This window comes from Puma concolor, chromosome D3 (genome assembly GCF_028749965.1).
Source record: "Puma concolor isolate L17-30 chromosome D3, mPumCon1.1.hap2, whole genome shotgun sequence".
In the NCBI taxonomy this organism is placed as follows: Eukaryota; Metazoa; Chordata; class Mammalia; order Carnivora; family Felidae; genus Puma; species Puma concolor.
The window spans coordinates 17,302,606-17,587,610 of record NC_141678.1 but is presented as its reverse complement, the minus strand read 5'-3'; the positions used below and the strand labels follow the sequence as shown (position 1 = coordinate 17,587,610).

Below are 285,005 nucleotides of genomic sequence, written 5' to 3'. Positions count from 1 at the left end.
TGATTTCGTTGCTTTGATTGTACAGGATGGTCACGAAAAGTGTTACAAAGGAGAGGGGATAGGAGATGATGATAAAGATTTATTGAGGTTCTGCTCTGTGCCAGGTGCTATGCTAAGTGAATGATATGGGTTAACAGACGTCATCTCTGCCACAGCGCACTGGTACTGATATTATCTATGAGACAGAACTGAGATACAGAGAGGTGAAGGCACTTGCCTTAGGTAACACAGCTGGTGAGTGGTGGGGATGTGGTTTGAAGTGTTGGGGTTCAGAGCCAATGGCCAAGAAAGAATTCTTGAGACGTTTTTTGGTGCAAGAGGGTGTTTTTATTATAGCACAGGGACAGGACCCATGGGCAGAAAGAGCTGCACTGGGGTTGTGAGGAGTGGCTAGATTACAGAAGATTTTCTATCCTATAGAGGGGAGGGTGATGTTAGGGCTGCGGGGAGTTGAGTCTATAGGTTTCCGGAGATTGCTTTTTTTCTTGTAAATCATTAAGACAGTTGCAAACTGATGGAGACAAATGTCCTGCAGGACTGTGATCTCTATCAGTCAACCATTGGTGCTTCCCTTTCCTTTGTTCTTGGGCAGCCAGGAGTGCCTGAGGAATGTCACACATGACCCACGGAGGGGGCGGGCGCACTGGGGGTGGAGGGAGGTGGTGGGAAGTGGGGGGCGGGTGTTAACCTTGGGCTTTGCCCTCGGCTTGCCTCCCTGATCGGTGGGGCAGGATTCAAACCCGCACTGTGCTCTCAAAACCACCGGCACCGCAGCCACCTCCGGTCTAGAAGCCCTCAGGCCGCGGCAGTGTCCCCCTTATCATCTGATGGGACAGCCCCAGCTAGAGAGCGGTCCTGAGTCAGACTCCTGAGCGCCCTTCTTGTCGGTTGGTACCCCTGTAGCCCCTGGATCATGGCGTGGTCCTAGCAGAGTCTTGTTTGGCTAGGGTTTACCAGCTGGCCGGATATTTACAGAGCTGGAGCCCTACACACAGGGCTGTTCTGAAGGGCCACGTTAGAGAGAAGTACGCGGATGCGTGTGGAGTGATGCTCCCGCGTGGTGACCAGAAATGCCAGGGCACCGGGCTGCCTCGAGGACATGTCAGTTGAGAGGAACCCGAGGCCTGGGACCCTCGGGCGTCCCCCACCCGCGCCCGGGTCCACGACACCCCCGCGCCTCCTGTCTCTCCTCGGAGGCGGCTGAGTTCTGGGCTTGCGTCTGAGTCAGAGGCCCCAGCAGGAAAATAAACTTTCTGTACTAAGGGGAGGAGGGAGAAGCTCACTTTTCAAAAATAGGAGAGGCAGGCCTGTTGCTATGACGAATTCCTTGTGTTGCTTCCATGTTTTTGAGATTTTTACATTTTTTTGTGTGTGACCCACATAAAAAGGTACATACGGCCTCCTTGTAAAAACACACGGAAAAATCTCCATCCTGTGCCCCGATCTGAGTGCAATTCAAGGAGCTTTGGGGCCGGGAGAGCTTGTTGTAAAGGCTTTGAAGGTTCTAAGATCTCTGACATTTGGGGGACCCCACCCCACGTCATGGCAAACCTCAAAATATCCCTACAGATCCCATTACACATCTGCATTTCTTATAAAAATATCTGAAAAGGTTTGAAAAGAAGCCATACAGTAAGGGTTTTTTTGAAGCCTGAATTATTCAAAGTGTTCTTGTGACTTGGGCTTTTCTATTTCTAAAGACAGGAGCCCTGAGAAATGGCAGTTGACTCGCGAACGTACCGTAGACATTTCATCAGACATTCATTAATTCTGAGTTTTCAGTTGCCCTTCGGTGTTCTGGGGTCGGTTGGCTTGTGAGTTCAGGTTCCGAATATCTCTGCAGGCCCTCAACGAGCCTGCGGGCTTGAGGTTCAGGGCCTCAGTGTTCCCATATGCAACATGGGAGCGGTTTAGGAAGAGAGAGGAAGAGAGAAGGGGGAGGGAGGGGACAGAGCACATGGGACCTAAGAGCAATCATCAGTGACTTTGGGAGAAGGTAGTAAGGAGTTCCTGGTAGGACTGTTGCTGCCTTTCTGTGAGTTTAAAACGATATTGTGAAAAAGTCACCCCACCGAAGGTGGTGGTGGTGAGAGGGGTCAGTGGATTAATGGGAACCTGGTGGGGGGGGAAGCGGGGGCAGCAAGGGCTCGAAGGGTGTGGCTCCATGTTACCAGTCTCCTCTAGTCGAACAGGTGCTTTTCCATATGCTCTCATATGTTGGGGGATCCCTACAGATCCTTCTGGAAGAAAGGGGTCTTCTCAAAAGGAAGCCAAAGACTTGTGTCCCTGCAAGTGCTTGAGGGCAAAGGCAGGTCGAAGGAAGGATCTCATTCCATTGATCCCAGAGGCCTTTTTCTAACCGCGAAGGCAAAAGAGGCCAAGTCCTCGCTTGTAGATTGGTGTGGGGGGCAGGGGTCAGAGGTGGGCGGTGGGAGGGAAACAGGGCGGAGGAAGAAGCGGCCCAGATGGTGAATTCGAGTCTCATTACTACTGCCTTGCTGGCTTGCCAGCTGCCGCTCCGGGAGCTTCACGAGTGCCAACTCTAATTCTACGATGCCCCGCCCGGCACGTACTATTACTATTCGCATGTTCCAGAGGAGGAAACCGAGACTCAGAGAGGGGGAGTCACTTTGTCAAGGTCACACAGCCAGGGAGTGGCAGAGCTGGGATGCAAGTCTGGGCACCTGGTAGCGTGGCTTTACTTCCTCCGTGTGTTAAGAACGAACACAGCTTAGGGGCCTCCCGGGTGGTTCAGTCAGTTAAGCGACCTACTCTTGATTTTGGCTCAGGTCGTGATCTCACGGTTCCCGGGTTCAAGTCCCGCGTCTGGCCCGGCACTGACAGCCCGGAGCCTGCTTGGGATTCTGTCTCCCTCTCTCTCTTCCCCTCCCCTACTCGCTCTCTATCTCTCTCTCAAAATAAGTAAACAAACATTCAAAGAAATATATAAAAAAAAGAACACAGCTTAGAACAGGGACTTTGGTACATGATGCCGGGGCAGAGCCAGGAGGGAGGGTGGCGGGGGAGACAGGCTTTCAGAAATGACCCACAGAGTTCCGCCAGCCCCTTTTATGAAGCGCTTGCTCTCAGCCTTCTGTCATATGCGCTCCGTGCCTCATCGCAGAGAATCCTCCAGAGTAGCTCTGCGGGGTAGAAATTACCATCGCCATTTAACAGAAAGGGTAAGGGAAGCCCGGAGAGGGCAAGTACCTGACTCAAGCTCACACGGCGACAGCAGTGGAAGGGGCTGGGATTCAAACCCAGGTTTTTCTGATCTCAAAAGTCTGTGTTCTTGACCGCCAGGCTGAACTGCCCTAAGATGGAGTGGCTTTGGTGCTTCTGGTCTAGTTCCAGGAGTTCACAGGAACAGCTGGCCCCCGAGAGGGAGGTGCGGGCATGCAGGCTGGCTCGACTCACCAAACATTTCCAGTGCGGGTCAGGTCCAGCAATCCAGGGGTGGAGACAGATGCATACATGGCAGGCTGGAAAGGCAGTGCGATTTGAGAAAAGATGAACGCGTTGGCCAAGTACTGACCTCCCTGGCAGAAGGGGTGACCAACTTTCCCAGGTAGGTGGGAAGCGGGGGGGGGGGGTGGTATTTCTGGCAGAAGGGGCAGCTGGAACAAAGGTGGGAGATTCGAAAGTACATGATGGGGTCAGAGTAGGAGGGGAAGAGGTAGGCTATGCAGCTGGAGAGATGGGCAGGGCAAGGCCACTGAACCCATCTGTGTGTGTGTGTGTGTGTGTGTGTGTGTGTGTGTGTGTGTGTGTGTGTAGAAGCGGAGGCGTTCTCTGGGAACTGGGAGAGTTGGCTGCTCAGGACTTGCTGTGTGACTTTGAGCGGCTGCTAACCCTCTCTGGGCCGCTCTGTTCTACTCCCTGGGAAAGGGAAGGTTTCCCAGACCCAAGCAACAGCTGCGAGCAGTCAGGCCTCACTTGAGAACTGGGGAAAGGCCAGCTTGGGTTGGAAAAGGGGTCTCAAGCTGGCTCCGAGCCCTCCCATCCCTGTCCTGGAGACACGGGCTGCAACACCCCTGCTGGTGCCCCCACCCCTCCCAGGCATCCAGGGTAGTCTCCCGCTCCTGCAAATCTCTCTGTCTCAGTAGGAGGAGCTGTGCCGGCAGGGTCCAGCTCACAGGGGAGCCCCATCCACCCCCACCAGGAAGCCCCCTCCCCTGGCCTCAGAGTTAGGGCTTCCTCACTCCTTGTCCACCCCCTCCCCTTCCTTATCCCCTCCCCGCCCCCACAAGCCACTCCCTTTCAGTGCTGTTAACCCTTCCCAGCCTGGACAGAAGCCCAGGGGGCTGGATACTTGCCAAGCAGGCAAAGTCTCCTGGGTTGCCAGTTCCCCCCTAGCTCCTCCTCCTTCTCGGTTCCCCAAAGTCAACTTCTCACTTCTGTGTTCCTTCCTTCCACCACAGACAAACCCCAGGAGCTCTAGGAACCCTCCTTCCCCCTCCGTCCCTGAGCCTGGTCTACCCGACAGAGGGATTAACTCTTGCCGCTGTTGCTTGAACACCTACCGCACAGACACACATCACGTTTCCGGGACCATTTTTGGCTGAGGGTGTTACAAACGCCTGGCGATCCTTGCACAGTGCTCCCCTCTCCCGTCTTGCTAACCCTGCCCGGAGAAAGCAGTATTTCAATCAGCATCTGAAGGGTTGGGGTCTCAAGCAGTCTTCCAGCTTTGCTATCCCTTTAATTTTCTCCTTCCTGGGAGACGAGGTTAGGTACTGGGGAGCCATGAAATGTTGTTGAGCGGGGGAATGCCATGGAACAAAAGGGAACATCAGGAAGGTGGCTCCGGTAGTGCCCCAGGGGTGATTAGAGGGCCTGCATTTGGGAATGTCGGCCTCTCAGTGCCCAGTAGAAGAGGAAAACCATCCAACATTCATTGAGTGCTGCGTGCCAGACTCTGTCCTAAGCCCGTCGTGTGCATCCACTCATGCATCTTTCCAACAGCAGTCTGAGCTAGTAGGTCTTTTATTATTCCCGTGTGCGGAGGAGAGAGCCGAGACTCAGAGAGGTTAGGAAATGGAGCAAGGTCACACAGCTATAGCCAGTGGAGCGGGGACTCGAACCCAGATCTGTCTGCCACCAAGGTCAGTGTTCTGGTCTCTGGAACAGCCCTTGTGTTCATTTCCTACTGCCGCCCTACCGATAATCACGAATTTAGTGGCCCCAAAACAATACAGATTTATACCCCCACCGTTTTGGAGGTCCGAAGTCCAAAATGAGTCTGAAGGGGCTACGATCAAGACTGCTGGAGGCTTCAGGGAGAATCCGTTCCTTGTGTCTTCCAGGGCGGAGGCTGCTTGTTCTCCTTGGCTTGTGGCCACACACTGAGACGTCTGCTTCCTTCCTCGCCCAGCTCTGATTCCCTGCCTTCCTCCTCTGAAATGCTTGGATTACTCTAGGTCCACCTGGGTAATCCTGGATAATCTCCCCATCTCACGAGTCACAGGAGCAGCGAACCTACCAGAGACGATGAACGCCTTGCCCAAGGCCACACGGCTGAAATGGGGCTCTCAGAGGTATGGTCTGTCTACCTCTTAAAGTCCAAAGTAGGCACAGTTTGGATTTATAGGGAATCCTTTGTGTCACAGAAAGCGTCTTCCCGGGCCTCCTGTGGTCTGAGAGCCTCTCTGGCGAACCTAGTTCTGCAGCTGTTAATCGGAACAAGGAAACCATTTGCTTTAACTAGAGCGTTGAGAATCTGTGAACACTAAAAATCAACCCGAAACATACCAAGGGCTGTGGGAATTAAGATAGAAGTTTATCGAGGGCTGCCTGGGTGGCTCAGTCGGTCAAGCGTCCAACTTTGGCTCGGGTCACGATCTCATGGTTCGTGGGTTCAAGCCCCGCCTTGGGCTCTGTGCTGACCGCTTGGAGCCCGGAGCCCGCTTACGATTCTTTGTGTCTCTCTCTCTCTGCCCTTCTCCTGCTTGCAATCAGTCTGTGTCTCAAAAAAAAAAAAAAAAACCAAAAGACATTAAAAAATAAATTTAAAAGATATGTTTATCTATACTAGAGTCAGCCAACACGTGGGATAAGATAAGGCAGAGCTGGCACCAGCCCCCCAGCCTCCGCGGCCAGTGGGATGGGCTTTCGTTGGAGGACAGAGTGGGATGAGAAAGTGGGACCCTTCCTTTAGGTCCAAGGTAGGCGCTGCCAGTGGGTGACGGTGCTCTTACCAGCCAGTCCTAGATGCGGCCTCACATTTCCTTTAACGCAGAGCTCCAGGACTCCAGGGTCAACCAACTGGGATTGGGTAGAAGATGAAGCTTGATCCGCCATCTTGGAAACACACAGTTTCCAAGGGGATAAACAGAGGCCTCTTTGCCACCACCTCTCTCGCAGGTCCCAGGATCCCGATGTTAGGCCTTAGATTTCAGAATCCTATTTAAAAGCAACAACAACAAACAACTCCCCAGCCCCCCCTCCCCCCCCCAACGCTTTTTACTCCGAGGAAGAAACGGCCAAACTCCTCAGCCACGTTCAGAATGGTGGCCACAGACCTGTGGCTTCTGATTGGCCGGGGTCAGCCGGACTCCTCCGACTTCTCACTGGGGGTCCGCGTGGGGCTGTGTGCTCTGACCTCTACCTTGGGCTTGGGGTGGGGGGCTCCGCTGGCCTGAAACCCGGAGTCCTCACTCTGTCGGATCTCCCAGCCGATAAAACCCAAACCTCATCACAGCCTGGGGTTGGCTTGGGAGGTGAGAGGCGTCCAGGGGACGTGCATTAAGGGCGTCCAACATCCAGTGAAGGAGGAAGAGGCAATTTCCATAAATCCATCCAGAGGCTGGATTCACCGGGCTCCGCTCCCCCTCCGGGATATCCTGGATATCCTGAGTGTTCCAGATCTTCCTCAGAGGTTGCCTCCCTGTCTCCTCTCCCTCCTCCCCCTCCTTCTCCTTCTCTGCCCCTCCCCCTCCATCTCTCTCTCCTCTCCCTGTCTCCTTCCCCTGTCCCCTCTCCCTTGTCCACTGCCTCCTCCTCTCCCTCCCCCTCCCCCCCCTTCCTCCTCCCCCCTGTCTCCTCTCCCTCCTGCACTTCCTCCTCCCCTCCCCCTCCTCTTCTCCCCCCTCCCAGTCCCCCTCAGTCCCCAGCAGATGAGGAAACTATGGCTCTGAGAGGAGAGAGGACATGCCTCAGTCACACAGCTCACGGTAGGAGAGAGGGATTCAGCCCAATCGGCTCTGTCTGATTTCAGGGCCCCTGCTCTTAACCAGCATTCCAGAGACAGACAAGGTAACTCGTTCCGGGATCCAGGATTTATTCCTACTGGAAATGTCCGTATGGGTGGTTTTCAAACTTGAGCAAGCATCAGTATCCCCTGGCGCCTTTCGAACACACAGCTCACGGGGCCCAGCCTGCCGAGGTTCTGCTTCCCCAGGGCTGCGGACGGGCCTGGCATGCGAGCTTGCAAGGCAGCAGCGGCTGGTCCAGAACCCGTACTTTGAGAACCACCGGTCTCTGTTAATGACAGACCTTTAGGTGGTGACGTACGGGACACACAGCATCTGTACTGCGTTGTGGGAATATCCTCACCTTTGGACCAGGATGCTCTGGGGCTGCTGCTCTGCTGGTAACTGCTGGGTGACTTGGAGGCATCCCTTGCCTTCTCTGGGCCCAATGTTCCCATCTGTACAGTAAAGGCGTGGATGAGACGCTCTAAGTCCTCTGGGCAAGACTGGCAGAGCGGGGAGGAGAGAGGTTTGGAGTCAGGCTGGGTCTGACTTCTGACTCTAGGATGCTGTGTGACTTTGGACAGTGACTCAACCTCTCTGTGCTTCCAGTTTGTATCTAGGGAATGAAAGAGACAGTCGTTTCCAAGTGTCAATCTCACCGAACTAACAGTCGAGGGTCGTAGGGAGAGGAAGGAGAGGTTCTACAGATGGTCAGATGGTGAAAGACGTGTTCCCACACCTGCCCAAGCCTCTGCCCCTCCCTCCCTCCCTCCCTCCCTCTCTCTCTCTCTCTCTCCTTCTCTCTCTCCCTCCTTCTCTCTCTCCCCTTTCTCCTCCCCTTCTCTCTTCCTTTCTACACAAGTTATTTTTGGTAGCCTTAGCTATGGGATCACACGGATCTGGGTTCGAGCAGGCCTCCGTCGGCCCCGGGGCCCCAGCATTCTCACCTGTAACATGAGATGTCACACGCGTCGCTGGAAGTTTGCGTGCCTTGCTCCAGAGAAAGCACCTGACACAGGGCCATGCACAAAGTGGCCACTTCTGTTAGCTCTTTAGTCTGGGGGCCAAGAGTCCGGGCTGTGGAGCCAGTCTGGTTGGATTGCCAGCTCTCCCACCTATCAGCTGTGTGGCCTAGGGCAAGTGACTTAACCTTTCTGTGTCCCAGTTTCCTCATGGGTAGAAGGAGGGCAGGAACAGTACCTACTTGGCAGGGTTGTCCCGAGAATTAATAGCCAGAGACGAACACGCTGCCTGGTTGTCTGCTAATCTTGTTTATTCTGCTAATGATGCAGACAAGGAGTCAGGCACTTAGCTCTGGGGACAGAGCAGGGGACAAAAATGTAGTTCCTTCCCCAAATGAGTTTCCAGTGTAAGGGAGAGAGACCCCCTAACAGGAAAGGGCAACAGATGCCACTGTGGATAGAAAGGGGGCCCAGGGGGCTGAGAGCAGTCCCCCCAGGGGCAGGGAAGGCTTCTGGGAAGCTGGTCTCCAAGCCGAGACCCGAAAAGGGACCAGGAGACCCTCTGAATAATAAGTGTGTTCGCAGGAATTCGGCTCAAGAAGACAATTGGACAAGTGCGATTGGTGTATTTATTATAGTCGACAAGTCGGAAATGACCTGACCAATCACCAAGAAAGTATTGATGAAAGGAGCCGGTGCATCAGTTGATCGAAACAATGAACAGCTATTGAAACAGGGTAAGATGTCCACACACACACACACACACTCACACACCTATCAGGGAATGAAAAAGCAGGTTACGCTATGGTACATGGAATGTGACCGAGCCATTTGACATTTATATATAGAATGTACACGTGTGGGTTCATACCAAAATGGTAGTGATATTTATCTCTGGGGAGCAGGGTTTGGGGATGAAAGCAGGGTTTACGCTTATTTATTTATTAGTGTTTATTCATTTTTGAGACGGAGCGTGAGCAGGGGAGCGGCAGAGGGAGGGGGACGGAGGATCTGAAGCGGGGCCGACGCCGACAGCAGAGAGCCCAACGTGGGGCCGTGAGATCATGGCCTGAGATCACCCAGGCGCCCCGAGCAGGATGTACATTCACACAACGCAGTTCTCGGAACTCAGCGACAAAAGTTCTGCTGCATCTCGGGCAGACGGCTCTCCAGAAACGGCCCATCGATGCCTATGCCAACCACGTGGAAGATTTTTGCTGGCCCTGTAACATTTGCTAAAACTGAACAGAAAACATTTTAACCTGTGTCCGTTTGATACTTAAAAAAAAAACAAACAACAAAACCTCATTGCTGTTTTCATTCCCCCCCCCCAAAAAAAAAAAAAAAAAAAAAAGGAAAGAAAGGAAAAAGGGAGCTGAAGGTCATCAAGCCTCAGCTCAGGCCAGGAAGGGCATCCCGGTGGGCGGAGGGAGGTGGTGGCCCAGCCCGGTAGGGCATCCGGCAGGCAGCTCAGCTCCGAGGCCCTTTGTAGGGAGCCGCCGCCGGGCTGCCTGGGGCTTCCGTATGCTCCCGGTTTGTGCTCGGATGGTGGGCACCACTCCCGGCAGCGGGTCGTCCCCAGCAGGCCTCGCCACCAGCCACCAGCCACAAGCCCGGTCCCCCGCTGGCAGGCAGGCGCAGCCTCCCCTGGCGGTCCCCGCTCCCCGCAGCTGGCCGCCCCCACCCTCGGCCAGCCCAGTTTCCTGCCCCTCCCTCTCCCTCTCTCCTCCCTCCAGCTGTTTCTCTGGCAGAGCTCTGTCCCATTCAGGACAGCAGCCCCAGCGAGAGAGAGAGGGCGCCAGGAGCTCGGGACTGAATGAGGTCTCCCGGAGGGCCTCCTGAGGGATGAGGGGGTTCCAGAGGAGGCTGTGATCTGGGGGGGGGGGGAGGGTTCCAGGAGATCTTGAACGAGCGGACGGACGGCTTTCTGGGCTGACAGCCACATCCAGAGAACGAGGTGATCGAGAGAAAGAAGTCCGGCAACACGGGTCCCCTGCCCAGCGTTCAGTGCCCCGACGTCCAGGGGGACCCTTGGGAGGACCTGGCCGGAGACCAGCCACAAGGTATCACGCTTGGCTTTGACATCCTCCGGAGGGCTCAGGAGAGGGGGCTCCTAGGAGAGAGAGGAGGCCCGTGGCTCGGCGTGAAATTTCACTTTTGTCAAAGTGCAAACAGTCCTGTGATGATTTTCAGGTTTTCACGCGCGCTCGTTGTGAAACATAGCGGGGTCAGTGTCTCTCCTTCCTGACTCTGCTAACGCTCACGGCAAGGCCACGCCGCGGCGGGAGCTTCCATTTGACAGGTGTCTTCGTTTTCCAGGTGAGGACACCGAGGCTCAGAGAGGGCAAGCCACTGGCTCAGGGCTGCAGAGACGGTAAGCCGGTGCTGGGGGGGTGGGGGGGGGGGAACAGAGATCGGAACCAAATGAGCGTCTGCACGGCTCTCCTCCCTCGCGCCCGGGCTGGACTCTTGGTATAGACTCAGGAGGAGGGCCTCACCCAGGGGTGGCCTTCTCGGTGGCTCTATCACTCACACCCTCGCTCGCTCACTAATTTACCTCTGCCATTTGTCGAGTGCCTACGATGTAGCAGACGCAGGTAAGTATACACCCGACGTCTCGTGGGGTAACCTACCTCGTCCTTGACCCCGGACTGTGAGCTTCCAGCCACAGTCCTTCAGTGCGCCTCCCGAGGACGGCACGGAAAACGTGTCTTGGGCTTTATGTGACCATTCCTCGCGGTGGTTGCTTCTTTCTTCTTTCCTCCTCCTCCTTTTTTTCTGTCCTCACAAACAGGGCTGCGAGGGCCACTCTTGCGCAACACCCTTGTGTGTGGGTCCTGTGGATGCTTTTCTCAAAGGCTAAATCGCTGAGCCCACGGTCTGCCGGGTTTTGAGGTTTGTGAGGCTTCTGGTGAGAATTCTATCTGGCCGCCTTCCCCCTTACTTCGCTCTATTGAGGCCGATTATTCCTGACACTCTTACTGTTCACTTTTTATGATTGTGTGGTCCCACTTGTTTCCTGCTGGCATGCTTCCCTTTTGTTGGTATTTGAGAGTTCTTCGTATACGAAGGATACGGACCCTCTGGCCGTGCTGTGGAACATGCCCCACGCCCCCCTCTGCTTCCAGACTAGCGCACGGGTGGTGCTACCATTTACTTATTTATTTTCTAAGCTTCGCTTATTTCTTTTGAGAGAGAGAGAGAGGGCATGAGTGGAAGAGAGGCAGAGAAAGAGAGAGACAGAGAGGGAGAGAGAGAATCCCACGCAGGTTCTGCACTGTCAGCACAGAGCCTGACGTGGGGGATCGAACTCACGAACCGTGAGATCGTGACCTGGGCTGAGATCGAGAGCGGGACCCTTAACCCGACCGAGCCACCCAGGTGCCCCAGTGTGCTACCGTTCACGTGAGTTCGCTCTAAAGGCTAGCTTCAGGGGCGCCTGGGTGGCGCAGTCGATTAAGCGTCCGACTTCAGCCAGGTCACGATCTCGCGGTCCGTGAGTTCGAGCCCCGAGTCAGGCTCTGGGCTGATGGCTCGGAGCCTGGAGCCTGTTTCCGATTCTGTGTCTCCCTCTCTCTCTGCCCCTCCCCCGTTCATGCTCTGTCTCTCTCTGTCCCAAAAATAAATAAAAACGTTGAAAAAAAAATTAAAAAAAAAATAAAGGCTAGCTTCGGGCGCAATGACAAACCACACGTTATAATCACGGAACTGCTGTTTGATGTAAGTCTGATCACTCAGACCGGCCTGTGGTTCAGATAGGCCAGCGAGGAAGTGGCCAGCCGGGCGTCGGGTCTGTCTTCTTTTTTCCATCAAGAGGTCTGGCCCCCAACTTCCTACTCGGCGGCCCCTACCTCCTTTTGAAGACCGATCTTACCTGCGGTTCTTGCTGTCTCTCCCACTTCCTCCACACTCACTCAAAGGAGAGGCTCGTCGAAATGCCTCATTTGCTGAGGTGAATGTGATCGGCTAATCAATCCAGCCCTCTGGGGGCGGGAGGAGGGCCACCTGGCACTTTCTCCATAAAAGAAGGCTTAACTGTCACCAGGGGTGCTTAGGTGGTGGGGTGCCAAGCATAAGAAGCCTGTGGGTAGAGTTCTCTCTTGGTACCTGGGAACCTTCTCTGCCACAACTTCGCGGACTAGGTGAACTCAACTTTGGCAAAGTCACTCCTCTCTCTGGCTTGACCCCTTCGGAGAGGTTCCTCTCTCAGGGCCCAGCTTCCTCTGTCTCCCTTGCTAACCTGGGGGCTCCTTGAGGCCAGACTCGGGGTACTTTTCTCTCTGTATCCTCAGTCCTCTGCACCAGCCCTAGTGCACGGTAGATGCTCAGTAAATGTTCATTGAATAAATAAAGTGACCAGGCCTCGGTTTTACCATCTATAAAATGGGATTGGGAGAGTCAAAGGCTCATCCCTTCGGTGTTTACTTAACTAACTCCTCTCGGTTTGCAAACCACTTTACTGACATGATTTTCTTTCTTCTCCTTTTCTTTTTTTTTTTTTTTTTAGCATTTTTTAATGTTTATTTATTTTGAGAGACAGAGATAGTGTGTGAGTGGGGGGGGGGGGCAGAGAGAGAGAGAGAGAGATTGAGAATCCCAAGCAGTCTCCTCACTGTCAGCACAGAGCCCGACACGGGGCTCAAACCCACGAAACCGTGAGATTACGACCTGAGCTGAAATCAAGAGTCCGATGCTCAACTGACTGAGCCACCCAGGCGCCCCACTCCCGTGATTTTCTTGAATCCTCACCGTGGCTGTGTGACAAAGATATTATGAACATGCCCATTTTACAGATTAGGAAACTGAGGCCTAGAGAGGGGTTCCGGCGGGAGACCTCCATGAGAGGCACCAGCACGTCGTGGCTGTGGAGCTGGTTCTTTTGGGTGAGTTCGAGCCTGGTCTGCCCCCTGCCGGCTGAGCGACGTGGAACAAGCTCCCTGTATGCGCCTCGTTTCCTCGTCTGTGAAATGGGAATATTACAAAGATGAAACGAGATCACACATGTGGAGCACTTAGCAGACGGCTTGTTGTGTCCCAAGGTGCTCTGTAAACATCAGCTATGGTTCTGTTATCACTTCTAGGCCACCGTGCCGTCTAGACCTTTGACACCCATCTGAGCCGAACAGAAATGGTTATTGATGTCTTTACCAGCGGATTAGCAATGCTCAGGTTCCCGTCCGAGTACAAAAATACTAAAAGCCCATTTCGCTCTCTTTGAGCTACACTGCGCGAGCGTGGTTCTTACCGCCAGGAATTACTGCCGGTTTCAGGGCTGTGAAGCAGACTCGGGGCTTCTCAAAGTACCATCGTGGGAATGTTGGCATCAGAAGAATCATGAATAATATTATTCCTGCAGAATAATCATGAGGATTTCCTGAAGCTCTGGATTTTCGAGTCGGAATCTCTGAGGGTGAGGTGGGGGGGGGGGTTCTTCCTTGCACCAGCCTCCACCACCCCCCCCCCCGGATGATTCTGACGCCTCCCAAAACTTGAGGGCCTCCGAGCTAGAGTGTATGAACTTTTCTTTTTTGCCTTTTGTCCAGGTTTCTGGGTTGTTGATCGCAGACACTGAGGTTCATGTTTTTCCCTTTCTAAGCAAATATCTGTGTACTTCTGTGCGTTTTCATGTCCTGCGTCAGCTGTTGAGGCCAGGAGGCACGGCGCAGAAGAAGTGAAACTTTATTTTGTAGCGCCGCGGAAAGTCAGAGCGAGCTAGCAATCACCCAGCGTGTGGGCTTTGGAATTATTTTAAGTCACTGAACTCTCTCCCTCCAATGAAAATGCACGGAGGACTGCAATCTGAAAACAGGTAACAGACGTGTTAGGCTAGCCGAAACAGAAGCGGGGGACTCGCCGAAACTCACTCTTAGAGCTTGGTGGGGCGGGTGGAAGCTGGCAAATCTCCTCCAAACTAAGAGACCAACGTTCTTGAACATCGTGGGATTTGCCGCATGGGCTTAAGACAAGGTACTCTCACCCTCTGGCCATAATCGTCTCATTTGTGATCAAGGAGGTTGAGCGTTGCACCCGTCGGGGTAGTAGCTGCTGGAATACATAGACGCCAGCACGTGTAACGGCTCAAACAGAACAGACGTTTACTATGAGGCAGGTGCTTCTGCACGGGGGCGGCCCTCTTCCGTGCACGTCCCTACGGTCCCCTTGGACATCACCACTGATGGAAGAATGCATGGACGTAGCACGTTTACTTCTTCAGTGCCTGCTGCCACAGGAGAGGACTAGTCATGTGGCCGATCTAGTTGCAAAGGAGGCTGGAAAATAGAGTTCTTGGCAAAGCGACTCTTTCCCGATGTCAGCTGTATGCTGTGCAAGGGGGGGGGGGGGGTGGATTTTTGCGGACAGCTAGTTGTCTCTGCCCCAAATATGGTGACCTCTGGGGTCTCTTCCACTCTCTGATTTTAAGTCTAAATTCTCACTCCCGTGGCGTCAACACGGTGATGTTGCTCCACAAATACTTTCCTGCCCTCAAGATAATCCCCATCAGATATACTGAGTAAATCCCCACATTCCAGCCCAGTAAAGGCGGGTTTCCCTGGGACTCAGGCGACAGCGATTCTCTCTCCCTCCTGGAGAAAGCAAACGGGAAGGACAGTTGTCCTGAGCGCAGCACCCTTCACTGAGCCAAAGGCTTTCAGATCCAGTATCTCCCTGCGTCCCCCTCACAGCCCTACCTGGAAAGGCTTCACCATAATCGTCCCTGTTTTATAGACGAAGAACGAGAAGATCAGAGAGGTAAAGGGTCTTGCCCAAGGTCACACGCGTCGGCTGGGATTTGAACTGAGAAAACCCTAGTCTCGTCCTAGGGTCGCGGCGCACGCTGGATGCGTGCGCGTGCGAGCACGTATGCGTGCGTGTGCGTGCGTGCGTGTCGTTCGGGCAGGGGCTTTCCTCGGGCTGTGTTCCCCCGGGTCTGGGCTTCGGGAAGTGGGAGTACAGGAGGCGTTGTCCGTATCCCTAGAATGGTCCAAGCTTGCTGGTCATGAGGCAGCCGGGTGGGTGTCCTGGCCTGGAAAGCCCGGCGTCACTAAATGTCACAGCCACCGACCGACCAGAGAAAAGGGAAGGGGATAGCGTGTGAGGACACAGACTGAGGCTGTGCGGGTGACACTGAGGCCTTGATTGGGCCAGGCACACAGTGGGTGCTTGGGAACAATTTCCTGCGTGAATCAGCCTAGGGAGAGGTGGCAGCCATAGAATGGAATTAGACCCAGACTCTGTGCTTAAGGCCCTTGGGGGAGGGGAGGCAAGCTAGTAACACGTTCTTTTATTTGTTCCCCCAACAAACTTTTATTAGCACCTGCTGTGTGTCTGGCACCGTCTTGTAGTGATGGGCACAACGTGATAGAGGAAGTAGGATTTCTTGCCCTGCTGGGTGGTAATGCTACACGGTGCTGTCACAGGAAGACAGAATATCTGGCTGGCATCAGTTGATGGAGTAACATGGTCACAGACCCCACAGCCCGTGGCTCTAGAGTTCAGATACCATCTCTGCCCCCTAGCCTCCTGTCACCTCAGCATCCTCATCCGTAAAGCGGGTACCCTCTTCGCGCCTCCTCCACGGCCTTGGCAGGGGATAAAATGGGTTCATGTACATAAGGCACAGTACAGTGCATGGTCAGCTCAGGGAAGACATTTCTACTTTTATCCTCCGGAAGGTGGGCATTGGAGTTTGCCCTCGCGTGTCTGGGTTGACGTGGGAGTCGGGTGCCGTGCGATCTTGGGTCCCTGGGCTGGAAAAGATCATGCGGGCCCGTCTCCTGGCTTCGTGCCTCGCCCCGTGGAGAAGTCCTGGGCTCGGGTGGGGGGTGGGGGGGAGCTCAGGCCTCGTTCCATCCACCACGGACGCTCTGTAAACTTGGAAGTACCAGCAGCTGACTCAGCAGGGGGGTCGGCTGCAACGTAGGCAGCCTGTGGGAATCGGTTCTGCTTTCTTGAGGTTCACAACTCGGGTCCTCTGATCCCAGCCCTGGGGGAAGCTCTTGTGTAAGGAGGCAGCTGGGTAGGGCTGTTGGTGCAAGACCCAGTGACTCCTACGTTTTCCTTCTGAGAGTCGGGGGCCAGGAGACAAGAGAGCTCGGTCTGGCACCAGCCACCTGGGCGAGCTCAGCTAAGTCCACCCCTGTCGAGTCTCCGTGTCCCCCTGTCTCAGAGGGTGGAGAGTGTGTCTGCAGCGCTCAGGAGATGATCAGGGGTGGTGTTCAAGGGCAGGGGGCCATTCAGAATGCACCCATCCCTGGTTATCCGAATTTGCTTGAAGGGTCATCGGCATCTGTGAATTCTTGAGTCTGAGAGGAAGAGCTCAAATAACCAGCGTATGAGTTTCTCGTTGCTGCCGTAACAACCGCCACGAACCTAGTGGCCTAGTAACACACGTGTTAACCTTCTGGTTCGGAAGGTCAACAACAGGTTTCACTGTGCCAAAAGCGAGGTGTTGGTGGACCTGTGCTCCGTTCAGAGGCTCCAGGGGAGAATGCAGCCCCTTGTCTTTTTCCAGAGTCCAGAGGCTGTTCACACTGGTGGGTTCATGGTCCCTTTCTCCTTCTCCAAAGCCAGCAGCAGCGGGTCGAGTCCTTCTCACATCATATCGCTCCGATTTTCCTGTCTCCCTCTTTCAGTTTGAAGGACCTGCGCAAGGACCCTGGATAAATCTCCCCCATCTCATGACCCTTGACTCAGTCCCATGGGCAAAGCCCCTTTCTCCACATCAGGTAACATACTCTCAGGTTCTGGGGGATCGGACATGGGCATCTTTGGTGTGGCGGGGGTAGCATTATTCTGCCCGTCACGGTGAGGGATATCTCGAACGCTGATCTGTGTCTCTGGGCTCACCATGAATCAGCGATCCTCCTGGTGGTTGGGCCTCTATGTCAGACCCTAGTGATTTCTAGACATGAGAACTCTTCTGTTTCTGCCCCATGCTGGGGAGAAGGGCCGAGCCTTGCTCGTGGGCTGTGTGTGCCCTTGAAGGAAGGCGGCTCATGGTTGGGAATGTGTGTGTGCCAACCTGCGGGGTCCTGCTCCAGATGCCCAGCCAGGCTGGTGTTCAACTAGAAGGTTCTCAGGATCTGAGGTGGCTCAAGGGAGGGGCTGTCTCGTCCCCTCAGCTGCAAGACCTTGCAACTTCCTGTTCTGCTGTTCTCCCCATGTGTCTCAGTTTCCAACAATACTCTCTCTTCCTGAGCTTCTCTTTCTGCTTCTGGCTCTGCTGAGGACTGCCCGACCCTCTCTGGGTCACCTGTTTAAACATCTTAAGAGGGATCATCTGATTTGTTTAGTCCTAGTGGAGTTCAGGTCTGATAGATTAATCCCCTCTCAATGTGGAATGTTCATGTCCAACAGGCCCAAGAAAAATCTTTTTTTTTTTTTAAATGATTTATTGTCATGTTAGCTAACCTACGATGTATACAGTATGCTCTTGGTTTTGGGGGTAGATTCCCGTGATTCATTATTTACATACAACACCCAGTGCTCATCCCAACAAGTGACCTCCTCAATGCCCATCACCCGTTTTCCCCTCTCCCCTGGCCTGCCCCCCCCCCCCCCATTCAACCCTCAGTTTGTTCTCTGTATTGAAGAGTCTCTTACGGGTTTGCCTCCCTCTCTATTTGAAACTACTTTTTCCCCTCCCCTCCTCCATGGTCTTCTGTTAAGTTTCTCAAGTCCCACATATGAGTGGAAACATGATTTGTCTTTCTCTGACTGACTTATTTCACTCAGCATAACACCCTCCAGTTCCATCCACGTTGTTGCGAATGGCAGGATTTCATTCTTCCTCATTGCCACGTAGTGTTCCATTGTGTGTGTAAACCACATCTTCTTCATCATTCATCAGTTGATGGACATTAGTAGGCCCAGGAATAATCTTGAACTGACATTGGATTGAATTGACATTGATCCCGACGTTATCTAGTCCAGGGACAGAGTTCCACAGTCCTCACTCACGAGCCATGGCAGACACGAACCCAATCATGCCTTTCCCTCTAGCCGAACCCAAATGTTTCAGTTATTTAACTCTGTGGTCCAAACCTCTCCAGAATGCAGTGGCTTGAAATGACGTATTTGTTCACAGTTCTGTAGTTCGGCAGAGTTCTGCAGCGATGGCCCACGTGGAAGTCACGTGGAACAAAGTTGGGTCACTCATGGGCTACTCTCAGCTGGGAGCTTGACCTGGGCGGGGCCGCTTAAGATGGCCCCACATCCTGCTGGGACTCGGGCTGTCTCTCCCCGCTGTCTCAGCCTGTCTGGACTTCTCTACTTGGGACCTCAGGGCTCTGGGACAGTGAAAGCCAAGGCTGCTGAGCCTCTGAAGACGTAGGCCTGGGGTTGGCACAGCATCGCTTCTGCCGCATTCCGTTGATCGCGGCGTGTCACCGGCCCAGCCCAGACTCAAAGGGAAAAGCAGTAGAGGCCACCTCTTGATGTGGGTGTGTGTGTGGGAGGGGGGGGGGTTGGGTGATGGTAGAGCCCATCCCCGATGACAATCTGTCAACCGGATTTGACCTTAAAATTCGACGGATGACAATGGTCATCTGAGATGGTCATTTGTCATTCCTGAGGTCTTAGTTTGTTGGGGCTGCAATCGCAGAATGCCAGAGACTGGGTGGCTCCTAAACAGAGAAACTCACCGTTGGCGGTTCTGGAGTCTGGAAGTCCCGGATCAGGGTGCCAGCACGGCCCTCTTCTGGGCTGCACACTGCCGTCCTTGCTGTGTCTTTGCACCATGGAAGGGGCAAGGGAGCTCTCTGGGGTCTCTTTTATAAGAGCGCTAATCCCCCGCATCATCTCCCAGAGATCCCACCTCCTAATACTATCAAACTGGGGGTTAGGACATGACGTATGTATTGGGGTGGGTGGGGGTGGAGGGGAAACGAACGTTCAGACCGTGGCCTGAGTGAGTTAGTCCACGCTTTCACTTGTCGGCTGGGAAATAAGCTTTAGAAAGGGAGAGGGACTCCTGTGAAGGGAGCGAGAGAGCCAGGATACAGCCTCCACGCACCCCACCAGCATTTACTGAGTGCCTACCGTGTGCTAGGAGCATGGGATACAGGGAGAGACAGGCCCTGCCCTCAGGGGCTCCCTGTCAAGCGGGAAGACAGGCGTGTATGCAGAGTGGTGTCCGTGTGGCCAGATTTCGGCTTTAATGGCAGGGCGCACGGTGCCAACTGCTCCCGGGTCACAATCACCCATGGCGTTTCCGTCCATCGTCCACTCAGTAAAGTAGGTGAGCCCCGGCCATTTGACTGAGAGTGCATTTTTCTTTTGTTTTGTTGAAACTTTATTTTGAGAGAGAGAGAGAGAGAGAGAGAGAGAGCAGGGGGAGGGCAGAGAGAGGGCGAGAGTATCCCAAGCAGGCTCTGTGCTGTCAGGGCGGAGATCGACATGGGGCTCGGTCTCACGAACCCTGAGATCCTGACCTGGGCCGAAATCAAGAGTCGGGCGCTTAACCGGCCGGACCGCCCGGGAGCCCCGAGAGCGTATTGCTAAATACACTCAGATGGATGTCTGTCCGCTACACTCACTGTGCAAAGTACCTCGGGGGGCAAAGAGCTTCGCTGGGGATGGCTTTAATAGGGGAAGTCAGGAAACGGCGCCTTGAGAAGGAAGTGCGGATTTGAGCTGGTGCCAAGGATGATTGGCTTTGGAGGAGGCCTCCAGTTGGCGGGAGCAGGAGTTGGCCGGAAATAAAAGATCCTTCAGGTGGGGAGAGCAGCACGAGCAGAGATCCGGAGGCTGGACGAGCGAGGGGTGTGTGGTGTGGTGGGTGGGAGCAGGGAGTGGCCGGAGGGAGTCTGGACGCTCTGCGGGGTCTTGAAGATCCCACGCAATTTTCTGGGTGGTCCAGCGCTGCCCCGTTGCAGCATCCTGTTGTCCTGAGGCCCATGTCTCCGAACTCCCATCGAGCTGGAGCTCAGACATTTGCACAATTGAAGATTCCGGGCAGCCCCAAACTAATTGAGTTTGAACTTCTAACTTGGCAGAGGGCATGTCGGTTTGTGGCTCTGTCTCCTGGCCTGTCTGGTCCATGAACCAGCTCAGCGTTGCTTTGCATTGGTGGCTTTCTTAACTGGATGACGGGGTCCCCTCTCCTCCCATGCCCGGGACTTGCTGCCAGACGAGGACACGGAGCTTGGGAGAAACGAGATGTTTCCTCCAGGGCTAAAGAAGTCTGATTTAGGATGGCACCTGCGGTCGGCCTGGGCTCCTTTCCTGCAGGGAGACCTTGCCACTGCCCTTCAGAGCCAGACCGAGCCGGGCCTGGCACCGGAGGGCCCACTGGCTTCCCAGCGGCTGGGGACACAGCCGACGGGCGTCAAGACAGAGCCTTTGGGGAGGGCAGGCCATCTGCAGTCTCTTTTACGGCAGACTTGACTCACAAGGGGCCTCTTCGACTGTCAGGGATTTGGGTCACGAAGAAAAAGGGCGTCCCTTGAGTAAGAGGGGAACGGCCACCCGGCGGGTAGGAGCCGAAGATCCGCCAGCTCCCAGACCTGTTTTGAAACGCTGGCCGTGAACCCCGGAAAAGTTCACTTGACCGCTCTGTGCCTCGGTTTCCTCCCCTGTAAAATGAGGCTCACAGGGGTGTTATGTGGCTTCCGTGAGATCCTGTGTGGCTCGGAGGTGGGGCTGAAAACCACCGTGGCCTCTGCGTGAGGGGGCCTGGCTCCAGGGGTGCGGAACTGTGGGGGCCGGAGGTCCTGAGCCAGGAGGGGCCAAGAAAGGCCAAGTGTGCCGTTCCCAGGGTCACGCTGCACCCCAAGCCTTCCCCTCCATTTCCTGCCTTGGCCCCAAAACATGGCAGGACAGGGTGGGGACCTTGAATCACCAGCCCCTCTTCTCCTGGGGGGCGCGGGGCCTGTTTGGCCTCAATGGGCCTTTCTTTTTCTGGCCTTTCCCTCCCCCGCCACGAAAAACCTCAGACGTGAAGGGAATCGGGAATCAGGAGCAGGCCCCAGGGCAGGGCAGGGCGGCTCCCCGGAGCCTGGCTGGGCGATGCCGCTCACCTCCCCGTCACCGATTCCTGGCGTTCTGTTCCCTCCGCATTCTCGGCCCTCTCCCTGCTCTGGCGTCTCGCTATTTCGCAGGAAGCCAACATCACCCACAGTTCCTCCTCCTAAGAGCTTTGTGTGTTGTTTCCACTGCCCACAGAGGACAGGGAGCTTCCGTTTGCTGAGTCCCTGCTGGGCTTCTGCCCTGTCCTGCTTTAAGGTTGTCTTCCGGGGCCACAGGTTCGTCGTTTCTCTGGTGTGGAGCTAGGGCAAAGGGTCCCATTTTACAGTCAAGGAGACTGAGGCCCAGAGAGAGGGTGTGTGCTCGCCGGCTCCTTCCTTCTGTAATTTACCAGATCTTTGCTAGCCGGCCTCCCTCTCTGCCTTTGAAATGCACCCTTTGCCCTTTGGGGGGGCCCTGTGATGGGGCACATAGAGAAATGATTTGGAGTCTGGGACGAGACGGACCTGGGTTCAACTCCTGAATCCCCTGGCGACCAGCGGGGTGCTCTCTCGCACAGCGTCCCGGTTGGCTGCTCTCTCTCGGCCTCGGGTCCCCCGTTTGTCAATGAAGGGGATAACAGGACCAGCCCTGCGTTGCAGGGTGAAGATTAAATGAGATATTCCATGTAAAGGGCCTGGCCCTGGGCCCTGCACTGCGTGGGTCCCTGTCAAGGGGGCGTGCCTCAGACTTCTGGGCTTTTAAAACAAGATGGGTGCCTGGAGGTCCCTGGTAAATGCTTTTTGAAATGAGACTAAATTCTTGAATTACGCCTTCTGCTCCAGCCCCCTAGCCTGTTTACAGCCATACTTTCCTGTCCAGGATGAGGCTCAGAGAGGTTGATCGACTGCCTAAGGTCACACAGCTGCTGACAAAGGGAGACATGCTCCTGATACCTCCTCCCGTACCTGCCTGTACACTTGACCGTAAACCACAAGGGCTATTCCTATTTGTCCAGAGTCTACACATCCTCCTCTTTTGTGATTTCTAGACCTTTCTGCTTTACCTCTGCCACAGACCCTCCCTATTCCAAGCAGGGCTAGCTCCTGTATCGTTGTTTTGTTGTTGTTTTTTTTTTAATCAAATGCCCCATTCGGTCAGAAGCCTGTTCTCACCCAGACGTCCCGCTGAAAACCAAAGCAATCAACTCGTTCACACTGAGGTGTTGGTAGCTGCTGACAGCTTACGGGAGTGGGGGCTTGTGAACACGATGGCCAAAGTCAGCAGAGAATGTCTGTGCCGGCGGACGTTCGGGCACCGTGGACACAAGGTGAGGGGAGACTTGGGGCCAGGGGTTTTCCCAGAGGCGAGCGAGCCGTGGCCCGGTCCTGCTATAAAGACCCGAGGGCAGGAAGTTACTGGGTCAACTCCATAGAAATTTGTATTTCCAGCTCCCTCACCTCCACCAGCGCCTCACTGCTCCTCCCGTTTCTTGTAGACGGAGTGGCCCGAATTGGGTTGACTTTTTTTTTTTTTTTTAATGTGACGAGGCTGCACTCCAGCAGAGCTCGGAGAAACAGGGCAGGCCCCGGAGGCCTTGGGGACGAGTGTTGCAATCTTGGCACACCCCGTGTCTACACTGCCCGCCCACCGGCCTGCCACTTTCCCACAGAGGACAGAGGTGCTTACCACGGCCATGTCCTGGGCCCTGGACGAGGACAGGTGTCCCTGTCACCCTTTGCCGAACTGGTAACGCTGGCTTCTCACTCAGGTGCCCTTCTTCCTTCCTCGCGTGGGCACTGGAGGGGGTGCTGCGAGAGGCCCGGGGCTGTGCCACTGGGCCGCTGTGGGGAGAGGCACGTCTGGTCAGGGTGTGTTTGGAGAGGCAGGATGGCATGAATGTCACCGCTTCTGCAATCCAGCTGCGTGGTTTCCCATTCCTTGACTTCCTGGCTCTGTGGCCTTGGTTTCCTTATCTGTACGAGGGGGGGCCAGAATGGCATTGCCTCACGGGCTTTTGGGGGTGGAAGGAGATAAATGTAGGGGAGGACACGTTTTATTTCGTTTGATGTCTTGTTTGTTTGTTTGGTATTTGCCACCATCAGCTGTTTAAAGGCAAGAAGCCGGAACTTGGGGGTCCGCGCACGGAGTGCGTGTGGCTCTGGGGCCCAGGGAGCAGTAATTGCCAAGCGTTTGCCCCTGGCAGTCCGGTCCGTGTCCCTAGCGACGGGGTGGATTCGTACGAAGCTCTGCCCCTTTCTGCTTTCTCGCCGTGGTGGGGGGAGGGGTCTTTGGGGGCGTAGTTTCACCTTGTTTATGGTCATGTTCTTGAAAACTCAGGGTGCGCGGCGAGGGTGGTGGAGAGGGTGTAGGGGTGAGGTCGGAAGAGCTTCATGGGACACCCGGCGGCTCAGCCGGTTGAGCATCAAGTTCTTGGTTTCGGCCCAGGTCATGACCTCACGGGTTCGGGAGTTCGAGCCCTGCGTTGGGCTCCGCACTGACGGTCTTGAGCCTGCTTCAGATTTTCTCTCTCTCTTCTTCTCTCTGCCCTTCTCTGGCTCATTCTCTCTCTCCAAAAATAAATAAATAAACTTAAAAAACAACAACAACAACGAACTCCAGGCTTCAGGTCAGTGGTAAGTTTCTGGAACCATCCGAAAGGCCTCCCCGGACATCGTCTGGTTCCCCCGGGGGGGGGGGGTGGCCAGCTGGTTTCTCCCCTTGATGTCTTATGGAGAAGCTGGGGGCATCTCTGTATGCTCAAGTTCCCGAGGGGGCGCCAGCATTCGTGGGGTTCTGGGCTCCACCCCCAGATGTAGGGCGCAGAGCAAGGCCACTGTGAGAAGCTGGGTCAAAGGCTGGCTGGCCCCTGTCTTCTCAGTGTACCTCCCTGCCCTGTGACCACTTCACCCCTCCTGTCCCTCCCTCCTCCCCCCTCCCCCTCCCTCCTCCTCTCTCCATTCTTCTGCAGCCAGTGTTCTAAGTACTTCCAGAAGTTGAGTGGAACATCTCTGGGCAGAAGCAAGAACTGACCTTGAGGAAAGGGAGGGTCCTCGAAGCTCCAGGGGCCGGCTGGCTTCTCCGTGGCTTCCTCTCCCCGGGAGCTGGCTGAGAGGAGATGCCATGAAAACAAGTGAGCCTCAGTTGTCCAGCAAACGTACCCCGGGCACCCAGCCCCCCTGCACCCTGCACAGCACGGGCACTCAGTGCATGTTCGTGAGGGGATGACCAGCAGAGGCCCACACCCCACACCCTCATACTCTGGGGACCGGGATCTGGAGCATCGCCTGAAGCCCCCCTCCTTCCCTTAGGGCAAACCGAACCCTCACTAGAGTTATTTTGAGGGTATGTGCTTATTTTTAAAACACAAGATTATTTTGAGGGCATCCGCTTTATTTAAAAATGAAAAAGCATGGGAATTTTGCATTCAGCACCATAATATGCCCCTGCCTTTAAAGACAAAACTTGGGGCGCCTGGGTGGCGCAGTCGGTTGAGCATCCGACTTCAGCCAGGTCACGATCTCGCGGTCCGGGAGTTCGAGCCCCGTGTCGGGCTCTGGGCTGATGGCTCAGAGCCTGGAGCCTGTTTCCGATTCTGTGTCTCCCTCTCTCTCTGCCCCTCCCCCGTTCATGCTCTGTCTCTCTCTGTCCCAAAAATAATTAAAAACGTTGAAAAAAAAAAAAATTTTTAAAGACAAAACTTGTGGCCCTCAGAAAACCTTGGGTCAGCTCCAGGGAAAGGACCTTCATCTGTGTTCTGGTTTCCTGTCTCTGTGGCTCATTCAGTGACATTTGGGGTAGAAAACGCACAGATCGTCAGGTTTGAGGGGGATGCTCACGGACAGTTGAGTCTTCCCCTCCCCCCCCGCCCCGCCCATCTCTATATTGTGTGAGAATATAGGCACAGAGAGGTTAAGTGACATGCTCAAGGTCACACAGCTGGTAAGCAGCAGAGCCAGAGTTTGAACCCAGACAGCTTTCGCCACAACGCTTGCAAAGATGCCACTTGGGTGAGCCCTGTTCCTGTCTCCCCTGTTGTATTTGTGGCTAGACAGCTGGGGCAGTTTCCTGGACAACTGAGACCCACTTCCTTCCACGGCGTCGCCTCTGATGACGGTCGGCTCCCAGAGAGAAGAACCACCAAGGGCCCGGATGGCGCCTGGGGCCTCAAGAACCCTTCTACTGGGGACAGGGAAGGTTCTGCACAAAGACACAAATTTTAGGGTTCCCCGGCTGGAGTCACGGACCTCTGGTCTGGGCTGGGTCTCTCTGGAAGGAAACAGTCCGTGTGCCTCTCGTCTGAGGCACTTGGCCAGCCTCTTGCCCCAGGTGGTTTGGCTCCTGCCGAGCGTCCAACCCTCAGCGCCTGCGCCGCTGTCTGTGAGCCAACCGTGGGCTGCCAAGGATCTGAGAACTCGTTTCCAGAAGAGGCAACTGAGGCCCAAACATGATGTCAGAGGAAGAAGGCCGGTGTCCAATCCCGTGTGTCTGGCCGCCCTGGCTCAGGAGCTCAGGTGGGGCCTCTGCCCTGCCTCTTCTCTGCGGGACCAGAGGGCGCCTTCCCAGTCCATGGTCACCTGGAGGATCCACGCGCTCGTGGCTCAGAGGGGGAAAGAGATTGGTGTAGGTTCTCAGAAGGTTGGGAGCAGGTGTGACCGGAAGCCATGTCTCTCACTCGCCTGGCACCTCATTCATCCCTGTCGCCCTCGGGGGAACATTCGAGGACCGGGGTTTGGGCGGGAAAGACAGAGCTGCTCTTCGGGTCTCAGTTTCCCCTGACGTCAAACAGGGGGATTGACAACCCCAGCCCACTGGAACCCGTATGTGGTGAAGTTTTTACCAAACAGAGAGAGAGAGAGAGAGAGAGAATGCAGACAACAGAATGAGTTTTTTCAGAACGTGAGAGGTTTTCAGCTGAGGAAGATGAGTCTTTGTCCCACCGATTTTTGTTGGCGTTAAATACCGTCTCTTTTCCGAAACGGCGGGGGCGGTAAAGGACAATTTTAATTTTGCGGTACCCTCACTTGGCGAACACGGAAAGGTGGGAAATCTAAGGCAGTCTCACAACTGTTCGGGAGATGTAACTGGCTCACGAAACCCCAAAGTTTGGAGTTCACTGAACTAACGCGGTCTCTTGGGCTCCTTTGAGCTCAGGGACAAGCCAGGTAGGCGTAGGAGTGGCTGAGGTCACGTGATTGGAAAGAACCAAGAGCCTGGGCCCTGGGCATGGAGGTGAGGGTTCCGGCAGCTAGAGCCAGAGCCGGACCGCAGAGCCAGGAATGTACCTGGCACGGAGTAGTTGCCCATTTTGGGCAACGGGGTGAAATGGTTTCCATGTGAGTGTTCAGCACATGACTCAGAGTCAGGGCAGTGGGGAGAGAGAGAGAGAGGGAGAGAGAGAGAGAGAGAGAGCGAGCTGGGTTCTGAGTTGGGTATCTGTCTTTGGGCGGTTTTCCCCAGAGCAGAGCCTGAGGCAAGGATTTGGGTGAATGTGAGGTTTTGAGGATGTGCTGTCGGACAGGGTTGGGATTAGGGAGAGGCGAGCGAGGTAGGGTCACGCAAGTTTAGAGCTGGATTCCATCTTCATTTAAAATTTTGATATTTTGCTCATCTTGTATCTTATGCTTTAGTTTAATTTTTTTTTTTAAGTTTATTTTGAGAGAGAGACAAAGAGAGAACGCACGTGCATTTAAGCGGGAGAGGGGCAGAGAGAGGGGAGGGGGACAGAGAGTCCAAAGCAGGCTCTGCGGTGTCAGCACAGAGCCCGACGCGGGGATCAGTCCCACAAACCAGGAGATCGTGACCTGAGCAGAAATAGAAAGTCAGATGCTTAGACAACTGAGCCACCCAGGCGTCCCTAATTTCGCTTTGTGAGAATATGGAACTAAAGTATTATTTATCTTGATCAGTAAATTGCTTGGCACACTCTTAAATTTACGTTCAAGGACAGAGCAGGGCGGGAACCCAGCAAGGATGTGGTCTCAGGTGGAGACTTTTCTTAGCCTGATCCCATGGGGAGCTCTGGAGCCTGAATTGCACCCCCGTCAGTTGGAGGGAGGCAGCCCCTGCTTAGCCGAGGGCAATTCCCAGAAGGGGCCAGCTGTGAGCTGTGAGCATCTAGTATTCTCTGCAGCGGTGGGATGGGTGCCCTCAGCTAGTAAAGGGGATCTGAGCTGGACACCCAACACCCACCACGGTACTCTTTGTTTTTCTTTGAGAGACGCCAGTAAAAAATTTGAGTCATTTTTAGATGCTTTTGGCTGTCGGACTGTATTTCTTTGGCTATGACTGTGCCAAAGCCTCCAGGGCCCAGCTTCTAGTCCTGTTATAGAGTGGGTGAATGAGGGGCACCTGAGCGGCTCAGTGGGTTGAGTGTCGACTTGATTTCGGCTCAGGTCATGATCCCAGGGTCATGGGATCGAGCCCCATGTTGTGTCCAGTGCTGAGTGTGGAGCCTGCTTAAGATTCTCTCTCTTCCTCTCTCTCTCTCCTTCCCTCTCTCTCTCTCTCTCCCCCCTCCCTTTTCCCACTCACACATGCTCTCTCTCTCTCTCTCTCAAGTAAATAATAATAATAAAGAACAGATGAATGAATGAATGCTTTGAGCAGGGAGGGTGTCCTGGGTTGGGGCAGGGGAAAGTAGGTGGAGCTAGCGTGGGTAGGGGCGTGGCCTGAGGAATGAGCTCATTCCAGCTTGGAGGATGGGAGCAGGCTGGAGGAAAGCCACAGTGGGCTAAGTGTCTGTGATCCTGGCCAAGGAAGGAAAAGCAGGGGGAGGATAAAGTAGGAAGGACAGGGCTTTGCCCTGGTTAAGCAGGCAAGTAGTGAGGGTCCCGGGAAGTAGCCTGGCACTCTGGATTCTCCTAAACTGGGAAGCTGAAGGATTTGTAGACCCTTGAGGCCTGGAATATTTCATTCTGAGTCTCAGATCCTTGGAGAGGGTTGGGGTTCTTGGTGGAACTCAGGAGAAAGCACTGAAGACTACATGTGATGTTAAGTCCCAGGGCTCAGAGAGAGAGAGGCACAGGGTTTGTTCCCTAAAAGGGGCTCCTTCTGGGATTTTAGGGTGACACACGTTCTTGCTAAAACTCTGCCCCTGCTGCACACAGTGCCTGAGTTTACGCCGTCAAAGCTTTAAATCCGAACTTAATCCGTGGCCCGAATGTGCCAAGGTCTCATGCCTCTGAGCCTTGGCGTCTGCTGTGCCTGGGCTGACTCTCACTTGTCCTTCAAGTTTCACTTCTCCCAGGCAGCCTTCCCTGACTTGGTAGCTGGCGTGGGTACCATGCCTGTGTGTTCTCCCAGCACACGGGGCTTGCTGTGTTGTGATTTTACTCATTATCTGCACCCCCCGCCCCCTGGCTTGGGGTTTCTCCGGAGTGGGAACTACATCTTTGTATATTCCCAGCTCTTGGCTGGTACCTGGCAGATCGTGTGTGCTCGGTAAGGTTTATTGAATGTATGGACGAGAAATGTGTGATCTGTCGTCAGATGTTTCTACCCCAGTGTGAAAGAAGCTCCGAGAGGAGTTTTTTGTTTGTTTCATGATCCTACTCCCTCATGACTGTCCCACATTCGTGTCTGGGGCAATAGAATTCAAAATAGCCTAAGAATCGTCATCGTATTCAATAACGTACTCCTCTTATCTAACTCTAGTACCGACTCTATTTGGTATGTACCTTGCTGCTCCCTTTTGCAGAGGGAAACTGAGGCACGCGATATTTAAGCGACCTAGGTAGTAGGCGGCGGAGCCGGCATTTGAGCTCAGATGTTCTGGCTCCAGAGCCTGCTCCCGGCACGCTGAGGTGCTGACCACGGGTTTGGGTTCAAGTCCTCACTCCTCCATTCGGTAGCTGTGTGGCCTTGGGCAGGTTGCTTGACCCCTCTGGGCTTCTGTTGCCGCAACTGGGAGACGGGGGGTGGTAATCAGGGCTGTTGGGAGGCTGGAACAAAGTGAGCGAGGGGAAGGGTCCTGAGGGCTGACGGTGACGGTTCCCACGGCCAGCTGGTGGTTACATACTGCGGGGGCTCTTGGAAACCTGCACCAGTGGAGACATTGCCAGGGTTCTTGTCAGAAGGGTGAGAAGGCAAGGAGGAGGGAGACAAAGGCCCCTCTGTGAGCCACCTGGGGCCCTTCCTCTGGGAGGCGAGTTAGGAAGAAATGAGAGCCCCGTAGGGGGAGACGAGGACTCCCGCCTGGGAGTGGGGCGGGTGCCATGTTGCCTGCCAGGATTTGTTCTTCACAAGCAATGGGTGGAAAATTGCTTTGGATTCTTTCCTGAGGGGGCAGGAAGGCTAGGGCCAGTCCACAGAGGCGAGAGGTCTCTCTACCGCCAGGAATGCGATCCCAGTTTTATTTTAAAACGGAATAGAAGCAGAAAGCAACTTTAAGTTGATGGTGGCTTGGGGCCGCTCATGGCTGCCTAGCCAGTTCTAGAACACGACACTTCACAAGCTCAGGCTCCAGCCTCTGAGATTGGGGATAGCAGCAGAAACGTGCCAGCTGGCCCATCACTACCCTGTTCTCTGAGGAGCTTGCCTCCTCCAGCTTGACTGGCTTCTTTTCTGGGAAACCAGATCTATCCTTTGGGGTTGGCAGGGCGGCCTTGGGCACAAATCTGTCTCCCTCACGCTGCAGATAGTTTCATACATCTGCAAAATATATTCCTGATCCCTGATCCCCGATCCCCACAGCAGCCCTGCGGATGGTTTCTCCCTCCCTCTGATAAACATGGAAATGGAGGACCAGAAGTTGGAACAGCTGGACAGTTAGGAGAAAAACCAAGAGTTCTCATACCACAGACATGGCTTGGGCTCTCTGGGGACTAACAGTCTAAGTAGCTCTGAAGCATTTTCTTGATGAACTAAAACACAGCATAGCCAGTGCAAAGGGACGGCTGAAAAGTTGTTTGTTCTCCTTGTGACACTGAGGAAGGGCTTGAGAGCCCCAGGCAGTTTTGGGAATAAGAAGCAAATGATACACACACGATTGATTGCAATACTATGTAACACATATACAATAATGAATCGTAGTAGTAAAGAGACTGGAAACAAGTCAAGTGCTCAAATCCAGGAGACTGGTTCAGTAAATGATGGCAAGACCAACAATGGAGTACTATGCAGCCATCAAAAAGGATAGGCACTATACTGATGTGAAATGATCTCCAAGGTGTATTGCTAGGATAGACAACTTGCAAAAATAGTGTGTGTAATATACTGCCTTTCGTGCAAAATGGGAGAGAAATTAGAATACACATGCATATTTGCTTAAAGGAACTGGAAGGGGATAGGAGAAACAAATAAAAGCCGTTGATAGGTCCAGGGGGGACTGGGTGGATGGTGACAGGGTAGGAATGAGGATTTGCCTTCTTTTTTTTTTTTTTCCAAGATTTTATTTTTAAGTAATCTCTGTACCCAACAGGGGGCTCAAACTCATGACCCCGAGATCAGGAGTCACATGCTCCACTGACTGAGCCAGCCAGGTGCCCTGGATTCACATTCTAACTTTTAAATAATCTTAGATGGTTTTGAATATCACCAATTAGATGGAGTTGTGTTGCGTAGTCAAAAATTTAAGTTACAAAAGCCAAGTGACAATCACGCACAGTTGCCCATTAGGCTAGTGGTTATTATAAAGTATTATTTAAACTGTAATCCTTGTGACTTTTACCATCATGATCCCCTTGACCATCACATGAACACACGTAGGGTTTTAAACCGAGCTTTGCCTGACTCCAGCTTCCTCAGTGTCACAAGGAGCGGGTTCCTTCTGGCCTACTTTGAACCTAGCCTGAGAGGGTCCTAATTGCGTCTGATGCAGGGCCCGCCCTTCCCTGTAACATCCATTTCATTCTGGATGCTGGGATGTGTTCCTGGTGCCCTTGGCCCCCTGTGGACACGGGTGGTCAAGCCAGTTGACTTGTTTGTCTCTTTCCAAGAGAACAAACTTGGTGAAATGTTTGTAGGAAAAAAATGTGTCCTTGTGGGCTCTCCTTGACCCTCATATCCAATGGGCAGAGAGACCTTCTAGAGAATATAACTGAACACCCATATGCTCGGTCAAGAAAACAATCTTATAGGGCTTTTAGCCGGTGATTTCTCTGCCAGGACCTCCCCAGACATGGCTTCCTGTTGAGATTTATATATATATATATATATATATAGTGTGTATATATATATATACATATACATATACACTATATATATAGTATATAATAAATTATATATATAGTCAAATATATATATTATCATATATGTCAATATGTATATTTGACAATAAATTATATATATATATAATTGTCAAATTGGTTTCCATACAACACCCAGTGCTCATCCCAACCTGTTAAAATTAACCAAAGACATTGATGAGCTGCCACTGCATATTTTGATCAGCGTGTTGCTATGTGGCTCCAGCCTTCCATCCCAAAACCGAGGCCCCTCACATTTCCATCCCAGAGCCGAGGCTCACACCTTGCTCTGTAGCTCTCTGGTCTTTGGAGAGTTTGGAAATACCCCAAGGCTGCCCTTATTACGCTCCTAAACATGTACCCAAATACGCCAGAAAACACCCACGTGCCCTCTACTTCCCAGGCTGCTGTGGACCACCCCCCGGAAGGATGGCCATTCGTGGGGTCCCCTCCTTGGCCCACTCTGGGGTGGGCCCGTCAGGACTTCACGGACTTTCTCAGGAGTCAGGCAGAAAGGTTGCTTTCAACCTTTTCCCCTTCTGTGTGTCTGACTCTGAATCTCTGTATTTGCTCTGCCTTAGTCCTTCTTCCCCCGCCCTCACAGTTTAGAGGCTTCTGTTACCTTCTCGGTCATTCTCTGTCTCCCCCTCCTCCCCTCCTCTCTGTTCCTCCATGTCCTTTTCCCTCTATGTCCTCTTCCCTTGGGGTTTGCTTGGCCGCCCTTCCCTCCGTGCAACTCCTTGGGTGTCTGCTGTGATCCCCTGCTCCCTCCTCCCCACTGAGATTACCCCCACCCCCACCCCACCAAACCCCTGCCCTGCTGGGCCTGCAGTGGAGAAGGCTCTTCTCCCAAATCTCCCTGAGAGTGGAGGGGCGGGTCAGCCACATGGGGCTCAGTAGGGCCTGCACTTGGTTTAACGCTCTGCCGTTACTGGTCTTGAAATTCTTAGTACTTCCTTTTTTTTTCTTTTTTTTTTTTAATGTTTATTTTTGAGAGAGAGAGAGAGCATGAACAGGGGAGGGGCAGAGAGAGGGAGGGAGACACAGACCCCGAAGCAGGCTCTAGGCTCCGAGCCGTCAGCACAGAGCCCGAGGTGGGGCTCGAACCCACGAACCTGAGCCGTGGTCAGTTGCTTAACCGACCGAGCCACCCAGGCGCCCCTGGCATGGACCTTTTCAAAGAGTAGCCACAGCCTCTCTGGACCTCAGTTTCTTCGTCTGCCAAATGGGGATCATGGGAATGTAATGACCCGGACGAGTGCTCAGCACGGGCCCCAGCATACGTGGGCGGGCAAGGCCAGCACTCAGGAGCTTCTGGCTTCCCTCCCTCTGGGGCGGAGGAGGGGGTGATTTGTCAATAGGAAAACCGTATGATTTATTGTCCAAACTGAAAGGGGCGTGTTGAGATCCGAGGCACAGGCCGAGGTGTAGGGTCACCATGCAGGGGTCGTGAGTGTCTTTTTCAGCATCCTGAACGTGGTAACAGGCGAGCGAGCATCGGGGAGCGGGCGTAACCACGCCCTGGGCTGGCCTCCAGCTGGGAGACGGCACGACTGGGTTCTAGCATTTGCCGCAGAGCATGGCGTCCCCCCTTGCCCTAGCTAACAGCGTCAGGAAGTCAGGGAAACACGATCAGCGAGAAGGCCTTGAAGGCCGCGCAGTCCAGACTCCCAAACATCCTAGAAACGTCTTCCGATTAAGCCAGCAATACGTTGGCCTGAACGTCTAGCCACTCCTTCCCGGGCACGGCGGGGCAAAGTGGCTCTTGCCGAACAGCACCCTGGCGCGGGGGCCGCCGGCTTTAGGGAGGGCACCGTCTCGAGGCAGCGAGCATTTGACGGACGCCCGTCCAAAAACACGCAGACCTCGAGGCTGCGGGTCCACGAGGACACCGATCGCCCCATCACACCTCGCCTTTCTGCCCAGACCGCTGGAGAGAGTCCTTCTTGCTCCCCGGCCCCAGGAGGGCTCACCGTTCCCCGCCGGCCGGGTTTGTTTTTCGCCGGGGGCACGCGACGGCCGGAGCCGGCTTCCCTTTCCGAGATTAGGAGTCTGGGCGTCCCCTGGGTGGCCGACCCAAGCTCCGTATTTAGGACATTCCTTATCGTCTGCATTTTTCTCCTCAGCCCTGGCTCCGCTTTCTGTCTCCACCCACGTTGCCTTCCTCCTTTCGCTCTCATTTTTAATTTATGTTCCCCTGTACACGTGAGCCTCTTGGGAGACTTTTCTCCCCCACCCACCCCCCACCCCACCCCATCCCTTCTGGACCACGCCAAAGTGTGAGCAAACAAACAGACAAACCCGCAAGCCAAAGCATCCTGTAGCCCTCCTCCTTCTGCTTGGAGACACAAGGGTCCCAGCGGGTGGGGGGCTGGAAGGCGCGAGGTTAAGAACGATGCAGAGGAAGGGCTGACCAACGTGAGAGTGAGGAAGTCGGCGGCCCTCGTCCGGGGCAGGAGGTGGCCGGCTGACCCTGTGTGACTCCGGGGGGCTCAACCGGGCTCCAGGTGACCATGTCAGGTCGCTCGGAGTCCAGTTGAGTCCACAAAGGAAGAGCTTTCTAACGGCCCCGTGGGTCTTTCTCGAAGTTCCGCCGGTGGAGGTGGGGAGGAGAAAGAGGAGTGACCTGTTCTGGAACATGGCAGAACCCAGGGAGAGTTTATTTCTGGTTCTTTTTCCGGAGCGTTGACTGGAGGGCCCGGGCGTGGGCTCCCCCCATTTCAAGGCCAGGCGATCTGGCTGGCGAAGGGTACCCCTTGATGGTGCCCGTGTGATGCTATCTTCTGCCTGTCTCCCCCCACCCCCCCCCCCCCGCCACCCGCCCACGAGGTAAGCGCCACCAGACATGAGTCTTCGCACGCTTCGCTGTCTGTGGCATCCCCACACCTAGCCGGGCGCCTGGCACACCACCGAGCTTTGTCACATTCATCGAATGAAGGCCACAGCTTCCGGTGGCCAAGCCGGAATGCAACCTCAATATTGTCGCCCTCCAGAAATAGCTGTCTGTAAACATAACAGCCCAGGGGCACGTCTGTCGAGTCAGGATCTTCACCTACAGAGGCTGACGTTCTGCTTTGCCTGGAACGTTCTGGAAGTCCCGCCTCACGGGATACCCCCAAGCTGGATGACTGGTCTCCCTGCATTGGGGATCCCGAGGTGGGTCTTTACGTCGACCCACCTTGCGGATGAGGACGTTGCTCCCTGGGCCCGGGATCTGGCTCCGCATCTGCCGGGTGAGGCTTAAGCTCTCGGCGCGTTGAGTTACTTTCTTTTTCCTGTAACGTGAGGGCGGCAGCCCCCTCGAGCCTGAAGCCTCTCCAGCAACGGCTTTTAAGATTCTGGAATTTCCTCTGGGCTTCAACCAGCTGTTTTTTCCGTTGAGGGTGGAGGGGTAGTTTTCCCAGCAGGACCCTTCCGTAGGGCAAGGCTGGAGCTCTGCCTTGGGAAAGGTGACCGCACAGTGACAGGGTTGAGGGGGAGGGCAGCCCGTTCTTCCTCCCCCCGCGCCTGGGAACAGGGTGGGGTCTCCTACTCCACCATTCTGGTTGCTAGCAGCAGCGGCCAGACCTTTTGTCAGCCGCCTGGGCTGGAGCCAGGGGGTTCCAAGGGGCCCCCGAGGCCCCCGTGCCCAGGGCTGGCAGCCTGGCAGGGTGCAGCTGTGCGGCTCAGGGCTCCCGGATCTCTCCGGGGTCCACCCGCCTGCCCAGGAGCCCAGCGAGTGGCAACTGTGCCGTCCGAGGTGGGTGAGTCAGGTCACTGAGGGCTCTCGGAGGTGGGGCGGTGGATGTGTGGGACGCTGTGACCCTGCCAGCCCTGGGCACAGTTGGGGTCAGCGGGCATAAGAACACAGTGCCCTGTGCCCAGAGGGACCTCCAGCAGGCAAGTCACAGGATGCCAGGGATAGTCACCGTGACTGAAGATGCGGCTCCTGTGTCAGAGCAGCCCAAGCTCGAATCCCATCTCTGCCCCTTCCTAGCTGTGGGGTTCTGGGGCTAGTGGTCTTGCTTCTTTGAGCCTCAGTTTCCACTTCTGCAAAATGGGAATGAAAAGCCTGCCTTGTTGACGGCTTGTTCTAAGTAGAGGTTGGCACCTGAGAAGTGGGGGTTAATGTCGTCACCCCAGCCTCTCACTTTCTGTCCCTCTCTGCCGAGGGCAGAACCCAGAGACCCAGAGACAGGTGAGGGCTTCTGAGTCACCCTGGAGAAGCTTGCTAGTGAGACACGAGGCAAGTCTGAGGCTCGAAGGCTCATCACAGCCCTGCAGTGGAAGGGCCATCAGTCCCTCGGGGGCTTGGACGCACCGCGATGGGACAGAGAGACATTCTCACCAGCCTTGTGGATTGCCGCTGGGGTCCGTTAGAACAGAACCAAGCTCCAGGCGTGGCTGCTCATCCCGACCCTGTTCCTTTCAGAGTCTAGTTTCGACATCTGTTGTGTGGGGAGAATAATCCCTCTCCTCTGGGGGCTTTGTTCGGCTACGGGGAGAAGAGGAAGGCCAAGCCCAGCCAGACGCCTGGCTGTCCCAGCACGAGTGTCCTTTCTTCTCGTTGTCACTGCTGGGGACAGGGCAGCCTGGATCCTCACCTAGTGCTCAGTGAGGCTGGGAGGAGCTGAGGGAACAAGACAGGGGCACCCCAGGCGGAGGGGATCGGCCAGAGTCAGAGCCTAGAGGTCTCGAACACCATGCTAGGGGGGCACTGGGCTCCTGGAGCACGCGGGAGCAGATTGGTTTGGAAGGACTTGGGCTCTGAAGTCCCCCCTTCTTCCCCCCCCCACCCCAGTAGCCCTGGGCCCTGCAGCCCTGTCCTGGGTCAGTGCCCCTAGGTTGCTGACATCACCCAGGCTGGCCAAGAGGAACACATACTATTGCTTACACGCCGGGGCCCTCTTTTCCTCTCTCTGTGGCTGTTCTCCACCGGGTCTCCTGTTTTGTGCTGCCTTTCCCCCTCTCGCTGTGTCCCACCTCCGCGCCTTCGTTCCTGCTGTCCCCCAACCCCTCCAGGATATCCCCTTCCGCTGAGACTGCTTCCCCCCTCTTCCCCTGCTCCTGCCACAGCCCCACAAGGGGCGAACACCCCATTCAAACCCACTTCTGCAGCTTCCTGGCCAGGCAGCCTGCGGCAAGTTACTTAACCTCACCGAGCTTCTCTTTCTTCATCCGTAAATGGCGCCAAGAATAGTTCTAACTTCAGGACTGATGTGGAGACCGAGTCGGTTGATGTGTAAGCGCCACACACATGACAAGCCCTGGAATGGACGTCACGAATTTTATGGTGTGTGCGCCGTGGTGTCGTATACGCTGTTGAAGGGGTCGGGGATACAGCCGTGAACAAACAGACCGAAGCCTCTGCCCTCAGTAAATGTCAGCTCCGATTTATGCGTCTGTTTCCGTGACTGTTCTTTCCACCTGCCCGCAAGGTGGGATGGCGTCCGGTTCCTCCGAGCCTCAGACACCTGGCTTGGGGGACTGGCGTTGTTTGCAAAGTGAAGGCAAGTTCTCTGATTTGGGGATTCCCTTGGCATTCCTGATTTCCCTGGAGAGGTTATGGCACCTGAGGGAGCCCCTCAAGGGCAAGGGACATCGTAGGGTCAGGCAAACAAGTCTGCGAGGCCCTCAGTCTCTCTCTCAAGCTGCCGCCCCTTTAAGGGGCTGCGCACTCTCACAGAGAGGTCCCTCCTCAACTGGGGGATCCCGGAGCTGGAACAGCTGCGTGTGAGGCAGGCGTGTCGCCGGTGACAGAATCCCAACCCAACTGGCTAAAGCAGTAAAGGAAATCCATTGGTTGAGGGAACCCCTGTGTGTAGCAAGGGTTTGGGTGTGGTTGGTGTTTCCGCATCTTTGAGGTCGGCCTTCTTCTGTGTTGGTCTCGTTCTCTGTTAGAATCTGCCCAGGTGGTGGCAAGAGTCCCAGGGAAGACTCTCATTGGCCCACTCTAAGCCCTGTGCCCCATTCCTGAAGCAGTCATTGGTGGCCCACGGAGTGGGATATTCTCATTGGCCAGGCTCAGAGCAGGGGGTGGGGTCATCTCCTTCCAAGCCCTGCAGCCTGACGAGACGGGTGGGGTGGCTTCTGACAAAGAAGCAATGGACAGGCCCCTCCCCAAATGGATGCACGAATGGGCCCTGTCTGGGAGCACGTGGAAGGGCAGAAGGTGTCTTTGGATTCCAGGGGCTGCTAACCAAAAGCTTGGGGTTTGCTCACGGCTACCAGGAAGGGGTGCTTCTGGAGAGAAGGCCAGCATTTCTGCTGTTGTGGGGGTGGGTGCACAATTTTGACTTATATTTGGATTCCTTTCTGGGACCATACGCCTGGAAGGAGAAGGGAAGGGACATCGCCAGGCCCCTGCTCGGTGCCCCACACTGGGCTAAGCTCTGCATGCTTTGTGACGCCAGAAGCAAGCGTGGGCTTTGGAAAGAAACTCCAGAGAGGTAAGCGAGGAGGAACAGACTGGATGCCTACATCCAAATCCTGGTTCTGCCACTTCCTCACTGTGTGGCCTTAGGCAGATTGCTTGACCTCTCTGTGCTTCAACTTCTTCACCTTAACAATACCCATATTCAAATGGGATCAATAATACCCAATGTTGCTCCTGTCTAGATTAATTAGCTAGATCATGCTATATTAGCAAATTAGCTAAAGTATTTAGAACAGTGCCTGGTGCACTGTAAACTTCCAATAAGTGTTAGTCATGGTTTTGGCCCGTCTTGGCTGCTATAACCAAAACGGCGATTGATTTCTCACAGTTCTGGAAGCCGGGACGTCCAAGATCAGGGTGCCGGCAGATGTGGTGGCTGGAGAGGGCCTGCTTCCTGGTTCACATCTTCTCTCCGTGTCCTCAGATGGTGGAGGCAGGGATCTCTCTGTGGGGTCTCTCATAAAGGCACTCACCCCGTTCGTGGGACTCCACCCTCGTGACCTAATTGCTTCCCAAAGGCCCCGCTTTCTAACACCCTCACGTTAGGGATGAGCTTTCCACATATGAACTTGGGTGGGGGCGGGCGGGGGGGGACGACACAGACCTTCAGTTCGTAACAGGTCATTATCATCATTACTTCCTTTACTGCAGTTCATTGGAGGAGGGGAGTCGAAAGTGGATTTAATGGTGGAATTCAAGGCATGGCAGCAGGGTTTACCAGGCACCGGTTCTGGGGGCGCGGAGGATGCCCTTCTGGAATCCAAAGTTCAGACCCGCAGAGGCTGCTTCTTCATTTGCATCCGTGCTTATCTCCTGGCAGGGGGAGGGTCGTCTTCAGACTTACCTGCTTCACACACCTGTCCCAAGATGCGCATCTTTTGGAAGCGGCTGGTTCCGGCTGCCTGTTGGCATTGCCTTGCTCTCTCCCCCCCTCTCCCCACACCCCCGTGTTGAAAGGCCCCAGGCCAGTGAGACCCAGAGACGAGGAGTCAGCATTGTCATGGCAACCAATTTTCATCTGGGGCTTCAGGGCCTCTGGGGGCAGAAGATGAGTCTCGACCCCAGCACTGGCCAGCGTGGGCCTTTCTCCGTGACCTGGCTTCTCCCGTGCAGCCTCCTCTGGGTGTCTGTGGTCCCCACTCGTCTGTTCACCTAAGACCTTAGAGCATTGGCAGTTACCATGGAAACAGCTCTTGAGGCAACACTGCCCACGTGGGCTGAGGAAATATTCCTCAAGAAAATGGGGGGATTGCCAGACTCCTTGGCGCCCTGAGGGGGCCCCGACTCCCAGAAGCTCCGAGGACTGCCCCTTCTGGGTGGACCCAGAGCTGGCCGAAGGGTCCTCGCTCAGCTCGCGGGGCCCCTTGCTGGCCTCCTGTCTCCAGTCTTCCCTCTTCCAGCATGGCCCCCATATCAGCGGTGTGGGTTAGGGCTGGGCTCATTTCAGAATGATGGACATCCCTCTGCTCAAAGGCCATCCGTGGCTCCCTATTGCCTCCACGATAAAGTCAGTGCCTTGCAAGGGTCTTTCTCCCAGCCCGGTCTCCTGCCATCCCACTCTCCACACACGCACTTACCATGCCCGATGAAGCCTCTGTGCCTTCGCGCACGGTTCTGTCTTCGGGGATGCCTCCTGCCTCCCTGGCGCCCCATAGCAAAGGCTTTGCACTCTCCGAGGCTCGGCCCCAATGCCACCTCCACCAAGAAGTTTCCCCTGATTTCCCCAACCAACTTCCCTTTGCTTTGTACAGAACCAGGGTCACAGTCTCAGCGGCCAACGGGGCCGGGAGGGAGACACAATGACTAGTGTGGGGATCAAGAGAGTGGAGACTGCAGAGAAGCCCATCCTGTCTGTGATGCAGTATGACCAGATTGCTGCAAGCCTGGACTTTCGGTGACATCTCAGAGTATCAACCATGCCCCTGCACCCACCTCCCCTACATGACGGCAGAGACTGGGCCATCTGAGGCCCACAGGTTCTAGCAGGGAGTGTGGCCCACTAGCAGCCATCTGAATAGATGCTTGAATGCACAGGTCTGTGCTGTTTCCTGAACCCATCGAAGGTACTCCTACCTCAGGGCCTTTGCACTTGCCGTTCCTCCTGCCTTTAATCAGACAGTCACACGTCTCCCTCTTCCTATGTTCTGGTTTCTGCTCAGAGGTCACCTTCTCAGAGATGCCTCCTCTGGGCACTCCACCTAAAATAATGCTCTTCCCCCGCCCCCCATGCCCTGTTCCTCTTTATATTTTCTCTGTAGCACCTAATACCATCTGCCACTGTAATCATTTGATTTTTTTCCAGCACTTACACGATGCTTCCAATGCACCAGGCATGCTTCTAAAACGTTACCAGTGTAAACTCATTTAATCCTTAGAGTCGCCCCGTGAGGGAGGTGCTACTCACCAGGGCTGTTTCTCGGCTGAGGACACTGAAGCACAGAGAGGTGTAATGACTCCCCCAAGGTCACACAGCGGGTGGGTGGCAGAGCAGGGACTCAAACCCAGGCAGTCTGGCTCCAGAGGCATTTGCCTTCTTTGGCACCTACTTGTTTATCTGTTTGCTCCCATTCCTCTTCCGAGGATGCCAGCCTCTTGAGGCAAGTGCCGTGTCTCTGTTCCCTGCTATATCCCCAGGACCGAGACCCAGGCCTGGAGCCTAATGGATGTTTGATAAATATTTCTTGGAAGGATGGAGAAAAGGAGACCCAAGGATCAGAGACGTGGAGGGAAGAATCCCTGGCCTCTGGAGCTTTCCATGAGCCCGATGTCAAGGCCATCTTGCCGGAAGTTTCTCAGCCTCCCGGAGGGTTTGAGTCAGCTTGTCTGGGCGAGGCCCCGGCCCACCCTCCCTCGTCCTCCAATAGGGCCTCTGTTCTCTGACCTCTCCCAGGCAAAGGTGCCAAACCACACTCCTGGAGCCCCAGGCCCATGCTGAGCACACTTCCTCCCATGACGGGGCCACGGAGGAGAACGTTCCAGGCCAGAGGCAGGAAGTCTCGGAAACAAGGTGGCCTGGGGTGAACGGGGCCGGGGCAGGGCTGTCCTTGGCCAGATGTTCCAGAGCCTCAGCGCGACGGAGGACGTCAGAAGGCTGGAAGGGGGCCTGGGACCCAAGGCTGCAGCCTGCCGGTGCCTCTGATGTATCCAACGTGCCCCGACTTCTGACCCTAATCCGAGAGGTTCCAGAGAAGGCCGGTGCCCTGCCAGCTTCTCCTTGGACCCTCCAACAGTAGCTCTGCTGAGGGAGCCGTGGGGACGCATCTCCCAGGTCCTTTCCTATGACATTCCCCAGTAATCGTGATTGCGACAGGCACTCCGCCGAGGGTTCCACCGAATGGTCGCGGCCCCTGGATGTTGACGCTAGGGAGGAGAAGCCCGAGGCCCAGGGAGGTGAGGTAACCCATCCCAGGTCACACAGCCTGCAAGTGCTGGAGATGGGGTTCCCGAACCTGATTCCAGGAAGAGCCAGAAGAGAAGCCGCATTCTACCCGTTGCTCCCTTGGGGTTGGGGGTGGGGCAACCTGGGGAAGGATCATGAAACTTGTTTGAATTTGAGTTTTCTCTGCCAAATGGGAATAAGGGGGAATTGGCATCGGGCGAGACCCCACGAGGGGCTGCCTCTTTTGCCAGGCGCATCCCGTGGGCCGTTTTCCTTGCATTTCACAGCCCGTCGGGCGAGCTCCGCGTTCCAGGAGCAGAAACGGGGGGGGGGGGGTCAGAGATGCAGAGAAAACGGGGTAGAGCCCGCACAGCCGGGGCCAGCTCCTGGTTACGCCGGGATCCTCTGTGAGGACAGAGCGGGCACAAGAGCTCGGTTTCAGCCGAGGGTTTCAACCACGTTGAAAAATGCTTCGCGGAGGCCCTCGCAGAGGATGTGGGGAGGGAGAGGGGGCCGAGCTGAGGGCAGGGATGTCAGTGGCCACACTTCGTCATCCGGCCAGGGCGGCGTCTGGTCTGGGAGGGGGAGGCTCAGAGGAACCACTGGCTGCGGCCTGGCTCCCATCCCCTCCGCTGCCTCCAGACACATTCCAGGCTCATCTTCGAGTTCCGTCGGTTTCTGGAAGCCCGGCCCTCTGCTTTGGTTCAGAATCTGCTAAGTGCATTCAGCCCAGCTTTCTCCTCAGCGGGGGACGGGGCTGCTGCTGGTTCTCCCAAGTAAATCTCCATCCGATTTTTCTCTACAAACGTTTGCTGAGCACCCGCTGTGCGTGGGGCACTCTGTGGACCCGCATCATTGCTTCTTGAGAGGCTCATGGTAACTCTAGGAGGGAGGTCATAATATCAGCCCCATTGTACAGAGGGGAACACTGAGTCTGGGAAAGGAGAGAGTTCGTTCATGGTTGCTTAGCTAAGAAGGGCATTTGAACCTGGTGGCTTAGCCACTGGGCAGCTTGGAGCAGGGGAATGAGCCCGAGACAACCTTGTCATAGTTAGTAAGGACCCCAGACCTGCTGACCAGGTGAGGAAGGGGAGGTTTATAAATCAGCCTTCAGCCACTGGGCCAGAAATCTTAGAACTGCAAGGGGTCCCAAGAAAGCACTTTATCCAGATTCCGTGATTTTCTCAAAGGAGGATTTTATTATCGCCATTCCACAGGCAACTCAACAACGGCTCAGAGAGGTAAAGCAATTTGCTCAGGGTCACACAGCGTGGAGCTGGGCCACACTGTCTTTTTTAGTGCCACGAGGCTGGCAATCGACGGACGCTTGGCCCATTCAACCGTGGCATTTAAAAAAAAAAATCTTTCTTAATGCTTATTTATTTTTGAGAGAGACAGAGACAGAATGCGAGTGGGTTAGGGGCAGAGAGAGAAGGAGACACAGAAGCGGAAGCAGGCTCCAGGCTCTGAGCCGTCAGCACAGAGCCCGACGTGGGGATCGAACTCACAAACCGCGAGATCACGACCCGAGCCGAAGTCGGACGCTCCATCGACTGAGCCACCCAGGTGCCCCTCAACCATGGCATTTTTTAAAGCTGGAAGGGAGCCTTCGACACCGTCAACTCCAACCTCCTTGTTTTATAGACGGGGAAACCCAGGCCCCCAGAGGGTCAGGGATTTACCTAAGGGCGTTTGTCAAGTAGACCCTGTATAGTATAAAGACCTCTGCCTCTCAGTGGCCATGTGACCTTGGGTGAGACTCCACCCCCCCGGGCCTCTGCTTCTTCAACTCTAAATTGGCCGTAATAATGACCCCACCGTCGCATGGGGTTCGTGTGAAGGACGTACACGAAGAGCTTCTCAGCGTCCTGACGCACATCGTGCTCAGTAAAATACCGTTATTTGGATGATGATATTTAATAACATTTAACCCTGAGAGCCTCGGAGTCTAGGCTCCGAGCCCCTGCTGTGAGCAGGACCCTGAGCACATGCCCTGGGCGGCACCTGGCCGGGGGGGACGGCGACCCCCGTTGGCAGCCGGCTCAGACCACATCCTGAGCAGCTCATGTCATCGCGCCCAGTGCCTTCCGGATAAGCTCGGGGATTGCTTGCGTGAGCGGACACAAGGCTGGTTTTAGGGGATTAGGCGAGTCGGGTGCTGGGCCTCGTAGTCTAGGGGGATATAAGCATGGGGGAATTTGTTTACAGGTCACCTCCAGGGGCTGGGGCCGTGTTTATGGGAAGAGGCGCAAGCTATCTGCCTGGCGGCTTTGGATACAAGCTGAGTAGTTGCAAAGACACGCAGTGTTTGTGCGTCAGACCCACTGTTGGGGCCAGAGTGGCTTCTCAGCCTGGAAGGAGAGACGTCCGCCCAAACTCTCTTGCTAGGGGTCTAGGTGGCTGGGAATGACTGCTGGGTCTGCCATCAGATAGGGGGGCCGGGTTTGCAAGGAAGTGTCCACACTCTACCTGAGCCCCGGAGCCTGCAGCCAAGGCAGGGTCTCCTTTGGGGCCGGGATCCATCCTGGGCTCCGTCGTAGCGGAGGCAGGGGCCTTAGGGACTTCGGTAAGGAGCTGGTGCTGCTTCCAAGGAGGGCTCGTAAGCAGAGAGCGTTGCAATGTGGTTTGCGCTTTGAAGAGATCTCTCCGGCTACCAGGTGGGAAATGAAATCCGAATGGAAACAAGTGGCTGGTTGGGGGCCTGTCACCACCATCCGGGTGGGCAGAAGTGGCGGGCAGGTCTGGGAGCTGTTGATGGACAAAACGGGCAGGATCTGACAGATGTGGGGGTAGAGGGTAGGGAGTGCGGTTAGGGTCGTGGCCAGAAACCGATGACCGGCTCAAACAGGGAGACAGGACAGCCTAGGCTCGGAGGGCTCAGAAAGGGGTGGACAGTATAGGGGATGTACTCTCTCTCTCCAGCAGCCCAGGGCCAGCCCTGCATGGAGACCTTGGTGCCCCAGGCTGGGGGCCAGAGGAGGGGTCTGTACTTCCATCCAGGTGGCATGGCTGTGACCGACTCAGGAGACTCTGCCGGGAGGGAGACTGACCTCCCTCTCGTCCTGCCCTGTCCCCCCGGTCGGGCTCTCAAAGAGCCTTGTGATGTCGTTCCTGTGGGTCCGCCTGTAGGACACAGAGCTGCGGGGAGTGGATCTGGGAACAGAGAGCTCGCCCGGGAGGAAGGACTGGTGTTCTTTTTTTTAATTTTTTTTTTTTTTTAATTTTTTTTTTCAACGTTTATTTATTTTTGGGACAGAGAGAGACAGAGCATGAACGGGCGAGGGGCAGAGAGAGAGGGAGACACAGAATCGGAAACAGGCTCCAGGCTCTGAGCCATCAGCCCAGAGCCCGACGCGGGGCTCGAACTCACAGACCGCGAGATCGTGACCTGGCTGAAGTCGGACGCTTAACCGACTGCGCCACCCAGGCGCCCCAGGAGTGGTGTTCTAATGCGGGGGAGGGGAGACCAGGCAGTAGAATGGACATTTGGGGGGGGTCTCCTGCTTCTGTGCACTCGTCTGCTGTTGGAGGTTTCCTGGGGCCTCTGGTCTCTGAGCAAGTGGGTTGTCCGGGTCCAGGGTTATAGGCTCCTGGCTCTTGCCCACGCCTACGGAGCCCTAAGCTCAAACATGGCCCCATCCAAACCACAAGAAAATGGGACAGGCTGTTAGGCGGCCAGCACTTTCTAGCTTCACTGCAGTGACTCAGTGTGAGCTTCCAAGTGTGGGCGTGGGACCAGGGAGGAAACTCTCTCCCAACACCGAGCTAATTCTGTCCGGGGGCTGGCTGCCAGCCCGTGGCTGGAGTATCTGCGGTGGTGGTGGTTTCGAGGTTCCTGAGTCCTCGGAGCTGGGGATGCAGCAATTGAAACCCCTAATGTGTCTCTCACAGCCATCTGCCCGGTCTCTCTGCCCGGAAGGGTGGGGGACTGGTAGGTGGGAGCAACCGGGAACTCTGGCAGCAAAGACCTCAGAACCTGCAGAGGCTGTCTGGGCCAGCAGGAGGTGAGGATAAGGCTGGGGAGGGACATGTGTGGAGGAAGAGTGGCCGAGGCTATGATCTGGGGCAACCAGAAATAGCAGCTTTGGGGGGCAGAGCGTCCTTGGTTCAAATCCTAGGCTAACGCTTAAGGTCTGTGTGAGCCTGGCCTGGCCACTTCACCTCTCTGAGTGAGCCTTCACTGGCAAATCTGTGCAGGGAAGATACAGAGGGCGGAGCCCTAAGGTGGGTGACGTGCCAGGCAGAGTTCTAGGCCCTGGGGATACGCCACACACGAGACAGACGGAGCCCCTCTCCTCTGTGGCTTCGGGAGGGTCACTTGCTCTGTCTGGAGCTCAGTTTCCCCGGCCACAAAATGGGATGCCCTCTGGGGGAGAGCTTGGAGAGAGCCAGAGGAGAGGCATCTGCGGCTGCCCATCTGGACCTTGGGAGCAGGCCGTGGGGAGGGCAAGAGCCAGGCCGAACACAAAGGAAGGAGCTTCCTGTTTCCCTGATGGGCTCCCCCACCCATGGGCCCTGCTACACTCACGGGCAGGGAGAAAGAGAGGCCGAGGAAGAAGCCAGCAGAGAGAGTCCCCGACAGACGACAGACAGAAAGGGAGCCGAGTCCTTCGCAGACTTGGGGCCCTCGTTTAGCAAAGGGGCCCACAACAGAGACCCAGACAGGAAGCGAAAGGCACACAGCTGCCGCCCAGATGCCCCTCAGCCCTGCCGTCCCCTGAGGCCACGGGGACACGGGCCAGCGGAGAGCAGCTGGAGAAGGTGGGGCCTCGGACTCATACGGACCGCATTCAAATCCCTGCACTGCCACTAACCAGCTGTGTGGCTTCAGGCAAGCAAGCCCGCCCCCGCCCCCTCTGACCTCAGATGTCCCCTTGATAAAGCAGGATGGAGGACAGCCACCCTTGCAGGGCGGGACAGGGGGAGGTCCAGGTGGTGCACCCCAGCCTCCCAGCCAGGGCCAGGGAGTGGCAGGCTCTGCACTCCCTCACAGGATGGATGGATGAGCCCCCATCTCCGGGAGACTTTCCCCATGGCACTGGGGTCGTGACACAGTCCCAATCGGGCCATTGACTGGACACAGAGGGGCCCCACAGAAAAGTCACAGGGAACCTGGAAACTCGTCTGGCCCCATCTACAAAATGCACGCCGTGAACCCCCGCCAGATAAATCTCGTGGGAGCTCTCGGGAGGTTCCCGGGGAGCAAAGACCAGAGAATTCCAGAATGTTCCGAGGAGGCCAGGTGGTAGACAAGGAAAGAGAGTGGGTTGGGCAGTTCAGCAGGCTCTGAGTTTGAAGCCCCGCATGGCACCTGCCTGCTTGGAGCTTCCTCCTCCGTCCAGAATTTGACCTGCCTGGCTGACCTACCTGTGGGCACATTACTTACCTTCTCTGGGCCTCAGTTTCCTCATCTGTAATAGTGCTTAGAACAGTGCCTAGCCTGTAGTGAGGGCCATCTGTTTGCTTAATAAAAATTAAGCAAATGACATCCACCTGAGGGTTTTGCTCTCGATGGCAGGAGAAACCCTTTGTGAACTTGAGCCCCGACCTGTCCTGGGCCAAGGCTGGGCTTGCCGAGGAGGTCGGAGGCCTTGGGTGCCACAGGGCCAGCTTAACTGGGCCAGTGCTTCCACTGGCTCAGCCAAGTTCATTCCCAGTCTGAAAAGAGGCTTCGGTGGGGGGGTGGGGGTGGGGGGGACACCGAAGTCCCCTGGGCAGGGCCAAGGCTGGCAGGCCGAGTGTGGCTTCATCAGGGATCCAGGCGTGGGCTGAACACCGTCGGAGCATGAGCACCAGGCAGGGATTTGGAGTGTCTGTTTGTTTGCTCTTGGTTTTTCTGGACCTCAGGAGAGGAAAGAGGGCTCACATAATGACACCCCTCTGTCCATTCTCATTTGCACCACTGGCCGCTGGAAGCCCCCCCGCACTTGACCTCCCTTTCTTCCTGGCATTCATTTCCGTTTAGCCCCGTTCTCTATACTTCTCCCTCCCACCCCTGCTCCCACGGGGCTATCGTAATCCGTTCAGTGTGCAGCTTGTTATCTGGTGGTGTTCTTGCCAGATGTTTGTTCCCGTTTTGTGTGCGTGCGTGTTTTCGATGCCCTTAAGTGCTACTATGGTTAGGTGGTTTTAAGATGCTCCGAATGCCAATGCCGTGTGTACCATGCATGATCTGTCACTTCTAGAAGCTTACGGCATTCCCTGGTCCCGTCTCCCACAGTGGACCTTCAGGGGTCTCCAGCTTCCAGCCGTCAGCAGACGCATGCGTGTGCCTCCTTAGACCCCAGATCCTCGACTGTTTTAGCGCACACAATCTCCCCGAGTTCTCCTGCCCCTGTGGGCCGGCACCTTTGGCTTTTGTTAGAGGATCGACCTCCGGACCTCCGGGGCTGGGAGTGCCTGGGAATGCACGTGGGCAGGGTGGAGGGATACAAATGCTCGGCCTCCTGGATCACGACCTCCATTGTTCCCAGAGCACAAGCAAGGGCCAAGGGCACCTTCTGCACCCTTGACTAGCCTCCTCCCCTTCCTGATCCGATTTCTCCACTCCCGTATGGATTTTTTCCCGGAACACTTCCTTAATAAATCACTTTTGCAGGGATCCGCATTGGAGTTTGCTTCTGGAGAGCCCAAGCTGAGGCATGTCCCCGCAAACGGTACACACGAGTGCCCTGGTGCTTGGTGCCTTCCGGGGCTGGAGGGTGCCCAGGGGTTCACGGGTACCCGCAGGGTGGCCTGAGAGCCCGTGCCCCCATCCTGCCAGCCTGAGGGGTAGCCGTGCCAGCGCTGTATTCTTGCCACAGCCCGGTAGGCACCAAGTCTCATCCAGCCGCGGTTGTCATTGGCAAGTCTTGGAGCATGAATTTGTCACATGCCCATGTTTGGAGGTTTCCCTCCTATAAATTACCTGTTCATATGGTTTGAGGTTGTTCTGTTGGGGTTGCTGTCTGTTTGGATTTGAAGGTGTGTCTTGTACATTGTACATTTCTTGTACATTTCTCGTACATTGCAGATGGCACTCCCTTGATGGGTGTGGAGATGGTAAATATCTTCCTCCACTGGAGGCGGGGCGTGTGTGCGTGTGTGTGTGTGGGTGTGCCCGAGTAACCCATCGTAAGGATAGGGCCTGGGTCCCAGCACGGGTGAGGCCATGGGGTAGAGAGCTGGGGGTAAGACTCCCCCAAGCCCAGAGTGAGCCATCTGGAGGAACCGTAAATAGCCGTGTTGGGTCATACCAATGATGGCAGCATGTGGGTGTTAGAGATTGAATCGCATCCCCCCAGATTCATACGTTGAATGAATCTAACCCCAAGCCCCCGACACCTCCGAATATGACTGTATTTTCAGGGATATGGCCTGTAAAGAGGCGGTTAGGGTAAAATGAAGCCATCTGGGTGGGCCCTGACCCATCATGACGGGGCTCCTTGTAAGAAGAGGTCAGGACACAGGCACACACGGAGGCAAGACCACGTAGGACACGGGGAGAAGACGGCTGTGTAGGAGCCAAGGAGAGCGACCCTCAGAGGAAGCCTGCCAGCATTTTGATCCTGGGCTTACAACCTCCAGAGCCATGAGGAAATCAATGTCTGTTGTTTAAACTGCCCGGCCTGTGGTCCCCCGTGACAGCGACGCGGGCTGACTGATACAGTAGGCGTCAGGCTCCATGTTTCCAAAGCCTCGGGGGAGGACGACACCTCGCCCCTTGCAAGTCGTCTGTGACAACACTTCTAATGGGCTTGGCACCCACCACATAGAAGTGTCCAGTAAATCACGATGTCAGCAGTTAATGCCACACGTGCTTGCTGAGCACTTACTGTGCACCGGGCACTGAGCCGGGGACTGGTGAAGGAGGAGTGTGTGTTATCCAGCAGGCTTTTGGGGGGTGCTGGGGGCAGCAGGTGGGACACGGTCAGCATCAGAGGGAGAGGCCTGGGAGCTGGCCAGAGCGCAGATGAAGGGAGCAGTGGGGTCAGAACCAGATACTGATAGAAAACTGGTGGACACGGATTACGTCCACCCCTCCCTCCCCAAACAATAACAACAACGACAAGGACAAGAGTGGCCTTATGCGCTACAGGGATGTAAAATGCTTCACGCACATTACTTCGCCTCCCTGTGCCTCAGCGTCCCCATCTGAAAATGGGTGCAATCGTGTCCCGGCCCCGGAAGGCTGTCGTGGAAGAGGTGGGTAAGATGTGTGTGGCCCGCTGTCCAGTCACTGGAAGTGCTTAATGATCCGTGGTGAACTTTCCATGCCCCAGGCAGTGCCCCCAGAGCCCCTGGAACAAACACCGCCTCCTCAAGCCTCACGAGAGCCTGGGGGTAGGTCCTCGGACCAGCCCCATCGCACTGGGATTGCAATGGGGCCCGGAGGCCTTGGTCCCCGTTCGGCTGCTGTAACAGAATGCCGGAGAATCTGGGGCTTAAGCAACAGACATCTGTCCTCACAATTCTGGAGGCTGAGACGTCCAAGGTCACACCTGAACAACTTGCTTCTCCTCTCTGAGCCTCCATTTCGGGACCTACAAAATGGGGATGATAATACCTGCCCTGCCCACTTCTCAGGACTGCTGGGAAGGTGCGCTAAGGCCATAAAGAGAAACAAAGGCGTCCTTTGCTTCATACGTGTCCCGTAGATGTCCAGGCAGGGATGCTAGGGAGGAGGGGGCCTGGAGGCAGGACACTGTCTTGATGACCTGGGGAGTCTGTCCCAGGGGCCTCAGAACAGCTCAACTCCAGGCCTTATTCTAAATGGGTGTAAGTTCAGGGTCACAGGCTGAATCTGGGAGGCAGCCAGGGGAGTTCGTTTGCTCCCTGGGCTTCCTGGGCTCTCTGGGGGAGCTGGGGGACAGACTGGCCACAGGCTCACCTGCCTGCCTGGGCTGTGATGAACCATGTGCCCCAGACCTCAACCAGATGTCCTGAAAAGAAGGGCAGGGAGGTAGATCCCTGGAGGGGCTAGGACAAGGGGAGCAATGAGTTGGTGTCCTGGGGGGGCAGGAGGAGGGGTGGTGCAGACACGGAGAGATGAGCTCCACCTTCTGGAAAGCAAAGCGGTTAAGAGCAGGGCTCAAAGTCTGAGCAATGTGAGCTGGCCACCCGCTGACTGTGGGACAATAGCCTCACTTCCTCACCCTTACATTGGGAGTGACAGTAGCACCACTTCTGGGGACCTGGGGGGTTGTGTGAGCTGATACAATGAAAGTATTTATACAGCGTTCCGGGCTGTTCCAGGTACCCAGTCAACTATTACTTATCACCGCGGACTAAAACCAATAGAAAGTGTAACTAGATGTAGGCATGAAGAGTAACCAAACCAACGTAGAAGCCAGACCAGCTGGGTTAATACAGTTGCTGCCTCTGACCTGCGAATGTGACTCTGAGCTTCCTTGTGGCCACATCGAAAAGGGAAACATGATCAGTTGTAGAACCTGGATGACCTAGAATGAGGAAACAGCCCAGCCCATTGTTTCCCAGGGGAAACAATGTTGTTCCTTACCTTGAATTCTCCTGGGCATTTCTCACCAAGCAGGGGGCTTCATAAGGGGCACCCGAGGGAGGCAGTGGGCAGTGTCATGGACCAGGATATACACAGCATTGCAGATGTGATTTTCATGTGGAGCCCCTTCTAGGGGCCTTGAAGGAAAGGAGAAGGGAAGCCTGGGAAGGTGGCTCTGGGAAGGCAGCTCCATAGGAGGGTCAAGAACATGGGGCACCTGGGTGGCTCGGTCGGTTGAGCGTCCAACTTCAGCTCAGGTCATGATCTCGCTGTCTGTGAGTTCGAGCCCCGTGTCGGGCTCTGTGCTGACAGCTCGGAGCCAGGAGCCTGCTTCGGATCCTGTGTCTCCCTCTCTCTCTGCCCCTCACCCACTCATGCTCTGTCTCCCTCTCTCAAAAAATAAATAAACATAAAAAAAAAAAAAAGAATGTAATGAAGGTCTGAACTCTTAGGATTCAGAGCTAAGGCTTAGAGAGCTGGGAGTCGTAAGTGGCAGGACTGGGGACTGCTAATCCCCCGGGGAAACAGGGGGAGCCCAAGACACTTCTCACTTGGGATCCTTGGAGGTCCAACTTCCCAGCTGTGTGGCCTTGGGCAGGTTGCTTCACCTCTCCGAACCTCAGTTTTTGCACCTGTAAGTCAGAGCTGACCCTTTCAGGGCTGTAGGGAGCATGCCTCGCCAAGCACGTTTCACACATGCTGAGCGTTCAAATAAATGTTGGTTATGCGTATACGCCTATCGTGGATATATAGTTACACACACTTTTTCTCAGAAGCTTCCTGATTGTCTAAGGACTACAAATAGCTAGAATTTCATGGCTCTTTAGAATTTACAGTTGGCCAAGGGTTCATTGTCACTACATGTGACCCTCCCAACAACATGAGGGGGGCTTTCTTACCCCTATTTGAGAGACAAAGAGAAACAAAATCTTCGCCTGTGTCTCCCTTGACCCGCCCTTGAACCCAGGACTGGGGAGGCCAGTGGGGGGACCTATGGGTCCTGTGGCCTTCCCGGCCCCCTTCTACCTTTCCAGGCAAAGGCCATTTTAGGAGAGAGTGGAAGCCTGGGACAGAATAACAATAACAACAACAACAACAACAACAACAACAACAACAACAACGTGTTTACCCTGTTCTAAGAACTTTACATGCGACATTGAAACTTCACCACCATCGCATGATCCGGCCCATTTTACAGATAAGACAACTGAGGCGCAGAGCCGATAGCTGACTTGCCGGTGGTCACAGGAAGTTCGTGCAGACCCAGGATCGAGGAGCTGGTGGCCTGGCCAGGCCCCAGAGTCTGTGTCCTTGGCTCCTCTGCTGTACGGCCTGGGCTGGCACAGAAACGGGCTCAGGGCAGGAAGGGTGTGTGTCCGGATGGGCCGAGGGTTGACCTGTGATGAAACACTCCTCCAGGAGGACTCAGGGGGAGGGCACACGTCAACGGGGGACACTGATGAACTCAATTCCTAGTAGACTGAGGGGGCGGATGGACAGACAGGCCCAGAGGTTGTCAGCACCACTCTGTGCTGCTTTGGGCCCGGCCAACCCCCATCCCTGCCCGGAGACGGTGAGACATGGCCTGTGACCCCGAGCCGCTCCAGCCCGGCCGGAGAGCCAGACATGACGTTATCTGTGTCCAGTGCCTTTCTGGAGACGCAATGCAAAGTGCTCTCCACCCTCCTCTTGGGGCTCAGACGCCTCCCCTGTTGGCAGCGGGGGAGGGGGTGCAGAGACAGCCTGGCACGTTCCCTCATTCTCTGAACTCCGAGCTGTCCTTGAAAACTCAGCTCAGATCCCGCCTGCCCTGAGAAGCACAGGACTGGTGCCCAGGCTGGGGAGCACCCCCTCCAGGCTTCTTCGGGCTTCCTGGCCTTGCCCCAGCTCACCTCTGTCTTGTGCCCTGTGATTGGCCGTGAGGTCCTGTGGGGCGGGATCCTGGGGAAGCCATTTCCTTGTCCCCGGGGCCTGCACAGCCCGGCACAGGGAATGTGGACATGGTCATTTCTTCCTCGAGGACACGCTTGGTGGCTGTCATCAGACCGTGATTTCCGGGGCAGCGTGTAGGCATGGCGACCGCCGTGGTTCTGCAGACCTCGTTCAAATTCTGATTCCCCCACCCCCTGCCTGGATGGATGTCTTGGGCGAGCGTTCTCATCTCCCTCAGCCTTGTCGGTGCCCGTCATGGGGCCAAAGCAAGGGCATCCATAGTAAATGCTCAGCACGGTCCCTGGCCTCCATTGTTATCACGAGCACCAGTCACATTCCCCCCAGTTATGGGGGGCGGGGGGAGCCGTATTCGGCCCACCTTCTGTTTGCATTCCAGGGTCACAGGAAGCCCCCCGGGACCCCTCACTGGGCACCTCTGGAATATTCTCCCAGCCTGCAGTATGGCATGACACCCAAGCAGGATGGTGCTTTCATTCTGAATCCCTTGAGCCCAGGGCCCTCAATGGGATTTTCCAAGTGGCTTTTATTTAATAAAAGCAAAAGATGACTTTTCTGCAATAAAATACCACCTCAAACCCATTAAGGACCAGTAATGCATTTATATGGTGGAAGGTCAGCGTTATTTATAACAAAGCATCGACTGGCAGTCTCACCGGCTGAGCTTCTGGTTTGGTTCCCATTCGTCAGGATGGGGAGAGCCTGGGTGCTGGAAAGTGCATGGGCTCTGGGCTGTCGGAGCCCTGGGTTCCAATCCCGCGGTTTACCCCAGGCCCTAACTGAATCACTAATATTTTTTGATCATGTGCCAGCACTGAAGCAACGTGCCGTATTTCTGATGCCTGTAATTTTTACACCCATTCTGTTTGGTAGTGAGTATTCCCATTCTATTGATGACGAAACTGAGGCTCCGAGAGGAGAAGTTGTGTATCCAAAGCCACAGAGCTGGTAGGTGGCCAAAGCTGGGTTTGAACCATGCCCGTGAGACCACCTCCAAGACCTCCCAAACTTGCAAACTCCCCAGACTCTCAGTCTGTTCTTCCTTAGGTTGGGAAAATACCCAACAACGTTGTTATGGGAAGTGGGGAAAATACCCAACAGCGTTGTTATGGGAAGTATGGTAGGTGCTCGGTGAATGCATTTGTGTCTGTCTCCTCACCGGGCTGTTGTGACAGCAGGTCTGTGTGTGATCCGCGACACCCACAGGGCCCAGGGAATGCCAAGTGAGCAGGATGCTTCTCTCTCTGGGCCTCAGTTTCCCAGATCCCAAACAAGAATCACAACACCTGCCTCAAAGAGCCCCTGGAAAGACAAACTAAGGGAATCATAGTTCTTGGCACATCGTGGGTGCTCAGGACCGTTCCTTTTCTGTCTTCTGGGTGCCTCGAGTGTTCTGGGTCTGCCCTGGCAGAAGATTTGCATCGAACCATCCACATGCTCTCCCCTGTGCCTTCCCTGCACCCACCCCTGACTCAGAGTCTCATCTGTGGATGTGCTTGGGTGGGGAGGAGGTGGGGGTTGGGATGAAGGGTCCAGCCGTTAATCTGGGTTCACGGGGCTCTGTCACCTTCCAGCCTCCAACCTCTGCTTTCTCCTCTGTAAACTGGGAGTAATGACAATAGATTGTATCTGTGGCTCTGAGTGCACCCAACCCCTGGCTCTTGGACCTGGGTCCAACCACTGCCTCCTCATCTTTCCTGCAGGTGTTCCTAGCTGTGCCCTGGGACCGATTGGCCAAGGACCCCACTGGAGAGCTTTGGACACCCTAACAGTGAACGGTGAGGGACTTTTGCGGTCTGAACAAATGTCCAGAGGGCACCCGTGGGGGACCCGTGACGAGGTAGGGGCACTGGAGGATGCCAGCACAGCTGTCTCCTGGGTTTTGGAAACATGGCTGGAGCCACGTCCACAGCGTTTTTCACCCCTCCTTCATGGCCCTCAGCATCATTGCAGTTCTGCCATGATTTGAGGAGCTTGATGAATGTTCTCTCCCTCAGTGGACTGTAAGGGGAAGGGGAGGGTCCCCGAGAGGCAGCGACCATGGTTGTCAGGAGGATAGACCCTGAAGCTGGGGTCTGACTCGTGGCCCCGCCTCCTCTCAGCTGTATGACCTTGGGTAAGTGACTTCAGCTCCTTAGACCTCCGTTTTCCCATCTGTACCATGGGCTTTGTGGTGAAGCAAGTAGTTAAGCAGTCAAGATACTACGCCGGCCCGGCTCAGTGTCAGGCAGGACACTGTCGGTCTTGCTGGTGTTGGTCAACCTCTTAGAGCCAGTTCCCCTAACGACTCCTGTCTCTGCTCACAGAGAATGGGGGACAAGGATTACAACACCTCCTTCTCCTACGACGAGGAGTACTCGGATGATTTTGAACCCATCGTGGTTTTGGAGGAGTCTTCTCCCCTGGAAGGCAAGGTGACCAGGATCTTCCTGGTGGTGGTCTACAGCATTGTCTGCTTCCTCGGGATCCTGGGCAACGGGCTGGTGATCATCATCGCCACCTTCAAGATGAAGAAGACGGTGAACACCGTCTGGTTCCTCAACCTGGCCGTGGCGGACTTCCTGTTCAACGTCTTCCTCCCGATCCACATTGCCTACACCGCCATGGACTACCACTGGGTCTTCGGGACGGCCATGTGCAAGATCAGCAACTTCCTGCTCATCCACAACATGTACACCAGCGTCTTCCTGCTGACCGTCATCAGCTTCGACCGCTGCATCTCCGTGCTCCTTCCCGTCTGGTCCCAGAACCACCGCGGCGTGAGGCTGGCCTGCGTGGCCTGCGTGGTTATCTGGGTCCTGGCTTTCTTCCTGAGCTCTCCGTCCCTCGTCTTCCGGGACACGGCCCACGTGCATGGGAAAACGTCCTGCTTTAACAACTTCAGCCTGTCCGCGGCCGGCTCCGCCCCGTGGCTCGCTCGCTCCGGGCTGGACCCCGCGGGCCTCAGCCGCCACACGGTGGTGACGGTCACCCGCTTCCTCTGTGGCTTCCTGGTCCCCGTGCTCATCATCACGGCCTGCTACTTCACCATCGTCTGCAAGCTTCGACGCAACCGCCTGGCCAAGACCAAGAAACCCTTCAAGATCATCGTGACCATCATCACCACCTTCTTCCTCTGCTGGTGTCCCTACCACACCCTCTACCTGCTGGAGCTCCGCCACGCCACCGTGCCGGGCTCCGTCTTCAGCCTGGGTTTGCCCCTGGCCACCGCCATTGCCATTGCCAACAGCTGCATGAACCCCATCCTGTACGTCTTCGTGGGCCAGGACTTCAAGAAGTTCAAGGTGGCCCTCTTCTCCCGCCTGGTTAACGCGCTGAGCGAGGACACAGGCCACTCCTCCTACCCCAGCCACAGGAGCTTTACCAAGATGTCATCCATCAACGAGAAGGAGACCAGCATGCTCTGAGCCTCATCCGGGAACCCCCGGTGGACAGGCACTCCGGCCTCGGAGGCCCAGAGCTATGCCTTCCAAAGACCACCGCAGAAACCCCCTTCAGCACCCACCAACGCCTGCTAGAGTTTACACGGGGCTGACCAGTGCTTTGAGCTGGGAGTCCAGGGCTCGGAACTCCGTCCTCCGAGGGGCGTGGCTGACCGGGCAGGCCAGGGACCGGCATCCCATGCTTCTTGGGAGACCTGCCTTGGCTGACCCAAAGCAAAAAAGGGAGCATTCTTAAAAGCGCTGCCATGAACCGGGATCAGCATAAGACAGAGGGATTAAGCTACCTATTCCGTGCTCCCCTGGAATCACAAACACGCCACGGGGCGTATTCCTGGCCTGAGCAGCAGAGGTCAGGGCCAACCCAGTGTGATGCAAATCGCCGCCTCGCCCCACATGCCTGTGTCACTGGCCAGGCAGAAATCCTGCCGCCCGCCCGCATCATTCCTCCGGGTGAGGGCAAGTGGAGATGCACAGGTTACCTGGGAGAGGAAGGTGACACAGGCACTCGCGAACTGCCAGGACCACGCACCTGGCTTTCAGATCAGGTGGGAAGACAGAGGACAGGTCCTGAGGAGCCCTGTGGGCTCCGTGAGGGCAGGACATGTGGGGCCTGGGGGAAGGGGTGGAGAGAGTGGTGACCGTGCTCTGAAGATGCGGGCCGTGGGACGGCAGGCGCGGAGCCCCTCCTGGCGCGGCCATGCTGTCTTTTCTCACCTGGGACTGACGCCTCCCTGTGCCACAGTGTCCTTGTCCCATTTACAGATGGCAAAGCTGAGGCTCAGGGAGGGTGGGGAGTAACTCGCCCACTGACACACAGCCGGCAAGAGGCAGAGGTAAGATGTGAAGCCAGCTCTGTCCGGCCCCGGAAGCTCTGTCTTGTTGTTGTTTGTTTTCAATGGCTAATGTATCTATTGAGAATATTCTAGACTGTAACGGTAGCCTACATTTATTTAGTGCTCCCTATGCTAAACTTATTCCTCCCAGCAGCCTTGACTTCCCAGTTATTACTTCCCTTTTACATATGAGGTATCTGAAGCTCAGAGAGGTTAAGTAACCTCCCTGAGGGCGTCCAGCCGGTCCCTGCCAGAGCCAGCATTGGGAACTAGGTCTATCTGACTCAAATAAGGCCTCAGGATCAGGGTTTTGAGAGAGGCTTGGGGTTTTGACCACAAATATTGATTCTTCAGCAGATTAATCTAAACATTTCCTTGGCCTATACATCAGCTTTGCAAATAGTTTTTGAAAACGACCCAACATGGCAGAGAAAATACTCTTGGCCTCCAGTTCCCTCGACATCCATCCACACGCGCCCGCCGTGGTTCCCAGCTCCTGCGCCCCCTGAGACCTCCGGGAAGGCAGTGGGGAGAGAGAGGATGGGCAGGAGGTAGTCGTCGGTGGGCCAGGGGCCCTTGGCCTCCCAGCGTCCACGCTCTCTTCCAAACGCCATCATCGTGAAGCCAATCCTCCGACAAGATGCAATGAACAGATGTAATGTCTACACGGCGCTGGGCAAGTTCCCGAGGCCCCGGGCTGTTTGGAAATCACACCTCATTAAGAGACAGACTGTTCCTTCCCTTCTTGGGTCATTGTGCTTATGATGAGGCAGCTCTGAAGTGACCCTAAGCCAGGGCGCCCAATGGCTTCAAGAAATCTGAACTTGGACCGGCTGGGAGCAAACACAGGGAACTTTAAATATTGCCCCGTGCCCCTCGTCATCCCCCAGCCCCGGCCCCAACTTCACAAGGGAAGCAACGAGATGGCATGGGACGTCTTCCAGACCCCAGAGACGGTCACCAGCCACGCAGGCTCTGACCCCCAGGTGATACTTGTTCAGGCGGGTCCCTCACTCCTCCTGGGCCGCGCGACAAGCCAGGAAACCAGCTTGTTGGAAAAGCTGATGAGCAGGAGTAGAATTCAAACCAGCTGTTTTCCTCCTTAGGGTTAGGCCTCTTTCTGGCTGCCCCACCAGTGGTTCCCCATTAAATACTTAAATGCAACCGTGGCATCCTCCTTCATCTTGTCCCTACAGCTTCTTCAAAGGATCTCACAGATGCAAAGGTCCTGCGGCTCACACAGCGTGCGTGCCTGCGTGACTCCGCAGGCAGCCAACGTGCTCTGGGTCTGACTAGGCCTCCTCTCGGGGCCGGGACTCGGGCCGATGGGGGCGGTCATCGCTGCTTCCTGGGTGGGGTTGGTGGGCCAAGGGGGTCCGGGGAAGCGGGCACAGGGACAAGAGCCGAAGGTGGTGTTTGAGAGGGAGGGCTGAGGGAAGCACGGAGGAAATGCAGAACAAAGATAAAGGAAGGGGTCTGGCGTTTATTTAGCACCTACTAGGTGTCGGGCTCACAATCTCATCAGACCCTCAAAATGGTCCAATGTGAAGAAGACCATCAGAGCCGCCTGGGTGAGCAGGGCGGGAGGCTGGGCTTGCAGACCCCATCCTGTCCGGGCTCACGCGGCCGGTAAACGGTGGGAGCTGGGCTTTGAACCAGGTCTGCGCCCTGAAATCCCAGCGTCTTGGGCCTACGGGAGGAAGGAGAGAGAGGGAGGGAAAGGGGACGGAGGAGGGGGGTAAGCCAAGGGATGAGGGGGAGGGGCTCAGGAGGGGACAGTGACCCTGATGTCGTGCTGGCTGAGGAAGGAGTCTGCCTTAAGCCTGCCCGCAGAGTCAGCTCCGGAGGGCTTAGGCTGGGTGGGAGAGGATAGGACCAAACAGTGAGGGGCGCCTGGGTGGCTGTCGATTTCGGCCCAGGTCATGCCCACATTTCGTGAAATGGAGCTTCACGTTGTGCTCAGCTCTGACAGTGCAGAGCCTGCTTGGGATTCTCTGTCTCCCCCCTCTCTCTGCCTCTCTCTCTCTCTCTCTCTCTCTCTGTCTCTCAAAATAAATAAATAATAAATAAATTAAAAAAAAAAAAAAAAGAACCCAACAGTGAGAGCCATCAGGGTCTCTCCCATTTAACAGATGAGGGAACTGAGGTTTCGAGAGCCGCCCTTTGCTGCAAACCGAGGTGGCATTTGCTCGCTTGGAAGTGGTCTACAATTCCCCAGCTCTTCCCCCTCCCGTTCTGCCCTAGCGTGCTGTGCCCTGGCCGGAGCTGGGGCGCCCCGGGCCCGTGGTTGCCAAACCCTGGATTTGGAAAATTGCTGCTGGGGATGCCTTCCAGGACCAGGAGGAACCAGGAAGCCACTTGTCCAACCGTGAGAGAATTGCTTTCTCCCTTTGAGGACAAAGTTGCTTTTGATTAGAGACTGAAGCAAGAGTGGGCTCCGTGCTGGATGTTCCTGGCCCCCAAGACCCCCATGCCTTCCCCGTCCACCTCCCAGAGGGGCAAGCGAGGCTCAGAGAAGTGGAGAATGCTGCCCAAAGTCACACAGCAGTGTTGCGCGGCGGCTGGAGGAACCCCCAAATTCCCTATCGTTCCTTAAATTTAGGACTTCAAAGTCACTGCATTTTGAAAAGCATTCCCTCCTCTTCTCTCAGTTCCTTAGCAACCAAGGACGGGAGATTGTCGGGGACTTACTCAAGATAACACTCACCCATCCCCCCCAACATCCACCCACCCATCCATTTACATAACCGTTTCTATAGCCACCCGTTCATCCATTCCGTGAAAATCTATTTCATAGCTTCTCCTTGCCCGGCCCTGTGTTAGGCACCAGGAACGCAAGAGTGATCGGGACATAGACAGTCTCCGCCCTCATGAGCCCATTCATTGGTCAGTGGGAGAGACAGCCAACGAGTTTTTAAAAACCACACCCTCAACGGAAAACAGCCACACTAAGTGCTACACACGCATTACAGGGAGATCCGACCGACCCTGTCCGAAGACCGGGGAAACCTCCTCGGGGAAGAGATGCTGGCGTTGAGACGGGAAGGATGGGTGGGCGCTGATTGGGGGTGGGGTGCGGGAGAGGGTGCTTCAGCGGGAGGGAACAGTGTGGGAGGAGAGAGTGGTTGCCCGGGACTGAAGGAGGCTGGGGGCTGCAGCAGAGAGCACAGAGCAGACGGGATGGCGAGCAGGGCGGGGGGGGGGGGGGGGGGCCAGGCGCAGGGCAGGGCCATGCTCAGCCCTGCATATTTGCAATGATGCCCGATGCCCGGGGCCCAGCTGGGGAGGACAGGTTGGAGGAGGGCGGAAGGGAAAGCCAGGAGGCGGCTACGGCGTCCACATGCGTGCAGTGGGAGCAGAGGCAGAGCTTGAGACAAGTGGACTATTCTAGAGACGCTTAACAGCTACCCGAGCTTTCTCGGGGGAGCGGTTAGCGGAAAGCCAACCCAGGGCCCGTTTCAGCTGCACAGAGGCCTCGGTGCGTTGCTTTATTGATGGAAATTAATTGTAAATATTATTCAAATTCACCTCCCAGTGCACAATTACATTTCTCAGGGGAGCCCTCTGAGCACATAATAAAACCCTATAAATAATACATATATTAACCTACGAGGAACAGAGGCCCATTAGTGCCGCAATTGCGGGTGGCGGCCGGGGGGGATTTATGCGGACAAGACGCTAGGTGCTTGGACTGGGGTTCAACTTTGGAGGTCATCTGACCTCTGTCCCCGGGATCTTCCAGAAGTCGCTCCCCCTGGGAGTTGGCCAGCTATCGCTCTGGAATCCTGGTCATCGGGCAGGGGGTGAGGGTGTGTGGCGCAAGGAGAGCCGTGGTGAACGAAGGAAGAAACGCAGGCGTCCGAGACGCTTCCCTTGTGCTCAAAGCTTAAAGACGGCAATACCAACAACATCAATAGTGGGTAATATCGGTTGAGCATGCCCCGGGTTTGGGTCTCCTCCAAGCACTTTGGTTTCATTTTCTCATTGAATCCTTAACAACAGCCTTTGCGGTAGGAGCCATTACTATCCCCACGTCCAGACGAGGAAACGGAGGCTCAGAGAGGCGAAGTGTCTTGCCCGGCGTTGCACAGCGACAGAGCTTAGTAGCAAACCCCAGTGCGTCCGATTCTAAAGCCACTTGCAAGTGCCAAGTGTCCTCTCAAGAGACTCCTCCCGGGGGAGGGGAAGGTACACTCCCTGCCCGGTGTCAGATTTTAAGGAGGTGGGAGTGGGGGGCGGGGGGGGGGGGATCTGGCTTTTTCCTTTCAGAGGAAGGAGACGGTGTCTGGGTGGGCTTGTCGTTTCCTCACAGCCCTGGGAATCTTAAAAACCACATCTCTTCCCATCCTCCTCACTTACAGATGGTAAAACTGAGGCCTCTTTGCAAATGAGATGGGGACACCCCCCCCCCACGCTCTCCCCCCGACCTCACTGGCCGCTGTGAGTGAGGTGTGTGGGGAAATGCCCTCGTGAGCCACTTTCCTGAACACCAGCATTCCGGAGACCTGGGCACTCACGGGCTGCGGTCTTCATGGCTTGTCGATAGGGGCTTTGGTGCCCATCTGCCCTGAAGGACCCGTCTCCAGGATCCAGGGGTCACTGGGGCATTTCCAGCAGAATCCTGGCTAACGGGGAGGCAGGAGGCCTTGGAAAACCCTTGTACAGGGCAGAGACAGACTGCGTTTGGGACATAAACGTCATCCCTCACAGCTGTCCTGGATGTGGGTGACAACGCTGTCTGTCCGGATCCAGGTAGCAGTTACGCGTCCGTCCTTAGACATAAAACCTCATTGGTCTATGCATAGATGATTACTGCCCTTCACTGTAGGAAGTTAGGCCTCCATAGAAGTATTTTGAAGAATACGTCTTAAAATACAATTTGAAAATGAACTAATCTATGGCGTCTGCAGGAGTGACCCCCCTACCTCCTTTGGCACTCTGGACAGAACCGGGTCTGGGAGCATCTCTCTGATTCAAGAGAGCAACTCAGAGGGAGGCGGTCCCGGCAGGGTCCCTCCAGGGTGGCAGCATCTCAGGAGGGACTGAGCCCTCCCAGGGGTCGCCCCAGCCCTTTCCCCTGACTCAAAGGGCCCTTGATGGCTAGGACACAGGGTCACGGGGGCTCGGGTGTCAGAATGCCTGGGCTTGAATCCCAGCTCCACCATTTACAGCGTCTAGGGTTAGGGGTAGGGTGAAGGCTCTGTGACTTGGACAAGCCACTCAACATCTCCAAAGCCTCAGGTTTGTCATCTGTAAAATGGGCCTAATAAGAACCTGCATCCCAGGGTCGCTGGGAGGATTAAATGAGATGTCGCGCACAAGCACTTAGCAGCTGCCGGGCTCGCGTGGAGCACCCACTCTCATCAGCCTCCCCACTGGTCTCCCCGCTTCTGGCCTTGCCCCCCACAACCCACCCTCCTCGAAACAGCCTGAGTGAGCTCCCCTCCCAGAGCGCAGCAATCCCAGTCCCTTACGGTGGCGTCCAAAGCCCTAGAGGAGCAGCACACCCCCCCCCACCTTCACCTCCCGCTGCTCCCCAGCTCAGGGCTCCTCCCTGCCTTTGCTCTGGCTGTTCCCAGACCGCTGTCCCCTCTTCTGTCAAGTTTCAGCCTCTCCCTTACAGACCCCTCCCTGCAGGTAAAGCAGCCCCGTGTCCATTCGCTGTCTATCAGATCCCCTGTTTTCCACTCATCATACTACTTCCTTTCCATCTGGAAGAAGTTTATGCCGAGTCTGTCCCCCTCCTGGGTGGGGAGCTCCATCAGGGCCCCGGGGAGAGGGGGGAGACGGGGCCGCATCTGCCTGGCCCACCTCTGTAGCCTCAGCACCCAGAGCAGGGCTTAGCCCAGGAAGTATGCTCACGATCCTTTGTGGGACAAATGGGGAAATAACCACAGACTGACGTTATTTTTATCATCATCGCCATCATCGAGTTTCAAGACGATCACTGTTACAATACTCCATTTCCAAAGTGTTTTCACGGTTTTTCCTGTCCCGGTGAAGCTTGCAGGAGGGAGCTAGCTCCCACTTCCCAGATGTGGCGACCCCATGTCACTTGGATCAGAAATGGAGAGGCCGCCACAGGGTCCTTGCCCTGGCACCATCAGGAGGGCTCCCAAATGAAGGCGATTTCCATTCAGTGCTTTTATCTCCCTTGGCCTTTTCCTTTCCCCTTTGTCTGATTAATTGCAGCCGGAAAATAAAGGAACCAGATGCCTCCCCTCCCACCCTCCACACCCTCCCCCCCCCCCCCCCCCCCCCGGCATTGTTTTGTAGTTCTTTCCGGACCCGGACCCTGTTAAGAATTTGGCTGGTACAACCATGACCACAAACTTCCTGTGTTTATCCTTCCACTTAGAAATCATGGCTGGAGCAACCAACTGGGCGCCAGGTCTGGGTTGGGCACCGGGCGATGCTTCAGCAGGAAGTACAGCCAGATGCCTGATGCCCAAGTATCCCTGGAGCCCAGATGCCTAGCTCTGGGAGAGGTGGATCCCAGGATTATCCTTCCCTTGGTTTCCACCGTGCAGATGTTTGGTGCCCATACAGCAAATATCTGGATGACTGAATGAGTTTCTGGTTGGCTCCCAGATGTTGGAGCTTTGGAGCAAGGACACACACGGGGATGTGGGAAAGGGGGCTCTCAGCCATGGCTGGTGGGTGGTAGTAGCTGGTGAGCTTCTGGTTCAGACAGTTTCCTATGCCCAGGCCACGGCCCAGACCCCAGTGCTTGGCTGGGAAGCAGGGACTCATGATGGCACGAGAGGCATGGTGACAAGCAGCCAGAGGCCATGTCCATCCATCACCTCATTTCATCCTCATTAAAAACCTGCAGGGTATGGGGTGCCTGGGTGGCTCAGTCGGTTAAGCGTCTGCCTCTTGATTTCGGCTCAGGCCATGATCTCACGGCTCGCGAGTTCGAGCCCCGCATTGGGCTCTGTGCTGACAGCCCCGGAGCCCGCTTGGGATTCTCTCTCCCTCTCTCTCTCTGCCTCTCCCCAACTCGGAGATGTGCACGCACCTTCTCTCTCTCTCTCTCAAAATTAAATAAACTTAAAAAAAAAAAAACAGAAAAAAAAATCCCTGCAGGGTAAAACTACCTTCTCATTAGAGATGAAGACGTTGACATTCAAAGGGGGGAAGCATGTTTCCCGGGACCACACTGACGTCCTCCCATTGACTTTTACTGAGCACCTACTATGTGCCAAGGACTGTGCTGGGTTCTGGGGCTACATCAGCAGCTCCCACACTGACTTTCATGAATCTTATGACACATTAATACATAAAAGAGATAGGATTCGAACCCATATCCATAAAGCTCTCTGGCTTTTTTTTTTTTTTTTTTTTTAAGTTTATTTATTTGGAGAGAGAGAGAGCATGGGGGAAGGGGACAGATGGAAAGAGAGAATTCCAAATGGAGCCCAACGCAGGGCTCCATCTCACAAACCATGAGATCATGACCTGACCCGAAATCAAGAGTCGTGCGCTTAACGGACTGAGCCACCCAGGGGCCCCTAGCTTTGTGACCCCTTATATTCTCCCACTAGATATGCTGCTTCTTGAGTTAAACAACTTAGGTCCAGAGGGGTTAGTACAGAATGGAGAGAAGAGCTTTCTGTTATAACGCCTCACACCTCCCGGGAGTCCGAGAGAGAAAACTCCCATCTTGGCTGGGAGTTGGGGTGGATTCTGGGAACCGGGATGCAGCCGGCAGCAATTGCTTTCCCTCCCTGACGCCTCAAAATAGGACGGTGGCTGATGCCACTCCTCGTCTCCTTTGAAAGTCCGGCAGGGAGATGGTACCACTTAACCCAAAAGAGCGAGCTTTTCAAGGTGAAATCGCAGGTGTGGGGGCAGATGGACGGAACAAGAAATGGGGAATGGAGTGGGTTCCATGGTCCCCTTCCAGACTCACTATAGGATCAGTAGGTCTTTCAGCTTGCTGGGCTCTGAAATGTCACCTTTTCCAGACCAAAATGAAAGGAAAATCACTTATAATTCCAGAGATCACCCAGGTATAATCACTATTAGTATTTCAGCTTATGATCTACAGCCTAGTCTGTGTGTCTTTATACTTCAATATCTATCAGTCTAGAGAAAAGATTTGTATGTATATATCATCTGTTCCATAACATTTGTATCCATTTACAAAATAAAAAAATCTTTTATTTATTTTTTATTTTAGAGAGAGAGCACGTGAGAGAGGGAGAGGGGCAGAGGGAGAGAAAGAGATTTTTTTTTAAGTTTATTTATTTATTTTGAGAGAGAGAGAGAGAGAGCAGGGGAGGGGCAGAGAGAGAGGGAGACAGAACCCCAGGCAGGCTCCATGCTGTCAGCAACTTTTTTTTTTTAACCTTTTAAACAAGTCTGTTTATTGAGAGAATCTGAAAATAGTAATAAGGCTTTCGACAGCATCGAACAAATTTTCAAGATATTAACAGTATGAAATGTTAAGGATTTATTTCAAAAAAAAAAAATCCCAAGTTTTCTTTTTTCAAAATTTTTTTAACGTTTATTTTTGAGACAGAGAGAGACAGAGCATGAACGGGGGAGGGTCAGAGAGAGGGAGACACAGAATCAGAAACAGGCTCCAGGCTCTGAGCTGTCAGCACAGAGCCCGACGCGGGGCTCGAACTCACGGGCCGCGAGATCATGACCTGAGCCGAAGTTGGCCGCTTAACCGACTGAGCCACCCAGGCGCCCCAAAAAATCCCAAGTTTTCTAGATCATTCCAAAACATGCTGCTTTCAGACTTGGTCTTTTTTTTTTTTTTTTTTTTTTTGTCTCAATGAATGACCTGAATTCTGAATGTCGCTCTCTTTTGGACCTAAAGCGGGGAGCTTGGGTTCGGCTCTCCTCTGCCCCAGGGAGGCGGGGCGGTGGGCCTCTAATCGTGCCCGGTGCCCGTGGGTAGGTGGTGGTGAGGGCCCACCTCCCTTTCCGGCCCCACGCGACTGCTGAGCCCCACAGATGCTGAAGCACGGACACGGGAGACAGACACAGCCCGCCGTGCGGAGACCCCTGGCCAAGGGTGGGGCACGTGTGGCCCTGGAGCCTTGCCAGCGGCTCCAGAATGCGGCACGTGACCCTCCAGAAGCACAAAGCACAGCCCCGTCCCTTCTGTCCCTGAGCCCAGATCAAGAGTTGGATGCTTTCCCCCACTGAGCTACCCAGGCACCCTTAGAGAGGGAGAGAGAATCTTAAGCAGGCTCCACGCCCCTTGTGGAGCCCAACTCGGGGCTCCACCCTATGACCTTGGGATCGTGACCTGAGCCGAGATCAAGAGTCCGGCGTTCAGCGGACTGAGCCACCCAGGCGCTTCTATCCATCTTTTAAAAATCAGGCATTGATTGGGGCGCCTGGGTGGCTCAGTCGGTTGAGCCTCCGACTTCAGCTCAGGTCACGATCTCACGTTCCCTGAGTTCGAGCCCCGCGTCGGGCTCTGGGCTGATGGCTCAGAGCCTGGAGCCTCCTTCCGGTTCTGTGCCTTCCTCTCTCTCTCTGCCCCTCCCCCATTCATGCTCTGTCTCTCTCTGTCTCAAAATAAATAAACGTTAAAAAAAAATTTAATAAAAAAAAATCAGGCATTGATTACTCAAGCGATTGCCAGGCTGACCCAGAAGAAGCACCACAGTTAATTAATTTAGCCAACCCCCTATTGACGGCCACGTATGCTGTTTCCTTTTTGGAAGCATTATTTCTCTTGTTCTTGTGGCTCCCTGATGGGTTCGCCCAGGAAAAGCTACCGTAGAGCTGAGATTCTGACGCCAGGCACGCAAGCCCTGCATGGCCCACAGAGCTAACGGGAGCTTTCTGCCCACTAGCCCAGCCTCTGGATACCTTCTATCCCTTCTCCCTTCTTCTATCCCTAGCAGCAGAGGGAAGAGCTCTTGAGGCTTTAAGAAGAGGTCTGCCAGCCAGGTGGGCAGCGATCACACACGCAGGCTCTGGAATCCGGCCAGTTTGGGCAAATGACTGTTGCTGTCTGAGCCCTGGTTTACCCATCTGTAAGATCCAGGGTGTAATAGAAACGCCTCGCAGGGTTGCAGGAGGATTCAATAAAATAATCCGTGTAAAGAGCTTATCACAGCACCTGGAAAATATTATGCGCTTAAATAGTTGCTGGCGCTCGCTGTTGTCATGTTCGATTCAAGTTTTTCCCTTTTACTGGAGCTACGAGACTGCATTTGCTTTGTTATCTCTGGGGGCCATGCCTAATCCAGGCCAGTGATTCAGGAGGCTGCACAAATCTGCCTAAATTATATATTGGGGTTGCGCAGCAAATGCTTGCTACAATTTGACTATGGGAAGAAAATGTAATGTATTTGTAGCCCACGTGGTCTTGCTCATGCCGTGGCTCCAAACCCCTCCCCTCCGTCACCCCGCACTGGCAGAGAACAAAACAGAAAACAAAAAAAGTTAAGCTTTACTAACGTTATGGGTTGAATTGGGCATCCCCCCCCACTAAAATTCACATGGTGACATCCTAACCTCTCCAGACCTCAGAATGTGACCTGCTTTGGAGACAGACCCTTTACAGACATAATCCTGTTAGAATCAGGTCATCAGGGTGGGACCTAGTCCAGTATGAGTGGTGTCCTTCTAAAAAGGGGATATTTGAGTGCAGACACGTAGAGAGAAACGGTATGAAGAGACACTGGGAGAAAGCCATCGACAAGCCAAGGAGAGAGGCCTTAGAATGAGCCAACCCAGCCGGCACCTTGATCTTGGCCTTCCAGACGCCATTATCTGTGAGACAGTACATGTCTGTCCTTTAAGCCACCCAGTCTGCGGTGCTTTGCTACTAATGTAACCAGTTTTAACATTTCTGTTCCAATGTTGTTTTTACAGGTTCCTGAGCTGAGTCTCCCTTGGATAAACACTCTCACCCTCTCCCAGATGCCGCCCTCCCCTGCCTTTCTCCCGGGGTGGCTTGGAGCACATGGGGGGTGGGGGCGGGTAGGGCCTGCTCTGACGTCTCAGGAGACCGTGGTGAAGTGTAGAATTCGCCGGGACCCTGTGCCTCCTAGTGAAGAGAGATAGATGTCTCCTTTCTCCTTGATCCTGCACGTACAAGTGGAAACCCATGGAAAGAGAACCCAGCTCTGGGCGTGGCTGTCTAGTGTCTCCTGGGCTAACCCCCCCCTCCCCCAGCCCGGGTACCCCGGCTCTGCTGTCCTCCCAGCTTGGATAGGGATGAGGCATCCCAGCTTGTCTGAAGGTCACCCGTCCTGCCCCACGGCTGCCTGCTGGCTTTCACCCACACCCATGCCACACGAGACCTGAGAGTGCCCAGCAAGGCCAGCGAGGTGGGGCTGTGGTCTGGAAAAACCCCTGCCCTCGGTGTGTCAGGAGCAAATCTGCAAGAGGGGAGACCAAGCAAATGCCTGGCCAGTCCTCTCTCCAGAGTCCCTCTTCCCTTCCTCTACAAATGCTGGTTCTGGAAAAGAAGCAGCTTTTCTTCTCCTCTGTCTTCTCTACTTTTCCATCATCCAGTGGTAAGCCTCGGGGTGGTACAGGAAAGGGGGTCTGCTGCTCACCCCGGGCAGAATCCGGGAGCTGGGCTTCCAGGCACAGCTTTTGTGTGCTAAGGGAAGAGAATAAAGGAAATTGGAAAATCCACCCCCCTCGGGACAGTGGCCTGACTTGAGTCCGCCGGCTGGCTGCATCCTCCCCTGTAGCCCGCCAGAGCGGAGCGTCACCCCCTCCTTCCTCTCGTGTCACAGATCCCACCCCCTCCCATGCGCACGGGCTCTCCCGGGCCAGTCGGTCAAAGATCTTGTATTCAGAACACTATCAAGCACAGCTTCCATAACTTCCAGAAAAGCCCCCCATTACCATTGCTTCTCAACTCCTTCTGCAGCTCCCAACAGGCTTTGGGGCTTACGATACTATTAAGACGGTTATGTGGGGAAATGGAAGCTCAGAGAGGTGCGGCGCCTGCCCCAGGTGAGCCGGCTGGGAGCCACCTTTGACTTCAGGCTTCTTATGGTCACACCTTGAAGATCGCTGCCTCAATGCGGCCCGGGAGGGGGGTGGTGGCGCGGCTGTGAGCGGGCTCCAGTCACAGTCCCACGTCGTCTTCTGCTCGCTTCCGTCTTGCTGCTTACCGGACTTCTGAGAAGCTGGGGATGGGCCAGCAGCGAGGGAGGGGTTTGGAAAATCTCCATGCGGAGGGTGGTGCTCGTGGGATCCCCTACGGTTCACAATGTATCTGTAACGGGATTAGCGTTGCCTGGAATCCTGGCCTGCCCTCCCTTCCTGAACAATCTGTATCCCCTGGGTCTAAGCGTTGCCAGGAACGAGGAACCCACCCTGGGCCTTTTTTTGAGAGAGAGAGAGAGAGAGAGAGAGAGAGAGAGAGCATGAGCGGAGGAGGGGCAGGGAGAGACAGGGATGGAGGATCCGAGGCAGACTCTGTGCTGACAGCAGTGAGCCTGGACTCACAAACCGTGAGATCCTGACCTGAGCTGAAGCCGGACGCTCAATCGACTGAGCCCCCCCCCCACCCCCCCAGGTACCCCGAGCCGCACTTTTAAAGGGGAGGAGCCAGGTACTCAGGGAGGTCAAGGCATGTGCCCACGCGACGCAGCTGAAGAACAGTGGTGCCAAGACCCGAGTCCAGGGCTCTGGCGCTCAGCACCCACCTGGGTGACCCTGGCCACTGAGTGCCCGCTGCTCGGTGTGCATCAGTGTTTTCGTCTACAAAATGGAGGGGCAGCTCAGGGGCTGAAATGAGATGCCAAATCAGGGGGCAAGAGACCCGTGCTTGAGTCCCAGCTCTGTTTTATGGGGTCTCCGTGTAACCCTGAGGTCATGTTCCCTTTCTGGGTCTCAGCCTTCCCTTCTGAAAAATAGGAAGGGGAAGGAGATGGGTTTTGCCAAGAGTCAGTTATCAGCAATTAGCATATAACATATAACCTACCATGTGTCGGGCACTCGAGACACGTAGCATTTCACGGACCCCTCCCCAAGCCCTGGCAGGTCGGCATGGTTATCATCATGCATATTTTACGGGTGCAGAGACTCAGGTCCGCATGTTGGCGGAGGCTTGCCCTTGGCAGGACAGCCTTTAAGGACCCTTTAAGCCCTGACATTCCAAGACTCCAGGCAGAGGGTTTCGGCAGATGAGGGTTCAAATCCTTCCTCTGCCGCTCCCCAGTTGTGTGATATTCTGGACAAAATGCTTCAACCTATCTGAGCCTCAGTTCCTTTATCTGCAAAATGGGTCCATCGGATCCGTCTTGCAGATTTCCTGAGATAATTAATGATCTGCTACAGGTCCGCTGTCAGGCTCATGGTACAGAGTGGTTCTTCCTGCTCTTTCCCGGCCAACAGTCAGGGGGTGCTTGAGAGGAACTACACTAAGCATGGAGGCCAGAAGGATTCCTCCCTTTCCCAGCAAAATCCCGCCTGCCCCTCCCTCGCTTCTGTTCTGCTCTGCCACCTTCAAGTTCCAGCGGCTGCATTTAATTGGATTTAACTTAATAGTTTTATTGATGCCTTTTAGTTCAGGGGACAAAGAGGCTTCTGGGTAATTTGCACGTTTCTAACAAACCAAATAAAGAGCTGATAAGCATAAACAAGTCCATTTTAATTAGATTAAGAGAAGCCTTGGCTTGGGGCCGGCAAACCACAGAGGAGCTGGAGAAAAAAGGACTCGGATTTTAGACTTTCTGCTTCCTGGGGTCCCCAGAGCACTCTGCACTGACTCCCTTCTCATGCACCGTGTGCTGAGGTGTTTGTGTCCGTGCCCTGTTCCATACACCGGACAGAAGTCTCTCTCCACCACCACCACCCCCCCACCACCTCCCTTGCTTCCCCACCTGCTGCTGTGTGCTGCGAGACAGGTGGTACGACCCTCTGGCTTGGTCTCAGACCCACCCAAGTTCAGATCCCTGCCGCTTCCATATTTGTCTTGAGCAATTCATTTAAAACTGTAAACCTCAGTTTCTTCAGCTGTGAAAGGGGATCGTGGTGGTGTTTATCCTGTAGGGTTAGCGTGACAATTACATGCTGGTCAATTGCCTCCTACTTAAAAGGTTCCCCAAGGCGGCAGCCACTGATAGCCAGAGTCAGGATGAGGGCGGGTCCCAGCCAAGTAAAGGAGCCAGAGGGTATGATATTTGGTAAGTAGAGGGTCAACTAACCCAGCCAAGAGGACCCAGGAGACAGCTTTGTCGACGGAGAAAAGAGGCAGAAGCTGAAACAAAACCAAAAGCATTTATGTGGGGTCTCGGAGTTACAATTCGAGGAACACAGATTTGAGTACCAACCCGAATAGTGTCCCTCCCACCCCTACCACTTGCAAGACAAAAGTCAAGGTTTCTGAAAGATAAAAGGGAACGTGTGTTTCTGTGTATGTTGTTTACAAAGAATTCTGATTGGTGTTGGCGGCAGAAAACTACTACTGGCTGAACATAACTGGTTTCAAAGCAAAGTCTCTTACTGTTGCAAGCTGCACGTGTTACGACCCAGTCCTCGGGCTATTTGTGGTTTGGCCCCGTTCACAAGTTCACGGGTCCACCTGGTAAGGACGTGCATAAGGCCCGCCTCCTTATGGCCTCCCGGCTCAATTTTATTTATTTAATTTTTTTAACACTTATTCATTTTTGAGAGACAGAGAGAGACAGAGGATGCGCGGGGAAGGTTAGAGACAGGGGAAGACACTGAATCCGAAGCAGGCTCCAGGGTCTCAGCACAGAGCCTGACGCAGGGCTTGAACTCACAGACCCAAGAAATCATGACCCTAGCTGAAGTCCCTGACGCTTAACCGACTGAGCCACCCAGGTACCCCCTCCCGGCTCCGTTTAAAAACGCTTTGACATAATCGACCCCTCTTTATTTGACTTTTTTTTTTTCTTTTTTGGCAGCTTTTTAAAGATTTTACAGCTTTGACTTTTTTACAGCTTCCAGGTGGGGCTTGAGGAATGGCTAGGGGTTGCCTGCAGTCATGCTTCCCAAACTTGACTGCACGTGCAGACCCCCAGGGATCTTTATCTTGTTAGGATGCAGATTCTGACTCGTGGGGCCTGAGATGGGTTTCACGTTTCTGATTGCCTCTCAGGTGATGCCGCGAGGCTGTTCTGAGCATCCTGCCTTAAATAGCTAGACGCCAGGCGTCGGCGGGGAGTCGGGATCCGAGACCAGTCTGACCCCAAAACCTGCCTTCTCATGAGCCCACCAGGAAGATGAGGGAACAGGTACGTTGGGACATCCGGCAGGGGAGGTGGGCCAGGGGAGCTGTAGCCTGGGAAACCTCCTTGGCATTTCTTTATTTTATCCTGAACTTCTGTGACTGTTTTGCATTGGACGCTGCGCTGCATTTGAGCCTTTTCCGATATAAAAATAACCGTGTCCGGTATTTTCGCTGCAAACCTTGTTGTTGTTGTTGTTGCCGTGTAACTAATTGGCCGTAGCGAAGTTTTGCCGTAAAAGAGAAAATCACGAAGAACACAAGAAGGGCGTTCGTTACAAAGGATATCACGAAACACAAAAGAAGACAAAATGAAAATTCTGCTCTACTGCGGAATAACAAAATATTTGAGTGCATTTCAAGTGTGTGTAGAGTCATGGCAATCCTGTGGGAGTAATCAATTTTCTGAGTTGTACCTGAGCACTTAACTTCAAAGTCTTTTGTTCGTACTGTCCTACTTGTCGTTGTTGTTGGTTCGGCATCACACATTTTCTTCACTGAAATGTCTTCCTTCGTTAAGAGAGGTATCCGTTTCCCCATACCAGGATGCTTTGGGTTGTGTCGTGAAAGGCCTTGTACGCTATCCTTTGTTCTTGGCACATTGTCACAAGTGCATTGGTGGACCTTTTAAAGTTCTGTGGGAAATGTGCGTTCACAACTCTGTGCCTGGGCATAGCCCATTAGGAGGGCTGAGATCAGTGGGGAAATGGAAGGGTCGACCAGTTGATAAAACCAACGAGCTGTCAAACCAAACTCTCAGCCGGCTATTTTGTTTTTTAACTGTTTCCAGCAAAATTGCCTTACAGCCGATGAGGTCCGCAGGAAAAATGTGTGTTGTAAAGATGCTTATGGCAAAAGTACTTAGAACCAAGATCGCAGTCCCCTCCCTGAAGATTCTTCTAGTACAACTGATAGTCTAGAAAGCAGTGACTCCCCATATGGTCCCACCAGTGGGTGGTGGGCATGTGTGATTGCTGGGCTGGACACCCGTTTACTGGCTCTTCCTGGGTCTGTACTGTCTGCCTTGGGCCCCGTCTCAGCCTGACTGTGTGAACTCCGAGAGGCGTGTGTCCTGAGACGCTTGAGGTGGGTTTTGTTAATGCAAGAATCCTGCGTGGAGAACGTTCTATAGGAAACCCCTGGCACCGTGCCTCTGATTCTATCATTAGGGCTGGAGGCCTGGGCTCCAGGGCTGGCCTTGCCTCTTAGCAGGTGTGTGACTCGCTTTTCCAGCCCTAGCTTCCTCGTCTGTAAATCGGGGCTTATGACAGCACGCCCCCCACGGCTGTTTTGAGACCTAAGTGAAAAAGGGGGGTGTACGACTGCGGGCACACCTGCCCATTTTAAGTGCTCACTAAGCATATTGCTGTCACAATTTGAATATAACCGTGTCGTGGGCCTCTAAGTGCTTCGCGTGTGGCGTTCATTGATGTGCTTAGTTCTTTCCTCCCTAAGGTTCCATTTGCTCAACTGTACCGTAAGAGAGTTGACCTAGTCCCGGGGTTGCCAGACTATAGGCAGTGGACCTGCACGCAGCCTCGTTTTGCAAATACCTCATGGATTAGGGGTGCTAGATCCTGCAGAGTCAAAAATCCGCATGTAACTTTGACTCCTCAAACAGTAACTAATAGCCTACTGCCGACCGGAAGGCTTGGTGATAACGTAAAAGTTGATTCACCTGTATTTTGTATATTAAGAGGTATTATACACTGTATTCTTACATTAAAGTGAGCTGGAGGAAAGGAAATGTTATTGGGGATATCCTAAGAGAAATTGCACGTATAGTCTTGTGCTGTAAGAAATCTACATATAAGTGGACCCGTGCAGTTCAAATCCGTGTTGTTTGAGGGTGAGTTGTACAGTTTTATTGGCCCACGGCCTTACCCATTCCTTTATGTACCGTCTGGCTGCTTCCATGCTACAAAGATTGAGGTGAGCAGTCTCAACAGAGACCTTATGCCCACAAAGCCTAAAATATTTGCTATCCAACCCTTTACATAAAAGGTTTACTGATCTACTCCAGCGAATTGCAAACTTTTATTAGCTGATGCAGGGGACACTTTGGGTTGCCTATCTGTTGCACGTCAGGTTTTCAGAGAAGCAGGCTCTGAAATGGAGTTTAACATGCTGGATATTCCTTAGGGCATGCTTTTGGATCACCACTTGTGCCAAGTGGGGAAGGAAGCAGAAAGAAAGAGGTCGATCTGTAATGCAGGCTCAGTGACCGCCTCAACTGACCCCATAGAGAGATAGGATGGCCTTTTGGGGTTGTCCTAGGTTGGGGTAAGGTGTTCAGCCCTTGAAACCCTACATTAATCAGTTGTTGGATGTCCACTGTCCCGGGAAGTGTGCATGGTCCCTGGTGAGGTGGTTGTCTGCAGCTGAATCAGTCCTTAAAGGGGCTGACAGCTGAGGTCAAGGGCTTTATTGAAAGACTATATTGAAAGGGGTGGTGGGACACCTGGCTGGCTCAGTTGGTTAAGCGTTCAGGTCATGATCTCATGGTTCATGAGATCAAGCCCCGCGTTGGGCCTGCACTGCCAGCACGGAGCCTGCTTGGGATGCATATTCTCTCTCTCTCTCAAAATAAATAAATGTAAGAAAAAAGAAAGGGGTAGCAGATTCCACAGTCTTCTCACTACCCCACAGATCTTCTTGACATCTGCCTTGGCGTCAGAACTCTGATTTTGTTTGAAGCAGCAACATGACGAGCCCCCAGGATACATCCTGACTCTGTTAAGCCTCTCCTGCTTCTCGCCTGGGCCTGTGCCACCTATTTATCCTTCAGCCTCCTTTACAGCCAGCAGTGGTTTACTGGAGTCTAGTTCTGGCCAATAGAGTATAAGGGGAAGTCTGCAAGGATGGGGAAGTGTGGTTGTAAGAAAGATAGTTTGTTTTCTGATGAAAAGGGACAAGCATGAGAGAAGGAAGAGTTGGCTGGCAGCCCCCCTCTGCTTTCTTCCTGCCTCAAATGTAGGCATTGATGCCTTGGGCTGTGGCAGCCATCTTGAGGCCATGAGGCAACACCTATGCATTCATCAAAAGACAAACACACTAAGAATGGCGAAAGAGACAGACAGAAAGAAAGATAGATAGATAGATAGACTGGATCCTTGGTGTCATTATTTGAATCATTGTATTGGGCCTGGAACTGTCTACCTTCAGTCCTCTTGTTCAGTGGGATAATAGTATGGCAGGTCATTCCTTGCCCCAGGCACTGGGTTTTCATTCTCCATCTGTAAAATGGGATAAGAATAATACTTCCCTTGTGGAGCTGCTATGAATCATCAAATATCTTGGCATATTTAAAGTGAACTATATAGGAAATAAAGCCAAGGAGGATTCTATGGTAACTGATCTAAAGAGAGGAATGACAAATATAGTAAAAGCCATCGTTACCAAGGAGGATCACCAAATTCCTAGAAAGAAGCAGTTGGCAGCTTGAGGCAATTAGCTCTACAAGATTTCTCTTACCTTTTAAATATATAATACATGATACAGATATGTATATAAGGATCTATATAAAGATATGTATTACTATACACACACACACACACACACACACACACACACACACACACACACACTATGAGTTAGATATTCTAGTACTTACTGTCCCAAGCATTCTAAACTGATAAGGCAGGGGATTGTTTTATCATATGAAATTCTGCACAAAACTTCAATGTGTGAACAGAAAACTATCACAATTCTAGTTAAAACTAATTTGGCAGCTTGCATCGCCCTCCTCTACTCCCCTCCTTCTGGACACTTTCATAGACCTTTAGAACCCTGAGGGAACCCTAGTTTCAAACCCCTAGAATGGGTGGTATATCAGTTACCTATTGCTACAATGATGCTGTCTAGCAACACAAAATTTCAATGCACTTAAAAATCAGGGTTCGTTGCTCTTTCGTCTGAGCTGGTTGGCTAGACAGTTCTGATCTTGGCTGGACTCCCTCTGATGTGTGGGGATGGCTGATTGTTGACTGATCTAGGATGGCCTAAGCTTGGGCAGTCGGGGAGAGCTTTGCTGGCATCCTCCAGCAGGGGTAAGAGGCCTGTAAGAGGGAGATCAAAGCTAATCATGCAGGTACATTTCCCGCCTCTGGTTACATCACATTTACTAACCTCTCTCTGACTAAAGCGAATCACATGGCCAAGCCCAGAGTCAGAGTGGGAGGGTGCTTCAAAGTCACATGGTGACAGGTATAAAGAAGGGTGAAAAGCTATGGCTTTATATATATACATGGGGTGTGTGTGTGTGTGTGTGTGTGTGTGTGTGTGTGTGTATCACCTGTGGTCTCGGAGAATCCTCCTGATTTTAAACACATGATCTTGAGAGCTCCATAGAAACCCGACCTTAAAAAGGTGGCTTTTTCTATTTCACTGGTTGGGCCTCGTGGTGTGTTGTTTGTTTTTTTTTCCTTAGGGCTTATGCTGCAAAAAATTATGTGCTCTCAGATGTTCAGGCCAGCTAGCTGTTGATCAGTTCCCCCATTTGTGTGACTACAAATAGGACTTACCCACCATCTGTATCCCTAAGTTTAAGCACAAGACTAGAAATATTGCACTAGGGGGATCAAGGAGCTTATGGTCCCAACTCAAATTGCCTAGAGTGGGGAGGGGTGACTCGTAGTTCAGCAACACAGGAAGACTGTCAAACGTCCTGATGATATGAAATCAGCCATATAAAAGAGTGGAACTTAAGTCACAGTTCTGCTTGTTCTGTGATGCATAATTTCATCAGGATAAAAAGGAAAACATGAAGCATGCTTGTATATCTAAGTGAGGCTGGCATAGCAATTAGGCCCTGTTGATGGGGGCTTGGTTTACTCTCCTGCTCCGAATAATTTATTTGTGTGGCACCCACACAGCTTTGTGCCACTGAGCACATGTGTTCTCACTCTCCTGTAAATACTTGATTATTCTAGTCCTGCTCCCAAGTGGTTTCTTTCTTGGGAGCTGCTACCACTTGAAAAGTTTGTCCAAACAAACTGACCAAGACCTGGTCAGTCTTTTAAGGAAACTGTCTGCCTCTATGCATTTTGTTTTTATTCATGTCTTTCATTTTTCTCCTCTTTCACCTCGATTAAAATTCCCAGGAGGGGGGCGCCTGGGTGGCGCAGTCGGTTAAGCGTCCGACTTCACCCAGGTCACGATCTCACGGTCTGTGAGTTTGAGCCCCGCGTCGGGCTCTGGGCTGATGGCTCAGAGCCTGGAGCCTGTTTCCGATTCTGTGTCTCCCTCTCTCTCTGCCCCTCCCCCATTCATGCTCTGTCTCTCTCTGTCCCAAAAATAAATAAACATTGAAAAAAAAAAAAATTTAAAAAAAAAAAAAATTCCCAGGAGGGTTGGCTTGAAGTTATGGGAGTCTGTAGAGAAACAGTGGTTATGTAGCATACATGATGTTTCAGGACCACGGACAGAGCACCTCCCGCTGTGTGGATCTCCTATGCCTACAACACAGCCTGTGGAGAACAAACCTGTTGTTTAATTTTCCTCTGTGTGGGGCACCATTTCATCAAGAGCTGGTTCAATGGTTAACAGCTTGAGTCTGGGGTTAGAATGTCTGAGTGTAATTTTGCCATCTCTCCCGTTACTAACCGCTTGACTCAGCCTCGGTTTCTCATCAGTAAAATAGAAATCATAATAGTGTCTAACTCCCTAGAGTTGTCGGGATTAAATGGCATGGTAAATTGAATTATTGGCCCCGATTCTTCATTCCTACTGGTTTGCATGCTATGAAACTTGGCAGTCGACAATATGGCTTGTTCATCCTATAGAATGGTAGCAGATGAGATGTAAACAGTGACAACAAATATGCTTAGAAACCCTCTCCTGTGCTTCTGTCCTTACCATGAGCAAAACTTCCCCTAGGTAGTTGCTTCCTCGTCATCCTGGGCCCTGGGGTAAACCTATGGGGTCAAATTTGAACTCAACCCTCAATCTGGAACATAGAGTCTGGAGCCCCGTCTATCCCTGCCAAGTTGCAGCCCACACGTAGACCTAGGAGAATAAATGATTGCCGTATCGAATCACTGAGTTTTAGGGCTGTTTGCTATGCAACATAATTGAGGGAGTAGCTGACCAATAAAAGTAAAACAAAGTATGTAATAGACTTAAAACAGTGCCTGTACAAAGTAAGTGAATTATTCATTTTGGCTCTCCAGGTCATCATTATCAGGAGATGTGAAGATCAGTGGTACATGACTAAGATCTGGCTGTCTGGCCTTGGGCAAGTCATTTAACCTCACTGGTCCTCACTTTGCTTGTGTACAAAATGAAGCTAGGAATGCCCCTTCTGAGTATGTCTGAAATCATCAAAGGAGATCTGAACCTAAAATGATATTGGAAACTATAGGTTGGTCAACTGTAAAAGCAATGTGATCAGGTGCTTCTACACATCAGCAATGTGATCAGGTGTTTCTAACACATCCTATGTGTCAGAAACAACATTCAGATTATGAAATCCAGTCTGAAGACCCAGTAGTACCAATGGGGGAAAGAGCCATGAAACCAAAAAGCTACTAGCTTTAAACTGATTTACCAGTGCAACCCTTTTTACTGATTTGATGCTAATTCCCAAGTACAGAGTCAGGCCTCATCAAATAAGTCACACACATTGTGTGATTTAGCATCAGGAGAAGATCCAGGTAGCTCCCATCCAAATAGCTCTTGGGTCCAAGAGACTCTCCAAGTAGTATCTTGTGATGGCTGGAAAAAAAAATGCTTCCATGAGCAGCATTCTCTTGGAATAAGGATCTTGATTTTGCAGGTCCCTTTGAAAAGGTGTCTAAGTTACTAACAGACACACAACGATAGTTACACATCTAGCAAAAGATGAGCAAGCTGTCTACCAGCTGGGAGAGGGAATGAGACTGAGAGCAGATGTGTTCTGATGGTGGGGGTGAGGTAGGCTGGAGGGACAAAACACAAAATATGAAATGCAGTCAAGCAGGAGGAATTCGGGGAGGGGGGGAGGAAATAGACAGTGGTAATTGTGGAAGGTTGTAGGAATTCTCAATATGCCTGGGTTCATAAGAGCATGTGGAATTTACACAAAGATTTCTTAAATCGGATGCAAGAAATACTAAAACAGAAGAACTGATAAGTTGGTCTTTGTTAGAATGAACAATTCTTCCCCTTCAAAGATGTTAGGAAAATGAAAAGGAAAGCCACATACTTAAAGCCCTTACACCTAGAATGTACAAAGAACACTTATAACTAATAAGAAGACAACACAATTTTTGAAAGGGGCCGATTATTTATTTTTATTTTTTTAAAAAAAAATTTTTTTTTCCAACGTTTATTTATTTTTGGGACAGAGAGAGACAGAGCATGAACGGGGGAGGGGCAGAGAGAGAGGGAGACACAGAATCGGAAACAGGCTCCAGGCTCTGAGCCGTCAGCCCAGAGCCTGACGCGGGGCTCGAACTCACGGACCGCGAGATCGTGACCTGGCTGAAGTTGGACGCTTAACCGACTGCGCCACCCAGGCGCCCCAATTTATTTTAAATTCTAGTATAATTAACATGCAGTGTTATTTCAGGTGTACAATATAGTGATTCAACAATTTCATACATGACTCAGTGCTCATCAAAATAAATGTACTACTCTTCATTCCCTTAACCTATATCAAACATCTGCCCACCTCCCTCTGGAAAACACCAGTTTTTTCTCTATAGTTAAGGGTCTGTTTTTTGTTTTTTCGTTTGTTTCTTAAATTCCATATATGAGTGAAATCATGTAGTATTTGTCTTTCTCTGACTTATTTCACTTAGTATTATATCCTCTAGATCCATCCATGTTGTTGCAAATAGCAAGATCTCATTCTTTTTTTATGGCTAATATTTCTGTGTGTGTGTGTGTGTGTGTGTGTGTGTGTGTGTGTAAACACCATATCTTTATCCATTCATCTATGAATGGACATTTGGGTTGCTTCCATATCTTGGCTATTGTAAATAATGCTGCAATAAACATAGGGGTGCATATATCTTTTTGAATTAGTGTTTTCATTTTCTTTGGGTAAATACCCAGGAGTGGAGTTACTGAATCATATGGTAATTCTAGTTTTAATTTTTTTTAGAAACCTCCATGCTGTTTTCCACAGTGGCTGCACTAGCTTACATTCCCACAAACAGGGCACAAGGGCTCCTTTTTCTCCACATCCTTAACAAAGCTTTTTGTTTCTTGTGTTTTTGATTGTAGCCATTCTGACAGGTGTGAGGTGGTATCTCATTGTGGTTTTGATTTACATTTCCTTGATGATTAGTGTTGTTGAGCATGTTTTCATATGTCTGTTGGCCTTCTGTATGTCTTCTTTAGAGAAATGTCTGTTCATGTCTTCTGCCCATTTTAATTAGATTGTTGGTGTTGTATATTGGTCTTGTATAAGTTCTTTATATATCTTGGGTAATAACCCCTTATCAGATATATCATTTACAAATATTTTTTCTACTTGGTTATTGTTTTTATTTTGTTGATGGTTTCCCTTGCTGTGCAGAAACTTTTTATTTTGATGTAGTCCTACTATTTTATTTTTTGTTTCCGTTGCCTTAGGAAACCTTTCTAGAAAAATGTTTTTATAGCCAGTGTCAGAGAAATTATTGCCTGTGCTCTCTTCTAGGATTTTCATAGTTTCAGATCACACGTTTAGATCTTTAATCCATTTTGAGTTTATTTTTGTGTATGGTGTAATAAAGTGGTCCAGTTTCCTTCTTTTGCATGTAGCTATCCAGTTTTTCTAACACCGTTTGTTAAAGAGACTGTTCTTTACCCGCTGCATATTCTTGCTTCCTCTGTCAGAGATCTATTGACCATGTAATTGTGGGTTTATTTCTGGGCTCTCTATTCTGTGCTGTTCTATGTGTCTATTTTTGTGCCAGTGGCATACCATTTTGATTACACACCGTTGTAGTCTATCTTGACATCTGTGGTTGTGATACCTCTAGTTTTGTTCTTCTTTTTCAAGATTGCTTTGCCTATTTGAGGTCTTTTGTGGTTACATACAAATTTTAGGATTATTCTAGTTCTGTGAAAAATGATATTGGTATTTTGATAGAGATTGATTGCATTACATCTGTAGATTGTGTTGGGTAGTATGGACATTTTAACAATACTTGTTCTCCCGATCCATGAGCATGGGATATCTTCCCCTTTGTACATGTCATCTGCACTTGCTTTCATCAATGTTTTATAGTTTTCAAAGTACAGGTCTTTTACATCCTTGGTTAACTTATTTCCTAGGTGTTTTATTATTCTTGGTGAAATTGTAAATGGGAACGTTTTCTTAATTTCTTTTTCTGCTACTTCATTATTAGTATATAAAAGTGTAACAGATTTCTGTATATTGATTTTGTATCCTGTGACTTTACTGAATTCATTTATAGTTATAGTAGTTTTTTGGTGGAGTCTTTAGGGTTTTCTATACATAGTATCATGTCATCTGCAAAAAGTGAAAGTTTTACTTCTTCCTTACCAACTTGGATGCTTTTACTTCTTGTCTTTACTTCTCGTCTGTTTGCTGTGGCTAAGAGTTCCAGTACTATGTTGAATAAAAGTTGTGGGAGTGGACATCCTTGTCTTGCTCTGCATCTTAGGGGGAAAGCTCTCAGGTTTTCCCCATTGAACATCTGGATTTTTCATATATGACCTTTATTATGTTGAGGTGTGTTTTCTCTGAGCCTGCTTTGTTGGAGGTTTTTATCATGAATGGAGGTTGTACTTAGTTAAATGCTTTTTCTGCATCTATTAAAATGATCATACGGTTTTTGTTCTTTCTCTTCTTGATGTGATGTAACACATGGATTGATTTGTGAATATTGAACCACCCTTGCATCCCAAGAATAAATCCCATATGATTGTGGTGAATGTTTTGTTAAAATGTTGGATTTGGTTTGCTAATATTTTTTGAGGAATTGTGCATCTATATTCATCAGAGATATTGGCTGTAGTGTTTTTTTTTTATTGTTTGTTTTTGTACTGTCTTTATCTGGTTTTCTTATCAGGGTAATGCTGGCCTCATAGAATGAATTTGGAAGATTTCTTTCCTTTTCTATTTTTGGAACTAGTTTGTGAAGAATAGGTATTAAATATTTTTTAAATGTTTGGTTGAATTCACCTGTGAGGCCATCTGGTCCTAGACTTGTTTGCTGAGAATATTATTATTGATTGAATTTCATTGCTAGTAATCATCTGTTCAAATTGTCTACTAATGATTCAGTTTTGGGAAATGATATGTTTCTAGGAGTTTATTTCTTCTAGTTTGCCCAACTTGTTGGCATATAATTTTTCATAATATGCTCTTATAATCCTTTGTATTTATGTGGTATTGGTTGTTTCTTTGCTTTCATTTCTGATTTTGAGTCCTTTTTTTATGAATCTGGCTAGAGATTTATTAATTTTGTTGATCTTTTCAAAGAATAAGCTCCGAGTTTCACTGATCTGTTCTATGTTTGTTTGTTTGTTTTTTGAGTTTCTATTTCACTTATTTTTGCTCTAATCTTCATTATTTCTCTCCTTCTACTGGTTTTTTTTTTTTTTTTTCTTTTTCTGGCTCGTTTGGTGTAAGATTAGGTGTTTACTTGAGATTTTTCTTTCTTCTTGAGGTAGGCCTGTATTGCTATAATCTTCCCTTTTAGAGATGCTTGTGCTGCATCCCAAAGATTTTGGACCCTTGTGTTTTTATTTTCTTTTGTCTCTGTGTGTTTTTAAAGTTTCCTCCTTGATTTCTTGGTTGACCCCTTCATTGTTTGGTAGCATGTTATGCTACCGATATGATTAGATTCCTCCATGTATTTGTGTTCTTTCCAGATTTTTTCTTGTGGTTGATTTCTAGTTTAATAGTATTGTGGTCAGAAAAGATGCATGATATAGTTTTAATCTTCTTGAATTTGTTGAGACTTGTTTTGTGGCCTAACATGTAATCTATTCTGGGGAATGTTCCATGTGTACTTGAAAAGAATGTGTATTCCACTGTTTGGGGATGGAATGTTCTGAATATATCTATTAGATTCATCTGGTCCAATGTGTCATTCAAAGCCACTGTTGGTTGTTTTTTTTCTGTTTGCATTATCTATTAATTGGGATGTTAAAGTCCCTACTGTCATTGTATTCCTATCGATTTGTTTCTTATGTGTGTTAATAGCTGCATTATGTATTTGGGTGCTTTCATGTTGGGTGCATAAACAGTTATAATTGTTACATCTTCTCTATTGGATTGTTCCTTCTATGAGTATATAGCATCCTTCTTTGCCTTTTGTTACAGTCTTTTAAAATCTATTTTGTCTAATATTAGTAATGCTACCCCAGCCTTCTTTTCACTTCCATTTGCATGATAAAATGTTTTCCATCCCCTCACTTTCAGTCTGCATGTGTCATTAGGTCTGAAAGGAGTTTCTTGTAGCCAGCCTATATATGGGGCTTCTTTTTTATCCATTCCATCACGCTATGTCTTTTGATTGGAATGTTTATTTACCTTCAAAGTAATTATTGATGTGTTTGTACTTATTGCCATTTTGTTATTTGCTTTATTGTTGTTTTGTAGTTCTCTGTTCGTTTCTTCTCTTGATCTATTTTCTTGTGGTTTGATGGCTTTCATTAGTAATATGCTTAGATTCCTTTCTCTTTATTTTTTGTATATATGTATTACAGGCTTTTAATTTGGTTACCATTAGGTTTATATGTAATATCCTATATATAGAGTAGTCTATATTAAGTTGATGGTCACTTAGATTTGAACCCATTTTATTTAAAAAAAAATTTTTTTTCAACGTTTATTTATTTTTGGGACAGAGAGAGACAGAGCATGAACGGGGGAGGGGCAGAGAGAGAGGGAGACAGAACCGGAAACAGGCTCCAGGCTCTGAGCCATCAGCCCAGAGCCTGACGCGGGGCTTGAACTCACGGACCGCGAGATTGTGACCTGGCTGAAGTCGGACGCTTAACCGACTGCGCCACCCAGGCACCCCTGAACCCATTTTAGAAGCACTAAATTTTTACTCCTCCCCACCACAACACACATGTTTTAGGTATACGGTGTCATATTTCACATCTTTTTGTGAATCACCTGCCTGATTTTTATGCATACATTTCGTTTTCCTGATTTTCTTCTCCCTACTTTTCTTACCCCTGTTTTGGTCTTTCTTTGTCATTCAAAGAATCCCCTTTAGCATTTCTTGTAAGGCTGATTTAGTGGTGATGAATTCCTTTAACTTTTGTTTGGGGAAACATTCTCTCCTTCTATTCTGAATGATAGCATAGCTGGATAGAATATTCTTGGTTGCAGGGTTTTTTTCCTTTTAGGACTTTGAATATATCCTGCCACTCCCTTCTGGCCTGCAAAGTTTCTGCTGAAAAATCAGCTGATAGCCTTATGGGGTTTCCCTTAGATGTAACTGTTTTCTTTTCTCTTGCTGCTTTTAAAATTCACTATCACTACATTTTGCCACTTACTATGCCTTGAGTGGACCTCCTTAGGTTGATTTTTTTTTTTTTTTTTTTTTTTTTTTTTTTTTTTTTGAGGGCTCTTTGTGCCCCCTTGATCTGGATGTCTGTTTTCCTTCCCCAGATTTTGGACGTTTTCAGCTATTTTTATTCAAGTAAATTTTGCTCCCCTTATTCTCTCTCTTCTTCTGGGACCTCTATAATGCAAATGTTGTTACACTGATGATGTCATTGAGTTCCCTTAATCTATTTTCATTTTTAAAATTCTTTTTTCTTTTTCCTGCTCTGCTTGCTTGATTTCCATTACTGTCTTCTAGCTCACTGATCCATTTTTCTGCTTCCTCTACTCTACTATTTATTCCCTCTAGTGTATTTTTAATTTCACTTACTGAGTTAATCTGATTATTTTTTATATTTTCTATCTTTTTGTTGGCAGTCTCCCTGAGATCCTAAGTCTAGTGAGTATCTTTAGGACAATTATTTTATATTTTCTGTCAGGCATATTGCCTATCTTTTTCATTTTACTCTCTTGCTCTGATTTTTGTCTCCTTCTTTCATTTGGGACTTAGGCTTCTGTCTCCTCATGTTGTCCAACTTTCTGTGTCTGTTTCTATATATTGGGAAAGTCAGCTATGTCTTCTGCTCTTGAAAGTAGGGGCTTGAGGAAAAAGAGGTCCTGCAGTAAAAAGGACAGAGTATTTGAATAGACACTTCAGCAAAGAAAATTTAGAGCTAGTGAGTGCATGAAAAGATGCACAACATCATTCACCATTAGAGAGATGCACATTCAAACCACAGTGAGTACCACTCACATCCAATAGGATATCTAAAAGTAAAAAGACAGACAACACCAAGGGTTGGTGAGGATGTGACTTCTCCTCTACTGCTGGTAGAAATAGATAATGGGACAGCCTTTTTGGAAAACAGTTTGGCAGGTTTTTTAAAATAAAATTCAACATCCATTTGTGATCCAGCAGCAATTCCACTCTTAGGTATCTACTCAAGAGGATGAAAACTTGTATCAGCACAAAGATCTGTATGTCAACATTTATAGCAGCTTTACTGATAATAACTCCAAACTGGAAAGAAGCCAAATTGCTATCAATTGGTGAATGAGTTAAAAAAAAAAAAAATGTGGTATGTCCATACAATGGAGTACTACTAAGCAATGGAAAGGAGTGAACTCTTGATATACTGATCATGCAACAATATGGAAATAGCTCAAAAGTATGAAGTTAGCTGAAAGAAGAGAGACTTGTATGATTCCATTTATATGAAATTCTGGAAAATTATAATGATAGAAAGCAAACCAGTGGGGGAGGGCACAGTGGAAGGAGGAAATCAACTGCAAAGGGCATGTCAGAACTTTTTGAGGAAAATGGTAATGTTCTATAGCATGAAAGGGATGGTAATCCTATGATTATCTCATTAGTATTAAAATTCACCAACTCCTATACGTGAAATTGGCAAATTTTGTTGTATGTAAAATATATTTCAATAAAAGTGACCAAAAAAACCCACCGAGCTCGTGGTAAAGAAAATATTAATATTGACAACAATAATTAAATCCCTTTAACGAGTCAGATGCTCTGCATACATTTGTCTTCTTTTCTAGATCTAGGAAACACATGCTCAAAGGTATGAAACAACGTTCCTAACGTCACACATCAGGGAAGTAAGTGGCAGAGCTGGGACTTGAACCTGGAAAGGTGAAGGCACAGCCTACACATTTTCTACAGGACCCCTCGACTGGGCTCTGAGACCAACAACCTACCATCCTGTGGCTTGGAAATGGAGTCAATTGCTGGGGAAAGATGCAACCCTAACACCTGAGGAGCGTCTGGTTTCTCCTTGGGAATTAGCTAACAATTACCAAATCCATGCATTTAATGAGGTGGAAAGTGGCCTATGATAACAGTAATTAGCACTTAAACATTGCTCTTTAATATTAGCTTGCTTTAAAAGCATGTTTATTAAACACTTTCCACAGCCCCGGGAGGCAAGAGAAGGATGGAATGGCTGGCTTTCCAAGAAAGCCAACAGGGGTGAGGAAGTGGGCACGTTATCTTCCAGGCCAGTCTCCTACCAGTCCATAAGAAAACAGTGGCCTCAGTTCATTCAGCCAACCACATGCAGAGAAAGGGCACATGGTGGGTGAAAGATCTCTGATTCACAGCTTTGATGTCAGGGAAAGTAGGTGTGAAATGCGGTATGCCTTTTGGCAATGCCCTTCCCCTCTCTGAGCATGTTCCCCCAGTGGGTCAGTATGTGTGATTCCAAGCCCTGCATATGCCCCTTGAATTCCCATTCCAGGGATGACTGAATCCTTAGGGGATCACCCAGTTCAGCACACTGGTTTTGCAGAGGGAGTGACTGAAATCTGGAGAGGGTGGAGCCTTGTTTAGGCAGTCTTTCTGAAGCAAAGTTTAGTTCCATGATTTAGGGAGGGTGGAACGAATAGGTTTGGAATGAAGGAGGAGTGGCTGAAAAAGCCACTCTGTGGTTCAGTACTCTTGGGACAGCCTGAATCTGAGGGAGGGCTGGACACATTTGGGGAATATGTTGGATAAATAGAACTCACCAGTGAGTGAGTAAGGGTGTGATGATAAGTAGGTTGTAAGCCAATGAGTTTCCAAGGAGCGAGTGACCAAGCGAATGAATGAATGACGGGCTGTACTTTCCTGTTTCTTTGCATGCTTTGTGAATTTTTTGTGGACAGCCGGGCATTTCGAGTATTATAATGTGGTAACTCTGGAAATCAGATTTTCCCCCCTTCCCTGAGGTTTGCCCCTGTTGATGGCCAGGGGTTGCACCTGTCTGTTTAGTGACTTTTCCAAACTCCCCCACCCCCTATCCCACAGAGATTGTATTCCTTGTCAAGTGTGGTCACTGAAGCGTCCACTCGGCTATCCCAGTGGTCAGCCCGAGACCTGAGCCCTGTCATTTCCTTACAATACAAACATTCAGTTCTTAAGTCATTTTCTTCACAAAGCATTGTCCTGGTTGTTGGAAGTCTTGGATTAGGTGTCAAAGCTTTGATTTTTGTCCAGAGTTGACTTCATCAGGGTTCGAAAGTTTGTGGCGGTTTGAGTGGAGGCTCTGATTCTCCTAGCGGCTTGCTCCATGATTTCTGGTAATGCCAGTGGGATACAGAATTCCCAGTTAGTCACGGTTCCCCATCCTTCCTATTGCCCCCCACCCCCCGTGCCAAATTAGCTAGCATGTAATGCTGTCCTGGTATATTCTTCTCCGAGAACTACCTCTCTCTACGTGTCTCTAATAAAAGTGTGAATTAAATAAGGGATATGAGAACCCCGTGTTTTAAGAAAATAAAAGGGGGAGAGTATGTTTCTATATGGAAAAGAGGAATATTATTTTGTGCTCCGTGTGTGGATTGACTGCATGCGTATAACTCACTTGCGGTTACTCGTGTGGTTTTTCTCCTCGGGAGAGTGGAGAAAGGAAGATTTTTGCCCAGTCTAGCTGAGCCAGTGTCCCCTGGAACCTGCTAGGAAGCGAGCCCACAGGTAGGGGCTGGGGGTGGGTCAAATGAGCTCCTCCGGGAAGATCATCATTGTGACATTAATCGCCAAAGAGCCTCTTGGTAACTCCCTCCCTCCCCTGCCAACCTGTCCTCCACCCTTTGTCTCAGAGTCCCTCCGGGTGACCCAATTTCACTTCCTAGGAATTCATTCTATGGCAGAAATCACGTCAGCCAGGCTCACGAAAGTGAGGCAGGTCGCAGAGGTGGGAAAAGCCACTTTGAGGTCAGGGCTGCCGCTCAGGCAGAAGGGTGACCGCTCCGCTTTGCTGAGCACCTACTGTATGCTTTAAAAAAACATAAGCTCATCCCATCCCCCCAGAGGCTCGGTGAGATAGGCACCATGACTTCTACCTTATAGAAGGGAAAACCAGGACCGTTTCATCACTGGCGGAGGTGAGCTGTGAACCCAGCTAGGGAATTGTATGTCCATGGTGAAGCACACTTGTTTGCTCACTTCCGTCTGTTGCTAGCTTCCATCTGTGCTCACTTCCAATCAGTTGCATCTGGTGTAGACAGTTCTGTGAAGGCCCCTATTCACGTCCTCTTTCCTGCCTTGCCTCAAGTGCGTGCTACACAACTTGCTTTTGGTCCTAGGCCTCTCGAGTGCCATGAACTCCTGCTGCATCTTGTGTGGACCCCCACAAGGGAGTCTGAAGCCCCGCTGAAAACCCTTGACCAGTGAAGGTGGAGAGCTGATGGGCAGATGGGCCTGGGAGGCGTTCTGTAGACTTCTCAGGAGGTCCTGGTGAAATGGCCCCTTCCCTTCCCCCCATGGCCCTCAGCCAAGACACATAATACACATAACATGTAACATTGGCCTTTTCTTCTTCTTGTCTTGTTTTCTCTGCTCCCCGGGGTCGCCCTTTGATGAAAGGACCTGCACGCAAAGCCTCACCCCAGCTTCTGCTTTCAGGAGACCCCACGCAAAGGCAAGCACCATAGATTTCTTAGATCAGGAAGCATTCTGGAGATGGATGTTGGGATTCTGATTGGTGAATGTGGGAGGGGTAGGTATGTAATTACAAGGTGGAGTTTTACACAGACTGCCAGACCAGACATGCCCACAAGGGGGTTGTCTGTCTTCTTCAAGACAATCGTTATGCCAAGTGTCTAGCTTCACACTGATGGGAGAAGTTCCTACACTTTGGGGCTAGCTTACAAGCTACCCAGGGGGAAACCGTCCCATGAGCACACTGTTGTGCTAAGTTTTCGGTGCGACAAGACCCCTCCATGTGACAAGACCCCAATCGTGTCCATTGAGGCTGCTATAACAGAACGTCACAGACTGAGAGGCTTAAACAACAGACATGGGTTTCTCATGGTTCCGGAGACCGGAAAGGACCCGCTTCCTGCCTTCTTGCTGGGTCCTCCCTTCGTGGAGAGAGGGAGGGAGGTTGAGTCACTTAGTGTCTTTTTCTCCTTTTATAAGGGTATTAATCCCATCATGACGTAATCTAATCCTAATTGCCTCTAAAGGCTGCCGTCCTAATACCATCACACTGGAGATTCGGATTATACCTTTTCCGAGGACACATTCTGTCCCTAGAAGTCTCTGGTCCCTCAGGTTAGCCAGTGAGAGATGCTTCTCCTACTTACTAGAAATTGAATCCCTCGGGGGCGCCTGGGTGACTCAGTCGGTTGAGCACCCAACTCTTGATCTCGGCGCACATCATGACCTCACCGTTCATGAGATGGAGCCTTTCATCGGGCTCTGCGCTGACGGTGTGGAGCCTGCTTGGGATTCTCTCTCTCTCTCTCTCTTGCTGCCCCTCCCCTGCATATTCTCTCTGTCTCTCTCTCAAATAAATTAAAAAAAAAAAACCACACAACAAATCGACTCCCTCATTTGTGAGATCTTCCCCAACACCATTAATAACAGTCATGCTAATAAAGAGAATAATACCCTTGTTCTTTCCTTCCCCTGTAGAGATGGTCCTGTGCCCAGGACAGCAAGCCCCGTAGTTCTATTTCATAATCTCCATTTTAGAGATGAAGACATGAAAACCCAGGATGTGTAGCAGCTGGCCTCAGGTCACACAGCTGAGTCCCAACGTGAGTCAGGTTGGATGTCAGAGGAGCTCTGTATCCCACACCTCACCCAGTCCACTGAATGAATGAATAGCTCCCCTTTAAAGTATTTTTTAATGTTTATTTTTGAGAGAGAGAGAGAGAGAGAGCGCGCGCGCGCGCATGCATGAGTGGGGGAGGGGCAGAAAGAGAGGGAGACACAGGATCCGAAGCAGGCTCCAGGCTCTGAGCTGACAGGGCTTAAACCCACGGACCACGAGATCGTGACCTGAGCCGAAGTCAGACACTTAACCGCCTGAGCCACCCAGGCACCCCTACCCTTTTTTGACATTACCCCAGAGACTGTCAACCTTGGCACTATAACGTTTTCGGTCAGGTCCTTCTGTGTTGTGGCAGGAGCCGTTCTGTGCGTTGTGGGGTGTTGAACAGCATTCCTGAACTCTACCCAGTGGATGCCAGTAGCACCTCCCCCTCCCCCCACTGTGACAGCCAAAATTATCCCCACTCATTGTTAAATACCCCCTGGGGTGCGAGATCGCCCCTGCTGAGAACCCCACTGTTGGAGGTATCACGTTCGGTTTTGATTAAAGCTAGGATTCCGTTGCCCTCATTTGGAAATCACTAGATTAGATGATTTTTTAATTTCCTACTTCAGGTCCCAAGGGGCTTACACGCTTCCCCGAAACTACACACAGAACTCTGTGTGCGTGGGTGCACGTGCCATGCTCACGTCTTGCCAGGGAGGTAATTCATATTTTCGTGGTATTTTTAAGGTGGCCTGAGAACCACCTTCTGCAGTCCCTTTCCAGTCTGATGACTGGGCCTTTGGGGTTTTCAGCCCCTCTTTCTCTTTGCTTCTGCCCCCTACCCCAGTGTCCCTGCTCCATTGTCCAAAAAAACAAAAAGGCATCTTGGTTCATCCTTTCTCCATTCCTCCTGGGGAAGAAGCTGTCACCTTGCCTCTGGGGGCTGGGGAGAGTGGCAGTGAAGGGAGGAGGAAAGAATTTCTAGAGAATCACTGAGCTGTGGAGTAAGAGATTATTGCCTAGCTGTTGCCATGGGGATCTATAAATCAGCCTTGCTGCTTAGAACCCAGAGCCGTCTGGCACACCAGCTCCCTGCCTGCTTCCCCAGGGGCAGCCTCGTTTCCTTGCGCCACCCCCCCCCCCCACCCTCCCCGGGGTCCTCAGCCCCGGAAAGGCCAACCCTTCACAGGGTCTCTTTTCCTCTCTCATCTCCTGTGCTTCGGCCTGTCTTCTCCCTATTGTCTTGCCAGACCTGCCCCTTCCTTCTTGGCTTGGGGCTCATTTCTCCCCCTGGGAGGCAGGGTAGTGATTAAATATAGAGACGCTGAAGCTCGACGGCCTGATGTCAAAGTCCAGTTCTGTCATTTCCCAGCTGTGCGACCTTGGGCAAACTACTTACCTTCCCTGACCCTCAGTTCCCTGATTGCAAAAGGGGGAGACTGAGTCTCTGCCTCCCAGGGTCCTGGTCATGACTCCGGGACGTTACACGTGTGAAGCTTCTAGCACAGTGTATCTATAACTAGTACTCCAGAATATAACCAGTTCTCCGTAAATATTAGCTCTTCTCGTCGCTGTGAGTAGTTTCTCATTTCCATTTCTTATCAGCCATTGTCCAGGCAGCTGGATCCTTCTATCCATTCACTGCAAAGTTTGTGAGAGCTGAGGTTGGTAGATAGTGTTAAATGTGATTGAACAATTCATTCTTCCATTGGCTAAATGTTTGTTCATTATCTAGTCTTTGTTCGGAGGTGAAGGCATGGTTTCTGTCTGAATAGAGTTCATACCCTGGTGAGAGAGAGACGGGGGCGGCGGTGGGGGGGGGAGATCCCAAATTACTGAAGTGATAACAATGGCCACGTCCAATGCTGTGATCCAGGGGGTTAGAGGAGGAGCTGAATTTGGTCTTTGTAGTCAGGGCAGGCTGCCTGGAAGAGGAAGAGCCTGAGCCAGATCTTAAGGAGGCAAAGATGTTAGCCAGATAAAGCCTTTCCAGGAAGAGGGGACAGTAGGAATAAAGGCACAGAAAAGAAGCACGAGGACAGTGCACCTGTGTGCTTGGGGCCACCCCCCCACCCCCCACGCCGCCAAAAAAAAAAAAAAAAAAAAGACAACCCTGTTTGATTTGGAGCATTTGCCAATATCCATGGTGTAAATATTGTCACCACAGCCAGTTTCAAGCTCCCAGTGCGACATCACGGAGTGTGAATATGAGAAGAGATGTGCACAGTTGGTTCTCAAGGGTCCGTAGGAGTGGGCTATGCCACGCCACCGGCTTTGGGGACTCGAGCAGGGGGTCAGTAATTAATTCAGTACTGCTGCAGATATTACTCCCTTAGCTGCGCTGGATTCTAACTCAGGTCTGCTTTGGCCGCTGATTTGTGGCTCTTCTCTGAGTCCCAAAGCATCAGCCTTGAGTATTCCTTAACTCCCTGAGAACAGTCCCCACACACTTCCGTCACACCTACTATGTGCCAGGCGCTGAGCTAGCTCCGGGGGGTACAGAGATCATAATGCCAAAGAGCCAGGATGCACGGATGATACCAACCACGATGCACTTTCTGCCGCAATGACTGCCCAGGCTGGCAGGTGTAGACACCCCTTTGCCTCTCGGCAAGCACAGAGGGTCCCTCCCACCCACTCCTGGGCTCCGTCGTTGGGGGAAATCTGACTCTGAAAGTCTGACCTCAGGCCTGGGCATTCCGAGTTTTGGAAGCCCAGGTAACTGGCTAGAGGTTGGGTGCTAACTTGGGTCACAGAAGAGAATTTGGTCCTGGAATTGCCACCCCCCCCCCCCCAGTTTAGGACACCCCCAAGTGTGGTCCCCACCAAGATGGACCTTCTCTCTCGCTTCTGGCCGACTGTTCGTTCTCCGTAATTATTTAGCACATGACTCCAGAAGACCCCCGAAATCATTTTGTTACACCACATTCCATTCTATAACGACTGTTCGTTTCAATCAGCCGTCAGAGGCCTGAGGTAGAGACGCTCGGCCCTGCTCGGATACATCACCACCTTTGTTTGAAATTGGATTTAAGGCAGCCGGGGCGTGGGGGGTGGAGTGGGGGGATAAATATTTTATCATTTCTTCCTCCCCGATGTTCTGCCGGTTCTCATTTCCATGTTTCTCCCCCTGCACGGCAGCAGATTGCCGACTATAAATTTGAAAGGAAATAGTAAACGTGCGAACATGATAAATAAACATGTTGCTTTTGCGGGGACGGATATTATCATCCAGATTTATGGCTCTCCTCGCCTGCCCGTTTTATTGCATTTGGGGAAAAGCCGAGCGAGGTTTCCGTGTTCCATTGATCAACTATCTGCCCTTCGCCCTCGTCACCCCCCACCCCCCCTGAGTCACTGAAATATCAACCTGGACCGGGGACACAATTTCTCTCCCAGGAAGTGAATGCATCTTGACAGGTGTTTTCTTTGGGGACAGATATTTATAGCTGCAACCACGACTGCACCGCTGGGCACTATTGTCTACACCTGCCCCTTCCTCAGTTCTCAAAAATTGAACATATTTTTGTTCTGGTGGGGAAAAGTGGCAAATCAATGATTTAAATCTCCGTTCCTCTGTTTCTCTCTTTGTGCCTCTTTCTCTGCCTCTCCCTAGTCTCCCCCTCTCCGTCTTCCACCTTCTGGATGGTCTCTGGATCATTCCCAGGTTCAAATCCCAGCGTTGTCCCCGATTTTTGTGTCACCCTAGCAAATGACTGACCTTCTCTGAGCCTCTCGCCCTCGGGGCCGCGCCTTTTCTCTCGTGTTCCTCGTCACAATTTACAGGGAGAAATTCGGGAGTTATTTCTATGCCTGTCTCCACCTTCCCTCCCCGGTCTCACCCAACTTGCTTGGGGACGAGGGGCTACGTCAGCTTGCCTTCTTTTCTCCCTCCCGCACCTGCTCCTCCGCCCCATGTTCTCAGTCTGTCACCGACCTCCACCCGGGACCTGCCCCGGCAGAACCCTGGTGGTCCCTTTGCCTTCTTGGCTGCTGCCTCTCCCCACTTCCAGTCTGTCACCAAGTCCTGCGGATTCCTCCGTGTGCTTCTCTCTGCACCCCTCCCCAGCCCTCCACCTCTATTTTTGAGTATCCCCAAAGTGACAGGCATTGAGCCGGTCTGGACCACAGTCCCCTCTCAAGAGGATCGCTCCAGCGGGGTCTTTGCCCCGCCCCCCTCTCCCGGCTTGCCGCGCCCCACCCCCACCCCGTACTTACTGTAACAGCTAAGGGACACCCCGTGGAACCCAGGCCTGCAGTTCTGTTGCTAAGGAAACCACTTCCTTGGTTACCGGCCTGGGTAGCACGTTGCCTCACTGTGTCTGCCTCCAGCAGCGTGGCCCCCTCTCTCCCCGGGAAGATGAGGAGGTGGCAGGAGAGGACAGCAGGGGTGGGGGGTGGTGAGCAAGAGACAGGCAGAGAGACAGAGATGGAGAGGTGGAGAGATGCTTGCCCAGAGCAGAAATCAAGAAAGCGCTCCGGACGAAATGGAGGCGAGGGGAGGCGAGGGGAGGCGAGGGGAGGCGAGGGGAGGCGAGGGGAGGCGAGGGGAGGGGAGGGGAGGGGAGGGGCGGTGAGGGCAAGACAAAAGAAGTTTAATGAGCAGCTGGAGGAAATACAAGCACAAAGAGCGCCGGAGGGCACGTAAAGACAAATAGCCAGAAAGAAATCGATGCGAGAGCGAAGGGGTCTGGGCCTCCCCGTGGGCCCTGCCCCCCAGCATCCCCTCGGCCTCCCCATCCTTCTCCCCCTCCCACATTGTGCCCCAGAAAAAGTTTGCAGCCACCTCCTGGGTTACTGGAAAATTCGGGAAATCCCAGCCGTCAGCAGATGCCGGGTGCTGCCTGGTCTCTAGAGGTGACAGCAGGATGAGCCACGGGTCCTGGCTTCCGGGCTGGGCATGCCCCCTGCGCTGGGCATCCACTGGAACCCCCAGCTTTCCTTCCTCCGATGTGCTGGTGCCGTCACTCTGGATGTGCAGAGGGACTTTTTGGGGAAGGCCCTGACTGGCCAGTTTCTGCCATCACCTCTGTGGGACGTGGGCCAGTTCTGGCTAGTGACTGGGCATCAGCACGCAACGCCCCAGTCCACCGGGGTTGAGAATCCCCTCCTGGGGTCAGTCACAAGCCACCTAGGGACTTTACTTCTTTGCCCCCGCCCCATCCCCCTCCTTAAAAGCTTTCCGATTGGGGCGCCTGGGTGGCGCAGTCGGTTAAGCGTCCGACTTCAGCCAGGTCACGGTCTCGCGGTCCGTGAGTTCGAGCCCCGTGTCGGGCTCTGGGCTGATGGCTCAGAGCCTGGAGCCTGTTTCCGATTCTGTGTCTCCCTCTCTCTCTGCCCCTCCCCCGTTCATGCTCTGTCTCTCTCTGTCCCAAAAATAAATAAACGTTGAAAAAAAAAAAAAAAAAGCTTTCCGATTACTTACAAGTATCTGCTCGGTACTTGGTAAAATGTGAACTGCGGGGACCAGGATTTTTGTCTTTTTGTCCCTTTTTAAGCCTCTAGAAGCTAGAGGAGTGCCTGGCCCACAGTAGATGCCCAGTAAGATATCTGTTGAAGAAACGAGGGAATGAATGAATGTTGCTTTGGTTCCTTCTGGGTCTGACCTACAGATTTGATTCAAGAGGACTGCTGAAGTGTGATACAAATGGGCAGAAATTGGCCAGAGAGGAGGTTGCCTAACTGGCCATCTTGCCCCGGCCTAAAGGGGTGGGAAACCCCCTTGCCCCCTGCCCTGCAGTGATCTGTGGTGGGAGAATATGGCAGAGAGTCTGTGAGATCTGAGGAGGAGAGATCAGGAAAGCGTGGGGCTGCAGGTTCCATGGCTTCCCTCCCTTCTGGCCAGGGAGGAACAGATCATAGAAAGGGGAGAGGAGATTGGCATAGGGCTTCACGGCTCAGCTTGGGACCAGAGTCAAGGCTCTGTCTGAGGTCAGATGAGGGCCCAGACAGCGTTCAAGGTCAGGGCCCAGAGTGACCAAGCAAAAGCCCCATCCAGGACTAGGTCTGGGGCTCAGTCTGTGGCCACAGTCAAAGCAGTGGGCAGATTCAGGCTCAGTCTGGAAATACCATCAGGATCCATTTTGGAGGCGGGCCAGGGTTTAGCCTGTGACCCAGGTGGAGTGCTGTCGGTGACTTGGGTCAAGACTCCGTGGACACTTATACCTCTCTCTCTCTCTCTCTCACACACACACACACACACACACACACCCATTTGTGAAATCGCCTTCCACAACACTCCATGACATGGTAGAATACTCAACAAAACTCGCTTTTTAATGATGGTGTTGACCTGAGGAATCTTCGGACTGAGGCTTGTGGCCTGAGTGGCCACCAGCAGAGCTGGCCCAGGTCTTGGACCAAGAGTCACCCCAGAGAGCGCTGATCTCTAAGTGGGAGGGGAGGCCACGCCCTCGACTGCTTCTCAAAAGACTAGAAATTAGCCTGGGTGGGGGGTGGGGGAAGAAACATGGTATAAAATACATTCAGGGCCCCCTGGCTGGGCCCTGCGGTGGCCCGAATCCCACAGCTGAGGGAATCAGGGAAGAGAAACACAGGCTCAATCCCTAAGCCCTTCTCTTCGAGTGGCCAAGTGCCAAGGGGCAGAACGTATTAGTTCTATTCCTCTTAAAAAAATATATCTCTTTACACGCTCCTTCTCCCTAGTCTCTTGGGTATTTGGGAACGAGCATTTTTACCTGCCCCCCGAGCCTTCGAAGGGGCCGAGTGGGGGGCTGCTCCAGACAGAATAGCAAAGATCTGTGACCTATGGCTTTTGCATCTACGTGGTAGGGAATGAGACAGGTGCACGGATATGGGCTGGATGTGAAGCCACTGGTATCCGAGGCGGGGGAAAGATGGGTGCTGAATTGATGCTTTCAAAGACAGATAATTAGCAACCCAGGTCCTTGAGAATCCTTTGGTTTGAGGTCTTAACCACCAAGGGGGCAGTGCTTGTATGGAAATGAAGAACCATTCCCATTCTGAGGGAGGCCAGCCCCACTGGACTATGACCAAGGGGAGGTCAATGGTCTGAGAAGGTAGTAGGGTCATGGTCCCACCTGATTTGGAGCACTTTGCTCTCTCATCTGGATAGCAAAGGACCCACTGGTAGGGGTCAGAGGGCAGTGTAGGATCAATGTGTTGGGCGCCACAACAGAGAGCTGTGTTACTCAAGATTCTGCACGTGGCCATCCTGGTGGGGTGACTATTGGTGCCTGAGAACCCCTAGAAGGGAGATCAAAGATCCCAAGGTCACCTTCTGGCTACAGCAGGGGAAGAAAAGGGCAGAATTCCGGCCCTAGAGGTGGCCAACCAACCCGATGGCTTCTCAGGAGCACTGTGGCGAGGTGGGCTCATGACAACAGCGGCCCCACGCGGTGGTGCCCGTTAACGTCCTGTGAGCATCATGGCCTCCGCACCCCACCCGGGCTGTCTGAGACCCTTCTTCAAACAGAAGTGGCCCGGATAAGTGTTGGTGCCTGTGATTCCGGGGGTGGAGGGGAGGAGGTGGGGGGAGGCCGTGAATGTTCAGCCCAGAAGGGAAGAGAGTCTGGGGCCACTTTCTCCTGCTACAGTCCCTTCCACCCTGGCATCGAGGTCCTTGACATCTGCAGTGGGACACCCATGTCCTGGGGCCACCGTGAGCCCTCCCTCCCACAGGTGGGGCCCAGAGTGGCGGGGGGGGGGGCAGGGGCAGAGGAGACAGAAAAGGGTCCACGTGGCTAGAACGTCTCCAAACCAGGGGCCCCCTGCGCCTCCAAGGGTGGGGAGCGCCCAGTCTCTTCCCTCGAGCCTCCTTGGTCATGCAGCAAAGTCACTGAAGGCCGACAGCGGCCAAGGGGATTGTCCCCAAGCCAGAGAGAGAGGACAGATGGGTTGGGGTGGGGGTGGGGGGCGTCCCCAGGAGTCTCGAGACCCCTGCTCGGGCGGGACTCCCGGCCCCTTCCCCGCCTGATGAATCATCTGGGGTAGTAGTCGTCAGGAACGCCGGTGAGGTTCCTCCCCTTCAGGGCCGCGTCCACCATCTTGATGTAGGCAGAGATGACCTTCTGCATGTCGGCCGTGTAGGGGTCGTACTCGAGCTTCCGGAGCCCCGAGCGCTTGAAGTTGCCGTCCTTCTGGCTCTCCACGCACAGCAGCCGGTCCTCCCTGACGGCCACGCCCAGCAGGCTGACCATGCGGCCCAGCTGGACGAACAGGTCCCGCTTCAGGTCCTCGAAGTGCACCACCAGCACCTTCTTGCCGAACTTGAGCCAGTCCAGCGTGTGAGTGGCCCACCACGGGGCGTAGTTCCTCACAAACTCCGGCCACTCTGGAGAGAGGAGGCAGGGCCGGGTCAGAGGGAGGAGGGGCTCTGGGGGCAAGGGTCAGGTGGCAGCGGACGCAGTGACTGACAGCGACACCCTTACCCAGTCCTTCGGATCCCCAAACTGGCCCGATTCCTGCCCCCTCCCTGCCACCGCTTCCACCTGGAAGGTCCTTCACCTGGTCTTTGGGGATAACACCACCACTCGTTTGGTGCTCACTGTAGGCCCGGCACAGACTTATCCATAAATACGTGTATTTACTGTACCTTCTATATGCATTTGTATTCACGTACAATAAGCGTATGAATGGCTACTCACTCACTTATTCCTCACGATTCTGTGTGACAGGTACGCTCGTTTTCATTAAACAGGGAAAAAAAAAAAAAAGAGGCACAGAGAGGTTAAGTCAGGTGCTCTTGGACACAGAGCTAATCATTGGTAGAGCCAAGATGGGACACCAGTCTGGCTTCAAAGTCTAGGCTTTTCACCATCAAGTTACCCTGTGTAGTAGCAATTCTCCTCTTTGGTAACGGTTATCTACTCCCAGGTCCTACGATAGTAGGACCTTTGTATACGCAAGCGGATTAAAGCCGAGGAGGTTTTGAGCATGGGGCCCCAGGCCCAGGAAGTGCTCAAGTGATGTTGACTCAATACTATTCCTGTCATTATCCTGAGATGAGATCTTGTCTTCCCCGGCTCTCCTGGCTCCGGGCTCCGCAGCCCCCTTTGAACTCCCCGCGTATGTGGTCTCTGATGGACTGGGCTGGGGGTAGAGTTGAAATCAGAGGCTCTATACCGTCATCTTTGCCTTCGTGTTGTTTCTCTTTTTATCATCATACACTGTGTCTTGTTTTGGGGTGTATTACCTTGCCATGGGAAAATGGCAGGGTGGATTGTCACCAGCATCGGGAAGGTGTTTGGGGATGGTCTGACTCGAAAGGCAGGCTACAGGAGAATGTGAGTGAAGGCTTGGGGAAACCCTAGAGAGGACCTCAAAGAGACACCAGCCAGCCCTGGAGCTGCTGAAACTGACAGAACAAGAATCTGGGTAACTGTGGAAGGAGATCACGGAGGATGCTGGGAAGGCAGAAAGGGATTCCAAACCCCCACTAGGACAATCAGAGGGGGCAGGTGCCCCCAAACGCTGAAGCCAGACCCTCTGCTGCTCACAGAAGCACCACCGCCCTGCCCCCTCCAGAGGGATTTATTTATTGAACGACGGTCTGGTGAGTTTTGCACGCTGGGTTGGGGGAGCCCAACTCGTTCTTAATAACTAAATCCTCAACCTTTGCTGGGTGATGGGTGCCCATGATCTCACTTAATCCTCAAAACTACCCTGCAAGGAAAGGGCTACTGTTCACTTGTATCACCAGTGAGGAAACTGAGGCTCAGAGAGGGTAAGTGACTGGCCCGAGGTCACACAGCCCCAGGCAGCACCCTCCAGACCAGGCCTGTCTGATCCCAGGTCCTAATCCTTCCCAGGCACCAGGAGCCTCACCCCCACTGCCTTACACCCAGCAGGGGCTCGATAAATGCTTGTTGAACTAAATTGAAATTCCCAACCGCCAAACTGTGATGTGATGAAGGGCTCCTCTTTCTCTGCAGAACACATCAAGACCTTTGGAGAGGCTCCGGCTCTCCCAGTGTCCCCCCCTGGAACACCACCGCTGCTTGGGAAATCTATATCTTGGTGACAAGGATAGATTTTATCCTGACGATAAATTATTTACAATGTATCTGGCTAATTGGGCCCACACTGTTGTAATGGGTTAAGACCAGATGTATGAGTGATTAAAAGAACATATAGTATGTGCATAGTTTTGTTTTTGTTTTTTTTTTTTTCTTTTTAAGAATCTCTCCACTCCTGAGTCACCTCACGGCGTCCCGGATGGTTCAGGACACCTGCTGCTCTGATGGCAGAGGCCCAGGTGGACGGAGATGGTACTCAGTCACCTAGTAACACGCAGATCGGATTTCCAGGCTTGGCCGCTTCTGACCATCTCAAATATTTGCTGGAGGGGGTGCTGCACGGTGGTCGTCGAGGAGAAGGAAGGACCCGCCTGCACGGTGGTCAGAGTCCTGCAAACGGGGCTCCTGGCCTTCAATGCAGGCGGGCGGAGACAGCATGGCATCCTTGCTGACTGGAGATCACCGGGGGATGGGACCGTATGTTGCCTGAGCACCTACTATGTGTCGGCCACCTCCCCTTTTCCCAAGAAGCCTGGAGAGTGAGACTTGGGCCCATTTTACACACAGGAAAAAGGAGGCTCAGAGACACGAAGCCAGTCGCTCGAGGCCACACAGTAATCACCCAAGACAGGATTTGAACCCTGACTGAGCCTGGCTCCTGCCCTCCTAGGAAACCCTTCGGGATCAGCTCCTAGTTTACCACGGCTCACTTCACCTTCGGCTGTTGTTCTACGACTCGGGGTCTGTTCACGGACAACTTGGGAGTCAGACTGACAGCATTCGCAACCCCTTTCCTCCCTAGAGTAGCTGAGGGGCTCGGTCGGTCTCCCGGTGGCTCAGTTTACCCATCGGCAGAACAACTGCGCGAAGACCTCCGTCCTGGGCATGCTGGGCGGAGGGAATGGAGTAAGCGCGGCAAAAACCCTGGCACCCGGCCTGGGATCCAGCAGGTGCTCCGTAAGTGCTGGCTACGGTCACGATCATCCTTGACGCTGGTGCCCTGGAGTCACTGAGGTGCCCCAGGTGCCCCACCTGTCGCATCAGAGCTTCCGGGCAACACCCGAGCTGCCTCAGCAACAGCTGTGTGCCTACCCCAAAGATTGCCATCCTGGCTGTTCCTAACCCACTTCATCAGAAAGAAGGATAAAAGGTGAAGACAGAAGCCCCGATTAGCACAGGATTCCCGGTAACTGATCGCTGCCTTCAAAGCGGGTAATAAAGTCAAGCTGAGCCACGGACCGTTGGTCACCAGTGCTGGTTCCACCGGAACGGTCCCACACGTGAGCCTGGCAGGGCCCCTCTTTGCTCCCTCTTGTCGAGAAGAACAGGGGCCTGATTAATAGCTTAACTGCACTTAATTCCCCACGGAATCATCAAACACAGTCTGTTTCATTAGATCAGGACGATTCACCTTGTGTAATCATATCACATAAAACTTTGCTTTGGACCCACTCCAGGGAGACTGTAAAATTAACGTTATGGAACCCAAAATGGGGGTGGGGGGCGGGGAGGGTTGCAAGGGCCTTGACCCAGCTCTAAAGGGGAAGGGGGCAGAGGCAGGGTGGGACAGATGTGCTCAGCAGCTAGGGGGGGCTCTGCTCTTAGGGAGGTGACCGTCACCTGCTAGGGGAGGGCATTCTAAGCCAGGCGTTCTCAAACTTGCAAGTGCCTAGGAAGCTTCCCAGAGAATCTTGTTAAAATGCAGATTCCCATTCAGGGACCCTGGCAGGGGGTGGGGGAGGGCTGAGATGTGCTTTTTGAGAAAAGCTTTTTAGAAGCTTCCAGGTGATGGACACCACTGATCCACAGGCCACACTCTGAGCCACAAGGGTTTATGAAGGCAGTGGTTCTCACGTTGGGGCATCGATGTGTATCAAACATCTGGAGGGATGGGTAAGACCCAGATTTGCCAGGCGCCCGCCCGGAATGTGACTCCGCAGGTCTGCGGTGGGGGCCGCAGAATGTTTTTCTAACCAGTTCCCAAGTGATACTGATGTTGCTGATGCAGGGACCCTTAAAGCAAGGGTCTCAAACAAGTGCCTCCAAGGGCCAGGCGTTAAAGCAGAGAGAGAAATGGTTCTTTGGGGGAAGGCTCTCAGAGCACTTAAGACCGGGGTCAGGCCTGCCTGGGAGGTGATGAGGTGGAGAAGCCCCCCTCCCCCATCCTGGACTCAGGTTGGGACCCCAGGCCCCCAACAGGAGATACATTTGCTGGAATCTCTTCTCTCCCATCCCCTGCAGCCTCATGGTTGAGCCTGTCCTGACACCTCCCTTATCTTTGGTTTTCAAGCTCCCAGCTGCCTTGATCAGGAAAGAGGCAAGGGGCTCCTGGGAACTGTCTGAATCTGAGACCAGGCGCTAAACCAGGAAAGCAGCAGTGAACTCATCAGGAGGTCAGAGACCCCTCAAGGTAAGAGAGCCTGGTAGCTAACGCCTGGGGTTGAACCCCAGCTCTGCCAAACCCTGGGGCCTTAGCCCAGTGAGGTGAATAAGCCTTCCTGGGATGGTTTCCTCGCCTGTGCAATGGAATGCCACCTTGACCACAAAAGCCTTTCTTCCCTCTTCCTGGAATTAGAAGGGTTAAATGCCATGAAGCATGCAAAGTGCCTGGCCCCATGAGAGCCTCCCGAGTGAGTCCCCTCCCTTGTCCCTGGGGACATCGGGATACCTGGGAGCCAGAGAGTTGGATTCTACTCCTGCCCTAAGGACCTTGGCAGGTCCCTGCCTCTCTCTGGGCCTCGGTTTCCCCATTAATAAATAGACAATCAGTGGTTCTCAGTCCTGCCTGTATCCTGGATGCTTTAAAAAATACCGATGCCTGGGATCCACCACAGCAACGGTCCGGGTGCAGTCTGGGCACTGGGACTTCCCCACACTCCTCCAGGGATGTTGACGTGCAGTAGGGGCTGGGGACCCCTGGGCTTGGTCAGCCCCAGGTCCTTTCCAGCTGGACCAGCCAAGTCTGTGCTCAGGACAGGCCCTCTGCCCTGGGCGCCTGCAGACTTCTCAGCCTGGCCCTGAGTGGTGTTCATTTTCGATTGTTCTGTAAGTAAATCAGAGGACCTTTTGGGGAACAAGGGCACAAATGTCACCGCCTACGCTTCTACCCTCTGCGGGGGGGGGGGGGGGGGGGGGTGTGGTGAGGCAAGGGAAGGCGCAGAGGACCCCCTTGACTGAACTGGGAAGCCAGGGCACGGTTGGCCAGACAGGCACGAGAGTCTTAATGAACGAGGTCACTGCTGCGGGTGTAACTATTGGATTGCTCAGTGCATACCATCCCGTCAAGTTCCGGTCCTCTCTGCGGAGGGGCCAGGGCTGGAGAGCAGTTGTGGGGAGTCGGGGGGGGGGGGACGTGGAAAGCACCCCTCAGTGTTGAGGCTGGAGCAGGCTGGGTAAGGTGGAGAGAGCTCACATTTACAGAGCACCTACTGGCCTGCGACGCCCACCGTTCATCGACGTTTTGCCCCATCCGTTACCACTGTGGTGGTGAAGGGCCGGGGCTCAGGAGCAAGACTTTCTGGGGTCAAACCCCAGCTCTCCTGCGTCCTGGAGAAGCCTCTTCACCTCCCTGAGCTTAGCTTGTCCCAGCTGTAAAAGCAGGGTTAAACGAATGGGGTTTCAAGACTCTCGTTACCGCGATGGCGGTATTCTGAGAGCCAGAGGGATTAAAGATACCCAAGAGGACAGAGCTTGGGTCTGATGGTAAAGCTCTCTCCATTATCGTGGGCCACCTCCCTGTGAGACATTCATCCACACAGCTGCCATCTAAGTACCAGAGGTGAATGTCAAAGGCAGATCATATTAAGATTCACTGCTGGGGGGGGTCAACGCGGTCACCTCCCAGCTGTGTGACCGGGCACAGGTCACTTAACCTCTCGGAGCCTCACAACCCAGAGTTGTTAGGGGTGGTTCACCGCAGTGCTGCTCTGCGAGTCCTTAGGAGCTCATAAGTGACCTCATGGCCACCAGCCACCGACCCGGGGCTGAATTCAGGTCTCCTGACACCCAGGGGAAAGGGCTCCTGAAACGGTTTCAATCCATCCCATATCAATCATGTGAGGGTTTCTATCTCCATCACGAGTCACATTTACAGAGTGGTTTTAAAGGGTTAAATTCTTAGAGCTTCACGATGATTACCCCCATTTTATAGATGGGACAAACTTAAGTCCAGGGGAGGGAAGTGGCGGAGATGGGCATTGAACCCAGGGAGTTGCTCCTGGGCCCAAGCCGAGGCCCTTGCCCGCTGCCCTAGGGCATCACACTGGCTCTCAGCAGGGGACGCTGGGGGCGGGGGGGGGGGCCTGCCTGGATCCCTCGCGGCAGACAGCACCGTCCGCTCACCCCAACCTGCCGCACCCACCCTCCCCCCCCCCCCCCGTACCTTTGCCCTTCCAGTGGGCATGTGCAGCGAAGCCGATGTGGCCGCCGTACTTGCGATTGAACTCTGCCATGAGCGCCTTGTAGGGGTTACGGATGAGCAGGATGGCGGCATCGAAGGCCTCGATCTCCTTCTGGCCGCTCTCGTGCGTCTTGATGCAGATGGTCCTGCCGCTGCGCCAGTGGTCCCGCTCACCTTTGAACCCTTCCCACGGGCAGGGGAAGGGGGTACAGGGCCGTGAGCAGGGGAGGCGAGGAGTCCCGCCACACCCTGCCCACCCAGGCCGCCTCTGTTATCCTCCCACATTCATTCACGCTCCCATTCCTTTCCTCCTCTATTTACTGAGCACCTACTACGTGCCAGGCATTGTGCTGGGAGGTGGGGATAGACTGCAAAAAGACCCATGCGTCTCGCTGTCGTTGGGAGCCAGATTCTGTAAACCGTGACCGAAATAAACGTAAGGAACCACAGCGCTGCCGAAGAGGCATGGGATGCTCGCTGAGGCACAAGAGGCACCTGACGGTGACACACTGGGGGAGCCCTCTTTGGGTGGACTCCCCATCCCCAGGCATGGCCGGTGCGTCACTTTGGCAGCTGGGATGAGGACAGAAGCGGGTCTCCATCAAAGCCCCCAGGTGCCCCACATGCTTGTTTACTCTCGTATGCTCCTCCATCACTGCGAGAGGGACGTGCACTAGCAGGCTGTTGGTCCCAGATGGTGAGAGACTCAGGGAACAGACACGGATATAACCCACGGTCTGGAGCTGCGCAGCCCAGCCCGCCTAGCCAAGATCGCGGACCTAGTCAGGCGGCATCCGGCAAAGTTTCCTGGAGGAAGAGGTGCTTAGGCTGACATGTGAAAGCCAAGGAGGAATCTACTAGCCCGAGAGAGGAAGGGAAAGGTGGGGGGAACAGCAGATGCAAAGGTCCGGGGGTGGGTCGGAAGGAAGGTGCCACATGAGTGACTGCTGAGAGCAGAAAGAGGGGAGTGTAAAGCCAGATAGGACGGTAGGGGTTGTGACCAAGAGCTCAGCACGAGACCACAAACATTAGGCAGCCCTTAAAAGGATTTAAGCAAAAGAGAAAGGGACACGATCAGATTTTCATTTCAAAAAATGGGGATGGGGCGCCTGGGTGGCTCAGCTGATTAAGCCTCTGACTCTTGATTTCAGCTCGGGTCACGATCTCGAAGTCTGCGAGTCTGACAGAGATGGGCGCCTCAAGGTACGGAGCCTGCTCGAGAGTCTCTCTCCCTCTTGCTACCCCTCCCCTGCTTTCTCTTAAAATAAACTTGGGGGGGAAAAAAGCTGGGGAAATGGGAGAGATTTTATAGATGAGGGAACAGGCAGAGAGAGAGATCAACGAACGTGCTTTGACTATACAGGCAGCGAGAGGCAGGGTCAAAATTCAAACCCAACTCATCCAGGCTCCTGAGACCGAGTTCTCCAAGTCACTTAGATGGCATCTTGCAAGCCGCGTAGAAATGGTATCGTACCGGCACCTTCCGGATAGCGGCTGCGTTTCCAACTCAATGTTATTTCTTTGGCCTCCGTGTCCTCATCCATAAAATGGCACCATGCACCTTCCCTTTCACAGGGCTGCTGTGAGAAACCACTGAGGCACACAGTTGTCCGTGTTTCGATAAACAGCAGCTCAAAGAGAACAAGTCTAGGGGCGAAGTCACGGACTGAGGAGACACCCTGCATCCTCAAACCTCAGAGTTCATTTTTTTCTCTCCTGGCCCACGCACGAAGGTTTGAGGCTCTGCCTTTGGCTTTTAAGGTGGATTAAGATGAGGCCGGCATGGGACCTACTTCTGTTCCTGGAGATCAGGCTTCAGAAAGGTCTGGCACACACACACACCCCCCCCCCCGGGGTCACAAGGTAACAACGCCAGGAATGGAATGTCATGTCCTGAGCCAAATTCTGTCCTGGGACTTGCCCAGTGAAGCTGTAGGAATTAGTCCAGCCTTGCACATGGGCGCTGGCCCGTGCCCACAAGGAAACATGAACCCACAGCCTTTGAGGCCCACGGGCAGCACAGTGTCATGGGCCACTGAGGAATGGGGTCTGGGAGCTCGAGCGCGAGCCCGGGACACAGAGGATTTCACGGTGGGCAGTCACACATGGCATCGGTAAAGCCCCTCATGATGCGGACGAGGGGCTACCCAACTATGATTTCATTCTCTCTCTGCCAAAATCCATGTCACCACCGGCACAGCAACAGAAACACAGACGCAGGGGTTGCACAAGAGCGCATACAGGTTCTCAGAGAAGAAAAACTACAACGTGGCAGAGGGGTGAGACTAGTTTCAATCAGCCCCCGGGGGTTGCTGGGACCCTCGATCACATTTCTCTTTGCTACGGGATGGAGTCAACCTCGCACAATATTTGTCAAGATACAAAAAAACTAAACACCAGAGAAGACCTGCTTTGGTCTCAGGTTGCCTGAGAAGTTAGGTTGCAGGGTACCCTGGAAAAGTAGGGAGGTGGAGAAAATTCCACTTAGCACAGTGCCTCCCAGAGAGGGGGGTTCTGCGTCTAGGGAGGCGCCTTTGAGAAGCCACATGGGATCCGCATGCCTGAGGACCTAGCTCAGCTGTCCACCAGGGAGGGACCTGTAGGTAAAGACAGCAATCACGCGTGCAAGCCTGGGGCCAGAGCGGAATTGTGGAACTCTACCACCAGGGGGCACCCTCTGGCGCCCTGTGGGACACAGGACCCAGCAACTCCACTGCATCAGTGTGAAATACTATTAGAGTTGCGGGTACATTTTGCAGTGAGGGAAACAGGCACAGAGAAGGGCAGAGACTCCACCCACATTCCTGCAGGCCCCGGAGTTTACTGGGGCAGGAAAGACCTACTCCTGGCTCTGGACACGGACACCCTGGAGGCTGGCAGTCCTCCAGGGATAACGGGGTTTATTTTGAGGCACTTCTCAGAAAACTGGTCCTGTGTCAGCAGGGCCAAGAGGCTGCCTCCCCAATGCCCTGCCCCACCTGTGGGCCCCCAGGGGCAGAGAAGGGCCCTGCCCAATCTGGGCAGTCACCCAGCCCCTCCCACCTCTGGGTTCTGACAGGCCACAGAGCAGGAGCCTGCACTTGGGGCTGTGGGGTCCCTGAGATAGGAAGGGGGATGGAAGCGGGGGGCGGAGAAGAAGGGGAGAGAGAAACAGACATCAAAATAAGGAGACAAAGATCAGAGAGAGACTAAGACCAAGCAAGAGACGGACACAGAGAAAATCATGGTTTGCAAATGGCCAACCTCCCTGGGTAAGAGGAAGAGAAGGCAGAACTCAAGGGGTATAGACATGTGGATTCTGGGCGGGGAGAATCCATCTACCAGTCAGTCATTCTCTCCCTCCATCCCTCTTCTATTCAACAGTCCCTCGCGGGGGCAGACTGTTACCAGGATGAAGGAAGACGAGGTTGCCGAGAAAGTGAAGGACAGAGAAAATTCCAGGCAGCCCATCAGAAATGGGAGGGCCCTGGGGGTTCCCCCCCCAACACGAGTTTGTTCCAGAGGAGGAAATCGAAGGTTCAAGGGGCAGGGGACAGACCCCCAGTTATCCAGCTAGTTAGAGGCAGGGAGGAAGGAGGAAACTCCAAAAGTTGCCAACCAACAAAAGTCCGTGGAGGCTCCGCTCATCATACAGAAACCACCCGCTCTGGGCCCATCCCTTCTAATCAATGGCCTCTTAAATGTCCCTTCCACTGTGCCCTTCTCCCCACCACTGTCTCTGCAGCCGAAACGTCCCATCCAAACTCTGGCCAGAGAGGTATTTCACACATGTGCATCTTAGCACAGACCACCCTGCCTCGAACCCCTCTTCACCCCACTCCCTGCACGAGCCTGTGGCCCCAGGATAATGTGCACTGTCCTCAGAGGGCTTGCACGGGCTTTGCCTGTCCGGTCCCGGCTGCCCTTCCTGCACCCCCCCCGGCCCTCCCCCTTTCCAGCACCACCAGACTATTTGATTCACCAATCACACCGTCTCCTCTTCCGGCTGTTCCTCACATGTCCGCCCACCCCCGTGGCTTCTGCCCGGGACTCCCTCCTCTCCTTTCGGGTGAGTCCTGTCCACCTTCTGCACATACAACCCCCACCCAAGACTGAATCACAAACTCTGTAAGCACGCATCCCAGAGCCGGGCCCATAATGATCAGCATTAGTAACAGTGACATGACATTTACAACAATAAGGGCCCCACTACAAGGAAGGAGAGCCCTGCATACAAGGGAGAAAAGCAGGAAGACGTCGAAGTCGGCCAGAGACGCTGCAAAGGGGGATGTGACCCGCAGCTTGGGGAGGTTTCCAGGCAGAAGAGCTGGGAGGGGGGTGGGGCCCGAGGTCCCAGGGAGAGGAAACCCACGTGCAAATGGCTGGTGTGTTTTCCACCTGCGAACTCATCATACCTGGGGTCTGATGTGTGAAAGGGGCAGCAGACTGGCCCCCCAGTGGGGGCAAATCCACTCCCCCCCCCCCACTCCAGGACCCTCCAGCTCTGAGAAGTTCCTTATGCTGTGGTGGTGGCAGAGACGTGGGGTTAGCAGAACCGACTGATGCTATGGGGGGGTCCTCTATGCACCTGCCCCCCACTGCCAGCCCCCAACTCCCAGGGCCAACTCACTGTTCCCTGCAAGGGCTCAGGACACAGGAAGCATTTTGAAGCCCCTCACGAAAGGGGAGCTGTTCAAAAAGCTTCAGCTGCTCCTCTCGGAGGGACCTAAGGAAACGTGCACACGGTGTGAGCCTGAGGAATGGCCAGGGAGGGTGTATGTTCTCCCTCTCTCTCTTTTCCTTTTTAAAATTTTAATACACACCTCGCCCCCCTAATTACCAACTCTTGATATTCCCCCAAGATTCGAGTGTAAAATACACAGTATTTTTTTAAGTTTACTTATTTTGAGAAAGAGAGAACGAGAGAACAAACGGGAGGGGTGGGGGGGGGGACAGAGGATGTGAAGTGTGGTCTATGCTGACAGCAGACAGACCGAGGTGGGGCTTGAACTCATGAACCGACCTGAGCCGAAGTTGGATGCTTAACTGACTGAGCCACCCAGGTGCCCCTAAAATACACAGTATTTTTTGAATGCCGTGGGTCCAGAGGTGAGAATACTGGGCTCCCGGTCTAGGAGCCAGGGGCCTCACTCGGTGCCCGAATCACCTGGAGAGGTTTTAAAAAACTGACACCCTGTTCCCCTCGTAGGATCCTGATGGAAATGGTCTCAGGTGCAGCCTGGGCATCAAGACTTGAAAAGCTCCCCGGGTGATTCTCATGTGTCGTCAGAGGCCAAGCCCTTTCCTCTGCCTAATAGTTGACTGTCCCAGTTACACGTCGCTTAAAAAATAATGTATACTGGGGTGCCTGGGTGGCGCAGTCAGTTAAGCGTCCGACTTCAGCCAGGTCACGATCTCGCGGTCTGTGAGTTCGAGCCCCACGTCAGGCTCTGGGCTGATGGCTCAGAGCCTGGAGCCTGTTTCCGATTCTGTGTCTCCCTCTCTCTCTGCCCCTCCCCCGTTCATGCTCTGTCTCTCTCTGTCCCAAAAATAAATAAACATTGAAAAAAAAAATTAAAAAAAAAATGTATACTTTACAACATAGCCTCACACACACGGTCTCGTCATATTTCTTTCAAAACCGCTAGGAGTTCAGTGTGGACATCCCTACAGTATAAATGAGGAGACTGAGGCTCAGAGAGGCAAAGAAATGTTGCCCAAGGTCTTGAACCGGGTAAGAGTTCGGTCTGAAAATTCAATCCCCTGACTCCATTTTAAGATTGTTTCCCGTGGTCCAACGTTAGGAGGTTGAATTAGACCAGAGGTGGTAAATACCTGGCAGGTGGCCACACTGTTCCCCCTCCTACACCGTCAACCGACATCACTACCAGATTAAGGCACTTTGGTTTCTGAAAGAGAACAGAACCTCAGAATCCTTCTTAACACATAAATTCACTGGAATGGATGCATGAGGTGATACCACTTTGCATCCCTGGACTAAATGCTCCTGAAGGACCCTCCTATCCGTAACGTTCTAGAATTCCATAAACAGGCTTGCTGCTGCAGCCACAGGAAGGTTAGAATGTGAGCCAGCCACGGGATGCTTTCGGAGTCGGCTTCCCCCCTGCCGCTCCCCAGGGCAAACCGGAGAGAGTCCGAGTCCCCTCTGTGCCTGGGTTCCTCCCAGCAGCTCCCATAAAGGCAGCTCAACTTAGGGGTTAGGAGCAGAGATACTGTTGAAAGCCAGGCCTGGGTTCAAATCCTGGTATAAGCAAGCGAGACACCCAGCTGGGAGCCTCATACGTATTAAGTGCTCAATAAATGACCACTTACGCCAAAACTAAAGCCTGATCCATATACAGAAAGTCGGGATTCTAAGGTCGACCCCCTACCCGCTGCTAAGCCCATCCTTCAACCCGTCCCTTGTCATCCTTCTTGTCTTTCTTTCCTCCCGCTTCTCACCCTCAGACAGACGCCCCCTGGCTCTCCCGGAGCTGGGATTGAAGGATGGCTCTCTGTCAACACCAAGCTGCGTCCGGCCAGTGCCTGGACCATAGTATTCACAGCCTCCATTTACTGAACACTTACTCTGTGCTAAGCCTGTTACACATACCAACTCACTAACCTTCACAATGACCTCACCAAGTACATACTGTTAGCTCTGATTTGTGCATGATGACACAGGACCAGAGAGGCACAGAAGCTGGCTCAAAGTCACACAGCCAGGAAGTGGTCTTCATCTGGTTAACAGACATAAAGACCCACAGCCAAGGGCTGCCCCACATACGTCCCCTGATATTCCCCCGGCCATGTCTGGGAGGGGGCTTCACGACCCATGGGTATTTCATCCAAGACATTCAGTTCCCCAGTGCGAACCCCCAGGGCTTTCTGGCCTATGACGGAGAGGTAAGGATGTGGGCTCTGAAATGCAGACAAGACCCCTGACCAACAGCAGGTGCTCCATAGCCCCCCCCAGAACGAACCTAGTTTTGTTACCTCTGTATACAGCACAGGACTGCTGGTCAATAAAGGTCTGTGGTGAGAAACCTGCACCTAGTAGGTGCTCAAGGAGTGTTTGTGGGGACCTCAACAGAGGGAAGGTACCACATGCGCGCAGTAGGTGCCTGATGGCACAGAAGCTGCTCAGGCGATGTCAGTGGGCTCTAAGGGGGGGGGGGGCAAGCGCACAGTAGGTCTTGGCGAACGTGCCCGGGTGAGTGGAGTGGCGCACAGTAGGTGCTCAGGAAGGGTATTCCCATGCCCTCCCGGTGGGTCCTCTCTGCTCCCCTCTGCCTCCTCACCTTTGTTGTAGAGAGAGCCGTCAAAATAGTAGCTGCCCGTATAGAAGCCAGTGGCCAGCTCGATGAGGTGCCGAGCCCACGTGTTGCCAGCGCCTGGGAAGCTGGCCAGAGCGATGAGCTGCTTGGACTTGGCTGGGAGGAACCTTCTGTCCATGCAGCGGTTGTCTGCAAAAGGCAGGGCATGGTCAGGGGCGGACAGCGCCCGTCCGGAAGGGACCAGGGCCTTGAGCCCCATCCCGGCCCGCTTCCCAGCCATACGACCCAGTGCACAAGACGGAACTCCTTCCGGGCCTGCCTCCCCATCTTTAAAAGGAGAAAATGGTTCCTCATCACAGGATTGACGTGAGGGTTACATCAGCTCATGGATGAAAAGGGTTGATCACCCAGCAGGGATTCAATAAACATCAGCTACAAGGAAGCGTCTTCTCTCCTGCCTCAGTTTCCCCCCGGAACAGCGAGTCGCTCTCTCACACCGCCCCCAACTCCACCGTCCTTTCCTCTAGATGCAAACCCTCATACGGCATCCACCTACACGGGATCCAGTCCAAGGTTCTGATCTCGGCCTCCAAGTCCCGGGTGGCCTGGCTCCTTCCTGACTCGGCACCTTGGGTAGGAGCCTTCGCTGCCCTCCCAGCTGCCTTTGCCAGGCAGACTGCTGCTTTCCTCCCACTCCGCTGAATCAGCACCGCCTGCCTTCCCTACTCCCTGGGCTCTCATTCTCGAACACTGTCCGTCTCCCCCATATGGCTCATCTCAACTGTTACTCGAACGACTATTTGTTTAGTTGGAGGCCCTGCCTACATTGCTTTCTGCTGCCTCCCCAGCACTTTCCGTATCATGTGGCATAGAGTAGGGACGATACCAGTGTCTTAAAAACGGATGGATGGACAGACACGTAGATGGGCAGGTAAGAGGATGGAGGATAACAATATTTACTTTGCAGGCATCTTGTACGGGCTGACGTGATACATGCAATATGTTAACGCGCTAAAGTGCTCGGAGGGGGTAGTTGGTTTTTTTTAGCCTTCAGCTTCCTCATCTGTACATGGGTTGGGGCAGGTGGGTACCATTCTGATTCTCTGGCTTTCCAGAGTCCTCCCAATGCTCCTGTTGTCAGAGCCTCAACACCTCCCACTGCAGCCCGCCCCGGAGCTGAGAAGGCACCGCGATGGTTTCTTTTGGCCCCTACGGATGTAAGGGAAGCTGAGGGAAGGCCAGCACAGGGGACTCTGCAGTGGAAGGGGAGAGGAGAGAATCCCAGAGTTGGGGCTCCAGCCCTGCCTCTGCACTCTGGGCCAACGACCTCAATCCTCAGTTCGGGTTGTGGACAACCCCCTCTCCCCTGCCCGAGCTCACCACACTGCTCCACATCCTACTCCTACCCTCTCTTCCTTCCCTCCCACTCCCGGGGAGGGGCAGAGAGAGAGAGAGAGAGAGAGAGAGAGAGAGAGAAAATCCCAAGGAGGCTCCTCACCCAGGACTAAGCCCAATGTGGGCCTCCATCCCACGACCACGAAGTCATGACCGGAGCCGAAATCAAGAATCAGATACCCAACCGACTGAGCCACCCAGGTGCCCCCAGATCACTCCAGGATTAAACACTTCTGTTTCGAGGAGCCACTCCCTGTCCTCACTCCGTTTCCACCCCACTGCTGGCAGACTTGTCCACACTCTCCAATCTACTTCCTCCTACTGTTCCCAGCAGCGCCATTCTGGGCTCCAACCCGCTGCTGCAGGGAGCCTGTCCCGCCCGAGGCACCGGTGACCGCCCCCTGCTCAGCATCTGATACCGCCCTCCATCCCGTCCTTCCCAGAATTCCTCCCGAGGTTCCACATGGTCTTTCCTGTTCTGCCAGACCTGCCGTTACTGAAATCTACAAGCCACAGTGATGCCTCATAACGGCCCCTCGAGGGAAAAGTTTGAAGTCCTGAACTGAAATTCCAATTCCTCCAGCGACTTGCTGGGTGACCTGGGGGAGATGATGGATCTGAGCCTCGGTTTCCTCACCAATAAAATGGGACTATTGACAACCGTGGTGTCCTCGGGCGGGTCAAATGAGGGCGTGTGCCGTTAGCACAGGGCTCTCCCACATAGGGGTGCCAATCAACTGTGGCTCCTACTAGTCCGAGGGCCGGCTCCCCTCCCCCACTGCCCAGGTTGAATCTGTGCAGAGCACAGCCGACTTTGGAAAAGAAGAATCCGGTCTTTGTTGAAGCCAAGGGGGTATCTGGGAATGGTTTTCGTGGAAACATACTGCAAAACAGCCTAGGTGTATAACTTTCCGGAGTATGGTAAGGTCTTCTATTTTGTTTTAATAAACATTTATTCATTTTTGAGAGACAGCGTGAGCTGGAGAGGGGCACCGAGGATCCGAAGTGGCCTCTGCACCAACAGCAGTGAGCCAGACGCGGGGCTCGAACCCACGAACTGTGAAATCGTGACCCAAGCTGAGGTCACAGGCTCGAATGACTGAGCCACCCCAGCGGCCCAGGTCTTGCGTTTTGAAAGGGGCGTGAATTATCCACTTGTCACTGAATAGCACATTTAAAATGGGTGCATTCTACGCTACGCAAAGGTCACTTCAAAAACCGTAAGCAAATATTGCATTAAAATTAAGGATATGTACCCTGAAGTGTCTCAGTGTTTGCACCTGAACAGCTGACCCTCAAACAGCACGGGTTTGACCTGTGAAGGTCCACTTATCTGCAGATTTTTTAATAAACCCAATAGGCTACCCTAAATGTGTTTTCCTGAAGATTTTCTTAACACTTTGTTTTCCTCTAGCGTATTTACTGTGACACAGCATACGATACACGGAGCATTGAGGCTTGCAAATCAAGAGCAAGCCGTTGGTAGTTAAGTTTTGGGGGGAGTCAGAAGTGACATGTGGATTTTCGGCTGTGCAGGGTGTCAGCACCACCCCAACCCCTGACTTGTTCAAGGGTCAACCGTACCTTGAAACGCATGACGAAGACAAGGACCGAGGATGGCGAAATGGGAGGTGGAGGATAAATGTAACAGAATGTTGACAAATGTGAAATCTATGGGACACATTATGGGTGTTTACGGTAGGATTCCTTTTTTTTTTTTAATTTCCTGGAGGTTGGACATTTTTCCATCATAAAATGCTGGGAGGGAGGAAAAAAAACATCTGGCCCCTCAATTTCTCCAGAAAACAGAATGCTCCATTCAAATATTTGAATGGGGGTCGCCTCGGTGGCTCAGTCGGTTGAGCGTCCGACTTCGGCTCAGGTCATGATCTCACAGTTCGTGGGTTCGAGCCCCACATCAGGCTCTGTGCTGACCACTTGCTCAGAGCCTGAAGCCTGCTTCAGATTCTGTGTCTCCTACTCTCTCTGCCCCTCCCCCGTTCACGCTTTGTCTCACTCTGTTTCTCAAAAATAAATGTAAAAAAAAAAAATAAAAACAAAAAAACAAAAAAACAAATACTTGAATGGGAGGCCAAGACTCTCCCTGAGGTATAAAGGCTGTTGTTTTCAGCCCTAAAAAGAAAGTTTATTTGGTGCTTAAGCTCCGTCAATCAAACAAACGCTGGAGGCAATACTGTAGAGAACTCTGGAATCAGACAGACCTGGGTTTTAGTCTAGGGCTGGTAAGGGGGAGCGATGTGATACTGAATGAGTCTCTTCCCCTCTCTGAGCCTGTTTCCTTACCTATAAAATGGGGCTAGTCACCTTACAGGATTAAATGGATAAGATGTGTGAAGTATTTCCAATATATACTGAGAAGCTGTGGTTAAGAGTGGAGCCTCAGGGGGCACCCGGGTGGCTGTCGGTTAAGCGTCTGACTTCGGCTCAGGTCATGATCTCACAGTTTGTGAGTTCGAGCCCCGTGTCGGGCTGTGTGCTGACAGCTCACAGCCTGGAGCCTGCTTCGGATTCTGTGTCTCCTTCTCTCTCTGCCCCTCCCCCACTAGTGCTCTGTCACTGTCTCTCAAACAAATGTAAAAAATAAAAAATAAATTTAAAAGAAAACATTAAAAAAAAAAAAAAAAAAGAGTGGAGCCTCAGGACCCAGACCGCCTGGGTTTGACTCCCAGCTCTGCCCTGTCCTAGCTGTGTGACTCTGGCCAAGCCACCCAACCTCTCTGTGCCAGGTTGCATCAATTGTAAGAGTAATGATAGCAATGCCTCGGTCATTGGACTATCGTGGAGGATTAGAGAAGTTAGTGGCTTAGACCGTATCTGGCACTCAGGTGTTCAATGACCATCTAGTTCCTGGCAGGAACATGAGTGTTTAGCACATAGTAAATGCTCAATAAATGGCAGCCGAGACGGACCCGGCTTTTGGCAGCCCTAATAAGCCACAGGCCTCTCAAACCTCGCCAGCGTTGAGGAGCTGCAAGCCTGACGTGGAAAAACTGGAGACCAGTAATGGCCTGGGGACGCGGCACAGGGAAGGAGCAAAGTCATCCATGAGGGGCTCTTTATCTGCTTTTGAAAAGGCTCCAATGTCTGTTCCCCGTCCCCATCAAAGCCATTCGCGGTCATGGAATGATTCATCTACGTAGAACTCTCCGCTAGGCTAGGGGACACAGTTCTGCACAGACTGACAGACACTTCCTGCAGGCGAACAAAGGCTCGTCCCCCTCACGGGAGTGTAAACAAAGCCGAGAGCCACACTTGCTAAACTGATTCCCGCTCCCTGGGCTCTTAGCAGGACCTCAGGTGCCACGGAAGCAGACACCGATGGCCACCCCTGGTAGCCCCATGGGACCGAAAAGGGGACACGATTTTGCTGGGGCTGCCACTAGCTTTTGGCACCTCTGTGCACATCAGGAAAAGGCGCTCTCTCCTTCCTCTGGGCACAGAGAGGCACTTCCATCCAGAGGGCAGAGCACGGGCTGGCTTTCAGGCACCACCTTCCCTGTAGGTTGTGCCTGTGCAGTGCCCAACCTGCCCAACCATACGGGGTGGCCCGGTTCCTGGGAGATGAAGAGGAGTCTAGCCCAATGGTGTTGGGGCCAGGGCTTTCTAGCAGGGGCTCTGGAGTCAGAAACATGAAAACAAACCACTCTTTGTAGATGTACAATTGTGGCCAGTTCTCACCTCCCGGGTCTTGCTTCTCCTACCCGGAAAATGGGGATGATAGTGCCCTGGTCGTAGACTCACTGCAGGCTTTACATCATTAAATGAGCTGAGGCTTCGCACTCGACCAGCGCATAGTAGGTGGTCGGCATATTCAGACTTCGGGGTAACCCCTCACGGGGTTCCCTTGGGCCGAGTGTCCTGTCAAGGCAGGCACCTCTCCAAGAGCCACCCACCCGTCGTGATGCCTCGGTCAGGGGGGATGGTTTTCATCTAGAAGTTTTCTCAGTGGCGTGACCTCAGGCAAGGCCCTGAACTGTTCTGAGTCTCAGTTTCCCTACCGTCAAGGGGCGGTGATGATTATTCCCGCCTCCCAGGAGAGCTGAGGGGATTCAGAGAGAAAGCGTGAACTAAGGACTCAACACGGACTCTGGCGCAAAGAATGTCCCGGAGACGCGTCCTCAGCACCGCGGCCACGGGCTGGCAGCCACAAGGGGCGGAAGGGGAGCTGAACAGGAAGTGGGGGTCCCGCCAGCAAAGGGAGGGAGGGGGGCAGAAGTGGAACGTGTGAGACGGAGAAAGAAGAATTTATACCTCAACAGACAGACTCCTAGAATTCAAAGGGCTCTTGGAAGTCCACATTCTATAACTTCATTTTACCGATGGGGAAACTGAGGCCCGGAAAGGGGAAGTGGCTTGCCCAGGATCCTGCGGCGGCTCTGTGTTGGTCCCCCACGCCCAGCCCTGGGGACGTCACACTCAAGCTCACTGCCTCCACTGCAGGAGAAGAGCCACCAAAGCGAGGGGCTTCGGTATGCAGGACAGAGATGAGGGTCTGCAGACCGCCCCCCACCTCACCTGAGGCCCTCCTTCCGTTGCCCGTCAGGGTCGCTAAAGCCAAGTTCCCCAGCGCCCCCCCTCCCCCCCCCCACCGGTCTAAGCAGCACCAGCGGCACGAAAGGGGCTGACCGGGGCACCTCCGGGGAGGGAAGCCCCTGGACAGCATCCGGGGGTCAGCTGGGGGAGCCCAGGCTTACCTTGGACCTGTGTCTGGTACACGATGAAGTAACGGGGGGTCCCGCAGCTCTCGAACTCCTCCGCGCTGCACTTCTGGGCGCAGAGCTGCTCGTCCTCCCGCTCGTGAAGCGGGAAGCGCGTGGTGGGGAATCCACAGTGGCAGGCGGTGCCCGCAAGGGCCGCCAGCGGGTACTCCTGGAGTGGGACACGGGGAGGAGGGAGGTCACCAAACTGCGGGACTGACCGGGCTCCCAACGCAGAGGAGGGCTGGCGTTCCCAGCGTCCCCTTCGCGGCCAACTTCACTCTCACAGCTCGGCCCCTCCCTGCGCGCCTCCTACGCGGCTTTATTAAGGTGTAACTGACAAATAAAACCAGCACCGGCGTCCACGTCCACGCCGTAGCTGCAAACACTAGAGAAGGAAAACCGTGTGATCCAATTGCATCGAGGCCCCGAGCCGGGTGGGCTCCGCTTTTCCTGCAAAGGCGGAGACTAGCGGAAGGCGGAAAGTACTGGAGACACCTGAGCTCCAAGAGGAAGCTTTCTCCGGGAGGACCGGAAGGAAAACTTACCAGGAAATGTTCTTCTCACCGTCGCCCGCCCTGCCACCGTTAAGTCCCCCGGGCCCCAGGGGGGACACGAAGCCCACGCCTTGGGAGAGGCTGTGTGAGCCCATTCTTTCACGACAAACAGGATACTGACAGCCACGTGCAGCCACGATTTCGTGGCGACAGCTGCTCCCAATTGCTTCATTTGTCACGAGGAGCGGCGAAGCGGGAGCGGGGGTGGGGAGGGTGGGGGGGACTTGGATTCGGAGGGGACTGGGCTGCCCCTTGCCCGACTGGCCCCTGCTCCAGATCCACAGCCCTGAATCCTCCCCGATAGCGGGTCCCAGGAATAATCTAGTAACAAACCAATTCAGCAAGCGTGGCACCATAGGATCGGTTTCTTTCTAACAGACATTGAATAGGGACTTCACCTCTTAGCAGAGACAGAGAGAAAGAGAGGGAGGGAGAGACAAAGACGCTGGTACGCAGGTGGGTCTGCGTGGGCCGTGACTGATGGCATTTTCTAACAGGTGATACACAGCGAGCCTCCCCCGATATCCTAGATCTCCTCCACCCGTGGCACCGGCAGTGCTGTACCCTCAGTCACTTAATCCCCGGGGTTTTTTTTCCTGCGACCCCCTAAGGAGATCAGAAGAAACTGGAAGAGGGAGGTTTGCAGGGGGGGACTTCCTATCCACCCACATACCCTCAATTCCCAATCCCACGTGCAGTCTGACCCTTTGTTACACGCTGCTTTGCCCTGGGACCTCATTGTCTCACTGTTGGCGTCCCACCTGCAGGCTTCGGGGACCGAGGACTGTCCACCTGGAGGGGATGCCATGGAAGAGGGGCATCCAGGCCCACCCGAGAGAGAGAAAGCTGGATCAAAAGCTGGTCAAACCTCCTAAGCCTATGAACTTGGCCCCTGACTTGCCAGGAAGTCTCTTAGGAGCAACAGAGCAAGCACTCAGGAAATGCTTGGTGACTTGAAGTTGCCTACCCGGAGGCTCTGGAAGCCTCTCTGGGGAGGGGGAGGGGAGGTCTCTAGGGTATCTCAGAAATTCAGAGCATAGGTGTGGCAGGGGCCTTCCCCTGTGCGGGCCTTGGTTTTAGTCATCCATGAAATGGGGGTGAAAATTCTCAAGTCCAAACCTTGACGTGAGAGATGAAGCGTGAGATCCGTGCTCGGTGAGTGGCAGCCCTCTGCGTTCCTGCGAGGTGTGCCTCATGGATCAGGGGCCCCCGTGAGGCCTAGGCCAAGCAGGACAATTCAGTGCAGGTGGGGCATTCGGGAGTTGGGGTCCAGGCTGGAGCACCCAGCAGGAGCCACGAGACAGGCCCCCCCCACAACCGCCAGCATCTTTGAGGACAGACACGCCATCTTGGTGACCGTGCATCCCCAGCACCGAGCACGGGGCCTGGCACAAAGTAGGTTCTCGGCATGGGCAACCACCTTTCTGTGGTGGGGGAGGGGCGCTTCTGCTCGTGCAATGAGCTCACCTTGAAAGAAGGACAGAGTTCCTCAGACATCACTGAGTGCCAGTGTTGTGCCCAGCTCTGCTCTGGGTATCGGGGGGGGGGGGGGCACCAGTGTTCAAGGCACAGCCCCTACCCTTGTGGAGTTCGCTCTCTGGTCAGGGAGGGAGGATCTCGGGCTGAGAAAGGACCCACAGATCATCTAGTCCAACTTCAATCCAACGCCCAACGTTCTAGATGCCACACCTGCCCTGACTCGACGTGCTTGCCTCCGGTGACGGGGAGCTCACTCTGTCCCAGAGTGGGGCTGCCCTTGCCTTTCCCTGACAATCGTCTACTCAGGCCTGTAGGCCCAGTTAGAAGGTCAGCCTCAGGCCTGAGCATTCCCCACGATTAGAACAAACCCGCTTCCTCAGGGGGAAAGAAATCGACCCCCTGTAACTTCCGCCCCTTAGATCCACAGGAAACTGTTGCATTTCTCTCCCGTGTCACACATCAGAGGGATGACCCCCTCATCCTGCCCGAGCTGCGGCTTCTCCAGCCAAGCACCCCCTTTCCTCCAGCTGTTCCACACTGCCCCCCCGCCCCCACCCGGAGCTCTGTGAACAGGACCCCGGGCTCACCTTCTCAGTGCAGAGATCCACGCACTTGTCCACGGACATGTTCGGCATGGCGGCTGTCACGGGCAAGGCCAGGGAGAGGTTGTCGGGCCTGCGGAAGCAGCCTCGGAAGACAGCGCTTCCATCTGGAGGGCCAGAGGGAAAAGCAGTGGTCAGATCTCAGCTTGGCAAACCACTTTCTAAAGAAAGGTGCTTTCATGTATTTTTTAATGTTTGCTTATTTTGAGAGAGGGTGAGAGAGCATGTGCCTGTGAGCGAGGGAGGGGCACAGAGACAGGGAGAGAGAGAATCCCAAGCAGGCTCCGCAGTGTCAGCTCACAGTCCAACTTGGGGCTCGAGCTCACGAACTGTGAGATCACGACGGAGCCCAGATCACGGGTCAGACGCTTAACTGACTGAGCCAGCCAGGTGCCCCGAAAAGTGCTTTTAAATCGAAGCCCAGAGAAGGCAACAGTCTTGCCCAAGGTCACACAGTGTACCAGAGTGGAGACGGATCGGCTACATAATTCAAAGTCTTCTCAACCCTGGCATCTTTGTCAACGGTCCCACGATGTTCCTGTGGGGCCCTATTGCCCCCTTTTGTCAGCATTCCTGTGCCTTATTCATCCTCCACAACGGTCACCCCCCATTCAGGGATGATATACGCCATGGAGGATTTTCGTGATCCCCTCAGGAGACGGCTGCTCGAAGACCGAGGGAAGCAAAGTACCCAGGGCTGTCTTCTCCCTCCCATCATCCTCTGCCCACCCAGTGCTGAGCACCTACAGGTTACGAGGGACTGATCTGCCGGAGGGACCGCCTTTAAGATAACCCGATCAGGCACACAACAGGGAATTCGGAGGCCGCACAGTCACCCCAAAGCAACAGGCAGCGATGGTACCTGAGGCCCGGTTTGCCACGAGCAGGACCTGAGAAGTGTTTTCTTGAGGTGTGCTCTCAGGAGAGGGGGGCGGGGGAGAAGCAGGGCAGGAACCGAGCAAGGATGTCACCTCGGCTGGGTCCCACCCAAGCACGGACGACAAGCCGTGCCACAGCCGGTCCCACTGCAAGGAAAGGGGCCCGGCCTTGGCCGTGTGTCCCCCCTTCCCCGCCGCGCGTCAGATATTGGCTGTGGGACACAACGTCCCGGGAGAGCCCGCTCCTCTGGGGCCAAGGTTTATTTTCGCACAAGTGGGCAGACGTGAACCACTGGCTGCTGGCAGTCACTGCAGGGAAAGGGGACGTGGGCGGGCCCCTGTGGCACCCACGGTGGGGGGCACACAGATGTATAAATAAGGACGTTCCCCACCACACTCACTCGCATTAACACGTGGAAGACTGGGAACCGCCGGGTGTCCAACGACGAAGCACCGGCGGTTCGTAAAATACAGACCACCACCACAATGGGACTCCATGCCCCCGCCAATAATAACAACGGCATTCATGGCTCCTTTAGAGAGCTAAAGATGCATTCAAGATGCTAAATATAAGCAGAGACTATAAAACTGCCCATATGACCAAATATCAATTTTGTACAAAAGTGATCTCTCAGGGGCGCCTGGGTGGCTCAGGCGGTTAAGCGTCTGGCTCTTGACTTTGGCTCAGGTCACGATCTCAAGATTCTGAGACGGAGCCCCATGTCGGGCTCTACCCTGACAGCACAGGGCCTGCTTGGGATTCTCTCGCTCTCTCAAAATAAACAAACATTTTAAAAAGGCTCATTTATGTATTTATTTTTAACGTTTATTTATGTTTGAGAGAGAGAGACAGTGTGGGAGGGGGAAAGAGACAGGGAGGGAGACACAGAGTCCGAAGCAGGCTCCAGGCTCTGAGCTGTCAGCACAGAGCCTGACGCGGGGCTCGAACCCACGAACCGTGAGATCGTGACCCGAGCCGAAGTCGGACGCTTAACCGACTGAGCCACCCAGGCGCCCCCATAAAAAAAGGTGCTTTTTTTTTTTAATAAAAAAATGAACCCTCAACATTAATCTCTAGAGGGACCTACGCAAACATGTTGACAGCCACAGTCATCTCTGAACAGCAAGCATGATGGTCGTTTTATGTCAACTTGGCGAGGCTATGACGCCCCAGTGTTTGATCAAACGTATGTCCAGGTGCTGCTGGGAAGGTCCTTTGTAGATGTGGCTAACATTTATAATGAGTTCACTTTGGGAAGACTTACAGGAGGGTTCCCTTGAGCACAAGGGTGGGCCTCATCCAATCAGTTGAAGGCCTTAAAAGCAAAACCTGAGGTTTCCCAGAGAAGGAATTCTGCCTCAAGGCTGTGGCATTAACTGCTGAGTTTCCAGCCTGCTGGTCTGCCCTAAAAATGTCGGGCTTGCCAGCTTCCACAACTGCATGAGCCAATGCCTTAAATAAGTCTCCTAACGTATATATAAATAAAACTCCTACAAGTTCTGTTTCCCTGGAGAACGCTGACGAATGGGGTAGCAGTATAGGCAATTTTTATTTCCATCTTTTTAAAACCCTTTTCTTTTTCTACAGTGAATATGTATTTTTTCAATGTCATTAAGACAAATTTAAAAGTTTTTAAATGCCCCTGTCAAATTTCCCAAAAGGTTCATGATGCCCATTTAATTTTTTGCTGTTGTTTGTTTATTTTTGAGAGTGAGAGCGAGCGAGCATGAGTTGAGGAGGGGGAGAGAGAGAGGGAGACACAGAATCCGAAGCAGGCTCCGGGCTCTGAGCTGTCAGCACACAGCCCGACCCGGGGCTCGAACCCACGAACCGTGAGATCATGACCTGGGCCGAAGTCGGACGCTTAACCGACTGAGCCACCCGGGCGCCCCCATGATGCCCATTTAAAATTGAGGTCAGCCGTGCTCACGTTTGAGTTATGTGAACCTTTCCAGAACACGGCTTTCACGTAAAAACCAAGGACACCGTTCACACAGTGCAGATCAAAACCAGGAGCACAAAAATAGACGTCAGTTACCGAGTGCCTACCACGTGTGAGCTGCTGTGCTGGGAACTTCACAAACATCACCTCACTGCACCTTGGGGAAAACTCTGGAAGGCGGGGGGCAAACTCTCATTTTGCAGCCGACAGTGGCAGGACTTAGACCAGGAGGTCATGGGACCAACCTAAGGCCCCCACCGGTGGCAAAAACTTACTATGGATCGCTGTCAGCAACAAAATGTCAGCCCTTCGGAAAAAGGGAAGCAAGTTAAAGTTGCAAACACGTATATGCCCCCACTCTATACGTCTGTCTCTGGGTCTCTCCGGGGAGTCAGCCCGCCCTGTTGGCATATACACATCTATTCACGTTCACGTGCAGGGAAAGAAAGGGCTACGGAATCGCTCCCCAGGCAGAAAGACGGTGGAGGAGGGGGAGGGAGGGAGTTCGGGAACGATCGGCTTAAATGTCAGCTGTCACCCTAGTGATTCCTTCTACCACCTGGCACCCAGTAGCCCGAAGTCATTCCTCGCGGAGGCAAATCTAGCAAACGGAGAAGACATCTGGAATTTGGTTAAATGGCTCATTTCCAGAGCGCGCCGCAGCCTCGCACCATCCAGTTCTCTCTTCCCTGCTTTCCTGGAGCCCTCGCTCCTGCTCCAGGCTGGGGAGGGAGGTGGCGGGTGCTGTGGAGGCTGGGGGTGGCCAGGATGCTGCTGACTCGCCCTCTGGTCCTCCAGGCCTCGGTTTCCCCCCTTATGCATGGCAGGGTGGGGGACAGACTACGCAGATTGCTCTTCTGGACAGGACAGCCCTCCAGCCCCCAGATGAGGAACTGCTACCCCCCAAAGGCCACCAGTGTCCTGTGTGGGGAACACGCGACAGTCTCCCATCCCGTGGCCCAGGATGCTCAGAGGGAAGCCCCATAAACTCATGAGTCATCCCGAGGAAGATTCGATGATGCTCAGAGAATGTGCTACCCAAGGGGAGGTCAGGGAGGGGAGCCAGGCATTTGAGCCAAAGACTCACAGCAGTGAGGTGGGAAGCCCAAAGCAGGTGCACGGACCCTCGCTTACCCAGAAAACTCAGCTGTCAGCCCACTCGGGTCACAGGGCAGAGAGACCCCGCCTTGCTTTTAGAAACAAGGGAGTTCGCCTTCTCTCTTCAACTCTGCTACTATTCACTGAGTCCCCACTGATGCCAGGCTCCCTGCTGGGTGCCTGGGATCCACTTAACCCTCACAGCACCCAGATGGGGTAGATGCTGGGGCCTCTCCCGTTTCACAGACGAGGCGCCTGAGGCTCAAGGAAGCTGCCTTCCAGTGGCACAGAGCGATCAAATAACGGAGTGAAATGGAAGCCAGGTGTCTCTGTCTCCCAAGTCCATGCTCCTTCCAATAATAACGATGCTGTTATGATAACGAGGCGCTTATAGTAATATCAGAGTATCCCCGTTACGATTGTGGCTCCTGAATTATCAGTCGCGTGCTATCCTCCGGGAACCAGGCTGAGCGCTCCCAGGCGTGGCCTTGTTGAACACGCACATCGGCTTGCGATCTCAGGATCCCCATTTTGACAGATGAAGAAACGAGGCTCAGAGGGCTGAAACCACTCGACACAAGTCAGCTGTGCCACTTGAAGAGGCAGAGCGGATACTGGAATCTAAGTGACACGTCTCCTCCACTCTGGAGGGTATTATCGGAGGCTGTGTGCCAGGCAACGTGTAAACACTTGATATACTTAAAAAAAGTTTTAGTGTTTACTTATTTTGAGAAAGAGGGAGAGCGCACGCACACAAGCAGGGGAGGAGCAGAGAGAGAGGGAGAGAGAAGCCCAAGCAGGCTCCACGCTGTCAGTACAGAGCCCAACGCGGGGCTCGATCTCACAAACTGGGAGGTCATGGCCTGAGCTGATATTAAGAGTTGGGCTCTTACCCCACACACCCTAACACTTGATATACTTGGTCCCCTATTCCCTACAAGGAAGGTCTCTTTCTTCCCCATTATACAGAAGGGGAAAATGAGGCTCAGAGGGGGACAGTGACTTGCCCAAGGCCACACAGGTGACAAGTAGCAGCTTCTGGATTCCAACCCAGGAATGTCTGAGCTCAGAGTTCTCACACTCTCTCGGCTGTCTCTCTTTAAGAAGCCACCCCCAGGCCTTGAATCGGCATTTTCAAAACACTGGGCCATTTATTTTGTCCCAGGATCCTGCCCTTCACACTCGCTCCACTTAATCATTCACAAAGTCAAAGCTGTCGCCCTGGGACATCTGGACACTGGAGTCGGATTTCTTGGAGCGCCAAAAAATGTCCAGGTCTTGACTCTGAGTCTCTAAAACCACATTCAAATTAACCTTCCTCTTTCCCACCAGGATGCGAATCAAGAGACCATCTCCCCCGGGTCATGGCTGAGGCCGCGAAGGTTGCTACGGGAATCAGTTTTGGGGTGGAGGCTAAGGGTGGCCCCTTTGGGACTGGGGCAGTCCTGGGTACACTGTAGGGATCCGAAGCCCACGACCTCTTACCCTCTAGGGTGCTTCCTTCATGGATCCCCACCCCCACCCTTCTGAGACTGTGCTGGGGAAAAGAGTTGTATCAGAAGCAGGGGGTGGGGGGGGCGGTGTATGGGCACCCGTGGGGTGAGTGCATCTGTCTGCCCATCAGCGGGGCGGGAGGGGCTGATCATGAGATTAGCCATGGGCCTGGTTGTAGTGAGGGTGTGTCTGGGAGGTGGGAGGTGTGTGCATAAGGTGTGTGACAAGGAGGCAGTGTGTGCATCTTGTGGACACGTGCGGTAACGTGAGAACCGATCTGTTTGGGCATGTGAATGCTGAGCACCGAGCCCACCAATGTGGCCACGTGGCTCTGTCTCAGTGGGAATGTAGGACCCTGAGGGTGTAGGCTATCTCCTGACGGTGGGCATCTGTACGTGACCGTGTGGTTGTGCGTGGGACCTCTACCACGGGGCAGAGATGCAATCCTCGGTGATCTCTCTGGGTTGCCTGGCAACCATGTAGCTTGGGTGGAGAAGGGCTCTCTCTCTCTCCTAGCGGAGGGCCGGGCTAAGCCGCAGCCAACTACCCCCCCAGACAGGCTCAATGCCACCAGGGGTTGGGCATTTCTCAAAAATTCCCTGAACAGCCAGGACCTCAGATCCTGCAAGCATGTCTGTTTCCCCAGTGCGAGGCCACTTCATGCTTGTACCGTACAAGAGATAAGATCACAAGGCTCTCCCCGGGATGCTGAGAGCACGGGGACCCCCACGCCTGGAGCGCGCAGCCGGGGCACTGCTGGGATCTGTTTCGGTCCTGTGTAACCCTGAACCTGACGTGAGTCTCTGCATAGGAGTGTGTCTGCCCATGGGCACGTGACAGCTGGCGCCCCGCCCAAGGTGGTCTTTGGGTCACCACTGCTAGGAGTCACCCCTACATCCTCTTGCAGATACGACCTTGAGTAGCTGAGGTCACCAGGGCATCACTCAAGGTCCCGTGAGCCCACACGCGTGCATCTGGACCCCCCCCCCCGGCCAAACACCCTGCCTTCATCACCCCCAGCTGGGGGGCCTGGCTCTTGGGCTCTGGCTGATGGGGCTACATCAGCCCTGCGTCTGCAGGTGGCCTTGAGGGGGTCGGCCCTGACCCAGGGGCTCCAGAAGAGGCACCAGTCTGGCACCACACCAAGAAGCCATAGCACTTTCCTGGAACTGACAGGCTCGGGACGAGCCACCTAGCTAAGGAGCGGAAGCCTAGCGGCCAGGAGACACGAGCTCTGGTGCCACCTCTACTTCCCTTCCCTGGACCTTGGAGTCTGTGCCTGTCACGCAGGCAGCTCTTCCCATAGTGCCCGTCGGCGGCTACCCCCTTCCTCGGTGTTCGCCCTTGGGCAAGTTTCCTCTCCTTTTGGGGCCTCGATGTTCTCATCTTTAAAATGGAGGTGCGAATACTGGGTGGCTCACTCTGAGACGGATATGCCTGAGTCTGGTGAGCCCGAAGTAGAGTGGAAGGGGCAGGTGAAGGTCGGTGGACAGGTCTCCTTGCCTCCTGCCCTAAGACTTAACCCGAAAAGCAGTGGGGAGGGGGCAGGAACCTCTTCCCTGCCATCTCTCCATGTGATTTCCTCCTTTTGGCCTGGACGCCTGGACGAAGGCCATCTGCTGGCCGCCAGACTGAGAGAGTGGGAAGGCGGAAGGAAGACCGTAAGCCCAGTTCCACGGAGGTTGTCTCCCTTTGACATTTAAGCATCTGCTAATGAGTCCCTGACCCTACCAGCTTAGAGAAGAGGGCTGAGTTGAATGCCCTGAATACCAAATAAGGTGAGGTTTCAAGGAGCCAGAGTGGGATCAGGAGGCATTGCTTCGAGTCTCTCTTTGGGCCATGTGTGTCCAAGGGTGTGGTAAGGGGGGGACCAGGTGCGGGAAAGCGGTTCCAGGAGCAGTTGGCCTGTTGGATGTGGGGTTTTCCTACAGTCCTGCCCGTTCCGCTTTTGGGGGGGAAACCGCAGGGTCGCAGAGGGCTTCCTGATGTCCGGCAGGAAGGTGGGATTCTCAGGGATCAGGGGAGCACTCTGCAGTCCATTTCTCTCCGCAGGTTGCTCTCTACTATGGCTTGGTGGTCAGAACATGGAGAAGACATTTAATTCTCCCACGCCCCTCCTTTTCTCCATCTGTAAAATGGACACGTGGTCCTCCCCGTCAGCGGTGAGGCCTTCTCATTACTTGGGTCTGCAAAGGAAGGAGAGGTGGCCAGTCAGGATCCCTTGACCTTCCTAACACTCTTCCGTGATAGAATTTTGCACTCCCACAGCATGAACAGATGCCTTCCCGTTTGCAGAAAGCTCTGGTGCCCAGCAGAAAGGAGAACTGGCTTTAAATTCAAACGGGGGCGCCTGGGTGGCTCCGTCAGTTAAGCGTCCGACTCTCGATTTTGGCTCAGGTCATGATCTCGTGGGTCGGAAGTCTGAGCCCTGCCATCGGGGCTCCAGGCAGGCAGTGAGGAGCCCACTTGGGATTCTCTCTCTCTCTCCCTCTCTCCCCACCCCTCCCCCAATCGCATGCACTCTCTCTCTCTCTCAAAACTAACTAAATAACTAACTAACTACATAAATAAATTCAGACAGACCTGGGTCAGGTACTTACTAAGCTGAGTGTCCTTTTGGGCAGGTGTCTTCACCTCCTAAGCCTCGGTTTCCTCATCTGTAAATAGGGATCACATCTGCGCTGCACGGTGAGAGTGGAGGTCCCATGTGATGGCATTTAACGTGCCTAAGACCTAACCAGGACTCAGTATCCCTCCCTGCTCCTTTCTCCTCTGCATGTCCATGATGCGTGAAGGGTGGCTAGACTTTACAGAGCAGACGCTCTCAATGCCCGTGTCAGGGCCCCTGGCGCTCCCTGTCCTGATACAGATGGATAGTGACCCACAATATATACCCAGGACTCTGCCTTAGGGCTGGTGAAGACAGGCTGGGCCATGTCCCCAGGAGCCACCCTCAGCCAATGACGGGGGTGTGCGGGAGGGTAAACGCTGCAGCTTCCTGCCCCTCCAGGGGACACCTCTGAAGCACGTTCACCGCCGTCTCCCCGAGCTCCCCAGTGGGATTAACTTCGGCTGTCCTCAGCGTGCCCTGCTCTGTAGCGGACCTTGTTTCGGCTCTTTCCCTTCCTTGTCTCACTCCTCCATCCCTCCCAGAGATGCATCCTGGGGTCACTTCCCAAGCAAACCAAGGTTCCCATCCTTGCCTCTGGGGGAACCCAACTTAAAATATCTTTGGATCTCGGAGCACTTGTAATCCCCCAGGGAAACCCCACGTGGAGTTCAGGGCCACTGTTCTTCACAGCCCAGACTCTCTGAGAATGGTCCCCCTGGACAACAGCAGCAGCCCTGGGTCATGTCTTCCTCATGGCCAATGCTACTACACACTCACGATGGTAATCACATCAGCTGTGCTACATCTTGTACACACTGTATCTCAATTAATCCTTGCAGCAGCCTGTGAGGTGGACCATACTGTTATCCTGTTTTGCAGGTGGAGGCCTCGGAGATGTAACGAGATTCAACTGCTTTTCCAGGTCACACAGCCAGCGGGGAGCAGAGTTGGGATGTGACCCCAATGCTTTCTAACACCCCACTTTCATTTCCCACCCCTCTGCCGTTCTGTGGGAAGCCTGCCCAATCCTAACACGGTCGGGGGCTCCAGAGACCCCATACCAGCCACCTGAATTTCCCAGAAACCCTCTCCGGGCCCGCAGCAGGGGCCCCAGCGTCACAAAAGCCCGTGCCCCACATTCTGTAATGTCAGCTCTTCATTGCCAGGCCAGCTGGGATGGTGCATGACCTCGGCAGCTTGAGGCTTTTACTAGCAAGAGGTGAGCAGAGCAACTGTTCATCAACTCTCTTTGCTGGGGGCAGATGAAGAACAGCCTGGAACCCGCTGCAAGTATCTCTGAAGTCCTATCATCTCTTTGTTCCGGGGCTTCACAAAAATGAGGTAAATGTCACCAGGCATCAGCTTAAAGGCAGGCGTGGAAGAGTTCCCCTTGGTTTGAAAGAGGCCACCACCCCCTGGGTAATTAGGCCAGGCTCTACTGCATTAAAGATGCCAGCGAGGAGGAAAGGCAGTGAGCTGGGAGCTGCTAACGGCCACCTATAATCAGAGAGAGACTGAATTACACAAAGAGCCTAACTGTCCGAGAAGAATTCAAACCAGCTATTTTTAGGCAGCACCAAAGGCTCCTGAGGGCTGTTGCAAATTCAAACGGCTTGAATTGGGTGCTACGTGGAGCACACTAAGGAGTTTTCATTCTAGGAAGAAAGGGGCATCACAACGGCTCAATAACCTTGTGCTATGTGCTTTCTCGATTTTATCTCACTTGGTGGTCACAGCAATCTTTAAAGGTTGGAACTGTCCCCATTTTACAGATGAGGCGCTTGAGGCTCAGAGAGGAAACAACGTGGCCAGAGTCAACACGGCAAGTAGTGAGAAAGCTGGGATAGAAGCGGTGTCTGCCTGATTTCAAAACCTATGCTGCCCCCCTAGCCTTTGTGGACTCTGCTTAGGGGCGAAGAGCAAACCAATTCTCCCCCCTCAGGATGCAGAAGGAGGAAATTTTTCTAGCTGTCATCTCCTCGACCCTACACAGCAGAACTCATGAAGATTCATATAAATTATAAAATTCAGGGGTCCCGGGCACCTATTAAAGTGAAGGAGAGACCTCCAGAACTGGCAAAGGAGGAGCTAGGCATGGTCCATCCATCCAGTGTGACTTGCCACGAACATCTGAGGCTCCCCTTGGCAGAAGCCACCAGAATGGAGGATCAGTGAGCACAACACAAGTACTGCACGAAATTCCCCTTCTAACTTTCAAAGACAAAAAACTGCCAAGACTAACAGTACACAAAATACACTGTGTAAAGTGTGAGCCATAAGTCAAGGATCTATTTTTTCCATGGTACTGTAAGCTTCATAATACTTCCACCAAGACAGAAAACAAACAAACAAGCAAGCAAGCAAGACGAAAAGGTGCTGAATCCTGGGAGAATCTGGCCTGCCTCCAGTTTTGGGGGCTTTAGGCTGCACGAAAGGACGGTCAGCACCATGGACAGCCACCCAATGGGCCCAACGTGTATCTAACACATTCAATGTAGTTCTAAGGAATCTTCTAACACAGATCTTGCAAGAATCTTTCAAGCAAATGAAATTTCTTGCAACATCCTGTAAAGCCGTAACGTTCTCAAATTGCTGGCAGGTCTCTGCCCCTGGGAGGAGAGCTACACTTGCTGACACATTTAGCAAACTGCTGTGAAAAATGTAATCCAACCAAGAAGGAAGTCCATTTCTCGGTTCTTTTGTAACAAGGGCAAAGAGTCCACGTGCCTGAGAGTCTGTGTCACGGAAGAATAGCAGGGTGCCTGCAGACATTTGCTCTGCTAACCTTTTAATGCTCTCACTACTTACTGTAAGAGCATTCCATCACCTCGGAAACATGTAGGCTGCCTCCCTATGCAAGGTGTATGCCCCACCAGTGGTGCTTGGGAGACAAGAAGCCTCCTTTGGATCTTTCTAATCATTAAGAATTCTGTGCCACTGCTCAGGGAAACGCAGTTAAGATACATTGTTGATATCAACTAATGACTCTACAAACGGAATCCGGTTTCCACCATACCGGTTTCCTGGTGTGTTTACTCATTTCCCTGCCTGGTATAATACTCGCTGCTATCGTGTGCCAGTACCTCGGAAGGCCTCCCTTTCTGATTTACTTGTGTATAAATCGTGTCCAGGGGCGCCTGGGTGGCGCAGTCGATTAAGCGTCCGACTTCAGCCAGGTCACGATCTCGCGGTCCGTGGGTTCGAGCCCCGCGTCAGGCTCTGGGCTGATGGCTCAGAGCCTGGAGCCTGTTTCCGATTCTGTGTCTCCCTCTCTCTCTGCCCCTCCCCCATTCATGCTCTGTCTCTCTCTGTCCCAAAAATAAATAAACGTTGAAAAAAAAATTTAAATCGTGTCCAGGAATGGGAAGCCAAAGGTGCCACTGGGTTCTGACCCAGTCACAAGGACACTGGCAATTCTGTTTTGCTTCCAGTCCGCAAATGGGGCAGAAGGAGAGATCAGAGGTCAGGGAAAGGAGGAGGTAAGCTAGATCCAAGGAGTTCTCCCAAAAGAGAGGAGATGAGGTCCAGAATCCCTTACAAGAGGTCAAGGTGTCTACGGCACTGTAGTGAGTGAGCACCCAAACTAGCAGTCAGGGAACTGGGTTCCAGCCCAAACTCAGTCCCTAAGAAGCACTGTGGCCTTGGAAAAATCATGCCTTCCCATCATTTCCTAAAGCTACCTTTAGGCTTTTGCACACCCCATTCCCTTTGCCTAGACTTCCCTCCCACCCCTTGGCAACTTCAGTCTGGATATCCTCCTCTTCCACACCAGGAAAAAATCCCATGCATCTTTCAAGGCCCTAATAAAACAGCCTTCTTCTGTGCAGAGTTTCAGTTTCTAAAGCTGTAAAACGGGACATCAGCATATAAGAAGGTGCTCCCAATAGGGCACTCAACACATGACCTTTGCTGACCCTGGACTTTTTGTTCATGGCTGGAATATATGGCTCTCCCTCTCATCCAGAAGTCTCCTTAAAATGGGATCCCACCCAAATGTCGCTCCCTCAGCTCCTGAAGACAGAACCCCTGCCATTCCCCCATATATACACCCCCATGCTTGAACAGACCCCATTGGTGCCGGATCTGTTTCTCCACTAGACCATGAGCTCCTCAACCATGGAGACTGTGCTTTATTCTCCACTCATCCTCTCCATGCCTAATCCCCATGGATGCTCATCAAGTGTTTTGGTTCAATGAATGGTCTCCATGTTCTCTCCAGACACCATGGTATCAACTGGGCGCCCACCGGGATTGGCACATCGTCAACCATCCATCTCCTTATCCAAGCCACTTCCATTCTTATCTCAGCCATAGCAGCCTTGAGGTTAATAAGGCTTCAATTTTCTTCTGGAATCTCCAGCTGAAGGTGCCCAAGCTTCCAATCTTGTACAGTGATGATTCGGGACAACTGCGGTGGACTTGGAGAAGCCTAGACTCCACCCTCAGCAGACATGACTACGTTCCCCTCTTGGACATAAATATAAGACTCCTTTCTCAGATGGAACAAAACACCATCCTGGCTAACTTTTCTGCTGCCGAGGTGGGCAAGCGGAGGGGTGCAGGAACATCCCCGCCAGCCTCAGGGGCTACTCTGCAGCACCCACACAGCCCCCCCCACTGCTACAAGGGCAAGACACACCCCCTTGTACAGAATCTACTGTCTTTGTGTGCCGAGGCTTGTATATTTCAACGGACCAAACATCTTCGATGGCCTGTGACAGTGTGCTTCACATCAGGTGATCACAATAGTGTGTGTGCGTGCGCGCACGCGAGCATGAGAGAGAGAGACAGAGAGAGAGGGGATACGTCCAGGTTATCCAGTCAATCTGAACATTAACCAAAAGCAGGTCTGGCTGATATCTAACGATCTACATGGCCTTATTCTTGTTATCCAGCCCATCGTCATCCACTAGGATGTTGTAGCGGCAGCAGCCTTCTCACGAAATGCCCATGATTTTAGGGCCATCTCTTCACATAGTCAAGGTCACCATAAAAATAACATAAATACTGGCATAAGGGGATCAGTGTGAGGATGGTAGTTTCACCATCAAATTAAAACCTCGTGGGGCGCCTGGGTGGCTTGGTCGGTTGAGCATCCGACTTCGGCTCAGGTCATGATCTCACGGTCCGTGAGTTCGAGCCCCGCGTCGGGCTCTGTGCTGACAGCTCGGAGCCTGGAGCCTGTTTCAGATTCTGTGTCTCCCTCTCTCTCTGCCCCTCCCCTGTTCATGCTCTGTCTCTCTCTGTCTCAAAAATAAATTAAAAATGTTAAAAAAAATTAAAAAAAACAAAAAACAAAAAAACAACCTCGTTATGCTAGCGGCCAAACGAGGGACTCGCTGTGTGGCCATTCTCCCGCCTGGGTTTCACACGCCACCTCGGCCAGCCAGGACTCCAGCCCCCGGGGTGAACTGAGGCCCCCGTGGGGAGGCAGACAGTGCTTCCGATGGCAGCAACCCACACCTGTGCAAACTGGCAACACGCGCCACCCTACTGCGCGGCAAAAGCCCGAGTGGGGCTTCGAACACACGGGATTTGGGAAACGGAACACATGGCCAAGCAGACCCACCACGAATTTTTATCAACAATGGCATTCCCATGGGAAAAGCCTGTCTCTACGTTCCGCCAAACCCACCTGTGTCCTGGGCAGGCAGCGTCACCTCTGCTGAGGTCTGAGGCCTTATTATTCAAAGTGTGGCCCCTAGCCCAAAAGCCTAGCGTCACCTGGGAGCTCCTCAGAAATGCAAACTCTCACCCTGACCGGCCGAACCCGAACGTGCTCTGTAACAACATCTCCATAGGGTTCACGGGCACATTCAAATGTGAAACGCTGGCCCAGGGGTCAGACGTGTGGCTGTGGGTTCCTGTCCCTGCCTCAGGGACTGCATCAGAAGGGTAATCGGGAGAAACCCAGCCCTCCATCTCCTGTCAAGGTCATCAGCAATCTTCATAGGTTTGCAGATCACCTTAAAATACACTGTGTGGCCTTGGGCAGGTTTACTTAAACTCGATAAGCCTCAGTTTCCTCGGTGCAAAATGGGAATGATTAACACTGATAACCACTTACGGAGGCTGTAAGGAAGAGAAATGAAATTGGGCCTGTCGTGGGCTTGGGACAGTGCCTGGCACAGAGCAGATTCCTGCCAGACAGACATTACCTGTTCCAGAAGGGGGACGGCGGGACAACGTCTGCGGAAGAGGGTCCATGCTCACTCCCCTCCCTCCCTCCGTGTGGAAACTGGAGAGCACGTCCAGTAAGACCGAAGCAGAGCATGAAAGACGTGGGCCCTGTAACTGGTTTAAGTCCTCTGCTGCTTATGTGACACTGACCCTCAGTTTCCTTTACTGTAAACTGGGAATTAGAGAATAATAGCGCCTGTTTCCAGGGTCACCGTGAGGATGTGCTACTCCACATAAGGCACTGAGAAAAGGACCAAGTGTCTGCTTTTGTCATTATCTCTGTCTGCATCATCATTAGAGACAAACGCTTTCAGAAAATCAGGAAGGCAGGCCGAGCTCAGGCTCCAGCTCACTCTGTCAGGGAGGAAGACAGGGGAGAAGGCGGAAGACAGGAGGCCGCTCTGGGTGGGAGGGAGGGAGGGGACACAGCTCGTGGAAACATCCGAATTCCACGGATCAAAGCGTTCGGCAAGGGCCGCGGTGGAAGGTGGGGCGGGCGCAGGGCTGCGGGGAGTGCTGGGGAGCCCCAGCAGGCGCAGGGCAGGGAGCGGGCGGCCTTGCGGGGAGGGGCGGGGCCAACTCACGTACACCTGCGCGCAGACTCCTGGGCCAGCTGCAGCCGGAAGACGGACAGGCGGTTGGCGCCGCCGCACACGCTGCTGCGCTCGCCCTTGCACTCCATGTCGCACTCGGCCTCGCTCACGTTTGTCGCCTGGATCTTGTGGCCGCAGTAGCACTCCGCGCCGAACTCCAGCCCGGCATACAGGTAACCCCTGGGGAAGGCTGCTGTTAGTCCAGGGCAGCTACCACCATGCAGACCCCGGGGACACGGAGGCTCACCCAGCAAAGTGGAGACCTGGGGCAACTGGAGGGCTCTGGGGACAAGGACCCCCAGGGACACCCCCCCATAGCCACACTGTGTCCTACTGACACCCACCTTATACACTTCCACACGTGGCACACTTCACGCGCACGCGCGCGCACACACACACACCCCTCCAAGCCCAGGGTCCTTCTGTCCCAACCCACTCTCTTGCTCCTCCCTGCCTAGAGCCGTGCTCCAGAGTCCACCCCTTTATTGCAGGAAACATCCCCCAAAACGATGCCTCCATGTCCCTTGAGAAAAGCTGGAAGGAAGGGAGGAGGCAGGGGCTCTCGTATCCCCTTGGAAGATGGCAAAACCAAGGTCACGTATCCAGCCAAGGAAAAAAATTCCTTTTCCTAAAACTAAACGAAAACAAAACTCCAGGCACGGCAAGGTTTTTGATTTATTTTCCCCTTGGCCTTGGGATCGTTTCCTAAAAAGGACCCTGTGGACACTCGTTCTGTAAACAGATGAGACGCCACGGCCTGTCTTGGCTGTAGCGGGTAGGGGCGAAGGGAGAGGATTAGGACAAGCCCTCATCAGCCCCTCTCGCCTCGGAGGCGGAACCAGGAAGGCTCCTCCGGCAGCAGCCTGCAGAATGCTGGCCACATAAGGCTGGCCGGAGGGGAACGGTCGGCTCAGGTCGTGACTCTGGACACCTGAGGGCAGCTGGAGAGACAGACCCGCCCCGACTCGTGCCCCCACATGCCTCAGCGACTCCGGGTGGCACCTGCCCTTGCCTGCTCCACACACCCGCCTGGCCGGGTACAGGGAGAGCAGCTTAAACCAAATGGGTGTCTCGGTGCCTGAACCCCACCGAAATCCTGGGGCTCGGCCAGCCTGCTTCCACCCGTCTTAGTCTTCCCGTCTCTCTGAAGCCTTTGCTCTGGGGTACCCCGGACCCCTCTCATGAAACTGGACCCACTAACAGAAGGAACAATTTCCAAGGGAAAAGAAAAAAAAACCACTTCCAGTGGGTGTTATAACTCCAGAGCCGGTGGGAGCTTCCTCCTCGCCCCTCCCTTGGACAGGAGACACCTGCCACGTCAGGACGCACAAGCGGGCCCCAAGGACACGTCCGTGTGGTGAGGACCCGAGACCTCAGGCCACCAGCCAGGTGCATGCCTGTCTCGGGAAGGGATTCTCCAGCCCCGTCCAAGCCCTCAGAGGCCGCAGGTCTCCGCAGTCCCTTGAGAGCAAGCCCATGGGGACATTGAGGCAGAATCATCTGGCTAATCCCACTCCTGGGCCATTATTTCCTGACACCCAAAAATGGTGTGGGATGATAAACGTTTGTTGGTTTAAGACACTACATTTGGGGATCATTGGTTGCCCAGCAACGGATAACTAATTTGGGAAGGGAAATGGAGTGAGCCTTGCCATCCTTCAGGCCACTGGGGTGTCCCTGGGAGCGCCCCAGACTACTGATCCCGATAAACCTCCTGTTGCCCTTGCCGGGAGGATCTTTCCAGAATTAAAACAGATCATACCTCTCCACTCTCTAAACCAGCCCCGCCCCCCCCCCCCCCCCCCCCGGGGCCTCCACCACAGGCGAATAAGCTTCCAGATGGCTTGGCTCAGCCTACCGACCCTCCTATCTGGGGTTCTTTAACATGGACGGCCATTAGGATCACCCAGGGAGCATTTTTTAAATGCCACACCTGGCTCCCATTTCGAGACAGTCTAATTTAATTGGCACTGTGACCCTAACGTGCAGCTGAGTGTGAAAATCGGCGCAGCGATGCTCTAACCATGGTCCCAGGACCCTCAGAGCCTGGACAGTCTTGGAACTCATGCAAAATGCAAATTCTTGGGCTGTACCCCAAGCCCGCTGAATCAGAAAGTGAGAACGGGCAATCTGGTTTTGCAAGACTCTGGGTGATGTTCGTGTTCACTCCGGGCTGAGGACCCTGCCCTAGATCCACCCTCCCTGCCCCTCCCCTCCCCCGCCCTGCTACCTACTGCCTCATTCTCAATGCCTGGCATCGGGTAAATGTTAAATAAGTATTTGCCGAATGAATGGACACCACTCTCCTGATGAACGCCTCCCAGCGGTTCCCCCCTTGCCTGTGGCCAAGCCAGATGCTTCGGGTGGCATTCAAGGCTCCGTGTCAGCAGGCTTCAGCCAGCCTTGCCGCTTCCCCTCTAGACTACTCCCCTTGGACCTTCTGTGCACCCCCTCCCCACTGCCTATGCAAGGATGCTGGCTATTTAGGATGTTTCAGGAGTTCTGATCTTTGAGTGTGCTGTTATTTCTGTCCTCCTAGGACTACCTAGAAAACTCCTATTCATCCTTCAAAACCTGGCTTAAGATCTCACCTCTGTAACTCTTCCTGAGCCCTCCATTCCCCTCAGCGGCACCCTCAGCCCAGCACCCATCACGCTTGAGGTCTCCATACCCTGGTGTCCTCGATCCGTGCGATGTGGATCACAACATTCCTGCCTCTCGGGGTCTCGTGGTGGATGAGAGTTAATATCTGCCACGTGCCGAGAACAGTGCCTGGCACAGGGAAATGCCCACCACGTGTAAGCTGTTGGTTTTCTACTGCCCAAGCCTGCTCATGCCTCGGTCTTCCCAACTAGCTGGGGAGCCCCCCACCGAGGGCAGGGCTATGGCGGACTCATCTCTCCACCTCCAGCACCTCACACACACGTGGGCAGCGATAAACATTTGCTGAACTGAAGGGGATTAAGTGAGTTCATCTGACTCGTCCTTTGATGCTTGGCTGTCACCTCCTGGGACTCTTTCCTGACACCCCAGGCGGGCTGGGGGCCCTCTTCTGCATTTCTCGTCTGCGATTCATTCCATCTGAACCCTCACCCCGCCCTACTGCCCTTCTCTGTTCACATGTCTGTCTCCCCATCAAGGCTGTGACTCCATGGGGCCATGGACGCTGTGGAATTCACCTGGGTCTCCCCACGGTCTGACGAATAAATCAATGAACCGATACCATCAAGGACTCAGAGACCTTCCCAAGCTGGAGACAGCCCTGGGCTCAGGCAGATGATTATAAAGGGGACAGTGTTTCCTCATGAAGGACACAGGGAGGAGTCCCTCGGCCACCCACTTGCTCATTTCCACGACAGCCATGTAGCTGAGGTCCTCCAGAGTTGGTGACCTCAGGGCCAGCCGGCTAGAGTCTGAAAGTGAGCATGGCAGCAGCCTCTTCAAAGCTATTCCGGGTCCGGGGCGCCTGGGTGGCTCAGTCGGTTAAGCGTCTGACTTCAGCTCAGGTCATGATCTCGCGGTCCATGGGTTCGAGCCCCGCGTCGGGTTCTGTGCTGACAGCTCAGAGCCGGGAGCCTGCTTCGGATTCTGTGTCTCCCCCTCTCTCTGACCCTCCCCTGTTCATGCTCTCTCTCTGCCTCAAAAATAAATAAATGTTAAAAAAAAATTTTTTTTTAAAAAAAGCTATTCCAGGTCCAAGGTGGCAATGCTGGGGCCCGGGCTTGGACTGAGGGTCCCATCGCCACCTGCCAGTCTTTTGGGGCCTCGTCCACCCTTGGAAAGTCAGCTCCCTCCCCCAGTGCGTGTTCTCCTCGAGAACATCATTTTCTTCTTCAATTGGGAAACGCTGTGTTTCTCCCTGGGGGAAGAACAAGGGATTACGCACCCCTGACCCCCAGGCTCCCACCTCACGCTTCCCATGGGCATCTTACAAGCCTCCCACTCAGATTCACACCTGTGGGCTTTTCCCACACACAAGCTCAAGTCCGGACCCTCGCACACACATTCACAAAGCCTCCTGCACACACAGCCGCTAGTGTTTAAAGACCATTCCGTGTGTGCACCAAGCTTACAAACATGACCCGCTGACTCTGCACGTTGTACATACAACTCCCACCCAGGCCACAGCGTCCCACGACTCCACGATCACAAACTCCCACAAACCACCTCCCGAACAGTCCTGCTCATCTGCACGTGTGCATGCGCATATACACTCACACGTGCACGTGCACATACACACACCCTCGTATCACTTTCCATGGGGCCACGGGCTCATCCTCCACTGTGCCCTTCCACGGGAAAGGAAAGAACACCACGGAAGGAAGGGGTCTGAAATGAATGGAGCCTGGGACGTCGGAGCCCTACCGTTCTGCACAGTTGTCCTGGCAACGGAAGATGGTCATCTTTTTGTAGTCGAAAAAGGACACGCCTCGCAGGGCCCGGCTCTGGGTGTCATCCAGGTAACAGCCGATGTACTTGGCTTTGGGGAGAGGAGAAAAGTCAGGTCTGGCTGGGGACAAAGCAGAAAGGGTTTCGCAAACCAGGGGCAACCAGCGTCCCTCCGGTTATGTGACTTTCTTGACCTTTTGGTACCAGCCGCTCCCTCTGAGCAGAAAAGCAGAAACAAGAGACTAAAAGTCACGTGTGCTGGCTGACCCTGATTCGTAAGGGCAGCGCAGGCCAGCAGAGGAGGAAGGGACTCTTCTGGGTAGCCAGGGTTAAGACCAAGCCCCTGGGCTCTACTGGTGACAACAAAGCACGCGGGAAGCCAAGCCAAGGTCATTCCCTAAGCGCCACGCAGATGAGACCCATAGTAAGACAGCTCTGAAGAGCTTGACATGGCTGAGAGCATGCTGTCATTTCTACAAGCTGCCTTAAAATGTCTGTTTTTCCCTGGACACATGGACTGGGATATCTCAAAGGCACCGGGTCAGAGAATACTAACCCAGTGAGGCCAAAATGGAAGGATCTGCGTAAATGTTTCTACCACAGCGTGTGACACACGACAGGCACAAAGGTACGATGAGTGGAACGAGAAACCGGCCACTCGCTGTGTCGTGCCGTACTTCGTAGTTTGCCAACACGCGGGCCAACGTGAGTGCTTTCATCCAAAGAAAGACTTTACATGATGTAAAACCACCAGTAAGAAACCATACACAACAGGGGCGCCTGGGTGGCTCGGTCGGTAAAGCGTCCGACTTCGGCTCAGGTCACGGCCTCACAATGCGTGGGTCTGAGCCCTGCATCGGGCTCTGTGCTGACAGCTCAGAGCCCGGAGCCTGTTTCGGATTCTGTGTCTCCTTCTCTCTCCGCCCCTCCCCTGCTCGCTCTCTGTCTCTCAAAAATGAATAAACATTAACAAAAAATTTAAACAAATAGAAACTATACACAACGTTTTCTTAAAGTAGTAACTGGGTTTCTGTACTTCATGGTAAACAGTACTTCTCACATGAAGACCACACTTCACAGTTTATACAAGTCTTTCCCCATATGTTCTTATAATTATTATGACCTAGACATGTGCTTTGCTGAGTGGTTTCTACTTACTGTCTCACTGAATCCTTACAGTGATCCTCCTCCAAGGGAAGTACTGCTATTCCCACTCTGTACAGAAGAGGAAACTGAGGCCCAGGGAGGTGAAGTCACTTGCCCACGGAAGCACAGCTGGTGGTGCCCACGCGGAGCCAGGGTGGACCTGGGCGATCGGGCTGCAGAACCGATGTTCTGAACCACTGCTCCCATCTTCTGAAATCCAAAGATCCTTGCGAGGACTCACATGAACAGTGGGGAGCACTGCCACGTTCATGCTCTCGGACGACTGAACAGAGGCCCAGAAAAGTCACGTGTCTGGCCCGAAGCCTGTGGCTCACTGGTGGCAGAACAAAGATTTAAGTCCAGGTCTAGGGGGCCCTAAGCCAGCGCTCTCTCCACTATTCCATTTGGAAGTAACTGGAAGATCCAGCCAGCCCTTGGGATCAAACAGCCCTCGCGGGGAAATGACTGCGGGAAATACCGCGTGCCACTTGGTCACTTTCCCTGGCTGGCCTGCTGTCTATTTCACCCACGGGCTTGTGACCCCCTCGCTCATGGTGAACAGCAGGGTCTGGCGGGGGGTGGGGCGGGCTCGCTCCCGGGCGGTCGTGCCCCCCAGCACGGCCCTGCTAAGTGCAGAATTTGTCAGCCCCGCTGGAGATGGGCCTCGTCCTGATCACTCTGAATTTCTTCTCTAAGACAGAGGTGATAGGGTTGACTGAAGAACAGTCCCTCTTTAAGAGAAAGCTCGCCTCCCTGGAGCGGGGACGTCAGATGGCGACAGCTCTGGAGAAGCCCACGTCTTGTCCCTGCGCTTGTTCAAGAATGTATGTCCCTGCCGTCACAGATGGGAATCCCAGCCCCTGGACTGGGGCGTGGGTGCTGTTCACACCTGAGCTGGGAGGCAGCCCCTCTCGTGAGCGTGTCACACTAACTTTAGGTCAATAATTCACTAAAGGGCAGAGTGTCCCATGTATGTAGAAGGGGTGGGGGCAGGGAAGAGATTGGGGGAGGGAGAGAAAAGATAAAAGAGAGAAGGAAGGAGGAAGGGAGGGCGAGGGAGGGAGAGGAGGAGGAGGAAAAAGGTTTTTTGGGAGCATGAGGTCTTTATTGTCAGATCAAAAGACGGTGTGTGTGTGGGTGGAGCATGTATTGAGCACCTACTATATTCTACTAGGGGCCATTCCTCATTTTTAATTTTTAAACGTTTTTAATGTTTTATTTATTTTTGAGACAGAGAGACAGAGCATGAACAGGGGAGGGTCAGAGAGAGAGGGAGACACAGAATCTGAAGCAGGCTCCAGGCTCTGAGCTGTCAGCACAGAGCCCGACATGGGGCTCGAACTCACAGACCGTGAGGTCATGACCTGAGCCGAAGTCGGACGCTTAACCGACTGAGCCACCCAGGCGCCCCAAACGTTTTTAAAAATTTAATTCCAGTTCAGTTAACCTACATTGTTATAGGAGTTTTGGGTGTACAATACAGTGATTCAACAATTTTTTTTTAAAGAATTTTTTTTAAGTTTACTTATTTGTTTTGAGAAAGAGAGAGCACGCGAGTGGGGAGGAGCAGAGAGAGGGGGAGAGTGAGAATCCCAAGCAGGCTCTGCGCTGTCCGCAAAGAGCCCCACGTGGGGCTTGGACTCAAGAACCGTGAGGGCATGACCTGAGTGGAAATTAAGTCACACACTTAACCGACTGAGCCACCCGGGTGGCGTTCCCCACCCCCTTTTTTAAAAGTAGGCTTTATGCCCAGTGGGGAGCCCAACACAGGACTTGAACCCACAACCCTAAGATCAAGACCTACGCCGAGATTAAGAGTTGGACGCTTAACGGACTGAGCCACCCAGGTGCCCCTGATTCAACAAATCTGTACATTACTCACTGCTCATCGTGACAAGTGTCCTCTCGGTCCCCAATCCCCTATTTCGCCCATCCCTCTAACCACCTCCCCTCTGGTACGATCCGTTTATTCTCTGTAGTTAAGATCAGTTTCTTGGGGCGCCTGGGTGGCGCAGTCGGTTAAGCGTCCGACTTCAGCCAGGTCACGATCTCGCGGTCCGTGAGTTCGAGCCCCGTGTCGGGCTCTGGGCTGATGGCTCAGAGCCTGGAGCCTGTTTCCGATTCTGTGTCTCCCTCTCTCCCTGCCCCTCCCCCGTTCATGCTCTGTCTCTCTCTGTCCCAAAAATAAATAAACGTTGAAAAAAAAAAAATTAAAAAAAAAAAAAGATCAGTTTCTTGGTTCGCTTCTCTCTCCTTTTTTTTCCCTTTGACCTTTCGTTTCTCAAATGCCACGTATGAGTGAAATCATATGGTGTCTTTCTCTGACTAGCTTACTTCGCTTAGCACTATCTTTTAAAATTAATATTGTCGCACACTTGTGAACTCATTTTCTAGATGAGGAAACTAATTCCAATGACCGTCACACCTGCCTGCCTTAGAAGCGAGTCTGGAGTTTTGGCACATGGGGTATGTTCTGACTGCTCGCCATTGACGTTACTTCTGTTCCTCCTCTTTGCTCAGTAGAATTAGAAGCTATGGAATCTGCCCAGGTGCTGACACCCCGTAAGGGTCTCGCTTGAAATTTAAGCCCAGGTCTCTTCTCCAGCCCTTTCACACGTGGGGAGGGTCCACTTCCTTTTGGCCCAAGATCACTAAAAGCCACACTGAGGGCTGACTCAGAGAAATGCTAGAGCCCCAGATAGGCCGGGCTTGAAGCTGGATGTGCTGTGGCTAAGGGTGGTCTCACCTAAGGGTGAGGGCAGGGGCGTTTGGCTGTATGTGGGGCGGTGGATCGTGCTAGATGAAATTTTTATAGTCAGTCACACCAGGGAGAGCGTATACGCGCAGGTACAGGCACGTGTCCACTCTGGAGTGTAACGATACTGTTTGCATCTTCAAAGCGCCCCCTCTCCCTGTTTTTCTATTAATAGACCTTACCCGCCAATTACATTGTCCCTCCCACCAGCCAGTGACTGATCGATTGCTCCGGGAAAGGGCACGCGGCCCACACTTTGGATTCTCACAGATCAAAGACAGGAGACAGCAATCTGTTTCCCCTGGGTTGTGACGTCGGCAGCCCGTAAGCCCAGAGCTACGAAGCCACAGTCCCTGGCACCAAAGCCTGTCTGTTTGGGGAGGTGCAGCGAAGGCAGAGGCAAGCGGAGATGAAAAGTCAGAGAGAGAGAAAGGGCACACATCGCTCCTTTGAAACTCCAGTCCCTTCTGCAGCTGGTTGACAAGACACAATACGTGTCCTTCTTTAGCTTCAGCTGGTTCAGGACGGGTTTTTGTCCCTCGCCACCAGTGTAGCACTCACGTATCAATACTCCAGCTAAGGTGCCCGAATCCACCCAGCCATGAGGGTCTAGACCAAGTCTACGCCCATGCCTGTCTGTGCCAAAGCCGCCCCTTCCCATGTGCCACAGCAAGTCTCGGCTGGGGAGGAGGACGCTTCTGTCCCCACCAGAGAGAGCACCCAGGGGACGGTGGGAGAGAGAGGGTCCCTCGGAAGCCGGCTGGGATCTGACCTGAGGGCCATCTGCCTCAAAGCATGGGATTTTAAATGCTGTACCACCTGCTCTTTGTCCCCCCCTCCAGGCCAGACATCAGTGTTCGATGTCTCACACAACAGGTGCTCAAAGCCTTTTTAGAGGATCATCTGTCAACAGGAAGGGGGGGGGGGAAGAGACACAGTCTCTCCTTAACGTCCTGGAGAAACACAGGCGTGTCACACACTGTGACCTGATGAACTGGCTGAGCTCCGCGGGTCAGGAAATGGACACTGAATCAGTTTCCTTCCCGTCCTGGGCAAGGGCTGGTTCCTCCTTCCCCCACAGACCCTTCCGCACAGGCTGTGGCCAACACAACTGCCATCCCCACCCCTGGCATCTGTCACCCTGCTGACCTCATCAGTGCACTTGTCGCCAACCTGCTTCAGCCAGCGCCTTGCCTTCAAATCCTGCTGTGGCGGCAGAATCTCCCCGAGATGTGGGGGGAGGTTAGGTATGCAAAACAGGGAGAAAATCACAGGCCACTCGAGGGGGGATAAATGACTGAGTTCACACAATCTATCAACTCATCTCCGCAGCTATCCAAATATCGCTGAAATGGCAGAGTCGTCCCCAGCTGTCCCATTTATCTCCAGCACAGGAACCAGTGAGGGGTGAGCCCGGGAGAGCACAGGCATCTGGAAAAGAGCACTCCCGACTGTGGGGTTTTTTTTCCTTCCCTTCCCCTCCCTTCCCTTTTTCCTTTCCTTTCCTTTCGTTTTCTTTCTTTTGCTTCAACTAATCTGCCCTTTCAGGAAATTTTGCTCTCTTCAACAAAAGTAATCTGTTAGAAGGATAACTAAACTGCTTTGTATTTCTCTGATTTACTGTTTGTGAGTAGATTCACAAACAGGAGGCGTTACGCTGTGCTAGAAGACAGCCAGCCCTGGAGTCAACCGGATGTGGGTTCCAATCCTGACACTGCGGTGGCCTTGCGGTGTGACTCAAGCTCTTGGAGGTACTGTTCTCTTGCCTGGGAAGTGGGAATAAGAAAGAGGTGATATGGGTTGAACTGTGTCCCCCTCCCCCCACCTGCCGCCACCAACCAAAAATCAGTAAATAAAAAGACAGGTTGAAGTCCTAAGCTCAGAAGCTCAGTGTGCGACCTTATTTGGAACTAGGGTCACTGCGGATGCGATCTGTTAAGGTATGAGGGCATATCGGAGTGGGGGCAGGGCAATCACTATGACTGGTGTCTTTATAAAACGATGGCCATCTGAAGACAGAGCCACAAGGAGGATGCATGTGAAAATAGAGACAGAGGCTGGAGTTTTGCTAAAGCAAGCCAAGGAATGGCCACAGTTGCTGGTGATGCCAGAAGCCAGGGGAAAGGCATGGAACGGGTTCTCCCTTGGTGTCTTTGAGAGTGCACGCCCCTGCTGCCATCTTGATTTCGAACTTCTGGCCCCCAGAACTGCGAGAGAACACATTTCTGTTGCTCTGAGGTACTCTGTTACCACTGCCCTGGAACACTAATACAAGGGATACTGTTAAAACGGACTATAAACAGGATTAATCTATTCACGGAGCCTTAGCACCAGGATCGGCAAGAAACTCAAGAAACTCAAGGAAGAGTTCTTTTCTCCGCCATCCTGGATTCTCCATCCTTCGAGATGACCCACTCCAGTGCTGTCTGGGTTTCCTGGCGCAGATAATGAAATTTTCTGCTCGTACCTGGGCTTCTGTGGGGCAGAAGGGATGCATCTTTCACTTTGGTCAAAGCATACAGATACTACAGACTCAGCTCCGTAATCTCCTCCTCCAGGAAGGCAGCCATGATACACCCCCATGACTGAATGGGATCCCTCTCTTGGGATCCCAGATGCCCTGTCCCACCCTACCACAACGCTTTTGTAAACCATTTTCCAGGTACTGGAAAATTTACTTTTTCAAATTAGAAAAAACTTAGACTTATTGTAGAATTTTTAACACAATGAAAAGGTGCTGTCATGGGGGGAAGGCAAGATACGATGCTATATATATGTAGAAACAAAATATGTGCTTTGGAAATACGCACATGAAAGAAAGAGACAGAGGGGCGCCTGGGTGGCTCAGTCGGTTAGGTGTCCGACTTCAGCTCAGGTCATGATCTCGCAGTTTGTGGGTTTGAGCCCCACATCGGGCTCTGTGCTGACAGCTCGGAGCCTGGAACCTGCTTCAGATTCTGTGTGTGTCTCTCTCTTTCTGCCCCTCCCCCACTCACACTCTGTCTCTCTCTCTCTCTCTCTCTCTCAAAAATAAACAAACATTAAAAAAAAAAGAGACAGGAAGGTAAGACACCAACAGTGTTGATTGTGCTGCTGGTAGATGAGACTCTGGGCCATTTCTATTTTCATCTCTTTCTATACATTTCCATTCTTCTACAGTGAACATGGATGATTTTGAGAATTAGGAAAAATTATTTTTTGAACATATAACTTATGGTTTTACTTGCCTGTCTTCCCCCAGGGGCTGTGAATGTTCCTTAGAGGGGAAAGCCGTGTTGGATCATTCCTGTGTCTCCACCTCCTAGCACTGGGCAGGGCACATAGTAGGTATGTGATAAATACAGGATGGATGGATGGATTGACGGAGTTAGAGATTACATAGCTCAGTGGCTAAGAATAAGAGCTTTTGGGGCCCCTGGGTGGCTCAGTCGGTTAAGCGTCCGACTTCGGCTCAGGTCATGAACTTGTGGTTCATGAGTTCGAGCCCCGCCTCGGGCTCTGTGCTGACAGCTCGGAGCCTGGAGCCTGCTTCAGATTCTGTCTCCCTCTCTCTCTCTGCTCCTCCCCCGCTCGCACTCTGTCTCTCTCAAAAACAAATAAAGATTTTAAAAATTTTTTAAAAAAGAGTAAGATCTTTAGACTCAGACAGAATTGGGCTGGAGTCTGCTCTGCCTCTTAGCAGCTGTGTGACACTGAGTGAATCACTTAACCTCTCTGAGTTTCTGTTGAGCCCCATCTGTGAAAGGGGCTCAAATTCCTGCTTGATGTGAAGCTGAGGGTCTGGATGCACAGTCCCTGATGTAGACCAGACCCTCGACACCTGCAGCAACAGCATCTTCAGCTGGAGAAGATGGGGAGCGAGTGCCCGGACGTTCCTTCCAAGAATACGGACTGACCCTCCCCCAAGTCCTTCATGTTCGGACTTCAAAATCAAACTGGATTTGGCTTCTGGCTCTGCCTGTGACTGGCTGTGTCACCTCAGGCAAGCCACATCACCTGTATGCTTCTGCATTGTCTTCTGCAGAATTACGATATTGATGACAATAGCTGGCACGTAGTAAGTGCTTACTGTGTGCCACCCTCTGAGCCGAGCGCTTCCTGTGCCCCGAGAAGTGAGGTGATATGATGGTTAAGGTTCAGGTGTAAGACTCAAACCACCAGGGTTCAATTAGTAGTTTACCCCCTCCTCCAGCTTGAACAACCTTGGGCAAGTTACTTAACCTCTCTGTGCCTCAGTTTCCTCCCTACAAGATGGAGTTAATAATAGTGACCTCACTGGGTTGCTACGAAAATTATGTGATATAAGAGATGCAAAGGACTTGGGAGAGTGCCTGGCACTTAGCACGTAATCGATTTGTCTTATACAATCATCACGACAGCCATCTACTCTTATGGACTTATCCCCAAGAGGAAACTGAGGCTCAGAGAGGTGAAGTGACCTGCCCAAAGCTGCACAGTCAGCAAGCTGCAGAATTGGAAGGTGCACCCTGATTTGGCTGCTTAAAGCACAGGCTCTCCCAAGGCCAGGGGAGGTCAAGGACCCAGCAAGGTGCATGGCACATAGTAGGTGTCGCTCCACCTCAGAGTGGACTTCCCACCCAGCCCCAGCCCCAGCCCCACCTCTAGCCTGGAGGCAGCTCCTCCCGCCCCTCCTGGCCTGTGATGGGCTCTGAATCGTTTACAGCTGAAGTCCCGCATCACTGCATCAAGCAGAGCCCTTGCCAGCTTCAGAGAAAAACCAAATGTGTTCAGCGTCAGGTCAGAGAAGTGTTCGTTTTTATTAGCGTTAATCTAATACGTTGTCTTTCCTCGCTGAACTCTGAATAAGTTAATCAAGGACAGGCTGGATTTGTGTTTTCTTAATAACGCCGCCTGATTCCGAAGGCTGCCTGCTGTGAGCTCTAGGCTCCGGGCATCTTTCTTATTTTCTCTTGCTTCTCTCTTTACATTTTATAAAAATACATAAGATTTCCAGGGGCAGAGGGGTTAGCGTGGCATAGGAGGCGGCCTGCAAGCTTTGAAATTAAATGAATCTTGTTTCAGATCTCAGTTCCTCACTTCTACCCAGGTGGCCTGCGTTTCTGAGTTTAAAATTTTCCTATTTGTAGGGGCGCCTGGGTGGCGCAGTCGGTTAAGCGTCCGACTTCAGCCAGGTCACGATCTCGCGGTCCGTGAGTTCGAGCCCCGCGTCGGGCTCTGGGCTGATGGCTCAGAGCCTGGAGCCTGTTTCCGATTCTGTGTCTCCCTCTCTCTCTGCCCCTCCCCTGTTCATGCTCTGTCTCTCTCTGTCCCCAAAATAAATAAACGCTGAAAAAAAAAATTTAAAAAAAAAATTTTTCCTATTTGTGAAAGAAAATAACAATAGTGTCTAGCTTTCTGAGTTGGGTGGTAATTAAAGCAATGAAGCTCTTACAACATGGTCCAGCCCATAATGATCACTCAATAGACAGTAGCTATTATACTTCTACTGATAGTAACTCACTACCAGGTCACTATTAAGTGACCTAGAATCATGAACCAGGAGATGCGATAAGCATTTTCCATAGATCCTTCCATTCAAATACGTGAAGAGCAAACAGGACAGCGGCTGGCGTAGAGTAGGTGTTCAAGAAATGGCAGTCATTTCTGGTAGAAGTGGCTGTGGCAGTGTATTCTCACAACAAATGGGAAGTGTTGTGAGTGTTGTTGGTTATCGATGCACCACAAGGAACTCCCACTCCATCCGGGACCTCAAAAGCACAGGTGATCACCATTCACCTAATGGCCCTGATAGGGACCATACTGGGTGGGGGGGTCAGGGACAATTTCCTGGAGGCGAGCTAAGCTGAGAGGGGAAGGAAGAGTGGCGTTGACCCTTGGAGGCACTCCAGACAGAGGAAGGGTCATTCATTCATGTGTCCATCCCATCATTCCTTCATTCCACAAGTATTGAGACAAGTATTTATTGAGCACTGGCTCTGTGCCGGGTGCTGTCCCTGGTGCTGAATGAAGAGCATGGGGGAAATAGGAGAGGCAACGTTTCTGCCCTCATGGCACTGACAGTCTGGTAGGGGAGGCAGACTACAAACAAGGAAGAAACACATAAACAAGACGCTTTCATATGATGGTAAGGTCTGTGACAAAAATAAAACCAGGAAATATGGTTGTGACCAGGTACAAAGTGGGGCTGTTTTAGTTAGGAAGGCCTCTCTCGGAAGGCGAGGTTTGACTAGGGACCCAAAGGAAGGGAGGAAGGGAGCCATGCAAGGATACGGAAGAAGAGCATCCCAGATAGAAGAAACTGGTTATACAAAGACCCTATGGTAGGAACAGGCTTGGCACATTCAGTGAATGGCAAGAAGGACAGTGGGGCAGGGTGTGGTGGTGTGGGTGGCGGGGGGTGGGGGGTGGTGGTGGCGTGCAGAGCCCTACGAGGTAAGTTTGGAGCGGTGGCCATAACAGGGGGCTCTGGAGTTTATCCTAGGTGGGGTAATAGCATATCCTAAGGTGCAGGCTTGTGACAAACTTTGGGATTTGTAAACTACTAGGAGTTCAGAGTGGCTAGGGAGAGACACAGCTGGGTGGGTGAAGCGAAGCCACTTCACAATTTCTCCATTCTGTGTAGCACCTCGTACCTCACCTGGACCGAGAAGATGGGGTCCCTCCCGCCAGCAGATCCACGAGGACTTCCTGATCACCTCTAAGACCCAAAACGTGCCAAGCACTGTGCTGGGTACTTTCCTAACCAGTGTCCCAGTGAGCTCTCAGGAGACGCCCAGAAGGGAGGGGTCGTTATCCCCATTTGACAAACAGCAAAACTGAGTCATGAGAAAGTGAAACTATTTGCCTGGGCCACATGGCTGGTTGGGACAGAAGTGGAACATGAATCCAAGTCCCCCAATCTGTTCTGCCACGTCCCACACTCTCTTCCACCTCCCTGTGAACGCCGGGTTCTTAAAGAAGCAGAATTCTAGGAGATCCCCGAGCGTGGGAAGGTGGGGTCCCCTGGATGGCTCCTGAGCCCAGTACAGGGTGGGACCGAAGCCGGGGAACGTGCTCCCCTGTGTGAGTCCCTGCCACTAATCCTGCTTCCTTCCATGGCGGAAGAAGGGGTTTTCCATGAGCTGAATCACAGCAGAAGTGTGATATATGGCAGGGAACACAAAGGCTGGGGAGGTTTTCCTTCTGTCCTGATTGGTGCTGGATCCTCCCAAACCATCTGGCCTGGATTCCCAAAACATGCCATGTGTGTTCATCTCCAGAACTGCAGGGTTGCGGGCTCCTCCCCCGCATGCTGGTCAGCCGGGTGGACGTCGGCAGACTCTGGAAGGCGGTCCAGGGGCCAAGCGTTCAGGCCAGATGTGCCTCTCCCCGGCTGTACGGCCCTGGGCAAGTGTCTCCCTTCACCAAGCCTCAGTTTCCACATCTGTTACCTGGGTGGAGGGTCACACCCCTTGTTCATGAGGTATAGTGGAAACCGAGTAAGGTAACGCGCTCACAGAAGAAAGCCTTTTTCGACTGAAAGGCTAAGAAAATGCGAGGAAATACCTCCAGGGCAACGATGCCCTCCAACTGCCATCACCAAGAGATCCGTCAAGATGGGCCGACAGGCAACACGGTACAGCAGAGCCACGGCATGCCGTGGAAGCCAGAGCTCACAGAGTTCCTGAGCCTTCTCACGGGCAATGTCACTGACTAGCTATGTCACCGTGGGCTCTTGGTGCCTTGGTTTCCTCATCCTTAAAATGGGAATAACAGCACCTTCTACAGAGTTGTGGTAACAATTCAATACACATTAAAGTGCTTAAGTACCTGGCACATCGTAAGTGCTCAGTAGATGCTGTTTTAATGTCCATGTGTATTTATTTAACAAGACTAAAAAAGGCTGCGAGGAAATGTCAGACTTTGAACTCTGGCAGATGTAGGGTTCAAGTCCACGCCTGGCTGTTTACAAGCTGTGTGACCTTGGGCAAGCTATTTCTCTGGGCTTCAAATTTCTCCTCTGAAATGGGGACGAGAGCGAACCCCCGGGCATGTCTACAGCCGTGACTATATGGCAGCCGGTTCCTATTCAACACTGAAGCCTGGTGGCGGTCACTGTATTCTTCTCACCCCCTCCCTTCCCCTTGGCCACCTTCCCTGTCTGCCCCTCTTACCTCGCTCCTCCTCCTTCTCCCGGACGATCCTCCCCTTGAGGGCTCGGCTCCAGGCTCCACCGTAGTCACCCAGCTTGGCCCTCTCGCTCCCGTCCTTGCCCTTGAACCAGGGTCCGTACCTGCGGGCAATGTTCGAGGCTTCACCCGTGTCCCGGAAGCCTCTGCCCAGATGCAGGTCACCCAAGAAGGGCAGCTCAGCGCCTTCGGCCTGGACCCCCGCAGCGGGGCTGGCCTGGCTCTGGGAGATGGCGGGCTGGCCCACGAAGCCAGAGTGAAGGAAGACCAGGCTCCCGGCCGTCAGGTAGAGCACCAGGAAGGTAAAGAAACGCACAGGCTTCCTGCGGAAGTACCGCTGGAATTTGAACCAGAGCTTGGCCATAGCAGGATCATTCCGGACTGGCTCGCTGGGGCTTGGCTGGCGGGGGGGGTTTCAGGAAGGGGATGGAGGGGGGCTGCGTTCCCGAAGCTTCCCTTCGGGATGGAACCCCTGGGGGTCTGCAGTCTTATTCCTTCCGCAAAGGTGATGCTTGGCTGATGCCAAGAGAATGGAGCCCTCCTGAGGTCAAGGTGAGCTTCCTGGAGCCACAGAAGGGACCCCACACCCAGGAGTCAGTCCCATTTTCCTATATCTTGTTCCTCACGTCAGAAAGCTCCCAGAGAACTTGGATAATGGCAGTCGCAGGAGGATTCTGTCGGTCACCAGCACCGCAGCTCACTTTGCACCTTTTCTTGGCTCTTCCGGCCTGTCAGGGCTGGATTCTTTCACCGAGGGCCATTTTCTGGCCCCTTTCCCAGCTGGGGGCCACGCTCGGTGCATCCACCTCGTGGAAACGGAGGCTGCCGGGTTTCCATCTGCTCACGCATTAGGGCTCAGGACTGCCGCCTGCAAAACAGCACGGACACGGGCTTAAGAAGCCTCCTCACGGAGGCCAGAGCTCAAAGCGTTCTTAAGCCTTCTCCCCGCGAATGCAGAGCCCCGAGGAAGGGAGGGAACCAATGGCCTGAAGCACCCAGCAAGTGCTTGGATGGAGGCCCAGTCCCGGGTCTTCTAGAACACCTGCCTTTTTCTGTAAGCCAAAGTGGGAATTTGGGGGCCTGTCTCCTCCTGGGCCCTCATTTTCGGACACACTTTACCTCGGACAAGCTCAAGTCCTTAGGGCCCACATTTCCTATGTCTGTCAAACGTACACTGATACGTGAACTATTTTAAGCCTAAAAAGTACTTCCTAGGGTCCCTGCTGAATTGCCTGCTGGACCTGGCTGATTCGGAACCAGATCAAATTCATTCTTTTTTGTTGCTGTTGTTCCAGCAAATGCTTAGCGAGCACCCCACTATGTAGCAGGTACTGTCCTAAGTGCCGGACATAAAGCCGTGAACCAGAGAAACCAAGTCCCTTCCTTCCCGGGGCTCACATTCCAGTGGGAGAGATCAAAGCCATAGCCCCTCTCCTCTACCCAAGGAAGAAAAGGAAAAGAAATCTGATTTAGCGACATAGCCATCACTCGGCATTTATTTAGCATCTACAGTCCGCCCAGCTCTGTGCCGAGCCCCCTACATGCGTTAGCTCACGTGGTCTTCCCAGGGTTCCTAGGGGAGGAACAATTTCCCCACTTCACAGATGAGGAACCTGAGGCCGCACAGCCTCACAGGTCTGTCCCACAGGTCGACTTGGGAATTGAACCCAGGACAGTCCAAATGCAAAACCACAGCTCTTAATCACTGCGTTTTTGACCCGGCTTTTGTCCTACACGGACTAGATATCACGTGGGGATTCAGAGATAGGCTCTGAAGCAGCAGCCCGCCTCCACGGCCTCCCAGGGACACTGCTCACTGTCTGACAGGGCCCCTCAGGGTGTGGTCCACGGAGCATCTGATGCATGATCACCTGAGAACCTGGTTAACTACGAAGATTCTGGACCTCTCCAGCCCAGATTTCTGGTAGAAGGGGAAGTCTACAGGTGTAACAAGGTGTCCTCAGGTCATGGTGACGGGCACGGAGGGCCGAGGGCACTGCTTTATGAGTAAACGTTAAGGATCATCAGCCAGGAGGAAAACAGAATACGAATCAGAAAACCGAATACTCCTTTTGGCTGGTGCGATTTCATGTTATCACCAGCAGGGGGCCTCGTGACAGTCTTGGCCAATGTACAGGACTAACTGGCAGCCAATGGCTGATCTGAATGGTAACAGCCCCTCCGGAATGCAGACAGTGGCACGGGAGTTTAACTGTGGTTCAGGGGAGATGCCATCAGTAGTCCATACGCCATCCCATTCATTCAGGTACTAAGTGCTAAGCACCTACTATGCAGTTATTGTGCTAGGCACTTGGAATAGATAAGTGAAAAAAAAAAAAACAGCTCCAAATTTTTGTGGGGTCAAACAACCCGTTTCTCCATCGCTCCGTCTATCTGTCCACCGCTTTAACCCATCCATCAGTCCACCTGCCCACCCATCAAGTCACAATCTATCCATCCATCCACTGTCCATTCCTTCACCCATCCATCAATCCACCTGCCCGTCCATCCATCCACCATTCGTCTGTTCATTAATCCACTCATCCACCTACCCATCCTTCCATCCGTTCAAAAATGTGCATTGCTTGCCTACTGTGTGTGCTTGGGGATACCGAAATAAATAATCCAGAGTCCCCCTTTCAGAGAATTCAGAGTCCGCCGAGGGAGATAGCAACTCTAAACCACCACTGTACGAAATCACTGCACTAGATCGTGCTAAATCCTGTAGTAGATGTAGAAGATACAGAACAGCAATTAATAGCTAATGTTTACTGAGCACTTCACAGGGCCGACATTGCTCTGAACACATACATACTCTGAATCCTTGCAACATTTCTACGAGGGAGATCTGTAACCGTTTTACAGAGGAGAGAAACGAGGCTCAGAGAGATTAAGTAATTTACCCAGGGCCACAGAGTTGGCGGGGGGGGGGGGGGGGGACTTGAATGCCAAGTCCAGGAGTCTGGACTATGTTCTATCTGCGTGCATGCGGAACCACTGAAGTTCCAAGGTCACACTGATACTTTAAACCAGGCAGTGGGTGGTGACCCATGGTATTCCGTGGAGATCACACACACGCCAGATGTTTCTGCAGCTGGGCCAGGGTGAGAAAAAGCCAGCAGCCATCATGGGGATGGGCAGAAGGACACCAGCCCTTCCAGAAGCAGACGAGGGCATAGGCTTTGGAGGTGGACTGACCTGGGTTCAGATCCCGCCTCTTCCACCTGCCGGCTTGTGGGACTGGGTCAAGACACCTGTTCTCATGAAGATCCTCACCTGTAACGTGGGTGTAAGAATCAAGACACCTCCCCCCAAATATATTTGCTGGGAGGGCTGCACTTAAAAATGTAGGAAGAGTGCCTGGCACACAGTAGGTGCTCAAGAAAAGCACCCCCTAACCCCACTCCTCTCAAGGGCACATGTGAGCAGCCTTCAAAGGCATTTGCCGCAGCAGCTCATTTGCTGCCGTGGAGACGGCAGAGATCCTGGCTGTTGTGTTCCCTGTGGCTTTTTGTCTCTCTGAGGATATTTCTGGGTCTAGTCCTTTTTTGTTGTTCCCTTCTTGTTCTTTTCTATTTCAACACATCTTTTCTCTAAGTGGGTGCCAAATGGGTTTTAAGAGGATAATGAGCTCATTAGAAGCTGGCAGGGAACAGAAAGAGACAGAGGCATTGGTGGTGTGGGGAGTGAAGGGGACCCATCCGGGAAGGGACTGTGGGGAGGGGGGCTCCTCCAGGGGACAGGGGGGCGGTGCTGATTTGAGCCACCCACGCCACCTGCCAGTGCTGGGAGGGAGGGCACCCGGAGGGAGAACACCCTGGAACCTGGGCAACATGGGGGTGGGGGCGTCCAGTCTGTTCTCTCTCCGTGTTAGCCCCAGCATCTGGCACACAGCAGGTCCTCAAGAGGTGCAGGAAATGAGAAGAGTCAGGGGACTGACCTCCCCTGGGGGCTTAAACCTAAACCCTGTCACCACAACACTGGTGACAGCCTCAGAGAATGACACTCAGGGCTCTGTGAAGGGAGTACCTTTCGTTTCACAGCTCTGGGTGGTCCTGGAGTTCAGGGGGCCCCGATGAGCCACAGCCCCCCCTCCCCAAGGGAACCCCAAAGACTTCTCTGCTTCTCACCACCCTCTGCCATCCTCTCCCCATCCCCAAGCCTCTGTCTGTCTCTTTCTCTCTCTCTAGACAGAAATCCTAACCCCAAAGCGAATGCGGAAATGAAATGAACGGCCATTTATTGAACACCTACTATATGCCGGACGCTGCATTCAAAGACTTTACAAACACGTTCTCACAAACTCCTCCCTCCCAGCAACCTGTGAGAGCAATGGCTCTCCCCAGCCCACAGATGGCACATGGACAATGCCCCCGGGGAAGGCGGCACGTGTTGGCCTCCACCTCCCCGTCTCCACTTGCCTGTTACACGTTGGAAGCCATAATCCCGTCAGCATCCTGTCCTGTCACTTACAGGAAGCCTTACAGAAATCCATGAGCCTGAGCAGGGGGCCCGCCCTCCCTCTCTCTTCAGCCGGGCAGGGGCCCGCGGCTCTGTGAGCTCCACTCTTCTCTTGTGAGCCGACCACAGTCTTCCTGCTGGGGCCCTGGGAGGGTCCGGTGAGATGCCCACCCCAGAGGCCTGGAGTTGGTGCTATGAGCGATCAGTCTCCATCCCTCTCCATTTTGCATGACAACCCCCTGAGCCTCAGTTTCCCCATCTACTCAATGTGGCGGATGACCCGATCCCTCCCCTGCCTCCCTCCCAGGGCTGGCGGGGGTTTCCACCACCGTGAGGGCAAGACGTCCCCCCTCTGCAGGAATGGCAGCATTTGGTTACTGCGGTTCGTGTTTCCAGCCGGAGCCTCGCAGCGTCTAAACACAGCCTATTTTTAGCACCAGAATGAACTTCTGGTGTTGAGTTGCGAAGAAAATAACTGGCGGGGCAGAGCTGCCCTGTGGGAAGGGAAGACAGGAGGTGAGCCGGCCCCGTGGCCCCCGGGGCCCCTGGGAGGGGCCGTGGAGCTTGTCCTTCCAGATGGCAGGGGCAGGTGGGTCTGGCCAGAAGTCCGTGAGCCTGAGCAGGGGGCCCGCCCTCCCTCTCTCTTCAGCCCCCTGAACTTGACTTGAGGGCCTCAGTTGACCCCGGTGACCATCCAAGCCTCTCCAAGAAATAGCTCCCCAGAAACCAGGTTTGTCAAGTTTGGGTTTCTCCACACTTCTGGGCAGGGGACACACCCCTGGGGATCTTCAAGCGACTGGGAGCCCAGACCAGAGACGAAATTTTAGCGCTGGCCTAATGGGGACGTCGGAAATCAGCAGTGTCTGTTGTTGAGCGTTTACTATGTGCCAGGCACCGTGCCTTATTTCCACCGTGCCATTTAATCCCCTCTAGAACCCTGTGAGCTGCTTACTAACCTCTCTGTGCCTCAGTCTCCCCATCCGTAGAATGGGGGAAACAGTCCTACTTGTCTCGTAGGGCTTGTGTGGGGACTACGCGCGTTTCACCGAAGCGTTACCTCTTAACGGTAATAACGCGTAGGGAACGTGTATGGTTTTGTGTGCCCAGCACCCATTTTGTTTTACTGGTAGAGGGACCCTATTGTCCTTCACAGGGCTTCTCCGTCATCGGTTCTTAGCCTGTATGGCTGGGGTAGAATGAATTCCCCTCCCCAGCTGCTGCCACACTCAACCCTGTCGTCTCCTGACGCCTGTGTACAAGCAACGCAGGGTGCACCTATACCCGGGAGAGGCGTTCCTAGGGCCTGCTGTGTGAACATCTCACGACTGCCCTAAGGAATGCTGGTGTGTTTTCCAAAGGGCTGCAGTGACCAACTCCCCCCAGTAGCCTACGGGCGTTCCTGTTCTTCCAGATCGGCATCGTGGCTCAACACCGTCAGCCTTTTTTGGTTTTGCCAATCGTTGGGTAGATCTTTCACAGATTTTGTGTGCGCCCCACCCATAGACTCAACTCCCAGATGCCACTTGGAAGGAACAATGGGAGTTGGGTGGGTAACCGCCCCGGGCCCCCTCGCCCCTGCGACAGGAGAAGTGAAATGTCGGGCCGTGTGGATGCCAGGTTCCCTCACTTTCCCCAGAGGGATTCAGCCTCAGTCACTCTCAGCGGTGGCGGACTGGAGCACCCCTTTGGCTTCTTCCCTTCCCCGTCTCTCTTCCCCACTCAGGGAAGGAAAGGAGTCAGTATGCCCTCCGCCTCGGAAATAAACTACTTACCAATGATTAGTGTGTGTGTCAGCTACTTGGAATATATTGTGATTCATTCAAGCTTTTCCTTGTCGGTAGGCCTATGAGATATTTCCAGTTTTCCTCCCTCATAAATAAGTAATGCTACGATGAACCTCCTATAGGTAGATCTTTGTCCAGATTCCTGGAAAGCAATACAGGACCGCTCAATAATGATGAGACGCAGTTACGATCACACCCATTTTGCGGATGAGGCAGCCACGGCTCAGAGAGACGAAGGGACTGGTCCAAGCACACGGCTTGCGAGACAAGAGCAGGGATTCAAGGGCAAGACTGTCGAAATCTCAATGTTGTGATGCAGTGGCCCACACCGTGTGGACCCCCTGAACAGCTAGAGCCCCTTACCCACTCCGCCTCTCAGCTGAATCCCAGCCTCGATGGAAGGATCCTTCCCGAGCTTGGGGACGTGGAAAACCGTCCCTCAAACACTGCTTCTCCAGGTAGTTTACTCAAAGTTCAACTCCTTTCATCAAACTTCCTTCTCATCCTTCTTGCTCCAGGACCAGCCCCTTGGCAAGTGAAAGAAGTTACAAAACAGCCCAAGAAATACCATTATAAATGACGACCTTGTGGTCACGGTCTTTAGGAATCTAGAATTTTATTAACCCAACTAACCCCGGGGAAGAACTTCACACCCCTACATGGTGTTCCGTGGACCCCCTCTGGGACACACCCGTCCCCTCACCCGTGTCCAGAATATAATGACACCATTGCGTCCGTGATGGACCCTCGGTGTCGTTCTCCCCAGTGCCTGGCCCACCCTGTGCAAAGGTGTGACGGGTACTTCAGTCAGCACATACAGAGTTGCTCTGGGGGCCAAAAAAGTGGGATTATCGTGTCCAAGACTCTGCACATCTGTGTGTGCGCCCACAGGGGAAACCTTGCTCCGGCCTCCTAAAACCCAAGCATGTGCTGCCTTCCGCACACTCACCCGGCCGCCAGGAGGAGCCCCAGAGCCCCCACACTTCCTCCCTTCCGGTCCGAGGACAGGGACTCACCCGCCACCACCCGGCATCCACAGCTCACCATCCGTGTCCATTATCATTCACCTTTCCCCAAATTCAAGAAAAATAAACGAGAAGGCAAAGTGCCATTAGCTTAATGGCCTTTAACACCCAGCCATCTGCCATGATGTAATTAAATAAAAAAATCAAAAGGAGCATATGGGGCCCATTAAAAATAAATATTAAAATTTCGTTTCCCCGGGTAAATGACTCCAGTGCCTCCTGTTCCACGGGCAAACTTTATGGCCACCTTCACTTGTTGCAGAGAAATCAGGCTGCGCCACAGTGAAGAGAAACCACCAGGGAGGAGCCACAGGAAGGGGTCAGACCGAGGGTCGGACATTTCTGGTTTGAACCTGCCCCAGCTACACGGCGGCTGGGATCTTCGGCAAGTGGCTTCTCCGAGACTCAGTTTCCTCATCTGCAAAATACGACCGATCTCCCCCCGCTGGCTAGAAAGGTCTGAGGGTTATATGAGCTAACGTGTGTAAAATACACAGCACCACAATAATAGCACATGCTAGTATGTACTAAGCACCTACTGTGTGTCAGGCACTGTTCGAGACACAATTTGTTTCATCCTTATAACCTAAAAGAGAGGTCTCCTTTGTTAGCCCCCGATTACAGATGAGAAAACGGAGGTTTAGGAAGGTTAAGGCACCTGTGGTGAGGTCACACAGCCAGAGAGCAGCGGAACAAAGTTCACACCCGGGCAGTCCGGCTCCAGAGCCTGCATTCTGCGGAGACCCATAACGGTTGTTCAACAGATGGTGATACTCTACCCCCCAACTCTGGCCAGCTCAACAAACCATCCGCCACCCCTTCTCACAACAATCCATTTGCCCAGACTTCGTCTCAGAAAAGGATGAAGGTTCAGTGACTTGGCTGTGGTGCATCTTGACCACCCAAGGTCGGCGTGAAGGACACATTTGGGGGGGGCCCGTCTAGTGAGTGGCCTCTACCCCCTGCTCATGGAGGCAGCCCCAGGGGCCATGTTTGTACCGCACAACGTGCCCACGGGCACTGCTGGTGACCACAGGGGAACTCAGATATAAAACTGATCCATCAATACATCCTCCCCCCGCCCCGGAACATGGAGTTGGGATTTGAAACATGACTATCTCTGCCCGTCACTTAGACTAGAAGCCGTCATCACATGGCCAAAGAAAGAGCAAAGAGAGGAAAACAGATGAGCACAGAGACCGAGGCAGAGGAGCTGAGAAAGTCTGGAGTTCCTGACCCACGGAGGGCCAAGGGCCGGCCTCCCAGGGTCAAACGTCTCTGAATGAGACTGAGATGTCACTGAATGACAAAACCTGAGCACTTTTCTTACTACGGTGCTGGGTATACAGCAGGGACTCAATAAGAGCTGAAGGTAGTCTTCAAAGGGCAACCATACAAAACTAAATATACTCCTACCATCTTACCCTACGATCCAACAATCATGCTCTTGGAATCTACCCAAAGGAGTTGAACCCTTAGGTCCACACAAAAACCTGCACACAGCGGCTTACAGCAGCTTTGCTCATTAATTGCCCAAACACGGAATCAACCAAGATGTCCTCCCGGGGGTAAATGGAGAAATAAACTGTAGTACACGTGGACAACGGAGTATTATTTGGTGCTACAAATCGAGCTACCAAGCCATGAAAAAACACGGAGGAACCTTATGCGCAGATTACTCAAGTGAAAGATGCCAGCCTGAAGAGGCTATATTCTGCAGGATTCCAGCTACAGGACATTCTGGAAAAGGCAAGACTACAGAGACAGTAAAAAGATGACTGGCTGCCAAGGGTTGGGGTGGGGGAAGGATGGAGAGGGGGAGCACAGGATTTTCAGGGCAGGGGAATATCCTGCATGATACCGTAATGGTGGAGACACGTCACCGTAAATGTGCCCAGACTCAAAGCATGTCCACCACCAGGAGGGAACCCACATGTCAACGATGGACTTCGGGTGATAATGACGTGTCGGCGTAGGTCCGCCAACGCCCCCGCTCTGGCGCGGACGCTGACGGTGGGGGTGGCTGTGCGGGGGCGGGGAGGGGGGTTTATGGGAAATCCCTCGACTTTCCGCTCCATTTTGCTGTGAACCTAAAACTGCTTTAAAAAGTCTATTAAAAACGGGGGTCGCGGTCATACACCTGAAAAGGCGGGACCCAGAAGAGCAGATGTCAACGAGCCATTAAAACTCCGGGGTTGGGGGGGGCGCCTGGGTGGCGCAGTCGGTTAAGCGTCCGACTTCAGCCAGGTCACGATCTCGCGGTCCGTGAGTTCGAGCCCCGCGTCGGGCTCTGGGCTGACGGCTCAGAGCCTGGACCCTGTTTCGGATTCTGTGTCTCCCTCTCTCTGCCCCTCCCCCGTTCATGCTCTGTCTCTCTCTGTCCCAAAAATAAATGAATGTTGAAAAACTCCGGGGTTGGGGGACCGAGCTGAGCTGCAGGAAGGGACGGAGTTGGGGAGGAGGGGTAAGAGGTGAAATGACAGCTCTTCTCCTCCAATGGTTTGATGAAAGGAGCCTGATCCCCTGGCCTCCCCATCAGACAGACAGCTGGCAGGCCCTCTCGGAGCCCAGATCACTTTCCTCCCCAAGAGGGACTTCTAAAGAAAGGCCCTAAATTCCTATCATTAAGCCATCTGGAGTCATCCTTCTCCTCCAGGAGATGCTCTGTCGCAGGTCAATTAGTGCACATTTGCATAGAGTTCCTTAATAGGTTGCTAATTGTCTGGGGGAGATAATGGATGGCTCTGGTGGTTCTGGGCAGAATGTTTACCCACAGGGGCAGACCTACAGGGGGTATCAGAGAATAGGGAGAAAGAAGGAGAGCAGGGGAAAGGAGGGGAGGGGAGGGAAGGGAAGGCATGGAGGGAACAGAGTGAACCCTTACTGACTCACATGCAGCGAAGGAGAAGTGTTATTTTGTGAACCCTTGGGTTCAGGTGTGTGTGTGCATACTGGATCCTAGCGGCAAGTGCCTTTCTCGCTGTAGGTTCGTTGGAATTACTGGAAAGCCCCAGTGATGGAGAAAAGCATGGGAGGGGGGCAACTTTGGACACGGTGGGTGCAGAAGGACCCACTGGGAAGGCGGCATTGGAGCACGGAACTGAAAAAAACCAGAAAGGGGGCAGCCACGGGAAGATCTGGGGCAAGACGGTCACAGGCAGAGAGGACACGGTGCAAGGCAGGAGGTCGTACAGGGCCCAGCACATCCCAGAAGGGGGAGGGAGGCAGGGGCTAGGGAGTGTGTGGACCCCACCCCACAGGGGCCTTTCTGAATTACACTGTCACCCACGCCTGTTTCACCCGCTGGACCAGCGAGGAGGTGGAGGAGGAGGCCTCTAAGGACCCTCCTGTCCCAGGGGGCTACGGCCAATGACCCAGTGGCTCTCCAAGGCTGAGCCACAGTCAAGGAGTGTTTGTTGACTAGCAGAGCTGAGAGCAGGCCGAGGTCCTGGCCCTTAGCGGGGATCGGTCGGTGGTGGCTCTAGAATTTCCTTCTAGGTGGGGCTCAGGGGAAAACTCTGACCAGAAGGGCAGGCTCAGGGCTTGACCTGACACCATACAGGATGGCAATCACTTGGATGAGGTGAGAACATTCGTCACTATCAGAGGTTGGCAAACTCTGACCTTGGCCAAACTGGCTCCTGGCCTGTTTTTGTCAGCCCTAGAGTGAAGAATGGCTTTTATATTTTAAAGGGTCACAAAGAGGAAGAAAGACAAGCAGCAGCAGCCAGCATGCGACCCCCAAAGTCTATTAATATTTACGGTCTAGCTCCTTACAGAAAGGTCTGTCAACCTTGATCTTTATCGGCAATGGAGGCTGACGGTGGAGATCACAGGGGAGAAAGGCTCAGGCCCGTCCCCAAAGCTCGAAGAGGAGGTGACAATGGGTTGGAAGGAAGTCTGGAGATCCTCGGCCTAGCAAACAGTCTCCTTTTCCAGAAGGGGAAACTGAGGCCCAAAGAAATTCAAATGAAATGACCCCCATCCGTGTGCAATGCCTCCCGTGGCCCTGAACCCAAGTGAAGGTTCTAGAAGTTGCAGCTCGTACTATTACTACTATTGTTATTATGTTCCCATAGTAGAGGTCAAAGGATCCTCAGAACCAGTTACTGCTAGTCTGACAGTTTACAGATGAGGAACCAGAGGCTCAGAGAGGTTGAAGGGTGGCCCCGGGGTCACACAGCCAGGCGAGGGCCACACCGGTTCCCAGCCCACACCTGCTGGCCTGCAGCTCTCTTCCCCATGCACACACCTCTCTCCCTGCTGCCCCCTCCCCACCCCCATCCCCACCATCAGCCAATCGACACTTGCTGGCTCCACACTGGCCAAGGCAGAATTAAACTCTAATTTAGGAACCTTGACGGCTTCCGTTAGCAACTCTTCCCGAGAGGAATTTTTCACCAGGGTTTCCCCTGCAAGAACCCTGGCTCTCACCCCCAAATCCTCCAGCCCAGTCTTTCTTCCCAAGCCAGTGTGTGTGTGTGTGTGTGTGTGTGTGTGTGTGTGTGTGTGTGCGCACGCACATGTCAGTGTGTGCATGCCTGTGGCTGTGCAGGTGCATATGTGTGTGTGTATGTCTGTAATAGGTGTGTATATATATGTGTGTAGGTGTGTGTATGTTTGTAAGTCTGTGTCTCTGTATGTATGTATGTGTGTATGTGCATGCAGGCGTGTATGTAGATGTGTCTGTGTGTCTGTGTGTCCGTGGGGGGGTGGTCTCTGAGCCCCCAGCCCCAAGTTCTCTTCCCTCGCAGAGCACCTACCCCCTAGTCCTCAGAGCAGAATTAAAATGGGGGCTCACAGTCCATCAGAGCTGGAGGAAAGACCCTTCACAATCCCCAGGCCACTTTCCTCATTGACAGATAGGGAAACTGAGGCCCAAAGGGGGCGGTGGAGTCAACCAGTGACTCTTCCCAGACCCAGGCCTCCTGAACCCCGGCCATGAGCCTTGACGCCCTCCCTGGGAAAGAAGGAAAATGGACAAATTACTACTTACTGTGCACCTACTGTGTGCCGGGCCCTCCCAACGACCCCGTGTCACTGAGCCTCCCCAGTGGCTATCTGGCAGGCTGGCTTTCTTCTCACTTTACAGATGAGCCATCAAGGTGGGGGAGGGGGTCAGTCAACCGGCCAGAAAGCAGAGGGGTGAGTGGCACAGTAAGACTCGACCCCGGGCCTGTCCAACTCCAGAACCTTAGTCATATCATCCACGTGTCAGTGCCTCTGACTACAGGACCATCCTCTGACCTCTGCAGGCCGGAGTGTCCAGAAGGCTTTTCTCTGCAGAGTCTGCTCAGCAAGCTGGTGCCCCCTCAGCTGGGAATGAGGGCAATGAGCCCCTTCTAGAAGCCACAGGGGTCCTCAGACCCCGGTGGTATCTTCACCATGTCCTTCAGTGACCCAAGGACACTGCTGGCATCCAACAGAGAGACGTCCCCTCCCACGAGGGTAACTGCTGCCAGAAACTGACGAGTACTTCAGCCCCCTGGTTCACCCTCTGGATACCATCCAGAGGCGGCATGGGAGCACACACATCACCAGAGACGCACGCGTGCATGAACACGTACGTCCCCACGCCCGTCACCTGCCCTCACGGCACACGCACATATGCACACACCCCTATTTCTCCATCCCCATTCACGGCACATGGCAGGGACGCTTCAACCCAACTCACGGACGAGAGACAGCAGACACTAGAGACCTGCCCAAACACGTTGCGGGTTGCAGCTAAAGCCGGAAACCAAAGCTTCTCATCCTGACCAAACCTGGTTTCTTATCCCCTGGGATTGCCAAAAGAACAGAGGAGTGGACCAGAACACCACCCCTGGACCCCTCGGACTCCAGATTTACAGAGTGTAGTCTCTGGTTCCGGAGCTCAATTCTAAGATTTTACCCCAGTGCTCTGTCGTAAGATGGACTGTAACGTTCCCTGCCAGGATCCCCCGCGCCCCCTGCACCTGACATCCTGTGCTGGGATACCAGGGTCGGCTTCAACGTTGGTAGGTTCTCAGATTCTGAAATTCCCTTCTGAGCCCCAAAGACCCCAATCTCCTCCTCCCGTGCCAAGGTTGAAATTCTCCCCGGGAGACAGCCATGCCTCGCTGCCTTCCAGTGACCAGGATGAAAGATGTGCGCATGAATTATACATTTCCAGGCATCTCTAAATTGCTCGGCGATTACAGAACACCAAAGGTCAGCTTGCCTGGGGCAAGAATGTTCCCTTCGGCAGAGAAAAACAGCTGGATGGAAACTCACCAATGTACATAAAGACATTACCTCTTGCAGAGTAGGTGTAGGAGTGATTGTGTGTGTGTGTGTGTGTGTGTGTGTGTGTGTGTGTGTGTGTGTCATTTTGCCTGTCTTCTCTTTCTCCACTACTGGCCGTGGTTTAAAGAAACAGACGGAGGGTGCAGGAGTTTTGAGGTCACCGAGACTTGACTTGGTATCTTGGCTCTATCACGAGCTCTGAGAAGGGGAGGAAGCCACTTATGACTCTTAAGCTGTAGGCTCCTCATCCATAAACTGGGATGAGAATGGTGGATCCCCGCGGCATGGACCGTTTGAAGGATTCTTCCAAGTAACGCATGTAAAATGCTTAGGCCAGGGCCAGGCACACCGCTGGATCTCAACAGGATCGCAACTACTGTTAACTTCGCGTTTGAATCAACATAGGCAGCCAAGGCTCGCCGGAGGGTGCATGGGTTCTGGAACATACTGGAGTCACTGAAACCCTCCTTGTCAGTTCATAACTCAAGACCACGGCAGGGCAGGCCCCTCTCTGAACCTCCGTCTTCCCAATCTATAAAATGCACAACTATGCCACTTCTCAGGGTCCCCCATGGGCATCTGGCACCAGAAGACGAGCCTCACTATTGTCATTATTCTTCCAGCTAGTTAGCATACAGTGTTAACATTAGTTTCAGGTGTGTGATACAGTGATTCGACAATTCCATACAATTCCATACATCCCGCAGCCAGCGCTCTTCAGGCCAAGTGCACGCCTTCACCCCCGGCCCCTATTATTACCCTCAGCTGCCAGAGAACGGCAGGCAAGGAGCAGGGCGAGGCGCACCTGGGGCGCAGAAGTTAGAACCGGAGGCGGCTCCTGCTGTCAACTTATTCGTGATTCTTCTAAAGGAGAGACCTCACCAGTCTCAACATTAATAGGCTGTTGCTGTCATGATGTCTTTAAATTTAGACAAACACCCCCCCCAAACACGCATCCACCCACGCACCCCCAGGAATAAATCTTCCCTGGGGAGGAGGGAGGAAGGTCTGTCTCCTTACATCCTGGGAGGGAGAAGGAGGCAGGGGAGCTGGCTGTGTGCTCAAGGCTGCAGCATCAGCCAGGCGGCCGGGAGGGGGGGGGGGGCAGGGAAGCTCCTCTCCTCCCTGCCCAGAGCGCTGGACAGCACGTCAGGGCACTCAGGCGCTCAGCCCTGGGGGCTCAGGGGCAAGGCTAGCACACTCAGCGAATAAAGCTGATGACCACTGAAGCCCGTGGGTTCGAATCTGGACACCGGAAGACAGGCGTGGTGTCCTGGATGAAATGGGCAGCCTGTCTGAGCTGGGGTTTCCTTGCCTGTAAATGACGTGGTCACAGGGCCCTTTCCCTGGGTGTGCTACCTGTGGGGTCCCGTGGGGGACCCCGCACTTGGTTTCATGCTCTGCTGCCGAGGTCTTGGAATTCGTAACAATTACCGAGCAGGGAAGCATTTGCACTTTGCATGAGGCCCTGCAAATGACAGGGCTGCTCCCGGGGGGGGGGGGGGGGGCTGTGAAGGTTGGAGGGAGCTCGTGTCTGAAACTCCTAGCCTGGTGCAGGCACGAGGTAAAGATTCATGTCTGTCTCTCGTTCCCTTTCCTATTCCTGCTCCAACCTGTCAAGCTCGTTCTATGACTGTGTGTCCCAAGGCAAGTGGTTTACCCTCTCTGTGCCTTCAGTTTCTCCCCTGGAAAGCACAAAAACAAAGACTGCCCAAAATGTCTTCTGGCTCCTCCTTACTGATGACCGCCCCCCCACCCCCATTCAAACTACAATTCACTCACTCATTCCTTCAACAAGCACTCACTGCGTGCCAGCCACCTGCCAAGCCAAGATGTGCCCCGCAGTCCTGACCCGAACCCGGGGATCCCTCTAAGGTGAGAGTCTATCCTGCAAAAAGTTCACAGATGCATCATCTCCAGGGGAAAACTTCTCCTTCATCACCTCAAACCACCTCTGCTCTGATCCACGGGAGCCCGATAGTCTCCCCCAGACCCCTGTGGCGGGGCGGAGGGTGGTTTTATTTCTCCATTCGGCAAACATTTATTGCATATCTATTGCGTGCCAGGTGCTGTGGACCCACCCCTGAAGAGGCGGCCTCTGCCGTCAGGAAGAGGACAGACGACCTTATTTTTTAGCTTTTAAAGTCTTGGAGGGTGGGGGGAGGGGGGGAAACAGGCGAGGCACAGAGGGATTTTGAGGGGTGACGGATGCCTGTATATCTCCGTTCTGCAGGTGGTTCCACGGCCGAGTACACTTGTTGAAACGTATTCACTGGGTGAATTTTACTGTAGGTAAATTATACTCAAAAACCTGCTTTTTTCCTGCTATGCCGGCCGAGCGACGAAGGAAGGGATGCTTCCAAGAAAACCAACACCTGCTCTCTTCTCATCCCCGGCTCCTGGGTGCTCACCTGGAGGGAGGGGGTGGCTGGGGGGGGGGGCCGGGACAGCTCCCATGAGCACCTGGGTCCCCTCGTGACCCTCCTCTCCTGGCCTGCTGGGCTCCAAGAGCAGGAACAGTCAGGGTTATTTTTGCTCTGAGAAGGAGCAGCCATAGGGTACTTTCTCCCCAGGCCGCTGCCACCCCCTGCTGGGTTTACATAGAAAACACATTTGCCCAGGGGTTTGTTTCTGCATTTGCTCCGCGGACCGGATCCTATGAAACGTGGGGAGGTCTGATTATCTGGCTGGAAGCCGCTGATGGGTGAGGGCAGGCTGAAGGAGGGTGGTTCAGGCACGTGCTTCCTCCGGGTCCCACGGAGCCCTGGGGTCTCTGCGCAGGGGTGACAGGAGTGCTCACCGCGCTCACTGGTGCCCGCCCCTGCGCTTCTCAACCTTGGCGTTACTGACATCCGGGGCTGGGATGATTCGCCGTTGAGGGGGGCTACCCGTGCACTGCAGGATATTTACAAGCACCCTGGCAGACTTCTGCCTACGAGCACCCCCTCCATCAGTCATGACAATCAAAACGGTCTCCTGGGGGCGCCCGGGTGGCTCAGTCGGTCAAGCGTCCAACTTCAGCTCCGGCCATGAACTCACAGTTCGTGGGTTTCAGCCCCGCGTCGGGCTCTCTGCTGTCGGTGCGGAGCCTGCTTCGGATCCTCTGTGCCCCCTGTCTCTCTGCCCTTTCCCCACTCGCTCGCTCTCTCTCTCGCAAAAATAAAAATAAACTTAAAAAATGTCTCCACTGTCAAATGTCTCCAGGCAACGATTCACACACGCAAGCCCAGCTCAGTATCCCTCTACCTTCCAAGAGCCACCTGAAGACAGAATTGACTCTATCTTTCTCACCTCTGTATCCCTGACTCTTTCCACAGTGCCCGACGCATTGGTATTTTATCATGTTTGTTTATTTTGGAGAGAGAGACAGGGTGCCAGTGGGGGAGGGGCAGAGAGAGAAGGAGACACAGAATCCGAAGCAGGCTCCAGGCTCTGAGCCATCAGCACAGAGCCTGACGCGGGGCTTGAACTCACGAACCGCGAGATCATGACCTGAGCCGAAGTCGGACGCTTAACTGACTGAACCCCCCAGGCGCCCCTCGACACAGTCGCGTTTTAGAGGCTCAAAGCCATCAGCGGGATGGGCTGACCGTGGCAGAAAGAGTGACGTTGATAGTCCCCAGCTGCCTTGGTTTGGAGGACGCTGTCCGGTAATCAGACTCCAGCCACCGCGTGTGGATTTGAACCTTGTGCCAGGCTGTTCCCACATTACCGCACCCAGCCCCAGGACGGAGGTCTGTGACAGTCTCCATTTTACAGGTATGGAAACTGAGGCACTCAGCTAGCGGCTGGTAGAGCCAGGGTTTGAGCCTAGACATGTCTGACACCAGAGCCCAACGTCTTAATTATCCAACTCCACTTAAGGCAGCTGCAGCCTTCATTGTTTTTTTTAAGGACAAGACGGGGAATAAATAGTGACAAAGATTCTCTGCTTAGCGAAGCTCTACTCAGCCTTCCCTGAACTTGTCTTCAAGTGGGCATCTCTGCATTGTCCAATTTTAGCAAGAATCCGGTCAAGTGAGTTGAGCAGAATCCCCAGCCCCCATACCTGATCACCTTCAATGCCGGGGCCCCCCCCCCCCGACCCCATCCCCCAGGTAACATCTGATCACCTGACCCGCCTTCAGCACGAATCCTGTTGGGTCAGGTTAGCCAGAATCCTGCCTTGTTCCCGATGTTTCCTAGTCTTCTATCCACTGACCACCCCCCCGCCCCGACCCTGGGCTCAGCTGTACGTCCCCGCTCGCCCTGCCGTGTTCGGGGTGGGGCTGTGCCATCCCTCGGTCTCTCTGCCCCTTGTTACCACGGTCTTGAATTAAATCTGCTTTTATCCCTCCAACTCAGCTCAGTGGTCAAAACGCAGAGACCCTCCCAAGATGAATACGGTCAGGAGCGTGGACTTGGGTGTAAGACAGACCAGCATCCGAACGCCGCTTGGCCACTTACCAGCTCTGTGAGCTGGGGCGAGAGACCAAGCCTTGATTTCGTCATCTGTAAAATGGGGACAATGACAATAATGCAGCCCAGGGTTTCTGTAATGATTAAATGAGACAATGCTGTAAAGGGCCTTTCTGGAAAGGCCTGGAAAACAGGTCTGGAAAGGTCTGGAAAACAGCCTGTGCACAATAAATATTGGTGGGATGGGTGTGCAAATAGGCTTAGGGGAGAATGGCCCCAGCTAAGGTGGAAACCAGAGATAGAGGGGAGTTTGCATCAGATCAACCAACAGGGCAAGCGTGTTCAAATCCCAGACAGTCCCCACCACACACACACACACACACACACACACACACACACAGTGAGCCAGCAGCCAGCTACTCCTCAATGGCCTCCTGCCCATTTGGCCGCATCAAATGAAGGTCCGCTGTGTGTGCTGACCAATGACAGGCTGCCGCGTTGGGTAAGAGGCCCCTCGGGCCCCTCTGAATCGGCGTCAGAAGCCAGCTGACCCCCTGGAAACTACATCGCCTAATTCAGCATCCCCTGGCCCCTTCCAAACAGACACACCGAACACAGGCGACTCTGACCTGGTCTCAGCTGAAACCGCTCTTCTGGGAACCACGGAGAGGCCCCACCGTCCCTCCCAAGCCTGACCAAGGGCCAGGACAAAGGGGGCGGGGGGTCCAGGCCATCCGTCATAGAAGGTTCCGTTTCTCCTCGTTAATTCAAGAGCATCCACGGCTCCTGCTGAGCAGCTGAAGAGCTCTCTGGAACCTCTTTTCAACTGAAAACAGTAATTTGCAAGAGCTCACAATGCAAGCAGCAGACGGGATGCACAGTTGAACCACAGCCACAGCGGCCTTTCTCATAGCCCGCAGCCTGTGGCGCGGCTGAGGCTGGGCAGCTGCCACGGGCCACCGGGAGGGTCCGCGGACAGGAGGAGGGCACATGCTGACAGCTCCCTGGAACCAGCTGGGGTTTTTAATGTGAAGGGGCGACAAGCCTATCGCGTCTGGAATATTTTCCAAATAAGAAATAACCCAACTAGGGGGCTTAATACAACAGAAACGTATCTTCTCATAGACCTGGGGGCCAGAAGTCCACAATCAAGCTGTCGGAAGGGCTGGTTCCTTCCGGAGGTTCTGAGGGAGCATCCGTTCCGTGCCTGTCTCCTAACTTCTGGTGGGTTCTGGCAATCTCTGGCGTTCGTGGGCTCACAGACGCATCAATCGAATGTCTCTGTCTCCACCTTCACGTGTGTTCCCTCTGGGTGTCTGTGTCTGTTTTCTCATAAGGGCACCGGTCACTGGGTTGGGACCCACCCGATTCCGGTAGGACTGCACCTCAACTCATGACACCTATTTCCACAAAAGGCTCAATTCTGAGGTTCCTGATGGATGTGAATTTGTGTGTGTGGGGGGGTAATCACTTCTGCCACTTGCTGCTAGACAAGTGACTTAGCCTCTCTGATCCTGTTTCCTCATCTTTAAATAGAAATAATTTTAAGACTGTTGGGATGACTAGGTGCCATAATGCACCACTAGCAAGTGGTCATGAGCAAAGACCGCAGCCAGATGACCTCTGCCACCGACTTGCTGTGTGGCGTCGGGCAGGGTGCCTAACCTCTCTGGTCATCCGTTCCCCTATCTGTAAAATGAGGAGATTAACAGAGATCATGGTCCTCCTCCCCCTCCCACTGTCCCAAACTCTTAAAGGTGCCTCAAGGCACCACAGGAGTCCATGGGACGTCTTAGGATTTTTAAAACCCTAGAAATTACACACTAATCCTCAACAGTGGTACAACTCTGTGTTTGGGGGCTGGAATTGGATTAACTCAGTGCTATAGACCATCCCTCCTCAAGACAAGCAGAATTTCTCGAGAATTATTAGTGTCTCTGACGGATTTGTTTTTTTTTTTTAATTTAGTGGGAAAAAATCTTAAAATCATAGAGTTTGTTTAAGGAACAAAAATCCTGGGGTGCCTGGTTGAGCGTCCAACTCTTGATCTTGGCTTAGGTCATGATCTCACGGTTCATGAGATCAAGCCCCGTGTAAGGCTCCACACTGACAACACAGAGCCTGCTTGGGATTCTCCCTCTCTCTCTCTCTCTCTCGCTCTCTCTGCCCCTCCCGTCCATATGCTCCTCTCGGTCACTCTCAAAATAAATAAGTAAACTTAAAAAAAAAAAAAAAGAGGGGCGCCTGGGTGGCGCAGTCGGTTAAGCGTCCGACTTCAGCCAGGTCACGATCTCGCGGTCCGTGAGTTCGAGCCCCGCATCAGGCTCTGGGCTGATGGCTCAGAGCCTGGAGCCTGTTTCCGATTCTGTGTCTCCCTCTCTCTCTGCCCCTCCCCCGTTCATGCTCTGTCTCTCTCTGTCCCAAAAATAAATAAACGTTGAAAAAAAAAATAATAAAAAAAAAAAAAAAAAAAAAAAAAAGAAAGAAAGAAAGAAAAATCTTTCCAGTCACAAAAGGGAAAATAATACAAAGACCATTCTCGGGGCTGGAGAGGTTTGGGCTCCACAGGGTTGGTGCAGATCAGCTCATTTAAATTTTTTTTTTTTTAATGTTTACTTATTTTTGAGACAGAGAGAGACAGAGCATGAATGGGGGAGGGGCAGAGAGAGAGGGAGACACAGCATCGGAAGCAGGCTCCAGGCTCTGAGCCATCAGCCCACAGCCTGACGCGGTGCTCGAACTCACGATCCGTGAGATCGTGACCTGAGCTGAAGTCGGACGCTCAACCGACTGAGCCACCCAGGCGCCCCAGATCAGCTCATTTAAATGACAACAACACCTCTCAGTTATGGACTGCTCACTCAACGCCAGACATTATTTTCACCACCGTCCACCTCGCCTCTCATTTACCCACAAAACAACCCTAGGAGGTAGGTGTTAGTACCTTCGTTTTACAGTTGAGGAAACGAAGGCCCAGAGAGGGGCGGTGAGTTGCCCAAGGGCACACGGCTGGTTAGGGGCTAGCTGGAGATCTGAATTCAGGTCTGAAACCCTCAAACAAGCTGTTCGATTGTTAAACTGTGAAATCTCACTTCACTGTAAGCCCTAGAACAGAGAACGGCGACGTGAGCCGTATGCATCACCTAAGATGTTCAAGCAGCCACATGACAAAGGGAAAAACAGGTGAAACTAGTCTTAATCATGTACTTTAACCCAAAAATCTAAAATATTGTCATTGCAACATGAAATAAACATAAACGTTGTGATTAACGACACCTTCTATATTCTTTGCTTCACACGAAGACCTCAGACTCTGGCGGGTGTCTTATACTGATGCGCATCTCAGATCACGCCATCCACACCTTGATGGCTTGGTAGACGCACGGAGCCGGCAGTCCCGTAGAGGAAGGTGTCGCTCGGCAGATCTGGCTGTTTGTGGATTTGCAGAGCCGGGAAAAACGCTCTAGACGCATCCCACTCCAAGTTAAGACGCGTCACGGCTGCCGCTCCACTGGCCTCCTTAGGTGGGAGGCGAGGGAACTGGCGAACTGTCTCTGGCATCCCAGCTCTCCAGGTACCAGGTGACTCACCCCATGCGCCCCCAACCTCCAGCTCTCCTGCGTTCCTCACCCCAACCCTGTGGTCGGTCCCGGGCCGCTCAGCTGAGGGCCCGCCGGGGGGCTGACTGAGCCCAGCCCGCTCTGGGGCCAATCTGGGCTCACGTGGTCTTAGCCCGGGGACCCCAGGGATCCGACCGAAGGAGCTTCTGGTGGCCAGCGCGACTGGCACGGTGGCCTGTGCCCAGCTTTGAACCCAGCTCAGCTGCTCCTACCCGGCAGAGCTTGCCCCCGCCCTGTCCTGGAAGACTGGGGTCCTCATAAACCTCCTCCTTCACAGGCTTGACGGGAGGGCCCGATCAACAGCCGTGAGGATCGCCTTCATCTCTCGAACATTTACGTCAAACGCTGAGCGTGTGCCAGAGATGTGCTATTTTTATTCCATTTTACAGATGGGGAAACCAAGACTCTGGGAGATGAGATCACTTGCCCAGCATTGCACGGCCAGCAGATGATGGATTCTGTGACAACAGACCCTTGTTCACAGGGAAGTGGTGGGGATTAAAGAAGTTAGTAAATTAAATGAAATCATTCAGAAGAGTGCTGTGTATCTAGCGTGCTCAGCGGATTTTGCTCCCGTCACCATCACCCCATCCCCATTCCCATCATCCCCATCATCCCCATCCCCATCATCCCCATCATCCTCGTCACTGCCATTGTTTCATTCATCACGGTCACCATCACCACTGACGTTATTCCCGTCAGCCTCATTCTCGCCTTCTGCCTCCCCACAGGTGCTGTGACCGCAAAGCAACACGGGGCACAGAGTGGCAGGGCTCACCTGGAGAAAGTAATGAAGTGACTTAAATCCAATCAATAACACACAAAAACAAAGGTCAGGCTGAACGATGGTTCTGGTCTGGGACACACACACACACACACACACACACACACACACACACACGCCCTACACCCAGGACATCCGGTTTGGCCAAAGAACACTGCCAGCACACAGCGTTGAGCACGCCTCGGGGGAGAGACAAATAAGCCAGCCGCCACGGGTCCCGTGTCATTTATTCTTCCCTTCCCAGTACAAGAAGGCTCGAGGAGCCCAGCCTCCATCTTTGGGCTTCTCGGCCACCCATGGGCGAAGCTGCCAAGTGAAATAACCTCCCTCGGGTCCTTAATGGTCTGCTCAGCAGAGGGGGCCTTGTTTGGGGGGTTCTAGTTATTTATTGTTACCAGTGTTGCCAACCAAGTTTATATAAAGTCGCTGCAGGTCAAGCTCTGGGCAGAACCAAAGACGCCCTGCCCTCTCTGGCTGACTTTGCTCTCAGCCAGGGAGGTGCCCACTCGTGTCTCCTTCCTCCCTCTATCCCTGACCCTGCAGAATTTGCCAGGCCAGTGGCCTACCCCCCACAACACGCTGTTCTTCTAATGAGCTCTTTAAAGCCAGTGACACCGTGGTCATCATGGATTCGCATGCAGGTATTTGCGCGTCAGCAAGGCCTTCCTGAACTTCAAGGCTCTGGGTGGGGAGGGGCTGGAAGGAGCAAATCGTGGAATTGAAGAGACGGGAAAGGATTTTAGCAGTGCTCACATTATTATGCCAAGCCTCCCACTCCTAGTTTCGCACTGGCCTTTCAAGGTCAGCATTGCTGGTGAGGACCTGTGGACAACCCCAGCTGCACAATTTGGGGCTCTCAGCAGAGCTAGGGGAGTTCCCTAGAACATCAGACCTGGGCCATTTAGGCCACAAATTTTATTGAGCACGTACTACATGCTAGGAAATACGTGAGTAATGACAGGAGAGAACGCTATGAAGCCCCAGTTCCGTGGGTCTTACGTGACAGGGGACTAGACGCTTGATTTCATTAGCTCAATATTCCACTGAATGTCAGAACCATCTCGATTTTAAACTAGCATTTACTGAGCCCGGTTCCTGTGTTCAGTGCTTACTTAAGTTACACAGGGTAATGAACTGCAACAACCCCATGAGTCAGGTACTGCTCCTGTTATCCCCATTTGACAGATGAGAAAACTGAGGCACAGCGAGGTTGACAGACTCGCCCCAACTCATTCGTTCAGAAGCTGGGAGAAACGGGACTCACACCTGGAAGCCTAAAGCTACAGAAGCACACGGAGGGACATTCAACCCAGTCTTGGGATGAGAAATCAGGCTGTGACCCGAGACGTGCAGAGCAGTGACTAGAGAAGGAGGCGGGGACAGAAGGAAAGGAGCGAAGGAGATACTGGCCCAGGGAGGGTAAGTAACTCGCACGAGGGCTCCAGGTCAAAAGTGGCAGAACAGGAGGAGCAGGCCCCAAGGCTTCGGCCTCCAGTCCCATGTTTTCGGCTCCCTTTTTACACCCTTGACCTCGTGAGCCCTGCTCTCTAACCAGCTAAGCTAAACCAGGGCTCAGCAAGGGCCCAAAATAGCTACAGCTCCCAGGCAAAATTAGTGCCGAGTCAATCTTGCCCCATTCATCACTCTGACTCCAACCTTGTTATTTTCAGGCCACACGGCACTGGGAACGAGGGGGAGAGAGGGGGAGAGAGGGGCGGGGAGGGAGGGAGCGGGGGGGGGGTGCTCCTTCAATCCTACTGCGCTGCTAGGTCTCTAACGGAAAACCCGTCACTTCTTTGTCTCAGAAAGGCGTCAGGACACTCTGACTGCCATCCCAGCATCCTTTTACCCCTCGCTCCCTTCTTCCAGCATCAGTTCCCTACAGAATCCCCACCTCCTCCCCCCAGTGTGGTTTGAGTAGGGCTAACCCCAGATCCAGCTCCAAAAATGGGTCCTGACTGGCCCAAGCCAATCGACATAGCCCATCTCCCTTTCTCACTGCTGGCTGGTTTGGGAATGGGCAGGTAATCTAATTAGAACCAACAAGACTGGCTGGCAGAGGTCCTGGTCTCCAGTGGATGAGGGCATCCAGGAGAAGTGATCTCGGGTTCCTGGGAGTATTTTGCCACTATCGGAGAGCCAAGGACTAGGGAAAGGTAGAGATGCAGACAAGCCAAGATCTGATGGTCTCTGAGCCTGGATCAAGCCACACCTGAAGCAGGAAACATACTTGTGGATTTTAGTATCTGTGAGCCAAAATAAATTACTCTCTTGTTAGAAAGGCCATTCGAGTTGTGTTTTTGCCACTTTCTACATAAGGAAGTTTTACCTATGGCCGTAGCTGTTGCAGGATTTCCACACAGGATTTGTGAAAATCTGTGGTCTAGGCTGTGGGAAACAGAAATCTAAGACAGAATTACAGTTGAGAGGGAAGAGTTTTCTTTTTTTTTTTTTTTTTTGGTTTGTTTTTTTAAAGTTTATTTATTTATTTTGAGAGAGACAGAGAGAGAACGTGAGCAGGGAGGGGCAGAGAGGGAGGGACAGGGAGATAATCCCAAGCAGGCTGCACACTGTCAGCACAGAGCCCGATGCGGGCCTCGAACTCACCAACCATGAGATCGTGACCTGAGCCGAAACCAAGAGTCGGACGCTTAACCGACCGAGCCACTCAGGCGCCCCAAGAGCTTTCTGAAACAAAGATTTGGGATGATCAGGAATCCAAGAGGCAGAATGGGCTCCGCAGAGATTTTAAATGCAGCCCATGGCTTCCTCGACAAGGAATAATTATAAGCATTTTTGTCTATTAAATGTCTGGCTCTTGCATTTTGTGCATTATCTAATCTGGTCGTTCTTATGTCTGGAGGCAGGGGTGAACATTCCCATTTACAGACAAGCAAACTGAGACCCAGAGAGATGTGGCATACCCAAGGCACAGGGTGAGTAGACCGTGGCACTAGGCTTGGAACCCAGAGGGCTCTGACAGGGACACCCCCCTCCCCACATCACAGTCTCCCTGACAGCAGGTGCATGGGCAGCTCCTGTTACCCTCCAGTGGATGAGATTTAACGTCTGGGCCTGTGAACGAATGACAAAGTGTGAATTTCACCAGGACCATATTCTCCACTTAACCTTGGCAGGATCCCAAGGGCAATAAACACTCCCCCAGAATGGCAGAGGGCTTTGCTGAAGCTAACAGATGACTTTGCTTAGGAGTAAGAACCCTAACAGAATTGCAATGCAGGAATATCCTGGGTGTTGGTTCCCGCTAACAGCCACAAGATTCATGAGATGTCCCCATCATGGTAATACCAAGGTCAGGGTCATTCAGTGGGAACGCCAGAGGCCTCTGAAGCAGGTGCCATGATGAGCCCCTTGTACCAATGAGGAAGTTGAGGCTCAGAGAGGTGAAGTCACTGACGCAATATTACAGGGCTAGTGTAGGATTCAAACAAAGGTGACTTTTTAGGACTCCAGTGTTTTGCAAGGCGTGGACCTGACCTTGGCATGACAGAAGATTCCAACATTAACTGATACTCAATCGCCAAGTGAGAAAGTTATCCCTTTTTAATTTTCTTTCAGTGTCTCTGATGACATCTTGGGAAAGTCTTGGGACGCCCAGATGGCTCAGTCAGTTAAGCGTCCAATTCTTGATTTCAGCTCAGGTCATGATCTCACAGTTGGGACAGAACCCTGTATCGAGCTCCTCGCTGACGGTACAGGGCCCGCTTGGGTTTCTCTCTTTCTCTTTCTCTCTCTCTCTCCCCCTCCCCCACCTCCTGCTCTAGTTCGTCCCACCCCCAAAATAAATAAACTTAAAAAAAGAAAAAAGAGAGTCTCCCTTTGGTGCTAATAGTTCTTTAACGCATCCCCAAAACTTGCCAATCTGCCATGAAGACAGAGAAAAGCGTCAGGGGCGTGGCCCCTGGCTGGTGACAGTATCTGGCTAGAGCTGATCAACTTGGTTTTCCTTTCGTAAGTGTTTATCATGAGCAAAAATCTCAAAGGGAGTGTGCTAAGTTTGGAAGAAATCACCAGACTCAGCTGAACCCAAACTTATGTCTTACCAACTCAGCAAAATGGGGGAGGGGGCCAACACAGAAAGAATGAGTCCCGAGTGAAAAGCAGAGTGTCCCCCGCCCCCTTCTCCATTTGTACCCACGTCCCACCTGCTCTAAACCACCAGGTCAGATGATGCTCTCCTGGGCTGGGAGGGAGGGACCCTCGCACCTCCTTGTCTCATAATCCCGGTTACCAGCGCAGCACAGCGATAGGGAATGGAACTTCTGGAAAGAAAGCTGATGTGGGGGCAGAGAAGGCTAATCCTAAGATTAGCTGCAGGCCAGAGAACCGGGGGATCTGCTGAAACTAAATACCCATCTGCCCCATGATTCTGCGACGCCACTCCAGGCATACACCTACGAGAAATGAGTGCTCCTATCTACCACAGGACCCGTACAAGAACATTCCCAGCAGCGCTGTTCATGACGGCCTCAAGCTGGAGAAACAAGCCACACGTCCTTCAACAGGAGAGCGGATGAACTTGAACGGCTGATACGTGTAACAGCATGGGTAAATCTCACAGACATAACGTGGAGCTAAGGAGGCGTGCACAAAAGAAAAGACGCTCTTTATGGGAAGTTCAAGGACAGGCAAACTAATCCGTGGTGACAGAAATCAGAATGGCGGGTTACCCCTGAGGGGTATCAATCAGGAAGGGGTGCAAAGGAACTTGCTGGGTGAGGAAAAATATTCTAGATCTTGACCTTGGCGATGGTGACATGAATTCTATAGGTTTGTAAAATGTACTAATATTTGATTTTACCGTATGTAGGTTGTACCTTCATAAAAAAAATTCTTCAATCCCCCTTCCCTGAAGGTCTGGGGTTTAAATAAATGAAAGACGGGGTGCCTGGGTGGCTCAGTCTGTTAAGCGTCCGACTTTTGATCTCAGGGTCATGAGTTCAAGCCCTGTGCTGGGTTCCACACTGGGCACGAAGCCTAGTTCAAAAAATAGTATAAATAAAATAAATTAAAATAAATTCATGAAGACTACTAGATCACAATGACAATGCCAAGCACTCCCTCCCAGGGTCCAGGGCTGGGATAAGACTGGAACCCCACCGGAATGTCACCCAGGCCAGCGTTAATGTCGTATCATTCATTCATTCAATATGGCTGGGAAACCTCTCTTACGCTGACGAGCTCTCAAGACATTCTTTAATCTTTTAGTTGAGCACCTTTTATTTCTTCTCTATGCGCAGTGAATTCATTCGCTGTGGCTGTGGTAACAGACACAGCAGCTTAAAACAACACAGATTTCTTCTATTAGACTTCCACAGGGCTGGCTCCTGGAGGGTCTCTCGGAGAATCTACTTCCTTGAGGCTCCCTGGGGGCCACCTACATTCCCTGGCTTGTGGCCCCCTCCTGGTGTCTGTCTGACCTCTTGTAACTGTCTTCACATCTCCCCTGACTCTGACCCTCCTGCCTCCTTTCTATAGAAAGGACTCTTCAGACAACTCTGGGCCCTTCCAGGACAACATCCCCATTTTGATTCGAGATCCTTACCCTAATTATATCTGCAAAGTCCCCCTGACCACGTTCATGAGTTCAAGGGACTAGAACACGGACAGTGTTGGTGGGGTAGGGGGCTTACGCAGCTGACCTCACTTACAACAGCCTAGACTTTTTATTTACTTTAAAATTTTTTAATGTTTATTTACTTTTGAGAGAGAGAGAGAGAGAGAGAGAGAGAGGGACAGCACCTGAGCAGGGGAGGGGCAGAGAGAGAGGGAGACATAGAATCCGAAGCAGGATCCAGGCTCCAAGCCGTCAGCACAGAGCCCGACGTGGGGCTCGAACTCACGGACTATGAGATCAGGACCTGAGCCAAAGTCGGATGCTTAACTGAGCCACCCAGGTGCCCCAGCCTAGACTTTTAAAAAGAGCACAGATTTTGGAATCAGGTCAGACCCATCTGGGTTCAGATACCCATCCTACCACTATTAGCTTCCCGTCCTTGGGGGCGTCGCTCAGTCTCTCTTGAAGTCATTTCCCTGCCTATCCAGTGGGGGTATCACTACCCTCCCTCTGGGGTGCTGGAGGACAGGTGATGGGCGAGGCAGCTGGCATGGATCCTGGCTCCCTGGAAATGCTTTTGGTGAAGAGCCTGTACCTTCGGTGACGTTCAACGGATGATTTCTTTTCTCTCAATACTTCCCGCGGTGAGTGGTCACCACCTGCCATCATCTAACGGTCTTACAGGATTGGTGACTGTATTCCCTGCGCTGTACTTTCCATCCTGTGACTTCTTTTAGTTCACAACTGCAAGTTTGTACCTCTTAGTTCCCTTTACCTACTTTACTCGCTCTCCCCGCCCCCACCCACCTCACCTCCGGCAAACCACCAGTCTGTTGTCTGTATTTACGAGTCTGTTTCTGCTTTTTTGTTTGATTGTTCGTCTGGTCTTTTAAACTCCACATGTAAGTGAAATCACATGGCACTTGTCTTTCTCTGACTTATTTCACTTAGCCTAATTCTAAGGCTAAGGCCCTTCTAGGTCCATCCGTGTTGTCATGGATGGCCAAGGTTTCATTCTTTCTTAACAGCTGAGTAGTATTCCACTGTGTGTGTGTGTGTGTGTGTGTGTGTGTGTGTGTGTGTGTGTGTGTGTGTGTGTGTGTTTCTTGTGTGGGTGTATCAGATCTTCTTTATCCATTCATCTACTGATAGACACTTAAGTTGCTCCCATATCTTGGCTATTTTAAATATGCTGCGATACAAACAGAGGGGTGCATATATCTTACCAAACGAGTTGTTTTCTTTGGGTAAATACCCAGCAGTGGCATTACTGGATGATACGGTATCTCCGGCTTTAATTTTTTTTTAAGGAACCTCCAGACTGTTTCCCGCCATGGCTGCACCAGTTTACGTTCCCACCAACAGTGCACGAAGGTTTCTTTTTCCTACATCCTCACCAACACTTGTTAGGTCTTGTTTTCTTGATACTTGCCATTCTGACTGGCGTGAGGTGACCGCATCACGGTTTTGATTTGCACTTCCCTGATGATGAGTGATGTTGAGCATCTTTTCATGTGTCTGTTGGCCACCTGGGTGACTTCTTTGGAAGAATGTCCATTCAGGGCCTCTGCTCATTTTTTTCATCGGTTTTTGTTGTTGTTGTTCTTGTTGTTGTTTTTGGTGTTGAGTTGTGTATGTTCTTTATATATCGTGGGTATTAACCCCTTACTAGATATGCCATTGGCAATTATATTCTCCCATTCAGTAGGCTGCCTTTTGGTTTTGGTGATGGTTTTTGCTGTGCAGTGAATGAGTGATACTGACGGGGGAAAAAGGCACCTACTAAGTCCTGGGTGCTTCTACTCAGTCTGTCTGACTCTAAAATCCTTCAGAAATGTTCTTGTAAGTCCCCAGGACTGGGCAGAGCCGGTCTGGAGATGAGAAAGGGAAGGACCGAGCCCCCAGGCCTTCCAGAAAATGGAGGGAACGTCTTCTTCAGAATGCTGGGGGAGGGCAAGAGCCGAGTCCCTCCCCTAACAGGGAATACATACGCATCTTAGCTTTTCTGGAGGCTGCCTATTGTTTATCAGAGGTGGGATTTCCTTGGCACTTTGAGGAAAGCACATGCCCAGATGCAGAACAAAATAGCTTTTTTTTTTCTTTTCTTTCCCCAAAAAGCAGAACGTGGCTCATACATGTGGAGTTGGAATGACGGCTTGGTGAGCCCTGGGGACCAAAGACGTCGTTTTTATCTGTGTGGGAAGCAGGTTAGAGGCACTAACGTACCTCCTCTCCCCAACCCCAAATCCCTTTGCCAAAGCGCATGCAGACAATTATTCCACATGTGAATCTGAAGCAGGATCTGTGACCCCCTCCCCCACCTTATCTTCCCCAGTGAATGGGCAGGACTCCCAAGAGCCTGGGGAGTGACGGAAGCTACAAGGGAAACACTGGATAAGCCCAAAGGAGAAAATGACAGCAATATGGCCAATCCCATCTTCACACCCGGAGGGAATCTGAGACCACCCTCTCTTTTTCCACCCTCACCAGAGCTCTGTGGCCAATGGCCTTAGCGTGGACAGTCTTGCGTTTGACCCCATGTCTGCCACTCAGCCTCAGAATGACCTTGGGCGGGTAACTTCTTCCGTCTGTGAGCCTCAGCGTCCTCACCTGTCAAATGGGGACGACGGCAGTGATAGGGGCCATCGGGAGAGTCAGGGAAGAGAGGTCACAGTGGAAGGGGAAGTGATCTCTACACACAAGGGGTCCCATTATTCTCATCACACAGAGTGTCCACGTTACAAATTAGGGAACCGAGAGGCCCAGAGAGGGAAAGTGATTTACCCAAGTCACACGGCCTCACCAGTAAGGGGACGGCTCCTAGCTCTGACCAGCTCCTGACCCAGCACGAGCAACACAGGAATGGCAGGACATACCAGGGACAGCAATCACGACGGGCACCGTGCAGTGGGCTCTCTGCGCCCGGCTCCGTGCTGAGCCCCTGCGTCCATTTCTAGGGCTGCTGACAAAGTGCCACAGGCCGGGTGGCTTCCACAACATGAATTTATTCTCTCCCTGTTCCGGAAGCTGCAAGGCCAAGATCTGAGTTGGCTGCTTCCGAGGTTGTGAGGGCAAACCTGTCCCACGCCTCTCGTCCGGCTTCAGGAGGGTTGCCGGCAATCGCCGGTGGCCCCTGGAGTATCTCAGAAGCCCCGCCCTGATCTCTGCCTTCTCGTCCCCATGGCGTTCTGCCTGTGTGTGTCCGTGTCAAAATTTCCCCTTTTTATATGCACACCAGTCATATCGGATTAGGACCGCCCCCCCCCCCCCCCGCCCCACTCCAATAGGACCTCATCCTCATTTAATGAACTTTAACTACAATGACCCCATTTCCAGTTAAGGTCACGTTCTGAGGTACCGGAGGGTTAAGATTTCAACCTACGAATTCTAGGCGGGGAACACCATTCAACCCATAACGGCCCCTAAGTGCCCGATGACGTTTTCCCGCGACAGCTCTACGAGGTGGTTAGAGCTAGTAATTCTACTTTACAGATGGGGAAACTGAGGCTCAGAGAGCAAGGCTGAGGGCCGCAAACTTGGGAGGTAGATGCCTGGGTTCAGATCCTAGCTCATCGGGGGCAGAGCTGGGATCTGAACCCAGGCATCTACCTCCCAAGTTTGTGTGCCCGATCATCCTGCCGCTCTGTTTCTGTGGACTCCTGCGTTTATTACGTGGTATAGTGTAGGTAATAAAGTATAATATAGATAGTATAGTATGCGATAGACAGCATAGTATGGATGGCTTAATATGCACCGTTAGTATAGAGAGTATAAATAATGCAACACAGACAGAGTACAGATAGCACAGCACAGATAATATAGCGTAGCATAGAATACTCTAGTATATATCATATCATATCACATCTAGCTACACCATAACCGGGAGAGGATTTAAAGCAAGCCGTGCGCACCCCAGGCCTCGGGCTCTGAGATGAGTCCTTACAGCAGCCCTCCCTCTGCTGCCTGTCCTACCTGCCACCCTCCTGCAGGACCCACATTGATCTTCACCGGGGGTCTCAAAAAGAACCTCACGGCAGCCTCCAAAGACCCGGCAGCCCTCACGTCTGGTCCAGCACGCTCCTAAATTAACTAGAAGGCCGTAATGAGCTGCGGCCCCCGTGTCCCCACATCGGTGTCTAATATCTCCAGGAAGGCTCCGGCAGGGCCTCGGCCGAGCAAATCCCGTGCCTCAGTGCCGGGGTGACCTCTGGAGTCCCTGCAGGCAGAAATCCCCACAGCGATATCGAACCCTTGGACTCCACTCCCCACCGCAGGCGGTCTATACTGGAAAATAGTCAACACTGACAAAAACAAATGATGGCAAGGACCTTCCTCCCACACCCACATTTCCTGGTGAGAGAGGCCTCGGCGGCCGCCAGGACCCCCCTGGGGCAGGGAGACTGGATTCCTCCCTTGGCTGAACCAACTCCTCGTCCAACTGGAATAATAAGAACCTCTTACGATCAGGCAGTCCAGAGCAATTCAAGTAGGGCTTGGACCACGATGAGCTCACTGATTTCATAAGACAGTCATTCATCATGTAGTGAGAGTTTGTCGAGCACCTACTATGAGCCAGGTCCTGTGTGCTGCAGATGCAGAGACAAGCAAGACACGGTCCCTGCTCCAGGGGACTCATGATGGAGTGGCCAGAGGCAACTATAATACTGCGGAGCCCCAGCAGAGCCACTCTCCTCTCTGTGCCTTGGTTCCTTCATCTGTAAAATGGGCACAGAGTCAAATATACAGAAAGCACGGCGTGTCTCTTGGCTATTATTCTCATCAGGGCTGTGCTGGGGACACAGACAGGGCTAAGGAGGGCTGGCTGGACAATGAGGTGGCAAGAGTGACACCTGAAAAGAAGATGATGTCACATGAAGAACAGGAAACCAGGGAGAGGGAACAGCCGGGGCAAACATTCAGGGGCAAAAGGGGCTCCATCAGTCTCGGACAGAAAGGAGGCTAAGACGGCTGGTGCGTGGGGAGTTTCCATTTTACGCTAGGGGCAGCAGGGGGCCCTGGATTCATCAGATCTGTGATTCAGGAAGAACTCTGGCTGCAGTATGGAGGGTGTTCCAGGAATCCAGGAAAGAGAGTGAGGTGGTGGCCTGGATCAGGGTAGCTGGAGGTGAGTATAAAGACCCAGGGAAGGTCCCAAGTGGGATACTGGTTCCCCCAGGGCAGGGACAGGGTCCATCTTGTTCACCACGGTGTCCCTGGTGCCTAGGACAGTGGTGGGCACATTGCAGGTGCTCGGTAAGTACTTGTAGACTGAGTCGATATGGAAAGCGAGGGAGACGGAGGATTTGGGTAGGACGACCTGGACAGGGGCAGAATGTCGGTGCTGTGAGGACGGATGCAGGGCTGGGGGGAGACACAGAGAGGACCCCCTGGGATACGAGAACCCCATTCGTGCTCCTGTAGGACCTTACTGCCACCTTCCTCTTTTCCATCCAGAGATGGAAACGGAGACTCAGACAGACAAAGCAACTTGCCTAAGATCACACAGCACAAAGGGGACAGACGCTGGGCTCTACATCAAGTGTTCTTTTGACCACTCCTCAGCCCGTCCCGGAGGCCCTGAGCATAAGGACCGCAGAGGGGCTTGTGGGGCGGGAAGAAGGGAGCATGCTCGCATCATGCCAGCTCGTGTTTCACTGCTTAGAGATGCAGGGTTTCCTCCGAAGTAAAACCTTGCAGCCAAGTTAAAGCACCGCCTTCGGTCCTGGCTGTGTCTCAGCGACGCTCTGGCCTTGAACCTCCCAGAGTCTCCCCATGCACCCGCCACCTCCACTCCAGGGGCAATGTAATCTCTGGGTGTCCGGTTCCCCGCCACACTCCGGGAAGGAGGTCAGTAGGGTGAATTGCAGCATTAGCATAAATAATTGACCCAAAGCGGCAGCAGCCACTGAAGGACTTCGTGCCCAGCCCACGCCAGGGTCCGTGGCCTCAGACAGCCGGCAGCTTCAGGTCGTATAGAGAACACAGGAAAAAAAAAAATCTGCTGAGTGGAGGATGTTGGCGGACTGTGTCCTAGCCTCAGATGGCCCTGCAGCTGGCTGTTTGCATGGCTTCGGGGGAGCCTCCCACAGCTTACAAGACGATTTCCAGGGGGGGAATGAATTTGCGTTTGCTCTCCTAGGTTTCGGTCTTCCCCATTTCAAGCAGGCGTCCGGGCTCGTTGTGAGACCTGGCCTCGGGAATATATTTGCAGGGCAGGAAACAGAAGCAGACCACAAACCAGAGGCTGTTCTGGCTCCGTGGGAGGCCAGAGCAGGGCTGCAAACTCCAATGCCTAGAGGGGCCAACGAACAGAGAGGGGGCCCGCACGCACAAGGCCTGGGGGAAAGGACGGGAGGGCGGTGCCTTGTACTCAGCTCTGGCCTGAGGTTACCGGGGACATTACACTTCTTCAAGAGACACCGGACATTTGGGTTTTTACATAAAATATTCCATTCTTTTTTTTTTTTTTTTTAATTTTGGAAGCTAAACTAATTAATTTCAAAAACACAGAAAAGGCAAACCTATGGAAAGATTTAAAAGATCAGTGGTTGCTGGGGGTGGGGGGGAGGGAGGGGACCCAGGAGTTTTAGGGCATGAAGCCATTCCCTCTGATACTCTGATGGTGGGTGTAGGTCATTACACGCTGGCCAAAGCCCACAGAACGTGTAACACAGAGTCAACTCCCAACTCTAGGACTCTAGGTAATGACAACGTCTCGGGCACATCAGCTGTAACAAGGGAGCTAACAGAAGACATGAATCACAGAGGAAGGCAGGGTGGGGGTGGGGCCGAGTTGAAAGACTACTTCCTGAACTCTGTACTTCCTGTTCAATTTCTCTAGAAGCCTAGAAATGCCCACTCCCAAATAAAGCCTATGAACTACACAAACTAACAAGCCCGGCAAGCAACAGTGAAACATCTGGGGGGCTCCTCCAACCCCAACAAGCGCCCATCTGCAAGGTCTTGGCAATGCTGGAGGCGAGTCGGAAAACCCCAGAGCCAGAAATGCCAGTCTGGACACAGGTTGGCTCCCCCCCGCCCCACTCCCAGCTTGGCCCAGAATGAGCAGAGTTTCCAGACCTGGAGGAAACACGCAGGCTGAGGGCATCGTTTGATGGTGCAGGTGGATGTCCCTGGGGATGTCCCAGGGTCAGTCCCTGGGGATGTCTACCCATGCAGGGTGAGGGAGCCCCAGCAACGAGGAGGCTTCTTGCAACCCAGTGGAGACTCCACATCGGATTTAAGGTTACTTACAGAGATTTCAGAAAGTTAGAATGTCTGGCAAACCCGAATTTGTTGGCTTAAATAGATTCCTCGATACCCACCGCCCACACCTGTCCTCTACGGAATGTAGCAGTCTGTCAAACCGGATTCCTAAGTGTGCTGGTTCCTGAAATGGTTCAACCCATTCTTGGAAAGGCACTGCTCAAATCCAACCAAAATTCATCCGCAGACCCCTCTGCTACTGGGTCCGGTCCACAAGGAAACCAACCCATGGGTAGCTGGCTGTCGAAAGACCAACTGACAGAAGAAACGGCCGTGACGGTCCCAAGAGGGCAACGCCTACCGAAAAGCCCCTCCTGGAACCGGAAGCCCCCCGAAAATTCAGCGGTGGACACACGGGCTCTGTGAATCAGACAGACCTGGGATCAAATCCCACAGTCGGCACTTCGGAATTGCCTACCGCGTCAGCCACTTCGCCAGAATGGTCTTAAACACCTTCTAACGGCTCCTGCTGGTTGGGTCAACTGGGCACTGAGCTGGCCCGGCTGGTTACCCTGGGAGTCACCCACGGCATAGAGGAGGCAACAGTTCAGAGACCCTAGGGGGCCGTTCTGCGGTCACCTGGTCGTAAGCAGCAGAGCAAGGGGTGTAGCCAGCACACGCTCTTTCTCCCCCTCTTGGTGAGGAACCGAACCCACTGCCTTCATCAATCTATTCGCGTCACGCAAAGCCAATTAGCAATGATAGTTTTCGTGCACGTGGGGTTTTTAGTTTTGGCAGGCATTTAAGAACCATCTTAAAAATAGTTTCGGAATATTACATCTGAGCACTATCTGAACCGCACCAGAGAGCCTGCTGGTGCAGAACGGTAGGGGAGTCAATGTGCATTTCAGAGACCGCCCCCCCCCCCCCCGCCACACACACACACACACACACACACACACACACACACACACACACACATGCCTCCTATATGTAGGGTCTCCAAAAGTTCCCCACGGGCCCTGCATGGCCCTGGAGAGGCACAGGCTCTTATCTGATCATCTACATCTTCCCCAGACAACGTGGATGGCAAGGTAATGCTAACAGCAGTTCCCATTGTTATTATTTACACAGCACTACGTGCCAGGCTCCGGGCCGCGCACTTTGCGCGGATTATCTCTTTTAAATCTCAGCACAAACATTTGGGAACGCACTTTTTTTTTTTAAGTTTATTTATTTATTCTGGGGGGGGGTGGGGAGAAGCAGAGAAAGAGAGAGAGAGAGAGAGAGAGAGAGAGAGAGAGAGAGAATCCTAAGTAGGCTCTGAGCTGTCAGCGCAGAGCCCAACACGGGGCTCGAATTCACGAACCGCGAGATCACGCCCTGAGCCGAAAAGCAAGAGCTGCACGCTTAACCCACTGAGCCACCCAGGCACCCCAGGAACTCACTTTTGTTAGTATCCCCTTTGTCCACCCGAACGCTGAGGCTCAGACAGGTGGTGTCATCCACCCAAGGTCAGGAAGCTCCTAGATGGTGGCTCTGGGATTTGAACACCCAGGTCTATCTGACTCACAGAACCCCCATGCTCACCATTGAGTATTCGGGGAAGGAGAGGTTCTAGTCCCAGGAGGGGCTTCTCAGCAAGCTCTGACCTCTGGGGACTGTCACGCCTTTTCTTCTCTCAGTCAGCTGGTCCTTCAACAACTAGATATCGTGTTGAATCCTTATTCCGGGTCGGGCATGATGGCTACAAGGCTGGATAAAGCTTGGTCTCCCCTACTAAGAGCCACGATGGATGCGTGCACATGGTGCGAGGTGAGGCCCAGGGAGAACACGTAAAGCTGGTCCTGGGGTGGGGTGGACCCCCCTATGGTGCCCCTGACAGCATCGCATAGGCTAACCATCCACGTCAAAGCTTTCCAGTCTCGTTACTGATGCACCAAGGGGCTAAAAGCAAAGGCTCCCCATGTCTGAGAACCCAAGGAACGGTCCCCATCACACAGACTAGGAAACTGATGCCCCTGGACAGAATGAGACCTGCCCAACGTTACAGAGCAGACTCAGAACCCCAGTCCCTTCACTCCTTCCTCTGAGTTCATCCCACAACGCCACCGTCATGGCTAATGTTACGTGCCAACTTAACCAGGCCGTAGGATGCCCAGACATTTGGTCAAACATTACTCTGGGGGTGTCTTTGGGGGTGTTTCTGGATGAGATAAACATTTGAATCAGTAGAGGGAGGAAAGCAGACTGCCCTCCCCAGTGTGGGTGGGCCTCAGCCGATCCTTTGGACGCATCAGTAGAATAAAAAGGCAGAATACGGGCGCATTTGCTCTCCCCTCCCCACCAGTCACCCCACCCCCACCCCATTTCCTTCTGTCTTCAGACTCAGACTTACACCGGAACCCACACCATCGGCTCCCCTAGGTCTCCAGCTTGCCGACCACAGATTAGGGGACTTCTCCACCTCATAACTGTGTGAGCCAATTTCTTGTAACAAATCTGTCTCTCCCAGCCTCTGTCTTATACATATACGCACACATACTCGTAGTATTCTGCAAGGCACTTTTAGGTGGTGCATGTATCAGCTTTTCTTAAAATGTCACTAGTTATGTAATTGTTTTGATGGGAATAGTGAGAAAAATTATGCGAGAAAAATCACAAATGAACATCAAGCCTTGGTTTTACATGTATTGTCGCTTACAATGACGCTGAGTAAAACAGTGAGATGATGTGAGAGCCATTTAATGGCACATATGCAGATCTGGGGAAATTCTTTTTTTTTTTTTTTTTAATGTTTATTTATTAATTTTCGAGAGATAGGGAGGGAGAGAGTGTGGAAGCTGGGGAGGGGCAGAGAGAGGGAGACACAGAATCTGAAGCAGGCTCTAGGCTCTGTCAGCACAGAGCCTGACATGGGGCTCAAACTCACGAACTGTGAGATCGTGACCTGAGCCGAAGTCGGATGCTTAACCGACTAAGCCACCCAGGTGCCCCAGATCTGGGAAAATTCTTGAGGCCAAATCAAGAAGTGGTGGAGTCTGGGAACATGATTAATCCAAAAAAGAGACATTAATAGAGGGGATTTTAGATTTCTGGGCATGGTGGTAGGAATACGTTTTTCCCTCTGAGAAGATTCTAGAATGCTTTAGTAGTGGGCAGAACTGGCAGAATAGTGGTTCCAAAGATGTCCAGGTCCTAATCCCCAGGACCTGTGACTCTGTCACCTCACATGTTAAAGGGACTTTGCACATGGATTGAACTAAGGTCCTGAGGTCAGGGAGATTATCCTAAATTATCCAATGGGCCCAATGTCATCATAAAGGTCCTTGTAAAGAAGAAGCAAATAAGGCAGAGTCAGAGAAGGAGATAACGACAACAGAAGCGGAGACCAGAGTGGCACGACTGATCACTGGCTTTCAAGATGGAAGTGGGTCATGAGCTAAGGAATGCGGGCAGCTTCTAGAAGCCGGAAAAGGCCAGGACCTCTAGACCTCCCCCTGGAGTCGCCCAAAGGAACTTGCCCTCCCAACACCTTGATTTTAACCCCGTGAGACCCATTTTGGCTTCCGCCCTTCAGAACTGTAAGAGAATAAATGCATGCTGTTGCCACCCATCAAGTTGGTGTTGATCTGTTACAGCCGCAACAGGAAGTTTCCAACAGCTTCCAACACCCGGGGTGGGGGGCTGAGCCCTCCCTTGCAGGGCATCTGCCTTCCCTCCCTCATCAATGACGACAATACCTTCACCCTCTGGCTCCCACTGGGTAGGTGCGCGGCCTCACGCTTCACCGAGACTAAGGAAAGCCTTCCAGAACTGAGGCTGGTGGGGACATCACCTGTCTCCCCTCTTCTCCGCCACGCTCTCTGCCTGCGAAGTGGTCCACACGGACCCCATCAACAGGCTCTCTGGGTCTCTGGCTTCCACCAGTAGCACAGCAGGAGGTGAGAAGGTGGGTAGTGAGCGGTCAGGGCACGCCTTTCCCCAGCGCCGCTCTCTCTGCGGGACCCCCAGGGTTGGCTGGGCCCCTCTACTGGATGAGGCTGGCTGAACCCCAGGTCCTGGAGGGGGTCCTTCCTACACAGCTATTTCCGACCTCCGTTCCGAACCGGCACGGGGAACAGCTTCCTCTGTTACTCACCTTGGGGTGCTGTCCCATCCCTTGTGACTTCCCCACACCGCCCCACATGAAACTCTCATTCTCTGCCCAACGTGAGTGATCCCTTCCCGCCAGCCTCCCGACTGTTACCCCAGACAACGCAAACGTGACGCAGGCAAGTTGAGTCGCTTGCCCGAGCTCCAGAACCAGGCCATGGGAGAGCCGGCGCTGGAGCCTGGGTCTGCCCAAAACTCTCTGCCAGAAGTCGGCCCGGGGTGGCCCATAGGCTGTAGGCTACAGACAGCCAGGAGACGACCCGTATTTACCTATTTTTCTATTTGAATTCATTGCCCACCTTAACGGACCTGCAGCTCTCGAATACAAACCCAGAGCTCCTGCTTCTCTTAAAAGAGAAAATCAACCGGCACCGTGCTAAGAGCTTCTGTGGGTTAACGGTTTAACCCTCACAACAGCCCTATCAGGGAAGTGCTGGCACTAACCCAGGTGTCCAGAGGGGGAAACTGAGGCACAAGGTCACACCGCTTGGGTGAGGTCACTCAGCTAGCAGGGGGAAGAGCTCGCATCTGAAGCTAGCTCCCCGATCAGCGATCAGCGGTGGTGACTGGAACAGTCGGAGGTGGCACGGGCTCCCAACCTCGCCACAAACCTGCCTGGCCCCTGAGGCCCCTGAGGGCGTGTGTCTGCAACCCCTTCCCTGGGCTCTTCCCCATCTCCCTCTCCTGGAGGCGGTGAGGGAAGAACACCCAAGCCCTCCCCTCAGGGCCCTGGGATGGACCGGGCTCGTTCCTGGAGTCACCTTTATCCCAGGGCAGGCCCGGCCACAGACAGGCGGAACCCCTCATGCCACAGCCGGCTCGCCGCGCAAACCCTGCTCACGGCTAGATCACCCTGCTGCCGCCCAACCCCAACTTCTCCAGCCGCATCGTGGCTTTCTGGTTGCGTCCAGCGCCGGGCTGGAGCCGGGGAGCATGTGCTGCCCAGCCCTGGGCCCAGAAACACAGAGCCCTTGTTCTCCTGGCCCCCACGCTGCCCCGCTCGGGCTGGACCCTTGCCTCGGCCTGTCTGAATGGGGCCTCTGACTTTGTCCTTCCTTGGGCACCATCCCCTATCAGCCCGCCCGCCCATGGGCAGAGGCACTTCCTAAAAAAAAAAAAAAAAATTCCCTGAAATCTGAGCTGGTAGGGCCTCCTTCTCTTAGCGCCTTCGGAATGGGCAGTTTTGCTGGGTTTTGTTTCCTCTCCTTCTCCTCCTGGCTATTCCTCCAGTTGCTGCCTCTGAGGGTCCCAGGAGAGGAGAGGCCGGCTAAATGCCCTCATTGTGAGAGAGACCGAAGCACCCAGACGCCTTGAGACGGGTCCAGGAGGGCAGGGCCGCCCGCGAAAGGGGATCAGCGGCCCTCTTATCACTGAGCAGCTCCCCCAGTCTGGCCCCGGGGTGGGCAGGGGGAGGGCGGGGACAGAGAGAAGGGAACTACCAGAACGAGCTGGTCGGACCTCAGGGGAGGTGAACGCAATTTCCAGAAAGAAGAAAACCAAAACGATGAGAAGTGTTATCTGGCCGAAGAGAGCGATGAATTGGGCCGTTAGGCTGTGGAGCAGGTTTTCATCTTCCAAACTCCCAGAGATTAGAAATGGAACTGGATTAGTCCCAGGGAGCACCTCGGTGGAGTCCCCGGCAGGCGTGTGGTCACTCAGTATTTGTGCGGTGCCCTCTCGTGCAAGGCATTCTGGGAGGTGCCTGGAGAGAGCGCCACACGGAAGGGGGCACCAGGCAGGGTGAGGCCTGGATGCCAACCCTTGAATAGGATTCTAACTGGTTACGTACCTGGGCAAGCCCCTCCCAACGGAGAGGGTAGGTCAGATGATCATAGCTCATCCACGTGCAAACAAGAAAAGAGTTCTGGAGGTAGATGGTGGTGATGGGAGCCCAACATTAGGTACAGCTGACCCCTGCGAACAACACGATTCGGGCTACGTGGGTCCATTTACACACAGACTGTTTTCAACATACACAATACGGTATGTGAGCGTATTTTCTCTCCCCGATGATTTCCTTAGTGACGATTTCTTTGCTCTGGCTTACTTTAAGATTATAGTATATAACACACGTATTATAAATAGTATAACATATATATAGTACGATACACATGTAGTATATAATACACATATATAATACACGTATATTTGACATAACACGTAAAGTACTGTGTTAATCGACTATTTCTGTTATCGATAAGACTTCCAGTCAACAGTAGGCTATGAGCAGTTAAGTTTTGGGGGAGTCAAGTTATATGCAGATTTTCAATTGCAAGGGGGGGGTGTCGGCACCCCTTAACCCCAGAACCATTCAAGGTCAACTGTTTTAATACAACTGTATACTTAAAAATGGTTCAGATGGCAAATTTTATGTTACGTGTGCAGCTGACCCTTAAACTCAGGTCAAAGGAGGGACCGAGGGCCACGTCGCAAACCTTCCAGCGCCTCGCTGGGAGGCTGGTTCATGGCTCCAAACAAAGGGGCTTTTCTTCCAGAGCTCACGGAGGTCACCCAGAGCACGTGCCCAGACTGGCCACGCTAGGCCACGGTCGCCACCCACGTAAAGTGCTGGGGACAGTGCCGGCACATTTAGGTGACTAGTAAGTACTTGCTCACTAAATTTCCATGTGAGGAGTATACAGCCTAACAGGGAGGCTCCATAATGTTCACATGGTCTGGCTGGGGCTCCACAAAGAGGTACTTAGGATGCTTTGGATTCCAGGGGCTCCTGGGTGGCCCAGCCAGTTAAGTGACTCTTGACTGCGGCTCAGGTCATGAGCTCATGGTTCGTGGGATCAAGCCCCGCGTCGGGCTCTGTTCTGGGTGTGGAGCCTGCTTAGGATTCTCTCTCTCCCTCTCTCTCTCTGCCCCTTGCTTGTGCACCAGTGCTCTCTCTCTCTCAAAATAAATAAGTAAACATTAAAAAAAAAAAGAAGTGAGAGAGCTCCCCTCCGTCTCTCGGGAAGGCTGGGTCTCAGCTCCCTCATCCGTCCAGCAGGCTGTGCACACGGCTTGGGGGCTGGCTGGGAAATCTTAGGTGGTGCTGGTGTCTATTAAATGCTTCCGCTCCAGGCTCACTGGGAAAGCTTCCGCACGGAGGGCGGGAGGAGAAGAGAAAATGTGGGGGAATTAAAACAATCCAAACCAAACCAAAAGTGCAAAGCGACTGCTGCAATCCGCTTCCATCCCAGCGCTGAAGGGAGCTAGCATGGAGTCCTACTGTCTTTGGCTGAAAAGAAATAAAATCCCCTCCATTTGCTCAGGGGTGTGCTGACCTCACCTCCCAGGCAGGTCGGCTGTGACGCCCCGGCCCCATTCGGCCCAGTCCCCTGCCCCTGGCTCCGGTTGAGATCAAGGTTGAGGCGGCAGAGGTTTCTCTGGCCAGGGGGCCTTGTGAATTTCACAGGCAGGACGCTGGGAACTGCAGCCTTGATAATTAACGCGTCAGTGGGAATTTTTGATCACTTGTCCTCAGCAGACAAAAGGGAAAGGTAAGACTCTTCGGGGTGATGCCATTATCTGGAGTGGGCCGCGGGGGGGGGGGGGGGGGGGGGGAGGGGGCGGGGGGGGGGGGGGCTTGTACTTGCTTACAAGTCGGCCTCAGACTCCAGAGTCACACAGGCCCATCCCCGGCTGTGCGCTCGGGGCAGCTCACTCCACCTCTCTGAACCTCAGAGTCCCCACTGATAAAGATGGGATGATGCCAGTAATCTCATGACGTCGTCGGGGCCTTCCATAACACGATCCATCCTGGGGGGCGCCTGGGTGGTTCAGTCGGTCAAGCGTCTGACTCTCGGTTTCGGCTCGGGTCACGATCTCACGGCTTCGCGAGTTCGAGCCCCGCGGCGAAGTCTGTGCTGCGGTACAAGGCCTGCTTGGGATTCTCTCTTCCTCTCTCTCTGCCCCTCCCCCACTCGCGCAGTCTCTGTCTCCCTCGAAATCAATAAATAAGCTTAAAAAAAATGTTTTTAAAAATCAGGCGATCCGTCCCAACCACGGTGGCTGGCAGGTAGCAAGTGCTCTGTAAATGGCAGTCATTGCGATATGAGGGTGTCTGACGCTTGAAAGAACACTCTGAATTTGGTTTCTAAAGACCCAGGGTCTAGCCTGGTTCCACCACCCACTCCTGTGAGGTTTTTCCTCACATCACTTAACCCCTCCGACCCTTCTCTGCCATACGATGAAAGAAGTACAAGCCGTGGAGAGGATTACGACGAGGACCGGGATTATCACTGTGACGAACACAATGGCAGCTGTAGTTATCGATCAAGCCGACCGCTTAACTACCTCCCAAATCCTTCCCTTCCGTGCAGGCTCGGGCCGCTACTCCCACTCATTCATTCAACCAACAACTGCTCAGGAGGCACCACTGAGTCAGGCTTCACATTCCAGGCGCTGGGGGGAGACGACGGCAAAGGACCCCAATGGGAAACCAACGTTCCAGCACGATGGGGTTTTTTTAAATATATTTTTTAATGTTTTATTTATTTTTGAGAGAGAGAGAGAGAGAGAGAGAGAGACAGTGCGTAAGCGGGGGAGGGGCAGGGAGAGAGGGAGACACAGAATCCGAAGCAGGCTCCGGGCTCTGAGCTGTCAGCACAGAGCCGGACGCGGGGCTCGAACTCACGGACCGCGAGATCGTGACCTGGCTGAAGTCGGATGCTTAACCGACCAAGCCACTCCAGGCGCCCCTCAGTGCAACAGGTCCTAACTGGGGGTGATTCCGTCCCCGTCCCCTCCTAGGGACACCTGCCCACGTCCGGAGATGTGTCTTCAGCTGTCAGTGCCTGGGGGAGGGGACGCTACTGGCATCCGGCAGGTAGAGGCCAGGGGTACCCCTCAACATCCAACAATGCACAGTAAACCCCGTCCAACAGAGAATTACCAGGTCCCAAACATCAACAGCCTCGAGGCTGAGGAACGCCATTCTCTGGGAAAGCAGCAGAGAGTAAACAAAGTCAGTCAGTCAACCAAAGGGGAGACTGGAAGGTGGGAAGGGCTGTGGAGGAAGAGCCAAGCTGGGCCAGGATGCCAGGATGACAGCGGAGGAGGTGAGAAGTGGCCAGATTTACTGAAGGTCCTTTGGGGGGCACGAGAGGAAGCAAGAAGTCAGAGGTGAAGCTTCGCGCCTGAGCATCTGGAAGGATGAGGAAGTGGTCCTACCCAGTGGTCCCTTTACATCCACTCTTACCTGCCCCCTCCCCCCGTCGGTCTCCTCCTTTGTCCACATGGCAGCCAGGACCGTCTTTAAATAGAAACTTGGTGCCTCCGGTCCCCTGCTCTGTTCCCTCGCAAGGTTCCCAGACGCCTGGTGGGTGCCCACCCTGACCCAAAAGGTCCACCGTCACATGCCCTTTCTAGTTCTTGCTTCCCCTCCAGCCCTACTCACCTCCACCCTCCAGCCACAGTGCACCTGACTCACCTCCTCACCACACCAGGCTCTGTCTGGCGTCTCTCACCTGTCAGGAACCCCACCTCCCTCCCCCCCACCCCCGCCCTGACCCTGCCTGACCCTATTCCTCCTGCCAGGTCCCAGGTCACTCCTGCCTGACCCTATTCCTCCTGAAAGCCTCAGTTTAGATGCCACCTCCTCCAGGAAGTCTTCCCAGACCCCCTCTGCTGGGTGAGAGGTCTCTTCTGGGCAGGCTTTCACACCACTCGGTGCTTTCTCCCCTGAAGTGGTGATCTCCTGGTTTGGATCTCCCTGCCTCCTCTGCCAGGCTGTGAGTTCTGTGCGAGTGGGCATCAGAAGCATCTAGCTCACCCCGGGCCAGCCATCCAGGTTTGCCTGGGACCCAGAGGTCCCCGGGATGCTTAGACTTAGTGCTAAAACAGAAAATCCCAGGGACACCTGGGTGACACAGTCGATTCAACATCCGACTTTGGCTCAGGGCATGATCTCGCGGTTTGTGAGTTCAAGTCCCGCGTCGGGTGAGCTCGAGACCTGCTTCACGTGAGCCCCGCTCCTTTCTCTCTCTCTCTCTCTGCCCCTCATGGGATTCTGTCTCTCTCTTGCACCCTCTCTCTCTCTCAAAGCAAAAACAAACCGAACAGAAAACCTCAGACAAACCAAACCCAGTGGATCGCCCCAAACGCATCCCTGATGCTTTGCAGAGTCTAGTCCGAGGTAAGATCGATTCACGTTTGTTGACAGAATGGCGAGCAGGAGATTTACGTACGTTTCCTAAATGGATGGATGAAGTTCGTCATCAAGGAGTTAATAATCCAAACCATGAGCCAGACTTGTAGAAGCCTCTGGAAGCCCTTGACCCCATTCCATTCTGGCCCAAGCTCCAAGGTCCGGTAACAATCATAGCGTCCCTGCTCTCCGGCCAGGGCCCAGATTCAAGATCAGGATCCAGGCCCACCCTCCTGTCTGCACAGAAAGGGAGGTCAAGGCCGTGGGCAAACAGCCAGGACAGCAAGTCCAAAGACCTAATTCTTCTGGACCTCTAGGCCAGCCCACCCTGGGCAGCACTCAGCTGCCCCACCTCGGGGCCCCATGTCCTGATTCTTATCCCGTCCCAGCCCTGTTATCTGACCCCTCCACCCAGGACAGCGGATCTCCCTCTTTTGGTAGCCTACAGAACCAGAAACTCGAACACGCTTCTCGGGTTTTATTTTTCTCCTTCTTTCATGTTTTCTTTTTTTTTTACTTTTTCTGGGCCAGTCAACCCTCCAACCTTATCACGCTCTGAAAAAAGGGGCTAATCGTGTCCTCTGGCCAGGTGGAATGGCTTAAACTCGGTGTGCAGGCACCCCTCAAACACTAAAGTCGGGCTTCTATTTCAAGCCTGTTGTAATGAGAATCGTATACTATGGGATCATCCGGGAGCGTCTTGTTTGCCTGGCATTGCTCTTCTGTGATCCGCCCTTTTTTTTTTTTATTTAAAAAAAAAATTTTTTTTTTCAACGTTTATTTATTTTTGGGACAGAGAGAGACAGAGCATGAACGGGGGAGGGGCAGAGAGAGAGGGAGACACAGAATCGGAAACAGGCTCCAGGCTCCGAGCCATCAGCCCAGAGCCCGACGCGGGGCTCGAACTCACGGACCGTGAGATCGTGACCTGGCTGAAGTCGGACGCTTAACTGACTGCGCCACCCAGGCGCCCCTGTGATCCGCCCTTTTGTGGCAGGTAGCCGGACCGTGTGCCTTTTTACTGCCGTGTGTTATTCCACGGTGCGACGGCACTTCCGGTCACGTGGCTCTTTTACCGTAAAGGACATCCGGCTACATTTCAGCTTTTTCACTCTAATGGTGTTATTATATGAGCACACGCGTATCCTCACATACCTATCGTGACAGACTCACCAGGAAGTAGAGAATATATACATACACCCTGATTTTTGCGGAGTCTATCATCCCAAAGCGGAAAAGAAGATTAGAGGCGGTCTCATGCCACTTCGGCAAACACTGCCAAGTGGTCTTCCAAAGCGGCCGAGCTAATTCACGCTCCTGCCGGCAGTGTATGAGGGTCCTCGGCCCTCCTTTTGTTTATTTTTTTTTTTAAGTTTTACTTACTTTGAGAGAGAGCGCGTGAGGAGAGGAGAGGCAGAGGGACAGAGAGAGAATCCCAAGCAGGCTCCACGCTGTCCGCACAGAGCCCGATGCGGGGCTCGAACTCCCAGACGGTGAGATCGTGACCTGAGCCGAAACCAAGCGTCGGATGCTTAACTGGCTGAGCCGCCCAGGTGCCCTCAGCCCTCCTTTTAAATTTCAGGGAATAACCACACCCTTTTGCTGCACAGTGAGGCAGGCTTGGAGTGTGAGCCCAGCAGGGGGGCTCAGGGGTGTTGTGACCCTCACCCAGAGCAGACAGTCTGGTAGAGGCAATACGGGGCAGTTTAAATCATCATTCAGCGCTAGAATCACAGACCCTGAAGGACTGATCCTGAGTTTGGAGAGCTCATGGCAGGGGAGATCTGACCCAGTCTAAGGGAGCCCCAGAGGAATTCTCAGAAGCAATGCTTCAGCCAAGACCCAAAGCAGGAGCTGCAATTAACCAGGTGAAGAAGGGTAGCGATGGGGAGGGAACCATGCCGGCCAGATGACACAGCGTGTGCAAAGGCCCCGAGGTGGCGGAAGGGAACGAGGTCTTTTCAGGAGCGAGGGAAAAGAGGGCCAGGGAGGTGAAGAAATTTTCCTGAGATGACACAGCATGTTAGCAGCAGAGCTGGGTCCAGACTCTGCAGCTAAGGGGTCCTTACAACCATCGGTTTGGTGTATATGCCCAACTGATTCCCTAAGGAGGTAGGCCCCTCTCCGAAGAGCCACGACCTCTGGATGCACACAGGCTGGAGTTCAAATTCAGCTCCGCGTGCCCTCACTCTGTGACCTCGGCGAATCCTCTCACTGCTCAGAGCCTCAGTTTCCACACCCGTACAAAAGGTGATCGTGACGGTAAAGCCGCAAGCCTCAGGCCGCTGTGAGCAGAAAAGGGCGTCTGTGCTGGGAAAGGGCCTGGTATGTATGGTATGTAGTATATGCAGTATGTTTATTAGTATATGCAAACTAATGCAGAAGGAGCAGAACCAGCTCCCAGGAGAAGCTGAGCTTTGCTGAGTACCTACTCTGCGCCTGACCCCTCCTCAGGAGGCAGGGGCTCCGAGGATCCCCGTCACCGAAGAGAACACAGAGACTCAGAGAGGCAAAGTGACCTGCCCTCAGTCACACAGCAGAGAGTGGGAACCAGGATTGAATCCGCCCTCACCTGGAGGGACGGCGGTTGAATTACCTTCTCAGCCTCTGCAGGGGAAGGTTTATACCAGGAAATCAACAGTGTGAAGCAGGAAATCAGAGAGAACACTAATAATCTCAGGCAGCAAAATGAACCGCGTCTAAGCGGCTGTTCTCACAGAATTCCATCCACAGAGCCTGTTACAAACGGTGCAGCTCACAGTGTAAAGGTCCCCCTGTGACCATCCAAGAGGATGCTGAACGTGCATGACCCCGGTTTCCAGAACACCGAGCCGGGTGTGTCTTCTGAGGTCATCCACAACACAAGCTCTCTACGGTTCAGGCAGGACAGGCTCCGTGTCCCCTTCCCTGGGGACACCTGACTTTACAGCACTGGTCCAAATACACCCAACGACATGCTTGTTTGGTCTGTCCTGTGTGTTACAATCAGTATTTCCTACTATATGAAGGGACCATGAATTTGACTAAAAACTTGTATGTTTCTAATAACTTCACAAGTAACATTTTAAAATCTAGGACAGTAACTGTGCTTTTTTTTTTTTTTAGTTTTTTTAAATGTTTATATATTTTTGAGAGACAGAGCACAAGCGGGGGAGACACAGAATCCGAAGCAGGCTCCAGGCTCTGAGCTGTCAGCACAGAGTCAGACACAGGGCTCGAACTCACGAACTGCAAGATCATGACCTGAGCCGAAGTCGGATGCTTAACCGACTGAGCCACCCAAGCGCCCCTCTGCTGCTTTCTTAGTGTGAGGAGGGATGGGGGGGGGGGACGGGGCAGGAAGCTTCTTTGTTTGCATATACTAATAAACATGAAAATTATGTTAAAAATAAATAAATAAAATAAAATAAAAACATCTGAATTTGGTGGCCAACATTTACAACTGGGTGAATTTTGCGTAAAGCCTCGGAATCCTCTGGGTGCCTGGGTGGCTCAGTCGGTAAAGCATCCGACTCTTGATTTTGGCTCGGGTCATGACCTCATGGTTCATGGGTTCAAGCCCCACATCGGGCTCTGCGCTGACAGTGTGGAGCCTGCTTGGGATTCTCTCTCTCCCTCTCTCTCTCTCCCTGCCCCTCCTCTGCTCTCTCTCTCTCTCTCAAAAAGTAAACAAACTTAAACACAAACGTTGGAATTCTCTTGGAAAAAACAGTGGAGACAGGTGGCCACCCAGGGCTCCGCACTCCCCTGCGACAGTGGGCTGGGACTAGAAGCAAGAGCCTCTGAGGACAAGGCAGCTGGTCTCTGCTTCACTACTGTCCCTCTGCTCTGTCTCCTTCCCATGGGACCCGCCCGCCCCTGAAGGGGTCTGCATATGCGACCCCTCCCCACCTCCCCTGAGCCATCACAGCTTTTGGCTGGTCAAGTGACACAAGAGGGGAACCTGTTATGGACAGTGGCTTTCAGAGCTGGAAGGGAAGGAACAGGTCCAAGGCTCGCAGCAGTCAAGGGGACGTCCAGGCCGAGTCTCCTGGGCAGGGGTGTCCCCATCACCCTAACTACTTGCAGAGCGCCCCCCCCCCCGCCCCCACCCCACAGCTTCTAGAATCCCGTGCCGGTGGCAATCATCGCCATGGCAATACTAACGCGAGTCAGCACACACCGAGGACCTCGCGTGCTTGAACTCATTTCAGCGTCCCAGCAACTGGTGACAAGCAGACCGCCTACCAAGAAGTCATTTTAGTCTGCCCAGCATTCACTTCCCCTTCTTCGGTTCCCCAGGTCCCGATTTCCCTTTGGGGACCCATCCCTCTCCCCCTGTTGGGTCTTTGTGGCTTAGGAAGCAGCCAAGAGTATCCGCCCCACCCCCACAAGGCTCCAGGGGTCACGTGACTTAGACTGGGGCCAACTTACGTGTCTCTGTTCCTTTGGCCATGGTGACTGGCCCCAGGAGGCCCCAGGGCTCAGTTCCAGCACTTGCTGGAACTGGGCTTGCAGCTGGCACCATGTAAACATGGAGACACTGATGGGCATTTGTGCCCAGAAGACCGCCAGAGCCTGCCTCGGTAGGAAGCGCACACAGAGAAAAGGAGAGCCAAAAAACCGTGAGGGAGGGAGGGAGGAGGAAGAGAGAGAGAGAGAGAGAGAGAGAGAGAGAGAGAGAACGAGCAAGTAACACAGTTGAGTCCCTGGACCCAGCCACACCTGAAGCTAAGCTGCTAGGTACACGAGCCCAGATGTTCCCTTTCGTGCCTCAGGATAAGAATGTAGTGACGTTTCAGTTGAATCTTCTGTCTCTTACGACCAAAAGAATCCTGGTAAGTATAAACACTAACGTCATTTCTATTTTACATGAGTGACCAATTGCAGGCTAAGGGGATTGACGTAAATTACCCAAGGCCACACAGCGGTGAACTGCTAACAATGAATTTGAGCAAGATTTTGCCCTAAACCTAAAGCACTTAGGTCAGAAATCTCACGGGTCTCTTACGGCCGTCCCCGCGCCGCTCGGAGCCCCGAGTTAAGGATTTTAGGGACAGTGTATGCGCAGAGCTGCTGGGAAACTGTGGTGTGTTGGGAAGGCCAGGAAGGGAGCGGCGGCAGCATGATGAAATATATAATTATTATTTAAATCAGTTCAGATGCCATACGGAGGAAAAGCAAAGCTTTCCGTGGCATTTCCCCAGTGCCATTTTTAATTCTCTCTTATCGAGACACGGCTGGGATCTGTTTTTCAAAAAGAAAAAACTCCTTTAATTAAAAAAAAAAACAAAACAAAAACAAATTCTCTAATAAAAGTTAAAATAGCCTATGGGCCATCAGGTGACAATGGAAGGAAGACGGGGCATTTCTGCAACTTAAAGCAGATTAAAAAACTAATTTGTTGACTCTTTTTTCCAAAGCTCACCTCTCCCTTAGAAGGCTGTGTGTTTTGCATAATGAGGCTGAAATCCTGAAATCACTGCCGTCCGCTCAGCTCCCTCTTTGTTGGGATTTCAATGGGCTCCCACCTCACATGGGGGTGCGGGGTTTTTCTTGCGGCTCTGACCAGGATTTAATGGAATCATTTCACACTCTGCGCTTAAAATCTTTTCAAGGCTCTCCACTGCTAGAAGGATAAAGGACAAAACACATACGCAGTCCACAAGACCCTGAGAATTGTCCACTTGCATTGTGTACCAGCTCCTCCCCACCCTAAAAGCCCCGGCGTCCGTGTCCCTGGTTCACGCCACTCTCCTTCCTACCCCAGGACCTTTGCGCATGCCGCTTCCTCTGTCTTCCCATCCTTCGCCTGGTTAATCCTGCTCAGCCTTCGGATCCCAGCTCATTTTTCTCTTTCTCAAGGCAGCCTTCCTTTCAAAGGCCCTCATCTGTGCCTTCCCAGTGTCAGGCACCTTGCCTCCTGACAGTTACTTTGACTTGTAACCATATGCAGGACAGCGTCTTGTTTTTGTCTCCACTGTCTCCGCAGGGCTTGCATACGGCAAGTGCTCAAATAAAGACTTGTAGAGCAAACAAACGGGTGAACCCCGCCGGGGGTCGGCATGCCACGGATTCTCTCAACACCAGGACTTCCCTTTCCCGCGTCCACAGCCCCGACCCATGTTCTCCCAGCTTGTCTCAAACTCTGCTCGCATGTCCGCCTTTGGGTGTGCATGGCGCCCGAGGCAGGAGACCAGGCTGAGAAAGACTAGGGGCTCTAGGGTTGGATCCGCGTTCGAGTCCCAGTTCTGCCTCTCTAGCCTGTGCCTTGCTAGATTCGTTGCTGTTGGACGGTTTGCCAGCTGGAGTCACCTTCCAGGGCCTAGCACGGAACCGGGAAGCTCTCGTATGAGGTAGGCACCCGATAAAGGAACGCCGCATAAATGAACGGATGCCCAAATGTGCTTTCGAATGGAAGAGGATGCTCAAGTTCAAAGAGAAAAACTTCCAGGCGATGCCCCAGCTGGTCTCAGGAAGATGCAGCCAATGGCAGCCTCCTTTCCCCCACGGGTCCTGAACAGAGGCCCAGGGACACTTTAATGCCAGGAGACACCTAAGCTACGCCCATGTGAGCAAACGACTTGTCTTTCTGGCTTAGATGATCACACCGTGTACTTACTGGCCACCGGGCGTGATCTCGCCGAATCCCCGTAACAACGCATCCCAGCTGGCAGGATCGTTCCCATTTCAAAGATGGGGAGACGGAGGCGCGGTGCGCTCAAGCAACTTGCCAAAGGTCGCCCAGCGGGTTAAGTGGCAGAGCTGAGAACCGAACGCAAGCCTGTTCGACCGTGCAGACCAAGGTCTTGGTCCCTACTCCAAAACCAGACCGGAGTGAGGCAGGCCATTGGACACGGGTGTAGAAGGTGCTGCTGTCGTTCTCTGGGGCCGTGGCATCGACTAGGCTGGCTCATCACCCAACTCCATCCCAGTGTCTTGTGCTGGAGGGCCTTTCTGCACGCGAACCAGCGGACGGCCAGAACCCCGCCTCGTAGTGCCCCCGCCAGCCTGCTTTCTGCAGGCGGCTGGCTCCCGAATAAGATACACGCGACGGAAGCAAACGTCCCAAGTCGGACGCCGAGCACAGACAGAGGTGCTCTGGTTTTTCAGCAGCAGCGTTAGCCCGTTTGCAGCTGCACACCACCCCCCCCCCCCTTTTACAGATGAGAACACTGAGGCCAGAGATGGAACCGCTCACTGGCTGTTGTGAAGAGACCGGCACGGGAACACCCAGATTTGCCTGGGTGTTTCAATGAGTGTTTATTTCCTGAGCTCCCACCATGTGCCAGATACTCTTCTAGGTACTGGAAGATGTCACTCACTCAACACCGTAAGAAATGAAGAGTTCTGTCTCAGAGAATTTCCAGACACCTGAAGCATCGTACACAGAAACATGTATCAGTTAACCATGGGGACTGAAGTATTTTATACAATGAATGATTTTTCACCCTTCACTCTGCCAACCGAATGGGGCTCACTGGTCCTTAACGCCATCACAGAAGCCAGCACCTTTGCTGTTCTCCGATAGGGCACACGGTGTGACACTGAGCGGGAGAGAAGAGGACAGAAGGGGACAGAGGATTCCAAGCAGGTTCCAGGCTCTGGGCTGACAGCAGCGAGCCTGACATGAGGCTCGATCTCACAAACCGCGAGATCATGACCTGAGCCCAAGTCGGATGCTTAACCGACCAAGCCACCCTGGCGCCCTTTCATGCTCATTTTTTTTTTTTTTTTAACGTTTACTTATTTTTGAGACAGAGAGAGACAAAGCATGAACAGGGGAGGGTCAGAGAGAGAGGGAGACACAGAATCCGAAACAGGCTCCAGGCTCTGAGCGGTCAGCACAGAGCCCGACGCGGGGCTCGAACTCACGGACCGTGAGTGAGATCATGACCTGAGCCGAAGTCGGACGCTCAACCGACTGAGCCACCCAGGCGCCCCTCATGTTCATTTTTATAATCCCTTCATCTGTACCTTGTTCTCAGGCTGCCAGCTGTCACTCCTGGCTGCGGTCACCATGTTTTCTCTACCCACCCACACATGTCCAATCTGCTCCCTCTAGAGGCTACAAGTCTGGGAAATCAGGTCACCGAGCTCATCAGAATGGTGTGCAAAGTATGAGTAAATAGTCTCTGAGCGAGAAATGCTGGCTCTTTCCTGATAGAGACACTGTGGCAATTGAATGGGATGCCTTTCTTGTTCTATTTTTTTATATAGCAGAGTTTCCAGGAAATACGGCCGCAGTCATTACGGTGTTATGCTTAAAAGCTTCATGAGAATGAAAGCAAGTCCGATGGTTCCAGAGATTCTGGATTTTCTCTCTGTCCCACAGGATGGGCATTCAAACGACAAAGAACCCAGGCCATTCGCTCGTCAATGGACACCTTGCGCAGGGAGACATCAGGGCCATCCCGGCACAGTAGGGCTCACCTTCGGGACAATCTAAGAGAAGCAGAAACACGAATGGTCTGCCATCTCCAGAAACTACGTGGTTCATCATGGCAAACGTCGTGTGGCCCCAGCTTCCTGGAGGCCCAGGGGCTGTGAATCTGCCAATGCACACAGTCCTAGCACCTCAGGCCCATGTGAGTCACCTGCCCTTCAGTGTCCTGAGGGGGAGGGGGCCCTCTGGCCATGCACGGTCACTCACTCCCACCCAGACCGCAGCCTTGCCCACAGACCTGCGCTGGCCATCATCAGGCCTGTGAGAACGGAGCCCGGTCTGGCTCGTGACACGCCCACGTTAATAAATCACAGGGAAGAGAAAGCAGCCTGCCTCTGAGGGGTTCCTGAAATAGCTCATCGCCTCCACCTGGGAAAGCCAGTGGCCACACAGCAGAGGGGGGACACAGGAGAGGCCGGGCACACAGGTTTTGGGGTCAGTCAGACCTGGACTCAAACCCCAGCTCTGCCCCTTACTGGCTGTGTGACCCTGCTAAGCGAACGAACCTCTCTGAGCCTCCGTGTTCTCGCCTGAAGAGACAGGGGTCCTCTGACTCACAGGACTGACTGTCACAAGGACTCAGTCAGAGAACGGCAGTGAAGCTCTGATTCACCCTACAAACGGAGGCCAGGAGGATGATTCCCATTAGCATCACCATCATTATTCTCATCCTCAGGAGGGTCCGCAGAACAGGATCCTACAGGACACCCCTGGAGCAGAGGCACAGATCTTAAGACTCTGGGGCTATGCTGCCTACGAGAAAGAAAATGGGACCGTCAAAGGCCTTACTGGTAAAGTCCTTAGCAATTACGTATCATTCCTCTCCCATTCTCCAGATGGAAAACCCGAGGCCCAGAAAGGGGAAGAGACTTGCCCAAGGCCACAAAGTCAAAGGGTGGCAGAGTGGGGACCCAGATCCTTCACTTCCCATCCGGAGGCCCTTCTCGTCACCTGCGCTCGCGGGGCTACACAGAGAATTTAAAGGAATCAGCAACCTTAACAATATACCTGGGAGCTTGTGCTAGAAACTTGAACACCTGGACGTGAGAAGCACACGGGGCCGGGCCCTCCTGCCGCCTCGGACTCCAGGATGCTTTTGTTGGAGTTGGAGGTGAGAAGAGCACCCAGCTATACTCCAGTCGCCAGGTATTAAGACCCTAGTCACCTGCTTCCCACTGGCTGGATGGCCCTGGAGTGTCTTCCCTTCTCTGGGTCTACATCTCCCCATCTAAGAATTCCCCAAGCTCATAAACCTCTGGAGTTGCTACCCTCTTCCTGAGCCCCTGGAGGCAAGCCCTATGTACCACCTGATCCACAGTGATTCGGCCAAGAGCACTGACTTCTTGCCTCCCCGCTCCTGGCTGACGCCCAGGACCCTGGCCGGGCTTTTTAGCTCGGAGGTCGGCAATTTCTTTTCCTGTAAGAATCTGATACTAAATATCTCAGGCTGTGCAAGCCATATGGGCTCTGTCACAACTACTCAACTCGGCAGTTATCGCCAGAAAGCAGTTATAGACAATGTATTAATGAATGGCTCACCTGTGCCCCAATAAAACTTTATTTATAAAAGCAGTCGGTGGATTGGAGTTGGCCCGTGTTTACCAAGCTCTGTTCTAAATCGTTCCAAGTGGGGTCCAACGCCTCCTCTAGGACTAAGGTAAGTAAGTAGCTTTTCCTGGTTTGCATGGGATTCTTCTGGTTTTGGGCACTAAATCCCGCCTCCTGAAATACCTCATAGTTTCAGACAAAGACGGTTATTTACCCGTGACCCCTGGTTTCGGCTACCTCGGCATTGCTCTGGCTATGACATTCAACTGTCTCCTCCATAAGAAGAGGAAGAACACGAGGAAGAAAAGATACCGTTTATTGGGGTTTCCCATGCACCAAGCACAGTGTGAAGGACTTAGTCAACATGACGACCTTTGATTTTTCAACAGCCAAATGGGAGGGCTGAAGCTGCTCCCAGGAAGAGGTCAAGACTAGGCTGGATCCCCGTCTCTTCTGGCTCCTTCTTCCTCTCCAAACTGTAGGCGCCTGAGGACAGAACTGGGGTCTCTCACCTCTGTATCTTCTGTGCCCAGCACAGAACAGGACAGTTGTAAGATTCTGAGCCAATACGGATTATCAGCAATCACTGATGCTGAGTGAATGAATGTGGGAATGAATGAATGAACGAACAAATCATTCCTCGATCTAGACAGACCCTTCCCACTTCGATGACATGATTCATTCCTGCCTATCCAACCTCCAGGTGCGTTAAACGGAAAAGGCCAAACGTATGCTATGCTGTCAGTCCTGCCGAGAATGCCTGCGGGCACTGGGGAGGCACTATGACATCATCATCTTTAAACACGGTGTCTCTGGGGGAGCCTGCTTGGCTTGGTCACTTAAGCGATCTGCCCTGAATGTCAGCTCCGGTCATGACCTCATGGTTCACAAGATCAAGCCAGGCATCGGGCCCTGCACGGACAGCACAGAGCCTGCTTAGGACTCTCTCTTTCCCTGTGTCTCTGCCCCTCCCCTGCTTGCGCTCTCACTCCATCTCAAAATAAATAAATACACATGAAAAAGATTTTTGAAAAAATGGTCTATAACATCGGGGATCTGGGTGTAAATTCCCGGGATGCCTCTTCTGGGCTGTGAGATGGGGCAATCTGTGGTAGATTACAGGAGAAGACAATAACAGAAAACTACCTCCCAGGGCATTGGGGCATGATGTCTGGTCAGCACTTCCCAAAACATCATGCAATATCATCCTTATCACCGCTGAGGTGGAGATGAGCGGAAAGCAAGGTAGGAAGGGGGATACCCATGGTCAGAAGTACAGGTATTCATGACGCAGCGAAAGAGGAGGAAATACAGACTGCTGGTAAGTGCATCGGTTAGCTACAACCACAGTAACGGTGCGTAACAAACAACCATAAAACCCCAGGAACGCGCAATAAGGAGCATTGACCTCGCTAACCCGCTTGTGGCCAGCAGGAAGGAGCCTGGCTGAGCTAGGTTCTTTATTGAGGTTTGGGCTCAGGGTGGTCGGACTTGTGTTCATTCTGGGGCCAGGCTGAGGGGCACCAGCGGCCTTGGGGGAGCTCCTCCCTTAGCCACGGCAGAAACGCACAAGGCCCCTGGAGACCTAAGCTTGGAACGGACCCACAGTCACGTCCACCGCCCGCTAATGACCAAAGTCAGTCACGTGGCCAAACCCAAAGTGAAGGAGCACCCTGAGGGAGGAAAATGGCAGAGCCTCACAGCTGAGGGCAGGGGTACAGGCCAGTGATGCTTCCATACCCCAATAACCAAACACCAGCCAAAGCTCGGAAAGGGGGCCCGAAGCCAGCCCTGCCCTCCTCACCGGCTTCCTGTCCTGCCCCTGCCTATCAGCATGTGGTCAAAATCTGGAAGAGACCCCAAGCGCTCAACACTTGCAGTCCTTGGGGACCCCATCCCCATCTTCCCAACATCTGGACCTGCTCCGGGGAGCCATTAATCTCAGGCAATTTCTTTCCTCACTTGATTTGTTTATTTAAGGAAAACAAGTTGCTCCTAATTAGAAACACTGCTGTCGAGACGTTCAGTGCATCCTAGGCTGCCTATTTTCAGACCTTCTGCCTAAAATTATACCTGCGCTCTTAACATCTGTGAGTTTTTCAGCAACCGTCCTGAGCGTGGGCTTTGGGTGAGAGAGACCCGAGGTACGGGGGGGGGGGTGGGGGGGAGGGGCGGTACAGGGACTTCAGAGCAGAGGCCCTTGAAAAACTGCACACACAACGTCATGACAACCTGCTCGGAGCTGGCACAGATCACTGAAGCAACACCTGGTGGGTGCACAGCACAACACGGTCCCAACCTGGGGGGGGGGGGGGCAGGGCGAAGAGTGGTTTTATTGTTTTTTTACTGTTTTATTTCTTTTGAGAGACAGAGTGTGAGTGGGGGAGGGGCAGAGAGAGAGGGAGACACAGAATCTCAAGCGGGCTCCAGGCTCCGAGCTGTCAGCCCAGAGCCCGACGCAGGGCTCGAACTCACAGACCGTGAGATCATGACCTGAGCCTAAGTTGGACGCTCAACCGACTGAGCCCCCCAGGAGCCCACAAAGGGCAGCTTCAAAGGTTCAGAGATGTTTTCTGTTGAGAAGCTCTTGGTAGTGCTTACACCCCCCCCCCACACACACACCCTTGTGGACACTCAGACATACCTACAGAGATGCACATGCTCAGAACACACACACACACACACACACACACACACACACACACAATACACGCAGAAATCCTACCACCCCCACAGACAGGAAAATACACCCCAGGCACACACACACTCAGAAACTCACTCATACACAGATGTGTGCAAAAGGTACACCGCAACCCCCAAACACACGTTCAGAGACACCTGCACACGGACACACGCTCAAATGGACGCTGCAACAAATACACCAGTACCGACCCTCAGAAACACACACGTACACGCAGAGATACAATCGAGCGTGCAATGCCACACACAGGTGCACACACCCTCAGAGATACATGCATATACACACAGGGATGCACAAAAAGTTTACCCTGCCACACACACAGGCAGACACCCACAGAAATACACACAGACACAGACGAGCTCACAGAGGTTGCACCCCAACAACCAGGTCCACACACGTACACAGAGTCGGGCAAGTGTGCAACGCTGTATACACACGTGCACAGACACAAAGGCACGCTGGAAGACGTGCAGGCTCTAGGTGCGTACCACAAGTCCACACCACATCCTTGCACACGCGTGCAGGCGCTCACAAACGCCCCCACACACAGGTGCAGGCAGCTCGCACAGCTCTAAAGCACATCGCACCCAGGCAGACCCGCCTGGCCTCTCCGACACACGCATCGCCACACAGACCCGCCAGACCTGCGTGTGCAGCCGAGCGGCCGGGCACCTGCCCGGTCACAGACACACGTCCAACGCGCATACACCCAATGGCTACATGCTCCCAAGTGTGCACACACACCCACGCCTGCTCTGACTCACGCAGGCACCCGTTCCCTCGCAGGCACGTGCACACACACACACACACACACTCGTAAATCCATGGACACGCAATCTCACAAGTACACACCCAGCCTGACACTATTCACGTGCACACACACGTAAGATTTCTACGTAAGTCAGACTCCCGTGAGCCCATGTGCACAAACCTGCGTGAGAACGCACTCGTTTACACACACACACCCACGTCCTACTCCGCCAAGAAAACAAAGTGCTCATTAGAGTCCTAAAAGTCAAGGCCACGGACTGAGCGAGCTCCCTGCAGAACTGCCTCTGCCCGAGTCCCTACCGCACGCCCACGAACTCACTCCGGGGCGGCCGAGGTGAGGTCTGCCTTCCCCACCAGCAGGCTCAGCATGGACCCAGGGGAGCCCTAGCGTGGGGAAGGACACGGATGTCCCAAGCCTCGGAACCAACTCAGAGAGAAAGAAGACTGACCAATCTACTGCCTTTCTCCGCAATCTCAAAAACCCTTCTCCCTTACCCCCCACCCCCCACCCCCCCCACGCACACACACAGCACTTTCCCTGGCGCAGCTATTCCTATAGGGAACAGCAGCTTCGCCTGTTCCAACAGCCTCAGCAGACCGGGTGCCTGACATCCAGACCCACTGAACTTCCTGGCCCCGGATCCCTACACAGCCGCAAAGTTGAAGCCATGGAGACAGCTTACCTCCACCTTCTGTCGTCATGGCAACGCAGCAGCTGGGTGCAGGCATCCCTCCCAGACCTCCCCGAGCTCCCCTCTAGGAGCTGCTGGCCCAGCGGAGCTCTTATGAGGAAGCAGTAAGGGGGTGGGGATTGCAGGTGTCAGCTGATTGGAGAGAACAAGGGCCCTGCCCCCCCCCAGTCGCCATCACCTGGCGCTCAGGTGGGACGGGGACAGCCTCCCCGGGGAAAACGGCACCCGCGTGCTCACACACGAGACCCGAAAAGAGACAGCCCTGCTGCTGCCTGCCCGTGTCCGTGGAGCCCCAGTCCTCACCAGACTCTACAGTAAGCACTTTCCACGCACCATGTCGGCCCCCCCCCCACACCCTTCCTAACAGGAACAGGGAACTCCCCGCCGTACAGAGACGGCCGAGGTTCGGAGGGCAAAGCGACTGGACGCACTCAGACGCCTCTTACACACCGAACTACGTTACGGGGTTTTGAAAACCTCATCCCTGACGAGCGCTCAGGGCCGAAGAGTGTCTGCACTAGGACCTCCGAGGACACGTGAAATCTCTCCATCTTGCAGAGGCGGCAACCAGAGCCCAGGGAAGTCTAGCGATTTGCCCAAAGTCACACAGCAAATTGACTGCAGTCTGGCAGCTCCGTCTTCTGACCCACAGACGAGGCTGCCCTGGGCCAGCGAGCACCAGCCTCCGACCTCAGGTCTCCGCAGCCCAGGGAGGCAGCTCCTAGCAGGGTCCCAGGTCAGCATCCTAAGCAAGAACAGAAGGTCCTGAGACCCCTACCTCAAGAACAGTCCCAGAATTGCACAGCGATGCCATTCCCCGGAGGCAGAGGTCCAGCCCAAGCAGGACCAGCGAACTATTTCCACCCTTCAGGTCACAGTCAGAAGCACTTCTGCTACCTGCCCTACCGACCAACCAGTCCATCGAGATGACCCGAGCCCTAGGCTGTAGCCCCGGCTAAGAAGCACGATGCATCTAGAAGGCTGTGACCACTGGGGTGGCTCCAAAATGATCCTCAGAGACCAGGTGGCCTCTGTAGACCATGCTTCTCGTTAGGAGGAAGAATAATCTGGCCGAACTCATGAGCTATGTGGCGGGCTCGGCAGAGCCTCGAGGGATCTAGATTGTGGGGGGACTACCCACTTCCCCAGAGCCACAGATGACGATGCCAGGAGCCTCTACCCAGCTGTCCATTCCAGCCCCTTTTCCACACAAAGTTGGTCCCTCCCCAGGCTCTGAATGGTCTCATTGAGCGGCCCAGGTAACTTCCGCTAAGTCTTTGGTTCATCTAAGGAGCTGCAGTTAATGGGAGGTGATCCCCACCTCTCCTAGTGTGTCCACCAAGGAGATGAGTTCCTTCCTGGGATGACACTTGGGGCCGTGGGATTCTGACTGCGTGGGTCCCCCGTCCCCAGTCCTCTCCTCGCCTCCTGACACACACAGGGCAGGAATGGACAGAAGCAAGCCTGCAAAGCACTCACACAAAGCCCGTCCCCTGGGCAGCGCTGGATGCCGGCTCCAGACGCCAGGAAACCGCATGCACCCCAGCATCACCGCAACGAGCACCTCGTAAAGCCAAACTGGAAACATGACCAGCTCCTTCTCCCTCGGAACTCTGAACTGGCCGAGAAAGGGGGGTAATTCGTGAATTAAATGAAAGGGGCCCACCGCCTTCCCCGTGGCCCAGCTGAGCCTGAGAAGCCTCGAGTGCCTGCCTGCCTGCCTTTGGGGACCCGTTGGGATGCCCGCAGGAAGGCCGCCCGGATGAGCCGGAATGTCCCACCCTCTGCCAGAGGAGAGAAAGTTTGTCATTTACCAACGTTGGGTTGTCACCACTCGCTCGGCTTTTCCCTACACACCTGACTCCGGGCGCCGAGCCCCCAGCCTGCGGGGAAGCGGCTGGACCTGGAAGCCCGGTCTGGGGGCAGCAGGAATCGTTTCGCAGCAGCTCGGCGCCCCGCTCCCCTCCGGAGCCCTCCCGCCCGGTCGGGGCGCCTCAGCCCTTACCTGGGGTCGCGGCCACTTGCAAACTCTGCCAGCGGATCCCAGCAGGCGCCGGGGTCTCCCTCCGCGGCTCGCGCGTCCCGCTCGGCGCGCCCGCTCCGTGGGCGCCTTCCCGGCTGCCAGCTGCTGCAGTGGCATCAGGGAAAGCCGAGTCCGGATTTCCTCGCTGGCCGCCGAGCCCGCTCCGGCCGGGGCCCCGGGGGGCGGGGGGGGGCTAGCTCTCCGGGGCCGGCGCGAGGGGCGTCCTGCGCGCCGCCAGCGGGAAAGTGGAAGAGTGTGCGTCCTGGATTGCAGCAGCGGCGACAGCGGCGGCCGGGGGACGAGGAGGCGGTGGCGACGCCAGCCGGCGAGCCGGGGAGGCGGGCGGGCGGCGGCGCAAAGTGGAAGCCGGGCTCCCGCGAGCCTGGCGCCCGGGCGGGCGGGCGGCACTGCGGGCGCCCCGCGCCGCGACGAGGCCCCGCGCGGGCACCCGGCCCGGGGAGGGCGAGCCCGGGGCGCGCCGGGCGCGGGCGGCGGCTGGGCGCGGGGCTCCGGCCGCCTCGCCTCCCGCTCGCCGCCTCGCGCGCTGCCTCGCTCGCCGCCCGGACTTCCCGTCTCCGGCCCGAGCTCCCCGCGCCGCCGCCGCCACCGCCACCGCCGCCGCCGCCGCCAGCAGCGCGCCTCGACCGGGCGCGCTCCTCGCGCGGAGCCACAGCACCGCCGCCGCTTAACTCCTTGCGTGCCACCCGGTCTTCCCGCGGCCGCCAGGCCTCCCGGCCTCGGTCTGCCCGCCTGTAAAATGGGCTCGCAGACCCGCTTCCGGGGTGGTTTGGAGAATTAACGGAGCCGATGAGGCGAAGGGCCAAGCTGCTGGCATTGAGGAAGCGCCGAATAGCTGGCAGAGGGTTTGCTCCTGCTGCTGCTGCTGCTGCTGCTGCTGCTGCTGCTGCTGCTGCTGCGTTCAGGAGGCTTCGCAGGTTACCTTGCAAATAGCAACTGCCACAAAGGGCAGTTGGGTCCGTTGGTACTTCGTCTCTTGTTTTCACAGGAAGTAGGCTGACGCTGTGTGACCTCGAGCTGATCACTTACCCTCTCTGAGCCTGTTGCAGAAGATTCCTTCTGAGCTCTGTGACCCTGGGTCTCAGCACCCCTCTGAGCCTCTGGATCGTCCTCTGTAAAGTGGGAGTGTTAGAGATACTGCCCACCTTCAAAGGAACTCCAGCAAATCTCCCGGAAGGGAGCTGCTGTCCTGAGAACCACCATGGAGCGAGAGCCTCCTAAATGCCAAGCACCTGGCCAATGTAGTTTCAAATACATCATCGCCTTAAGTCATGGAAACCGCCCTAGGAGGAAGCTAGTTCCAAATCCAGTTTTTCATTTGAGAGATTTGATACCCCCCCCCCAGGGGGTTAAGAAGTTCACCCGAGTTAGCTCGGGGAGAAGGTGTCAGAGCTGGTCCCTGGACCTTCTGACTCCAAAACCAGTATCTGTTAAGCCTGGGACTGAAGGGGAAGCCCTACCATGGCCTACTGTTTGTTGGGAGTGGCAGCAGGAATTAGCAGCTGCATCACTTTAATCAGAGCACATTTTTTCCCAATTAGAAAATTAATTCTTGTCTGATGTAAGTATTTCAGAAAATAGCAAATCACATGAAGGAAAGGAAGTCAACTCTATTCCCACCATCCAGAGGTAATGATTAGTAAGATCTTGATGGAGCTCCTCGGATCTTGTTTCTATACCTGCACGCAAAGGCGGTTGGCGCAAAGGGAATCATCCCATGGACACCATTCTGCATCAGGGGATGGGGAGTGCAACTCATGAATCCTTTGCTAAGGCTGTACCCACCCCCCCATTTTCCCCAACCCCAACAACTCCAGATGCAATTACCCTGCTGCTCCAGTAAAAAGCCTACCAGGGGGGCACCTGGGTGGCTCAGTCGGTTGAGCTCCTGACTCTTGGTTTCGGCTCGGTTCGTGACCTCCAGGCTCGTGAGTTTGGACCCGGAATTGGGCTCCGAGCTGATGGCATTGGAGCCTGCTTGGGATTCTCTCTCTCTCTCTCTCTCTCTCTCTCTCTGCCCCTCCCCACTCATTCTCTCTCTCTCTCTCTCTCTCTCTCAATAAATAAATAATAAATAAATATTTTTTTTAACAAAGAAAAGAAAGCCTACCAGGCTGGAGATTGGGGCATCGGACCCAGTTACCACTGGACAAACCCTGCTCTGACACCTTCCATTCTCCCGCTGTTCCTGTGCCTCCCTCTTAGAAATCCAATTCACTCATTTGCCTGGGGTGCTGACACTTCTGAGGTCACACACCCCTCCTAGCCTGCCCAACCCCATCTGGAGCAAAGCATTCCCACCCGGCCAGCCCCAGAGGGACAGAGGCAGGACAGGGTCTTAAAAGTGCAGGCGACCTACATTCACATCTGGCCTCTGTCCTGAGCAGCTGTCAACTCTCAGAGCCTCTGGTTCCTGTCTACAACCTGGGACGGAACACCGACCCCCTGGAGTTGTTGTGAGGATTACGTGAGATAAAGACCAGCAGACGCCCAATTCACAGCAACTGTTGCCAACAACTGTTGAGTCCTTCCTAAGTGACAGGCACAATTCCCACTAATGCTTCACAAGCACCTCAGGTGATAGGTATTGGAATTAGTCCATTTAGAGAGGAGGAAGCTGAGGCCCGGGGCGATGAAATCCTCTGTCCAAGGATGCACGGCAAGCTCATGGCAGAGTTTCCATCAGACCCCAGCTCTTCTGGCCCCTGCCCACCCGGTGGCCAGCACGATTCCAAAAGGCAGACGCGGCACCTTTCTCACGTCCTCCTGGTTCCTCCCCAACTCAGATCCCCCTTGCTCTGTCTAGGGGACAAACCTCCTCCTAGCTGAGGTCTAGGGACTGACACCTCGCCAAGGTGAGGCAACTGACACCTTGCCCGCTGCAAGGTGGTGGAGATCTGGGGAAAGCCCTACTGCTCTCCAGCTGCCCCCCCTACCCCTCCGGAACCCCCCTCAGGAATGGGCATCAGGCCCGTGGAGAAGCGCAAAGAGACTTGGAATCAAACAAGTGAAGTTCAAGTGCTAGGCAAGGGTCTTCGGGTTGGGCACTCACCCTTCAGAGTCGGCTTCGTTGTCCACGAGAGGACGGACAACGTCTTCCCTGACTCTTCCTAGGTGTCTGGGAAAATTATGCATTGGAAACCACTTTGAAAGCGGCACAATCTGTAGACGCGTTAACGGTGATGTTAGAGTCTGTACAGGGATCGTCACACAAGCACATAAGGACAGAGCATCGTGGCATTTTGTAGCAGTGAAAAGTTGGGGGCTCTGGAGACAAAGTTTGTTTTCCCCCATACAGACATCCAGTTGACCCAAAACCATCTTTTGGAAGAAGTGCCTTTTTGCCACCTGCCCTCTGGGGTCAACTCGGTCAGATAGCCCATGGCGCCATGTTGGGGGGTAGGGGGAGAGGGCTGCTGGTTCTGCTTCACCCCCTGGCCTAATTCTTGGGGTTGCCAGGGCCCCCGACAAACATCGTTTAGCCCCACCGCTGGCCTTTGAAACCAGGAGATTGTGATTCGCTATAAAAAAAATGAGTGGTAAAGCTGGAGGGTTTTTTTGTCTAAAACACAGCCCGTTTGGGCAGGAAGCAACAAGGTCCTCTTCGTCTAGACCCAACCACTGGACAAACTCTAATTGTTGCTGAGGACTGGCTCTGCTCACTCCTTATCCAGGCCACCATTTGTGTTCCAGGCGGCTGAGGGGAACCTCCTCCTCTCCCCACACCTTCTACTTCAGCTCAGAATCTTACTGTTTCTAGCCCAAGTCTGTTGCAGCATTCACGGAGGAAAGAGAAGCAAGAAAGCAATCCTTGAAATAAATTATAAAGATCAAAACGGTGATGTAAGAGAGTTTCTGTGCATAAGATCAGGTAACACCTCTAAGCTACGTTGGTAAAGCAAGTCGCTAACCAATACATCACCGTCCTTTGAGCCACAGCGTCTAAAAATAGGATTTGCTCTAATTTCCTGAGTAGCTGGTGTAAGTGGAGAGAATGTTAGAGTAGTGAGCGGGCTGTGTCCGGTGGTAAGTAAGTCCCCTTTGATTGTATTTGTCTCAAGTGGAGAGGAGGGGACTGGCCTCCAGAAATGTCAGGCCAATCCTAGCAGAGCTCAGAGGGTTAACACGAAGGAGGCTAGAGTCAGCCAGAGCTCGGTGGCCTTGGGTAAATTAATTAACCTCTCTGGGCTTCATCTTCCAAAAGCCAGAGGATAGTGGTTCCAACCTTATGAGGGTTTTGTGCAGATTAAATGATAGGCATGTATAGACCGTATCACAGAGCTACATGCATTGTGCACGTGAGGCACGATCTATTATCATGGAGAAGACAAATCCGAGGCAAAGTACGGATGCCATTCATTCGGGTCTCTGGACAGAATTCTGGAATTCAAGCCTGTGTGGCTTTCCCAGAATCCAATTTTTTTCTTCCAGGCACTAAACAACTGACTCACGCGTTGCTGTTAATGTGTGGAAGAGAGAACGAGATCGAGAAAAGGGGCTTGCAAAGGTCACTGTGACTTTGCACTAGGTGCAGATACACAGTGGAGGAGGTCCCGTAATTGTAAGGAGTTTGGGCATGATGCCCAGGATGGGCTGATCACTTCCTCTGCAATCCTGCATCTCTGCTTTCTGCATGGAATCTCCCTCTGCTCCCTGGCCCCTCCATTCGGAGCCCTCCTGTGAGTCCCCTGCATCCCCCTCTCCCATCCCATAGTGGTTGGTCTGCACACAGACTCCCGGAGTTCAAGAGCTGTGCCTTTCAGCCACTTTTGTGTCCCTGGCACTCAACACAGTGCTGGGCACGTAGTAGGCTCTCTTAGTCCGTTCAGGCTTCAGCAACAAAAATACCGAAGACTGGGTGGCTGACGGACAAATAGACATCTATTCCTCCCAGTTCCGGGGGCTGGGAAGTCCAAGATCAAGGCGCCAGCAGATTCAGGGTCTGGTGAAAGCCCACTTCCTGGTTCACAAACAGCCATTTTCTTGCTGTGGCCTCTTACGGTGGAAGCGGCCGAGGGATTTCTCTGTGGTCTCTTTTGTAAGGGCAAGAGTCCCATCCATAAGGGCTCCACCCACGTAACCTACTCACCTTCCAAAGGCCTCACCTCCCTGGACTATCACATTAGGAATCAGGTTTCAATGTATGAATTTTGGAGGAACACACACATTCAGTCTAGAGCACAGGTGCTCTGGGAAAAAAAGGATGAATTAATCAAACTGTCCAGTCTGATTGCAGGGAGACGCAGATTAAAAGAAAATCTGGTATGATCAGGAGAATTGACCCATTAAAAATTCAGTACAAGAGGCAACGGTACGTAAAAGTGGAAGAATGTGTACTGCAGCACCTTTTAATGGCAGAACGCTGGAAAGAATCTGAACGCCCAACAGCAGAAGAGAGGGATCCATTCTGGTATTTTCTTAAAGGGAAGGCACCAGACAGCAATGAAAATTAATGAACTCGAACTCCATGTATCATCATGGATAAATCCCAAAGATTACAGCATTGAATGAATAAAAAAAGCTAGTTGCAAAAGGGTCCACACGATAATACCATTTAATAAAGCTCAAAACTATGAAAAACAATTCAGTATATTTTTACGAGCACATACATGTCGAGTACAAGCATAGATACCGTGAACACCAAGTTCAGGAGAGGTGTTATTGCTGTCTGGGTTGGGGAAGGGTGGGGAGATGGCAGAGAGCTTTAACAGTTTTTAGTGTGCTATTTCTACTGCAGTTTGGTGGACACATAGAAATTTTATTGTTTTCTGGACTTTTCTGTGTGCCTGAAATACTTTATTAAAGAAAAAGAAACTGGTAGCAGTTGAAAGTAAAGACCTAATTCCAACCCCCGTTCTGATATTTGCTGTGTGTCTCGAATAAGGGATTAAACCTCTCTGAGCTTCAATTTCCTGAACATTAGAATAGGGATAATAAATCTTGGAAGAATTAAATGAGGTTATGGGTGCTGGGGCACCTGGGTGGCTCAGTCGGTTAAGCATTCGACTTAGCCTCAGGTCATGATCTCATGCCTTGTGAGTTCGAGCCCTTCATCAGGCTCTGTGCTGACAGCTCAGAGCCTGGAGCCTGCTTCCGATTCTGTGTCTCCCCCTCTCTCTGCCCCTCCCCTGCTCATGCTCTGTCTCTCTCTGTCTCAAAAATAAATAAAAACATTTAAAAAAATGTTTTAATGACATTATGGGTGTAAATTGTTTACAGAAATGGAAGCACTCAACAAATGATAGCTATTTGTATTTTGTATCATAATTGTCAATGGCAGTTAATTTGAAATTGTTTGAGAATTGGAGACATCCAAGAAGATCAGCCATCTCTTTCTTTTTTTTTTTTAAAGATTTCATTTTTAATTAATCTCTACACCCAACGTGGGGCTCGAACTTACAAACCCAAAATCAACAGTTGCATGTGTTAACGACTGAGCCAGCCAGGCACCCCAAAGATCAGCCATTTTTAACTGGTCTTTACAGATGAAGTTAGAGAGGTGGGGTAAGCTGTCTGAGGTCGTGGGGAGCATGGGAGGCAGTATTGAGGACGGGAGGAGTGTGGAGGGCCCCCTCTGGGTGAGGCGATGTATGGGGCTTCCCACAAAACCTGCAGAAACCCTCACTTCCTTCCAGGGAACCCACAATGGTCACACGGGAGACCTGCTAAAACAGAGACACAGATCCCAGAGGCAGCGGGACGCATCCTGATGTGGCTTCACCCCTTCCTTTCCTAATCCCAAGGCATATTTATATCACCATGAAAGAGATCGAGAACAATAATGGCTTAAGGGCATCCTTTTCTACTTTATACTTTTTTAAATAGTAAAAACTCTGCTGCCTAACACACATATGCACGCATCTTCAAAAATACACCAACGAGAATGCACTATTTGTAACACCCCTGAAACTGGAGACAACCCAAATGTCCTTCGGTGGAAGAACGGACAAATAGTGTTGGATTCCTTCAACAGAATACTCTCCAGCAATGAGAACGAACACACTTCTGTCACCACGACCACACAGATGAATGTCACAAACGGTGCAAACAAAACGAACCAGCTCCAAAGTTGCTGTCTGCTGATATTCCTATAAAGTTCACTGAGAAACTAACCAGGATGCCAGAAGTCAGAACAGTGTTTATGCTTCAGGGAGAGGTTGGAAGTACGTCTGGATGGCATGGGGGGGGGGGGGGGGCTCTTCCGGGAACTGAAAGTGTTCCTTTTGTTGGTCTGACTACCGGCTTCAAGAGTGTGTTCTTGTGAAAATGCACGAGCTGTACGCATTGTTTGTACGCTTATGGTCGTATATTACACAATTAAAATGTTTAATGTAAACCATTTGCCAATCGTAGTATTTCAACCTTTATTAGTTACCGATGCTTATGCACGGTCATGGAGGGAGCCATGTAATAAAGAGGGTAACTGTGGGCTTCTAAATTGACATCCTCTCCTAAGCCTTGACCTTGAACATAGCAGCTGAAACCAGCTTTCATTTCAGGCTCACTGAAAGGGGGATTGTCTGCGGAGGACCCAGCCAGGTGGAGACAAGGGCCATTACTCAGGACATCTGATCCAGAGAGACAGGCAAACCACCCAAATTATCTGATTTGGCAGGTCCCCGGGATCGGATGACCCAGATAACGGTCAAACTGCCATGGAGACACCACACATCCCAGCCAAAATACCCATGAGGTGGACCCTTCTCCCAGAGCCATACTTGTGGGCAGAGCAGACAGCGGCCTTTGCCACCGCCCCCCCCCCCCCCCCCCCCCCCCCCCCCCGCCAAGGTCTCATTTCTGCAAGAGAAGCTTTGGAATTCTCTGAGAGTCTGCTGCGGCCCCAGAAAGGTGAAGCCAATCTGGCCCCCAAGGGACTCCAGGCAGGTGCGCTGCTGGTCCTGTACTTCGGCTCTCTCAAGGACCCACTCTAAGCCATTGGACGTAGATTATCTCATTTAATCCAGCAGCCCTAGGAAGGAAGTCATAACTTCATGACTCCCATTTTCAGCAGTGGAAACAGGCACAGAGGGGTTAAGCGAGTCACCCAAGACTAAACACCAGAAGGGACTGGAACCAATCACTTTTGAACCCATTCCCTCACCAGCCATGCCCTGTCCCCTCAATTCTTCCGCCAGGGGCGCTATTCCCCATTTCTCACCCTAGTCACTCACACATCAGGCATCACTGTGAGCCAGGATGTTCTGCTCACCGACTTCAGATCCTCCGCGATGCAGGAAGAATCAGAATGGATGAAATCAGAAGGGCATGGGATTGACGGAGAAAGGCTCCGGAGAGGAGAAAGACAGAGGAAGCAAGACTGGACAGGAAGAGGCTTCAGACTGTGGTGCGGGTCTGATACCTGAGAACAGCCCGGGGAAGGAAGGTCCGGGCAGGAAGATCCTCAGGCCATGGCTCAGCTCAGCGGCAAGAATATCACCGTGAAATATACCTTTACTTATGTGGAAAAATCATATGCAACAGACCCTGACACATCTCTTACAGAGGGGGGCAGTACTGAGCAGTGACTATCTTACAACATCATTTATTGTGTATTCGGGTATCTGTGCCCCCAGCCTGGGAAGCCAAGGATCCTTATCTTATTTGTCTGTGTATTGTCAGCACTTAGTGAGGAGCTTACACATCATAGGGACTCAATAAGTGCACGTTTCTGGGGCTGCCTGGATGGCTCAGTGGGTTAAGCATCTGACTTCGGCTCAGGTCAAGATCTCATGGTCTGTGAGTTCGAGCCCCGCATCGGGCTCTGTGCTGCTGACAGTTCAGGGCCTGGAGCCTGCTTCAGAATGTGTCTCCCTCTCTCTTCCCCTCCCCCACTCATGTTCTGTCTTTCTCTCTCTCAAAAGTAAATAAGCATTAAAAAAAATTTTTTAAATAAATGCACATTTCTGATCCCAAACTGGAGGCACAGCCGTGTGACCCATGTGCCACATGCATTCGCTGATTTAATCCCTACAACAGCCCCGTGTCGTCAGTACTGTTCCCATCCTCCAAATGGAGAAACTGAGGCCCACCGAGGTGAGGCAACTTTCTTGAACTCGCAGAACTTGGAGGTCTCAGGCCTGGGTTGTCCTGGCTCCACACTGGGGTCTTTCCACAGGGACATGTGGCTGTCAGGCCCAGCAAACAGGTCATTCCAAGACCCAGTCTAAAATGTAGCCCAATGCCCTCATTCTCCCCGGAGACTCCAGCCCGGACTCCAGAGAAATGCTTTTGGAAACTAGCCTCTTCTGGCACGTTCCAACTTAGACACATGAGTGTCCTAGGAGGAGAGTGAGCCATGGGCTTGTGGGCTGAAGGGGTTTTTGTTACCTTGGAATTCAGGAGAAGTCAGCCTGACCTAGTTACAGAGCTGTTTTTGCTTTTAAATGTTTATTTTTGTGAGAGAGAGAGCATGCACACACACACAGGGCGGGGGTGGGTGGGGGGGATGGACAGAGGATCCCAAGCAGGCTCCACTCTGACGGCAGTGAGCCTGACTCAGGGCTTGACTCACAAACCTAGAGATCACAAACAGAGCCGAGGTCAGACGCTTAACAGACCGAGCCACCCAAGTGCCCCAGAAGCTTCAGTGTTTTCAAAGTTATTTCTTTCCCATGTCTTCAGTGTTCAACCTTTCTCCATGCAAATGAACTCAGGAGCCACAACACATAACAAACAACAGCAACAGGGGCGCCTGGGTGGCTCAGTCGGTTGGGCCTCCGACTTCGGCTCAGGTCATGATCTCACGGTCCGTGAGTTTGAGCCCTGCGTCGGGCTCTGTGCTGACAGCTCAGAGCCTGGAGCCTGCTTTGGATTCTGTGTCTCCCTCTCCCTCTGCCCCTCCCCTACTCTCTCTCTCTCTCTCTCTCTCTCTCTCTCAAAAAATGAATAAACTTTAAAATAAATTTAAAAAAGAAAAACATTTGTTCATCACCTACTGTGGGCAGGTCTGGCGTCTGCTGGCCTGGGGCCGTCAATCACATCCATTTTAGCTTCACAAACTCACAACAGCCCTGCATTTCGGGAATTCCTTACTCCCATTTTCCAGATGAGGAAAGTGAGGCTCAGGGCTCAGGGCCACCTGCCCAGTGCTGGCAAGTGGCTCAGATGAGAATTGGATCCGGCCAGGGCAGGTCCGAGCAGAAGATGGGGAGAGAGGACACCAGCAGCCTGAGCACAGCTTGGTGTTTCGCCGCCCACCTTGGAGGCGGCCGGTCCTTCAAGACATATTGGGACAGCCTCATCCTTGCCACCCTGCCTCCTGTCACCAGCCTGTCCATCCTCCAAATCCAGCCACAGCAATCTTAGAACATACACAGCTCTGACTACACCACCCCCCTGCTTAAGTCCTCCAAATGGCTTCCTGTTTCTCACAGCTGAAGGCCCAGGCTCCTTCACTTAGCCCGGCCTGCAACCGGGCCTCAAATCTACTTCCTGCTTCCTTTCCCACCATTCCCATGTGCCCTGTGTCTAGCAGACTCTTCGTACCTCCCCACGCTCCTTCACCACCTTGCCTTTGCATATGCCATGCCCCTCCCTGGAATGTTCTTTCCCTCATTCCGCTTCTCCATCCAACAAACTCCTGCTCGTTTTTCCAGTTCAATAGTGCCTTCCCTTGAGGGGCCTTGGTTTCTAGAACCCCATGGCTTCACTAACACAGCAGGGACAGGAGAGTACAGCGAAACCAGTCCGGAAAATGGAATCTTGTTATCTTCTTTATGCCTTTGGAAATAAACCGAGAAGGCAATTCCGCGTCCTCAGTGTAGACGTGTCTCTCAACAACCATTTACAGAAGCTGGGAGCCCTCCCTCCGCCCTTCCGTCCACGCTGATTCTTCTAGTTGCCCAGAAAAGCATACCCCATCTTTGTGAGAACTGCTTCTTTCCACTCTAACCTTGTGTATCTGGGCGAAGCCATCCCGAAGGAGGAAGGGACATCTTTGGGTCTCGCTTGGCCAGTCTTAGAATCCCAAGGCCCCGCCCACAGCGATTGGTCCAGGAAACGGCACATGACCCAAGTTCAGCCAATCAGGGAAACTCCCTGGGAGTTTTCTGACTAGTTGGTGGGAAACAACCTTATTTCGTGTGGTCAGGACTGATGGGGGAGCATAAGTCAAGGTGACAGGCCACAAACACCCCGACCCCCAAGGTGGGATGTGTGTGACAGTCCTCAGGCACTCCTGGCTGCCCAAGAACAAAGGAAAGGGGAAAACCAATGGTTAATTGAGAGAGATCACCGTCCTGCAGGACATTTGTCTCCATCAGTTTACAAATATCCTAGTAAATTACAAGAAAAAGGTAGTCTTATCAATAGCCTCATCTCCGGAAACCTATAGACTCTGTTTCCTGGAGCCCCCACATCACCCCTCCATAGTGATGTGGGGAACAAAGGCGAAAAGGAAATGGCAGGTAAAATTCAATTTCCTTATAACCCGCAGCCCATTGGCAACTGCTTGAGGCCAGCAGAGTAAAATGTTTCCCCAGGAAGTCCCCCGCTGTCTTAACGTTAATGCTTTGCTAAAGGGAAAAACAACCTTAGCTTGACAATAGCTGGGCCTCCAGTATCCTGGGAATCTTCTTTAGCATAGGAAAATCGCACTGGAAACTTACCCCGGACTTGACCTCCCCCCAGCTCCCAAGCATATAACAATTCTGTCCTCAGGGTCCCTGGGCCGCTCTTCCCACAGGTCCTGTCCCTGGCTTTAATAAAATCACCTTTTCGCACCAAAGACATCTTCAAGAATTCTTGCTTGGTCGTCGGCTCCAGACCCCACGAACCCCACCATCATCCCAAAGCCTCGTCAAGGAGTTTCTATGTTTAGATGTCCAGAGCTACCTGTGATATTGGTTTGAGTCCAGTGAGGATGACTTAGCTTGAGGGAATGAACCTTCACGCAGACGAAAGGCTAAAGAGAAAGCATGTTGTTGAATTAGTTCCTGGCTCCAACCCTCCCCAAGATCAGCTACACCCCTGATCTTTCTACAATTGGGTCATAAGAGCCCATGAAGTCTTTGGCAGGTTCAAGTTCAAGGTGGGTTTTGGTCACTTAACAACCCTAGGGTCCTAACAAACAAGGTTTAAAACTCTCTTCACTTACATTATGCAATAATGTAGTCAATAAATATTTATTTATTTTAATGTTTATTTATTTTTAAGAGAGAGAGCACGAGCGAGCGCAAGCGAAGGAGGAGGGGGACAGAGGATCTGAAGCAGGCTCTGTGCTGAGAGCAGAGAGCCCTGTGTGGGGCTCGAACTCACGAACCATAAGATCATGCCCTGAGCTGAAGTCGGACGCTTAACTGGCTAAGCCACCCAGGTGCCCCGGTCAACAAATATTTATTAAGGACCTGGTGTAGAACAGACACTCGGCTAATGGGGACGCAAGAATAAGATAAGAAGAAGGTCCCTGCCCATACAGAACTCAGTCTGCAGTTGTTGCTGTGCGATGAAGCAGCCACTAGCCTGACGTAGCTACTGAAATTTAAAATAATTAAACTTGGGGCACCTGGGTGGCTCAGTCGGTTAAGCGTCCAACTTTGGCTCAGGTCATGATCTCGCGGTTTGTGAGTTCTAGGCTTACATCGGGCTCTGTGCTGACAGCTCAGAGCCTGGAGCCTGCTTTGGATTCTGTCTGTCTGTCTCTCTCTCTCTGCCCCTCCCCTGCTCGCGCTCTGTCTCTGTCTTTCAAAAATAAACATTGAAAAAAAACAAACCTTTAAAAAAATAAAATAATTAAACATGGGGCACCTGGGTGGCTCAGTCTGTTGAGCGTCCAACTTCAGCTCAGGTTCTGATCTCGTGGTCTGTGAGTTCGAGCCCCGCGTCGGGCTGTGTGCTGACAGCTTGGAGCCTGGAGCCTGCTTCGGATTCTGTCTCTCTCTCTCTCTCCCTGCCCCTCCCACACTCATGCTCTGTCTCTCTCTGTCAAAAATAAATAAACATTAAAATAACTAAACTTAAATTGTTGGAGAAATGAATAAAGTAGGCCAAAGGTGGCCAAGGGGACTGAGACAAGCTCTGGTCTCCGGCTTGGACGCCCCTCTTCCAGGTTCTTCTTTTGCCCTGTTTGCCGTGCGCATGAAAACCCCCACGGATATGGAAGCTGACAACTATAAATTATCCTTCCCACTTGCATTCGGCGATCAGATCGCTGGAGAAACGGTCTCCTCTGAGCCCACCGGTGTTAAATAAATCTCTGATCCACCAAGATGTCCGAGTGCCGCTTGGTTTTTCCGCCAGCGTTCCAGCCTGGTTCTGTAACAAAATAACATTTAAAATTCAGTTATGCACTCTCACTTGCCACCTTTCAAGGACTCAGTAGGCACATGTACCGGGTGGCTACTGTACTGGGCAGCATGGATACAGAGCACCATCCTCAGCACAGAACATTCCATGGGACACTGCTGGTCTAGAGCCTCCCTAGTCAAAAGTGTTCTCAAAACCAGGTTCACCCAGGGGCTGGCTGGAATTGCAGAATCCCTTCTTTCCTGGCTGATTTCGAGGGTCGGAATCTGCATTTCAAAGAGATCTTTGTGTCTTTGTTAAATTAACATTTGTTAAGCACAGCCCCAGGGGGCTGGATGTTGCACCACAGTTCTAGGAGACCGGGAGGTTTGAAAGAGAGTTCGTGCATTACTCCCCTGTCAGGGAGGAGGTCCTGAGCCACCTTGAGGAGCCCAGAGGGGAGGTCAAGGCGGAGTGCAAGGGGCACGTGCCTTTATTAGGGTCCATGGGTAGAGGGCTTTGGGGTTTCCAGTCTAAAGCTAGCTTGGGAAATTCAAAACAAAAAAAAGCGGGTTTGGTAGGCTTCGTGGCCCTGGGAGGCAGGAGAGAAAGCTCATCACAAGGGCCTTTGGGGGAGTCCTATCAGGAACCTACACTTACCTGATGACCACAGACCCTTAATCTAGGACACGTGGCCATTGAAGGGGCTAGTGTCGACTGAAGGCCCCTGCAGGCCATTGGGCCCCACAGAGTGGATGCCAATGCGAAAATAACTATGTAGTAGTTTAGCTAATTCTCCACAAAGATGCCCAGTTACTTCACGTGCACATTAGAAGAATCCTGTCCTGACAGCCATTCCAAGTTTACTCTGTCTGCCTAACACTGTCACAAATACCCTCCCATGAGCAACAGAGAGGGTCCCAACCTTGAGAAGGACACTCCGTCTCGCCTGGTTGTCAGCTCCCTGACCTCTCCCCAAGCCACAAAATAACCGCCTTTGGCATTTGTCCACGGAACAAAGGCTTGAGGGAATAACACCAAGATTCAGCTGAACAGACTCCCTCTCCTTGCGCTCACCAAGTTGATAAGTACGACTCGGGTTAACGATGTCCTCTGGGGGCGCCTGGGCGGCTCCATGGTTAAGTTTCTGACTCTTGGTTTGAGCTCAGGTCATGATGTCAACGGTTCGTGGGTTCGAGCCCCGCGTCTGTCGGCGCAGAGCCTGCTTTGGATTCTCTGTCTCCCTCTCTATCTCTGCCCCTTCCCCACTCACTTTCTATCTCTCAAAAAAATAAAGAAAGAAAAGAATATGTAGGGGCACCTCGGTGGCTCAGTTGTTTGAGCATCAGACTTCGGCTCAGGTCATGATTTCGCGGCTCTTGAGCTCGAGCCCCACATTGTGCTCACTGCTGTCAGCCTGTCAGCTCAGAGCCTGCCTCAGGTCCTCTGTCCCCGCTCTCGATGCCCCTCCCCCACCGGTGCTCTCCCCAAAATAAAAATAAATATTAAAAAAATTGTTTTTATTTTTTTTTTAATTTTTTTTTTCAACGTTTATTTATTTTGGGGACAGAGAGAGACAGAGCATGAACGGGGGAGGGGCAGAGAGAGAGGGAGACACAGAATCGGAAACAGGCTCCAGGCTCTGAGCCATCAGCCCAGAGCCCGACGCGGGGCTCGAACTCCCGGACCGCGAGATCGTGACCTGGCTGAAGTCGGACGCTGAACCGACTGCGCCACCCAGGCGCCCCAAAAAAATTGTTTTTAAATAACAACCATTGGACTAGGTTGAACCTTGGGGCAATCCCACCCCAGGGATGATTTTTCAATGATACAGTTCCTCCGGGTAAATTCACTGCAGGAGAGCTGGCAGTGATCAGAGATTTATGCTGTTATTATTATTATTTTTATTATTTCTCCAGAAAGAGGAAGAAGGCCCTTACTGTGGGGCATGAGTTCCGCTTGTTCTCATGCTATAAAGGATGTGCCCACCCCTGTGTGGGCTCAGAGGCTGTCAACCAACCCAGCCTGATTGAGAAGCGCTCTTTGAAAAACCTTTACACACACACACACACACACACACACACACACACACACACACACTTCTACTAATTGGTGGCACCCAACCATAACCAAGAAAAAAGGCAACAAACTATCCATTTAAATTGCAGATTGTGACCTTTATGCTTGAAATCTTTTCAAACATCCTGTTTATAGCTTTGGGGTTCTGGCACTCAATAATTCTCCAAATTATTTTCCTCGGTTGGATTTTTTTTTTCCCAGTGGTTATTATTATGCACTGCATTTCCCCAATTTCTGGGCCTCACCCCCCAGTTGGTTTCTCCTGAGAATCTAGGTAATTGAGGACTTTTCTTGAATATTGCCACTTTATTCTGCTCAGCCGAACCAGCTGCACCGAGCTGCTTTGCAAGGCTTGGCCCTGCCCACGCAGACACAGAGGCAGGGGGGTTTCCAAAAAGGCCGGGAGGTGGGGGGTGGGGGCGGGGAGTGCAAACAAGGGCTTTTTCTCCAAGCTGTGAAACTCCTCTGCCCGGCAAAGATCTTGAATGCACTGGCCTGTGGTGGCCTTCCCTGAAGTGTTAGTAGATTACAGGGGCGGATGTTAGTAGGTGTTACAAGGTAACCACGGGTTAAATTCAAATGAAAGGGTTCCTTCATGGGGATTTTCTCAAGACCCTCAAACACAGCTCTTTTGGTGTCGGTCGAGCAGGCAGGTTTCCCAAGTTTACTTTATCAGAGTGCACCTGTTTTCCTGGAGAAGGCTTATCAAAAGCGGTCCAATCCGGGGAGACGCTGGGTGTTGTGGTTAGCATTGCTGCAAGGTTCCTAATGACCCAGCCCAGATCAGCCTGGATGGGAAACAGCCTCTTCCTCTCCCTAGAATGTACGCCCCCTTCCATGGGCTACACTGCTCCTGGCTTCCCAGACAGCACAGCAGAAGACCCAAGAGTCACAAAGGATGGGTATGAGCCCTGCTTCCTGGCATCGTTCTTGTCCATTTTGGGTACCAGCTCATCCCCACATCTGTACCCGAAGATCTAGGAACCTAGGAGCCAGAGTGGACATTGTGACATCTGCCTTCCCATTCTCCTCTCCCTTCTGGAAACAAACCCCTTTCCTGAGGGGAAACAGATCCTTAGAATTCGCCTGTGGAGGCTAATAGCACATCTGACTTTTCTCGGAGAGCTGAAGCCTGCGACAGAAGTGTTTGATGACTGAGCAGGGGATTGATGAATAATTCTAGCCAAACTAAGTAACAAGTGATAACAAAAATGAGTAAGTACTGTGTGCTTCCTGTGTGCCAGGCACTGTGGTGAAGGAGCTTCAATTCACTTACTTAATCCTCATGACAGGTCTATAAAGTGGCTCCTACGATTATTCCCATCTTACAGATGAGGAACCTGACTCGTTTGCAAGCCCTGTCCTATTTCACGTCTGCAAGTCTTTTTATTTATTTTTTTAAAATTTTAACGTTTATTTATTTTTGACAGAGACAGACAGAGCATGGGTGGGGGAGAGGCAGAGAGAGAGGGAGACACAGAATCCGAAACAGGCTCCAGGCTCTGAGCTGTCGGCACAGAGCCTGATATGGGGCTCAAACTCACGAACTGGGAGATCATGACCTGAGCCAAAGTCGGACACTCAACTGACTGAGCCACCTCACGTCTGCAAGCCTTAAACACTCTACGACAGACTGGACAGATGGAAAAGCAGCCAGTACCCAGGATAGTTGCTATTAATGGAATACTTTCCTGTGCCAGACTCGTGGGTTACTATCTACCAACGACTTTGGGTAAACCAGGCTCTGCTCCAAGAACTGAATGTTCATTTAATCCTCACAGCGACCCCGTAACGTAGGGATGACTGGTTGAGGAAACTGAGGCACGGCAACATCTGTTCATCTGAAGAACAGAGGTTATCTTATCAGCAAAATGGGTTTATTCGGGAATAGCCAAGAATTGCAAAACAGTAAAACCAGGGGCAAGTGCAACAAACAAAGGAAAGAAACGCTTTATGGAGAAAGAGGAAGTTAGTCGGGTTGTTTTGCATGAAAGGCCCTTAAACAAAGCAAGAGATCGGGACTGACAGTTTCTCACTAGCTGAGTTGCTGGGATAGTTGATTTCTTACAGGGGATGTAATGTACATCTCTCCCTCTTGGGGCCTGTAATTGATGATAATTTCCTGAATTCTGTTGGGAGTCTGCAATTGACAATTCTTCTTAAAATTGATATTTGAGTGATACTCTCCCCCTCCCCCCAGACTCCCTTCTGGCCTCCTGACTCCCTTTTAATTAATTTTTACATGTTAAATGACCTGTCCAGTGCTACACAGCTTCTTAGTGACAGAGATGGGGCTCTTTTGAGTCCAGAGGCTGTGCTCTTACCCCTTACCCTCTGTCTTACCCACAGAGTCTGTGCCCTAGAAAAGGACTTTTGTTCTCTCCTGGAGGGCAACAACAGTTTGGACCAAAAAGCCAGGTCTCAATGCCATTCAGCTCTTCCTGAAGCTTTGAAAGCCGGGGCGTCAGCAAGGTGGTGGCAATGTCCTTCCCTCTTCCTTGGTTCTGAGGACACGTACCTTTTCAGTTCCCCTCACCCTCCTTGGGCCAGCCCTTGCATGAATCAAAGCTTTCAGACGGAAAGGAAAACTACAGATGGGCCAGGAGCCCAGCCTCTGGGGTCCTGCTTGCCAGGCCCGGCTGTTCGAACAGCCCTCATCACGTCTGACCACTGTTCTGACACCAGAGCTGAGAAATTTTATTTAAGGGTCTCTGAAGGCCCTGGCAGGCCCACCCCGAATTCCCTGAATTCCCCGCTGCCTGGGGTGGAAAGAATTTCCAACCAAACTTGGCGAGCCAGGAAGGACTGTGGTCTGGCTGCTCCCTCTGAAAGGTGCTATGCGGCCCTGGCAGCCCAAAGCATCTTTTGCCTCTCTTCGTTCCTTGCTAAGAATAACCAGGCCACCTCCACACCCTCCACTCAGGCTCAGCCTTTTCTGAGATCTCCCTTTGCTGGGTGTAAACCGTCTTAAACCGTCTTCGGCAGCAGAGAAAGTAGACGGTGAGCCTCCAAGAGCTGGGATTTGAGCCCAGGACGCGTGGTTCCAAAGTTCATTCTCTCCCCACCTATGGGCAGGGCTTTTCCGGAGATCAGAGATGTTCTCCACTGGGACTGCATTCATGGTGCGGGGAGGAGACCCTCAGACCCTCTGTGGCTGCTGCTGTCAATGTCTGGCCCATACTCCCGTGCACTCATCATTCTCTTAGAGGGCAGTAGCTTCTTGTGCGAGGCTGGGTCTCAGCCGTAAGAGCTGGGGAATTGGCAAATGAGACTAAGTGCGTAAATGCACCGGGTGCTTGTCCTGGGGTAGGACAACTCGGCCCCAGAGTCTGCCCCAGACCCTGTCTGCCCCAGAGTCCCCTAGTGGGGCTGCCCACGGCCCTTACCAGCTTATTAACACAGGCTGTGCTGGTTTCCTTCCCTCCCCGGCTCCCAACCCTCTCCTACTCCTGTTCCCAAGGATCTGCTTCTTCTCTCAGTGTCTCTTATGGGGACATTCAACCTAGGAGGCCCCCTGAGACTCCTAAAGGGGAAGCCTAAGGGGTCTCTTTTTTAAGGAGCCAGGCTCTTAGTTGTCCAGGCTCATTGAAGGCGGCAGGATGGAGTAGGCAAGCACACCTGTGGCAGCCCCCAACCCCCCCCCCCCCCCAAGGGACACATCTTCAGTCCCTGGCCTTGGAATCCATTGCTTGGGTTTCTTTTGGCTGCATCTGCTTTGTCTTCTGAGAAACTGTGCCAAGCAGAAGGTTTTTGACCCGAAATCTATACTGAGTGTTGACCGTGTGCTGGGCACCATGCTGGGGTCTGGCAACCCAGAGGAGCCGTGTTCTCCGCCTCTGCCCACTGGCAGCCGGGAGACAGCATCTGGACCCTATCTCTCCTCTCCAGGTTAACCTCGGTCCCAGGCACCAGCAGCAGAGGATCCTGGGGCAGGTGGTGGACGCTGACCTACCAGCTGCCTACGGTGGGAACCCAGGGCCCCGGGAGAGCCACAAGAACCACCCCCCCGGCCCCCCCCCCCAACAAATTAAAGAGATTGTTTGCATAAGCCTCATCTAAGGCTGGCTCTTGCAATGTTTTTAAATCACCTTGGGCTTCCGGAGGTTGAGTGCCTGTTCATTTCATCAAGCGATGACTCCAGGACAAGACAAAGCCCATTTCCACGGCTAATACGACAGAGCATTTGGAGAGCACTGAATCCATCAGGAACCCGAGTGGTTTCCCACTGGCATCAGCTGAAAGGCAGATGAAGATACGACTCAGGGCACAGGGTGGAGGCCCTGGGATCAGCACAAGGATTCCCAGACCCACCGCTAGGTCAGACCCCCCCCCCCCCATTAAGACCCTCTATTAAGTGGTTAAGGGCCCAGGCACTGGAGTCGGGTTACCTGGGTCCAGAAAACTGGCCCAAGTCCCAGCTCTGCCACTTGCCATCTGACGATGGGCAAGCAATTTTATCCTTCCAAGCCCATTTAGTCATCCCTCAAATGGATTAATAATTGTTATTTCCACCGGTCAGTCTCCCCCGCCAGACATTCATGCCTCTCAGTCACCTTTTCCAAGTCTTTGTTCAGACCCCTTCCGAGAGACCCTCCCTCCTCGCCTGGTTAGAAACCACAACACTACCCTCGTCCCTCTTCATCTCCTTTCCTGGCTCCGATTTATTTTTTCATGACATTGATTACTGACTATATTGTATCGTGGGTTTATATATATTTTATTTGTTTTCTATCTCGCCCCGGGTGGATTTTCAGCCCCAGGAAGGCAGGGGTTTGGTCTCTTTTGTTCACTGCTCTATTCCCAGCATCTAGAACAATGCTGGATTGAGGTAGATGCTTGGTAACTATTTGGTGGGATAATTTCTCATTTAAACCAACGTCAGCAGTGCCTGCTGCATAGCAGTTCATTATTATCAATCAGGTATTGGCCACAAAGCAGGAAAGTGCCACACAGTTCCTACCTTGACTTTATTAATTCATCTGAAAATGTTCTCTAAAAAATTGTCTCTACACCATGTGCCACGCAGTGCCCTAGGCTCTGCTGATGCAGGGATGGACAAAAGGAGTCATAGATCAACAGAAATGTGATAGTACTCCCCTCGGAGATTGTTGTGAGGACCGAATAAGCTAATGCACGGAAAAGGCTTTGCATAATCCAGGAACAGAATGTATTAGTCAGCTTTTGCTATGATAAAGCCGTGTGACAAACATCCCCCCAAATCTCAGTGGGCTCCAACAGAGTTACTTTTCACTTATATATATCTGAAGGGTACAGGTCAGAAATGGGTCTGCCCCATGTGTCTTCTCTGTTGGGCCCCAAGGTGAAGGAGAAGCTCCTATCTGGAAATGCTGTTCTCTTAGGGAGAGCAAGAACTGGCAGAAACTTGCCATTCCTGAGGCGACTGCCTAGAACTAGCACACCATCACTTCTGCCCACATTCCTTTGGCCAAATCAATCCACATCGCCAAGCCCCACATCCATGGGCCGAGGAAATGCACTCTCCTCATTGACCAGGGAGGGGAGAGTGAATATTTGTTGGATAACAGTACAAAACACCCTGTTTAATAAAATTTCTTTGCTATTGTAAGGGAGAAAAAAAAAATGCCTCTTCTACAAAATCATACAGGCAGTGGTCAACAGTTACGTGTTATCCCAAGGACAGCCACCTAGACGGTGCCAGAGTTGGAAGCTGGAAACCCATTGGTGTTTTTTTATGAATCAGAGAGAGCACCAGTTTGAAATCAACGCAGACCCAGTACGCAAATCTCAGCCCCGGCAATTAACAGCCCAGCCTCTGTGTGTCCCTTTACCCCTGCAGGAGTCCTCTACAAAATGAGGTTCCCACATGGCTCTGGGAGTTGCCGTAAGGATCAGAGGGCTAACACGTGGGCAGACCCTTTGTGACCCATGTACACCCGCAGTTGTTGACTATTATTCGGGGCCATGAAAGTGATGGTGCCTCATGGCTGGTGAAGCCTCAGTGGGCATCCAGCTGAGGCTCAAGCCATCCCTGGTGGAAATCTGCACAAAGGTGCCCTTGAAGGTGACACCCCAATATTTCTCTTGCAGCTCCTTCTCCTGCATTGATCCAGAGTTCCAGTCTTAGCAAATAAGCCACGGGCAAAACAAATATTTATTGGGCACTTCAGTGGGACAGGGACTCTGCTGGGGGCTGACAATACAGCAAAGGAGGCGGTAACAACACCTGCTGTCATGAAGTTCATATTTGGCGCAGGATGTCAGGTAAGTAATTCTAAGTGTGGGAGCATTGCGGGGGGGGGGGGGGGGTTGTGCAGGAGACAACGGATGAGGATGATAGAGCTAAATTAGAGGGGATGCCTTACCAAAGAAGCAGCCCCTGTAACACACGGCGACCCCAGCTGTGCTGGAAGAGGCCACGTTCTAGGGGCCCTGCTGTGTTATAATGGGCAAGGTTGGCGAGCTCTGAGAACCCCAATGGAGGCACCTGCTCCAGCCTCAAGAGTCAAAGGCAACTTCCTGAGGACATGGCTCATGGCCATGGTGGTTGACCCATCAGGGATGACTGGATGTGTCAAAGTCAATGATAGCGATACAATCCTATTCCTGCCAGCGATTGGCTCGGAGAAGGACACATGACCCAGTCCTGGCCAAGGAGACTTGAGGGAAATCTGCCTGGAGGCTGCACGGAGGGGCCTCCTTGACTCTCAAAATGAGACACAAGGTTAAAAAGAAATAACCCTCTGATTTCTCTGGACGTGGCTGGGTCTGGATGCAAAGCCAGGTCTACAGCCGCTTTCCTGCAACCCGCTGTGAGGGCAGCTGACAGAGCAAAGACATGGCAGGGATGGGGGACCCTCGAGAACACCACAGAACAGCTGTCTCAACCACACTGGGACTCTCCTTCCTCCCTCACCTCTGGAGTTCCATTCATGTGGGACATCAACTGTGCTTCGGGGCTGTGCCTATTTGAAAAAGGGACTTTTTATGACTTGTATCTAAGAGTCAATAAGAGTGAGACAGAGCTGGGTCTTGAAGGTCGCAGAAGAGTTTTTTGGGTAGAAAAGAAAGGAAGGTCAACCCCAGGGAGAGAGAATGGCTTGGGCAAAGGTATGGATGGTTTGGGAGAAACATCAAAAGGGGGAACCGGGGGGCTAGGTCATGGGGTGGGGGGCCTTCTGGGCCGCCTGGGGAACCTGGCCTTGCCCTGGGAACAGCTTCTCTGTGGATTAGTCGGTGCCCTTAGGAGACAGTACAAGGCAAACTCTGGAGTCAGAGAGAGCTAAGTTCCAATCCTGGCCTCTGACGACAGACAATTAAGACAAACCTGTACCAAGCCTGAGTTCCCTCCCCCGTCGGATGAGATGGGTCGTTGTGATCATTAAATACCGATACAAATAGAGACAGGGAGCATCACCTGCACAGTCCTTGGCGATGTGGTTATGTGATCGTTCTTCCTACAATTTTATTATTCTTACATCATTATATCACACATACACCGTTATCGGTTAGCTATTGCTGCATAACGAACTACTCCAAAGCTCCTGGCTTAAAACCATAAACGATTATTTTGCTCACTGTCTGCAGGTCAGCCGGAGGTTCTTCTGGCCCCAGCTGGGCTCACTGATGGGTCCGAGGACAGCTGGAGTCGTGTCGGTGGCTCCGCTGGCTGGGCTGGGTTGAGCTTTCTTACATACTTGGGGGTCACCCAGGGGTCTCCCATCCTCTAGAAATCTAGCTCAGGCTGGTCCTCACGGTGGTGGGTCAAGATTCCAAACCAGAGGGTGGGAAGTATCCCAGTCCTCGTGACCCCCGTGCTGGGAGCCACCATATCCACTTCTGCCACATGCTGGAGGTCAAAACAAGTGCCAGGGCTAGCCCAGGTTCAAGGGCTTTTAAGGAAACAGATTCCACTTCTTAATGGCAGCCGCTGCAAAGTCACATCGGAAAAGGAGAGGATACGGGGAAGGGTAGAGAATTGAGGTCAGGAGTTATGAATGCCTCTCTCAGGTTTGTACGCTGGGTTAAGAGTCCCCAGCCAGCAAACATCCAGAAAAGGCCTTGGCACTCTCTGGAGGTGTCCCCAGCCTCTTCCTCAGCTGTATTTGCATATTTTGATTGGTTCCCCTACTTATCATCTGTCCCGGCAGGAAGAGCCTTTCTCGTCTCCAGCCCCTGGAGAATGATTAAAATCCCGCACCATCCTCCCGACCTTAACATGAGATTCCTGGAGGCGGAAACCTGACTTGCCCTAATTTCCCATAATTAATTCGTCAAGACACCTGGTGTGGCTGCTGCTCCCCTCGGGGACTCTCTGGCTTTCCCCCAAGCCGGCCAGTGAGTCCCTGCTCTGCTCATCTCATGAGGGGGAAGGGAGATTCTGTTTCTGGAAGACCTACCCAGAGCCCAACCCCCAAGCGGGTGTTGTTAACACGTGTGAAGTCACTGCCTCTCTCTCGATGGCCCTGACACTCAGTAGGATTCCCATGTTACAGATGAGCCGACTGAGGCTCAGAGAGGTGGTCGCTTGGTAAGGACACGAAGCTGGGAAGTATCAGACCTCGGGTTAATGGTTCCCTGGTTGCTTAGGGAGCCATACCTGGGCGGATGGCAAAGAAATTGTGGCTTGAAAGCAGTGTAGGCTCCTTCCTCTGGGAAAGGCAGGTGTCCTGGGGCATGTCTTTCCTTTCATTGGATATACCCGCCCCCCCCCCCACTGTTACCCAAAATGAGTACCAGGCAAGGAGGTCCTATTAAAATACAAATGTAGTTGACCTTCAACAACAGGGGTTTGAAGTGTGTGGGCTCAGGTATACGTGGATTTTTTTTTTTTTTGAGTTTTATTTATTTATTTTGAGAGAGACAGGTTGAGGGGGAAGGGGCAGAGAGAGAGAGAGGGAGAGAGAGAGAATCCCAAGCGGGCCCTGCACTGCCTGCACAGAGCCCGATGCAGGCTCGAACTCATGAAACCACAGGACCATGACCTGAGCTGAAACCAAGAGTCGGACGTTTAACCGACTGAGCCACCCCGGTGCCCCTACACGGATTGTGTTTCAATAAATACAGTATGGTTCTGTAAATGTGTTTTCTCTGCCTTATGATCTTCTTAATACCATTTTCTTTTCTCTAACTTACATTATTGTAAGAATACAGTATATAATCCATATAATATACAACATATGTGCTGTGTGGCCAGTAAGACTTTTGGACAAGAGTAAGCTATTAGTATTTAAATCTGGGGGGAGTCGGAGCGCCTGGGTGGCCCAGTCAGTTAAGTGTCCAACTTCAGCTCAGGTCATGATCTCATAGTTCGGGAGTTTAAGCCCCACATCGGGCTCTGTGCTGACAGCTCGGAGCCTGGAGCCTGCTTCGGATTCTGTGTCTCCTCTCTCTCTCTCTCTCTCTCTGCCCCTCCCCTGCTCCTGCTCTGTCTCTGTCTCTCAAAAATGAATACACAGAAAAAAAAATTATAGATAAAAAAATAAATAAATTTGGGGGGAGTCAAAAGTTATATGTGGAATTTAGACTGTGCACGGTGCCCCGACCCCTGCATTATTCAAGCGTCACCTGCCCTGTGGATCTACAGTTAGTTAAAAACACGGGTTCCTGGACTCCCTTCAGACCTTTCAAAATGGACTCTTTAGGAATGAGGTGTGGGAATCTGCATTTTGATATTCTCCTTTCGAGACCATTCCGAAGCCCTAGCCACTGACCACACTCTTCACAGGAGAGCACTCACATTGTTGTTAAGTGCAAAGGGTACAGGTGTAAAGCATGAGCCTGTATTTGACAAAGAGAAGAGATCTCAGATAGGCACAGAAGGACCGTCTGGAAGAACATGTGAACAGAGGAAAGTCTCCACTCTGGGCGGAGTTACGGAGCTGGATCTCTATATTGCTGGATCACCGTGCACTGAGCATGTGTTCCCTGGTCATCAGAAAAGGCAGCAAGGATCTTTTAATGCAAATATCCTTGGAAGAGAAAGAGGGTATTAGCAGCTGGAAGGCAACGTTGAAGAGATTTCTGGCGGCCGCAGCTGGCTGACAACAAAGGCTTGTGGGAAAACGGCTCTGGGATAGGCAAGCTAAGGGGGCCATGGGGGAGGTGTGGCAATCCCAGCAGCCGGAGGTGCCAGGATCCAGGTCTTTCCGTTTCCACAACCTGCAGTCTTGATCTCTGTGCCGGACCATTGTGGCAGATTGCAACGGTGGCCGCAATTCTTATCCCTCCCCATGCCCACGTCCTTGCCCACGTGACCACGGTGCTTCCTCTCTTTCTCGGCTCAACCATGTGACTTGCTTCGGCCAATGGCATTTTAGCACACACACATTGGGATAACTCCAGAATCCTGTACCCGCACCAAAGCTTGTAAGTAATAAAAATAATTTACCGAACCACATACCAGGAATTCCACTCGTGCTTTAATCCTCACAAGACAGTGCAGTGGGGGAATCATTATTATAGGATTGGGAAAAAAAAAAAAAAAAAAAGGACAAGTGATCGTTCTAGAAAAGAGCCGTAACGCAGGTAAAAGATAAAACCCATACCGTATTAGGGTAATGTCCACACTATAGTAAAGAGCTCTCACAAACTAACCAGTGACAAATGATCCAATAGAAAAATGAACAAAGGATGGGAATTCACGGAAGAAATCTGCGTGGCCAACAAATAAATACAGGCAAACATGCTTAAATTCTCTACAAGTTAGGGAAATGCAAGTTCAAGTGACGATGAAACACCATTTTGTACCCATTGAACTGGCAAACACTTTGAAGAGCTATAACACCTCCTGCTGGCAGAGATGAGGGGAAAGAGACTCCCAGGAATGGCTGGTAGATGATTAGAAACTGGCTCAGGAAATTATTTGCTTCCCCAAGTTAACGAAGGTAGATAATGTCAGAGTCATCCTTCAAATCGGGTGGGTTGAACTCCAAAGTTCACACTGTCAACCACTGAATAAATGGAAGGAATTTAGTAATCTAATCTGGAGTATTTCAGGCTGCCTTTTTCTTCTTCTTTTTTGAAATTAAAGCAACAGAAGCCTCTCTTCAAAGAGCATCTTCCAGAAAACCCAGTCCCATGAAAGAAATAACAAAAGAACCGTGGGGTTGAAGCGGGGTTGGGGGGGGGCGCCCCATTCTTGCCACTGGGCCTCTTCCTCGTTACGGAGCCAGTGAATCTCTAGAGCTCCATGGAGCAGAGTTTGAAAACAATTGGTCAAGCCAAACCCCATCATTCTACAGACGGGAGCAAGTAAATGGGCCAGAGAGGGCAGGGATGGCTTGACGTCACACAGCTCATCATGGCAGAGCTGGGACTAGGACCTGGGTCTTCCTGCCATTAGAACAGCACTCCTTTTGCGGTGTGATTCTCAAAGTTCGTAATAATCCTGCCATAAGCGTCCTCATAGTTATCATTCGTTTGAGCATCTTCCAAGTGCCCGGCAATGTGCATTCATCATGTCCAGTCCTCAGAACCACAAGGTAACAGACTCGGAGGTGGTGGGACATATCCAGTGTCACAGCGCTAAGGAGTCGCAGAGGCAGGATTCGAACCCAGGTCTAATCTGAATGTGAAATGGGAGTGCTTTCCACTGGACCAAATGATCCTAGGTAATGCGGCCGTTTGCTGTGGACGGTACGGGGGATGGGAGAGGGGTTGTATCCCAGCACTAGCAAAGCATGTGTGGCCCTACCCCCCACCTGTCATGTTCTGCTCTTCCTTTCTTTTTAAATTTTTTAAATGTTTTGTTTTTTTTTGAGAGAGAGAACATGAGCGGGGGGGTGGGGGGGGGCACAGAGAGAGGGGGACAGAAGATCAGAAGCAGGCTATGCACTCAGAGCAGCAAGCCCCATGTGGGGCTCCAACTCAAGAACTGCGAGATCATGACCTGGACCGAAGTCTGACGCTCAACTTGACTGAACCACCCAGGCACCCCCGTGTTCTGCTCTTCTGATAGGATCTTCACCATTCTCTCTGGGCATGAGCTCCCTACCCCCTCAGCATCCAGCACGGCCCATACTGGATGCTTAACATCTGTTATGCGCATTCTCAGAGGCCAGCTATAAGGTCACCTATGCAGACAGACGGCTGGAGGCAGAGAGTCCTGGGTTCACAACCTAATTCCGGTGTTTCCCAGCTGACAAGTTAACCCACTTCTCCACGCCTGCTCCTTTATAGATAAATCAAGTTTCTACAATAATATTGCAGCATTAAGTAGGAAGCCTTGGGATGCAGATAACAGAAACCCCCACCTATCCTGGAGGAAACCTCTTACCCCGCAGAGTGGGAAGTCCAAGGATAGAGTGGCCTTTGCACTTAAAGACTTGGCAGCTCGGGGCGCCTGGGTGGCTCAGTCGGTTGGGCGGCCGACTTCGGCTCAGGTCATGGTCTCACGGTTCCTGAGTTCGAGCCCCGCGTCGGGCTCTGTGCTGACGGCTCGAGCCTGGAGCCTGCTTCGGATTCTGTGTCTCCCTCTCTCTCTGCTCCTCCCCTGCTCATGCTCTGTCTCTCTGTGTCCTTCAAAAATAAATAAGAACATTAAAAAAAAAAAAAAAAAGACTTAGCAGCTCAATGATATCAGGGAGGATATAGTCCCCATCTCTCCATTCTGCCATTGCCAGAGCGAGTTTCATCTCTTACCTTGCGGCACGTGGCAAGATGGCTGTCAAAAGTTCGGCTGTCACACCTGCACATACTGCAAACGCTGGGGAGCAGCACCCACCCCTTCCTCCAGCTCCTTCTTAGTCGTGAGGGAAAGTTTCTCAAAGGCCACGGACAGATTTCTCCCTCACTTCTCATTGGGCAGAACTGGGTCACATGCTAACCCCTCAACCAATTATCGTACGGCCGGGATTAGCTTGAACCAATCATCTGCCGCGCGGGGGCTGATGGGAAGCCAACCACCTACCCTAAAAAAGATACGTGAAGGAGGATCTGCCGCGCCAAACGGCCAGCACAGTGGACCTTCTGCTTCCTTGAGCTTTGAACCCCCAGCTCAGGACCCTGAAGACACTCAGCAATTAGTGAGTGGGTGAGTAAGTGAAGAATCTTTCCTCCCCCTACTCTCTGCTTTGCCCAAGTCAGTCATCTCTCGATGACCTCAATGCCCAAACGAAGCCACAAAAGGTGATGTGGCTGGAACAAATTGGGAAATAACTGGAACTCCCTGGGAAGCTCTACTGAAGGAATGAGTGGATCTGGGCCAGGCCTGCTGTTGTCTGTGTCCAAAAATACTCCTCAACTCATCACCAGGCTCCCCTGGGTGAGGGTGGACACCACAGGACTGACCTGTCGATTTTGTCATTGGTAGTGTTGCTGCTTCTGTTTTAAAATTTTTTTTTTCAACATTTATTTATTTTTGGGACAGAGAGAGACAGAGCATGAATGGGGGAGGGGCAGAGAGAGAGGGAGACACAGAATCGGAAACAGGCTCCAGGCTCTGAGTCATCAGTCCAGAGCCTGACGCGGGGCTCGAACTCACGGACCGCGAGATCGTGACCTGGCTGAAGTCGGACGCTTAACCGACTGCGCCACCCAGGCGCCCCGCTGCTTCTGTTTTAAATGAACTGTTCCTGGTATTGAGATGATTTTGGAAGCCTTGTTTATCAGTATGGCTAAGAACAGCCATTGGTGCCCAGAGTAAATAGCCACCCTGGTTTTAGCAGCGGAACAACCAAGAATTTCAGCCAGAGGAAACTGAACGGGCAATGTCGGGCCCTGAGTATTGGAATTTGGGCGGTCATTATCCAACACGGGGGCTGTCTCCTTATTTTCCCTCCCGCTGGACCCGCGGTGGGGGTGTGAGGGTGGCTGTCTTCACATTCCAGCAGCAAATTAATCTTGGTCCGGAAATTCAGCTCGAGACTACCTCGTCGGAACCCCACTGATACAAAACATACAGTGTCCTATGGACAGTCCCTAATCTCTAAGATGCTCTGTGATTGGAGACAGCCTTCTGTGCGAAATACGGAAGGCAATGTTGGGTAGGTGGTGGAATCATATGGCCAGCAGCCACGCTAGGAATCCTGGCAGCTGTGGGAGTGACACAATTCTTCCGCCTTTCTCCACCCGTGCTATTGGGCTGGGCCGTGTGACTTGCTTTGGCCGATGGGATATTTTGAGATAACTGTGGGCCAGTTCTGAGCGCAAGCCTTAGGCGGGGCCTGAGTTTTCACTCGCCTCTCTTGAAATTTCTGTTCCCTGCCTTCAGAGGAGCATGTCTTAGGTGAGCACTGGTCCCAGGATAAAAGACAAGGGAGATGGTTAAACCCAACCCGCAGAGCCGTCCCCAACGGATCCAGGAAACTGTGAGAGGAAACAAAAAATAAATGCTTTTATAAATCACACAGACTGTTGGCATGATGGCAGCAAATGCCAACTGATACAGAAATCTGATCGCTAATCATAGTAAAAATAATAACCGATCATAAATATTGGGCCTTTACTATATGGCAGGCTGTACTTGTCATAACAACCCCATGACACAGGAATGGCCTCCATTTTATATACGAGAAAACCGAGGCTCTGAGAAAGTAGGGAACTTGCCCAAGGTCACACACCAGAAACCTACGGACGGTGGATGGGGGACGGTGATGGCCCCAAAGGCCGGGCTCTCCCCATCTCCTCACCCAACCCAAGCAAATGATCAATGATGGAAGGGTAGTTCTTTCAGGGCACAAGACCCCTGTCATGCCATCTGAGCACAGGTAGGAAAGTAGGAGACTTTTCTGGAAAGCCCCTCTCCAGAGACCCAATGGAGTCAACCTCAAACTTGAAACTCTTTGGAAGCATGGTGGTCCCAGGTGCATGAGTCATTGTCACCTGGGTGGTGGTTGTTGCCTGCTGCCATGTGAGCGTCCCGCAAGGACAGACAAATGCAAGTTTGCTCCCTGTTGCGAGGGCTGACATTTGATTCTTGGAAGCATTTCTTGAGTACCAACTACCTATCAGATGGAAAAGGGATGGCAAAACCTGAGGCTCTTTCTAGATAAGAGAAGGAAAACACATTTTCAAAGTCCCCAGCATCACATCCCAACCTCTCCTCTTCCGGTCTCGAACAAGTCCTATTGTCGTTTGTGACCACCCTCTGCTCCCTTCTGCCCCTCACTCACCCTAGACTCAGGTGCCTGGCAATTATTTCAATCCAAGCCTTTGCTTAACTTGTCCCTGGGGTGTTCTTCTCTCTCTTCTATTTCAATGATCACATTTCTGTTCATCATGAAAGACCTAATTCGAAGTTCACCTTCTCAGATGCTTCTTCCTCCTGTGAGCTCTTGACTGCTCATCTCGCCAGCTGATCTAGATGGAGGCCTGTCTTTCCCATAAGTCCACAGGTTTCCCAAGGATGGAGACCGTCCCTTGCTTGTCATGTATCACGCTGCATCCCAGCACGCAGCATGATGCCAGGCACTGGGTAGACAATCTGGAAACGGTGCTTTATTGCTGTAGAACACTCTGCAGTGTATGAACTGCCAGACAGCTCAAGGGTCGTGTCTCAGACCCCGTGACTGTGACTATGGGCAGTTACTCACCTCTCAGAGCACCTGCTTGATGCTATTGTTGGAGGATTCCAGGAGATCATCCCCTGAAAGCAACTAGCAGAATGCCTGGCTCATAGTTGGCCCTCCAAAAATGCCATCTACTCACAGGACTGGTGTTATCATTTATCACGTTAGATTCTGGGGTAATAAACGTTGACAACTCTGCATTGTAGGAGTCAGAAAACTTTTTCTCTAACTGCCTGAAAGTCAATATTTTAGGCTTTGTGGACCATATGGTGTCTGTCCCACTACTCATCTGTGCTTTTGTAGCATTGAAAGCAGCCACAGACCATGTGTAAATGAATGTGCGTGGCTGAGTGCCAATAAAACTTTATTTACATAAAGTTTTTTTTTTATTTACATAAACTGGCAGCGGGCCGGATTTGGACCAAGGGCTATAGTTCGCTGACCTTGGCTGCAGGAAATTAGAGGAAACCAGAGATGGAATGTCCACTGTGCCTATTCAAGGTTGCAGTTCTCTAACTTGGATCTCGGGCTGCTAGCATCGATTACGTAGTCACCACCGAGGAAGACGTCTGCAGAGGGGAAGGGAGGGGAGGAGACATTCTGACGTGCCAAGTAGAGGAAGAAGTCATAATGCATCGAAGCATGGGCTTTGGATTCCGACAGACATCAGACAGAACCCAGCTCCATCATGGGCTGTGTGTGACTTTGGGCAAGGGACCCCTCTGCACTCAAGCCTCAATTTCCTCATTTATAAAATGGACATAATAACAACTTCTGTTTCACAGGCTTTGGGAGGGTAAATCCCATCAAGCGCTTAGCTACCATGCCACAATTCGTAGAAGCGTCTTCAAAATGCCAAAGGGAGTATTACCTAGACCCTGGGCAGCGGGAAGAAAAAAAAAATCGAAATGGAAAATGCTGACCTTCTATTAGCTTCTAATACATGGAATTTCTCAGCAAGACCTTGTAAACCGCTTAACTTTCGGCGAGGCTGACATTTGGGGGATGATCAACTCAGGTGTTTCTCATAGCCAAGAAGCTTTTTTTAAGAGGACACCAAGGCTCTCAGCGCAGCAATTCCACACCTCTAATCTCACTCCCTACAGGTGCAGGCAGAGGATGGGGTCACAGCACCTCTGGGGCTCCAAGGCCCACCCTTCACCAGGCACTGGCCTCCCCCCCACCCCCAGTGTGGTGGGACATGCATGGGGAGAGGCCCCCTGGGTGGGTATTGTTCGCTTGCCGATCTGGAGGGAAATTCACAGAAAAACACGGATTAACACTGGCAAGCAAGAGGATTAAAAAAGACTTCAGAGGGTAAAGAGAAATGAATGCTGATCTATTGGATACTTACTTCTGCACCCGGAACACCAGTTTTTCTCCTGATTCCAATAAGCTCTTTAAAAAATTCATGAGGTTTTTTTGTTTCTCTGCTTATTTATTCGAGTCCCCAGGATAAACTCATGAAAAGCAGCTTCTCGTCGCAGGCATCCTGGGGGAAGGTATAATTTGTATAGTTCAGGCTAATAAATTACACAATGTCAACATGTTCTGTCACTAATGTCCCACGGCAATCCCAGTCCCTATTAATGAGGGGTGGCCAGAGTAGGTGAGCATTCTCTGGCTTCCTCTTCGTTTACTTTGTTTCCTTCCCTTCCATTCCTGAGGGGCTTCCTGGTGCCAGGCACGGGGGACATAGAGATAAAAAGGCTATGGAAGGTCACGGCCAGGTGGGAAAGAGGACGCTTCAATGGAGAGCGCACTGAGGCAGTATGCCAGGTGCAGGAATAGAGGCCGAGAGGCATCCTCAGGCAGCATTCATGAGGCACCTGCTGTATACTCCGAGCTGCCCTGGGGATGAGGGCAGGCAGGAAGCAGCTCCTGGACGAACTACCACCCCATGCCAATCATCTACCTCGTGCCTCCCAGGCCCCCACTTAACTTGGACCCACGAGCCCCACACACGGCAGACCAGAAAAAACGAATACTTTCACCTGTAAGGATACAAAACCTCGAAACTACCTAGTGTTCCACAACAGGGAGCCCGTTATGCAAATGAGAGTACTTGGTGGCACATCACGTAGCCATTCACAAGGAAGAAGGTTGTGTAGCTACGTGGAAGAAACGCTTAGAAAATAACCCCGAGAATGGAAGGTGAATGATCCATATTTTACCAGATGAGATGATGAAAAAAAAAACAAAAAACAAAACAAACTCACCAGGATCCTGCTGTCCAAGAGAGCGGGACCTGGAGGGAAAGGGGAAGATGGGAAGCGAGAGAGAAGGAAGGAAGAAAACGAGAGAAAGAGAAAGAAGGAATGGCCAAGAAAAAGGTAAAAGGAAAGGAAAGAGAAGGCTGACTGGGCCTCTAACTCACATCTGTTCGAGAAGACACCTCGGCCAGGACCCAGCTAGGATGCTCCGCCTGCACAGTTAACTCCTTTAAAAAGCTGTTGTCCTTGGGGCGCCTGGGTGGCGCAGTCGGTTAAGCGTCCGACTTCAGCCAGGTCACGATCTCGCGCTCCGTGAGTTCGAGCCCCGCGTCGGGCTCTGGGCTGATGGCTCGGAGCCTGGAGCCTGTTTCCGATTCTGTGTCTCCCTCTCTCTCTGCCCCTCCCCTGTTCATGCTCTGTCTCTCTCTGTCCCAAAAATAAATAAACGTTGAAAAAAAAAAAAAAGCTGTTGTCCTTGGGGCGCAGGAGTGGCTCTGTTGGTTGAGCGTCCGATTCTCGATTTCCGCTCAGGTCATGTTCTCACGGTTTGTGGGATGGATCCCTACATCAGGCTCTGCGCAGACGGCACAGAGCCTGCTTGGGATTCTCTCTCTCCCTTTCTCTCTGCCCCTCCCCTGCGGCACGCTGTCTCTCTAAATAAATAAATTAAAAAAAAAATCTGTTGTCCTTGATGGACTCGGAGCCAGAGCTTCCGGAAACCGCAGCCTGCGGACTCCCTGGGGCTGTCCTGGGCCTGAGGCAGGCTCATGCCAAGGAGCCCAGGGCGGAGGAATGGTGTCGGCCCCCTGGCCACTCTGTGGCCAGTCTCAGGCTGTCAAAATCCGAAGCGCACCTGGATTCACCTCCTAAGGCATTGGCAAAACCCGGGGACTTTACTGCAGGTATAGCGGAGGCCAGAGGATGGAGATTACAGAGCCCATCTGTGAGCAAAGCTTCCTAAAACTCCCCTTCCGGTGTTTCTGTCTTCACCAGATTTGCATGATTTTTGGGCAGCTGCCACAACTCTCTTTTGTCCCCTCTGCCAGCTTTGTCCACTCAGGCTGGTTTCTCTCTGCACCTTGCTTCTCCAAACCCCGTGTGCACACCCAACCGGCGATGAGGACCAAGCCCTGGCTGGTAACCACGCCCACCCTATCCTGCTTCTCCAGCCTGCCCTCCCCCCGCCAATTTCTTCCCCAAGGGTCCCAAGTTCCTCAAGCTTTTTTTCCGTCTAGCATCATATGGGAATATGGTGAGTGACATCCTCTTTGGTGAACAGGATGGGCTCTAAATTCTGACTTAATCTTTGCAGGCTGGGTGACCTCAGGCAAGTGACAAGTCTGTTTTTGCCTCCAGACCTGTTTTTCCATCTGTACAACGAGGATAGTATAAGCACCCGCCCATTAAGATTGCTGTGAGTATTCAGAGTCGATGCATGCAAAATTCTGGTATGTGGAGAGTGTGCAGTAACCATCAGTACTATGATTTATCCACTGGAAAATTCCGTGAGGTCAGTAGGGCAAGGGTTACGGTTCTCATTTTCTAACGAACAAACCAAGGACCAGAGCACTGAGCTGACTTGCCCCAGGCCACACAGCACAGTCAGCTGAGCCAGAGGTCAAACCTGGTTCTTGAGCCCAGAACCTTCAGATTTCAGTCCAGCTCCTTGAGGTCGAGCCCTGGGGAAGGCAGGGGCCAGTGAGTGGGGGCCCCCACATCTTGGGCGTTGGTTAAGCATTCTTGAGAGGAGATAGTGCTTCCTGGCTCCAGTATTCAGAGCCTTGACATTAAATTATGATAATGTATGACATGGGATTGTGCTGCCTGCTAGCACTGACAATCGCATTTCTTCCAGGCACAACTCCAGAGAGCCCATTTTGCTGTTCTCAGCAGAGTCTGGAGTGTCCTACCCCAGCCCCCCTGCTTGGGATGGGAAATTTGGTGCCCTCACGAGCCATTTCTCATGGCAGCCACTTGAGGATCTCCTTGTTTTAAGATTTTATTTTTAAGTAATCTCTACACCCAACGTGGGGCTCGAACCCACAACCCTGAGATTAAGAGTCGCACGCTCCACCGACTGAGCCAGCCAGGCGCCCCGAGGATATCCTATATCATTTCTAGTTTAGCTGCATGGTGCCCCTCTTTGGCATACTGGCATCCCTACACGAAAGCGCAGAATTCAAAGCTCGTCACTGGACGCCCAACTAGCTGTCAGGATTCCCTCCCCTCCCCCTGCCATCATCACTCATGGTACTTCACAGTATAGCGTGGTGGTCAGAAAATTCTGGAGTCAGACAGCCGTGGGTTCAAAGCTTAGGTGAGACACTGAGTCTGAATTTGGGGAAATGACTTAGTCTCTCTGGGTCTCCATTTCTTCATCTGTTTAATGGATATTTGAATAACGGAAAGGGGACAAATAATACTTCATAGGGCTGCAGGAATTCAGTAAGATTGTATCAGTTAGCTATGGCTACAATGCCACATAACAAATAACCCTACAACGTGACAATCGGCAATCCACAGAAGAAATAGAAGTAGCCACCACATACATGAAAACGCTTCACAGCAACAGTAAACAAAGAAAGTTAACTAAAGAAAACCCAAGATATCATTCTTCACCTGCACCTAATTGGTAATTTTTTTAAAGATAGACTGAACTTTTTTAGAAAAGTTTTACACTGACAGAAAATTTGGGAAGAGAGTACGGAGACTTCCCACATATCCCCCGCTCAGTTTTGCCTATTAGTATCATCTTACCTCAATACGGTACATTTGTTACAGCTGATGAGCTGATACTGATGCCTAATTATTAACCAGACTTCATATTTTATTCACATTTTCCTTACTTTTCACTTAACTTCCCTTCTGGCATCCAGAATCCCATCCACGATGGCACCTTTCATACAGTTGCCACGTCTCCTTAGGTTTCACAGACTTGCCTCATTTTGGATGACCCTGACACTTTTCGGGAGTACTGGTTAGGTATTTTGTAGAATGTCTCTATTAGTACCAAAAAAAAAATTTTTTTTCTTAAGTTCTCATTCGTTTATTTAAGTAATGTCTACACCCAACGTGGGGCTCGAACTCATGAGATCAAGAGTTGCACGTTCTTCCAACTGGGCCAGCTAGGCGCCCTTGTCTGATTTTTTTTCCTTAACGAATTGACTGGGGTTATGGGTTTTGGGGAGGAAGACTGGAGAGAGAAAATTTTCATCACATCATATCAAGGATAAATAGCATTAACATGACACATGACCCCTGATGTGGCCCTTGATCCCATCTGGCTGAGGTAGTGTCTGTCAGATTTCTCCACTGTCAAGGTGCTCATTTGTCCCCTTTCTATCCCGTACACTTTGGAGGGAAGTTAACGTGCACAGCCCACACTTGGCCCACACTTGGCCCACACTTGAGAAGTGAAGAGTTATGCTCCCCCTCGTTGAGGGCAGAGTATCTACATAAATTATTTGGAATTCTTCCGCATGGGATACTTGTGTCTCTTTCCCATTTAAGTTATTCAATCATGGACTCATGGCTATTTGTTTTACACGTTGACTTATAATCCAGTAATTCTTTATTTATCTGGTTCACATTGTCCCAGCTTGGGCCCCTGGGAGGTTCTCAGTTGGTTCCTTTGTTCCTTTGACATACCCCAATTTCTTTTTCGTTTTTAGTTTGAAGCACATTCTTACAGTATGGCAGGATAAGGTGCTCCTGGCTCACCTTGCATAGTTACCGTCCTGGTCATTGAATCAGCCATTTCTCCTACAATCCCTGGTTCCTTTTATGGGAGAATGGGGTTTTAAACCAAGACCCAGGCGTTAGATGTTTGTGTTGCTACTGGGGTGTCATTGCTTCTGGGCCCTCTCAGTGAAGAGCAGGAACTGTCTGTCAGCACGCTGACCTACATATACACAAGTGTATATAAATATTTCTGTGTGTAACAATATGTATGGGGTACATGGGTGGTTCAGTCGGTCGAGTGTCCAACTTTCGATTTTGGCTCAGGTCATGCTCCCATGGGATCAAGCCCTGAGTCAGCCTCCGCCCTGAGCATGGAGCCTGCTTAAAATTCTCTCTCTCTCTCTCTCTCTCTCTCTCCCTCTGTCCCTCTCCCCTGTTCATACTCGCTCTCTCTAAAATAAAAAAGAAACACACACAAAAACCCCAGCATGTACATATATTAAGCTATACATGAGTTCATACTGATGTCCCCAGCTCTAATCCATTACCACACGAATCATCTGGCCTCCTACCCTTGTTCATTTTATACTTCAACAATGAGAAGCCTGGCTCCCACCATGCACCATCCATTCACGTAATTCTTCAATTCCGGTATCCTTTAGTCTCTCAGACTCTGCACGTTTCCAAAGTTACTTAGGTCAGCACCTTTTCTTCCTACCCCCTTTAGTTTGGCGGTTTCACACATTTGTGGATTCTTTATCACAGGCATCACAGCAAGCAGGAGCTGGTGCTGACCTTCATGAGGACGTAGGGCAAGTTCAAGGCAACACCAGCCAGAATATCAAGTGACACTAAGGCATTTGGTATAGAAATTAGCTGCAGGGCCTTACATAAACTTCTCTCTCATGGTAGAGAATTTGCTAGGCATCATTTACTCCTTCCTCACAATTATCCATGCCCTGGGGATCAAAGGTGTTTCAGACATGGATCTAGCCAAGTTCAGGAAGGCATGGAAGGCACAGGCATAGCTCACCTTAATACCAGGCAGACAATGAAACACAACAGGAGAGTGAAGTTCAGAAAACAAAGCCTTCACTTCCAGCAGGGCTTAGAGCCCCTGGGAAGATCTGGGAACTTTGGGCAAGATGACGTCCAGGAAGCTGAACGAGAAGAACCTTCTCTGTGAGCAAACCATGGGGATGGAGAAAACTAAGAGTCTTGTGAATGGAGTCTAGTTTTCTGACATCATGTTTTAAAGATCTTTGTTTTTTGTTTTTTTAAATTTTTTTAACGTTTTATTTATTTTTGAGACAGGGAGAGACAGAGCATGAACGGGGGAGGGTCAGAGAGAGAGGGAGACACAGAATCCGAAACAGGCTCCAGGCTCTGAGCTGTCAGCACAGAGCCCGACGCAGGGCTCGAACTCACGGACAGTGAGATCATGACCTGAGCCGAAGTCGGACGCTTAACCGACTGAGCCACCCAGGCACCCCAAGATCTTTGTTTTTTAAGTTTACTTATTTTTGAGAGAGTGACAGAATGGGCAGAGGAGGGACAGAGAGAGAGGGGGACAGAGGATCCGAAGCAGGCTCTGTGCTGACAGCAGAGAGCCCAAGGCGGGGCTCAAACTCACAAACCGTGAGCTCTTGACCTGAGCTGAAGTCGGAAGCTTAACCGACTGAGCCACCCAGGCCCCCCTCTGACATCATTTCATTCCACGTTTCAAAACAGAAATAGCCTTATCATTTCTATGCCTAGGAAAGGATGTCAGGATGTCAGGCTCATAAAAAAAAAAAAAAAATAGCTGTATATATTCCACTGCGGGGCAGAAGTATATTTTACAAAATCTGTCTCATTGGTCAGACATTTGTGTGACTTACAAGCTTTCACTCACAAGCTTTCAAGTGACCCTATAATACAAATATTTGCACTTGTCCAATTTTTGCCTTAGGATAAATCCCTAGTAGTGAATAGTTGGACCAAAGAGTCTGGACATTCTAAATTCTCAGTATCTACTGCAAAATTTCCCTACAGGGACCAATTTATACACTAAGGCATGAGAGTGGCCATGTGTCCACAATTGTATTGTTGACAATAACTTCCTGTTATCATTCTTCTTAATCTGCTTGCTACATGGGACGCTGCCGCAGAACCTCATGAACCACATGGTATTGCCTTGTCTGTCACCATTCACCTTCTGCCTTCCTCCCCCGACTGAGCTCTGGGGGCTCGAAAGCTTCCCCAATCCCCCACATACCACACCTGGAAATGTCTCTGGACTCTGTCCTTCCGGGTGACAACGTGAAAACAGACGGCTCATCAGCTCAGCCTGAAAGCAGTCTGTTCATGGTCTCCTTCAGGTCAGGTACCGAAAGCCTGGGCTGGAGGCAAGGAGGCCTGTGCTGTGATGGAGGGAAGGCCTGGCCTTTAAGAAGAATATTTCATTCACACCCCCAGTGCGTGCCGGCATTTCTGCAGCTACGTCTGTGTGTTCCCTTCGTGCAGATCACTTAGGGCCTCAGACGGAGCTCTGCTGTGAGCATCCCCGTCACCCTGGGCACACACATCCTAGCCACTTGGAACCGATGTTTCCATAACTGGGGGTGGCAGGATGGTGGGAAGCCCTGGGATCTTGAGAGAAGGGGCTTAGGGGTGGTTTGAACAAAGAACACACGTATCATTTCTCATTCCAAGCCTCCCTACGCGTTGAGAAAACAGGCTCAGTAAGGAGGAAAAGTGAAGCCCAGAAAAGGGGAGACATCTGCCTGGGGCTGCACAGCAAATCACCCTGCCTAAACCCTTAAGAGCCTGAGTCCTCATCAGACCTGTCTTCCTCCCCGACGGTAAACTCCTCGTTCTAAATCTCAGCACTCAGTGAGACTCATGCAGAGGCCTGTTTATGCTGTTGCATTACCAAGCTTTTAAAAGTCCAGATGGTTCCAGTTGTAGGGATCTACAGGCCGTAAAACTGTCATGCTCACAACGCAGCGTCTCTCAAGGTAATGATGTAATCTGTTTGCAGAAAAACGCCCCTGGTCCAGGCTGTCATGAAGGCTGTCACTGCACGAGCCTCTGCCAGGGTAGCGGGGGGTGGGGGGCGTGTGTGGGGGGGTGTGGTGTGTGCTCATAATGGGGCAGTGTGGAGTAACCCTCCTCTAGGTCGGCATTCTCCAGCACACAGGGGCCCAATGTGCTTGGGGAGAGCAGCGATCAGATCTGTGTGCCTAGTTCACGTCCTCGATCTCCTCCCTGCGCAGAACCGCAAGGCAACATCCGTGGGCCCTCTCCCAGCTCCCCTGCACGCAATTTACGCCACCTGGAGTGCCCTCCCCTACATTCGCCTTCAAATCCAGCTTAGGACTTGGGCACAAGCCCCGCCTCTGAGTGTCTGACCCAGGCCAAGCCACTTCACCTGTCTGAGATTGTCTTTCCTCTTCTGTAAGTTGGTGTCAGTAATAGATCCAGCTCCGCAGTGCTGTTACAAAGATTAAGCAAAATAATCCTCACGGGCTGCAGTGAGGGCATGCTGGCTGTAACAAAACCCCATTCAGATTAGTTGAAGCTAAACTCAGGAGGGTGAGGGTCTACTCAAAATGGGTATAAGCCCAGAGTGCCTGGGTGGCTCAGCCGGTTAAGTGTCTGACTTGGGCTCAGGTCACGATCTCACAGTTCGTGGGTTTGAGCCCCAGGTCAGGCTCTGTGCTGACAGCTCAGAGCCTGAAGCCTGCTTCAGATTCTGTGTCTCCCTCTCTCTCTGCCCCTGCCCTGCTCACGCTCTGTCTCAGTCTCTCAAAAAGTGAATAAACGTTAAAAAAAAAATTTTTTTTTTAAATGGGTATAAGCCCAATCTTAAATTTCGGGTGTAAAAAAGTGACATCACGTTAACATGCCAGTTGATGGCTCAAGGCCCCTGCACACAAGGACATCCACCTCTTCCTGTTAAAAATCCCACCCACTCTGACCATTCCTGGGTGGTTCATGGATCCACCTGCAGGGAGGGGCTTCCACAGCAGAGAATGACTCACCTGGTGTCCCAGAGGACCACCTCACCCCCCTGGGGACCAAGCTGAGTCCCCGGATCAGTGCTCAGCCTCAGCCTTTTCAGTCACATTCTGCTTCCCAGGAACCTGGAGTGAGCTCGGTGAGGTCAGGAACCGTGTTTGTCTTATTTGTCACTGTGTGCCCAGCATCCAGAACAAGGACTTGGCACACAGCATCCATTATATGTTGAAGGGATGAATGGGGGGAGAGGGGTGGTGTGGGTGGATGGATGGGTGAATGAACAGATGAATGGATTGATGGATATATGGATGAATGATTGGATGGCCATATGGATTCATGAACGGATGGATGGGTGGAAGGATGGCAGGAAAGAAAGAAGGAAGGAGGAAAGGAAGGAAGAAAAGGAAAGATGAATGGATGGATGGACAGACAACTCAAGGTGTGAAATATCAGCCCCCAAGTCATGCTTCAGAAAATTTTATAAGTAAACACCTTTGGTAATTTAGCATTTTGGAACAGCTGGACATATATCTTTTTTAAATAAAAAAAGTAAATCGGGGGAGCCTGGCTGGCTCGGTGAGTTAAGTGTCTGACTCTTGATTTCAGCTCAGGTCATGATCTCACGATTCAGGGGTTCAAGCCTACGTGGGACGCTACGTGGGATTCTCTCTCTCTCTCACTCTGCCCTTCCCCGACCCCACTGCGCACATTCTTTCTCTCAAAATAAATAAATAAGCTTTAAAAAAAAAATTTTAAGAAGGAAATCAACATCTTTAAAATCATAGCCTAGGAACTTGCTGATTCTGCATGAATTTGCCTTCTCGCTGTGTTATGTAATGATCATAGTTATGCATGTAAATATATTTCTAAAACACGGTCTCTAATTACACGGATGTGATCTGTGTTGATGATTCTGGGAGAGGTTAAAAGTCACCAGAAAGGGAACAATAGCAAACGTTTACGGAGTGTCCACTAAGCATCACGTTGTTTTATTAAAATGCTACCCTGTCGGGGTGCCTGGGTGGCTCAGTCGGTGGGGTTAACTGTCTGACTTTTGATCTCGGCTCAGGTCATGATCTCACAGGTTCATGAGTTTGAGCCCCACATCAGGCTACACACTGTCAGTGTGGAGTCTGCTTGGGATTCTCTCTCTCTCTCTCTCTCTCTCTCTCTCTCTCTCTCTCTCTCTCTCTCCCCCCCCCCCCCACTCCTGCTCTCAATCTCTCTCAGAATAAACTTAAAAGAAATTTTTTTTAATGCTACCCTGTCAGATTATCTCAGTTCTGCACCGAGAATAATTTCATGCCCGGTTTTCAGGTGAGGGAACTCAGATGCCATGAGGTTTCATGTCCTGTGGGAGGCCACATAGCTGGTACATGGCAGGGCTGGCTTTGAATTCAGCTTTGCTCAGTCCCCCACGGCCTGCCCGGGAAGAGGGCCTTCTGGAGGAGCAGGAACGGGGTGACCATTGTTTTAGGACTGTGCTTACCTGTGCTGGCTCGCTAATCTCACAGCAATCCTGTAAGGAAGGAACTGTTATTATCCTCACCTGGCAGGTGAGGAAACTGAGTTTCAGAGCTGAACACCACTTCTGAGGTTGTTGATTTAATCCGCATGAAAGCTTTTCAAGGTCAACCGGATCTCGGGGCAACATGGCCCTAGAGAAGGCAGACAATGGGCTCCAGGGCCTCCTGGACTCGCTCTGTGCCCTAAATTCCTTCATTACACTCTCCTTGGAGTCACGGTGTTTTGACTCTGGTTAAAATGCAAATCGTACCTGGAGGGATAACACAGAAAGCCATTATCGGCCTGGAATAAAGCCAGGCCACATTCGCGTCCAAATTCCATTTTCAATACCTCTGGGTTTCTTTCTAATAACTTGAGAATGTTTTTCTGCAAGTAATTCATGTTCATTGTAGAAATTTAGGAAACGTAGAGAGGCAAAAAAAAAAAAAAAAAAGAATAAAGAAAAAAAATTGCTTGAAATCTTTCTGAGGCAGCCATGTCTTTCCATTTCATCTAGTGGCCGTGCTCAAATTTAAAACCATACATGTCTCACTCCCCACCCAGCTAATTAGCGGCTGACGCCATCCCCAGGCTGGGGGTGGGGGTGGGGGTGGGGTGAGGGGAGGAGCATGTGACCCAGAAATGGCCAATTAGAGCATCCCAGCCCTGGCCACAGTGATTGGTTCATGGAAGGGAGCACAACCAATCCCAGCCAATTAGAGCTCTGCCCAGAACTTCCCCTGGAATCAGAGAGAAAGAGGCTTTTTTTCTTCTTCTTCTTTTTTTTTCTTTTTACTTGTCCTAAGTTGCAAAGAGGTTGGGAGCAGGGAGTGGCCAGTCTTGCCTCAGTGTGTGGAGAGTTTGCCTGAGAATGAAGCCAACTCCACAGAAGAAAGGAGAGCTGAGACAGGGAGAGAGAGATTTCTGACATTGTCTGAGCACCTGGATCCAACTACACCTGAAGCCAGTGTTTTAATAGAGTTTTCAGTTATTAAATTGAGCCATATGCAATTCCAACAGTTGGCAACTTTTGACCCCCTCCCCCCAAAGACAATTTCATATCATTCAGCTTAATACACGAGACAAAAAATCCCTTTCCCTACTTAACTGAGTTTAAATTGCGTTTGAGTCTTGCAACTGAAAGACTCCTGTTCAATATACCCATCATCCAAAGAAAATCAACAGTCACATTTTGCTCTATCTCTTCCCATACTTCTCTGTGTGCCTGTATTTGTGTATGTTTGCATACTAGATCATAGCATAGTGTAATGCAGTATAATAACTTTGTGACATTTTAATTTAACTTACTATCTGTGTCATTCGTTGTTCCATATCTGCCTTCTCCTAGGCACTGAAAGTTCAATACCTGCCTTCCCTTGTGGAGAACACAGCGGCAGGACCATACTAGGTGCTCAATAAACATTTGTTGCCCGTATCAATACAGGTATATACTGGGGTGCCTGGCTGGTTTAGTCGGTAGAGCATGTGACTCTTGACCTCAGGGTTGCGAGGTTGAGCCCCACGTTGGTTGTAGAGATTGCTTAAAAATAAAACCTGGAAAAGAAATACAGGTATATACTAGAAAGTGGGATCCAGCGTGAGAGAATGATTTAGAGAAAAGCCAGTCTGCAGCCTGGCATACATCTACTCCATAAAAGTGAGATATACTGTCCCATTAGAGTAGGGTCCACGTGCACAGCAGCAAACAATGAAAACTGAACACCTGCATTAAAATTTACACGGGAGGCCAGCTAACCCCAGCAGGCTAGATGGAAGACCGGCACTTGCTGAGGAGAATGTGTTCAACTTACCAGCCTTTTAAAAACGTTGGCAGGGGCCAGGTTGGGGATGGGCACAGGAAAGAAATCCAATGGCAGGATTCGTGATTTGAAACCCGTAGGAAGAGGTTCAGCAGAGGACTTTTTCTGAATCTTCCGAACGTTCATTGCTTAGGTCACAGGTTGGTGACTCATTACTGCCCCCTCCAGGTGGTATGGGGAAATGCAGGGGAAGAAATGAAATGCAGTCGGTCAAGCCATTAGTTGTGCTACTGCGTTTATCATAGGCTCAGGGATGATCAGAACCTGGAGCTATGCTCTCTCATTATTTCAACCATCATCAGTCTTCATCTCAACAGCAGTTAAGAGTGGCTGTGGGGAATAGCCAGGCAAGGGGCTGAGAGCTTTCCATGCATTATCTCATTATCTCTTACAATACCCCCGGAAATGGATACTTTTAGGGACCGGTGTTACACATGGGGAAGCAGATGCTCAGACAGGTGAAGCCACTTGCTCAAGAGCACATAGCTGGTAAATGGTGGAGCTAGGACTCAAACCCAAGGTCTTCTGACCCTTTCTGCTCTGCTGATTTTCCAGATGATCTACCCCCCCACCCTCATCGTACAAGTGAGGACAATGAGGCTCTGAGCAGCCCCCAGAGCTCTGAAGTTGGCGAGGATCCCAAATAGCTACGAAGACCTTTACAAAGTTACACTTACCTTTGGCTTTCCAAAAATGATCCCAAGCAGAGGATGGGAGGGGTCCCGATGCAGTGACCCCCGGCGGGGTCAATCAGAAGAAACTTGCTAATGTTGGCATCGTATGCAAGTACTGATTGGGAGGGCAGCCAAGGGCAATCCACCGCAGAGAAATTTCACCCGAGGCCGCAGGACAGGGGTGGGGGGCTACACGAGAGACTGGTCACCACCACGCCATCTACGCTGGCAACAAGCTGAGTCCCTGTAAGGGTCTGCCCCTACATAAACGGAGGGGCAAACTATGGTGGACCCACACCAGGGCACACCGTCGGGCGGTCCTAGATGCGGACACGACAGCACGGGTGGATGTTAATATCACAGCACCATGAAGGAAACAATAAGCAGGATACAACCCACAGCACCGTACCGTTCCGGTAAATAAAAAAAACACATGCACACAAAACATGTTTTCCGGGGACAAATATAAATAAAAGGACATCAAACGGATCAGACTGGCTGCCTGTGGGGCATGTACGGGAGGGGTGGACAAGAGTGGGGCGTGAGGATAAATGGAAAAGAATGAATGAATGAATGACACACGGAAGACGCTTGCAGACAGTGATGTGAATGTGTCCTAAGCCAGGAAACATGAGCACCTCAGCCTCAGCACCCCAGGTTGGAAACAATAAAACTCAAGACAAAATCACCCTACTAGGCTCATATGCAAAACAAAGTCCTAGCAGAAGGAGCCCAGCATTTTTGAAACCCCTACTGTGTGTCAGGCACTGTGCTACGGGTGTTTTATCTCATTTGCTCTTTGACAGAATATGGGAGGGCAGTGTTGTTTGTTTTACAGGTGGGGACGGTGGAAGAGAGAGGGAAACAGCCTGTGGTGGGGCGGGTATTCACCGGAGGAATGCATTTCTCACCTGGGAACCCGAAGCCGAAGCCATTTGCTTTCAGGCAGCCCTGGTGAAGCCACACTCCGTAGCGTCTATTTTCCTTTTAGGGGGTGGAAGGACATCATCAGATGATAGTAAGAGAAAAATCGTGACAGTTCCACAGGATGGCCCCATTCTTTTTGAAAAAATGTGTCATGGGATTTTGCCTGGAAAATGAGCTGGACACAGGTCCACGCGCTGGCAGGGAGTTCCTGGGAGCAGGGATGAGTCTCTGCTGGGCACCCCTGTCTACACTACCCGCTCCCGGGCTCACCCACAGGAGGGCTCACTACACATTCACACGCGTGGTTCCTTAGGCAGGAAGCTCACGCGTTTCTCTACACTTTATGTATCATCTGCATGTCTTAGAAGAGCATCAATCGCTCTTCTAATCAAAAAGGAGCCATAAAGCATTTCCTGTGTGGAAGGAAAATGTTTGCTTCCTGTGAATGAGCAGAGGGATTCTTTTTTTTTTTTTCAACGTTTATTTATTTTTGGGACAGAGAGAGACAGAGCATGAACGGGCGAGGGGCAGAGAGAGAGGGAGACACAGAATCGGAAACAGGCTCCAGGCTCTGAGCCATCAGCCCAGAGCCCGACGCGGGGCTCGAACTCACGGACCGTGAGATCGTGACCTGGTTGAAGTCGGACGCTTAACCGACTGCGCCACCCAGGCGCCCCAAGCAGAGGGATTCTGAGGCCAGCCCTGCCTGAGACTCCTGTCTCCCGGGGTAACTGACGATTGCAGGGACCCTGACCATCTGTAACCCCTAATGGGAGCAGAGTTCAGGGCGGAGGGCTCCAGGGGGAAAAGGCAACTTGAGGAGGGTGGCGTCTTGGTTAACCCAAGCCTTGGAGCCTAACTCCAGACGAGCATGTGATGCAGGGCGTGCTCTCTGACCGGGAAACCTCTGCTTCCACACCTGCGAAGTGGGCTGGGTGCCAGCCACGGCATGAAGGTTAAATGAGAGAGTGCACGGAAGGGGTTTAGCACCAAGCTTAGCACCAAGCAGGGGCTCGACACATAATACTCTCGTTATTGTGGCTGGGGGCCAAGCGAGCGCCTCAGCTGGCAGGAGCAGCAGGGACAAAGGTACTCAGCACGACTGTGCCGCATCCTGTAGGGCTCTTGTTCTCAGATTTCTACTTTTAAGGAATCAGAGCTGGGGTGGCTGATCCCTTGTCCTTCCCAGCCTCCTCCAGAGCTGTGCCAAGGGGGCCTTAATTCCTGGATAAAAAAGGCAATAAGGGATGATCTGGGCCAGTTTCGTCCCCGGAGCACTCCGTGTGCTGAGGAAACACTGAGGAATTATAGCACAGCCCACAGCTTCCAGGCCGGGGCCCCAGACCGGGTGACTAGAAATTAAGAGAGAAGATTCTAGAAGCAGACAGAGTAGGAGTTGTCTGAGGATGGGAGCCAGCTTTACCCAGACCAAAGCCCTGGGAATAAACAGACGCCCCCCCCCCCCCCCCCCCCCCACGTAGGAGATCCTGGCAGTAGTCCTTGAGGACAGACAGACACACACACACACACACACACACCAGCTCAGGGAGCTCTATTTAGAATTTCTTTCTTTCACCTCAGTCAAGTCAGAAATGACACCCACGATTGTCCAGCCACAATCCACAATCCCTTTAAAGTAATAGAAACATTGGGGCACCTGGGTGGCTCGGTTAAGTATCCGACCTCGGCTCAGGTCACCATCTCACGCTTTGTGAGTTCAAGCCCCGCTTCGGGCTCTGCGTGGACAGGGCAGAGCCGGCTTTCATCTCTCTCTCTCGAAATAAACTGAAAACAAAAAGTAATACACACATTATGCCGTATTGAGTGATTTCTAGGAGCCAGGCACTGTGCTAACATCTTTACAGGAATCAGCTCATGTAATCCTCCCAATACCAGGTAGCGATTAGGATTCCGACAGGTTGCAAGGACAAGAAATAAAGTAACCATGGCTTAAGGAAGGAAGCTTGCTTATTTATTTATTTATTTATTTATTTATTTATTTATTTATTTATTTTTAAGTAGACTTCATGCCCAGACTGGAGCCCAATATGGGGCTCTCATGACTGTGAGATCAAGACCTGAGCTGAGATCAAGAGTCAGATGCTTAACCGACTGAGCCACCCAGGTGCCCCAGAAAGCTTATTTTTCTCTAATGGTGAAATGAGTTCAGAAACAGCTGGTCCAAGACAGATGCCAATGACTAGAGTTCCTTCTTCTTGGAGGTTCTGTCATCCTCAGCATGTGGCTCTCTCCTCATGGCCCAAAATGGCTGCTTCAGCTCCTGCATCACAACCACATTCCAGTCAGCAGGCAGGAGAGAGTTCACGTCTCCCTCTTAGGGTCCTTCCAGGCAGTTGCAGGTGACATTTGTTTACACGTCTCCCTGGCCGGAATTAGTCCCATGACTACCTTGAGCCACAGGGAGTGATGGAAAAATAAAGGTTTTACTCCAGGTGACCATGAGTCCATGTCCAAGTTAGGGAAGGAGACGAGAGCGTGGCTACCTGGTGGAGGGAGGCCACTTGAGGTCTTGGCCATAGAAGTAGCAATAATTCTGCTTTTCAGAAACTGAAAATGTGGGGAAACTGAGGCCCAGAGGGAGGCACTGACTTGTCAGAGGTCACCCAGCCAGTATGCGGCAGAGCCAGGGGTGAACCAATGCCTGTCCGACTGAGCCACTGGGCCTTTGGAGATCTGTATAAAAAGATACGGGTGGGAAGTTCTGCAAACAGGAGAGACCCAGAGACACAGCTTCAGAATCACAGGCTTCGGGGCTTGGACTTTATATGCAGAGTTTCAAACCAGAGCCGTTTTGACAACTGAATCCAAATCCCCAGGAAACCATTGTTTCTAGCTGAGGCTGTGACGGAGCCTTAATGACAACCTAAAGAAGGCCGTCTCTGCAGGACCCAGGGAACAGGCTGTGAATTCTGTTTAGGATGTCCCTTCCTGGCCAGGCTAAACCAGGGAGGAAAGAGGTTTATGCCAGGCCATGAGATCACACCTGGAGGTCCCTCTCCAAGGCGGTAGCAGGGGGGATTTGCGGGGGCCATTTGTCTTCTGCCCTCTCTGGTTCAGAGGATGTGCAAATAATCGTGGTTATTTGAATTGCCTCACAGAGCGGGGAGATAATGAAATCCCGCTGAGGAGTCTGTGAGGAAGGACACCTCCAAGGTGAAACGTCTCCTGTTTGGTGCTGACATTCAGGGCCCACAGCACCCAGACCAGTGGGACCCGCCAACCACGGGTGCAAATTACCCCATGGGAGAGCACATGCGAATAATAATGACCGTGGGTAAGCCACTTGGCATGCAGGTTCCTGACTTCCTTCTCACCAAGCCCCCAAGACAGAGGGACACGGTATCATCCTCAGCTTAGGCAGAGAAAGTGGCGTCTTGAAAACAAAGTACAACCACTTTGGGCATCTGTTGGTCAGTTGCTAATAAAGTAGTACATAGTCTTATCATAGGACCAATTCTACTTGGAGGCATTTATCCAAAAGAAATGAAAACACAAAGATTTCCCAGGAAACAGCCCAAATGTCCACCCAATAAGAGAATATGGGGGGGGAGGGGGGTGGTAATTAGGTGTCTGTACAGCAAAATGTTATTCAACAATAAAAAGCAATGAGCCACTGATGTGCAACAGCATGGACGAATCTCATGGAAATGATGGAGCATGCAGTAGGAGTCCATGCAGCTGAAGTTCAAGGGCAGGCAGAGTTTCCCAAAGGTGCTAGGAATCAGAGGATTGCTCACCTCTGGGGGGAAAAGTACGGAGTAGGAAGGGGCACAGGGCAGGGATGCTTCTGGAAGGATTTTACATAAATCCGTCAGGGTGATATAAGAGTGTTGCATTTGGGGGCGCCTGGGTGGCTCAGTCGGTTGGGCGGCCGACTTCGGCTCAGGTCATGATCTCGCGGTCTGTGAGTTCGAGCCCCACGTCGGGCTCTGTGCTGACAGCTCAGAGCCTGGAGCCTGCTTGGGATTCTGTGTCTCCCTCTCTCTCTCTGCCCCTCCCCCACTCATGCTCTGTCTCTCTCTCTCTCTCTCTCTCTCTCTCTCTCTGTCAAAAATAAATAAACATTAAAAACAATTTTAAAAAAAAGAGTGTTGCATTTGGCAAAATTAACTGAGCCGGTTTAAGATTTGTTCATTGTATTGTATATAAATTATGCCTTGATAGAGTACAGGGAAAAAAATAAAGAGGTGAAGTGTCTCGGACGGCGAGAAAATGATGGAGTTGTGCCACAAACCAACAGCCAGCCTGAACCAAACACAGAAAGACAGCCACCACCTCATTTCCAGGGGTTGGGAAGATCTCTGTTCAGCTCGCATGTGTCCCTGAGCCAGGCCTGTGCTGGGGCCGGGACGGTCCTGTCCTGATGCAGGGTTTGACCCCGGGACAGGGGAGCAGCCATTCCAGAGCCACGGGAGGGGGGGGGGGGAAGGAATGGGGGGGCAGCAGATTCTCCCGGGAGGGGACCGTGTCCAGATTTTCTCGACCAAGGGGGCGGCGAAACCAGAAAGGAACGAGAGAAGGAAGGGACGTGATGCAGATAAGGAACAGGCTGGGCAAAGACCCACAGTATGAAAGGAGAGAATGGGGTTCATCGGGGGACAGAACTGCTAGTCAGTCTTCCTTAGAGAGGGGACAGGCAGTGATAAAAAACGCCATCAATAAAAATAATAAAAGTGCCTACACTTTACGCTCCTTACTCTGTGCCAAGCACTCTTCCTATATTAACCCAATAAATCTTGGCAAGGACCTCATGCGGTAGATTGCCCCCATTTCGCAGATGATGAAATTTGAGGCTCAGAGTGGGGGGGGAGGGGTTACCTGCCCGGCATCACAGACATGGTACATGGTGGAAACGGGATTCGAGCCCAGGTCAGCAGGCTCTCGCTTGCATATTCTCCCTGTCGCCCTGCTGCCTGGCTATCCAGGTGGAGAGGGACGGATCACAAAGCCCCCCACCAGCCGCATGAAGAGCTCATCCTGGAGGCAGTAAAATCCTTACTGCCCCTCTCTGAGCTTCAGTTGCTGCGTCTGTAAAATATCGATGTTAATCATTCCTACCTCAAAGCACCGTGATGGGCTTACAGCGAAGGCATAGTGTCAAGCAAGCCTGTAAAAGGCCTGGCCTGGAGGACACCGCCCGGTTCGTGAGCTGCCGTTACTTTATGGGTAGAGCCACTGAAGAGCTAACACGCCTGGACCTACTATGCGCCGGCGCTCTGCTAAGGGATTGACGTGAAGTGCTTCATTGAATGCCCACAGCAGCCTGGGAGTTAAAGGTCATTGTCCTCAAACATCCCGCAGACGAAGGAGGTGAGGAAGAGAGGTTGGGAACTTAGATAATGCCATAAACGAATGCCAGGACAGGGCTTGAGCCCACAGCGTCAGGCTCCACAGTGCAAACCCCCACCCTGCACCCGGCGGGACGGCGGCCGCATGTGACCGATGAGCACAGAAAAGTGTCAGGTCTGAATGGAGGGGTGTTGTGAATGTCAAACACACACCGGATGCTGAAGACTCCCTTTGAAAAATCTCGTAAATGATTCCTCACATTGATTCCATGTTGACATGATCATAATTGGATGTACTGGCTTAAATACAAGAGATCATTACAATTCATTTCAACTCCTTCTTTTTACCAGTGTTTTAAAACTTTTTTTTAAGTGTTTACTTATGTTTGAGAGAGAGAGAGAGAGAGAGACAGAGCGTGAGCGGGGGAGGGGCAGAGGGAGAGGGAGACGCAGAATCCGAAGAGGGCTCCAGGCTCCCAGCCGTCAGCACAGGGCCCGACGCGGGGCTCGAACTCAAGATCACGACCTGAGCCAAAGTCGGACGCCCCACCGACTGAGCCACCCAGGTGCCTCTCTTTTTACCATTTTTAATGTTTATTTATTTATCGAGTGCGAGTAGGGGAGGAACAGAGAGAGCGAGGGAGACAGAAGCCGAAGCAGGCTCCAGGTTCTGAGGTGTCAGCAGAGAGCCCGACGCGGGGCTCAAACCCATGAATGGTGAGATCGTGACCTAGGCCAAAGTCAGATGCTTAACCGACTGAGCCATCCAGGTGACCCTTACTTTTTTTTTTTTTTTAATGTGGCTTCTAGAAAATTTTAAATTACATATGGAGTGTGTATTATGTTTCTTGGGGGGAGTGCTGTCCTAACCACCTTGCTACATGGTTCCTGATGCATGGGGATGAACCATTAGCCTTGGCTCCCAGCCTCTCCACACAGGTCCTTCTGAGGTTGCTGCACTTTGATTTCAGTCCAAGTGTGCCTAGGAGCTGTGTCCCTTGTCCCTCGAGCCTTAGTGAGTGACTGAGTGTGTGTAAGCACATGTGCTCTTCAAAGTCACTTCCTGCTGGGCTCCTTCTTCGCCACTGTTGGCATCACAGCAGCTCCCAGAAGGTGGGAGAGGGCAGAGGGGACCCCACGCCAACACAGAATCTCTGCCCTCTGCTCCCACTCCTGCGGGCTGCTCCGTCTGATGGCGCACCAGCCCTGCGCTTCCAGATTCTGGCCCCCGGCAAGGTTATTGAAGCTGAGATCGGCTGTCCTCCCTCTCCTAGGGAAAATAAAAATATTCTAATTAAAGCTGGGAAGGCCCTGGGAACAACAGTGCTGGCGCCAGGCTGATGGATGTAATTCAATTTGCAGCGTGAAGAGCAGGACTCCAGGCTCTGGCCATTACCGTGTCGATCGCAGGGCAAACACGATCCAGAAGTGGATTTAGCGAATGCAGGCCAGCCCACATGGTGGGGGCGGGGTGGGGGGGGGGGGGTGGTGCGGGCTTGAGTCTTGTTGTATCTGTGGTCCGGGAACAAGCGATGTCATGGGGTGTGGAGGCCCAGATACACCCGCTCCTCCAAACCTCAGTTTCCGCATCTGGGAACAGGGCATCACGTCGGCACCCCACCTCCTAGGTCCTCATGAAGACTGAAAGAGGCAATGTAGGCCCAGTGCGTGGCTCAGGGCCTGGCCCAGAGTAAGCGCTCAATGAAACAGAGAGCCATTCTCTTTTCTTTTAGCTCCTTCCCCCGATGGTGACATTGGACATCACACCAATTCTCATGTCCTCAGCAGGCCCCTGGTGCTACAGCCAGATCTCTGGTTCCGGGGGTGATGCCCTGGGAAGGCAGTGAGCAGAGGAGGGGGACAGGCTAAGATGGAGGTTCCTGGGCTGGTCTGTGGTCATGGCTAAAAATAATCGTCACAATTACATGGGGAAACATCGTGCTACCAACAGCTGGCTACTGAAGTTGCAGGGTCGGGAATAAAAGGTAAGATGCAAGGGCCCGGACGTCGGATCTGCGGAAGCTTTTGGAGAAAAGTCTGAAGTCACTCTGTACTAGAGAGCGAAACTAATGGATGCTTTTGTGCCAGGGCAGACGGCGGGGAGGTGAGATCAGGAGAGCCTGCAGAGGTGAGAGACAGAGCAAACCCAGCAAGATGTTTAGAGGCTGGAGCTGGGTGAGGGAAAGGGGTCTGAATCACCCTCGTCACCACCACCAACCCCCGAAGAGTGCTGATCCGGGGATATTTGAAAAATCTTGATGCCTCATGTTCCATTTTGAAGTTGTTTTCACTCGAGCGAGGTTAACCCCTCCTGTCTTCCACCCCCCCCTGAAATCTATTATCCTCACAAATAGTTTGTGCAATTGGATTTCTGTCTATTGTTTTTTTTAAATGGAGCTCAAGCAGGAAGCTGAGCTTCGTGTCTGGAGGGATGTGGGGCCACAAAGTGCGGAAGCAAGAACCCTGGAAACTCGAATCCTTCTGAGAACTGGCAAAAATCTCGAGGGGGTTCTGAACTTCTCAGGCTACTGCTGAGTATTATGTTAAGACCTTCCCCCACTGAACCCCCCCCCCAAGTCCTCCTGGCAAAGCAGACAGTCCAGAGAGTTGGGACTCCTTCCTCTCTGTTGGTGGCCAGCTCTGTAACAAAAAAGCAGATGGAGTCTAGCTTAAAAACAAGGGGAGGGTAAACTGGAGAGTTACTGAAAGCTCACGGAACTGCAATATGAGATAAACAATAAGCCACAGAAAGGCCGGTAACCGGGGTAGTCCCAGGGACCCGAGCAGCAGGAATGGTGGCTGCCTCCAAAGACAAATGAACTAATTATTTTTGTCCCTAGGGTACCTGCTCAAGATTCAAATCCCCAAGAAAGGGACTCTGATTGGCCTAGCTCGAGTTACACAGTTACCTTAGCACCGGAGGGATAGGGCTCAATGGAACGACACACGGAGGGGTGGAGGGACAGACAGTTCCCTAAAGAAGCGGGATGACGTTGCTCCCAGAATGAGGAGAGAGGGGATACCGGGCGCGCGTTTGTGCACGCGCGCTCACACACTCAGAGGTGCCCACCACCTTCCACCCCTTGTCCACCCAGCATCCCTCCTTCTACCCGTACACACCAATGTACAAGGTCCCCTTCATCGCCTGAGCCGATAATTTCACCTACACCTACAAACACAGGGGCCCGACTCCATGACAAAATGGCAAATAAACCAGCCTATCTATCTGGAAATATCCCTTTCAGGAGTAAGAGGAACCGTTGCAGGAAGCTGTGAGAATGTTCAGGGAGGAGGTGGGGGGCTGGCTCTCAGGTTAGAATTACTACCCCACCCCTCCCCGGCAAACAGGAAGACGCCAGGTCTGAGAAAGGTGGGGGTCCCTAGCCCACTCGTAGGGGTACTCGACTCGCAGAGTGGTTACATCAGAGAGGAGGCAATGCCCCCCCACGAGGTCCCGCCCTTGGAAGACACTACGTGGGGCGCCTGGAGCTGGCTGATTGAGGAACTTTGCTTGAGCTTGCAAATTCCTCCTTGCCCCCATGTATGGCATGCTTCCGGCCCCAAGTCAGGCAGTGAATGTTAACAAGTATGGAGCAGCAGTCAAGAATATAGGCTTTGGAGTGAGGTAGAACCGGGTTCAAATCCCGGCTCTTCTTGCTGGTTGTGCAACTTTGGTAAGGGCTGGACCTCCTGGACACTCAGTTTCCTCAACTGTGAAATGGATTGGTGTCTGTCTCATCGTGTCACTCGGATGAGTAAGCGAGCTGATGCATGTAGCAGACTTCAAATAGTACTTGGTAAAGGCTCCCTAATTAAATTTTTTTTTTTTTTTATTTCTCTCTCTGCTCCTCCCCGGCTTGCTCTCTCTCTTTCAAAGTAAATAAATAAATAGATAGATAGATAGATAGATAGATAACTATAAAAACTTATTAAAAATAAAATAAAAAAGTAAAAAGAAATGGGTGAAATTAATTTAAATATCTTTCATTTAATTCAGTATCTCCCAGATGATACCATTTCAACATGGGACCCATATAAAAAGTTATTGAGATATCTTCCGCTTTTTTTTTTTCTTGTAGCCGTATTTCAAAAACTAAAGAAGAAGCATTTGTAGTGAACGTTCACAGTGTATTTTATCCCATATATCCAAAATGTTATTTCAATATGCCATCAATATGAAAAAGCATTTGACATTAAGCATTAAAAAGCGTTCCTACTATCATACAGAGTCCTCAAAATCTGGAGTGTTCTTGTACGTTTGTGGTACATCTCAGCTTGGACCCGCTGCACTTCAAGTCCTCAGGTGGCCACAGGTGGGTGTCACGGTGGACACGGGGGCGTGGCAGAGTATCTGCGTTTCCTTTACGCTTCCCGGGAGCCCTGTGAGGTATTAATAGCCCCATCTTGTACATGATGAAATGGTCCCCAGGTGACTTGCGTGTGTGACTTGCCCAAGGTCACACAGTTGGAGAGAGCGGGGTTTGGGGCTCAATAGCTTGGGGTTGGGGCTGTCTGATACAACCCCTCTGGGACCCGGGTCCTTCCACCGACTCCGGAGCCCCCACGCCTGCCTCAGGATGGTCCACCCCCAAGCTATCGATTACCACCATGATTTATGGCCCTCCTGCCAGGCAGTCCTGGAGACTAAGTAATTTGTTTCTGACAGTGGAGGCCTGCCTGGACACCCTCACCTCCCCGCACCGCCTCTGCTTCCAGCCCAGACGATCGATCGATGCCCCGCTAGTCAATGGTGCCGAGAAGTAACCTACGGCTGCAGTTAGATTCGCTTAATCAGGCACTTGCTCAGAGCAGCTCATCTGACAATTTTATTGGGCCGGGAGCATCATATTTCAGTGTCTGTTTCAACCCAGGATGCTTGTTCCTAGATCAGCCAGGGTGGATGTTGGGTCTGCTGCTTTATGTATTACAGCAGGGCCTGCGCTTCTTCCCAGGAAGAGGAAACCCACTGACTGGAGTATAATCGATTATCTGACCTGGAAAGGGTCACCTGTCAGCCAACCAGCATTTATTGAGCAAAATCTGTGAGCTCAGCTCTCAGTGGGACAGTATTAGTGCCAATAATGCCAGTGGCTATAATAACAATAATAGTTAACATTTATTTAGCCCTTACTGCATTCCAGGTACTGTTCTAGCATGTCGTACATGCACACACCATATCGCAGGGTAGGTGCTATTATAATTCCCATTTTGCTGGAAATGAAACGGAGGCTCAGGAATGTGAAGGGGCTTACTCAAGGTCACGTAGCTGGAGAGGAATACATTTGAAATCTAATCCTGAGCAGTCCAGCTGCCCTCGAGAGCTCACTGACTTGGTGAAGAGCCACAATCCATAGTCAAAAAACGTTATGAATGATAGAAGGGGGAAAGCAATGGGGACTATTGTTTCTGGACTAACAATCCTAATATCACAGCTAACACTTATTGGAGAACTTCTGATGCGCTAGTCTTTCTTTTAAGAGCTTCATATACGGTATCTCATTAAAGCTCCACAAAACCTGGAAGTAGGTACTATTACAATCTTACTTTACAGATGAGGAAGCTGAGGCTTGAAGATGTCAGATGGTTTGGCCAAGGTCATGACAATGTAATTCCAGCGAATGGATGGATGGTCCTGCTGTGATGTTTCCCTGTATATTTGGCTTGGTTCTGATCCCTGTGCTGTTCACCCGAAGACTGCAAGGTAAGGCTGACACCCCAAGAGAGACATCTGAGCTGGAAGAAACTGACATTGAACTGGGCACTCCCAACCGACACAGCTTTAGTAGTTAGGACATTTTAGGATCCATGAGGATCCATGAGTTCAATCGGATTCTCAAAAAATCTAAGACCCACTGCCTTCAAGGGTTGTTTGGAGAAAGAAGGGTTCACCTGTCAACGGAAAGCGTTGGATAAAGGAGTGAAGAGGCTGTGGGATCTGGAGCCAGACCTGGGTTCAAATCCTGACACTGTCCCCAAATAGCCACCTGAACTTGGGCAAGTTAGTTACCATTCCAAAGCCAAGCTTTCTCATCTCTCAGATGGGGGTCAGAATGGCATCTAGTTCATAGGGTTGTTGTTGTAGCGATGTGCTATAAAATGATGTGTGTGCTACAGACTGAATGTTTCTCCCCACCTCCAAATTCATATGTTGAAACTTTGATCTGCAATGAGATGGTATTTGGAGATGGGGGCCTTTGGGAGGTAAGTAGGTCATGAGAGTAGAGTCCTCATGATGGGGTTAGTGCCGCTATAGGAATAGAGAGGAGAGACCTTGCTTCCTCTTTCTCTCTCTACTATGTGAGGACACAGCAAGAAGGCAGTTATCCCTAAAGCAGGGAGCAGGTCCTCAATAGACATTAAAATCAGCTGGCACCTTGATCTTGGACTCCCAGCCTCCAGAACTGTGACACATAAATGCTTGTTGTTTCAACTGCCCAGTCTATGGTATTTGTTACGGCAACCCGAGCTAAGACAGGATGAAGCAAGACAATGTGTGTAAAGTTCTTAGAAGCTTAGCACATAGTTGGCCCTCAATAAAAAGTAGCTGCTATAAAGTGGATCCCCACACTTTCCAACCCCTTTAATACAAAATTAAAAACCACTGAAGTCTACTCTTCACCACTGATCTTTGCCAGGTGTCATTTCTAACAAAGCCAGGTCTGAACCAATGGGACCCCCAAAGATACTTCTGGTCTAATGTAAAGTGGTGGACCTTTTCTAGAATAGCTTAGACCCTTCCCTTTGCCCTTGACTAACATTCTCCAATCCCCACTGCTTCTCAAACCCAGTCCATCTGCAGCCAAATGGTAATGAAGGGTACCCAAATGGAAAACTTCCAGGAGAAAGCTCAGGCTAACACCCCAACGTGAAACACCTGCTGTTATGGATACTTGTAACAGCCACACATCTCCTGTGCTAAGCACTTTCCCTACATTGGCTCATTCAAGTCCTCACAGCCCCCCTCTGTGGTGGTTGATATTATTACCCTCAGTTTCCAATTGAAGGAGCCAAGACTCCGAGAAATGAACTTACCTGAAATCACATAGCTGAAAAGTGGTGGAGGCAGGGTCATCAGCCCCAGAACCCATATGCTTGACCACAATGCTCGGTTGCCCCCTTTCCCCAGAGCAACTGTCTGTTTTGTGTATAGCCACTGCCTCAGCATAAATTTTTGGACGAACCCATAGCCAAATGGATTTTCAACCCCATGGTTATCATAAAGAACATCCAGCAAGGAGCAATTGCTGCAGAAGGGGAAGAGAAGTCCACCCCGAATTGCAAAAATCATAATGGGATGTCTGTATAAGGACATGGAAGCAAGGAGGGAGCCCGAAAACTAAGCAATCCAACAGTTTATAATAAATGTTTTAATTTTTTTTCAGCTTTTATTTATTTTTGAGAGACAGAGACAGAGACAGAGCATGAGCTGGGGAGGGGACGGAGAGAGAGGGGGAGTCACAGATTCTGAAGCAGGCTCCAGGCTCCAAGCTGTCAGCACAGAGCCCAACGCGGGGCTCGAACTCGCGGACCGTGAGATCGTGGCCTGAGCCGAAGTCGGATGCTCAACCGACTGAGCCGCCCAGGCACCCCTATAATAAATGTTTGAAAGTGCTTCACGAGTTGGGATAAAGCCTTACGAAGTAGCAACGTGTTTTGGAGTGTTCACTGGAGTTGTTTTCCACACTGCATTTCCTTACGACGCCTGCTTTCCCTCAATTCAGGCAGCAAATGGCTGGCAAGGCAACTCTGCCTAAGAAAGAGTTGACACAGAAGAGTAGACATAATAAAGCAGTCAGGCTCCTGGCTTGAGAGCTCTGCAGTCTTTCTCCTGATGCAGAATCTCTGGACGTGTGACCTGCACAAAGTGGTAGCCTTATTAAGTCCCCCCGGGTGATTCTAATGTATGCAAACGTTTGAGAAGCACTCTTGGGCTGCTGATAAACCAGTTGGAAGAATGTTCAGCAAGGACAAGATGCCCTAGTTTTTGAAAAGCTCCACAGGGATCAAAAGAGAAGAGAGTAAAGGAGAACCATAGAACTCCGATAGTGTTAGGACCCTGAGAAGGAGCTCTTCTCCTCACCCTCCTCCCTGACCCCAGGCCACGGAAGCATCCCCAGGTAGGTTGAGGCACTTGAGAGCAGCAGACACCTACAGAAACCCTTCCCTTGGGTGTCACCTGCAGATAGGAGGGGGAAGACCTGAGTTCTTGGTGCCCAGCGCGGGATGGGTCTGACATGTGAACCTGAGACCCACCCTTCTGAGGTTCCTGTGCCTAAGAATGGCATCAGAGCGGAAGAAGAATCCAGGTTTCGAAGCAAGTCCCAGAGAGAGACGGTTTCCTAAATCCCAGAGTGGTGTGAAAGCCACAGAAGAGCTCCTACAGGCCAAGCTGGGGGTCAGAAACATAGACTTACCCAGCAGTGACCCAGATGGGCAGATGCCAAGAGCAGACAGGTCAGGATGTTGCAGGTGTTGCCAGAGGGAACGGACTAGAACAGAAGGATCTGATTCCCATCTCACTGCCGTGCTTTGGTACGACGTATGCTCCTCCCATCCAAGGTAACCCCAATGAGAACTAACCTAAATTGTTATTGGCGTCCCATTTACATCCCTCAGACCCTTTACCATCTTTATGCACACGCTCTCCCCAGGTGTTTGATTTTCCATGGCCAGCACCTGTGTCTCTGGGCTGCTCTCAGGCTTCCAGAACCCCCTTGGCCTTGCCCACCAGAGAACCCAGAGTGGTTACGCATTTACATCTCCCAGGAAAGCCTGCAACTAATGCTTGACGGGGGTGGAGAGAAGGACATAAGAATCGTCAGCTTATGTGCCCCCAGTCTGGAACATTCTGATGTGTGACTGTCACTGTCCCCAGCACCTTGCAGGTCCGAGCAGAGGCTGTCCTCCATGAGACCTGGCTTGACACCCCCCTCCGTTGAGGGTCTCACTGGCCTTCACTTTCATCAGATTTTCCCGGGACCACTTCTTCATATGTCACTTTTACCTGAATCCTTACTTTAAGGTATGTTTCTGAAGAATGTAATGTAAAATGTGAGCTCAAACTAAAACTGAGTTTGGTTACAAGGAAAAACAATTGAGTTCCATTTTTCTGCCTGCCCGAGTTTATAGACTGAGGTTTACAGGACAGTACATATTAATGAATACTATCATAAAATCTATTTCTTTTCAGCACTCACAAATGTCCGTGAACGATCTCACTAAATCCATGAATCAGAAACCATCACTGTGCCCATTTTACAGGTTTCAAGAGATACAAAAAATCGGGGTTCAAGGGCTACAAGTAGAGTTGGAGCCCTGCCCAAACCACAGACTCTATACCTTGGTCTAGCCACAGTCTCATGCTCTGAGCAGAAGCACTGAGGGAAGTCAGAGACACGGTCGCTAAGCTGGGAGCCCAAAGCCGCTGCTACAATGGGCAGCTCTGGGCCAGGAGAAGTGACAGGAGCAGATCTCATAGGCAGCCTTTGTAGCAGAATGGGCAGAGCACAGGCTCAGAGTGTATATATGCCCTGAGTGGGTTGGGCAGGTCTTGTGACCCACCTCTGAACTTCGTTTTCTCACTTGTGAAGTGAGGTTAATAATTATTAAACACTCAGATCCCCCAGCTAGTGATTCAGGGAACATGATATGGATCCCTGACATCTGTGGTCTTAATAAGCTCCTGCTGAAGTGTGCTGATGACTGTAATTTACTTTGAAATGTACCAGAAAAATAAGAAGGGTGGGTTGATTGAGACAGAAGCAATAAAGCAAGAAAAAGAAAATATTAAGGGGTAGCATCTTTGTGACAGATAAAATTATTTCAACTCTCCCATAGATTTGAAACTTTTTATTCTAAAACGTTGGGAAGAAACTCTCCCAAGGAGTGATTCTTTCCTGATGCAAAAGTCTCTGTGTACTACTTTTATAAGTCGCTTTGATGCCTGAAGCAAGAGAGAGGCAAGGCAAAGGCCTGGAGTGCTTGCTTACTTTTCCAGGGTCCCCTGTCATGGGCATTTAATCCAGTCTTTAATTTGCATTTTCTTTTGTTTGGGAGTTTTCTAGAGAGCATGTCCCCAGCGAGGTTCTCAGCTGCAAAAGAACACTGGTTTTGATAGTGAGACGGTGGGAACAGGGCTACAAGTACCTAGGGAGAGAAGAGGTGGATGTCACTGGGCGCAAGATGTATCTTGCAGTCACCAGATGTAACTTCAGTGTGGGGCCCATGATATTTCCCAGCGCTTGGAAACCACTCCCATTCATCATCCTTTATGCTTCTGATTCATCTTGCAGGCAAGACAAGTCGTTTTACGCTGAAGCAAGAAGGATTCCTTTCATATAGCCTTCCGAATCAGTAGGCTATTTATTCTCTTTCTCCAAAGGCTTCTGTCAGTTCATGCTGGATCTATCCAGGTTTATTCTAAAGTGCCTCCCTCCAGCAGACAAAGCCACAGCGGCTACAAACCTCATTGGTAATGCACCCAGACCCAGAGAGATGACCACACCATCGACAAAACAACGGGGGTCACGGTTAACGAGCTACTTTTCATCAGAGGTACCCAGGAAATGACAAGTCGACGCTGGGCATCAGTCAAGAGCCAAAGGGTAGAGAACCAGCTTTTATTCTGAAGTTTATTTTTTCCCTTTTTATGATATAAAATTAACTTGACTTCTTGGGAGCAGTTCAGTGCCTAACACACCAAACCCAGCCTCTATCTTTAGCCTACAGCCTGACCCATGGTACATACTCAATAAGTTTCTGGACAATATAAAAAAATACATTTGCCTTCATGGATTAATAATTTAACATTAGGCATCATTTACGAAATGAATTGCGCGCCCAATTATGGTAGATTGTTTGCAAAAATGGTGCTAATTATTCCCCTCCTCGTATCTATACCTCATGGCAATATGACTTTGCATCTCCTCCCAACAAGGGATGGAGTCTATTTTCCTGCTCCTGAGTCCTGATCAGCCCCGTGACTTGCTTTGGTCAACAGGATGTGGCAGAGGCGACTGGGTGCCGGTTTCAATCCTAAGCCCCAACAGGCCTTGTGCATGTTCCCTTCACTCTCTTGGAACCCTGTCACTAGCCAGCTGGAGGATAAGAAATTAAGTAGAGCAGAGACAAGATGGTCCAGCTGGGACTGTCCTAGATCAGCCAGCTCCCCTGCCAACACAACCCAAACCGGCAACCTACTGAAATGGTATGAGTAAGCCAAGATCATCTGAGACTAGAACCACTCAAATGAACCCAGCCCAAACTGTGAGCTAAATTGCTTGTTGTTCTAGCATCTAAGTGTCGTTCTAAGACGCTAAGTGTTAAGGTTGATTTTTTTTCCCCACGGCAAAAGCTGAATGAGACACAAGTACTATGTTATGCATAGAATATCATTTGATCCTTACAATAACCCTCCAAAGTAGGTATGATGGATACAGTCACCTGTCTTCCAAAAAATGTGTTCTTTCCCTATCCCAAAGCAAGAGTTTGAGCTGGGACAGAGTTGCCCGTCTGGGGACTAAATTCCTCAGTTCCTCTAGCAGTTATGAGTGGTGATGTTGAGTGAGTTCTTGCCAAGAATTGGGAGAGTGCGAATGATATTGTAACCTGTACCTCAATTACTTAAGATAAAAATCCCTAGCCTTGGAATTCTGTTCTTTTCCCCCTCCCGGTGGCTAGATTAGGCGTAATTAGACAGACGATGTGTTGGAGGTAGCAGAGCCCATCATCCTGAATTCCTGAATGTCCCTTGGCAGAGACATGGCCCTAACCTGTTAACACAGAAGAGATAAACTTCTGACTTGGAGCCACGGTGCCGTGAAACCTGTTTGGTATAGCAGCTGCTGTTGACCTAATGCCAGAAAGATCATTACTTCCATTTGACAGGGAAAGAAATACAGGTCTAGAGCGGTAACATGACTGGGCCTCCACTGTCCGGGACCATAGCCACTAGCCACGGGTTGCTATTAGATTTAAAGTAGTTAAAATTAAAATTAATTAAAAATCCAATTCTTCAGTGGCACTACCCACACTTCAAGTCCCCAGCAGCTATATGCGGCTGGTGGCTACTACACTGGACAGCACAGCTGTAGATCACTCTATTGCCACAGAATGTTCTCTCAGAGAGCCCTGTTCTAGAAAGAGTTGGGATTCTATCCGGGGTCTGAGCGACTTGAGTGCTTTGCTTGTCTGCCTGCCTCCTGCCATGCAGAGTGCTTTTCAAGAGTTGCTCCCCTGGTGCACGTACATGTTTATTTACAGATCATTATTATCTATCTGTCAGAGAGGCTAAGAGGGAGGAGGGGAAAGGAGACACAATTAAAGGGTGATGGCAGCTGGCAAGAGGATCAATAAAAAAAAAAATAAAAGGAGTCATCTCTGAAATGTTCGCACAGAGTCATTACGAAAATATCACTTGATTTGCCCACGTTGGGTATGAAATGATATAGATGTCTATGCCTCCACCCAGAACTCGAAAGGAGGATGACCCACCCTGGATAGGATTAGCTGTTCCTTTCTTTGCAACCGCTGTGAAAGGGACCCATACTGATCTATTTTGGATGGTGACAGTCAGAGAGAGCCGGACGATTCACGGCAGCAGGGTTGGTGGGGACTGCTGGATATAGTCGCCACACTGGTCTCGTCGGGGAGATTAAGCAGAATCATGGCGTGATCAGATTTCATTCTACAAAGATCACCTTGAATGCGTCCATATGATGGACTTAGGGACAAGATGGGGAGTGCTGGGTGACAGGCGGCGAGGCCGGGCAGGGGTCCACATCAGAGATGATGGTGGCTTGGACTAAGGCAGTAGCAACAGGAAGGAAGAGAAGAGGTCAGACTGGAGGCATATTTAAGGAGACAGGCATTGAATATGGATGGACATGGAGACTCAAAGGGAGAGAGCAGAGTCCTTAACTTGGTGCCCAGTGGTAGACCCCGAGACAAGAGGGAGAATCTCATTTAGGAAGTGAAGGTGGACGAGTGGGAAGGCGAGGGAAGAAGAGAAGGCAGCCAGTGAAGACCTAGTCAGCTACCACTGAGGGCAAAAGGTGCTTTTGCCTGCTGGGGAGCTCTAAGGATAGTGTAGACCATGACCGCAGAGGAATCCCACTCTAACAGCAAGGAAGCTGGGGTATTTATACACCAGCTCCTGCTCGTACTAGCTGAGGGCTGCCTCCGGAGGGTGGGCTAATTTCCCAGCATGTCTGCGCCCACATGTAGATGACAGAAAAACCCTCAGGCTACAAACGGTAGGTGAAGGCAGACGAAGTCTGTCTGGTGAACTCCTAATGGTAAGGACGAGAGATACGGTCAGGGCACAGAGTCTGCCCCAGGAACTGGGCATCCAGATCCAGCACCCTATGCGCTGAATTGAGAAATGGAAGAGGAGGTGGGAAGGGGGAGATTGCTTTAGACCCACCGCTGCTGCCTACAGTGGTCTCCAGTGGGCAGCTGGGATGTGGCTCTGGAGATCATGGACCATCCAGGATATAAGCCAGTGGGGGCGGGGGGGGGGGGGAGCAACAGTAACATGGCTGGCACCTGAAGCCATTGGAGAGGATGCTGTGGGCCAGGGGGAACGCACAGCATGAAGAGGTCTGCGACCCCAGGGTGGACCCCTGAAGGACACCCACATCCCCAAACTCCGGCCACTGGTCCTGTGCAGCTGAGGCTGCTGAGAACATCCATTAAACGAGCCGCAGACAGAGTCTCAGGGCAGCACAGAGGAGAGTGATTACTAAGAAGAAGTATCTGAATTAAGGAAATAATTCTCTAGCATTTTTTAATTAAAACCTTCAACCCAAGAAGCTTGTTAATTTTAGCTTCGGCAAGTGGTTCTCCTGCCACTCGACATCCTGCTGCCTAAGCTCTGTCTGCGGTGCCCGCCTCTGATTTCCCTAATTTGTGAGGTGCTCTCACTTTGGGTGGCAGGAGGGTGATTACAGCCAGATGGGAAGGCAGCCCCTCTAGAGGCAGATTCCTGTTGGATCTTTGCAACCAGCAGGAAGCTGGGGGGGGGGGGGGAGGCGACTCCTGGGGACTTTCTTATTCCCCCCTCCCACCTCAGATTAGACGCATTTGAAGAGAAGAGAAAAATCTTAGTTGCAGGGTGCTTGACAAAGAGATATCGAGACAGGCTGGCGGAGCACTCCCCCACCGTGTGAATGGAAGAGTGATGTTAATTCCTGACTAGCTCCATGGGCAGATGGGGAACTACTGAGTTCTTTCCGTGTGCCAAGCATCCTGCTCTTTGCCTGTTCTGTCTCAATCCTTACACTTAGTCTGCGCATTAGGTAGTATTATTAGTCCCATTTTACAGATGATCAAACCCAGGCTCGGAGAGCTGTAGTGACCTACTTAAGGTCACACGGCTAGCGAGCAGCAATGCCAGCCACCCAGGTTCTGAATAATGGGTAAAAGAAGCATTACTAAGAACGAGCAAAAACAGGGAGCCCGGGGACAAACCAGTGTGGTGTCCCTGGCCCGTACACAACATGCTCTGTGACTGCTAGCTATTTGTATTATTACGATGATCCTCATACTTTAAATGGCCTTCAGAAGACAACCACCCCCAAATTAACAAGCTTCCTGGTGAGCCAAGATTCGTGTTCAAGGATGCTTCTCCCAGCATCATTTATTCATAGGGGTGAAAAGTTGGAACCAATCTAGGTATACAAAGATAGGGGATGAGGGTAATCAATTATGGGGGTTCCATACACCATCACAGCATGTATATGTTAAAAATCATATAGAAATAAATGATTAATGACATGGGGAAGATATTCAGAATATATTATTAGGTGAGGGAGTTCTTTTAAATTTTTTTTTAACTTTTTAATTCATTTTTGAGAGACAGAGACAGAGTGATAGCAGAGGAGGGGCAGAGAGAGAGGGAGACACAGAATCTGAAGCAGGCTCCAGGCTCTGAGCTGTCAGCACAGAGCCTGATGTGGGGCTTGAACCCATGAGCCATGAGATCATGACCTGAGCCAAAGTCGGATGCTTAACCAACTGAGCCACCCAGGTGCCCCAAGATGTGGGAGTTATTTTAAAGCATGTTACCAACGGCATAGTACCTTTTGTATACAAATTATTCGGGGTGCCTGGGTGGTTCAGTTGGTTAAGCATCCACGACTCTTGATCTCGGCTCAGGTCATGATCTCATGGTTTGTGAGTTTGAGCCCCACATTGGGCTCTGCACTGACAGTGTGGAGGCTGCTTGGGATTCTCTCTCTCTCTCTCTCTCTCTCTCTCTGCTCTTCCCCTACTGGTTCTCTCTCTCTCTCTCAAAATAAAAAAAACACTAAAAAAATGATTTGATTTGAAAAATAATACATGTGTTTATATGTATATATTCACACATATATACACATATATTTGAAAACTGAAAAGACAGACACTAAAATAAAGTGAGTTTCCTCTCGGTGCTGTGATAGGTATGATTTGAATTCTTTGTTATTCTGCATTCTTTCCCACATATTCCCCACCTGGCAGATACTCTTTTGTAATGGGGAAAAAAACCACGTGGCTATTATTAAATATTTTTAAATTTCGACATACTCTAATTGACCGCAGAGTCCCTCACTCTTGTTCGAGGAATATGACCTCCTAGCTTGCCTTCCTAAATTGATCGATCACGTTTGGTTTGCCATTTTCTGTTTGCTCTGTTATCTCTGCTTAGCTGGACAGTATTTTTGTCTTTCCACAGTGGTTTCTTTTTTCAAATACTTAGAGCTTCTTGGCTCCTGATCCTGTTTGCATCTGGGATGCACTTTGCTTGCCTTGAATGATATTTCTATTTCCTGTCCCTGCCTTTGAGGACAGGATGACACATACGACAGGAAGCGTCAGCAATTCGTCTTCTGGTGTGAAAGGTCCTGTCCCTGCTGGGGTTAGTAGGTCCCTGGGGCCCAGCCCGAACTTGAGTCCCAGTGTCCACACTTCCACTGCCCCCAAAGTAAGGAGGGTTAAGGACTCATTCAGCCTCGCGGGGCAGGACACGGCCCACACATAATGCCCTGTCAGTACCAGAGTCTCCCTACTCCTTCTGTCTGTTCACTCTTGAGCTTGGAGCTGCGTTAGAGACTATGGCTCTCTCCAGACTTCCTTCTCCATAGATCAGAGAGCACACGACTTAAATCTGTCTGGCTTTATTTTATTTTTTCATTTTAATTTTTTGAGGGCGTGCGAATGAGCAGGGGAGGGGCAGAGGGAGGGAGACAGAAGACCTCATGCAGGCTGCACGCCCGGCGCAGAGCCTGACGCGGGGCTCGATCTCACGACCGTGAGATCGTGACCTGAGCCACAATCAAGAGTTGGACGCTTAACTGACTGAGCCGCCCAGGCGCCCCTGTCTGAAGTTATTTTAAATTCGTGGTTCGTGAACAACACCTTTGTTTCCCCCACAAAGTTATAGACCGATTGCAGTTAAAAAAAAAAATTTTTTTTAATGGAATTTGGGTCAAGAAGGAAGGAAAATGCATATGATAAATCCTCTATCTCGTTCCACTCTCTAAGTGTTTGAAAATATTTCGTTTTGCTAGAAACTAAATGACATGAAAATAGTTTTCAAGATATTGCCTCCCTTCTTGGGAGGATTAGCTGAGACATAGTCAGCAAAAAGTGTTTTCAACTATAAAAGTACAGGTTGGCGTTACTGCTATTCCACGTGTATGTTTCGATGCCACATGGAAGCAAGGGGATGCTGGCAGGTGAGAGAGGTGAAAGAAACCTCAGGGGCTGGCCTATCCGGAAGTTTCTATTGCAGGCTGGCTGCAGAGCCCTTGCTTGCGTGGAAGGTGAATGGGCAGGATCACCTAGGCTGTCAACTTCATCCCACCGCCTTTATCACACACGTGGCAAGATGGAGGCTGTGGGAGGCAATGGGGCTCTTCCGACCACACAGCCAAGATTCCGGACTTGAACTCCAGTCTCCAGATTTGGCCGCGGGTCTGTAGAAGCCCCTGTGCTTTGTGCCCTATTCAGTTACCTTGTAAGAACGCTGGCCTAAAGCCGCTCACTAATCATCAGAAGACCCACCCCTGGAAAGTCTAGAATTGTGTGGGTGCACTAGGGGGAGATCCCAAAGCAGCCATCTGGGACTTGACTGAGCACCTCAGGCCACCCCAGAGTGGGACATGACATGACAGTGATCAAGAACCGAGCCCGATGAACGCCTACATGAAGACAGTGCGGGTAGGGGCTTAAGAGTGTGAGTCAAGTCACCCAAACCGAAGTTCGAATCCCAGCTCCACCACTTGCCAGCTGAGAGCTCAGACGAGTGGGCCAACTTCTCACACATGATGAGTTTCCTCACTGTGCCAATGGAGACTGATAATACCCCTTCCCTTTTCGTGTAGTGATGAGGACAATGAGATAATTCATGTCGAATGTTCTTCACGGTGCCTGGTGGGTGCTCAAAAATGTCAGCCGGGAGATTAGTCTTTCACTACATAAACCAATATTTGCTGACCGTCTGCTAGGTGTCTACTATTTACTGACCATCTACCAGGCAGCGCCCCAGATGCACACGGCACAGTTGAGAACAAAGAAGAAAAGTCTCCGACCTCCCGGGGTTCCCATTTGGAGGAGAGACAGGAAGTAATCAACAGAAAATAGCAACTGGGGAGAAGTGCCTGAGGACAGTGGATCCAGAACAAAGCGGCAGAAGCTGAGGAACGGCCACCGGCCAGGCTGTCAGTGGGCTCAGAGGGGCCTGCTCTGGAAAGGGGCTATAGGGAGGACTCGAATAAAAGGGAGGAGCCGACAAAGAGGTCAGGGGAGGACACTGCAGGCAGGGGGAGTGGCTGGCGACCTCCTGGCCACTGTTAACTGGAACAGAATGGATGACAGGACAGCGGGTCCGGAGGTCCAAGAAGTAGCTGGGGCCTAATATATCAGGCTTTATGAGCCAAGGTCAAGGCATCAAATTTTATTCAAAGGCCTCGGAAGCCTTTGTAAGATTTCCAGCAGGGGTGACGTGATGTGACCTCCTTGGGTTTCACTACATTTATCAGGTATTCCAGTTATTGACTGACTTCCTATAGCCCCCTCCCCACCCCCACCACTGTGTCCTGTAGACTCTGAGGGCAAAAATCAAGCTCAACCCATCTTGACAACCCCTTCCCTTCAGGTCCTAAGAAACTGCCCTGGGTCCCTGCAAATATTTGTTGAATGAAAAAAGAAACAAAGACGGATGGACCTGTTTTCTTTGCATCTGCCTTAAACCTGGTCTTGGTTCTGCTGCCTTGTCTCCTCGGGGAGGGACTGTCAACGTGGCTGGCTCTCACTCTCTCATCTTGGTGAGGGAAGCCTGTGACTGTGACGGGGTGGGGGGGGTGGGGTGGGGGGGGGTGGGGGGTGGTGGCAGTACTGAGCGAGTGAGAATGATGATGGGGAAGCAGGGCGGTTGGTGACACGGCTGGTCATTCGTTACCTGCTGGCAACTTGGCACAAGAGAAATCGGGCCCTCGGAATTCTAAATGAACCTGCTTCTCTGGGTGAAATAGCCAGGGTTCCATCTTAGCTCAGACGCATGGTCCTGGAAGGCATTCCAGAGAGACTGCCGGTTCCCAAGATCCAGTCACTGCAGGATTCAGGAAACCACGTGCAGTTTGGTCACCCGGACTCTGGGACAAAAGAAACGCCCAGAGAGGAAAAGGTTCCTCTGATATCTGTCTTCCATCAGATGATGCTAATGATTTAAGACAGGGATAGCATGTATGTTTCATGTCAATTCACACTGACAGGTAGTGGCTGCCTGTGTTGAGGCTTCCGAGGTTCCATCCGGGCTCAGATGGAGAGAAGCTGTGATTCGTTAGTGATGTCTGTCAAGACATAAGATGGGGGAGCAATAGTCTAGTACCACAAATTTTCCATCCTTGTTCTAAAGCCAAGAACCTAAAATATCGTCCTACAGAAGGAAAAAGGGGATTTTTTTTCCAGTGCACGTCATTTTGGTTTTGATTTTGCCTCAATGGAACATTATCTTCAATAATAACCTAAAAGGTGCCAGACACTAGGCTCTCTGCTTTACAGGTATTATCTTCTTTTCTCTGCATTACTACTCTAAGGTACCATCATAAGTATCTGACACACAAAGAAATTCCAGCTTAGAAAGTTGAGTGACTTGTCCAAAGACTCTAAGCCAGTAAGTGGCAGAACCAAGATTTGAACGCAGCTCTGTGGAATAAAGACTCCACATCCCCTCTCAGCATCTGCATTTTAGCCCCACCCCCACTCACAGATACACGCACACACACACGTGCCCATGTATGCATACATACATACGGACATGCACATACACACGTATGCACATGCGCACATTTCACGCATACACATACACACATACATGCACACACAACACATGCATGTGCGCACATGGTACACACATATACACACATATACACCCACACACATGCACATACACACACGAAGCTCTCTCCTGTATTTAACCTCCATCCCTCTTGCTGCAATAAAAGCAAAGTCCATCTGAGAACCCCACAATCTAAATTCAAGATCTGAGCAACTCTGAGCAACCCTGCCCAATACAAAGGCCACTGGCCACAAGTGGCTAATGACACTTGACGTGTGGTCAGTCCAAACTGAGAGGTGCTGTAAATGTAAAATGCACACCTGATTTTGAAGACTCAGTAGAAAAAGAAGAATGGAAAATATCACACTAATAATGTTTTATGCTGATTATGTATTAAAATTATAATAATTTTGATACATTGGGTTACATAAAATATATTCTCAAAATCAATCTCACATTTCTTGCTCTTGTCTCTCTTTTTTTTAACGTTTATTTATTTTTTTTTGGGACAGAGAGAGACAGAGCATGAACGGGGGAGGGGCAGAGAGAGAGGGAGACACAGAATCAGAAACAGGCTCCAGGCTCTGAGCCATCAGCCCAGAGCCCGACGCGGGGCTCGAACTCACGGACCAGGAGATCGTGACCTGGCTGAAGTCGGACGCTTAACCGACTGCGCCACCCAGGCGCCCCTTGTCTCTCTTTTTTAAAGATTTTTTTAGGGGCGCCTGGGTGGCTCAGTCGGTTAGGGGTCCGACTTCAGCTCAGGTCACGATCTCACAGTCCGTGAGTTCGAGCCCCACGTTGGGCTCTGTGCTGACAGCTCAGAGCCTGGAGCCTGCTTTGGATTCTGTGTCTCCCTCTCTCTCTGTCCCTCCCCTGCTCATGCTCTGTCTCTCTCTGTCTCAAAAAAAAAATTTTTTTTTTTAAAGATTTTTTTAAAAGTAATCTCCACATTCAGGGCGCCTGGGTGGCACAATTGGTTAAGCATCTGACTCTCGATCTCAGTTTAGGTCATGATCTCACGATTTGTGAGTTTGAGCCCTGCACTGGGCTCTGTGCTGATGGGGTGGAGTCTGTTTGGATTCTGTCTCTTTTTCTCTCTGCCCCTCCCCAGTTTGTGCTCTCTCTCTCGCTCTCTCAAAATAAAGAAATAAATGTAAAATAAATTAATCTCTATAGGCAACGTGGGCTCAAACTCACAGCCCCAAGATCAAGAGTCACACGCTCCACCGACTAGACCAGCCAGGCCCCCCTCTCGCTTTTTTTATTAATGTGGAGCTGAGATAATTGAAAGTGACACACATAGCTCACATGTGTGGCTTATAAAATAATTTCTATTACACAGCACTGTTTTTGAGATCAGAAGAGGCCAGAAAGGCAAAATGATTGGCCTAGGTCACCTCACTTTGGGCAGAAGATAAAGGACCACATCTTAGTTGGCTTGTCCTCAGGTCCTATGCTCTTTGTTCCTTAGAGGAAGGGCGGCT

The 285,005-nt window shown here is 52.3% G+C and overlaps 2 protein-coding genes and 3 long non-coding RNA genes across 20 annotated transcripts; 2 read left to right on the top strand and 3 right to left on the bottom strand.

Moving 5' to 3' along the window:
* Positions 1-9,673: 9,673 nt before the first annotated feature.
* CMKLR1 (chemerin chemokine-like receptor 1) lies at positions 9,674-57,970 on the top strand. 8 transcript variants are annotated; one of them, XR_015242307.1, is made up of 5 exons: positions 9,674-10,218; positions 10,475-10,529; positions 54,234-54,308; positions 54,837-56,806; positions 57,198-57,970. XR_015242307.1 is itself a non-coding variant. In XM_086681878.1 (4 exons), exon 4 carries the CDS (start codon positions 54,840-54,842, stop codon positions 55,935-55,937), a length of 1,098 nt encoding a protein of 365 aa, XP_086538004.1. In that variant the 5' UTR covers positions 9,674-10,218; positions 10,475-10,529; positions 54,234-54,308; positions 54,837-54,839; the 3' UTR covers positions 55,938-57,970. The 8 variants fall into 8 exon arrangements, 7 of the variants coding, with proteins under 7 accessions (XP_086538004.1, XP_086538010.1, XP_086538006.1 ...); XM_086681878.1 differs by having other exon boundaries at positions 54,837-57,970; XM_086681884.1 differs by lacking the exons at positions 9,674-10,218; positions 10,475-10,529 and adding an exon at positions 10,566-10,752 and having other exon boundaries at positions 54,837-57,970.
* Positions 19,460-34,688, bottom strand: LOC147575350 (uncharacterized). The gene is made up of 3 exons (XR_015242308.1): positions 34,466-34,688; positions 24,134-24,208; positions 19,460-23,670 (listed from the first exon to the last, which is right to left on the bottom strand). It is a non-coding gene; the product is annotated as an uncharacterized LOC147575350 (long non-coding RNA).
* Positions 57,971-96,299: 38,329 nt separating the features above from the next.
* On the bottom strand, positions 96,300-213,652 carry WSCD2 (WSC domain sialate O sulfotransferase 2). 9 transcript variants are annotated; one of them, XM_086681872.1, is made up of 10 exons: positions 213,245-213,649; positions 157,919-158,072; positions 151,671-152,553; positions 139,611-139,725; positions 135,241-135,425; positions 120,434-120,555; positions 117,808-117,982; positions 111,722-111,886; positions 104,424-104,624; positions 96,300-98,358 (listed from the first exon to the last, which is right to left on the bottom strand). In XM_086681872.1, exons 3-10 carry the CDS (start codon positions 152,047-152,049, stop codon positions 98,006-98,008), a joined length of 1,695 nt encoding a protein of 564 aa, XP_086537998.1. In that variant the 5' UTR covers positions 152,050-152,553; positions 157,919-158,072; positions 213,245-213,649; the 3' UTR covers positions 96,300-98,005. The 9 variants fall into 9 exon arrangements, with proteins under 9 accessions (XP_086537998.1, XP_086537997.1, XP_086537995.1 ...); XM_086681871.1 differs by lacking the exon at positions 213,245-213,649 and adding an exon at positions 211,231-211,328; XM_086681869.1 differs by lacking the exon at positions 157,919-158,072.
* Positions 213,653-235,999: 22,347 nt separating this feature from the next.
* LOC147575349 (uncharacterized) lies at positions 236,000-240,995 on the bottom strand. Its single transcript, XR_015242306.1, has 2 exons — positions 240,837-240,995; positions 236,000-236,489 (listed from the first exon to the last, which is right to left on the bottom strand). It is a non-coding gene; the product is annotated as an uncharacterized LOC147575349 (long non-coding RNA).
* Positions 240,996-241,446: 451 nt separating this feature from the next.
* LOC147575348 (uncharacterized) lies at positions 241,447-256,911 on the top strand. Its single transcript, XR_015242305.1, has 3 exons — positions 241,447-241,592; positions 247,594-247,695; positions 256,819-256,911. It is a non-coding gene; the product is annotated as an uncharacterized LOC147575348 (long non-coding RNA).
* Positions 256,912-285,005: the final 28,094 nt, after the last annotated feature.

Coding starts and splice junctions, on each gene's coding strand:
- WSCD2 (XM_086681872.1), bottom strand. CDS start 152,049: ATGGCCAAGCTCTGGTTCAAATTCCAGCGGTACTTCCGCAGGAAGCCT. Junction 120,556..135,240: donor CCAGGAGTCTGCGCGCAGGT/GTACGTGAGTTG, acceptor CTGGCCCTCCAG/ATGGAAGCGCTGTCTTCCGA. Junction 98,359..104,423: donor TGCCCACTGGAAGGGCAAAG/GTACGGGGGGGG, acceptor TCCTCTCTCCAG/AGTGGCCGGAGTTTGTGAGG.
- CMKLR1 (XM_086681878.1), top strand. CDS start 54,840: ATGGGGGACAAGGATTACAACACCTCCTTCTCCTACGACGAGGAGTAC.